Genomic DNA, 211,834 nt, shown 5'->3' on the forward strand with positions numbered 1-211,834 from the left:
CCTGTGGCACCACACTGAGCCAGGCCAAGGGGGACGTGGCTGGGCCTCGTGGGGCCACCTGGAAGGAGCCCTCACTCAGGGCAGGAGGCAGGAGTCTGCGGTAAGGAGGGCAACGTCCTGTTTGGGAGAAGAGGTCCCACAAGGCCCCTGGAGAGGGGAAGGCTGGGCGGGTCATTGGATGTCTGCTCCCCTGAGACTCCCTCATCCGGTGCAGCAGCCGGACGGCAGATGCGGGGCACGGCGAGGCACCCTCTGGGAGAGGCCTGAGCAGGTGGAGAGACGCAGCAGCCCGCTTCCTCCCACTCCTACACCTCCCCACCTCCCGAGGAAGCAGGCCACGGAGACAACGGGGGTCGTGGGGGTCTGTGCCCAGGGCCTTCTCCAGCCCCACTGACTCAGCCCAACTCAGCTTTCCCACACCCCGGGGAGCTGCAACTCAAGACGTCGTCATTGAGCTCCACGTGCAGGGGCTGCCGCGGGGACTGCATCCCTGCCACCCAGTCCCTGGCAGGCTTCAACACCAAGCACTCGACCTCCAGCCCCTGCCCCACAAAAGCTCACAATCTGCCAACAAACAGTAACGGGTGCTTGCGTGCTGGAGCAAACCTGCCGCAGACACAGGGTCTGGAGCGTCCTCCACACCACCCACTCAGCCCCGCAGTTCCCAGGGTGCCCAGGTCTGGAGCGTCCTCCACACCACCCACTCAGCCCCGCAGTTCCCAGGGTGCCCAGGTCTGGAGCGTCCTCCACACCACCCACTCAGCCCCGCAGTTCCCAGGGTGCCCTGGCCTCCCCCGATGGGACCAAACTCAGGCCTCACACTGAGGACCAGAGACACGGCCCACGGACCTAGAACACCAACAACGCTCCCCACTGATCTGCTGCCGTCCCCACGTAAGCACTTTGTAGCCACTCTCGCTCCCCTGATCCCCACCTAACAGTTGCCGTCCCATTTTACAAGTGAGAAAACCAAGTGAGAAAATCCTGAAGTGGTAGATGCAGGATTTAAACCCAAGTCTGATCATCTCTAAATCCCAGAGGACATCTGAGGACAGTCTGGGCTCTTTACGAAGGGCAATTCAGGGAGACCCCCCAGAGAAGTCTCCCTGAGCTCCCAGGTCCCAGCGCAGGCCCCAGCTGCTTGCTCACCCTCTACCCATGCTAAGCCGTGGGGGACGTGAGGATGGCTCCCCCCAAATCCCGTTCAAAGAGAGGCACTGAACAGACTTTGGCTTCCCAGGCCCTGCCATGAGAGAGAACACATGTTTCCTGTGTTCCTTCTCTCCTTCAGCTCTCCCCACATGCTGGAGATATTATTATTATTTATTATTTGCTGAGTGCTAACAGCACACTGAGCATCAGGTCTGGGAGCCCAGGCCCTGCCAACACGGCTTACAGTCAGACAGCCTGCATGACACGGTTCCTCCGCCACCAAGATACACACCCAGCTGCCGGGACTGGCTGCTGGGGACCCAGCCTCCGAGACCCTCCTCTCCTGTCCTCAGCCGCAGCAGTCCATGCCCCTGGGCCTCTCACACATCCCAGGAGGACGACATCTTTAGTCTGGGCAGCCGGATATTCCAGGGGCTGGGCCTCCATCCCCATGAGGTCGGGGGAGGATTTGCTCAGGGCTGGGCTGGGGCAGACCCAGGAGAAAGCCCTGACGGCAGGGCCTCCTCGGCTTAGCCCGTACTCGCACCTGCTGGTAGCTGGAGCAGATTCTAAAAACCCAAGATGGCCAATGGCACCAGCCCCTTCTCTCCTGAGCACCCAGCTCGCTCTCCCCTTCTTCCTCAGAAGAGAGGACTAGAGGCCAGAGTGAGCTCCCGGGGACAGGGAGAACCCCAGGGCCCTGTCCTAGAAGCAGGGCCAGGACTAAGGGGAGGTGAGTGAGGCCCAAACTTTTAGGGGCACAAAATGTAAGCGGGCCCCAAAAAACTCAGCAATCAAGCTTAACAATGTTTCCATGCAATATTTTTCATTTAGCTGTTTTTCTGGGGTTTTATCTTGTTCCTTCATCTGGTACATAGTCCTCTGCCTTTTCATTTTGCCTGTCTTTCTGTGAACGTGGTCTTCGTTCCACAGGCTGCAGGACTGTAGTTCTTCTTGCTTCTGCTGTCTGCCCTCTGGTGGATGAGGCTATCTAAGAGGCTTGTGCAAGCTTCCTGATGGGAGGGACTGGTGGTGGGTAGAGCTGGGTGTTGCTCTGGTGGGCAGAGCTCAGTAACACTTTAATCCGCTTGTCTGCTAATGGGTGGGGCTGGGTTCCCTCCCTGTTGGTTGTTTGGCCTAAGGCAACCCAGCACTGGAGCCTACCTGGGTCTTTGGTCAGGCTAATGGCGGATTCCAGGAGGGCTCACGCCAAGGAGTACTTCCCAGAACTTCTGCTGCCAGTGTCCTTGTCCCCATGGTGAGCCTCAGCTGCCCCCCTGCCTCTGCAGGAGACCCTCCAACACTAGCAGGAAGGTCTGGTTCAGTTTCCCCTGGGATCACTGCTCCCTCCCCTGGGTCCCGATGTACACGCTACTTGGTGTGTGCCCTCCAAGAGTGGAGTCTCTGTTTCCCCCAGTCCTGTCGAAGTCCTGCAATCAAATCCCACTAGCCATCAAAGCCTGATTCTCTAGGAATTCCTCCTCCCACTGCTGGACCCCCAGGTTAGGAAGCCTGACGTGGGGCTCAGAACCTTCACTCCATTGGGTGGACTTCTGTGATATAAGTGTTCTCCAGTCTGTGAGTCACCCACCCAGGAGTTACGGGATTTGATTTTACTGTGATTGCGCCCCTCCTACCATCTCATTGTGGTTCCTCCTTTGTCTTTGGATGTGGGGTATCTTTTTTGGTGAGTTCCAGTGTCTTCCTGTTGATGATTGTTTAGCCGTTAGCTGTGATTCCAGTGCTCTCGTAAGAGGGAGTGAGCGCACGTCCTTCTACTCCACCATCTTGAATCAATCTCCTCCACGCAATATTTTTAAAACTCAAAATCAAGGTCAAGTAAAAATAAATTAAGGCCAAAATCCATGATGAATATAATACCAATATTCTAAGTAAATACAAGATCAGTACTGCTGATTTTTCCTTTGCCTTAGGTTCCAATATGGCTCGACACGGCATTGCTAAGAAGGCCACTTGGACCGGGGTTGTCGGGGGTGGGGGGTGGGAGGTGGCTCCCCCAGCCCATCCTCTGCACTGGAGGAATCTCCGTCACCCCTTAGCAATGTCTCCCCGAGTGAGGACTCACAGAGAAGGTCACCACCCATCCCTGAGGGTCTTCCTGGAGAAAGAAGTATTCAGAGGTCAGTGGAGCCTATCGGTATCCAGGGGTGGGATAAGGAGATGTACCTTGGAGCACCTATGCTTCTCCCCCACTCACATATGGGTGCCCAGCCTCATGCATCTGGAAGGACCACTCGTGAACCAGCCATTGGCCCTGACCTGGGCAGCTGGGGGGACCCACCCACATTTCCCCATCGTCATTCCGGACACCCTGGCCTCATTCCAGGCCTTTCTTTCCCCTCAGCTGAATCATTCTCTTACTCATTTCTTTCACAAGGGTCATGTTCACAGTCTCAGGGCCAGACCCCAGGCTGGCCTCAGAGATGGAACAGTCCTGCTCCATCTTCGGAAGCTCACAGTCAGAGGCAAGGAGGTCAAGGCAAGCTCAGGTCTTGAGGCCACAGCAAGGGGGGAAGGGAGCCACCTAATCCAGCCAGAAGCAGCGGGGAGGGCAGGCAGGGGGGCAGGGAGGCCTTCCAGGGGCTTAACCGGGGACAAGCAGGTTTTCACCAGTTTGGGGTGAGGGTAGGATGGAAAGGAGAGGGGCTTCCAGGACCAAGAGGGAGCCCGGCACGTTTAGGGAACTGCAGGTACCAGGGTCCAGACATGGGGGAGGCAGGTGAGGCATAGTAAGGTGGCCACCTGAGAAGAGGCTTCTCCACACCAGTTTCTGGTTAGCAGAGTTTCCATGGCTGCAAGTCTTGTGGGGACCTCCCCCTTGGAAGCCAAAGAGAAACCCACACTCTTTTGTTTCTGGCTATGGAGATCCCTGGGACTCTGTGGTGGGCACAGTGATGAACACCCACCCCCGACCCCACCACCTGCCCCAAAGATGCCCATATCCTAATCCCCAGAACCTTCTATTATGTAAATTACATGGCAAAGGGGGGCTTCTGCAAATGTGATTAAGTTCAATGGTCTTGAAATGGGGAAATTATCCTGGATTGCCTAGTGAGACCCAATCTAATGACACCAGTCCTTAAAAGTGGGGAGCATCTCCCAGCTGTGGTGAGAGAGAACAGTGATGATGAAAGGACTGTCAGAGAAATGCAGCGTTGCTGGCTTTGAAGGTGGAGGAAGGGGCCACCAGCCAAGAAATGCAAGCAGCCTCTGGAAGCTGGAAAAGGCAGGAACACAGACTATCCCCTAGAGCCTCCAGATGGAGCACAGCCCTGCCAACACCTTGATCTTAACACAGTGAGACCTTGTCAGCCTCTGATTTACAGAACTGTAAGATGATAAATTTGTGTTGCTTTAAGCCCCTGAATCTGTCGTAATGTATTACAGCAACAATAGAAAACTAATACTGCCCCAGAGCCCTCAGCCGCCCTGCCCTTCCACCTCCTCATGTTTGTCGACAAAAGGGCCTCCCCGTGAGAAGCCACTGAAAGAGCTCAGCTCTGTGGCTGCTGCAGCCTGCTCTCTGAGTAAGCACCTAAGCCTATGCTTAGAGCAGTCCAAGCCCACAGGTAGCCCCGGCCTCCCACCCCTTCCCCAGGGGCCCCGACAGGCCCATGCTCCACAGCAGAACCTTCTCCCATCAGCCAGCTCAGTTTCCTCATATCTGGCATCCTTCCACAGGGGTCTGGACCACCCAGCCTCTCATCACGGGCACAGTTCATCTCAGATCACCCTGCCACGTGTATCTTCCTGAAACAGCAATTTCAACACCTCACTGCCCTGCTACAAGACTTTCTCTAGCTCCCCAAGGCCTAGAGCAGTGACATACAAACTGTGTTTCCCAGAACCCTGAGGCCCCTGGGGAGGGCGCTGGGGACGGCCTGAAGAGCAGGTGAATGGGGATGAGAAAGGTCCCCGGCTGTTCTACAGTCGTGTACAAGCAAGAGTCACTTCAACAAAGGGGTCTTCATATAGAGAAGAGGTGTAAATATGGTGGCATGCAGGAAAATGTCACAAACCAGTGACAAAACTCAGCACAGAGTCCCCTCCCCTCATGCCTCACCTCCCCCAGCAGCATCAGTACCTTTGCATCTATCGGTGTGATTGTGGGAATCACATCTGTCCCCCTCTATAGGCTGTGAGCTCCATGACAGCGGGGATCATGTCGGTTTTGTTCCCACCTCGGAACCCCAGAATCAAACATGGTGACGGGCACTTTTGAATGGATAATTGAATGACTGAATACTTCCTACCTACCTACCTACACACACAAACACACACACACACACACACACACACACACACACAGAGTAGCCCCAGATCACCTCCTTAGCCTCTCAGCACACTGCCCATAGCACACCTCTGAGATCCACACTTTCTAGGGCCCCTTGACACCCACACTGGAAGTGCTTGGGGAGGAGTGGAGTGAAGAGGCTCTCACTCATCTCCTCTGCTCAGATCCTGCCCAGCTCAGGGCTGGACCTGTCCGAGGTGCTAGCAACACCTACCAGGCATCGGCCACCAAAGCCAATGAATGGGGTGGGGTGCAGGTCAGGGACACCCCAGTGTCTGTGTGTCTGTAAGCCCGCCCTCAGCTTCCTCTCTGTTCTCTGCTGCCTGCCTATCTGACTGCTGTCAAAGCATTCTCTTTCAGCCCACAGGTTCAGCTCAGGGTAGGGGATCCAAATACAGTAGCACAAGCGTGGGGCCACGGGCATTTACAGCAGAAAGGTCTCCCCTAGGTCCCCACACACCCCCAGCACCATCCTGGGCAAAGGATCCCCCATGAGCTCAGAGCTGCTTGCACCCTCTAAGCCACTGTGAGGGGCAATGAGGAAAGCACTGGGCAGAGGTGGGGGGCTCGTGTGGGTTTGTTCTAAGTGTCTGAGGCTCCTACCCTCATCTTTCCATGCTCCCATTCAACAGACATCTATCAAACACCTACTATGCACCAGGCATTCTCTGTCCAGCCCCTGGCACAGTGCCCATGCACAGTAGGCACTCAATTCTCCTGCCTGCTGCAGCAGTTGCTCCCCAGAAAACTTCCCTGGGCCAGGAAGCTGCATCTGGGCATCCTGACAACCAGCTCAGCTCAAGCCTTCACATGCATGTGTGTCTTTATGCGCCAGCAAGAGGCTCCAAGGTCCTGGGAGATACCATCAGAGAGACACTCGGATCTGTGTAGTGTGTAGTGATTCACAGCCGGAGACATCCCTCCCCAGGCTACCGCTAAGTTATCAGCTCGACCATCTTCAATTACGAGGCTTGTCACTCATCTCCAGCCATCAGAAGGAAGTGAGTGAGGAGATTAATGTCTTTTTAAAAACTGCTTTCATCCCTTAAAAGGATTCCTCCACAGATGCCATTTACAATTCTAAGAGGAAAAGCTTCCCACCCCCTCAGTCATCTTTGATCATATTGCCTCTCCCAAGAGGCCTTCTCAGGGCTGTGAGGCCACGCAGGAAGCAAGCATGTAGGGCTTGAGAGCCTGTCTGCATAGGTTCAAATCCTAGCTTGTCTGCTTACTGGCTGTATGACCCTGAACGAGTGATTTACCTTTCCCGTGCCTCAGTTTCCTCACCTGTAAGAGGAAGGGGTAACCACACCTATCTCTTAGATTGTGGGAGGATTCAATGGGCTAATACATGGTAAGCACTCAGTACAGTGCCTGGTACATGGTACGTGCTTGGTAAGTATAAGCTGACACTATTTGCTTTCATTATTCCATATCCTTACAACTCCAGGGAATAGATCCTCCCACTTGCTTTGCTGGCATTCACTAATGGCTTTTCTCTGTATGACAATACTCAACAGCTATTTACAGAGAATTAAGCCTTGTGCCAGGAATACAAAGGAAAGCTACCAAGGCCCAGTGGGAAAAGCAGATACAACACTCTAAGAATATGAAACACAAGACATCATCATCAGTGGAGAAAGAGTGATCTGGGAAATCATGCTGGTGCAGGTATATCAGACGATAAGACATTTGGGCTTTGAGGGCTGAATAGGAGTTTATCAGTTGAATCTTACCCTGTCCAAAGCAGGTGTTCCATAAATAGCTAGCACTTAAATGAGGCAGAGTAGGTGAAGGGCATTCCAGCCCAAGGGAACTGAGGATTTACAGTGTGTTCAAGGATAGAGAAGTGACAGGACATAGTTTAGCCAGAGCAGGAAGTTTACAAGCAGACAAGTAAGTTGAGGCCAAGTTGGGGAAAGGTCTTGAATGCCATACTCAGGGGTCTTGGCTTTATTCCAGGCTCTACAGGGCCATGTCAGAGGAGAAGTGACAGATCAGAGGTAGGTTTAGAAAAATGGCTTGATTTGCAAAGCAGGTGACACAAGACTGAAGACAGCAGACCAGGGAGAAGGTCATGGCAGCCCTGTCTTCACTCATCAACTGAGCCCTGCTCTCCACTTGCCCTTGAACTTTCTTCCTGGTAGAGATGTTCTCAAGTTCACACCCCTAGAGATCCCACACTCCCAACTATTCTGGTCAAGGACATGGTGCCCACAGATGCCTGCTATCAGAAGGGGCCCTCAGCCAAGACCTTCTGGGGGAATGTTCACGTCTCCATGCAAGTCCCCAGCTGACAGATGGAACTGGCTGAGAGACAATGTTTCCATACATTGGAAAAACCTATGGCAGGCTGGCTTCTGGAATTCCAGGGAACTGACTTTTCAGCACTTAGGGCCTGTGGCTCTTACTTCTCCCTCCCCCATCCTAGGTGCCCCCTTCCTTTCCGCTCAGCCCAGCTTATCCTGGCTAGTACATTTCTTCCTAAATGCAGGTTGTGATGTTATGCGTCACGGACACTTGAGAACCCTCCATGGATCAAGCTGTGCTCCTACCTCACCAGCCTGGCAGAGATGCTGCCAACACTGCCAACACCATCCTGACCATCTGCCCGGAGGCTGGGGCCACACTTAGGCAGCTGCCCCAGCAGGCACTAAAATTAGGTGACCCGTCAGACCCAGGACATGGTGATCACGGGCAGGCTACCAAAGCTGCCCAGAGGGTCACTCCTCCCAGCCCAGGACCCGAGGCAGAACAAGAGCGGCCCAGTGTCCTTTCACGCCCGGGGAAACTGAGGCCTGGAGAAGAGCAGGAATCACTGAAGGGCTGAGAACTTGGAGTTTTGTTTATTCCTTTAGGAATTGTCCTTGAGGGTGAACAGTAATACATCCCCCTAGTAGAAATTTAAAATATATTCCATGAAGAGATGAGAATTTGAAAACCACAATCCCATCCCCTGAGCTAAGTTCCGCTTATTCTATCTCCCTCCTTCTTTGCAGACTGTTTTACACAACAGAAAACACGCTTTACAACTTATAAAACGTTCCCTTCCTCTACCTGGAATCATTTTGACAAGTCATTAAAAATTCTTTATATGCATCAATTTGAATCAACGTACAGTATTCCATTTTATTAACATGCCAAAGAAATCCCCTATTGTTGAAGTTATTTCCCCTTTCGTGCTGTTATAAAAAAAACTGCAGTAAACACCTAGGCACATGAATGTTTGTCCACATCTATGCTGATCTCCTCAGGATGGACTGCCAGCAGTGGAATGAATGGGTCACAAGAGAAGCATATGTTCAGGCTCTTGATACAGACCGCCTCCTCCTTTCCAAAAAGCCTCCCCACACATTCCTCTGTCAGCTCTGGCCACGGCTCCTTCCTTCCACAGTTTGCTCATTCCTGGGATCATTTCTCTTCAAGGAAGTTTGTGTCTGTAACGCTTGCTCGTCTCACACTGCAGACAAAAGCATCTGTTCAGTGCAACACTGAGCGGCAGTTCCCTTTTCCTAAACTAACCACAGCATCCAGGAGACGCAGGAAGTAATCAGGGACTTAGAGTAGCTCCTCCTGTGTATGTGGGCCTTAAATTAGGGGTCAAAGTGAAACCCGTTGATCTGGTCCTTCCAAAGAGCCCCAGAGACCTCTCCTACCCCAGCTCACCCAGCTGCACACACCCAGGAAACAATTCTCTTCAGTGATGCTGTCTATCCCCAACAAGGTTAACTGATAACCCAAATTATGACACCAGACCTAAGACGGCAACCCATAAAGCAACTTGGCCAAGAATCAAAGTGCCTTTGCATTTCCTAGCAGGGAAACTAAACTCCAGGCTCAGTGTAAATAGGCTGTCTCTGGTCTGACGTCAGCCTCACTGCTGGCAAGTTATAGATGGCACTGCCGTATCACCCGTCATAAATACAGTCCCTTGGCTAAACAAAACCGACAGTTTTGTGTCAATAACCTTTGAACCACTCAAACCCAGTGTCAATTGTATTTGTCTTCCAGCTGAGGTTTACTCTAGACTGTTTGCTAAATCAGGGCTCACCTGCGGAGATCATTCAAATATATTACAGGCACCAGGCAGACACAAGGGCCCCCACCTCTGCTCCCGGCCTCCCCCAGGCCTCACAAGGGTTTCCACCGTGGCAGCCTGCGTGCTGCCCATTCCCCTCAACACTCAGCAAGTCTTACCAGGAAAGAACAAGAAACAAGGGGAAAGAAGAGACACTGAGGCCAGGATTACAACCCTGGCACTGCTGCCAGCCCTCTGGGCCACCCCAGCAAAGTCACCCAAGCATGGGAAGCCTCTGTCTTCTCCTGAACGAAGGAAGTACCTAGTCTCCTGAAACATCGAGTCCTTATTTCCAGAGGACTGCTCATGTATCACATCAGGCCACATGAAGGAATCAGCTCTGGACAGTGATAACCCAGGAAGAGCAGAAATGCAGAATCAGCTCCCAGTGCCGTACAAGAGACGGATGAGCAGGGAGCAAAACCCTCCAAGTGCTGCTGTGTCGAGGAGCAACCAACGTGGAGACACCCTGACCTGACTGGGGCCGGGGTGGGCTCCAAACAGATATGACATACCACACAGCTACCTTTTCACAGAAGGGGATACAGCACAGGGCTTCGCTGGTGGCGCAGTGGTTGGGAATCTGCCTGCCAGTGCAGGGGGCACGGGTTCGAGCCCTGGTCCAGGAAGATCCCACATGCCGTGGAGCAACTAAGCCTGTGTGCCACAACTACTGAGCCTGCGCTCTAGAGGCCGCGAGCCACAACTACTGAGCCCATGTGCCACAGCTACTGAAGCCCGTGCGCCTAGAGCCCGTGCTCCGCAACAAGAGAGGCCACCACGATGAGAAGCCCGGGCAGCGCAACGAAGAGTGGCCCTCATTCGTCGTAATTAGAGAAAGCCCACGTGCAGCAACGAAGACCCAATGCAGCCAAAAATAAATAAACAAATTAATTAATTAATAAAATTGCATTTTTTAAAAATCCTTTAAAAAAAAAAAAGGATACAGCACAGAGACAGCCCAGCTCTGGCCAAGACGGGTGCAGTTACCCTGGCCACCTGAGGCTGGGCTAATTTGTGCAATCAGCCTGCTGCATGCCAAGCCCTGCGCTGCCGCCAGACGAGAACTCAGACGAGATTCGTGCTCCCACCGCCAAGGCTCGTCTCACACCCCCTCAGACCACCCCCACCTACCTAACTACCCACCCACCTACCTACCTACCTTCAACAGCTGGGGGCCTCTCAGCCATGACCCAGGGTCTTCAGTGCCTTTCACCATCTGGGGGGCTTCACCCAAGCCCACTCGCAAGCCCCCCAGCTGGCAGGAACCCAAGCACCCCCAGTGAGGAAGGGGAAAAGGCTTAGGAGACTACCTCTGCTTCGTCTCAGGGCTATGAAGCTGGGGGCTTGACAGGAGGTTAGGATGGGAGGACTGGGGTGTTAAGGGCTGTGTTTTAATGACCATGAACCTCTCTGGGAAATGAATGAGAAGAAACTCAACAAGGAAACCCCTGTGCGAAATGGAAGGGGCAAAGAGAGAACACAGCTGTGTTGTGGTTAACAGAGCTCCAGGCAAGCTAGTCACCCAGTACCGATCTGTAAAATGGGAATTATCCTCTCTGCCCAAAGAGTCACTGCCACGATCAGACAAAGTGGGGACCATCGAAGCCTTTCGCGTCTTGAAACACGTCCACAAGCAGAAGGGATGATGGCTGCTGTGGTTAGAAGGCTGTGCTTCCCCTACATCGACCAGGAGGCAGAGACCCACATCCCGCCCCTGGCTCCACCTCTAACTGCTCTGAGACCCCAGGGAAGTGCCACCCCTCCCTGGGCCTCACTGGAATCGGGAGGGACTTATACAAGGCAGTCTCGAAAGTCCCTTCAGCTCTGATGCCATAGGATGGATTCCGTGATGGGGGTTGACTACCGAGGCCAGCCCACGGCAAGGTGCCCCTTCCCAGAGGTCAGCTCGACCCCTCCCCCATCAATTTGATGGGAGTCGCAGAGGAGGTGTTGGCAGAACCAGGGTCAAAGACATCACCATCACTTACCTTTGGGAGCCTAACCCCTATCCGGGGATGCGGGGATCCCTCAGTCTTCCACTTCTCATCTCTGCCGGCCCCTGGGAGAAGGGAGTGCCGGGACCATCCCTTTACCACCTGGAGGAATAGAAAGGGCAAAGCGGCAGCGTCTGTGCTGAGCGGGGAAGGCAGGAGACATTTATAAATGACCCTCTTAGCTGTTTACGAGACACCTTCTGAGAGAAAGCAGAGGAGGAAAAATAAACTTGAAGTAGGGAAACCTGGCTGGTGTCTGAGATGAGCTTTGATAAGCCAGCTGCGCCAGCATTTCTTCTGCTTTTATGGCTACCTTTACGGCCCTGTGTTTGGGACCCTTTATCAGGGGCCGGAAGGAGAGAGCAGGCAAGACAAAAAGCCTTCCCTGGCAACTCCACGAGCAGATCCCACCTCCTCTGGAGATCAAGATAACCCCAGTGTGCCTCCCAGTCCAGGCAGCTGTGCCCCAGACGCCCAGATCTGGGGTGGACAAGGAATTCCTGAGCACGGCAGTAAATTTGAAGAGCCAGGCCCTTGGGCAGCCCTGACTGCTGCAGCCACACGACAACAGTGCTGGGACTGGGCTTCTCCTGAAACCACTAGGTAGCCCCATCAGGACACTCTGGATCCCTTATCCCAAAACCCACTGACATCAGGAGGGGTGTCTTGGGGTTCCTCCCCCAGCATAACCTGGTGCTTCCTGCTGGGCCTGGGGCTAGGACAGCTTCCCAGACTCACACCCAGGTTGAGGCTGGGGATCTACCATTCTCACCCCCCTGAACTTTCCAGCATTATGTAATTGTTAAAAATATGGGGTAGAGAAAGACTGTTCCGTCAAGCAACCAGTTCTGAATCCCAGCTCATCCCCTTGCTACCTGGGGCAGTGACTCCCTCTGGGCCTTGGTTTTCTCATCCGTTAAATGGCCGGTGCAATCAGTCCCTAACCTTGCAGGACGGGACACATAGAAGGAGCGCAGCAGATAGGAACAGTCTTCAAATTGGGTGTCTGGACGTCCCAGCAGCAAAAGTAGTCAAGATGCCAGTGTTCACGGCTCATTTTCCTAGACTGGCCATGCTCTGGAAGCCTGAAACCTTCATGTCAGCCTCACCTGAACGATGGTGGCCCAAGCCCCAGCCCCATATGTATGGCAAACCTTACTGGGCTCCTAACATGAGCCACTGTGCTTGGGGCTAGGGGACAGTGTTACAGAAATGGAGAAAGATATAGTCGTGACACCCAGGGAGTCCACACTCTGTGGCCAAAAACAAGCCTACAGATTCAGGATATGTGAAGTGCAAAACTCGGAGATGGTGCCAAGGGAGCAGGACAGTAGATACAGGCATGGTCGGGGAGCGGGGCTGGAGGAGCTACTCAGAAGATGGGTCTCTGGGCTGGGCCTGAGGAAGTGAGTAGGAGTTTGCCAAGAGAAAGAGAAGGAGAAGGAAACCGTTCCCTAGTCAATCAATGGCTGGTAATTCATAGCAGGTGAGCCCCATGGAGGGGAGGCAAGGACAGCCGGGCCCAAGCAGCAGAGGGTGAGAGGAAACGTGGACCAGCCTCCGCTTAGAAGAGCCTTGAATGGCGGCTGGGCAGCCCCAGCCTAGTGCTAAAGTTGCCAAAGGTGCGGCCCAGGGCAGGTAAAGGGTGTGGGCCAGGTAACAACATCAGTTTAGACTGCTTTGGGGGAACTGCTCTTGGATCACAGCAGAGGACGACAGGGAGAATAGGGTCTTGGAGGAGACTGAACAAGAAAGCAGGTGATGAGGGTACAGCAGGGTGAATGCCCAAGAATCTGGCTCACTCAGAGCTGCCCCCGTGGAACCAGAGAGCCTGCCCTCCAGTAGATCCATGTGGCCAGGCCATTGTGCCCACCGCAGACCTGCTTCTCAAAGGCATCCAAGAGATCAGAACCAGGTGCCTGAAGGCAGCCCTGGCATCTCCAGAGCCCCGCTGGTGCCACAGCCACCCCAGGCCTGGAGGCAGTCACGCACTGCTGGGCAACCCAGGCACCTCACAGCACAGACACCCCATATGTGCCTCTCCTCTTCTCAGACGACACCCAGGCCCTTGCTTCCGAGGTACTTTGGAGGCAAAACTACATGCTTTTTCCTCCCTGCTCCCAGCTCAGCCCAGCTGCACCAGGCTCCCCTAAGACCGTGCTTGCAGCCACCGGAAGCCTGTGGGTCCATCAGCCACAGCCCTGGATGGGCTCCAGCATGGTTTAGAGTGCACTCCTAGTTTCCTGGCCCAGCAACTCTTATCTCCCCTTCCAACGCCCTGGACCCTCGCCCTCCATCCTTTCCAAGGGTCCCCCAACAGCTGTGTGCTCTGCAGGGACATACCCTCCACCCACCCCCAAGTAGAACCCCAACCTGGCTTCTTTTTTTAAAACATTATATTTTGGAATAATACAGATTCACTGGAAGTTGCCCAGATAGTACAGACAGGCCTGTGAGCCCCTCCCCGTTTCCCCCATGGTTGCATCTTACATTACTATAGTACAACACCAACACTAGGAAACTAACACTGCTATAAAGCATGTGTATTTCTCATTTTCTCACATGTGTAGATTCATGAAATCACCACCAAAATCAAGATACTGAACCGTTCCATCAGCCCAATCTTTGAGATGGCCTTTTTTTTTTTATTTAAAATACAAACGATAAAACTTTTATAAAAAACCAAATCAGGGTGGGGAATGGAGACTGAAGGCAAGAGATCTAGCATCAGACGCACTAGTCAAACAGTCCACACCGGAGCAAAAAGTCAGGTGGGGTAAAAGGAACCTTGTTTCCCTCTTCCCACTCTCCTGCCGCATGGCCCTGCCCCAGGGCCGCCAGAGAGTGGAGGGAGAAACAGAAGCGTGAAAGGGCAGCGAGGGACCCAGACACATGAACCCAGAGCCCCAATCCAGAAAGGCCAGGGCCCTGCATTTCTCCATGCCCCCAACAGGGTGAGCCAACAGCCTTCAGTGAACCAAGGCAGCTCCCCTACCCGCTGCAGCCCAGCTACCACCCAAGTCCCTTCTTCCCCTCCTTGAAGGCTGAAGGGGGCTTCTCCATTGCCTCACCATTGCCACAGAGGGACCCCTGGCCAGGTAAGGGCCCCACAGGTTGCTGAATGAAGGAGCATATACGACTCTGGTGAGTCCCTTCCCCTCTTAGGCCCTGAGGCCCCCGGCCCCAACCCCAAAGTAAGGTAGAAGCACAGCCAGGGAAGTTTGGATGATAACTCTGGGTGGGCCTGTGAAAGAGCCCAGGAAGGGGGTTAGCATCTAGATTTCATCCACCAGGCCTCATGGCCACCTCTCCCCTTCCTGAGGGCCCCTGGTGTGGGATCCTTGGAGAATGTTGGGTACAGGGGCTACAAACTCAATGGGCGTGGAGAGGCAGAGGGAGGCACTGGGAGCTCAGGCCAGCCCTCTGGTGTGGGGCCCAGGGATCGAGGGTCCAGGGATCCAGGGCCCAGGGATCCAGAGCCCAGGGATCCAGAGCCCAGGGATTCAGGGTCCAGGGATCCAGAGCCCAGGGATTCAGGGTCCAGGGATCCAGAGCCCAGGGATCCAGGGTCCAGGGATACAGAGCCCAGGGATCCAGAGCCCAGGGATCCAGAGCCCAGGGATTCAGGGTCCAGGGATCCAGGGTCCAGGGATCCAGAGCCCAGCGACCGAGGGCCCAGGGATCCAGAGCCCAGGGATCCAGGACCCAAGGATTCAGGGTCCAGGGATCCAGTGCCCAGGGATCCAGAGCCCAGGGATCCAGAGCCCAGGGATTCAGGGTCCAGGGATCCAGAGCCCAGGGATACAGGGTCCAGGGATCCAGGGTCCAGGGATCCAGAGCCCAGGGATCGAGGGTCCAGGGTCCAGGGATCCAGAGCCCAGCAATCGAGGGCCCAGGGATCCAGGGCCCAGGGATCCAGAGCCCAGGGATTCAGGGTCCAGGGATCCAGAGCCCAGGGATCCAGAGCCCAGGGATCCAGGGCCCAGGGATCCAGGGTCCAGGGATCCAGAGCCCAGGGATCCAGAGCCCAGGGATTCAGGGTCCAGGGATCCAGTGCCCAGGGATCCAGAGCCCAGGGATCCAGAGCCCAGGGATTCAGGGTCCAGGGATCCAGAGCCCAGGGATATAGGGTCCAGGGATCCAGAGCCCAGGGATCGAGGGCCCAGGGATCCAGAGCCCAGGGATCCAGGACCCAGGGATCCAGTGGCCGGGGATCCATGGCCCAGGGATCCAGAGCCTGGGGATCCAGAGCCCAGGGATCCAGGGCCCGGGGATCCAGAGCCCAGGTATCCAGAGCTCAGGGATCCAAGGCCCAGGGATCCAGAGCCCAGGGATCCAGGGTCCAGGGATCCAGGGCCCAGGGATCCAGACCCCAGGGATCCAGGGCCCAGGGCTCCCGAGCTGCCTCCACTCAGAAAGGAGCTCAGTACTGTGAAGTCAGCCAGATCACTGGAGTGAAGGCAGGGGTTTGGCCTCTCCCCCACCCCAATTCCAGCACCTCCTTCCCCAGCCCAGAGAAGAAAGCCAGGGCCCTCTGTAGTCCATCTCCCACCCCTCACTCAGACCTGACTCAACTGTCTCTTGCCCCCTGCCCACCATCCTAGAGCAGAGCCCTGCTCTGGCCTCTTCCCAGCTCAGTCACCCTCAGGGGCGCCCCCTTCCCCTGGGGGATCCCTTGTGCTGGCATTCAGAGCCCAGCTCCCATCACAGCCCCATAAGCACTCAGGCTCGGCCACCCTCAACTAAACCAAACTTACAGCTTCCCAAACGCTCCCCACATCCCCTGCCTGCATGTGTTCACCTATCCTGTCCACTTGCCCATACAGCTTCCCCATCTGCTCTGGAGGAAATCTTGCCCATGTCTCAAGAGCCAGTACAAAAATTAGCTGCTCTAGAGAGCCTTCTCTGATCCGCAGGCCCGCTCTACTTCACCTGTCGGCCACAGTGACCCAGGGGTGCGGGGCTGGCCAAGTATAAGGATCCCATAGTAAGCTGAGGAACCTGAGGCCCAAGTAGGGGAAGTGCCTTGCCTGGCCGCCCTGTACCTCTTTGCTTCTGCCCTCCGCCTTTGAAGACTGTGGGCAGAGAGAGGGAGGTCACCTTGCACGCTCCTGGAGGCGGGGAGAGGGCTGGACCCCCTCCAGCCTGGGTATATCCAAGTACCACAAGCTCCCAGAGTCTAGTGCCAGACCAGCTCTGCCTCCTTGGAAGCCTTACCACTGTTGACTATAGCCAAACTTCCTGGTTCCTAGAGGAAGGGGGACCTTGAGATGTGCCAGTCACACTGACCTCCCAGCCTACCCAGGCCCTCTCAGATGACCCAGCACCTAGGGGTTCCCAGGGAGACGCAGCTCAGGGGGCAAGAAGGCTGCCACCAATGGTCCAGGCCCTGGCCAACCGGTCCAAAGCGCGCGAGAATGGTGGTCTCCGTCGGCGGAGAACACAGCTGGGACAAGGTCCCGTGGAGCCTTCAGGCTGCACTGCTCCTCCTTCCTATTTATGGCCCTCTGGAGGCTGCTTTCCCCTTTGTTCTGCCAAACAAGCTCACTCCTGACTTCCAAGTCAGCCAGGGACTTGGCAAACATTTGTCAGGACTCGTCCCTCACTTTGTGTTTGCCTCCGCGGCGGGGATCTGGGCTCTGTGCGCAGACAAGCGTCATCCCTGGGGCTCGGCGTGGGTCCCCACGTTCTGCAGCCCCAAGGCCCCAGCTGCAAGCGTACCGGGATGGAGTCTCTCCGTCCACCGAAAGTCCAGCCTCGTGCCACCCTGCCTGAAATGCCACCCCATCCTCAGTCTCACGCGTGTCCCCCAGGGCAGGAACCGCGTGTGGGCCCTGTCAGTCAGACAGTCACACCCAGTGGCAGTGAGTTTGAAGTGTCTGGGAGAGGGCAGGAGGGGGAGCCTGTGAGGACTCAAGGTTTGCATTGAGGAGGCTGAGTGTGAGCCAGAGCCCGACACAAGGAGAGGGAAGGAGAGGCGGCAGCAGCTGCCACTGGCTTACCACCTCCGCGTGTCCTGAACTCAAGACGGTGCCACCCAGCCAGCCAAGGTCAGTGTGCCCTGATCAAAGCCGCCAGCTGGGCAGGCAGCCTCGAAAAAGGCAGGTACTCTGCAGAGAGGCCAGCCTCAGATTTCATAGTCAGTGCCAGGGAGCAGACAGATGGAGGCCTGTGCCAGATGGAGGGCCCAGAGGACAGAGATGTTCTGAGCAGACTCAGTCTCTAGGCCTCAGTTTCCCTATACGCACAGTGGGAACCCCGAGGGAGAGAGCTCATCAGCCTGGAGCCACACAGGAAGCTACTTCAGACCCCACGGCGCAGGGCAGGACAGAGGGGGAGGCTCGGGGGACAGAGAGTCCAGGGCCCAGGCCCACATCCTTCACCTCTCTAGGCCTGCACTTGTTTGATTCCTGGGGATGGAAACAGTGCCTGCTTTACAGATTTGCTCTGAGAACAAAAGGAGCTCATGCACAGAGAGATGTTGGCAAAGCCCCGGCACACACCTGGGCCTTAACCCACAGGAGCTGGTGTTATTGTTACTATCACTCGCCATCTTGGGCAAGTCGCTGAGCCTCTTCCAAGTTCTCCTCTCCCTCATCTATAAAGCGGGCTGACAGCTGGTTGTGATGAGGAAACGCCCTGATACAAAGAGCCCCACACAGGCCTAGCATCCAGCTGGTGTTAAAAAAGCAGCATGCCCTCTACGTGGATCCAGTAGGTATTTAATTGGTGCTTGCTGACTTGAATCACAAACAGCTAACAGGAAAGTTTAAAGGAGCAAGGAACAGCTGACCCATGGAGGTTCTTCCATCAGGATGGAAGGCTACACCTCAGTACCCCCAGGGTCCAGGACCCTCGGAGACGGGCTGGAAAGCCTCGTGGAGAGGCTCCTTACTCTGCAGCTTGCAAACTGTGGCCCAGGGAGCCCTGGGGCTCCTCGGGGTGCCTGTAGGGCCAGAAAGGAATGTGGGGGGAGGGCAGATGAGCTCACTTCTACACCTACCCTCAATCAGAGCAGCACTGTATTCATCTATTTAGGAGTCCTGGTAAAGTTTCATCTGAAAAATGCACCCTTCTGCTAGACGTAATTCAACTTCTTGTTTTTCACATGAAGAAAGTAAAGCCCAGAGAGTCCCAAGGGGCCAGGAACCCAGCACTTTGGAGTCGTGGAGGCCCTTTTGGTAGCTCTTTATGCCGCTCCTCATGGCAAGTGGGGCAAGAGGGATACAGGGGCCTGTGCCCCTTCCTCAGGTGGATAAGAACATCCAGGCTGAGCCTGCCCTTCACTAGCTTTGTCACGTCCCTGCCCCTATCCCAGCTCCAGGGCAAACTCCTGCTACACCCACACCTCAGGGGGGAGTTCACTTTCTCCAGGAAGCCTGCCCTGACCCCTAGGTTAGGTTTGCTGCCCCTGTTCTGTCTCCCACAGCCCCTAACCTGCCCCACTTCTAAAGATGCATTCATCTTTAGATCCAATCCCTCATGAAGGATTGCACCAAGACTGTCTATGACCCCTGAGTCCCCAGCACCCCGAACAGTGCCAGCACATGGAGTGGGTATTATTGAAATTGCCCGATGAATTGCCTGTTGACAAATGGAATGGCGTACAGCCTCCACTGTCCTAATCTGTAAAATGGGTGAATACCGCCTCCCACAAGGAGCATAATGACTGGCAAGTCAAGGTCTCAAACAGCAGAAGCCTTTCTCCTGCTGCCCTGGCCGGTTCTGAGGGCAGGCAGCCAGGCATTATCACCAGGTTCCTCTGCCATGGCAGAGGTTCACCTCAATGAGCAGAGGCCTGGGCTGGCCATGCGGGGTCCCGTACCAAGACCTCAGGGCACCTCACCCATCAGAGGTGCCTGCCAGGATAGCACGCACCTTCTCGGCACTAGTATTTACATAGGCTTTGCAGAGGGGGGAAACACAAAATGCTTCAAAGCACTCCACAGGGGAGAAGGGACCACAAAGCCCTGGGATCCAGCAGGGGCTCCTGGAGGCAGCCCTGAGCTGACTCCAGGACCTACCAAGGGCTGCTCCTGATGAGCTCACGAGCCTGTGGCTGAGGCCAGGCCCTGCACATGTGGCCATCCCTACACACCACAGCCCTGCTAGGCATCTCCCATTGAGCGGCTGAGAAAGTGAGGCTCACAATGATAACGGGGCAGAACTGGGATTCCCACCCACTCTGCCTCCAGACGAGCCTTGAGTGCCGAGGAGAACCTGGGCCAAAAGTGAACACACAGGATATCTCAAGTCCCCAGGTTCTAACCCGCTCAGCCCTGGAAGTGGGGCTGGAGTGCTGGGGGCCATAGCTTAGAGAGAATTAGAGGTGCAGGTCCCCAAACAACCATCACGACTCTGCACCAAAACACACTCCCATCTCCCCACGGGGCAGTCAGCCTGAGGAGCCCAGGGGAAATGGCAGTCGCTTTGCAGCCACCAGCTCTATGCATCCAAGGTTCCCACCTGAGTGGGGCAGCCCTACAACACTGAGGGAGCATCAATATTTCATGGGCAGCTCCCTCCTGGCCTCCAATCGTGTTTTCAATCGCCATGAAACGATTCAGAATTTCCAACTCAGGGCTAATAGGCTGCCCTCAGCCAGTCAGCCAGAGGAGGCAGGGGTAATTATTTTAAAAGCTTCCGACAGGGCTGCTCACTGCGCTGGTTCCCCAGATGGTCTGTTTGCGGCAGTGGCTGTGCCCCTTCGGGCCCTGAACGCCCTGTCTCCCCAGCAGCAGCAGACACCTGGAAGGTTCCTAAAGCACAAGCCACAGAGCCTGTGAGGATGAGAGACACAGACCAGGCATACAGAAGGGTAAACTGAGGCCCTCTAAAGGGTAGCTCCAGAAAGCAGGGGCCTCAACTTCTCACCTTCATATTTCCCAAGCCAAGCTGTAGCCTCCTGTGCTCCAGGCAGATGGATAGACTGATGGACCAAGATGAAGTGGCCGAGTGAATGCTATTGCAGTATTCTGCTCCTATATCACCTCCTCAGATCCATCCTCCACTACCCAGAGGGAGTGATCTTACTAATATAAATCTGACCAGATCTCTCATTGTTTTAAACTCTTCACCTGCTCCTGTTTGCCTTCAGGAGAACATCCCATCCTCCTAACAAGGATTGTGAAGCCTTGTGGTATCTGCTTCCCACTTAATCCTCCAACTTCCTCTTCCCCCATTCTATGCCTTACCACCTGTCCCAGTGCTATTCCACAGTAGGAGGGGAGAGGGGGAGAACTGTTCCAGGCAAACTCAAAGCCTGTATGTCATTCAGGGCCCTTCAACACCAGGCAGATTTCCTCTCCAGCACTGTGCTCCAAATATGGTTATGGGTGGCTGTGTCTGCCTCGTTGGCTCAACCCAAATGAGCAGGAGATATCAGTCTTTGTGTGTGTGCAATCACAGGCACAGAATACGTGCTCTCTAAACTTTTGCTGACTTAACAGGAAGGTTCCAGACCAGGGCTCTTTCCATTATTCCATATAAATGCTGATAGGTCTTCAGTGAAAAAAATACTTGAGATGCCCAAATGGTTCCTATTTTTGCTTTGGCTGCCAGGAAGCTCAAAGTGCAATATAATAATGCTCAAAGTAATTAATCTCTTACCTGATCCTAGGGGTTCCTCTCTACCTTTAGAGACTCTAATTCCCTCCTCACAGATGAAAAAGGGAGTACAAATAGATGCCCTTCCTTGATCTAATGATCCATCCCTATATGTGAGTCAGTAGACTCTGAGCCTGCCCTCAGACTTTCTGGTAGCCCTCTACCTCTTCCCATAGATGAATGCAGGAACAATCTTGATGGACTTCAGACTCTCAACAAAGCCAGTGCCTCCCCACCACACTGGAGTGAACTTCTTACCAACACCATCAGCAGCCCTCTGAGAACCTTCACAGGGCAGGGACTTCTTTGGGAACTAACCCATCCCCTCCACTTGCACCTCAGAGGACTTGTTGCAGGACAGCAGCCAGTATTTTGGAGGGAGTATGATGAGTAGTCCCTAACACGGTGGTGCGCCCTGTCCCATCCTTCTGGGGTGGAGCCTGTGACCCTAGCCTGGCCAGCCACAGCCTGAGCCACTCTTCCCTACAAATTGATTGGTTCAGCAGTGGGCTTGCAAGCTGCACCCAGCCAATCAGCATAGCCAAATTCCTTTGCCCCGCCCCTAGGGAGGGTCCTGTGGTTGGCAAGAGAGGCTCAGCCCTGCTCTCGAGGAGCTTACAGGTGGTAGGGGCAATGGGTTTTAATCAATCATTACATAAATACTGATTTCAATACTATTGAAATAAGAGCTATGAAGGGAAAGGACATTCTCCCTGCTTTTACTAGATATTGAAATAAGAAATACTGCTTGAAGAATCGTTATGCCTTTCTGCATAACTGTGGCGGAAGACATTTGCCCATTATGTTTAGTGTGAATTCATGTGACAAATTCAGCTCAGGGTTTTGTACTACGGAGAAAAACTTTGGACTAGAAGAAGCATGTCAGTTTGGAAGGAAAGACAAAGCAAATGCATCAGACAATTCTGTTGACCTTTTTTGGTTAGGTACCCGGAAGCTTAAAGCTAAACTGATACTAAGGTACAAGGATTGTGTCACTTCTGTTCCTGGTGGATCCAACTCTAACCTTCCTCTCTCTGAGGCCTGATTCCTCTGCCTTTAAAGTAGAAATATGTATGCCCCAAGATGTCAAAATCTAAAGGGAAAATGTGAAAAATTCTTTTTGGAAGAAGTGAAAATATGATCACAAAAAACATTTTTAACCTACTCCAGTTCACCAAGAACTTCTGGGCTTTCAGGCCCTGATCCCACTCCACCCCACCTGACCCAGCTTCCCTGATCCAAAACTTCCAAGCAGCTAAGCAGGGGATGAGAAGCAGGTCTGCTAAATCAGAGAATGAACTTCCTCTTGCCTGATTCAACCAACGTGACCACCCTGGGGAAAGAAGGAAACAAAAATGAGAGCAAACGCTTTTAAAGAGCAAAGCTACCCGGCAGGTATCACCACTTTGAGCCTGCTGTCCACCCTTACACCAGGCCACACCCCTCAACTCCACCATCTCCTAGATTTATCGATGAAGTGAAAACTCTTATTATTCTCCCATTTCACAGGTAGGGAAGCTGAAGCCGGGAGATGTTACGTGACTTGCCCAAGGCCACACAGTTAGTAAAAGACAGACAAGACTCCAACTCTGACCATCGGGTCTCAGAGGCAGCTTTTTGACACCACAGGCTCCACCTGGGAACAAGGACTTACAGAGAATCACATTCATGGGCCCAATCACCACTGAGAACAAAACGCAGAAAATCGCTGCTGTGCAGGAGGAGAAAGGTTTGATTTCCCAGTGCAAGCACCAGAGTGAATGCCACCGCAGCTAGAAAAATGTCTGGCCCTCCATATGTAGTAAGGGCCCAGTGGTTACATTTATGCCCAAAGATGCCCAGGCGCCCAGGGTGTGGAAGGAGGCTGCCTGAGACAAGGTCGGTAGCATCTCAGGTTAGCAGCCCACGGGCCCAGACTGGCCAACAAACCAGTTTCACACATAAAACAAACTCGTGGCAGCGGGAGAAGCAGAAGCTAGAATTCCTGAAGGGCAGGGTCCAAGCCTCGAGACTGCGTTCCAGGTCTGAAATCGGGGGTGTCAGGGACTCAGCCTTCACCCTTACGATCCTGTGTGCACCGAGCCCCACACACCCACCAAAGAGGTGCTCCCGCTGTTGAGGGTCGAGGGGATGCTGTGGATTCCCGCAACAGCAGGACAGGGTGCAGGGGCCGCCTTGAGGGCCCGAGTGCCGCGGCCTCTGCGAGCCTTGGTCCAGCAGGCTTCCGGCTTTGGGTGTTAGGAGGGCGTCCGGGGTCTCCGCGTTGCCGGCCGGGTAGCCTTGGAAGCGAGGACCAGAGGGTGCCAGGGCGGGCGCAGGGGGCCGTGGCCTCTCCCGCAGCAGCTGTCAGAGAGAACCAGGCAGGGAGGCGCAGCCGGTGACGGCACCTCATGAAACATTGATGCCCGGCCGCCGCACTGCCATCTCCCGGCGGCACCTTGAGCCAAAGCGGCAGCCCTGAGTCCCTTGGCCGTCGGGGGCAGGCTCAGGTGCTCCTGCCCCCCGGGGTAGTCCCAGACCGACTGCCCGCCCGACGCTGTACCCCATCCCGTGGCCCCAGCAGCAGCAGGCTCAGACTGGGCACTTGGGGGAAGCGGGAGCCTGTTTGTCCAATTGGTTTCCGGCACAAGGCTTCACGCGGGATATCTGGCCATGGGTGAAGAACCCAGTCGTCTGCGGTTGGAACCCAGTTCCCCTCAGTCCGGTCCATCTCCCAGGAGCCACCAGCCAGGGATAGCCACCAACCAGGTCACATAGGTTGAGTCCTCCCTTGTGGAAAGGCCAAGCAGGACGACTGCTGGAGGGTGTGCAGGCAAGGGGCTGGACAAGGGGCCTCAGAAGTCTGTCCTTGTGGGGTTGGTCTCTCCTTTCCTCAACAGCCCAACCCCTGAGGAGGAAGGGGTGGGGGGAGAATCATCCAAGCAGAGCAGATCGGGAGGTTGTCCCTCCCTAGTAACCCCCCCCCCCAATACACAGAGAAACTCTAGAGTCTGTCCTCAACTTCCCTTGGTTGCCAAGCTCTGCGCAGCGGACTCCCCCTGTCAATATGCAAGAGCAGCTCCCTCCCGCAGGCTGAGCAGAAAGGAGGAAAGGTCGACTCTCACAACCCCGGCTCAACCGTCACCTAGCGGGACGTGGGGAAACTCCGACCAGACCCCGACTAAACCGAGATCGGGCTCAGCCCCTCACGTGTCAGGTGGGAAACTGAGCCCGGGGAGAGAAAGCCGGCGGGGGCCAGGCCGGGACTCGCAGAGACTTCGTCTGCATGCGGCCAGGCCCCGCCTCCGCGCGCGCAGTCCCGGGGCGCGCTCAACGGCCTAGGGCCCGGGCCACGAGCCGCGCAGACCCCTGCCTGCGCCCCGAGGGAGGTCGGGACTGCGCGCCGTCCCCTCCGCGCTGGTCCCTGCGAAAGCCTCGCTTCCCCTCCCCCCTTCCCGCCTCCCCAGCTAGTGTCCCCGCCTTCCCCGCGGGCGACGGGCGGCGGCGGGGCAGCGGGAGGAGCGGGCCGAGCAGCGGCAGCCGCGTCCTTGCACGCTGGGATGTAGCGAACCAGAAGGGGCCGAAGCTGCGCGCAGAGCCGGAGACGCAGCTGGATCCGGGGCCCTAGCCAGAGTCCAAACCTAAGCCAGAGCCCGTGGCGAGGGAGCCCAGAGCCGAGGAGCCGCACGCGCCGCGCAGTCCGGGTCAGGTAAGAGTCTTTGGGCTAGGGGCGCTGGGTCCCCGCAGTGTTGGGGCGCAAGGAGGTGGTGGCCGAGTTGCGCGCTGTTTGCTCCGGGAGTAGGTGGGGTCCAGCCGGTGGCGCGGGACTGAGCACATCGCGAAGGCCAGGCGCCATCAAAGCAGCTCCAAGAGTTCATTCCTGCGCCCAGCGCACAATCACAACTGCCATCGTCAGGCGCTACCTCACCTAACCGGTGGACCCACGCCATGCTTTAGCCCTGAGCACCCTAAGAGGGCAAGAGTTTCGGGGGTGCGGGCCCCAGCCCTAAGAAGGGCACAGCCCTGGACGCCCTTCGCAGCCCCTCGTGGTGGCGCGGACCGCTGGGGACCTCTGGGAGAAAGGGCAAGCGAGAGGGCCGCCCGCCGCTCCCCGCAGCACCCAGGAATGGGGGCCCCAGAACGAGCGGAAGCGCTGGCCCCTCTGCACGCGTGGGGACTTCGGCCTAAGCTTCACGTCAAGAGGGTATTTTTCCTAAACGAAACCGCTTCATTCGTTCGTTCGTTCGTTTGTTCGGGCAGCTGTGCCGCAGGAAAGCAACAGACGTCGGCCGGAGCCCCGGCTGTCTTCGCCGCGCACCCCGACGTCCCGCCGCAGTGCTTGGAGGCGCCCCCAGCCCAAAGCGGCCTGCCGGAGCCGCCACCGGTCAGGCTTTTCCTTACCCTGAGAGAAACCCCAAATGCTCTTCGCAAAATCCAATAAAGACATTCCCGCAGCTTCTCCAGGGTTTGGTTGTTGACTCTGGGTTCCGGAGCACACAGCCGCTTCTCTAGAACCGGGTCTCGGAATTCTGAAATTGACCAGCCTCCTAAATCTCAGCCGATTCCACCATGGTTAAGCAAGGGCCCAGTGGCCGGGATCGCAGAAATGGGAACCCCAGGCCAGAATCCAGGTTCCAAGGTTTTCCGATTTAGGAACTCCCTTAATCAAAATATTTGAATCCACTTTTCTGAGAAACCAAGGCTCAGGCATTCTCTTGGCAGCCCAGTGGCCTCTGACAGCCACCAGGGCCAGAGGGAGGCAACCTCAGGTTGCTGTCCACTTGGCAGAGGCTACAGGTCTAGGGTAATGACAAAAGCTACAGGCAGCAGGGGCAGCACAGGAGGCAGACTTGCTGGCCTCCTGCCTTTTCCTCAGACTGCTTTCGAACTCCTCACCTCTGCTCAGAAAAGGAAAAGAAGTGGACTGGAGCATACAGACCCGGCTGCCTGGACGCTAGGATGTAGAGGAAGCTTTTGCTGACCTTCAGGCCAGGTTCAGGGTGCCCTTCTATCAGGAAAGCAGCTGCTGGAAAGAGGAGGCTGTGTACAGCAGAAGCTGACCCTCTGCTTCCCAGTTGTGGGACCAGCCGTTGCCACTTTCCTAGCCTTCTCTTCCCCTGGCTCAGCCATTCTCAGGAACTATACAGCGACCAGTGGGCTCCGGTGAGCCATAAGCCTGGAGAGCGATGGGCCCTACCAGCTGCTTACGGAGAGTTCTGAGTTTCATGCTCCCATCAGCACCCCACTGAGCCATACTGCCTGAATACATCTCAGCTCTTCCCACCAGGACAGGCTGGGGAATCCCGACTGAAAGGAAGTCACAGGCTGGGGACCTAAAAGCCTAAAGGATCCAGTGAGATCATTCCCAGCCCCTACCTGAGCACCCCTTACCCCATCGCTCAGAGATTGCTTGCAGTCAAAGAAACAAGAGTTTTTACTGGGGAGGGGGTGTTAGATCTGGCAGAGGAGGTAGGTGGTCCGGGCTGCACTCCCAAAACTGGGTTTTCTAGTTTGAACTTCTCCACGGCCTAAGAGGCTTAGGGCTGGAATGTCCCAGAGAGTCATGGATGGCCCCTGGGGCAAGCCCTGGCACATTCCTTTCCTTCTCCTAAAATCCCTTGATTCTGGTGCAAAGATTAGGACAAGGTACCTCTGTGAGCGGGTGGAAGGATGCCCTCCGTGAGGACCCTCCAACCACCCTTCCCAAATAAAATTACTAAGCCATTCTTGGGCACATAGTCTGTTTTCTGTAAGCCCAGTCTCAGGAAGAGCCCCTATGGTGATTATTTCAACCCGACAACAGCCCGGGCTTCTCTGCTGAGCCCAGCCAGGACTCTAAGCCCCCAATTTCCTGAAAGTCACAGAATCATTGCTAGCTCTGTGTGTCCTGGAGGGATGGGGCACATGGTTCCAGCTCCAGGAAGCCCCCTTCCCTTCTCTCTTCATGTCACATCATCAGGTGAGGTGGAGGCTGAAGCAGCAGTCAAGGATCGCTGCGTCCCACGTCATAGATGGGAACTGGCACACACTGCAGGTCAAGCCTTGTCTAAGGTCAGACAGCAAAGCCAGGGGAACACTGAACCCCTGCTCTTACTCCTGAAAGACAGCTGCCTCCTGTCTCGTGTGCATGTGTGTGTGTGTGTGTGTGTGTGTGTGTGTGTGTGTGTGAGAAATGAGTGTGCAAGAAGCCCCTACTCCGCCTGGGATAGCAGCCAGCAGAGCGAGTGGCTGAGGAAGAAAAGAAAGCGCCCAGGTCCCGTCTCCAGCCAACACCCAGAATCAGGCCAGGGCCTCCTCTAGATCAATCACTTCCTCACCCCTGCTCATTCAGCCCTGTCCAGGTCTAGCAGAAAAGACTCCCCTGGGCAGCCCCCACTAGTCTCAGTCCCTCTCTAGGGCTCAGGGCCCCTGGGATATGGAGCTTCACCGGCAATAGTCTGAGCACCTTTCCATCCACACAGCAGGCATTAAGATTTCCAAACATAGGGATTATGGTGACTGCCTGGAGCACTGCCAGAGGCTTGGATCCAGAGGGGCACACAGCAGGTGCTCAATCACTGCATTAAACGCATCCACAGTGAGATACAAGCCCCTCAGACTGAATAGCTAGAGCTGCAGAGTCACAAAACAGTCCCCATCCATGCAACGCCTGACTCTTTAGCCCCTTTGGGGAGTGGGGGCCTGTGACCCTCAGCCTCTGGATGCCCGTAGGCAGACCATTCATTCCATGCCCCCATCCAGAGGGGCACTGTGTTTCCCACCTTGGCCCGACACTTGGTGGGCTTAGAACACACCCCTGTCAGCCAGATTTTGCAGCAAATAGCATCAGTGTTCTGGGACCCAGAGGCCTGGCTGTGTGTACACATATGTGACTACTCCACAGTCCCGTGTGGGCGCAGTATGTGTGTGTCTGTGTGTGCACAGCACACCTGTATGGGTATGCAGTACGTATAAGTACATGCGTGCTTTTGTGACCTGTCTGTATCCAGGCAGCGTGGGTGGCACACTGTCCAGTCGGGGTAAGGTGGCTAAACGGAAGATGGAGTGTGAAGGGGCACTCCCTGGCATGCTACAGCACCTGAATACCTCCTTGAAAGGAGGTATCTGCTGCTTCAGGAGATTCAGCTAAAAAATGTGGTAAAAGATGGGGCTGAGGGCAAATGCTAGGAAATCATACCCCCCGTGTACCCCTCCCACCATCCCCGTACACACCAAGTCTGTTTTCACCCTGGGGGTCTCAACTTGGAGAAACGTCCCTTTGGGAGGAAAAGGCTGGAGTTACTGAGGCCCTCCCCCAACCCAAACTCCTGGGATGCATCCTCCCTCTGGCCCCAGCCTCAGACCTTAGCCCCTGTGGCCTCAGGCACCCAGTGAGAGTGGGCCAGCCCTAAGGAACTGTGCCTTTTCCCCAGGGCCCAGAGCTGGGGGCCTTGGGCTGAGGCCAAGGGAGCAAGAGGCAGGCCTGGTTCCACCCTGCCCACGCCCCTGCCCTCATAATCCTTACCAAGGAGCTCAGCGGGGGTGCCTTCCTCTGATAGGGAGCCAGGTGAGGGCAGGGACTGAAGAGGGTCCCAGACCCTGACAGCCTGCACAGTCAGTCCCAAGCAGAGACCCCAGGAGGACATGAGGAGGCCCCAGGGTGAGGTACTGGGCCTGGAGATTACCACAGTGCTTCCCCCCGAGGCCGCTGTCCTGCCCAGTGCCACTTCTGTCTGGTGGAGCAGACAGATGAGGGGCAGAGGGCAGCCTGGGGTCCAGCTGTGGCTAGAGGAACAGGTCAGGGTCACACCCTACCACCCAAGCTGTCACCTATTAGCTCAGGACTCTGATGTCTCAAGACCAGTTAAGCAAAATCCTTCAACAAACTTTACTCAAGTAGGAGGATTCAACGAGGGGACTCATTCTTAGGGGTGGGAAGGGGAATGTCTTTGCCTGTGCTCATAGAGTGCCCACTGGTGCTACGGCTTAGCTACCACTGTGTGGGAGAGAAGTTCAAAGACGGTCCTAGGCTTCCTGGGCTGCTGGCCTAGGCTTGAAAACTGCAGTCACCTGGCCTGCCAGGCCTGTGCCTGAAGCTCTGGGAAGCCAAAGTGAGGCCCCAGGCCCTGCGAACGTGCCCTGAAGGGGGCAGAGCCCCATCGTGTGGCAACCGAGGCCGAGGCCGGGGCCTGGCGGATTTGGTCAGATCATTGAAGGTGCAAAACAAGGGGAGACAGCCCTACTGAAGAGGCTCTGGGGCCTGGCAGGGCTCTTGGGGTCTCCTGCTGTACTCGCCAGCGGCCTGGAGCCAACAGAAACGCTTCATCTGATTAGAAGCCATCAGTTCTATCCCAATCCCGGAAAACTGACTGCGGTGCAGAGGGGGAGGCCTGAGAAGAAGCCTTGGGGGAGAGGGTCCAAGCTAATTAGGAGGCAGCATCCGGGGGCCCATTAGAGCGCAGGCTGCTGTCACTCAGCCTGGCTCAGGTCCCGGGAGACGAGGCCGGGTAAGGAGGGGCCGCGGCCCCTCGACGAGGACGCCGCTGGGAGCTGCCAGAACGAGCCCCGGGCTCTGCCCCCACCCTGGCGCTGGCTCGCAGGAGCCCGGTCGGTGCGATCCTCCTTGGTGAACATTCACTCATCCTGGGCTGTTCTTGCCGGGGGCTCGGGACTTCGAGGCGGCCCAGACAGGAGTTGATTCTGAGCGAAACAAGTCATTTGGGGCTTGAGGTGGGCACGAGCCGCGCGGGACTTGCAGGCCAGATGCGTTTCTTTTGTGCGGCCGCGGGAGAACTCAGTGTGTCACCGGGGAAGGAGGGTGAGGCGCGGCGAGGCCGCGGGAGGGGGGAGGCGGCGGGAAGGTGGCTGCGGAGGGGAGGGCGCGGGCGAGGCAGTGAGGGAGGGAAGGAGGGAGGGCGGCAGCGAGGGCGCGGCTGCGCGGGCGGCTCGCGGCCGGATTCCGCCTGCGCTCCCTCGCTCGCTCGTTCGCTCCCTCCTTCCCTCCCAGCCCCCTCCCACCCAGGCCCACCCCACCCACCACCCCTGGCGCAGGGACTGCTGGAACCTGGCGTGCGCGCTGTCGCTTTAAGACAGACTCTGCCGGCGCCGTCCGGAGCCTTAGAAACCGGCCCCGGATCAGGAGCCGGAACCGGGGCCGGGCGGGCGGCTGAGGCCCGAGCGGCGGGAGGGCAGCGCGGAGCGCGAAGCCGGGCTCCCGGTCGCGGGAAACCGCTGCCGCTGCCGCCCGCCTGGCCCCGCAGCCCCGGGCGGTCCATGGGGCGGGCGCGGCGTCGTTTCGGGCGCGGGCAGCCCTGGGGGGCGGCCGCTTAGGCGCTGCGCTCTTGTCCTCACAGGTCGCAGCCAGGGCTGCCGGGCGCGCCCAGCTCCGGCCCCTGGAGCGCCCGCCGCGGTCCCCGCCTCCATGGACGCCTTCAAGGGGGGCATGAGCCTGGAGCGGCTGCCGGAGGGGCTCCGGCCGCCGCCGCCGCCGCCGCACGACATGGGGCCCGCCTTCCACCTAGCCCGCGCCGCCGACCCCCGCGAGCCGCTCGAGAACTCCGCCAGCGAGTCGTCCGACACGGAGCTGCCAGGTAAGCTCGGCTCCCCGCGAGGCGCGCACGGAGCCTACCCGGGTGCAGGGAGCCGGCAGCAGGGCCTGGCGCCCGCTCCGCACAGTCACGCTCGCTCTACGCCCCAGGAGGCCTCAGGACCTTTCCTTTTCCCATTCTCCACCTGACGGTGAACACGGACAAGTAGGCGCTTTATGAAGCGGAAATTTAGTGCTTTTCGAAGGCACTTCCACGCGGTGCCCACGCGCCAAGTGACCTGCAAATGCACGAACCTACAACCGAAGGGTCGGAATGACAGCCCCTCTTGATCGGGAGCAAATAGAACGGGGAGAACAGTTAGGCTTGCGCAAATGGTTGTCGAAGGGCCGCTTGGACCGAAGGAGAGGAGCAGATCAGAAAGGAATGGGCGGCGGGCGAGAGAAAGTGCCCAGAGAGAGAGAGTACAGACACCCCGAAAGACTGTGGGCGACTGACTGAGAGGGAGAGACCTAAGAGAAGGTGGCGGGAAAAGTCGGAAAAGCAAACTGGGGGGGAAGAAAAACAGCCTTAAGTAAAGGGAAAAGAGAGGACAGCGAGGGCGAGTGGGCCAAGAGGGGCGACCCGGCTCCAGTCAGAACCTCCTAAAAGAGGGATCCGTGCCCCACGTGCTCCGCCAGAGCCCGGAGCCGCCAGGCCGCGGGTCCAGGGCACCGACTCTGCTCGGCCAAGTCTCCTTCCGCGCTGCCTTTCTGCGCGAGCTCAAGCTTTTTTCCCCACGCCAGCTACTGGGCCGGCGAGTGGGCGGCGCGGGCAGTGATGAGGCCAATACCCGGCCCTGCCCGGGCTCCAGGGTCTCCGAACGGCTCCCGCGCTCGAGGTCCTAGTTCAGCGCCGCCGCCGAGCTTCCCACTCCCCCGGCCGTGGGCGCCTCTTCTGCGTTCATTTCTTAATCCACCGCTGAGTGTTTCTCTACGAGTTTTTAATCTCTATTTATTTCCGTTTTGCATCCCTAAGTGACTTTCTCTGAGAGGTTCTGTTTGCTTGGTTAAAAAAACAATCAACGCTGGACGGTACTTCTGTTTTCAAAAGTTTTAACCGTGGCCTTTGGTTGGTTTTTATTTTTAAAACCCAGAGAAATACATAGTCATAGATTGCTTTAAAAAGCCAAGTCTATGAGAATAAAATTTTTAAATTAACTGTATTTTTCGTTATAGAAAGAATTGCTATACTAGATATATTTCTCTGGAATTTAAAATATCTACATGCAACATTATTCTTCGGGAGATTTTTAAAAAGTCAATCCAAAATGGCGCTTTTCTCCGGGATTTTCTCAAAATCCGTTTACAGTGATGTTATTTGGGGTATTTAAGTTATCTAACTATAGTGTTGTATTTCCCTGGGATTTAAAAATTATTTCTAGAAGGGCATTATCGGGAAGGGGTTAAAAAAATCTATCTACAACAGAACATTGATTTTTTTTAAATCCCAGATAAATAAATGCCTGCGTCTGCCTGGAGTTTATACACTTAACAGCACTGCATTTAGTTAGGGGTGTGTTTGCACGGAGGTTTCTGGCTTCTTAATCTGCATTTGCTGTGTTTCTACCTGCCTATTTTTAAGAATTTGTGACCCTTTCTATGTTTTTAGGCATAGAGCTGTGAGCTTTTCCGGGCTTCTGGGTTTTGTTTTTAAATTCTTTTTCTTTATGTTTCAATGTTTCTATAACTGCATGTTGTTTGTGTAGCTTCAAAGAGAGAGAGGCTAGAGCCCCCAGGTCACCTAGACAGAGTCTGTGAGTCTGGGCTGCCTGGCTGCTGCCAGAGGGATTTTCTGTGCCTTGGGACTTGAGGCCTGGAGCTAAGGCCGAGAACCCGGCTGTGTTGTGCCTGCCCGGTGGGGCTCCCACACGGCCCTGGGGAGAAGAAATTGGAGGGGCTGCAGGCCACTGCCTGGCTCTTGCTCCACCCACCCCCCAGCTTCAGGCTAGAAAGATTTGATCCTAGTTCAGAAAAGCAGAGATCCCCTCTGATTTAGAACCCCAAGAGCCCTAAAAAATGTACATTTTCGGGTGACATCAACAGCAGAGCCCCAGCATGAGCCGAGCTGTGAGAGCAGGCCCTGCGCAGCTAGGAACCTAGGCCCACGTCTCCGACTCCTGGGCTCTTCTCCCAGACAAGCCTGATCAGAGGTGACTACTGCCTACCGTACCCGGCACAGGCGGGCTCTTTCCAATGGGCACAATTCCAGGGGCCCTGGCGGGAGGGCGGGCCCCACCAGGGCTGACCACGAGCGCTTCGGTGGAGCCGGGATGGGGTGCAAAAGGACATAAGCCTGAGGTGACTGGCGCCCTGTCCTGCCTGCTTCAGAGAAGGAGCGCAGCGGGGAACCCAAGGGGCCCGAGGACAGCAGTGCGGGCGGCGCAGGCTGCGGCGGTGTGGAGGACCCCGCCAAGAAGAAGAAGCAGCGGCGGCAACGCACGCACTTCACAAGCCAGCAATTGCAAGAGCTGGAGGCCACGTTCCAGAGGAACCGCTACCCGGACATGAGCATGCGGGAGGAGATCGCCGTGTGGACCAACCTCACCGAGCCACGCGTGAGGGTGAGCGTGGGGTGCGCGCCTAAGGGGACCCGCGCAGAAGGCTGCCAGCCGGCCCAGCGCAGCCCTTGAAAGCTTAGAGCCGCGCTCAGACTATCACTCTTTCGCACACTCAGACCGGCTCCCTCCCTCCACCGGAGGCGATTCCACCTTAGGCCCCGGTCTACCCAGCTGCTGCAGAGCCGTTTGGTGCTAGCCCCCCTCGGCTGCTGCCACCTCGGATCCCTCTGACCCACATCCTACCTGACCCTCTGGCTCTACCGCAGCCCCCACCCAAAGACCTGTGTCCGCAAGGGACATTCCCCTGCCCTGCAGAGCCCAGAACCTGCTCGGCTGTTACCCCCTAGACTGAGCAGAGGATTCCCCGCTGCTGGGGACCTCCGAGCCGCTGGCACCTTCCCGCGAAAACGAAAGGGAAAGGCAGATCCTGCCTGGCAGCCTGAGAGAGGCCTGATAAGAGTGTAGGCTTGGGGGGTCTCAAAACTTCCTAGGGCAGTGGTCCCACCCTTACGATGCTTCTCCAAAATCTCAGGATATTCTCCACCCAACTCTTTCTCAGCCGTTTGGCCAGTCTTAGCTGAACCCTTTCCCTAATGCCCTTTCCCGTAGGGCTGGGTTCAGGTGAGGAGGGGGCAGCTCTGGTAGATGAGTGAGCCTCAGGCCGAATCCCTTTGGAGATGTAAGGTCTCCAACTCAAGACAGGACTGCACCCTCCCTCTTCTCACCCCTTGGTTCCCAGTGAAAACATGGCTGTCCTGCCAGAGCAGCAAGAGAATCACTTCTTCTCAGGGTCCTGCAAATATTTAATCAGATATTGGGAGCACGTTCCAAGCTAAACCAAAGTCCCACCTGGGCCACAGACTCCCTGCTATAACCCCTGCTCTCACCCCTCCCCAGTCAGGCTGGCCAGCCCAGTGGGATAGAGAGTGAAGACAGCATTCGGTAATCCTGAACTCACTAAGCCTGCCTCCGGTTTACGGTGGTACGGGTGGGGTGGGGTGGGGGTGGAATCAGGCAACGTTAGTGCTGGGGATGGAGAAGGCTGAGATGTAGGGGTCCGGCAAGAGAGGTCGGGATACAGCCCGGGCCTGGTCGAGGGCTGCGGAGGGCAAAGGACTGGGACTAGATGAGGATCGGCAAGCACTGGGAGTTGGGAAAGAAGAGGTTCTAACGGAATTTTGTGAGGAAAAGTGGAGGGGGAGAGTAGAGAGAAACTTGTAAGAAGTGAAAGGAAATTAAGTATTTGCAGAAAAACATATTTGGCCTATATTTAGGTAGCAGGAAAGAAATTAAGTATTTAAGGGAGAAGCAAAAGGATCAAGTATTTGAGAAGACTAAAGAATCAACCATTTAAGAGAAACAGTGAAGGTCAGATATTTGGAAAGAAGAAAACAAACTAAATATTTGCAGAAGAATCAAAAGGATCAAAAATGGGGGATAACGAAGAAAAATGGACTGTTTGAGGGAGAAGAAAGTGGTTCAGATAGTGGGGTGGACGGAACGAAAATAAGCATTTGAGGCAGAAATGATAATATCAAATATTACCAATAAAGATGGAAACAGACTATCTGAGGAATGAAAAATAGACTGAAGAATGAGAGGAGTCGCAAGGTCGTATATTTCAGGAAAGAAAACTACCTTTTATATTCGAGGAAGAAGAAAATGGATGGAGTATTTAGGAGGTAGATGGGGAACCGTTTGCGGGAGAAGGCAGAAGATGACCTGGTTGAGAGAGGAAGAAAGAAAACAAATATTTGTTAAAAAAAGAAAAGAAAAAAGAGGATCCGTATTAGGAGAAGAAACCGGATTTAATTGGGGGAAGAGGATAAAGATCAGAAAAAGGAAAAGACTAATATTTTCTGGAGACAGGAAAGGAACCATTATGGAGAGAAGGCAGGGGTGGAAATATCGAAGAAAGAAACGGTATTCGGAGAGAAGGAAGCGGGCGGAGGCCTCGGGTGGGGCGGGGGAGGTGGAGGCGTCTTCCCGCCCTCGGCAGCCCTGACCTTTCTCCTGTCCCCCTCCCCTAGGTCTGGTTCAAGAACCGGCGAGCCAAGTGGCGGAAGCGCGAGCGTAACCAGCAGCTGGACCTGTGCAAGGGCGGCTACGTGCCGCAGTTCAGCGGCTTGGTGCAGCCCTACGAGGACGTGTACGCCGCTGGCTACTCCTACAACAACTGGGCCGCTAAGAGCCTGGCACCAGCGCCGCTCTCCACCAAGAGCTTCACCTTCTTCAACTCCATGAGCCCGCTGTCGTCGCAGTCCATGTTCTCGGCCCCCAGCTCCATCTCCTCCATGACCATGCCGTCGAGCATGGGCCCGGGCGCTGTGCCCGGCATGCCCAACTCGGGCCTCAACAACATCAACAACCTCACCGGCTCCTCGCTTAACTCGGCCATGTCACCGGGCGGCTGCCCGTACGGCACACCCGCCTCGCCCTACAGCGTCTACCGGGACACGTGCAACTCGAGCCTAGCCAGCCTGCGGCTCAAGTCCAAGCAGCACTCGTCGTTCGGCTATGGCGGCCTGCAGGGCCCGGCCTCGGGCCTCAATGCGTGCCAGTACAACAGCTGACCGCCCAGCCGGGCCACGCGGGCCGGCGGCCGGCACAGCGCCGGGGCCGGGACTGGGTCGGGTGCGGGCGCGGAGGACCTGGCGCCTGCGCGGCCCCCTGCTCCCCACCTCCCCACCTCCGGCTTGGTTTTGTGTTTGCTTTCCTGGACCCCACTCTGCCCTCCAAAACGAGACAAAGCAAAAAGACGTCGGAGAAAAGTGACGCGAAAAAACGGATGAGTTGCAATTTTCCTCGGGATGGCGCGGGTGGTGTGTGCTCGCTCGCTCGCTCGCTCGGGGCCCGGTGGGCCACTCTGCGGAGGGGACGCGGCGCGGGAGGCGAGCGCCGAGGCCGGCGGCCGGGAGGAGACGCCCCGTAGCCCGCGTTCCCGCCTGCGAACTGGAGCGCGGACCAACGGCAAGCCTGGGCCCCGGCCAGGTGCGAACCAAGACGCCCCCTCCGAGCTAGGCCCGGCCAAGCATACCTTAGCTCGATCCGGATCCAAGTTGGAGGGGCGCTGGGCCAGGGATGACGGTACCCAGTCCAGGGTCGGGATCTCGCCGTGGACCCGTACTAATGGCCCCGGCGCGCCTCGAAGAGCCCTTGCCTGCCCCGCAGGATTACTTTAAGGCCAACGAGCCGCAGCTGGCGGTGCGGACGAGGCGGGAGCATGCGGAGTGCTCGTCTCAGAGCATCCCAGCCCCCAAGCTTCGCCGCAAGCCCAGGCCCTCCCCTCAGCTCCCGGCTAGAAGGTGGCCCGCCTGTCCGGCGAGGAGCCGCCTCCTCACCGCCCGCCGTGCAAGAGTCGAGCCGGGAGAGCTCGGGGAGCGGCCAGGGCCCCACGCCGTGCCCACTTTGCACACCCGCTCTCCGGCCCGCGCCCCAGTTTACAGCGTCCTTGTGTATGTCGGACTGACTGTATAGAATTATAAATCTGTCTATATCGACTTGTCCATGTACATCCATTAAAACCATAGTACGAGCGTGCTAATAACCACTGCAGAGCCCTGACTGCTTCATTCGGTCTTGGAGGGAAGGCGGGTAGAAAGGGAACTGCACCCCCGTGGGCCCTGCGAGTAGGAGAAAAGAGCCGAAGCCGACCCTGCCAGAAGACCCTACGCCCACTTCCCCACCACCATTCCAGACCAGTTCAACCCGGCTCCCTTGAGGGCGCGGCCCAGCGCTCCGAGCTCCCTTTCCTCGCGCGCGGGCGCGCGATACTCATCGGCGGTGCGGCTCAGCCTCCCGGCGCCGCGCGCGGGCCGCTCTAGCCTGGACCACCCGCCCTTCCCGACCGCCGGATTCTGCAGGCTCTTCCCAGACTGGGTCTGCAGTGACGCTCCAGGCTTTTAGAGTGCTTCGCGGCCTTTGTCTGCTGGGAGCTTGGCGGTGGGAGCCGCTGAGAGCCTCTTTAGACCTGGGGTTGCCTGTTCTCCAATAGGCCCGGTGCCCCCACCTTGAGCCCTGCTCTGGTTGTTCCAGGAGGACCGAGGGTGCTGGATCCGCCAGAGTCGAGCCAGGGCCTCCACATCGAAATCCCACCCAGGGGCATATGGCTGTTCCGGTGAAAGTGTCCATCCATCACACAGAACTCACTTCTCACTTACCTTACATCCCAAGTTATCGGTCGCTCCCGCCGCCACCTCCCCCTACCTTTGGAAACTACTGAACAAGACCAGCCTGTAAACTGCCTGTAAAATTCTGCTTCCCTTAAGTAAGTCACTTCTAACGGCAAAACGAAATGTCTGCAGCTGTAGCAGGGGAGGAAGGAGGGGTTGGTATTCTGCTTTAGAATCACCTTGTGATTGTCACTGCCCTGGAGCTGGACCCAGGCAAGCGCTAGATGGGAGTGGGGCACAGCCATGGGCTTAGTCATGAGCTAATAGCTGGAGAGCCCTGTGCACACATTCCTAAACCAGGTCAACACTGCCTCTGAGGTCAGGAGTGCTGTCCCTATTATACAGATGATGGAACCAAGGCTCCATCACACTATGCACTGGGCCAAGGTCACACGGATTCCAAAGCCAGGCATCTTTCCACCGGTCTTCTCACCTTCAGATGAGGAGTGAGGAGGGGTCCTTGCTGGAGGATGGCTCAGCCTGATGCTGTAGGACTTGGAGTGAAGGGTTCTGAGAAGGACCGGGCCAGATACACAGGCTGGAGGAGGGAGGAGGGGGGAGGGAAGGTTGGGGCAGGGGGCTGGAGCCCGACCACCCCTCCCCCAACGGCTGGAGTCCAGAGCTCCGACCCCTCACTCTCTGGAAACATAAACACAATCACATCTGGACTCAGAGTGCCTCCCCCAGCCTCACACATCTGCCAAGGCCAGGGGGCCCTGGTCTCAGCTGAGAGCAGGAGGCAGGGGAGACCTAGAAGGAGGTGGGACTGGAGAGAAGAGGGAGGCAGAGAGGCCTCTCTGAAAGTCAGGCCCCGTCTCAGGTGAGAGGAGGGCCGAAGAAGAGCTCTGGTAGAGACTTAGTGTGGAGGTGGGGCCACAGGCCGAACAGCTGCAGCCAGGAGGAAAGGCAGAAGCAGTCCAGAATGACCCCATCATCCATCAAGGCCCACGGCCACCAAGGCAAGTGCAGGACCCAGCCTTGGGCCCCCCCATCTATTCTGTGCCTGCAGATAGTACCCAGCCCTCCCCAGCTACACCAGCTGCAGGGTCATCTCTGGAGGGGAGATGAGGAACACACGGGGGTCTGAAAGGCAAGTCCTCTGAGAAAAGGCAGAAAGTCCTAGTCCTGCTCTGCCTGAAGAAGACTGGGGAGGCTTCATTTACTGTGCTTCTTTCTGCCTTTGGTGCTGGGGATGGAGAAGTGGGAAACGGACACAGTCCCTGCTCTCATGGACGAGTAAACAAACACGTATAATTACAAACTGGGCTGAGTGCTTTTGGAGAAAACATGGTGCTGTGAGTAAGAAAAAATGAAAGTCCTGCTTCAAACAGGATAGTCAGGCAAGGCTGTTCGGGAGGAGGTGGCGCCACCTCCGTCTTCAGTGGCAAGCGGTATCATATACTGAGCCCATTCAGGGTCTAGGGCCCTCTGCTAAGTGCACGCTTCTCATAGATGAGCCCCTTTTACCTGCACCGCAGCCCTATGAGATGATCCTCCTTATCCCCTTTCCCTGATGAGGCCCCTGAGGCTTAAAGAAGCCACACAGCAGGAAGTGATGGAATGGATTCAAACCCAGTCACTCTCTACCTTCCACACTGGGCTGCCCCATGCCAAGCATCGTGGGCAACATGGCAGGGGAGGGTGTCTGACCTTGAAGAGATCATAATTTCTGCTGGCCACACAGGACTGGCCCGCAGGAAATAGAAAAGCAGATTTGTTCTTACTTGGTACTGACAAAGTGACCCCCAAAGGGCCGCTGCAGATTTAGAGGGGCCATGAATTAGGGACAAGAGGGCAAGAGGCTGGTGCCCAGCACTGGTTTGCAGGCACTGTGGGCACCAAAGGAGGATGGGGTGAGCCACTGTGTGCAACCCCTGTAGTGCCTGGTCATTGAGGGAGAGGAGCCAAGTCACCTCCCCTAGCTTTATGGCCCTCCCTCTGGGCCACCAGAGTCACTTGGAGGGGGAGGGGGAAACCACAGCTGGAAAAGCTGCCTCGCAGAGGGGCATGGCCTGGGGAGTCCAAGCCCTAGAGGTGGCTCTGGGTGGCCCTTCAGCTCCATATGCCTCAGCCTGCTGCTGCCCCAGGAAATAGCAGTGGGACCTCAGTCACCAAGAGGGCCAGTCTGGGAAATGAGAGTGAGGGTGGTTTTCTGCCCAGGGACCTCCCCATCTCCTGGGCCAGTTACTTGGCTCTGGCATCCACAGGAACTTTTGCTGTGGTCTTTGAGAGCGAGAGTTTGAGTTCTGGCGCTCCCCCTGAGTTGCCCTGGACAAGAGGCTTCACTAAGGTCTCTGGGCCTGTTCTTCAGTAAAAGGGAATGACGACAATCACTTCACACAGCTGTCTAAAGGATTAAATGAGATAACGCACATAAAGTGCTGGCATATAGTAAGTGCTCAATAAATTGTTATTGATGTTGGAATTGTTACTGTTAATGTTATTATTATTAAAGTGAGATGTCCTGCCTCTCCTCCTGAGGGCCCTGTCCCCCACTTTCCACATTAATAGGGCATCTCTTAAGATTCTCAACAGGTCATTTCTGAAAATGTTATTTGGGGCCCACCTTGGATTTCCCTCCAGCTTTGCTGGGTGCCATGAATGTGAGTCATGATTGACAGTCCTGCTGATTTCCCCACCTGCCTTACCTTCCCCACTCCATCCCAGCCCTGGAACCATCCTAGACTTGGGCCCCCTGTAACTCCCCTGATGGGAATCACATTGGTGTTGGGCTAGGGAGTGGGGGTGGCGGGGGAGATAATTGTAATTCGTGTCCAGAGGCTGGACTCAGCTGTGCTCTGGGAGAGAGGAAAAAGGCCCCAGGCCCCGGGATTTGCCTTTGCCAAGCTCATTTGGCTAGGTGGGAGAGGAGCGGAGGACACAGGTGACAGCTGGGACTGAGGAAGCCCTCGGTGTGGGCAGCAGAATGAGGTGGGCAGGCGGGGACACAGAGAAGCTTCCTGGTGAAGGCAGGGCCCTGGAATATCAACCATGAAATCCAAACTCAGTGTTACTTCAGTGTTACGAGCTTCTCGTTTCCTAGATGAGCGCTTCCAATCTGCCTCCCAGGCTTTCTCTCAGCCCTTGCCAATCTGCCTCCTTGCCCCTCTCCCCACGGGAACCCCAGTCTTCACACTCCTGTGTTGCCTTCGCAGGGCCCTGGGCCTTGCCTCCCAGCTGGCTGTGTAACCCAGAGCCGGCGCCCACTGATCGAGAGGCTGCAGGGCACCCAGGAGACACAGTGCCAGCGCTCAGCCAGGTTGGGGAGCCTGTGATCCCGTGCATCAGGACGCTGCCGAGGAGCAGGTCAGGGTGCAGGAAGCTGCATTTGGAGCAGGGTGGAGGCAGAGGGCAGGACGGATGAAAGCGTCTCTGGGTGATCGGGTCACGGGGCCGCACGCCTCACTATGCGCCTTCCCCTGCTGTGCGCTGTACGTGTTTTCTAGATGAGGAAGCTAAGGCTGGGGGTGTCATGTGACCTGTCCAAAGGCACGCAGCTTTAGAGCCTTGGATCCCAGCCTGTCTGACTGCAGGCAGAGCCTGTGGCTTAACTTCTGTGGGCACGGCCTCCCGCAGGCAGGGTCACTGCAGCTCCCGAGAGCCAGGATGTCGCGGCAAACAGGTGTGGACAGCAATGTGTGGGGAGTGTCTGCACACAGTCGGTGCTCAGTAACGATCTGCTGAATAAATGTGAAGGGCTGCCTCCCTTTATACCTCACTCCACAAGACACACCCTGGCCTTCCTCCCTCTCGCTGCTCCTGTCTCTCTTCTCTTGCTTCTTTCCCTCCTCCTCTCCCTCCCTCCCTCCCCCCTCTCAGCACTGGCAGCTCCTGGCGCTGCTTTTAAAAGTGTATCTGAACAACAAAAATTCAAAAATGGGCAAAAAGGACCTTGAACAGACATTTCCCCCAAAGAAGACGAATGGCCAATAAACACACGGAGAGGTGCTCAACATCACTAGTCGCTAGGGAAATGCAAGTCAAAACCACAATGCGATACCACCACACATCCATTATGACGGCTCTTACCAAAAAAGCAGAAAATAACAAGTGTTGGTAAGGATGTGGAGAAATTAGAACCCTTGTGCATTGCTGGTAGGAATGTAAAATGGTGCCGCTGTGGAAAACAGTATGGTGATTCCCTAAAAAAAAATAAACAGAATTATTATATTATCCAGAAATTCCACTTCTGGGTACATACCGAAAAGAAACAAAAGCAGGGACTCAAACACGTATTTGTACACCCATGTTCATAGCAGCATCATTGACAATAGCCTAAAGGTAGGAGCAACCCATGCCCATCAACAGATGAATAAACAAAATGTGGTATGTACATTCAGCCTTGAAACAGAAGGCAATTCTGACAGACCCTACTCCATGCATGAACCTTGAAGACGTTATGCTACATGAAATTGGCCAGACACAAAAGAACAAACGTTGTATGATTGCACTTATATGAGGTACCTGGAATAGGCAAACTCATACAGAGAGAAAGTAGGATGGTGGTTGCCAGGGGCAGGGAGGAGAGGGGAATGGGGAGTTAGTGTTTAATGGGTACAGAGCTTCAATTTTACAAGATGAAGTGGTGATTGGATGGTGGTGATGGTTGCATGTGCTTAATGTCACTGAACTGTGCACTTTAAAAAAGGTTAAAATGGTAAATTTCATGTTATGTGCATTTTATCACACTTAAAAAAAATGTATATCTGTGTCTATGCCTCTACCTTATCCAGCGAGGCATTCAGAGACTGGTGCCCAGGACTCCTGGGGGCTGAACCCACTACCAGAGCTGGGGTGGTGCTTGCTGGAAAACACTTCCTTGCCGCCCTCTTCAACTGGTACCCTTTGAGGCCCCAGTTACAGGTGAACCCCCTTGTGGCCCTCACCCCATCCTCCATCCCTCTGTGCAGCACAGCAGTGGGACCCCATTAAGGACACGTCCCCTACTGAGTGTCTACTATATGGCCAAGAGAAAGTAAATGGGGCCGATGACTTCTCTATAAGTTCAGCATAAAATTAAATAATAGGTTTGCCATTGCCTTTTTTTAAAAACTGAGTTTCTTTGTCAAAACACTAAACAAGTCAAGCTACAGAACATTATATAAGCACGGTACCATTTTTATTTTTACACATGTACAGAGCAATTTCTGGATGTGTTAACAAAGTGTTAACATCAGCTACCTCTGGGTGGTGGGAAATAAGGGATTTTTTTTTTTTCATTTTTCCTTTCCAAGTTTTTTGCACTAAGCATGTATTACTTTTGTCATGATGGAAAGAAACATCAAATATTATTTTAAAAATGCAAAGAACTGTGATCTGCAGGACAGGGAGTGGCCTTCTGCCTACAGGTCCCTGTCCTCACCCCAGAGGGGTCATTCATCACCTCCCTGGGATGATGTGTCAACCCCCAGGATTCAGCCTCGTGCTGGGGGCAGGCCAGTGTGACAGGTGGTGTCAAGTAAACCTTTACAGATTTTTATAGAAGTGAAATTTTTGTTTTCAAATACTTTCTTCTTTAAACAGATGCCAAATTAGTAGGTGCCAAGAGGAGTGTTCAGAGAGAAAAAGAATTTGTAATGCTCTTGTATATTGCAAAGCAGAGAGAACTCAGTTTAAAAACTGCTCTCGTAAGCAGTAAAGGTGCCCATCCCTGTCCCCTTTGTCCCCTCGCTGCATCCCCCAGCCCCGCCCTCCTAATCCTCCAGCTCAGCAACCTATTTACACTCTTACCTTGCTTTCGCACACACACGTGCACCCACACGCGTGCACACACACACTGTGTGTGCCTGCCAGCCAGCGTGATCATGGAATCTTTATTAAAGAGGTCCAAATTACCAAGGTTTTACTGCACTACTAAAAATAGTCATGCTTACTTAGCCTGTTTAATAAGCACACCATTTCTGATTTTTCTGCCTGAGTAAACTGAAACATCATTCCAGAAATACGTTTTTACTGAAAAAAGAAAGCTTGATTTTTCCTTCCCTGTTCATACAGTCTTCTCCCTCTTTCCCTTTCTGCCTCCTCTCTCCATCCCCTGTGTCCCCCTCAGCTCCCACCCTTCTCTTTTTGAAATTTCAAAACATAGAGGGGAAAGTAACAGTAATTTGGACTTGGCTTTTACGCAAAATGGACCAATTTTTTTTAAGTGTTGGTAATTTGTCCCGAAAATGGATATAGGGAGTTGGGCTGGAAAAGCTTTGAAGAATGGGGTTTTATGAGTGGAAAATGAGGCCTGAGTGTGCGGGAATGTGAGCTGCACCTCCCTCTGTGCCTGGGACAGTGCGGCACGTGTGATAATCGGGGCTGAGAGCACCATTACCGCCATTATCACATTGTATTATTAGTATTCATCAGAATCAGACAAAGCACATTAACCCATTTAATTGAACAAAGGGCTTAACGCCCCAGTGACTTCACAGAAAGTGCTTGGCAAACCCTCCAAGACACTGCAGCCACAAAGCAGCCGGCCACTTTGCCGTTTGCCAGGCGGTGGCGGGGCCAGCAAGGGTTTCCCCAAACCGTTCCCGCTGTGGCCTCACTGGGAACTTTCCCGGACACACTGGAATGGATGCTGATCCCCACCCTTACTCCAGCCTTTTCATGCACACACCTCTCTTCCTCTGAGTAGACATGATCTAATAAAGGCTATATTTGGACAAAACACACACACACACACACACACACACTCACACAAGACAGTATGGCCAAGGACCCTCCCTCCATCTCCCAAAGTAGCACTCCTGCTGAGTCTCGGAAGCTGGTCCTGAGTACAGGCACACACAGTTCATGGCTTCTCCTGAGCTTGGTGCCCACGCCTCCAAAGCTTCTTGCTTCTTCCTCAGTCTCCACTGAGGCCACCCCCGGGCAGCCCCCCAGGCTCACAGAGGCTGGCCCAGACCATCAAGGCAAGGATACCCACTGAGCCTAGGCTGGGGGAGGTGCCCGGGAGAGGCTAGGGCTCCTCTGGATTCTAGCCCCTGGGCTGGGCTCCTCCCCGGGGCCTCGCTGTCTCTTCCCGGAGCCCGAGTTTCCTCTTCTGTCAGTGGGCACTGGGTCTGCCTGCTTGCCTCTTGGGGGTTGCTGTCAGGGTTTGAAGAGACCATGGACGCAAACAGTATGTAAGGCTTTCAGGTGTGCTGTTGCTTCAGAGGCACAAAATTGTCCTTTATCATCTCACTGACCTCCTGCTACTGGAGAATCTCTGAGTGGGAAAGCTCTTCCTTGGTCAACATGCCCAGCCTCCTCCCCTCCAGATTCCCCCACAATGCCCCTGCCAGCTGGCCCACAGGGAAATATCTCGCTTTATGTCACTGGGGACAGTGGCACTCCCAAGGCCTCAGCAGGGATGCTGCACTGCCCCAGATCCTCCACTGGGTCAGGAGCTACCACTTGAGTGAGATGGCATCACCCTCCCACCCTGAAATCCATTTCCACTGGGTCTGGGGCAGCAAGGCACAAGAAGGCCCCACAACAGGCCCAGCCCTGCCAACCTCTGGGGGGATGAGAACCAGAGACAAGTAGGTCACAGAGGTTAAGAGTGTGGGCTCTAGAGTTAGACAGAGCCTGGGTTCTACTCAGAGCCGTACCACTTACTGCCACATAACCTCTCTAAGCCTCAGTTTCCTCATCTGTACAATGGGGATAAATGTGAAAAACTATGTGCAATGTTTGGCACTGTGCCTGTGACATGATAGGCTCAAAATAACTCCTGGGCCTTTGCTGCCTGCTCTCTCCCTCCCCCATCAGGACTCTAATGCTGGCAGATGTCAGTCTATCCATCACTGGCATCCAGGTATTACAGCATAACCTCTCAGTCCACAGCCCTCGTCCTGGTTCTAGAAGAATTATGGTCTGATTTAAGGTCAGTTATGAAAGTTCAAGGGTGAGAGTACGAAAAAGGAGATATCAAGGCTAACCGGAGCAATCTGGGAAGGCTTCCTGTTAGAGGGGGCCTAATGCTGAGTCTTGAAGGACAGGCAGATGGGAATGGGTATGCAGGAGTGGAGGTGAGAATGAGCTGGGCAAAGGGGAGCCCTGGAAGCTATGGGGAGAGGAAGGGCGAGACAGAATAGAGAAGTCTTAAATGCCAGGTGAAGGGGAGCAGGTCATTCTCAGAGAGGAAGCAAGAATCAAATCTGGCCAGGTCTCTGCCCTGCTTCCAAATTGCCAAGCTGCGGTACTCAGGATCATACTCAATGTACTTCCCCAATCTCCCCACCACCTCGCCCATACTGCAGGCTGTGGCCACACCAGCTTTGCAGCTCCCACCCTCTTTCTTTTGTGCCTGTGGTTCCTTCTGCCTGGAATGCCCTTCCACCTACCACAGGCACAGCTGTGCATGCACACCCACGCACACTGCTTAACTTTTTTTTTTTTTTTTTTTTTTTGACCACACCGTGTAGCATGCAGGATCTTAGTTCCCGACCAGGGATCGAATGCAGGCCCCGGTAGTGAAAGCGCAGAGTTCTAACCACTGACCCGCCAGGGAATTCCCAGCATTTTTTTTTCAAGATGAAAATTGTATTGTTTCTCCTGATTGTAAAATACATATTGATTCTTAAAATTCAAAAAGTTCAGAAAAGTGTGAGGACAAAGTCAAGACCACCAAACCACTACTAATATGATTATCCTTCCAGACATCGCTCAGCACACACACGTGCATGTACACATATGCTACATACGCTCACTCAGTGTTACATAAAGGACGTCAGATCACATGCTGCTTTAGAAGCCACTTTTTCAATCATATATCAAGAACATCTATTCTTATCAACAAATCACTATTTTAGGGGCCACATGTATGGACTCATACTAATTCAACCAGTCGGCTCACCAATGGGCATTAAGTAATTCCTTGATTTCTTTTGCTGTGTTTCTATCACAACAGGCCACAGTAAACATCCTTATCCCTGCATCTCTGTGCATTTGTCATTTGGCTCTTCAGGATAATTTCATAAGCAGAACTGTTGGGCCATAGGAACACATGCATAAAATCTAAACCACGTTGCCTTCTGAAAAAGCCACACCTATCTGCACTGCCAAAGTGAACAGGGGTGCCACCTCCATACCCTGGCCAATACTAGGTTTCGTCTATCATCCTTGCCACCTGAAAGAGTATCTCACTGCCACTGTGTGGGTGGTTTTATTTATTTCTCACTTTCTTTTTTTTTTAATACAAATGGTGTCACGTATGTGCAGTTCTGCACCTGGCTTTTTCCACCTGACACTTCTTTCACACCTTTTCCACTTGCTTATTCAAGAATCAGGTAAAAAGTCACCAACTCAGGTCAAGAACCTCCCAAAGTACCCCCTCTGATGCCCACAGCTTCTCCCCTTGCTGATGAGGTATCAGTGGGTACAGCAGCAGGCAGGGGGCCAGAAAGGTTGGAATACATCATCCCCACCTAGGAAGCCAGCCTCCTGGGCAGCAATGACGAGGCCGGCTTATCCTGCCTGCTGAGCTCACGCCTGCTCAGCACATCCCATCGGCCGGCCAAGCCTGCCTGTGGGCCTGCTTGACTGAAACCCAGGGAAGGGTGACTTCTAAGCCAAACCCCTCTTCTGCCCAAGCTGTAATTTCCTGATTAGGTGCCGCACACTGATTGCTTCCTGCTGCCCTTTCCATCTCTGGAGCTCCCAGGGCTCCCGAGCCAGGAGCCAGCCGCTGGACCAGCAGACTTCAGAGCTTCCACCAGGCAGCAAGAAGGTGCCAGGAAACTGGCTAAATGAGACCCGCTTGAGAGACCACCTTCCCTCCTCCCAGAGGCAGGCCCTGCTCAGGAGGGAATTAGGGCTTGATTCTTAAGGTTCAAAAAATAGCTTCGATAAGAAAAAACAAGGTTGCTGTGAGACAGTAGAGCAGAGGGCGACATGTGTGGTCTGCGTTCAGATACTAACTCTGCCCTCCAGTGATGATCTTGCCAAGTAACAGTCTCTGAGCGCTGCTTGCCCACCTATAAGATGAGGATAACAATTCCCTAGAGGACGTTGCACCATATTATAGCAGCGCAGTTAGAGTCAGACACGCTTGGTTCTCCCCCCTTAGTTATACAGCCTTGGGTAGGTTAATTGCCTCTTCGAACCTCAGTTTTGCCACCTGTTTAATGGGGATAATGAAAGTACCTAAGTGTTGTTATGAGATTCAAATCATGTATGTCAAAGTGTCTTAAACAGAACTACTGATAAAACAGAAGGTGGTATTTTCCACAGCCAAAGAGAACAGGCCACACCTTTGGAGCCTCGGCCTGACCTCTGCTTGGACTCCTCCTTCGCTGGCCCAGCAGCATGTTTTGAAGAGTCTTTTCATCTCATGCCCCAATCCCAGGCATCAAGGCCCCAGTAGGGAAGAAGGGAGTCGAGGGGCAGCTGTGCTCTCAGGACACTGAGCTCTGGGCAGTGGGGTGCCTCTGCTGTGAAAGGTCATTGCCCCATCACCAGTTTACAAAAGTTGGGGTCAACCTCCAGTTTCCTCAGAGTTTTAGAGCAGACTCTTCATCCCCCTATGGCCTCTTCCACACTTCCTTTTGAGACCTCAGTTTCATTTTGCAAAATGCCAGTCAAATTTGGTGCCACCACCCTCAGGGGTACTTCACCTAGAGGCCTCAGATCACAGCCGGGAGCTCAGTCAGTGGTTCGTAAAGCCCTCTAAACATATCCCAGTTTTAGCCAAAGAGGTCCTTATTACACACTGCCACCTTTACATCACCCAAACGTGATGCAGACCCCAAGTGGTTGAATCTCTTCATAGGGCTCCATTTTTAAAAGACACAGTTCAGGGCTTCCCTGGTGGCGCAGTGGTTAAGAATCCGTCTGCCAACGCAGGGGATACGGGTTCGAGCCCTGGTCTGGGAAGATCCCACATGCCGCGGAGCAACTAAGCCCGTGCGCCACAACTACTGAGCCCGTGTGCCACGACAACTGAAGCCCACGTGCCTAGAGCCTGTGCTCCGCAACAAGAGGAGCCACTGCAATGAAAAGCCCGTGCACCACAATGAAGATTAGCCTCCGCTCGCCGCAACTAGAGAGAGCCCTTGCGCAGCAACAAAGACCCAACGCAGCCACAAATAAATAAATTAATTTTTAAAAATAAAAACAAATAAATAAATAAAAGACACAGTTCAGCAACCAAAAATCATCCCTAAATAATTTCCATCATTATTTGCCTCTCTCAAGGAACATCAGTGGGGATCCAGCTGTCACCCTACAAGGATACTTGCTGTCTCCATTTGTCCCCTTTCCATTCTCACCCTCCAGCTGGGTCAGAGCCTCTGTCCAAAGTCTCTGACTCCCAGCCTTGGCTTTTACTTCCTTCCTCCTCCATGTCCCGGCTCCTATCGTGTAGGTCCGATGAGCCTTGCCCATTACCCTGCTTCTCCACAGTGAAGGAGAAGCCTGGAGCCAACCGAGAAAGCACAGATGCTCCCCTTTCCTTCCAGCTCTCCAGCCCTGCCTCCCCCAACCCCCTAGGGCTGCATCACACCAAGCCTTAAGTGAAATCAGAGCTAGAACTCGGGGAAGGTGCGGCACGTGGCTGACCAAGCAGACGAAATTCTTGGTGCAGAGTGTGGGGAAGAGCAGGGTGCTCGTGTGTTGGTAACTCTCACCACATCACACTGAGCTCCTTTCTCCTAATTTCCCAACCCCTGTGACTAGAATCAGCAACAATTACCTCTCCTTTCTGAGTAGCCTAGTTAGGAATTCAGAGCCGTCTTCTCCCGACCTGGGGAAGGGCGGTTCACTTTACAAGGTGTCCTGTCTCACCCACATTTGGGGAAAACATCAAGATGTGCAGTTTCCAGCATCTCAGTATTGGATTTTTAGGGGCTGTTGGACTGAAGAAGGAGCACTTATAGTCTCAGTCCTGCCTGGATTTCCATATTATAGAGACTGCTTCCTGCTGGTGGAATCAACAAGCAGTTTAAAAAAAACCCCAAAATCCAGCCACCTTCCAAACACCTCTAGCCTTGGATTCCATATCCTTCTTACAAGAGCTGGGGGAGGGCCTGGGTGTGACCAGAAGACTCAGACCCAGGTCCCGGGTATCCCACTGCAGCCCCAAACTACCCAGCTGGCAGGATGGAGATGGGCGAGCCATTTGGGGACAGCTCTGCTGGATCCCGACGCTGGGGGAAGGAGGAGGAGGGTCCTGCTTTCCACAGCCAGGCCTGGGCAAGCAGAGCCACTTCTGCCCCAAGCAAATCAATTGAAAGCCTTGGCCAAGCCCGTTTGAGTTGGTGAGAGCCCAAGTGGGAATTCCAATCTGCCAGTGTTTGCTCTGCAGGCAAAGAGAGCCAAACAGAAATGCTGCTCTGGGACTTTACACCAAATATCCAGTGACTTGTTCTGCCAGCAGTGCTGAGCCAGTCCTCTGCACATCACCCTCTCCCAGCTCCCTGCTCTGGGAAAGCCTTCTGCTTGTGCCCTTAAAGGAAGCTTGCCCTCCCACACCACAGCCCCACAGCCCGTGCCTGGGTTTCCCTGCTGGGACCGGGCCCTGCTGGTGCAACCGGCCACCCCGTACCAGCTCCACCTGGACACGCATTTCCCCCCCACCCACCCCCAGGTTCCTGATCTCTGCTTCCTGCTCTCAGCTCCATGCTTTCACCACTCCCACCTGCCTGCCCCAGCCACCTCGTCATTGGCCCAGTCCCTCTCAGCCCCTGATCAGGAAAGCCCACGGCAGCTGGTCTCACAGCAGAGGCATATCTGACAGCCAGGAAGCACGAACCATAGTTGACTGTGTCTCTTTTTTTTTTACACTGTCACATGTATTTTTTTTGATCTTTATAGCTGAACAGTTTTATCAGTTTTATCAGCCCATTTCTCAGAGGAAATAGCTGAGGTTTCAAAAGACCAGACACCTTGCCCGAGGTCACCTGATTAAGGAATCCAAGTTTCCTGACTCTAAAACCATGGTACTCACTAACTTGCCTCCCTGCAGAAGTTTTTAAATCTTTTGTTCACTCCCAGAGGCCTAGGGCAACTCCCACGATTCCTAGTGACAGCAGGCAGAGATGTTTCCGCATTCCCCCATGCAACACTGGCACATCCAGTGTGGGCAGTTGGCAACGTCTGCTTTATCCCAGCCCTGAATCGGAGCCACTGCCTGAGGCCTGTATCCTGGGCTGACTGGGCTGCACCCACCAGAGCCCCCCCGGAAGCCCCCAGCCAAGAGTCACCCCCTTCACAGTTAGGTACTGGGTGCACACCCCGCTTACTTCAGGGCCACCTCCCAGGGCACTGGCACGAAGTTCTCTCCACCCGAGGAAGGAGCGAGGCCAGACGCCCTGCCCTCACAGGGCTCCCCCACTGCACGGCGATGGGTCTCACGCTCCAGAGCGATCCTTCTTGGCACCGTTTCACACAGTTCTCAGTTTGGTCCTGAGTGCGATCATTTGCAAATGGAAATGATCTGAGTATCTTAGAAGACACATGCTTTCTGCATTCAAACAATTATTGTCACTTCCTCAGGGAAATTTTCTCTCATCCGTTCTGGCCGGATGACTGTCTCCCCTAGATAACCGTGGGCACCAAGAGGGCCAGGACGAGACTGTAGCTTTCTCGTCACAGAACCCCCAGCACCCTGCACAGCTCAGTAAATAGTAGTCGGGTGAATGAAACCACGAGTAAAGGCTTCCACCAGCCCTTGTCCTCTGGCTTCAGGGGTGCCGTCATCCAGGCCTGGAGCCCACGGGCCCCCCGTGGGACCCTTGTCCAGCCATTCTCAATTCTACATGTTTTCTACTGACCTGACTCCCCAGGGTGGGCCTGGGCACCCAGCTACAGATGCTGGCTTCCCACCCACAGCTCAACCCAGAACTCATTTCTCCTCTAAGAATAGGGCACCGCCAAGGTGACAGGCCTCAAGAACACTCCCCAGAAATGGGAGCAGAGGGGGCACTGCCGGGCCTCTGGTCTGGCCAGTCGGGAGCAAGGGGTGCCAGCCACCCTGCCCCACCTGGGCCTTCAGATGGCTCCATGATGGCTGGACTGGGGTGGTGCCAGGACCTTGCCAACTGTGGCAGTCATTTGGCCAGGGATGACACAGAAAATGCCACGTTTCGAGTAAAGAGTTCTAACTAACTTAAGGGGAGGGAGCAGCCCAAAGCGCCCGATGCTGCCACTCCTCTGGCCCCTGCATGAGGTGCCCCCCTGAGCTGCACACCACACAACAGTATCCTTCCAGTCACGGCTGCACCCCTGGGGCACCACCATCACTGTGAGCCAGGGAGAAGCAGAGTAGAACCCCAAAGAGGGGCCTCCAGGGCTCTGGGTGCACAGAGAGAGCTGTAGCTCTGCCAGGTGTGGGCACACACACAAAGATGAGGGCAGCAGAGCTTCCAGGATCAGTAGGGCCACACCAGCTCAAAGGAGCCACGCACTCTTATGGGGCGGCTGGAAGCCCTTCTCGGTCCGGGGTCCTCAGGTGGCTTTCCCAGGAACCCGGTGGGTCCTTGATGCTGGGGTCAAAGGAGGAGAGAGCCAGTGTGGACCCTAGGTGTGTCTTCTGGTCAGGGTGGGCCTTGAACCTCCCTCTCCCCACTCCCTACCCCCAAGGTCTGGCTGTGTCATGTGAGGGAGGAATCAGACTTCATGGGCATCTACTCAGGCCCAATTCCCAAAGGTGGAGAAATGCCATGATCACAGCAACCGAGAAGAGGCCAACTCAGAAAATCTGTGTTTAGTTGGCGGGACAGGGTGTCACAGCCTGCGAGGCCCTCGGTGCCTGGGTGCCCACAACCACTACTTCTCCTCGACCTTCTCCAAGGACTGGGACTGCTTCTTCTGGGGCAAGTCTTCAAGCATCAGGCTCAGCACATGCACCATCTCGTAGTACAGCTCCTGAAGCCTGGAAGTGGAGGAGGAGAGGAGGCCTGAGCTCACGAGTGGGCTCCATGCCGCCCTGGCCCTGCCCACGGCACTCTCGCACCCGCATGTTCACCACTCCTGGTAGGTGTGGGTCACGGAAGAGCAAGGCTTCAGAGCCACATGGGGCTGGGCTGGGAGCCCGGCTGTGCCACTCTACCTGTGGCCCCAGGAGTAAAGTCATTTCACCGCATGTGTCAGGTGGGAGGCAACAGACTCCTGGGCTCGGAGCGAGGTGAGCCCGTGGAGGTGCCCAGACGCTGCCTGGTCCACGCCTGGGCCAACACTGGTCATTCCTAGATCCCCTCCTTTTAGTTCCTCCTGTCTGCGAAGCCCTCAAGGCAGCTTTTGTTGAGAAACCAGGCTAATCGTGCACCTCCCCTTCCTGCAAGTAACGGCCAGAAGGACCCCAGCTAACTCAAACTGAGCACAGCCCTGGGCCAGGCCAAGCTCAGAGCTTCACACACATTGCTTCCATAGTCAGCCCATCCTGTGCCGGGTAGGAAAGGGACAAAGACTTTGCCAGAGTCACACAGCACCAAGCCAGGGGCTTCAGCTTCTGACTTGCCAGCCAGCAGCATTCTCTCGGCCCTCTGAAAAGTGCTTGGTGAGGAGGGTCTTGGAGAGTCAGAGGAGCCAGTATTTAAAAACAGGTCAGGGTGGGCTGGGGAGGCCAGTGGGTGGAGTCTCCCCCAGCCACAGGCCCGTCCGCACAGCAGCCCAGCCCCTGCACACCGCCAGGAAGGGCCTCACCCTACCCGCCCTGCACATCAGCCATTGCCCCCCTGGGCCTGGGGCCGGGTCAGCGGGGCTGGGACTGACTTGTAGATGGTAGCATCCTGGTTGTCCAGAGTGGACAAGTAGACATCAATGAAGGGTAGGCTAGTGCCAAAATCATTCAAGACCATGGGGTCAGTGTGCCGCAGGGTCTTCTTAAACTTCTCCACCAGCTCAGTGAAACTTTTGTGGTCAACATTCTTCTAGAGAGGGAAGCATAAAGAGAGCAAGGATGAGGAGGTAGTGACCAGGCTGCACAGAGACCTGGGGACCCTCCACGTGGGGCCCAGGCAGAGGCCTGACCCTGGCCCCATGATGAATCCTGAGTCCAATCACAATTCACCCCAACCCCTTCTGGGCCTGGACCCCCCTGACTGAGGTCACCTGGTGAGCCACCATCCCTGACGTGAGGACAGGTGACACGGGAAGGAATCGGTGAGAGCCTGAGCGTGGCTCAGCATTTCACCCTGTTCTGGACAAACCTTGGGCACACCGAGACAGGCGGGCATCTCCACCTCAGAGAGGAGGCTGAGGAGGAAGGCACCAGCCACTTGGCTGAGAAAGGGGCAGCATGCTGGTCACGACCCGGCCGAGCACCCCGGCAGCTCAGAGCACTTCGGCCGAAAAGAGAGGACTCTCCTCCAGCCCCTCACAGTTGTATCATGCTTGAGAGAAAATCTCCAGCCCTCTGTGCTCACTCTTGTTCCAGTTTAGAAAAACTGAGGTTAGTAACACCTGTCAGGGCCTCTGTGGCCTCGCCCACTCAGCGGACGGGGACGAAGCCTGCTTGGCACCTAGCGAGTCCTCAGGAACAAGAGTGCTCCGGGCAAAGGGCCCAGCAATGGAGTTTTGCCCATGAAGGAGGGAAATATGATAACCACAACACTCAACACTTGAAGAGGTCCAGAGAAACATAAAAATACAGAGAATAACGTCTGACTCTGCAAAGTACAGGGGGGTGAGTAGCTGACTTACCAAATGCCACAAATGCCTAAGGCCACCCGCCCTCCACGCAGGCCCCAAGGCCAATCTTCCTGACCATTCCTTCAGCCCTGACTGTCCCTCTGCTTGTCCGCCGGCCCGTGGAGACCACCTACCTGCGTCTGCATCAGCTTGCTGACCTCCTCCTGCTGCCACTTCAAAATCACATGCTTTTCTTCCATGAGTGTCATGTGTCTCTCTAGCATCAGCTCCCGCTCAAACTTTTTGACAGAGTCCTAGAGGGCGGGAGGATGGAGGTAAGATATGGGCTCTCAGTGCGCACCACTCCCGTCTTCCTTCTTCCCCAGTCTCCCACTGCTTCTCAGGCCCCTCAGCAGGAGGATCCCCTCACAGGCCAGCCCCCAGCTCAAGCTGCCAACTGTAGCTGCAGTGACTTCCTAAGCGCCTAGCCTGCACGCCAGCATCATGAGGGAGGGAAAATGCAGGGCTCAGGGCAAAGAGTCAGGCTGCGGGAGAGCCTGGTCACCCCCCCTCCACTTCAGGAGGGAGATAGTTCAGTGTCCTCCCTTGAGACTTGGCCCATCCACCTGCCACACTTACTACTCCCCCATCCTTACAAGCACCACCTCACCTCGGTGTGAATGATCATCACACCCACGAACATGCTAAGGAAGACGAAGGAGGCAAGCAAGATGAAGATGATGGTGAATGAACGGCTCAGAGTAAAATTCCGGGCATCCAGCTGCTGCTGCAGGTCTGTCCAGCCATCGACCTGCTCAGGCAAGGCAGGGTATGCTGAGCGCCTAGGCCCAGAGCGGCAGGCCTCCTCTCACCCACCGTGGGGAGCCCCAGCCCCACCGAGGAGCAGGCCGGCTTCCTTCCACATCAGCCCTGCGACAGCCCCTCATCCTCTGACTCCAGGGCATACATGCTGGCCTGGAGCTGCATGGCACCACTGGGTGGGGGCACTGCTGATCAAGGTGCCCTAAGGGCCCTCCTCCAAAAGGCCTTCCATCCCTCCCCAAAAGACAATGCCTCTCTGCCAGGCCCTCCTTTGGAGAGACCCCAATCTTTCCAGAGTCCAACAGAATCTAGACTTTGAGACTTGGGCTTTGCAGGCTTCTTCTGAGTGGCTTTGTGACAGCCTGTTCCCAAAAAGGCTCTGTGACATGGGTTTTCCTTCTAAATTAAACTTAATCTGAATGAATTGTCTTTTGAAAACTTTTTGAAAGTTTTACACCCCTGTGGGACAAATAAGAATGCTCTAGGGAGTCACAAGATTAGAGATAATCTTGTGGCCAGGGCACTGGCCTATCCTTAGTCCCAGGAGGCCAGCCCCCAGCTTCCCCAGACCAGCTAAGTGTCTGAACATGGGAAAGGCCCCCAAGTGAGGCCCAGCATGTCCACACGCCCACACCAGCTGCCAGTCCCTTCTCAAGTCCCCTGCCCCTACCACTGCTCCCAAACACGGTACCGTGGCCAAGCTGAAGAGGGTAAAGAAGGCCAGAGCCAGGTTCCCCCAGTTATTCAGGTCAGCACTCTCTGGAACTCCAAATAGGCAGAAGCCCAGGACAGCGAAGACGTACATCAGGACGAAGAGCAGGACGAGCACGGAGGCCACGGTGCAGGCTGTCTGCCCCATGGCGCTGATGAGTGTCTGCAAGGCACAGGCACTGGGGCTAGGCCAGGCTGCAAGGCTGGGTTGGACTCAGAGGACAGGGGTCCAGCCCGTCCCGACACCAGCTGCCCCAGAATCCAGTGCCTTGCCTGGCACATGGCAGATGCTCCATAAATGGTTGGATGAATGAATGAGTGAATGAATGGGAACTGTGCCCAGACTGAGGGCTGGACCAACCTAAGAGTGGTTCATCGATGCCTGGCCTCCACGCTCAGTTGCCCATGGGTGGATCGCCCGTGGTGTCCCAGGTCTCGTGCAGTCTCCCCATCAGCACCACTAAGCACTCCACTGGAACCCCAGCCTGCCTCTGTGGTCATCCTAAGGTGCCCTCAGCTGGGCGCCAGCCCTGAATGCTCTTCCAGGCCGAGGAAGAGTATGGGAACTACCCTGGGAGTGGGAATGAAGAAGGCTGAGGGGAATAGGACTTCTCAATTCTTCTGGGCCCCATTTCACAGGCAGGTCTCCACCTTGTGACCTTAGTCTTCCCCCATGAGATGGGTGTTTGTCTTATTTCCCATGCCTCATCGTTCCTTCTCCATGCCCTGGAGTCTTGCATATACATGTTCAGCTACCTTGATACTGTCACAGATACCATGTCAAGGTAGGAAGATGTTCCCATTTCAAGATGCAGGGTCTGAGGCTCAAAGAAGCAAAATGCCTTTGTCACAGTCACACTCTGCTAGAACGGCAGAGCGGGAACACATTCTCCAGCCCCTTGCCTTGTGCCACCACAGTCAACCACAAAAGCACCTCTTTCTAAGCCAAGATACTATTTATTGACTTAGCAGTAGGAAAGGAGGTACTGGTGGAGCTGGGACACAGGACAGTGAAGTTTTGACAGTCTGGGGTAAAGTGCAAAACAGAGAGACAACCCAGGAGCACTGGGGCTGCCCTGTATGTGGACCACTTTGGCAGCTGCCTGCAAGGGTGAATGCACACCTGACGCCCCCCTCCCCTCCTTGGGGGAAGAAAAATCAGTGTTAAGGGATTAATTCCAAAAGAACTGAGCTGTAAAAAAATTGCCTCCAATCCTGCAAGAGAGACAGAACTTCTTTCCCAAGACTGCTAAGACTGAAGAGGTAAGAACTCATGAAAAAGGCTGCAATGGGACACAGTCTGCAGGTGACATCTTCAGGGTGCGGAGGGGCAGGGCCATGTGGAAGAACCTGAGGTACCTTGGAAGGATGAGGGAGAGGCCCCGGTTGGGTCTCCCACTTCCAGGTTAGTGCACAGGCCCAGTGCCACCCAAGGTCAAAGCCAAGCAGCCTCGAGAACAGCCGTGCAGAAAAAGTCACGCTCCCCGGAAGCCTGTGTGGGACTGACTCCTGACCGCTGATCTTGGCCACGTTCTTCAAGCACTATCCAGACAGGCCCCATTATTCTGCAGTCTAGAAGGTTCAGAAATCTAGTCCCGGGAATGAGCCTCCAAGGTGGGAGAGCTGAGTCCAGGATGTTGGACCACCAGAGAACTCCCAGCCCCATGGAATATTAATCGGTGAGAGCTCTCCCAGAGGTCTCTACCCCAACACTATGATCCGACTCCACCCAAGGGCCAGCAAGCTCCAGTGCTGGACGCCTCATGCCAAACAACTGGCAAGACAGGAACACAACCCCACCCACTAGCAGTCAGGCTGCCTAAAGTCATACTAAGCTCACAGACACCCCAAAACACACCACCAGATGCAGCACTGCCCATCGGAGGGGCAAGATACCGCCCCACCCACCAGAACACAAGCACCAGTCGCCCCTACCAGGAAGCCTACACAAGCCACTGGACCAACCTCACCCACTGGGGGCAGACAACAGAAGTAAGAGGAACTACGATCCTGCAGCCTGCATAAAGGAGACCCCAAAGACAGTAAGTTAAACAAAATGAGAAGACAGAGAAATATGCGTCAGATGAGGAGCAAGGTAAAAACCCATCAGACCTAACAAATGAAGAGGAGACAGGCAGTCTACCTGAAAAAGAATTCAGAGTAATGATAGTAAAGATGATCCAAAGTCTTGGAAATAGAATGGAGAAAACACAAGAAACGTTTAACAAGGAGCTAGAACTAAAGAGCAAACAAACAGTGATGAACAACACAGCAATTGAAATTAAAAATACTCTAGAAGGAATCAATAGCAGAATAACTGAGACAGAAGAACGGATGAGTGAGCTGGAAGATAAAATGGTGGAAATAACTGCCACAAGGCAGAATAAAGAAAAAAGAGTGAAAAGAATTGAGCAGTCTCAGAGACCTCGGGGACAACATTAAATGCACCAACATTCGAAGTATAGGGGTCCAAGAAGAAGAAGAGAGAAAGAAAGGGTCTAAGAAAATACTTGAAGAGATTACAGTCGAAAACTTCCACAACATGGGAAAGGAAATAGTCAATCAAATCCAGGAAGCGCAGAGAGTCCCTTACAGGATAAACCCAAGGAGAAACACGCCAAGACACATATTAATCAAACTGTCAAAAATTAAATACAAAGAAAAAATATTAAAAGGAGCAAGGGAAAAGCAACAAATAACATACAAGGGAATCCACATGAGGTTAACCAGCTGGTCTTTTAGCAGAAACTCTGCAAGCCAGAAGGGAGTGGCAGGACATATTTAAAATGATGAAAGGGAAGAACCTACAACCAAGATTACTCTACCCAGCAAGGATCTCATTCAGATTTGAAGGAGAAATTAAAACATTTACAGACAAGCAAAAGTTAAGAAAACTAAGCACCACCAAACCAGCTCTACAACAAATGCTAAAGGAACTTCTCTAGGCATGAAACACAAGAGAAGGAAAAGACATACAATAACAAACCCAAAACAATTAAGAAAATGATAATAGGAACATACATAGCAATAACTACCTTAAATGTAAATGGATTAAATGCCCCCACCAAAAGACGTACACTGGCTGAATGGATATAAAAACAAGACCCGTTTATACGCTGTCTACAAAAGACCCACTTCAGACCAAGGGACACATACAGACTGAAAGTGAGGGGATGGAAAAAGATATTCCATGCAAATGGAAATCAAAAGAAAGCTGGAGTAGCAATACTCATATCAGACAAAAGAGACTTTAAAATAAACATTATTACAAGAGACAAGGAAGGATGCTACATAATGATCAAGGGATCAATCCAAGAAGAAGATATAACAATTGTGAATCTTTATGCACCCAACATAGGAGCACCTCAATACATAAGGTAAATGCTAAGAGCCATAAAAGTGGAAATCAATAGTAACACAATAATAGCAGGGGACTTTAACATCTCACTTATACCAATAGACAGATCATCTAAACAGAAAATAAATAAGGAAACACAAGCTTTAAATGATACATTAGATCAGATGGACTTAACTGATATTTATAGGACATTCCATCCAGAAACTATTTAGAATACACTTTCTTCTCAAGTGCACATGGAACGTTCTCCAGGATAGATCACATCTTGGGTCACAAATCAAGCCTTGGTAAATTTAAGAAAACTGAAATTGTATCAAGCATCTTTTCCGACCACAACGCTATGAGACTAGATATCAATTACAGGGAAAAAAACTGTAAAAAATACAAACACATAGAGGTTAAACAGCATGCTACTAAATAACCAAGAGATCACTGAAGAAATCAAACAGGAAATCATAAACTACCTAGAAACAAATGACAATGAAAACACAATGACGCAAAACTTACGGGATGCAGCAAAAGCAGTTCTAAGAGGGAAGTTGACAGCAATACAATCCTACCTCAAGAAACAAGAGGGACTTCCCTGGTGAAACAGTGGTTAAGAATCCACCTGCCAATGCAGGGGACACGAGTTTGATCCCTGGTCCGGGAAGATCCCACATGCCACGGAGCAACTAAGCCCCAGTGCCACGCAAGCCACAACTACTAAGCCCTTGGGCCACAACTACTGAAGCCCGTGTGCCTAGATACAGCCCATGCTCCACAACAAGAGAAGCCACTGCCATGAGAAGCCCGTGCACTGCAATGAAGAGTAGCCCCTGCTCGCTGCAACTACATAAAGCCCACGTGCAGCAATGAAGACCCAAAACAGCCAAATAAAAAAAGGAAAGAAAAAGAGACAAGAAAAATCTCAAATAAACAACATAACCTTACACCTAAAGCAGTTAGAGAAAGAACAAAAAAAAAAAACCCCAAAGCTAGCAGAAAGAAAGAAATCATAAATCAGATCAGAAATAAATCAAAAAGAAATGAAGGAAACAATAGCAAAGATTAATAAAACTAAAAGCTGGTTCTTTGGAAGATAAATAAAATGGATAAACCATTAGCCAGACTCATCAGGAAAAAAAGAGAGAACACTCAAATCAAAATAATTAGAAATGAAAAAGGAGAAGTAACAACTGACACTGCAGAAATACAAAGGATTGTGAGAGACTACTATAAGCAACTATATGCCAGTAAAATGGACAACCGGGAAGAAATGGACAAATTCTTAGAAAAGTACAACCTTCCAAGACTGAATCAGGAAGAAATACAAAATATGAACAGACCAATCAGGAGCACTGAAATTGAAACTGTGATTAAAAATCCTCCAACAGGGCTTCCCTGGTGGCGCAGTGGTTGAGAGTCCGCCTGCCGATGCAGGGGACGCAGGTTCGTGCCCCGGTCCGGGAAGATCCCACATGCCGCGGAGCAGCTGGGCCCATGAGCCATGGCCGCTGAGCCTGTGAGTCCGGAGCCGGTGCTCCACAACAGGAGAGGCCACAACAGTGAGAGGCCCACGTACCACAAAAAAAAAAAAAAAAATCCTCCAACAAACAAAAGCCCAGGGCCAGATGGCTTCACAGGTGAATTCTATCAAGCATTTAGAGAAGAGCTAACACGTATCCTTCTAAAACTCTTCCAAAATACTCCCAAACTCATTCTATGAGACCACCATCACCCTGATACCCAAACCAGACAGAGACACTACAAAAAAAAGAAAATTAAAGACCAATATCACTGATGAATATAGATGCAAAAATCCTCAACAGAACACTAGCAAACAGAATCCAACAATACATTAAAAGGATCATACACCATGATCAAGTGGGATTTATCCCAGAGATGTAAGGATTCTTCAATATATGCAAGTCAATCAATGTGATAAACCATATTAACAAACTGAAGAATAAAAACCATATGATCATCTCAATAGATGCAGAAAAAAGCTTTTGACAAAATTCAACACTGATTTATGACAAAAACTCTCCAGAAAGTGGGCATAGAGGGAACCTATCTCAACATAATAAAGGTCACATACGACAAACCCACAGCAAACATCATTCTCAATGGTGAGAAACTGAAAGCATTTCCTATAAGATCAAGAACAAGACAAGGATGTCCACTCTCACCACTATTATTCAACATAGTTTTGGAAGTAATGGCCAAGGCAATAGGAGAAGAAAAAGAAATAAAAGGAATACAAATCAGAAAAGAAGGAGTAAAACTGTCACTGTTTGCAGATGACATGATACTATACATAGAGAATCCTAACAATGACATCAGAAAACCACTAGAGCTAATCAATGAATTTGGTGAAGTTGCAGGAAACAAAATTAATGCACAGAAATCTCCTGCATTCCTGTACACTGACAACGAAAGATCAGAAAGAGAAATTAAGGAAACAACCCATTCACCATTGCAACAAAAAGAATAAAATACCTAGGAAAAAACCTACCTAAGGAGGTAAAAGACCTGTACTCAGAAACCTATAAGACACTGATGAAAGAAATCAAAAATGACACAAACAGATGGAGAGATATACCATGTTCTTAGATTGGAAGAATCAATATTGTGAAAATGACTATAATGCCCAAAGCAATCTACAGATTAATGCAATCCCTATCAAATTATCCACAGCGTTTTTTACAGAACTAGAAAAAAAATCTTAAAATAGGTATGGAGGGCTTCCCTGGTGGCGCAGTGGTTGAGAGTCCACCTGCCGATGCCGGGGACACGGGTTTGTGCCCTGGTCTGGGAAGATCCCACATGCCACGGAGTGGCTGGGCCCGTGAGCCATGGCCGCTGAGCCTGCGCAGTCCGGAGCCTGTGCTCCACAATGGAAGAGGCCACAACAGAGAGAGGCCTGCGTACTGCAAAAAAAAAAAAAATTTGTAGGGAGACATGAAACATCCCGAATGGCCAAAGCAATCTTGAGGGAAAAAAAACGGAGCTGGAAGAATCAGACTCCCTGATTTCAGACTACACTACAAAGCTACAGTAATCAAGACAACAAGGCACAAAAATAGGAATATAGATCAATGGAACAGGATAGAAGGCCCAGAGATAAACTCACATACCTATGGTCAACTAATCTATGACAAGGAGGAAAGGATATACAATGGAGAAAAGACAGTCTCTTCAATAAGTGGTGCTGGGAAAACTGGACAGCTACATGTAAAAGAATGAAATTAGAACACTCCCTAACACCATGCACAAAATAAACTCAAAATGGATTAAAGACCTAAATGTAAGACTGGACATTATAAAACTCTTAGAGGAAAACATAGGAAGAACACTCTTTGACATAAATCACAACAAGATCTTTTTTTGACCCACCTCTAGAGTAATGGAAATAAAAACGAAAGTAAACAAATGGGACCTAATGAAACTTCAAAGCTTTTGCACAGCAAAGGAAACTATAAACAGGATGAAAAGACAACTCTCAGAATGGGAGAAAATATTTGCAAATGAATTAACAGACAAAAGATTAATCTCCAAAATATATAAACAGCTCATGCAGCTCAATATTAAAAAAACAAACAACCCAATCAAAAAGTGGGCAGAAGACCTAAATAGACATCTCTCCAAAGAAGACATACACATGGCCAAGAGGCACATGAAAAGCTGCTCAACATCACTAATTATTAGAGAAATGCAAATCAAAACTACAATAAGGTATCACCTCACACGGGTCAGAACAGGCATCATTAGAAAATCTATGAACAACAAATGCTGGAGAGGGTGTGGAGAAAAGGGAACCCTCTTGCATTGTTGGTGAGAACGTAAATTGCTACAGCCACTATGGAGAACAGTATGGAGGTGCCTTAAAAAACTAAAAATAGAACTACCATATGACCCAGCAATCCCACTACTGGGCATATACCCTGAGAAAACCATAATTCAAAAAGTCACATGCACCCCAATGTTCATTACAGCACTATTTACAATAGCCAGGTCATGGAAGCAACCTAAATGCCTATCGACAGATGAATGGATAAAGAAGATGTGGCACATATATACAATGGAATATTACTCAGCCATAAAAAGGAACGAAACTGGGTCATTTGTACAGATGTGGATGGACCTAGAGACTGTCATACAGAGTGAAACAAGTCAAAAAGAGAAAAACAAATATTAACGCATATATGTGGAATCTAGAAAAATAGTATAGATGAACCGGTTCGCAAGGCAGATGGAGACACAGATGTAGAGAACAAGTGTATGGACACTAAGGGGGGAAAGTGAGGGGGCGGTTGTGGTGGGATGAATTGGGAGGTTGGGATTGACATATATAAACGAATATGTAAAAAATAGATAACTAATAAGAACCTGCTGTATAAAAAATAAATAAATAAAGTAAAATTTTTTAAAAAACTAAAAATAGAACTACCATATAACCCAGCAATCCCACTGCTGGGCATATACCCTGAGAAAACCATAATTCTAAAAGAGTCATGTACCACAATGTTCATTGCAGCTCTATTTACAATAACCAGGACATGGAAGCAACCTAAGTGTCCATCGACAGATGAATGGATAAAGAAGATGTGGCACATATATACAATGGAATATTACTCAGCCATAAAAAGAAATGAAATTGAGTTATTTGTACTGAGGTGGATGGACCTAGAGTCTGTCATACAGAGTGAAGTAAGTCAGAAAGAGAAAAACAAGTACCATATGCTAACACATATATATGGAATCTAAAAAAAAAAAAAAGTTCTGATGAACCTAGTGGCAGGGCAGGAATAAAGATGCAGATGTAGAGAATGGACTTGAGGACACAGTGGGGGAAAGGGAGGCTGGGATGTAGTGAGAGAGTAGCATGGACATATATACACTACCAAATGTATAGTAGATAGCTAGTGGGAAGCAGCTGCATAGAACAGGGAGATCAGCTCGGTGCTTTTTGACCACCTAAAGGGGTGGGGTAGGGAGGGTGGGAGGGAGGCACAAGAGGGAGGGGATATGGGGATATATGTATTCATATAGTTGATTCGCTTTGTTGTACAGCAGAAACTAACACAACATTGTAAAGCAGTTATACTCTAATAAAGATGTATAAAAAAAAAAAGAAATCTAGTCCCATGGATGTTTACCCAGATCCCCATAGGCTGGTAGCTCCTTCCCTGAGGAAGTCCTGCACTTTCTAGACCTACAGCCTGGCCCCCAGTAGGTGCCTGATTCTGAATTCCCAAATTCTTTGGGGAAGCAACTCCTAGCCCCCAGTTCAGCTGTCCTGGGCTCTGAATCAAGCTAGGGCTGCCCTCCTGGCCTTGGGGCATTATGGGCATGGAGAGGACCTCTTGTCAGGGCAGGTACTCGGGCCCTGCCGCTCTGATGGGTGGCACGTGATGCACCCCAAAGAGGAGCAGGCAGGGAGGGAGGCGAGGCTGATGCTCTCACTTGCAGCCCAGTGTCTGAAGGTGGTTCTTCAGGCTGAAATGCAGATGAACAAGGACAGTGTGGCCCTTGGTTGCCCAGCTAACAGAGCTTCTCTGTGTGCAAAACAGCAAGGAACTATTTCTTCATGGTGCAGGTTTATTGCCATGAGGTGGAAAGCAGAATGTCATCTTAATTCATCAGGGAACAGGAGTCAAGAATGTGCCAGAGGGCTTCCCTGGTGGCGCAGTGGTTGAGAGTCCGCCTGCCGATGCAGGGGACACGGGTTCGTGCCCCGGTCCGGGAAGATCCCACATGCCGCGGAGCGGCTGGGCCCGTGAGCCATGGCCGCTGAGCCTGCGCATCCGGAGGCTGTGCTCCGCAACGGGAGAGGCCACAACAGTGAGAGGCCCGCGTACAGCAAAAAAAAAAAAAAAAAGAATGTGCCAGAGTGCCAGCTCTGGGCACTGAGCTGCAGCTCTGTTAGAGCTTCATCTAGACCTGAATGAATATAAATCAGCACAGAGGTGCAAGGCTCCACCGCTGGCACCTCCAGCTCCCCTGGCCAGCTGGCCAGGCTGGTGTACAGAGGGCATGTAATCCAGAGTCACTCTGGGGGTCCAGGGACATCCCCAAACCCATAGAAGAGCTACAACGGGGGGGGGGGGTCTGATGGTTCCCCAGGGAACAACTTTTGGATACAAGGCTCTGCTTAATGACAGAAAGACCTTGGGGTCAAACATGGACTGTATGCGTATGAACATGCTGTGTTTGCGTGCCCTTGGGTGTCTGCGTGACCACATGGACCAAAGGCCACGCAGAGGCCTTCGGTCACCAAGCAAGCCAGGCTGAGCTCTGGGATAGGCCTTGGCCAGTGGGGAGGGCTGTGTGCCCTTCACTGGATCCCTGGGCTATCCCTGCCGGGCACCAAGACCCTGGCACCTCCAGGCCTTCCCCGCTGACCAGGCTGCCACAACACAATGCACGCAGCAGGTGGCTCGTGTCCTCAGCCTCACAAGGGACAATCTGGGTCACTGCCCCTCCCCCCATTCCCCAAGACGGAAGCCCCTCCTGCCACCAGTCCTTTCTGCTTCCTCCTCCCTGCACAGCCCTGGACTTCCTTTCCCTCAGCCCACCACCATCACCACCTTCCTCTCATGACTCCTGCATGTCTCTGGCACCTTCATTCCACAGTGATCTCTCTCCTGGCCTTCCCTGTAAACCCTCTCTTGCCTGAGGACATCGCTCCCCAGCAGCCCTCTAGAGGGAGGCTGCTCATCCCCCACTCACCTGATTCAGGAGGCCATCCCCTACTTTATCCTCGGAGTCCCAGCCTCCATGGGCAAAGCCCCTGCCTCTGGGCAGGGCCAACCTTCCACCTTCCCACACCCTGTTGCATCTTGGAATGGCTCCACCCCACCCTGCTGTCATCCTGGGGGCCTTCAGCATCTCTGTGGACATCCACCAATCCCCAAGAGGACAAAGCCTCTTCGTCCCTTGACTTCCTCATCTCCAGCGACCCTTGAATCACTTTAGGCCCCTGCTCCCTTGGTGCCCCATACCCAAAAAAATGGGCACAGCCTCCACTGTCTGATTACTCCCTCACTCCGAGGTGCCCGCCACCTGGCACTCACCTCCCAAAGAGCTCCAGTCTTCTTTCCTGTCCACCCACCTTACTCTCATCCCTCCCTGACATAGCCTCCATAGGCCAGCACCTCAGACACTCCCTTCCCCACTTCTAGGACACATTATAGGGTCTGCCTCTAGCCCACGAACAAGGGGAGTCACTCTCAAGTGTAAAAGGAGCGGTGCCATGACTCGAGGTGCACTTTAGAGATTCCTCCAGCTGCTGAGGCATTTCTGCTCCAGGGCTCTCAATAGTGTGGGAAGCCACTGCAGGAACCCATGGAAAGGTGAATGGTGATGGAGAAAAAATGATGGCTGTTGGAGTGAAAAGATGTGAACAAGCCAAGAACTATCTAGGAGGCCAGGCTGTAGGACTTTGAGAGAGAGAGCTCAAAGCCGACACTCAAACTTATGACTTGGCAGTTGACTTGACAGGAGGCACCCATCCCCAACAGACAAAATACAGGAGGAGGAGCCAGGTCTTGGGATTGGAGGGTGGGGGTGGGAGGAGAGTGAAGACTTCCGGTTTAGACACGTTGAGTTTGAGGAGTATGTGAGCTATCCAGGAAGCAGTTAGGTCTGAAGTTCAAAGAAAGTGGCGTGGGCAGGTGAAGACCCCTGACAAGTGCAAAAGGTCACCCAAAGAGAATATAGAGTGAGGAGAGAAGAGAGCTCAGGACACAGTCCTGAGAAAACCACACTCATGGGCAAGGCAAAGAAAACATGCACCTGAGAAGTTATGCCTAAGAGGCTGGAGGGAAACCAGGAGAAAGCAGTGACAGGAGGCTGCTGGCAACCTCAGAGGGGCTAGTTACAGGGGAGAGGAGGGAGGAAGCCCGGACACAAATGACAGGTAAGGAAGAGGGACTGGGAGAACAGACACCTCTTCCAGGAGCCTTGCCGTGAAGAGAAGCAGGAGGATGGGACCATGCTCCCATCCTGGGAGGGGACACACATGGGTATGTGACCACGTGAGAGCAAGACCTGAATGCATGGGGTCTGCAGGAGGGGGAGCTCTTTAACATGCGCCTATTCTCCACTCAGGCTTGGGGCTCCCTTGGGCTCCCTGAGTGTCGGACCTAAGCCCTAGACAGACAGACACCAGGCTGGCCTAGGGGCAACCTCTCAGCAGAACAGGCCGACACACCCTAACTTGTCGAATACGTCCAAACCAGCCCCTTCCTGGAGAAGCACGGGTACTGACCAGAGCCAAGGAAAACATACCATGTCCAGGATGAACACCTGAGGGCACGTTTGGGGAACCTCTGAAGTTTGTTCTGGAACCTCTGAGCTAAGTAAAGACTGGCCACCCTCTGCCCTTTCGGCTGGAGCAGCACTTCCAGAGCTGCCTGAACAAGTCATGAGACCATTCCCATCAAGAGAAGCAGCAGATTTTTCAATCGTTCGGGAAAAGCAGTGAGTGGCTGAAGCCACAAAAAGCTGGAGACTCCTGGGCATGTAGTCCAAAGGGTCTGGACCATAAGAAAATCAGTCACTTTGCAACATGGGAGAGAGGAAACGATCAGATGGTCTTGAGTCAGACACACCTTTCGAAGCTCAGCTCCAGCATCTAACTGCTGAGTGACCTTGGGTCTCAATTTCTTCATCTGTAAAATGGAGCTAATACCTTTCCTACAATCGTTTTAAGATTAAATGAGATAACACAGATAAACATCAACCTGTCACACAAGAGGACTCAGTCACTGCATGAGAGTAGTTGAATTATCACTTCATCAGGGGCTGATGGGCAGACGGGCCCTATCACCTGCACTCCCAGAACCACGGCATCCCATGTCACTCACCCGGATGCCGCGGCTATAGGGGATAAGCTTGAGAATGCGCAGGGACTGTACGCCATCGGCGATGTTGAGGTAAGGGTAGTGCTTGCCCTTGATCTTGCGGAGACTGTAGGGGATGAAGATGATGATGATAATGATCACATCTAGCAGGTTGTAGCCATCCTTCCAGTAGTTGATGGGGTCCACGTAGAGCTTCATGCAGAACTCGGAGCTATAGATGGACACAAAGATGAGCTCTGAGACCTACAGGGGTGGTAAGGGTAGGAGGGTCAGACCAAGCTGCAGACCTTACCCCTGCCTGGGCCACCCAATCAGGTGTGTGTGTTGGCGGGGCGAGGGTGGGAGCGGGTGCTCCTAAGTCAGCCACAAGACAGAGAAACCCAGGCAGAGTCCCTGGCACACAGTGGACACAATGTGCCTGATTCCCTTCTCTTTCTGTGTCTTGCCTACCCTGTGGCCCCGAGCTTAGGGCTGGGTTTGACACAGATGGCTTGGGAATGACTGACTGACCGATGGACAGAATGACTATTGAGGCCCGGTGGGAGGTGCGTGTCAGGCAACCCGGATTTCCAAAGAGAAGATCCCAAGAGCCTTCTGGCCAACCTGAATACCCAGACTTTTGGGAAAGGAGATGAACTACTCACATATCTACTTTATTTACTCTATTATCACACATACTTAAAATCAGTTAATTAATCTGCTTCTGAAGAACATTCTGCTTTTTTTTCCACTTTTATACTTTATGAAACAATCTTATTCAAATTCTTCTCATGCATCTACAACTCCAGTGGCTTTGATTTTACCAAAAGGTACTTTCTGAGTCATCTAAGTTTTTCCTTATCATCAGTGAACTCATTCATTGAGGAAGCTTTGATTAAGCATCTACCACATGCCAAGCAAGCACTGTTTCAGGCACAGGGAAATGAAACAATGAGACAGTCTCACTTTTTTTTTTTTTAGAAGTTAATTTTTTTTTATTGGGAAACCAAGGTAACAAACCTAAACTTATTGAAAATGAAATCAGTAACTAAGACTCTGCAGGCCCCATCCCCAACCAGCACCAAGGCCGCTGTTTGGCCTAACCCCAGTTTCTCTCATCCCCAAAAGAACAACCATGTGAAGAACCTGGGGTCAACCTCAGGGCACACACTGCAACTCCCTCTACCCCACCCTCAAATGACACACACACCCTGGATCAGCAGGCTGGGTCTAGGCCCAAGGAGGGAATAGTGAGGTTTCCTGGGTGGCAGGGAATCCCGCCCCAACCTGGTCAAAATCCCGAGTTAGGAAAGGAAGACAGAAGGGAGACTGGCTTGCCCACCCACTCCCCTCCCCTCAGTCCCCCCAGACAACAGGCTCACATTCCTGATCAGTAACACTGTGATTCTGAGGTGTCAGTAGGGCTCCCAGTGGCTTCACCGGATTACTGCAAAGGGCCCAGGGGAGGGGGCAGGCATTTACCCTGCCACCTGTTCAGTATTAGCCAGCCAAGCTGCTGCCCTCAGCTTGTGCTGTGGCTCCTCTCCCCTGTAGATACCCACGGCTGGGAACCAGGCCTCCTGCCAGAGAGAAATGAGTCCAGGAGGCCCTTGCTTCCCCAGCCAGGGAGGAAGGATGGCCTGGGAAGCCTGGGACAGCTACACCAGCTTCTTGGCTTCCAAGAAGCTCTTGGGGTGTCGCATCTGCCCGACGCCAATGGCTACGAGAATGAGGGTCTGCAGGATAGATCACCACAGCACGCCCAGGAAGCTGACGGTCTAGTAGGGGAGACAGAAATGAATGTTTAGACAAATACATACATAACATCAGACAGGAAGGAACGTGAAACAGCCAAAGGGGAGAGAGGGGCTGGCCAGGGTGGGGAGGGGCAGGCATGGCAGCTACTTTAGAAAAGGTGCTGAGTGGAGGCCTTGCTAAAGCCAGGGATGGAGCCATAATAAAAACTGGGAGACTACTCCCCAATGGCGAGTACAAGGGCCTTAAGGGGAGAAAGGAACAGCAAAGCCCGCGTGGCAAAACAGAAAGGGGTGAGCAGAGCAGGAGATGCAGTTGGAGGGGCGGGCCATGTAGGGAGGGCCTTGTAGGCCTGGTGAGGGCTGTGAACTTTAACCTCAGCCTTGGAGGAGTTTGAGCAAGGGAGTGATGTGAACTGATTTACATTTTAAAGAGATCTCCGTGGTAAAGAGACCGTGGGGGAACTGGCAGGAGTAGCAACTGGGAGGCAAGTTAGGGAGGAGGTGCTAGATAGTAGAAGAACCATCATCCAGGCAAGAGACGAGGTTAGATTGTATTGGAGTGCGGGACAGTGTGGAGCTGAAGAGAAGAGGACAGATTCCGGAAGTATTTTGTGGGCAGTGATGACAGGACTTGCTGATGGACTCAGGGATGCACAGGGTAGAGAGAAGGCAAGGAAGACTCTAGTGCTTCACACAGAGCAACTGGGTAAACGCCGATACCTTTAACTGAGATGAGTTTGGGGTGGGGTGAAGGGGGGCTAGAGAGAGTTTCTATTTCCATTTCTAGAGGGAAATAGAAAAGGTTTTGAGATACACCACCTTTTAAATATGTCAGATGCTGTCACTGGAAATTGTAACTCAAGCCACGACTATCCATTTGGAAAACATTAGGGCAGCTGGTGGTGTTATTTGTCCTGTATACTTATATTTGTGGTCACCACGTGGCAACCATTTATATACACTTTTATGTTTGTTAACTACAATGAAACATTTAATATACACAAAAAGGTATAAAGAATAATATAATGAACAACCATATACCACCACCCAGCTTAAGAAATAAAATATCACCATTACAGGCAGAGCCTCACATTGATCAGATCCCCTTCTCTTCCCACAAAAGTAATCCTATTTTAAACCTGGAGTATGTCTTGCTCGTGTGTTTTATACTTTTACCACATATGTATCCCTAAAAGTACATAGTATGGTTTTGCATTTTTTATACACTACATAAATTGCATATACATTACAGTATTCTTTGGGTGATTTTTTTTCATTTAAAATTATAAGATTCATCATGTTGATATATGTAAACCTAGTTTAGCGTTTCACCACTATTTAGCAATTCCACTTATGAAAACAGTTACCCATTTTTTACTACGGCAAAGAGTATAAAAGTACAAAAAGTTTGAGTCAGGTTGCAGGGCCATTTAAAAAGTGGACTTAAGGTCCTTTGCCCCTGGGCCCTCTCCCCAGCCAGATAGTGGGCAAGATGGCTGGGTGTGCAGCATCCTCGAGCCCATGAGCAGTTCCTCCGTGCCCCTAGGGACCCCAGCCCCTGCCACAGCAGATTCTGAACACCCCTTGGGCTCCCAGCTGCTGGGCCGCCAGCACCAACTTCTGGAGCACCCGAAAGGGAATTCTCCTGTTTGCTAAGATTCTATTGTGCCTGGTGATTCTGACCTGCCTTGACTGCTGACTGAGATGATCTTTGCTGCTATATTCTTTATCATCTATGTGTGCTACCTGCACACCGAGATATAGGCTATCAGCTGGCCTTGGAGTGATTTCTTCCAAACCCACATAGTGGTCATCCTCTACCTGATCACCTCAACCGTTGTCCTTGTTGAGAGAAGAAACCACTCCAAAATCATCACAGGAGTACTGGGTCTAATCGCTGGGTACCTACATGGCCATGATGCCCACGTTACCTTCCCCTTGCGGCAGCAGACACAGCTGCCCCACTAACCCTGCAGATGGCCAGCTGTAGTTGAACTCCCTTCATTTCTCTCTGAAACCTGCAAATAACACCTCCATCGAAATAACTCCCTGCCCTTACAACACTCCCAAACAACTCATAGCCCCATGTTTTTCTGTACACATGTGTAGTTTTTCTCTGTTACACACATAGGAGTGGAATTACCTGACTGTAGAATATGAGCATCTTCAGCTTCACTGGATTTTGCCAAATTGTTTTCTGAAGCTATTGTACTAACTTACTTTAATACCAACGATGCTCCTTATTTTTTATTTCTATTGGAGTATAGTTGTTTCACAATGTTAGGTTAGTTTCTGCTGTACAGCAAAGTGAATGTTATATGTATACATATATCCCCTCTTTTTTAGACTTCCTTCCCATTTAGGTCACCACAGAGCATTGAGTAGAGTTCCCTGTGCTATACAGTAGATTCTCATTAGTTACCTATTTTATACATAGTAGTATATATATATATGTCTATCTCAATCTCCCAATTCATTCCACCACCACCCTCCCCGCCTTGGTATCCATAAGTTTGTTCTCTACATCTGTGTCTCTATTTCTGCTTTGCAAATAAGTTCATTTGTACCATTTTTCTAGATTCCACATGTAAGCGATATTATACGATATTTGTTTTTCTCTTTCTGACTTACTTCTGAACAATGCTTTATTTTTTTTTAACATCCTTACCAATACTTCCTACTGTTGGACTTCTTAATTTTTGTCAATCTGATGAATATGAAATGGTATCTTATTTTTCAGTTTGTCATTTCTCTAATTATTAATGAAGTTGGGCATCTTTTTATATGTTTAAATTGTAAATTGCCTTTTCCTAATCTGTTGCCAAATTTTCTGCTAGATTGTTTTGTCTTTTTCTTATTGATTTGGAAGACAATATATCACATACTTTGAATCCTAAGCCTTTACCTGTTATATGTGTTTCAAATAGCATCTCCTACAGTGATTTATCCTTTCACCTCTTTAAGGATCTTTTGATGAATAGAAATTTAAAGTTTTAATGGAATCAAATTAACCAAACTTTTTCTCCATGGCTTATTTATTTCATACCTTAAGATACCTTTCCCTTCTGAGATCATACAAATCTATATTTTCTTCTAAAAATTTAAAGTTTCACTTTTCAAGTTAGGTCTTTAGCTGTGTATGCTGGAAGGTAGAGATCCAATTGTGTTTTTTCTTTCCACATGTACTGTTTAATGAAGAATTTATCTTCCACCACTCATTTGCAATGCCATCTGACAGGGGCCAGGTTTTCATACAAGCCAGGTCTGTTTCTGAGCACTCTATCCTGTTCCATTGGTCTATCTGTCTATCCGCACATCATCACCCTACTTTAATTACTGCAGCATTATAGGAAGTCTTATTACCTGGTAAGTCAAGACTTCTCCCCTTTTCACTTTCAAAACCATCTTGGTTTTTTATATTTCATTCTTTTATCTAAATTTTAGCATCAGCTTTTGGCGACCCATAAAAAAATCCTGCCAGATTTCTTATTGGAATTTCATTGATACAATAGCTTAATTAGGCAAGATTGCATCTTGAAGAAACTAAGTCTTTCTATGCATGATCTGATATACCCTTCCATTTCTTTGTCTTCTTTAATGACCTTTATAGAATTTTTTCCTCCTTAAAAGTCACCCAAGATTTTATTAGCTTTGCCTCTAAGTACTTTTTGTATTTTATTAGAAGTGCTATCATTTTTGTTGCTGACATATTAAATATATTTTATTTATTAATCACATATCCACCAAGTTTGCTGGACTTTAATATTTATTAACTTTATTAATTGTATTAACTTTATTAATTAATAATTCTTCCAGATTCTTTTGGGATTTCTATACAGGAATCATAACACCTGTGAATAATGACAGTCTTTTAAAACTTTCTTTCTTATCCTTAATGTTTTTTATTCCTTTTCCTTGTATTATACATTGGCTAAGATGCTAATACAAATCTTGTCAATAATAACTGGCCTACACCTTTAAAGGGAATACTGTTACAGTTTCACCACTGAGTGTGAATTTTGACGTAGGTTTTTCATAGGTACTCTTAATCACTTAAAACAAATCCTTTCTACTCCTAGTTTGCTAAATTTTTATCATGAAAGATATTCATGATAAACTTTTTTCTACATCTCTTAAAGTGATTTTATTGGGGTTTTTTACTCATTTAATATTTTAAGCTGGTTAATAAAATTTCTAGATTTTTCTAATATTCACATTCCTGGAAAACCCCAACTTGGCAATGCTATATTACCTTCTTCATATATTTTTTAAAATTCAGTTTCCTAATATTCTGTTCGGGATTTTTATGTCCAAGCTCATGATACTGGGTGTAATTTTCCTTTTTCATATGGTCATTGTCTAGTTTTGTTTTGGCATGACGGATATACAGTTGTCCCTTGGTATTCCCAGGGGATTGGTTCCAGGACCTCACCCCCCATGGATACCAAAATCCCAGGATGCTCAAGTCCCTTATATAAAAAGGCATAGTATTTGTATATAACCTATGCACATCCTCCCCACGTACTTTAAATCATCTCTAGATTACTTGTAGTACTATACTTGACCTTAGCCAAAAGGTCGAGAAGCGATCTAGATTATATATAGTAATCTAATACAACATAAATGCTATCTAAAAATAGTGGTAAATACAATGTAAAGTCTATGTAAATAGTTGCCAGGCAAGCAGCAAATTCAAATTTTGCTTTTTGAAATTTTCTGTAATTTTTTTCTTAGAATACTTTTGATCCCTGGTTGGTTGAATCCATGGATTTGGAAACCATGATACACAGGGCCAACGGTACTGGCTTAACGAAATGAACTGTCTGTGGGCAGGGCAGATATGCTCATTTATCTAATCACTAAAAGCATTTTATATGTTTGGAATTTTATCTTCCACGTAAAACGATCTGGTTCAAGTTACTTGTTTTTTGTTTTAGGAGATGGAAAATTTTCACTACTAATCCAATGCTTTATAAACACTAAAGGACACATATGAACACATATTTTTTCAAGTATTTCCTTTTTTATTGAGAGTTTTGTAATTTTTTTCTAGAAAATTATCTTATTTCAGCTAGGTTTTCAAATTTATTGCCATAAAATTATTAGATTTCTGACATCTATTGTAAATAGTGGTAAATGCAATTTCTCTTTTTAATCCCTAACATGATTCAGGGCTTCACTAACAACTTATCATGATTGTCTCATCAAGAAAGTTATTTTATAATTATTTTCTAAGATCTAACTTTTGGCTTTGTTGATCCCTTTGTGTTGAATCTTTGTTTTCCATTTCATTAATTTTTGCTCTTACCTATTTCCTTTTTTCTACTTTCCTTTTTTGTTTTTTTCCTTTACTTTTCCTTCCTTTTTCTCCCTTTGGATTTTATTCTGTTGCTCTTTTCCAACAGGTCAGCTCAATAATTTTTAAAATTGAGATATAATTCATGTACCATAAAATTCATCATTTTAAAGTGTAGAATTCAGTAGGGAGGGGGTTCATTTTGAGTATTTATTATCTTTAGGTTTTGATTGTGGTAAAATATACATACCATGAAATTGATCATTTTAAAGCATTTTTAGGTATACAATTAATTCAGTAGTATTAAGTATTCACATTATTACACAATCATCCCCACTATCCACTCCAAGAACTATTTCACTATCCTAAACAAAAACTCTGTATCTAATAAACAATAATTCCCATTCTCCTCTCTAGCCATCTCATAGTAAATTCTATTCTACTTTCTGTATGAATTTGCCTATTCTAGGTACTTTATATAAGTGCAACCATACAATTTTTGCCCTTTGTGTGTCTGGTTTATATATCACTCAGCATGATGCTTTCAAGGTTCACCCCCATTGTAGCATGTATCACAATTTCATTCCTTTTTAGGGCTGAATAATATTCCATTTTATGAATATACCAAATCCTCTTTATCCATTCACTGGTTGATGGATACGTGGGTTGCTCCCACCTTTTGGCTATTGAGAATAATGCTGCTATGAACATTGCTGTGTGACTATCTATATGAGTCCCTGTTTTTGATTTTTGGGGGTATACACCTGGAAGTAGAATTGCTGGATCATATGGTAATTGTATGATTAACTTTTTGAGGAAATACCAAAATATTTTCTATAGTGGCTGTATGATTTCACATTCCAATCAGCAATGCACAAGGGTTCTAATTTCTCCACATCCTCATCAACACCTGTTATTTTCCTTTTTTTTTGCGGTACGCGGGCCTCTCACTGTTGTGGCCTCTCCCGTTGCGGAGCACAGGCTCTGGACGCGCAGGCTCAACGGCCATGGCTCACGGGCCCAGCTGCTCCGCGGCATGTGGGATCTTCCCAGACTGGGGCACGAACCCACGTCCCCTGCATCAGCAGGCGGACTCTCAACCACTGCGCCACCTGGGAAGCCCTATTTTCTATTTTATGGGGAGAGGGGTTTTGTTTGTTTTTATACTAGCTGTCCTAATGGGTGTGAAGTTGTATCTCATTGTGGTTTTGATTTGCATTTTGCATTCTGATGACTAGTGATGTTGAACATCTCTTCATGCGCTTACTGGTCATTTGTATATCTGCTTTGGAGAAATGTCTATTCAAGTCCTTTGCCTGTTTTTGAATTGGGTTTTTGTTGTTGTTGTTGAGTTGTGGAAATTCTTTATATGTTCTAGATATTAATCCCTTACCAGATATATAATTTGCAAATATTTTCTCCTATTCTGTGGGTCATATGTTCACTCTCTTGATTGTATCCTTAGATTCACAAATGTTTTTAATTTTGATAAAGTCCGATTTATCTATTTTTTCTTTTGTTTCCTGTGCTTTTAATGTCATATCTAAGAATCCATTGCCAAATCCAAGGTCATAAAGATTTACCTCTATATTTTCTTCTAAGAGTTTCTTCTAGCTTATATATTTTGGATTTTGATCCATTTTCAGTTAATTTTTGTGTGGGTGTGGCTGCGTTGGGTCTTCATTGCTGCACGTGGGCTTTCTCTAGTTGCGGCAAATGGGGACTACTCTTCATTGCAGTCTGAGGGCTTCTCATTGCAGTGGCTTCTCTTGTTGTGAAGCACGGGCTCCAGGTGTGCAGGCTTCAGTAGATGTGGCACGTGGGCTCAGTAGTTGTGGCTTGCGGGCTCTAGAGAGCAGGCTCTGTAGTTGTGGTGCACGGGCTTACTTGCTCCACGGCATGTGGGATCTTCCTGGACCAGGGATTGAACCTGTGTCCCCTGCACTGGCAGGCAGATTCTTAACCACTGCATCACCAGGGAAGTCCCAAGTTAATTTTTATATATGGTGTGAGGCAGGGGTCTAACTTTACTCTTTTGCATGTGGATATCAAGTTGTCCTACCACCATTTGATGAAAAGATTATTTTTATCCCCCTGAAAAGTCTTGGCACCCTTGTCAAAAGTCAATTGGCCATAGATATTTGGATTTATTTCTAGAATCTCAATTCTATTCCATAGGTCAATGTCTGTCCTTATGTGAGAACCACACTCTTTTCATTATTGTATCTTTGTAGTAAGTTTTGAAGTCAGAAAGTGCAAGTCCTCCAACTTTGTTCTTCATTTTCAATGTTGTCTTGGCTATTCACATTCATATGAATTTAAGGATGTGCTTTTCAATTTCTTTTTTGTAAAGGCTGTTGAAATTTTGATAGGGATTGAATTGAATTTGTAGATCACTTTGGATAGTCCTCTTAACAAGTTTTGTAATCCATGAATATAGGATGTCTTTCCATTTATTTAGGTCTTATTTAATTTCTTTCAGCAAAGTTGTATAATTTTCAGTATACACATCTCTCATCTCCTTGGCTAAATTTATTCCTAGGTATTTTATTATTTTGAATGTTATTATAAATGGAATTTTCTTAATTTCCTTTTCAGATTGTTCATATTAGTGTATAGAAATACAACTAATTTTTGTTGTTAATCTTGTATCCTGCAACTGTGCTGGATAATAGCTCATTTAATAGCTCTAATAGTTGAGTTTGTATATGTGTGTATTCTTTAGGATTTTCTAAGATCAAGTCATAAGATCAAGTCATCTACAAACAAAGATAATTTCGGTTCTTCCTTTCCAATTTGGATAAATTTTAGCTCTTTTTCTTGCCTAAATGCTCTGGCTAGAACTTCCAATACAATGTTGAATAATGGTGAAAGCAGGCATCTGTCTTATTCCTTATCTTAGGGGAAAGATTTTCAGTCTTTCACCACTGGGTATGATGTTAGTTGTGGATTTCTTCATAATTACCCATTATCAAGTCAAGAAATTTTCCCTCTATTTCTAGTTCAAATTGTTTGTTTGTTTGGTTTTTGAATCATGAAAGGGTGTTGGATTTTGCCAAATGCTTTTTCAGCATCTACTGAGATAATTATATCAATTGTTTCCTTCATTCTATTGATGTATTACATTCGTTGATTTTTTCTATGTTGAACCACCCTTGCATTCCTGGGATAAATCCCACTTGGTCATGGTGTATAATCTTTTTAAGCATGCTGCTGGGTTCAGACGTAAGTATCTCAAGTATTATTGCACCTATATTCATAAGGGATGTTGGTCTCTAGTTTTCTTGTGATGTCTTTGGGTTTGGTCTCAGGGTAATGTTGGCCTCACGGAATGAATTCAGAAATATTCCCTCCTTTTCTATTTTTGGAAGAGTTTGAGAAGGATTGGCATTCGATCTTTTTTAAATGCAGGGTAAAATTAACTAGTGAAGACATCTGCTCCTGTGCATTGTTTTGTTGGGAGGTTTTTTTGATTAGTGATTCTCTCTCTTTATTTATAGATCTGTTTCAGTATGTCTGTTTTCTATTTCTTCTTGAGTCAGTTTGGTAGTTGGTATGTTTCCAGGATTTTGTCCATTTCACCTAGGTTATCTAATTTGTTGGTGTACAAAGTGTTCAAAGTATTCTGCTATAAAACTTTTCTTTTCTATAAGGTCATTTGTAATGTCCCAACTTTCATTTCTGTTATTAGTAATTTAAGTCTTCTTTTTCCTAGGCAATCTAGCTAAAGGCTTATGAATTTTGTTGATCTTTTCAAAGAACTGAATTTTTATTTTATTGACTTTTCTCTATTATTTCTCTATTTTGTTTCTCACTCTAATCTTTTTCATTTCCTTTCTTCTGCTAGTTTTGGGTATAGTTTGTTCCTCTTTTTCTAGTTCCTTAAGGTGTAAAATTAGGTTATTAATTTGAGATCTTTCTTCTTTTCTAATGCAGGCACTTACAAGTATAAATATCACTCTGAGCACTGCTTCTGTTGCAACCTATAAGTTTCATTATGTTGTATTTTCATGTTCATTTGTCTTAAAGTATTTTCTAAATTCCTTTGTGATTTCTTCTTTGACCTATTGGTTATTTAAGAATGTGTTGTTTAATTTCCATATATTTGGAAATTTTCCAGTTTTCCTGCTGTTGCTGATTTTTAGTTTTACTCCATAGTTGCCAGAAAAAATACTCTGTATGATTTCAATAGTTTTTAATTTACTGAGACTTGTTTTGTTGCCTAACATATGGTCTATCCTGTAGAATGCTCCATAGGTACTTGAGAAAAACTATTATATCTTATTGATGAACTGACCCTATTGTCAATACATAATGTCCTCCTTTGTCTCTTGTAACATTTTACTTTAATGTCTATTTTGTCTGATATGAGTATACCCAACCCAGCTCTCTTTTGGTTTCTATTTGCATGGAATACCTTCTTGCATTTTTCACTTTCAACCTATTTGTATCTGGATCTCAAGTGAATCTCTTGTAGACAGCATATATTTGGATTTTTTTAAGAATCAATTCTGTCTTAATTGGACAGTTTAATTCATTTACATTTAAAGTAATTACTGTTAAGGAAGAAACTACTTCTGCCATTTTGCTGTTTGTTTAATATATGTCACATCTTTTTTGTTCCTCAGTTCCTCCATTACTGCTTTCTTTGGTGTTTTGGGGGTTTTTTTGTAGTATACCATTTTGATTATTTCTCATTTCTTTTTCTGCATTTTTAAAGTTATTTTCTTGGTGGTTATCCTTGAGATTACAATCAACCTCTTAAATGTACAACAATCCATTTTTAACTAATACAACCTTAGCTTCAATAGTATATTAACAATTCTGTTCCTACACAGCTCCATCCCCCTCTTCATGTTTCTGTTGTCACAAAATACATCTGAATACACTGAGTGCCCATTAACTATAGAATTATTATTTTATGCATTCATATTTTAAACCACACAGACAAAGAAAGGAGCTACAAACCCAAAATACAATACTGGCTTTTATATTCACCTATGTAGTTACATTTATCAGTGTTCTTTATTTTGTCATAGGGCTTAAGTTACTATCTAGTTTCATTTCCACCTAAAGGACTATCTTTAGCATTTCTTGTAGCACAGGTCTACCAGAAGCAAACTCCCTCAGCTTTTGTTTATCTGGAAATATCTTAATTTCGTCGTCATTTTTTGAAGCATAGTTTTGCTAGATATAGAATTCTTGGTTGACTATTTTTCTTTCAGTACTTTAAATATGTCATTTCACTGCCACTGTCCTCATAGTTTCTGAGGAGAAATCAGCTGTTAATCTTATGGAGGATTCCTTGTATGTAACAAGTTGCTTCTCTCTTGCTGCTTTCAGGATTCTGTCTTTGACTTTTGATAGCTTGATTATAATGTGTCTCAGTGTGGATCTCTTTGTTTCTCCTTCTTGGAATTCACTGAGCTTCTTGGATGTATATATTCTTTATCAAATTTGCAAGGTTTTTGGGCCATTATTTCATCAAATATTCATTCTTCCTCTTTCTCTCTCCTCTCCTTCTGGAATGCGTGTGTATGTTGATATGCTTGATGGTGCCCCTCAAGTTTCTTAGACTCTGTTCATTTTCATCATTCCTTTTTCTTTCTGCTCCTCAGGCTGAATAAGTCCAAGTGATTTGTCTTCAAGTTCACTGATTATTTCTTCTGGCTGCTCAAATCTGCTCTTGAACCCTCTAGTGAATTTTTTAATTATTATATTTTCAGCTCCAGAATTTGTTTCATTCCTTTTTATAATTTCTATTTACTGACATATTCTATTTCCTGAAACACTGTTCTCCTGGTTACCTTTAGGTCTTTGCCTGTGGTTTCCTTTAGGTCTCTGAGCATATTTTACATAGTTGACTTTAAGTCTCTGTCTAGTAATTCCCATGTCTGTGGTTCCTCAGGGACAGTTTCTGTTCATTTCTCCTGTGTAAAAGCCATCCTTTCTTGTTGCTTTGCATGCTTCATAATTTTTTTTGAAAACTGGACATTTTAAATTGTACAATGTGGTAACTCTGGAAATCAAATTCTTCCCTCTCCTCAGGGTTTGTTTTTGTTGCTTTTTGTGGGTAGTAGCTGTTTGTTTAGTGACTTGTCTAAACAATTTTTGTAAAGACTGTTTTCTTTGTAATGCATGGTCTCTGAAGTCTCTTCCTCTGTAGTTTCTGGTCAGCTAGTAAACAGAGATTTTCTTAAATGCCTCAGGAAAAAGAGGGAAGGAGAAAGAAAGTAAGGAAGGAAAGAAGGAAAGAAGAGAAAAGGAGAGAGGAAGGGAGGGAGAAGAAAAACTCTCTTAGTCTTTGCAGATGGGCTCTGTGTTGAGGAACTCCTTCAATGCTGAGCCAGGCCACTTACAACTGTACATTGGCATTCACTTTGGGCTTGTGTTGAGCCTAAAGATCAGTCACAGTGAAAGTGTGGGATGTTCTCAGTTATTTCCTAAGCATGTGTCTTGTCCTGTGAATGTATGGCACACATGGGAGTTTTTCAATGTCCTCTTTTTCCAAAGAATCTCTCTCCCTGGATTTTCCTCTCAGGCTTTCAGCATATCTATTGTTTGTCTCAAGTGTTATTTTTTTGCTCCAGGTGGCAGTGGGTCATTCATTTGCCTTTCAGTGGTTTTGAGAAATGCCCTCTGCATAGCCACCTTTCTGTCCTGAGAAAGTTCCAGATTATCCAAAACAAAGAGAATAGCTTTGGATCAGTCCTTCAGGCAGCCCCCTCAGATAGGTCAAAACAGACAAACAATTCTTTAAGAAAAAAATCTTCTCTGTTGTTTCTGGACCCAGGGACTAGTGTCCCACGTGGGGAACACAGGCTGCCACCTTCAGAACCATCACCATGCTGAGGAGGGGTGTGGGCCAAAGACAAATAAAAATGCTACCAAGTTTTCCTATCTTTTTTAAGTTGCCCCTTTCCTGATTCAGTGTTCACTCAGTTACTATAAGCCTTTGGCTATTTTCCAGAGTTCTGACAGTTTTGCCCTCTTTTTAGGTGTTTCTGTGGACAGGTGGCCTCTTGGAGCTACCTACTCTGCATTTTCACTGACATTACTCCTCTCCAGTTTTTTCTCCTCTCCATTTCTGAAGGACAGTTTTTTCCAGGTATTGAATTCTTGTCTGACAGTCTTTCTTTCAGCACTTTGAATATGACATCCCTTGCCTTCTGGCCCCTGTGGCTTCGGGTGAGAAATCAGCTATTCATTTTATTGAGGATCCTTTTTATGTAATGAATCACTTCTCTATTGATGGTCTCAAATTCTCCCTTGGTCTTTGTCTTTCAACAAATTGTTTATAGTGTGTCTAGGTGGATCTCTGGGTTTATCCTACTAGGAGTTTGTTGATCTTATTGCATGTGCAGATCAATGTTCTTCATAAAACTCGGGGAGTTTTTGGCCATTATTTCTTCACATATTCTTTCTACCCTTTCTCTCCTCTCCTTCTGTGACACCTATTGCATGCATGTTTGTATGTTTGATGGTGTTTTATGGGTCATTTTTATTTATTCATTTTACTTTCTGTTCCTCACACTGGAAATCTCAGTTGACCTATCTTTCTGTTCTTTAATTCTTTCTTCCACTAGCCCAAACCTGCTGTTGAAGTCCTCTCATGAATTCTTTTTTTTTTTTTTTTTTTTTTTTTTGCAGTCCACAGGCCTTTCACTTGCTGTGGACTCTCCCATTGCGGAGCACAGGCTCCGGATGCCCAGGCTCAGCGGCCATGGCTCATGGGCCCAGCCGCTCTGCGGCATGTGGAATCTTCCTGGACCGGTTACGAACCCGTATCCCCTGCATCGGCAGGCAGATTCTCAACCACTGCGCCACCAGGGAAGCCCTGTTTGGCTCTTTTTAATCATTTCTCTTTACTCATATTCTCTATTTGGTGAGACACTGCTCTCCTACTTTCCTTTAGTTCTTTAGATTTGGGGTTTTTTTTTGAAATCCTAAGTCCAACAGATGGGCTTCCTTAAAACATTTGTAAAATAGTGTTATTAATACACACCTTCCAGGGTGGCTGTTGAGATCATTGAAAATAACATGTATGAAAGTCCCTGGCTAACTATAAAACTGAGAAGTTATTAAGACTCTTAGGGATCCCGATGAAGGTACCAGGAAAGTACTGAGAAGGCCCTGATCTGTCACCTCTAACTAATCTTAAGATTCTTTGCAAGCAGCGAATGAAGGCTAAGGCAGACTTGTAAACTGCTGACGCATTAAATACATGCCTTGGCAAAGACTGGGAGACTTATTTGTTCCAGGCATTTAAGGAATACTCTGTTCAATCATTAGCAGACCATTAAGCTAACTGAGCAGAGACTTTGGTGGCCACACATGACAAAGAATATACACTTTATCGAATTAGTTCAGGAAAGTCACTTTAAAAAAAAAAAAAAAAAGGAATGGCAACAAAAATAAAACCCTAGGGAGGGGGGAGTATCTGGTTTCCAGAGTTTCCAATCTTATATGATTTAAAGTGTCCAATTTTCAACCCCCAAAAACAGAAATCATGAGACATGCAGAGAAACAAGAATGTATGGTCTTTACACAAGAAAAAAAGCTATCAATAGAAACTTTTCTTGACTTGCAGAAATTTCCCAGTCTGGATCATGTTGACTGCACACTCATGTTCCTCTGTCCTCTGTTGCCTGAAAATAGGCAGCTGGATGAAAAGCCTTGATCAGATTCAGGTTTGATCTTTTTGGCAAGATTATAGGTTCTGGGACTTCCCTGGTGGCACAGTGGTTAAGAATCCGCCTGCCAATACAGGGGACATGGGTTTGAGCCCTGGTCTGGAAAGATGCCACATGCTGCAGAGTAACTAAGCCCATGCGCCACAACTACTGAGCCTGTGCTCTAGAGCCCGCAGGCCACACTACTGAGCCCACGTGCTGCAACAATTGAAGCCTGCATGCCTAGAGCCTGTGCTCCACAACAAGAGAAGCCATAGCAATGAGAAGCCCTTGCACCGCAACGAAGAGTAGCCCCTGCTCGCCGCAACTAGAGAAAGCCTGTGTGCACCAATGAAGACCCAACAAAGCCAAAAATAAAATAAATTAAAAAAAAAAAAGTTATAGGTTCTGTTCTTTCATAGGAGGCATATAATGTCTGGTTGTCTCTTTTATGAGGGAAGCAGTCACTAATGGTCAAAATGCCTAAGTCCTATAACTCATTGGGGGTTGAAAAATTGTAATATTCTGTCATTTCATTTTCATTTATTAACTAGGATATTTCTATAAAGACATGCTTCCCCTTACCTACTATGTGGTTACTCAGTAATACAGTTCATATAAGAAAGGTCAGTAATACTTGATTTTTTCCCTTAATTCAACAATTTTTGAGATAAAGTATTAGGTCCTTGTCACCATCCAAAAGTGGCCTGTTAGCTTTTTTAGTATAATTATAAGCTTACAGATTATTTGATGAATTTCAAAATCCACTGTAATTATTATCCTTATTGAGCTCAAAGTTTCCCATCTTTGGCCAGTAGGAGCCTCTTCAAGCTGTTCCCTGAGCCCTTTTCACATGACCCCAGTAATCTTTGATAGCTTCCTTGCTATGTGTACAACAAGATATTCCTAGCTCATCTGGTATATTTTCTACCCTAGACCTACAATCAGCCATTTCTCTAAGAATTCCTAGTTTCTTTTAGTGAGAAATGGTATTTCAACATCATATTATGGGACTTCTGTGGTGGTGTGGTGGTTAAGAATCCGCCTGCCAATGCAGGGGACACGGGTTCGATCCCTAGTCCAGAATGATCCCACATGCCACGGAGCAACTAAGCCCGTGTGCCACTACCGAGCCCACGCTCCGCAACTACTGAAGCCCACGCACCTAGAGCCCGTGCTCTGCAGTAAGAGAAACCACTGCAATGAGAAGCCCGCGTACCTCAAATAAGAGTAGCCCCCGCTCGACACAACTACAGAAAGTCCGCATGCAGCAACAAAAACCCAACGCAGCCAAAAATTAATTAATTAATTTAAAAAACAATCACATTATGGGCACTAAGGATGCATAATTGTTAAGTTGGTCATTGTTCTAGATTTTTCAATGGATAAAGGTAAAATACTTCAGTAGTTTATATTGATATTTCCAGTTTAAATGCAGAACTACAGGGCTTTCACTTAACTTTGTCTATATTACATCCATATCTCCTTTCTTCCATGAGTAACCTGGTTCTCAAGAACACAGAGGATAACAGAATTAAACTGTCCCATCTGCTTTATCCTTGTATTACACACACAGCAGTCTCAGAATAATACTACTAATAGCATCACCACAAAGCTGATTTCCGAAAATGGTTAAAAATTGTTTTTGCATTGACTCTCCCCATTCTTACCCATTTTTAATCAATACTATATCTTCACTGTCAGTGGATATACTCATTAGGTGCTACATTATCTCCTTGTTCACCCATAATTATTATTAGTTCTATAAATAATCATATTTTTTAATGTCCATTGCCAGTCCTAATGTTGATACTTCTTTAGTCATTTTGGTTGGCTGAAACTTATTCTTTACTAGATTCATAAGGAAGGGCTCACGGGAACAATATTAGCGAAGCTTTTTAACGTTGATGACAGTTTGTCTATGTCCTTTACACTTGAAAGTCAGTTTTGCTGGATCTAGAACTCTTGGTTCACATTTTCTCTCCTGAAGTATCTTAAATGTTTTACTCCATTTTCTTTTAGCATAAAGTATTACTATAGCAAAGTCTGATAATAATTAATTTTCTTTTCCTTATAAGCCACGTTGCCTAGATGCTTGTAATTTCCCCCACACCTCTTTCCTTTAAAGTCCAATAATTTTAGTAGAACATGTTCTGGTGTTTGTTGTATAAGTCCATATTCTCAATATGCAACTTTCAAAATATAGTTTCAATTCTTTTATTTCAGGTAACTTTTCTTAGATTTTAGATTTTTTTTTTTTGGCTATGTTGGTCTTAGTTGCGGCACGTGGGCTTTCTCTCTAGTGTGGTATGCAGGCTCCAGGGCACATGGGTTCTGTAGTTTGCGTCATGCAGGCTCTCCCGTTGAGGTGCACGAGCTCAGTAGTTGTGGTGCGCAGGCTTAGTTGTGCTGTGGCATGTGGGATCTCAGTTCCCTGACCAGGGATCAAACCCACGTCCCCTGCATTGGAAGGTGGATTCTTTACCACTGGACCACCAGGGAAGTCCCTAGATTTTAGTGTTTATTCTGTTCCTTTACTTTGTTTCTGTTTCTGTTTCAAATTCAGGGACTCCTATTATCCTTAAGTTGGATCATTTTTCCCCAGTCTTCAATTTTCATCATTTTCTCTTGAATCCTTATCTCTTCATTTCTTACTGATGTTTAAGAATTTCCCCCACTTAATCTTATATTTCTCTTAATTTCTCTTAAGCTATTACCTGCTATATCTAATTGTTCTTAGTCTAATTCAGTCTTCATTTTTGAAATGAGTTTCTTTTATTTCTAATTATTTCCTGACTTTTGTCACCTCATTCTTTTCTTCCCTATCTAACATCATTTTCTTAAACATTTACCTTCTTCTGAAATAATACGGTACAGTTTTTATCTGGTTTGTGAACATGTCTTTGTGGCAGGCTTTCATTATCTACAATGATATTATTTTCCACTTTACTCTCTTTTTTCTTATAATAATTTTGTATGGGATTTTACCTCAATCTTTTCCTATTGCACTTTTTTATGTGAAATTAGTTTTCTTGGACTTTGAGAAAATGTGATTCTAACTTCAAATATTCCCTCTTGATTTAAAATATGGTTGCTTGATTTTTAAGGTTTCCTGGTGCTGTTCCCCTCTTCCAATTTTATCAGAACCTCTCTTCCTTCATCTTTGGGTCTCTAACCTGTTCAATTTTCGTTCCACTCCCAATACTTCTCCTAAATATGGAGCACTGTCCTTGAAAGGAGCTGTGGAGAGTCAGTTTTAAAAGTTTACAGGGTCTGGGCTTCCCTGGTGGCGCAGTGGTTGAGAGTCCGCCTGCTGATGCAGGGGACGCGGGTTCGTGCCCCGGTCCGGGAGGATCCCGCGTGCCGCGGAGCGGCTGGGCCCGTGAGCCGTGGCCGCTGAGCCTGCGCGTCCGGAGCCTGTGCTCCGCAACGGGAGAGGCCACAACGGTGAGAGGCCCGTATACAGCAAAAAAAAAAAAAAAAGAAAAGTTTACAGGGTCTGGACTGTTCTAGCCCCTTCATAAATTTCGGGAACCTCTTGTGCTATCCCAGTATTTGATTAGGTAACAGCCTTCCTAATATCAACTGCTGTTCTCACATCAGCCCATCATACTTTCCAATGAATACTTACTGACTTCCCTCTGCTTCCTCTCCTACAGATGCTAATACTATGCAGTGTGGCTCTTGGTAAGGATCTCTTGTTAACTAGTTTTGATATAAATCCTGTCCATGGGTTTTTGGTTTTGCTATCTAGTTGCTCTGTTTTTTTAAGAGGGGATTCAGGGAGATTAAAAAACCATGTCACTGCTACTACTGCTGCCACCATCTTCCCAGATATTAGAGTATATTTTAATAGTCCTTAGAATCTTTCTACAGAAAAACTTTTTGAACAAAATGCCTTAAAAATCTTATAACATTTTCAGAAATAAAACAGGTAAAACAGAAGAAAATGGACCCATTTTGTCTGCTTACCTCAAAAAGTCTGAACAAGTTGTATCTTGTTTCATAATCAGTCCACAAGATCATAAAAAAGGCATTCGTTGAGACGGTGCTAATCATAATTATCTTAAAGAGACGACTCATTATAACTCTCTTCACAAATGCCTGACACTGAGTATCTTTCCTCCTGTCAAAAATTTGAATAAGAGGTATGATTATCTTATAGCTCTGTTGTAAGGTAATGCACAATGCACACTTTTTTTTAGGGACTAGGGTCTGCTTTCCCCCTTCTGTGACTATAAATCTACATATACTTTAAAATTGCAATGCAATGCTGACTTAATGACCACTGAAATATGTATGACGATTACTGGGTGGGTCTGTCCCCACTCAGTTGCTCAGTTCCTCCTCTCTAGACCTGTGAAAAAGAATGGTTACCACTCCGCCTCAAGCAAGACAAAGCACCATCTTCATTTACTCGTTCAACAAATTTTTATTAAGTAACTACTGTTCAACTCACTCATTTATTCATTCAACAAGTTTTTATTGAATGACTACTACATGCCAGGCAATACAGTAGGCACTTGGGATACAGGTAAGCAAAACTAAATATTGTCAGTCTAGTAAGGAAAACTGCTAATCAAATAATCAGCCATACAAGTGCTTACAAATCAATTATAAAAAACTGACCACCCTAAGAAAAAATGGGCAAACACACAGTCAACTCATTAAAGAAATACAATGGCATGAAGTTCCCTCCAAAATGTTCAGTAGCACTACTAATCGGGGAGGTACAAATTAAGTAAAACCAGTAATTTTGCTTATAAAATTAGCAAAGGCTTAAATGTGATAACATTTAGTGCTGGCAAGAGTGTAGTGCAACGGAGCAGTCTCATAAACTGCCAGGGGAATGTAAACTGACCAACTTTTCTGAAAAGCCTTAGTTCTGTTTGTATCCTCAGACCCAAGGAATCTACCCCAAGAGAATACAATCTGAAATGCAAACAGTGACTTTAGCCAAACATGTTTATCCCAGCAATATTTGCTGTGAGAATTTGGAAACAATTTAAAAGTCTAACCAAAAAAAGACAGGTTAAGTAAATCATGGCATATCCATTTCATGGAATATTATACAGACACTACAACATGTCTATGCATTTTTCATGATTTAGAAAAATGTTTAACCAAAAAAAGACAGATTAAGTAAATCATGGTATATCCATTTCATGGAATATTATACAGACACTACAACATGTCTATGCATTTTTCATGATTTAGAAAAATGTTTATGAGCCACTGGATAGCAAAATAGAAACAAAGCAAGATAAAAATTCTCTACTCAAAATTATCTTAATTGTGCAAAATAGGTAGAAAAAAATTCGGCATGAAGTATGCCAAAATGTTGATATTGTCTGCCTACGGATAGTGAGGTTATAGGTAATTCTTTTTCCTGTTTATTTATGTTTATCTGTGCTTTCCAATTTTTCTCAGAGAGTATGCATTACTTTTTCCCCATTATATGTAACAAGTGAACCCAGTCTCACACAGTAAAAAAATATAGATTTATATACTTTTATAACCTATTAAAAACAAGATATATAATTTTCATTATCTGATTTGAAATCAGGTCTATTACCCAAAAAAAGGCTTCAAATTATCTAACATAGTAGGGAATAAAAAAGGACAAAATGGAGTCAAACTAGTCATTCAGTCTACAGGTCAAATAAGAGTGTGACTGAATGTTTGATTAACAGCCAATTGTGATATGAAAGCCAAGGACACAACTGTTTGGCTTCACCAGCCTCACCAGTTGGAGAAATCAGATTACCCAGGACGAGCCCCTCAGTCTGGGAAGTGGATGAGTGCCTGTGGGAAGAGGCTACGAGACCCAACACTGCCATTTGCACACTTCTAAACAAGAAAGAGAAATAAAGAGTATTTACTGAAATTTCCATAACGTCCCATAGAACAGCAGCGACACATCCTCAAACAGTGAGCTAGAAATGACTCTTGTGTGGTTCTGGTGATAAAAGTGTTGAGACATTTTCCAAATTTTCAATTTTTATTCCTTGCTTTTACCATCAAACAGAAAACCTCTGCTTAGGAATCTCCTCAGCATCTAGATTCCAAGAGGCCTCAGAGGAGTGTCCACAGAGGGCATCGTTGCTTTATGAAGTCACTCTTGGACATTCCGGTATGTTACTAGCCGGCAGGCCTCTGGAGAGGAGAGCTCCCCATTGGTCTACCCACAGATCCTCTCTTCCCAAGGAGACCGAGCACCTCTGTTCAGCAAAAGAGTCACAAGCACCCTGCAATTGTGATGCTCCGGGCTAAAGCTGAGAGACAGGCCAGACAAAAGCCCCTCCTTCAGGAAGTGCCCCCAACTGACAGAGGCCCTTAATAATGTGTTAGAATAGGTTAAGGGTCATAGAAGAGGGGAAAGCAAAAGTCTCTGGGCTTCTAAGAGCAAGAGCACACAGCCAGGGCACAGCACTGGAGACACCTGGAAGGACAAGGAAAGATTTTGATGGCTTTGGGGCTAGAACCCAAGAAACAGGAGGAGCAGAAGTTATCCATGCCTGGGGATTCCCTGGTGGCGCAGTGGTTGAGAGTCCGCCTGCCGATGCAGGGGACACGGGTTCGTGCCCCGGTCCAGGAGGATCCCACATGCCGCGGAGCGGCTGGGCCCGTGAGCCGTGGCCGCTGAGCCTGCACGTCTAGAGCCTGTGCTCCGCAACGGGAGAGGCCACAACAGTGAGAGGCCCGCGTACCACAAAAAAAAAACAAAAAAAGAAGTTATCCATGCCCAGCACTGGCTAATTGGGGACACAGAATGTGCACATACGAACCACCTAAAGAGAGTGTAAGGGACGAGCCTTGGGGTAGAGATGTTTTAGGTACAAGAGCAATAGGGATTTTTGCTCTGTTCAATTCTTGGGATTAATACATTCTCTCGTTCTCCTTCTCCTAGCCCCTTTGGCTTCCAAGGCAAATCAAGACAGAGGCTTCTGGGTAGCCCTGTGTTGAATTAAATGTTTAGTTGGCCAAATTGGTCAAATTCCTGGAACCTTAATTCCTTGGGCCATAATAAAAGGAGGTGAGCACGTCACCACCTCCACTGCCCCAGGCATTCTGAAACAAGTGAACACGACCATCTCACAAAGAAAATTACTCTTGTAGGCAAGCGGTATACTGAACTGGGAAAAAACATCTTACCAATCTCTCCACTTAAAATCATCAACAGCAAAGCTTTAAGAAACACTTTGATTAATGTCCCCAGGCTTCAAACCTCGGCCTCACTGTCTTAGTCTATATTCTTTCCCTCAGGGATCAAGCTCCTCCTACTGCCTCCTTTGGTCATATGCCCCTTGACGCCTTCTGGGCTCCTGCCCACACCCTGACAGTGGCCTCCTGGAGCAGCTGCTCAGAGAGAGCCTGAATCAGTTCTCCATCTCTGTTTCCACCCGCCCCAATTCAACAATGTGCCTAATGCCGCCGGGCCATATAGGAGGCCCTCGGTAAATCTGTGCTATGTGAATGTACCTCAGGGATCCTTACACTCACTCAAGTAGCTGAGCCTAGTGGGATTCTATTTCCAGGAATCCTAAGGATACACTACTATGCTTCCGCTCCTTAAGCTCCAAAGCACACTTTTGGGGAGAAATGAAGAGATTAAGAATGTAAAAAATTCTTTCAAGATCCTTGGAGGGGTGAGGAAAGATGGCTAGCTGGAAGCAGTCAAGAAGAGACCAGCTGTTCTTGGTGTACAGTATCAGCACAGCCAACCACAGCTGAATGTGTTTTCTTTTTATTTGTTTGTTTATTCTTGGCTGCGTTGGGTCTTTGTTGATGCAGGCGGGCTTTCTCTAGTTGTGGCGAGCAGGGGCTACTCTTCGTTGCAATGTGCAGGCTTCTCATTGCGGTGGCTTCTCTTGTTGCGGAGCACGGGCTCTAGGTGTGCGGGCTTCAGTAGTTGTGGCACGGGGCTCAGTAGTTGTGGCTCACAGGCTCTAGAGCACAGGCTCAGTAGTTGTGGTGCACGGGCTTAGCTGCTCTGCAGCATGTGGGATCCTCCCAGACCAGGGCTCGAACCCGTGTGCCCTGCATTGGCAGGCAGATTCTTAACCACTGCGCCACCAGGGAAGCCCCTGGATGTGTTTTCTGAAGTCACTGATGAAGAAATCTATTCTGGGACTGGAACTCCAGCTGATGAGTGGACTCAGAAGTAACCAGCTTATCCAGGCCTACTGAAATCACCCGTATCTTCTTGTGGATAGGTGGGCGGGACAAGCACCCTGGATGAGAAGCTAAAGGGCCAGCTCTTCTGCCCTTTTAGCAGCAACTTACACTCTCCCTGACTTGAGCAGCACCACCTTAGCCGCTGCACCCAGTCAGTAGGCACGGCAGCTTGGTGACTCTAGTCTTCTGACCAAGAGTCATTCCTAGTTACATGTAACTAGAACTGAAACACAAAGTTCACATATTATATCCAAACCCTATTACACCTCTTGCTGTTTTGCAGAAATTTTACAAAACTGAAAGTTATAGAGTTCAACTAGTATATTTTTAAACTCTGGATTAGAACATATACAGACTGCTCCACATTAATACTAGTAGTCCAATAGCTCAGCACACTGCCGAAGGTCAGGTGTGTGTCCATATGCAACATACATGCTGCTGCTTTTTGTCTCAAGCAAAAACATAAAGAATCATGCTTATTCTAGTTATCTAAAGATTTCCTAAATTCTATCGTCAGAGAGTAACCACAATTTTCAGAACTTTCACTAACTTCATTTTAGAAAAGGACACTGTCAAACGTGCTGCCCTGATTTATTATCTATAGAGGTCATGCAAAGGGTCATAGGTCATAGCTATTTAAACCCCCTCTACTCCAGTGATCATTTAAAAGGAAAATAGAGGGAAACCAAAGCTTGCCACATCAGAGAAACCACTGTCATCACAAAGATTTGGAACAGAAGGAAAGTTGGGGCCTCCAACTTTGGCAGTGTCTCTTTTAAGTTGAAATGTCAGTTACTTAGAGCAAGTCTGGGGATTCATTCTGTTGGAATTTACCACAAGGAGTATTACCAGACTTCTGATATGGGATCTTTGATTCTCTAAAGTTCATGAGTTCCAGCAGATGCGACACCCCTTAACATGGACCTTATGTCAAATTCTCACATAGATGCTAGTTAGTAGCTACATTCTCAGGTCCTGACAACTGCAATTATTAGCTGTACCCTGCTCTCTCCACGGTGCCATACACAGTACAGGTTAATAGTTTCTAAGCCTCTCAGACTTACATTCAAAATAGAGGGAAAGGTTTCCATTCAAGGTACAATGAAACAATTTAAGTGACACCACAAGGGAGCAAACAAACAAATCCAGAAGGTGGAATATTCTACAGGACTCGGTTTTTACAGTAAGTCACTGATATGGAGAGAAAGAGGGAATGAGGGCAGGAGGCTTGCTCGCTCTAGACTGAAAGCTTAAAGAGACACAGCAACCAGATGCGATGGGTGGACTTCATGTGTATCACTGATTAGAATAAAATTACTGTCCACAGACATTCTTGACCTTCAGAACATTCACAGTTTATTTTGTTTGGTGTGATAATGGCATTTTGGTTTCTACAAGAAAATGACCATATTTTCTAGAGATGTTTACGGGAGGATGTAGGGGCAAAATGACATGCTATCTGGGATTTGCTTTTAAATACTTTAGCAAAGAAAAAGGAAATGGGAGATAATATGATGTAACTGGCAAGATCTTGGTAACTGTTAAATCTGGGTGATCAGTACATAAGGGTTGAATGCCCTATTTTACTCTATTTTAAAATATGTCTACACTTTTTCATGTTTAAAAATTCATGTAGAAAACTTTGAAGCACTGAGTTAGAAATCTTTGGTAATAAAATGTATAAAAACTCCCAAATCTATAATATGGGGAAAAGTTTATAAAAACACATGGCTTTGCTTTTTCCTCTTTTTAAAAAAATATTTAATTAATTAATTTACTTATTTACTTTTGGCTGCGTCGGGTCTTCATTGCTGCGCGTGGGCTTTCTCTAGTTGCAGTGAGCAGCAGCGACTCTTCATTGCAGTGCACGGGCTTCTCATTGCGATGGCTTTCCCGTTGCAGAGCACAGGCTCTCGTCGCGTGGGCTTCAGTAGTTGCAGCGCGTGGGCTCAGTAGTTGCAGCACGCGGGCTCTAGAGCACAGGCTCAGTAATTGTGGTGCACGGGCTTAGTTGCTCCGCGGCATGTAGGATCTTCCCGGACCAGGGCATGAACCCGCGTCCCCTGCATCGGCAGGCGGACTCTCAACCACTGCACCACCAGGGAAGCCCGGCAGGTAGATTCTTAACCACTGTGCCACCAGGGAAGTCCCTGCCTTTCCCTGTTAAAAATTTCAAAGAAGTACAAGTTCTAGTGTCCAGGCTCTGGATCTCCCAGTAGCCACAGAGTCTGGGGTGACTCTTCTCTCTCTTTCTCCCACCCACCCTGTATACTCCACACCCGCAGGGCAAAATGACTATACCTGCCAGGCCAACAGAACCAGCCAAAAACTGGCTTCAGAGAGCTCAGCCTCCTTATCATATTCCCATATGACTTCTCAGACTAGAGGCCAGGGTTGGTGGGGAGTTGGGGGGATGAGAAGCTTTGCTTATTGTAACACAGAGTGATTTTTCTGGCCTCTGATGTAAGGCAGGGTATAAAGATGATCCTTGTTAAATCCTACTACTATAAGGCATGTTCCTTGGATAGATACATACACATTCTTTTAATCTACCTTTTAATCTCATTAATAACTACATTCCTGAGTTCCCTCAAAGAACAGTTACTGCAATTTTTAAATAATAGCTTACTTTATATTCCATTTTACTCATGTCAGTGACACATGGAGTAAACAGAGCTCATTACTGGATAATACCCAAGTAGCTTCTAGCTCAGTAGCTACATACCCTCAGTTCAGGGGTCACAACATGCAAATGATGGGAAAAAATGACCCTTGGTTCCTCCTCCCCTCAGTATGTCAAATAATGACCTGGCAAGTTGGTCACTGTGACAGTGAATCCTTTTATTGCCTCACCTTGCTGGAAGCCTTGCACAAGACACTTGTCTTCTTCTTTCTCCCTGTCTGAAAAGGAAGGATAAAACACTAGACAGCTCACCCAATTTTTGAGATCTCTGTAAATTAAGTAACTACTTAAGTAGTAACAACAGCTAAAACCCAAATCAACTTTAGCATCATAAGAATCGTTACATACAGTTAAACCCTTTACCTATAGAGTTCATCATTCTTTTTCTACCTTACAATTGCTCTCCAACACAATGCATTTGTAAAGTCACCATAATCACTTGAATTTCTGGGTTATAAAAATGTGTGAATGCTCCCCCATACCCATTTCTGGTCTTTAAAAATGTTATTTCTCTTTTTTAATATTATTAATAGAATTACCTGGGTTGATTTACCTTATATATGTGATTAGATATAATGAAAAATACCTCAGGCTCAAGTTTAAATCATTTTTATTTAAGCACTGATTTTACAAAATGTGATCGTTCAAAAGGTGAACTAAATTTATGGCTTAATTTGTTCATGTGTTGATAAACTGCCTTCAAAATACATTGGAGCTAGATGTGTATATAAGATTTTACATGCATTTTGGAAGAAATCACACAGAAGCAGCTGCTTTTTCAATAAACTTGGCCAGTTTCACATCTCTTTTGGTCAGTCCTCCACAGTCATGTGATGTGAGAGTTATCTGAACCTAAGAAAGAGAGAAGCAGCTTTGAAAACCCTGAGTTGCAATTCATGATGCTCTCCTTTGGTAGTTCAGAAATCAATCTATTACTCAATATTTATCTTTGAGAATTGAGGAAATTAAATGATTTAGAAAATACTACATTATGAATAAGCAATGCATTTCTAAAACCCAGTAAACTCCAGGCTGGGCCCAGCAGCCTCCTAGGGATAAAAAGGTTCTCTCATAAGAAGGGCAAATGAGCTACCAGAATCTCAAATCTTGACTCTTCGGGGAAAAAAAAAAAAAAAAGAGAGAGAGAGAGACTGAGGTACCACTTTAACTCCCATTACTTTAATTACACCAACTATTTTCAGGCCACTGAGAAAAACTAAGCTATCAAATGTAATATCTTAGCAACCATGTTAAAAAAAAGCCCATTTCCAAATTAGGGAAGTGGGGGTGGGGTGGAGGAACAGACTGTTGCCTCTTGACAAATCAATTAAAAAGCAAAAACAAAATTATGGGCAAAGAGAGGCAACTAGGAAATAAAAGTTTATGCTGGTACCTGTATGCTCTGAATTATTGCAATTAAATCACAAAAATGTGAAATCTTCTTTTTTCAAAGAGGACTTTCAAAGAGATAATAGAAATCTCACAGAAATCTAAATGATAAGAAATTCCACATGGCATGATCACCAAGGCAAGGACACTTTTTGGGCAAGTGTTATTCTTCTCACTGTGCCCCCTTAAAACTCCTTGATGAAGTCTTTTCGGTCTGCTCTTTCTCTTAGGAAGGTCAGTTCCCACTGAGAATAGAGAATTTAATAAATAGTTCTTGAGCAAATTTATTAAATAAGGCCGTATCTTTCTTATTTGCTACCATCTCTTTCAATAATTTACCTTAAGAGGGTTTAAAAATTTATCTACATGACAGATATTCAAGTTTCATTCAGGAGTCTAATTTGGCCCAACTTTTCCATACTAGTGTCTGTAGAAGATAAGCATGAAAATAAAGAACTCAGTCACTGTTGTCTTGAGTAGATCTGAACATTTTTTTACTAATTTGCAGTAATACACAGGGATTCTGAGAGAAAGAATAAGAGAATATTTTCCTAAGCACAGACACTTAGCTGCACAGGATGACAAGCAAGAAAGGAAGGAAGAAGTTTCTTAAACTCCATAATTATGGTGATTCCAAAATCAGGCAATTCAGTTACCTTGTTGTACACATTGAACCACTCCGGGTGATGATTCATCTTCTCTGCTTGTAGGGCGACTCGGGACATAAAGCCAAATGCCTGCATAAGATGAAGTCGAAAGTGATGACTGACAGTGCCCCCTGCCCTGGATCTGAGAGAGATACCAGAGCAACCCGACCAGAAAAAACATGGCTAGAATCCTTAGGGAAGCCTGGAGAATCAAATATGAAAGCGAATGCTCTCCACAGAGCTGGGGAAGCAGTGTAGCAGGACTGTGACCTGCTGCTGGATGGTGAAAAACAATCAGGCTCAAATAAACAAACCGGGAAATTGGTCTCACCCAGTGACCTGTCTGGGCTGTTTAATTTTCCTCAGGACGAGACTCTCCAAAAGAAGGAATAATTTCCCTTTAATTCAGTGTCCTGGATCTCACTACCTGGCCCCAAATCTTAGAAGTCACTTTTCTTGCAGCACTGCTCCTTTTGTTTTTAGTGACTGGGTTGCTAACTAAGGCATCGACCACAAAGACTATGGGAAAATGTCTTGTGAGTGTGTCTTAAGCCAAAGCTCCGGTAGAAATGAACAACCATCCCATCCGCCAGGCAGGACAGAAGGGGATGAGAGACTGTTTTCATTGACATCCAGAGTGGAACAGAAAAGATGGGCTTGCCCACTCAGGGTCTTCTTGCTACTGCCCAGCACCGCCATTTCGAGGAGAAAACACTCCGCCTTGGGGCAGAGGGCTGCAGAGCCAGCCACAGGCATAAGTGGGGGCCTGTAGGGCACTGTCTTCATACCACAGGGAAAGTGCAAACCTAATTGTGTTAAGCAGAAAGCAAACTTGTCCTGAGAGGAAAAAAACCACTTTTTTGCTTGCTTTCAAATTTTTATGAGGGTAATTGCAAACAGTAGAAGAGTTTGTCTCTTCCGTGTCCGTAAGGCAGAAATACTTGGTAAGACTCTAAGGAAGTGGTACATTAATTACAAAGTTACAGTGGAATTCACAGGCATTACCCATTACAGCCACATAAATAAATATTTAACTTCTTTACCCCTATCCAGAAAAAACAATCTGATGTTAGTTGCGCTATGTTTTTTGGATCACCAAATGACATAAGAGTGCATTTCCAAGTTAACAGAAATATGGAAGATGCCATTTTCAAACAATTCTGTCATTCATAATGGTTCCTATCTCAGAATCGATTTTATTCAGGATAAAGATCTCCATTTTGACACTTAATGCCTGAAGAAGAGTCTTCCCTATTAGGAAAAGGAAGGAAGTTCAAGAAAAATCCATTTAACTATGTATGGAATTATCAGTAGGAAAACAATATTCACTCTCCCACCCCTTCTCATTTCACAATTTGATTTTCTATGTTAGGGGAAGGAACAAGTCAAATGAGAAAGTTTGTTTTAATTATTCAAACACAGAGTTAACCTGTATTAAATTATTATGAGAATTTTTACCCTGTTTGCCTATAATGCCTTATTCTCATTTAGCTTTAGAAGATTTACAATTTCATCACCACCCCGAGAGACATTAAAGACATGGATTTCTTTCTTTTTAAAAAAAAAAATATTTATTTATTTGGCTGCACAGGGTCTTTAGTTGCAGCATGCGGGATCTTTAGTTGCAGCACGCAGGATCTTTTAGTTGTGGCATGCAGTATCTTTAGTTGCAGCACGCGAGATCTTTTAGTTGCAGCATGTGGAATCTTTAGTTGCGGCATGTGGAATCTTTACTTGTGGCATGCGGGCTCTTAGTTGCAGCATGCAGGTTTTAGTTCCCTGACCACAGATTGAACCCAGGCTCCCTGCATTGGGAGTGTGGAGTTTATTTTTGTTTGGTTTTTGGTTTTTTGCCATACGCAGGCCTCTCACTGTTGTGGCCTCTCCCATTGCGGAGCACAGGCTCCGGACGTGCAGGCTCAGCGGCCATGGCTCACGGGTCCAGCCGCTCTGCGGCATATGGGATCCTCCCAGACCGGGGCACGAACCCGTGTCCCCTGCATCGGCAGGTGGACTCTCAACCACTGCGCCACCAGGGAAGCCCCCGGGACTGTGGAGTTTTAACCACTGGACCACCAGGGAAGTCCCAAGGACATGGATTTCTGAGCCAGGGATTCAAATCCCAATTCTACTACTCAACTGTCATGTGATCTAACTCTGAGCCTCAATTTTCTTATCAGTAAAATGATGATAATAATAAAAGAGTCATGTAATTATTTTTATTAAAAAAAAGAGAGAGAGGGTGGGAGGGAGGGAGACGCAAGAGGGAAGAGATATGGGAACATATGTATATGTATAACTGATTCACTTTGTTATAAAGCAGAAACTAACACACCATTGTAAAGCAATTATACCCCAATACAGATGTTAAAAAAAAAAAAAGAGAGAGAGAGAGATGGGGATATAAGAACACTTAGCACAGCACCTGGCACAGAAGGCACATATTGCTACCACTACTGCTTCTGGCCAAACGACATACCGTAAACCTCACAAAACATAATGGTAAACGAAAAGCCCTCCCACAGACTTGAGAATCTAAGATTCCAGTTGCTTTCTCTCAGAAGAATGGCTCTCTCCTTTTCCCATGTGCGATAAACAGAGACTGACACATGTATACTAGACAAAGATAATATACGGTGGAATAACACTTTGATGCAGACTGACTGGGGAAAACAGCTGAATAACAAGAAATCAGGTGGGCACAGTCACTGTCTAAGTTCTTAAGCCCTGTAGCCACAATTTCTTTGAACCAAGCTATCCTAAAAGGTCCAAAGTGATGCTTAGAATCCTTTAACATTGCCCAAGAGCCAAATGGATCTACTGAATGGATGATCTGAACATGATCAGAAGTGCTCCTCAAATCTCTGACCACCAGAATGCTATCAGCGTAGTAGTAAAATCTATTCCATCACAAATATGACTTAAAAGAGAACATCCATATCCTAAGAGGTACATTGATCAAAGAGAAAGCATCTACCCTATCTACATACAATGTTAAAAAAGAAAAAGTACATCCAAATACCGTCCAAATTTGTATTTTCCTCAGTTTTGCATATTTCCCTTCAACTGTCACCTAATATTTACATTTAATAAAATATCAAAAAGCCTGATAAACAATTTACACAGGATCCTAATTCTTCCTTAGGGAAAGAATACTCTATCTGTTATGGGAGCAAAAAGATAATTCCAAATCCTTCTTCCATATAACAGAACAAATTAATACTCCAAACATTTAATTTTTTAAATAAATTTATTTAGTTAATTTATTTTATTATTATTATTTTTTGGCTGTGTTGTTTCTTCGTTGCTGCGCGCAGGCTTTCTCTAGTTGCGGCGAGAGGGGGCTACCCTTTGTTGCTGTGCGCGGGCTTCTCATTGAGGTGGCTTCTCTTGTTGCGGAGCACGGGCTTTAGGTGCGCAGGCTTCAGTAGTTGTGGCACGCACGCTCAGTAGCTGGCTAGGTGCACGTGCTTCAGTAGTTGTGGCATACAGGCTCGGTAATTGTGTTGTGCATGCTCTAGAGCACAGGCTCAGTAGTTGTGGAACACGGGCTTAGGTGCTCCGCGGCATGTGGGATCTTCCCAGACCAGGGCTCGAACCTGTGTCCCCTGCATTGGCAGGCAGATTCTTAACCACTGCACCACCCAGGAAGCCCCAAACATTTATTTCTAAATCCACAAATTAACAACATCCATAACAATACACATTCAAATTAAAGTAAAAGAACTTCTGCAAGGAAGTTAGATGAGTAGGTAGGAGAGGGAAAAAGCAAAACCTCAAAGGGGAATTTTGATTATATGGAATACAATAAAGAAGGAATATGACTAAACAGCAAACTTGGCAGACAGTGAAAAACATCTGTCCCTTCTTTCAAAGATTTATTTTTATAGCCCTAGCTACTTGTTACCAGGATGCCAGTTGGAATCTAAAAGCCTTGAGCTAGCTAAAAGTACAGGCTTTCTAAACCATTCCATCAAAGAAATCTGCTAACAGCCCAAGGCAAAATAGATACCAGCAACCCAGTAAGAAGCTTAGAGAACAGGACTGAGAAAATGGACAAATGAAGTAGAAATCAACACGAGTTTAAAATAATTAGAAAATAACAAATACAGAAAACGAAATACATCTAACATATAGATAACTGTTGCCAATAAGAGAACAACTTTAAAAAAAAAACAGAAGAAAGAAAAAAACTGGACATGTAATTCAAGAAAAATTTCCAGAAACAAAAGATTTAAGTCTATAGATTGTAAGAATTCAGCCATGTCTACACATTCTAGTGAAGTCAGTTAACTATGAAGATAAAAAAATTCTTTTGGCATCTAGTCAAATAAAATCAACTCACCTATAATGTTGAAAAGGATCTGGCTGACTTCAAACTTCCACATATCAACATTCAACATATAAGTTAGAGGAGCAATGCCTATAAAGACTTTAGGAAATGAAAATGTTAAGAATTTTATACCCATAGGCTTCCCTGGTGGTTCAGCGGTTAAGAATACCACTCTGGTCGAGCTCTGGTCCAGGAAGATCCCACATGCAGTGGAGCAACTAGGCCCATGCGCCAAAACTACTGAGCCTGCACTCTAGAGCCCGTGAGCCACAACTACTGAGCCCGCGTGCCACAACTACTGAAGCCCATGTGCCTACAGCCAGTGCTCTGCAACAAGAGAAGCCACCGCAGTGAGAAGCCTGCGCACCACAACGAAGAGTAGCCCCCGCTTGCCGCAACTAGAGAAAGCCCACGCATAGCACCGAAGATCCAACGCAGCCAAAAATAAATAAATAATTTAAAAAATAAAAAAGAGTTTTATACCCAGCTAAACTGTTGTTCAAAATTAATGCAAGAGACATGTTTTTTAAATGCAGTAACTCAGGGAATAATTTCCATTCACACTTTTTGAGGAAATTTTTATTAAAGGATGAAATATAAGTAACTAAGAGATGAATGTGGAAACTATACCAAAGGTTTTGACAGTGAGCAATAAATTCCTTCAGCTCTAGAAATACATTTTAAACAACTGTGGGGATTATAGTTACAGAATAAAATGTAAATGTTATAAACTATTAAAAGGGTTGAAGACAATAAAAATAGGGAAGGTAGATGAAAGTTAAAAAAAAATCTTTAAAAGCTGAAAGATCAAGTGTTAAAGATATATTTAAAAGTATAAAACATAAGCACTGGAACTAAAAAACAATATGAACTAAAATTTTAGTTCCTAAAAGTAAAGTAGGAAAAAGTAGAAGTGTAATTTTGATATTGCTTAGTGGGGAGACCACTATCTAAAGAAATGCTAGCTAAATGCTATCTAAAGAAATGGAGGATTACATTTGCTATGTAAAACTATAGATTTAATAGTATCCACAAGAAGAACGAAATTTAGAAGAAAACAAGAACAAAACAACTTAATTCACAATTAAGTAAAGGAAAACACAATTAAAATGCAACAAAAAAATCCTACAATCCATATAATGATTTAAGATAAGGGAGAAAAGAGTATATTGGTTCTGTCAGGTTTTATAAGACCAAACACCTTTCCAATCAATAAATGTAAAGAGCCTAAATCCAACCAGCTAAAATTAAGAAGAGAGAACGTTACAATGGGTCACAAAGCAAAACTCAACCACTAGAAATAAAAGGACATAGTCAAACGTAACTTCTTTTAAGAAATCATAAGGGTAATTTAAATTATAAAGTATATCCACAATGAGGATGAAGATTGAGTAACTGTGAATATCTATATTGCAATAACGTAGCATCAAAATCAGTGAGACAGAAATGACAGGGCTCATGGGCCAAAGAGAAATATTTGTAGTTGGAGACTTTAATTCACATCTCTTAAGCCATGGCAGATTAAGTGAATAAAAGTAAGGATATGGACTACTTAAAAACATAATTTAGGGCTTCCCTGGTGGCGCAGTGGTTGAGAGTCCACCTGCCGATGCAGGGGACGCGGGTTCGTGCCTCAGTCTGGGAGGATCCCACATGCCGCGGAGCGGCTGGGCCCGTGGGCCATGGCCGCTGAGCCTGCGCGTCCGGAGCCTGTGCTCCGCAACGGGAGGGGCCACAACAGTGAGAGGCCCGCGTACCGCAAAAAAAAAAAAAAAAAAACATAATTTAAAAGGTAGATGTAATTGATGTATTTTAAACTCTAAAACTTGAGAATATAGCTTTTAAAATATATTTAGAACATGCACAGAAACCTAATATATACTACCCCACAAAGAAAATCTCAATAATCAAAAAGTAGAAAGAGTACTAATAACATTCTCCAATAAAATTAAAAACAAAATCAGGACACTAATGTAGCAAAAAGTAGTACCTGAAACAATTTTAAATCCTTCTTTTAAAACTCTTGGGTCAATGTTCATTGCAGCACTATTTACAACAGCCAGGACATGGAAACAACCTAAATATCCATCAACAGAAGAATGGATAAAGAAGATGTGGCACATATATACAATGGAATATTACTCAGCCATAAAAAGAAGCAAAACTGAGTTATCTGTAGTGAGGTGGATGGACCTATAGAGTCTGTCATACAGAGTGAAGTAAGTCAGAAAGAGAAAAACACATACCATGTGCTAACGCATACATATGGAATCTTAAAAAAAAATGGTACTGATGAACCTAGTTGCAGGGCAGGAATAAAGAGGCAGACATAGAGAATGGACTTGAGGACATGGGGTGGGAGGGTGAAGCTGGGGCGAAGTGAGAGTAGCATCGACATATATACACTACCGAATGTAAAATAGTTGGCTGGTGGGAAGCAGCAGCAAAGCACAGGGAGATCGGCTCTGTGCTTTGTGATGACCTAGAGGGGTGGGATATGGAGGATGGGAGGGAGGCTCAAGAGGGAGGGGATATGCGGCATGTGTATGCATATGGCTGATTCACTTTGTTGTGCAACAGAAACTAACATGGTACTGTGAAGCAATTATACTCCAATAAAGATTTTTCACAGAACTAGAACAAAAAATTTCACAATTTGTATGGAAACACAAAAGACCCAGAAGAGCCAAAGCAATCTTGAGAACGAAAAACAGAGCTGGAGGAATCAGGCTCCCTGACTTCAGACTATACTACAAAGCTACAGTAATCAAGACAGTATGGTACTGGCACAAAAACAGAAAGATAGATCAATGGAACAGGATAGAAAGCCCAGAGATAAACCCACGCACATATGGTCACCTTATCTTTGATAAAGGAGGCAGGAATGTACAGTGGAGAAAGGACAGCCTCTTCAATAAGTGGTGCTGGAAAAACTGGACAGGTACATGTAAAAGTATGACATTAGATCACTCCCTAACACCACACACAAAAATAAGCTCAAAATGGATTAAAGACCTAAATGTAAGGCCAGAAACTATCAAACTCTTAGAGGAAAACATAGGCAGAACACTCTATGACATAAATCACAGCAAGATCCTTTTTGACCCACCTCCTAGAGAAATGCAAATAAAAACAAAAATAAACAAATGGGACCTAATGAAACTTCAAAGCTTTTGCACAGCAAAGGAAACCATAAACAAGACCAAAAGACAACCCTCAGAATGGGAGAAAATATTTGCAAATGAAGCAACTGACAAAGGATTAATCTCCAAAATTTATAAGTAGCTCATGCAGCTCAATAGCAAAAAAACAAACAACCCAATCCAAAAATGGGCAGAAGGCCTAGATAGACATTTCTCCAAAGAAGATATACAGACTGCCAACAAACACATGAAAGAATGCTCAACATCATTAACCATTAGTGAAATGCAAATCAAAACTACAATGAGATATCATCTCACACCGGTCAGAATGGCCATCATCAAAAAATCTAGAAACAATAAATGCTGGAGAGGGTGTGAAGAAAAGGGAACACTCTTGCACTGCTGGTGGGAATGTGAATTGGTACAGCCACTATGGAGAACAGTATGGAGGTTCCTTAAAAAACCAAAAATAGAACTACCATATGACCCAGCAATCCCACTACTGGGCATATACCCTGAGAAAACCATAATTCAAAAAGAGTCATGTACCAAAATGTTCATTGCAGCTCTATTTACAATAGCCAGGAGATGGAAACAACCTAGGTGTCCATCATCGGATGAATGGATAAAGAAGATGTGGCACATATATACAACGGAATATTACTCAGCCATAAAAAGAAACGAAATTGAGCTATTTGTAATGAGGTGGATGGACCTAGAGTCTGTCATACAGAGTGAAGTAAGTCAGAAAGAGAAAGACAAATACTGTATGCTAACACATATATATGGAATTTAAGGGAAAAAAATGTCATGAAGAACCTAGGAGTAAGACAGGAATAAAGACACAGACCTACTAGAGAATGGACTTGAGGATATGGGGAGGGGGAAGGGTAAGCTGTGACAAAGTGAGAGAGTGGCATGGACATATATACACTACCAAACGTAAAATATATAGCTAGTGGGAAGCAGCCGCATAGCACAGGGAGATCAGCTCGGTGCTTTGTGACCACCTAGAGGCGTGGGATAGGGAGGGTGCGAGGGAGGGAGACACAAGAGGGAAGAGATATGGGAACATATGTATATGTATGACTGATTCACTTTGTTATAAAGCAGAAACTAACACACCATTGTAAAGCAATTATACTCCAATAAAGATGTTAAAAAAAATTTTTTTTTTAATTAAAGTAGCTGAAAAAAATCAGAAAAACAAAACAAAACAAAACAAAGAAACAAAAGTAGAAAAACTCGGATCAAAAATGAAATCAATACTAAAGAGAAAATAATTATTATTTATATTAATTAATAGAAATTAATAATGTAAGCATTACATATGGATACATCTAAAGCAATAATCAGAATAAACATCTTTAAATACTTAAATTATCTTAAATTAATGAACTTTAAAGAATTAAAATAAATTAATTAAATATCCAATCAAGAAAGTAGATAAATAACAAGAAAATAAATTTAGGGAGGAGAGCAGGAATGAATATAAATAAAGGGAAAAGCAAATGTAAATTAATTAGGAAAGAGATAAAAATGGTATAACTACTGAATCCAGAAGCTGTATCTGGAAGAATTATAGAATAGAAAATTGGTTGCTTCCTATAAAAACAAACAGAAAGGGGTCACTGGTGGCGCAGTGGTTGAGAGTCCGCCTGCCGATGCAGGGGACACGGGTTTGCGCCCTGGTCCGGGAAGATCCCACATGCCGCGGAGCAGCAAGGCCCGTGAGCCATGGCCGCCAAGCCTGCACGTCCGGAGCCTGTGCTCCGCAACGGGAGAGGTCACAACAGTGAGGGGCCTGCGTACCGCAAAAAAAAAAAAAAAAAAGCAACACGTTTCTTAACGGGGAAAGACTGGAAGAATTCCCATTGAAGTCAAGAATAAAAGAAGCCAAAAACATGTCAATAGGCTTCTTATAAACACAATGAATTAGAAAATACACTGGAAGAAAAGTTCCCATCTAAAATGGCACCAAAAATTATCTAGGAGTAACCTTAATAAGAAATGCATAAATTCTACATACAAAGAACTTTAAACCACTACTAAAAAACAGATGGTGGAGTGGTGGTTAAGATTCCGCCTGCCATTGTAGGCGACATGGGTTTGAGCCCTGGTCCGGGAAGATCCCACATGCCACGGAGCAACTAAGCCTGTGCACCACAACTACTGAGCCTGCGCTCAAGAGCCCGTGAGCCACAACTACTGAGCCCACGTGCCACAACTACTAAAGCCCGTGCGCCTGGAGCCCATGCTCCACAACAAGAAAAGCCACCACAATGAGAAGCCCGCGCACGGCAACGAAGGGTAGCCCTTGCTCACCACAACTAGAGAAAGCCCGCGTGTAGCAACGAAGACCTAATGCAGCCAAAAATTAAAATAAATAAATTTTTAAAAAATAGATAAATCTTACTAAATTTTTTTCTGTATGACAATAAAAGTCAACAAATTAAAAGACAACAAACTGTATTTGCAGTACACATTTCCTTAGCATATCAAGAGATCTTATATAAATTAATAAGAAAAAGACCAAACACCCAATTTTTTTTAAGGGGGCAAAGGACATAATAGATAACAGAGAAAAGAAATCAAATGGTTCTTAAACGTAAAAACTGCTCCATCTCATACATAAGAGGCGTACAAATTAAAACTAAGTTATATGTCAATTTTATCTCAATAAATCGGGGTGGGGGGAACTAAGTTAAACCTATCAGTTTGGCAAAGATCAAAAAGTTTGATAATATTCTGTTAGTGAAGATACAGGAGAAAAGGCACTCTCATATTTTTGGTGAAAATAAGTTGATATAATAATCACTATGGAAGAGAATACAACAACATTTATCAAAATTAAAAATGCCTATGCCCTTAGGAAAAAATATGATTACGTCTTTCGGCCAAGCAATTCCACTTCTAGGAATTTGTCCTGCAGACATACTCACACGTAAATTACAAGAATGGTCACTGCAGCACAGCCTGTAACAGCGACAGGCTTGAAAGAGCCAAATGTCCATCAACAGAGAGCTGATTAAAATGTATTATGGTACATTTATTCACTGGAATACTATGTAGCCATTAAGAAGAAAGAAAATTCTTTATCCTCTGACTAGAAATACCTCCAACATATATTACTAAATGGGAAAAAATGCATAACAATAGTCTATAAATTATATAAAAAGAAAAGAAAAGAAAGTATGTGCATTAATATCTCTGGAATGATATATAAGGATCTGGGAATAGTGAATGATGGGGGGTGGAGAGGGAGAACTGGGTGGTTGAGAATCAGGAACAGGAAGAGGCTTACTATACTCCTTGGTACCTTTTGACTTTTGAACCAATATATATATGATCTACTTTAAAAGTTAGCTAGCTTGGGAAAAAATGAAGAAGCCATGCAAATGAAGGTCTCACTGTAAAGGGAGCTGGGATCCTGTGATGTACGTAACCTGGTTCATATTAAAATATTTTGGCTCACGTTAACTTCTTAACATATGCCTACCTGTTTAGGTGGGTTTTTAGTGCCAATTTATAGCATAGTTTGTCTATGAGCCATGTTCTGTTGAGCCACGGCTATTTCAAACAAACATATGTCCAACAAATAGCATATAATGGCTGATAATGGTTTCAGTCTTTCCTCTATTGCAAATTACAAACGTTTTATGAACAAGTCCATGAATGCATGATGAAGTATGACTTTTTAAGTCACTCTGCCATTTTATGGAATGTAAGCATTACAATCACAGTAAATTGGGCCAATGAAGTTTGTCATTTGGAAATCTCCAAACCATCAGCAATTAAAAGATTTTCCCATGAACCCCAAATCAAGTATTCTTTGGGAACTTTAATTTTCTTAAAGTTCCTTTTGTTTCAGTTTATTCCATGAAAATATGAAAGACTATCAGATGCACAAAACCGAAACAAAAATCCTGTATTGATCTGTGAAATGTTTAACAGCACCCTGAATTTAAAACGCAGCTTCAGTCCAAATAACATGATTTATTAAAGTTCTAAGACTTAACTTCTAGCACATATTTACAATATGAATCTGTCATTACTCAGGGCAATTCTCTTTGATATGTTCTTTAAATCAGCTGCCTTTTATATTTTGATTATAGACTATTTTAATTATGCACTAAAAAAGAACATATCTCCCACTAAGAAAATGAGCACCAGCAACTCCAAAGTAATTTCCCCAGTACAATCTCCATTAAGCCTCTAAATACTTCCTTTACTAATTCAATGAATTAGAACTCTATTGTTTATGAATCACCTTTATGTTTGTAGGCCTATAACCCTTCTTTTATAAAATACAATTGCTATGGAAGGAAACGATATTTATGTCTGATTAGAAATGAAAACACTATTACATAAATCAGTTTGGGCATTTCTTCACGTCTTGAAACATGATCGGCAATTTAGTCTAATTGGTGATCAAGGAAACTATCTTGTGATCAATTAAAGTAATTACCAAATTCCGGCAACACAACCTACCTTAATTTCAGCTAGAGTCTGCACTTCTTCAACTTTAATTAAAAATAATGAAAATTATTAAGCAAAATGCACAGCAAGATCATTGCCAAGCACGCACATGTCACAGGACAGGACCTTCCCTTGGTGTTGGTGACTGATCCATCACATAAACATTGCTTGGTGCACCAAGGAAAGGCATTCTTTGCCCCCAGAATATGATTACATGCCTCACGATGACTTTCTCTGAAAAACACTCAACTGTTCTAGCCACTGCAAAGGGAACATCAGATCTTAATCTGCAGGCAACAGACGCATATTCTCAACTTGCAACACGAGAAATGTGAGGAGCAGATCCAACCAAAGATGTATTTGATCATGCTTTTTTTTCTCCAAACTGTCACTGGTATTTTGACACAGTGGTCAATTGCAGAGACTTTAGGGTCAGAGACCTAGGTTCAAGTCCTGGCTCTGCTATTCACTAGCTATGTGACCTCAAAGAAATTACTTAACATTTGAAGTGAGTCTCAGTTTCCTCATATGTTTAAAGGGGATAATTCATGTAACAAATTTTACAGTATGACAGGCATTCTATTAGGCACTCAGTTAATGTTACTGTTTATTATCATCATCAACACTTTAACATTATAGTGTCTATGGCCTGGAAAGGAAGAATTCCTTTCCTAAACCTAGTACAAAAACAATAGGAAGGCCAAAGAAATCCACCTATGCAAGGCTGAGAAAACCAGAAACATATTTAGAATGGTTTCTCGATGTATCCTCAGAAGAAGATTTCCAGTGGAACTTGCAATCTGTCAGTGAGCTTCTTAACCAAACAGGTGACTCACATCTCCCTGAGAAGCCAAACTAAAGGCCTTGCCTGCAGACCATCCCCTAGGCAGTCCGGTGTGCGTGTGTGTGTCTGGGCAGACAACCCCGGCCAATCCAGGGGCCCTAGGCTACCTGCCTTCCACGTGTTCTACTGCAGAGCCCAACATTTCCAACAACTCAGGCCAAGAACACCCAACTCTGAAGCTAAAACTGGCTTCCCCAGGCACTTGAGACAATGTCCACAACCTACTGAAAGAGCAGCCCATTCTGCTGTGCCTTAGGCTGAATTAGTGCCCCCACAGTTGTGGCAATAAGTACACCACCTGTGAGATAGCACACTCACTTCTAAACATTACTTTCAAAAGCTGTACGCACAGAACCGTAATATTTTAGAGCCGTTAAAAGAAGTTCCTAAGTCACCATTTTTTTTGCAATAATCATAATATCCTAATTAGGCCATTTCGAAAAATAAGGCAGCTCTTTTAGCTAGTTACATGGTACTACCTTCAATGTATACTGTTAAATGAAAAAGCAAGGTGCAAAACAGTTTTCTTTGCAGAATCAGGATTTACAATTACATTAGTAAACTCCTCCTGAATTCCTAGGGAGACTACTGTTTGATAAAGGTCTACTACTATGAATCCACTCTTCTCAAGGCAGCAGAGTTAAGCAACATAAACACCTGTACACACAATTTTACCTAAGAGTCCTTCATTTTTGTTCCATTTTCAGTGAAAGTTCTCTAACTAGCTAAGTTTCACACAGCTTTCTGTGCCAAAAAGACGTTCTGACCAGGATGACCACAAGCTGAGAACACCTTTACCACTCATTTCCGAATTCCTCTGCACATATATTTAAATTACATTTCCCCATATTATCATCAGCTACTACTGGGCAGACCAACAGCTAAATCTGATTAGCTCTTTCTAGAATTTCTCACAATCCTTTAGTTTTGCTTCTTGGAATCAGCACATTTCACCAGCTTTCTATCCATCCTTTCCCCCTAAAGCAGACCAAAACAACGGTTTCAAAATCACCCAAGAGGAATCCACCAGAGAAGCCATTAACGCCGATTTCCCTAATGTCAAAATAACTTCTGATGCCTCACTGTTCACTGCTGCTATTCATTACTGCCAATCGGTTGCCTCAGAAAAGTCCTGTTGGAGGTTTTCTTTCCTAACCTGCTGATAATCCATATCTGTTAGATTTCAGGAGTCTTACGGGGGAGAGGTATGGCAAAGACGACCAAGGTTTTTTGTTTGTTCTGTTTTAGCCACCCTGTAAGAATTACAATTTACACTCCTTCATATTGTGATCATTATGAGGTTTATGAAAATTCAAATTTATATAGAAAAATATCCCTAGGCTTCAACTTCATGCATCCAAACCACTACGATATATGGAGTATACGGCCAAATACCTTTTTAAAAATGGAATTTAAAAAATGGAATAATATGCAAAATGGCAGTCTACTCCCTATCTTTTCTTCTTTATAATCAACTGGTTCCTTTTAAGAGATGCAACTAGTACGTACACTGTATAATTCCAGTTTATATCTGACGGGAAACTGCCTTGCCTTATTATATATATAAGGTTGTATATGCACCTAATTTTAAAAAGAGAAAGAGAGAAAAGACAAAATGGTTTCTTTCCGCCCAAACTGGGATGTGTTATATTAAACTGAAAGTCAAGATCCGGTAACAATAACCAAAAGGGTGGAGGAAGAAAACAAGGGCTCAGGGCAAAAAGAACACCCACTCCCCTACCATCTGGGTGTGGGGACACTGAAAAAGCATTTTAAAGAAACAAAGCAGGGGGCTTCCCTGGTGGCGCAGTGGTTGAGAATCTGCCTGCCAATGCAGGGGACACGGGTTCGAGCCCTGGTCTGGGAAGATCCCACATGCCGCAGAGCAACTGGACCTGTGAGCCACAATTACTGAGCCTGCGCGTCTGGAGCCTGTGCTCCGCAGCAAGAGAGGCCGCGACAGTGAGAGGCCCGCGCACCGCGATGAAGAGTGGCCCCCGCTTGCCACAACTAGAGAAAGCCCTCACACAGAAACGAAGACCCAACACAGCCATAAATAAATAAATAAAAATATTTTAAAAAAAAAAGAAACAAAGCAGTATCTGATCTGGCTTAATGGTACAGTAAATACATTTTCTACAAGCGGTACACATTTTGTAAAACAGTCTCATTCCACTTCACAAAATAATCCGATGGTATAAAAAGGTCTGCACATTGGTGAATTCATACTTATCCTTTCTTTTACTTATTTTTAAACAAGAATCAAGTCTCCTTGTAAGAGTTTTTAGGTACAGTTTTAGCAACATTTGCCAATATTTTCTGTAGGAAAAATACATCACCCAAATATTCAAGCCCCATCAGACATCCTGATCATTCCACAGAGGACATCCAGTGATAGACGGCTGCAATGCATCACTGGAAGAAAACAGCCTGCCAGACCCGCTTCTCAGAAAACGATGCCAATCCAGAAGAAGCCCGGTGTGGAAACACACCATCCCATAAGTCGTCTGTATTTATTTGTTTCAAAGTGCACACACAGGCTATGAACTTGGAAAGGTCCCTGAACCTGTCAGTCTTCAGACACTGAGCTGAAGCAAACCACAAATATATTCTGAATTTATCCTCAATCTGTTATGATGAGGCTTAAGGAGAGCTCTCTTCCTACCCTTACTGATTGAAACTAGGTACTTTTTTGGTCTTGTGTTCTAAACAGTATTACTAAAGAATTAGAAGAAAAATATCAGGGCTTGAGGCACAAAGAGAGTAAAAAAAGCTCAGCACTTACCCTATTTTTGGTATCAAAAGATCACAAGGTCTGGTGGGGGGTGTCATCGTATCCCGAAAAGTTCTAATCCCAGCTCTGCCTCATTCTATGGTCTTAAGCAAATCCTAAATCTGTCTCACTTCTCCCAGCCTTTGTAAATCGGAGGCTCTACTACTTCTTAAGTTCACTGGAAGTGTACGGAGGTCTCATAAGAACACGCAGAGTGCTTTGCACAAAAAATGTGCTACTGTGGAACACTGAAAAGGTTCCAACTTGCTTGAATCCTACACAAAGTAATTTTACTCCATTTTTTTAATCTAGAAAATTTGCTCTGTGTAGCCAAATAAATTTAGATGCATCCTGAATACAAACGAAAAACTCTCTGTGTTGAAAATTCACAAATAACTCTAATAACTCAGAAGACAGTAATGAATAGAGGAAACATTTAAAAGAATAAATGGTTACTTAAATCAATTCTTTTTGTAATATTCTTACATAAATTACCTTAACTTCAGCTGTTGATCAAGTAGGGTTTTGGGGTTTGGGTTTTTTGCTTTTTTTTAAAATAACTCACAAAATCCTGAAAGAAAAAAAAAAAACGGTTTGTTTTCCTGGGCGTATGTAAATGGGAAAGTTTTTCTCCTCCTTAGAGCAGGCTCCCATATGGTTCCACCACAGAGCAGTTGCCTTCTCTGTGCAGGTGAGGGCTGACGGGCAGGCAGCACACAGCAAAGCTCCATCTCCGCACCAAGACCTGCACAGCTCACTTACAATCCCATCAGAGGAAAAGAACACAACTAGCTCTAAAACCCTAGGACAAAGAAAGCATACAGATCCTGATGGAGTGAGAGTGCTTTGCCATTTGATGCAACTGCTAAAGAGAAATTCTTCCCTTTTGTTTTTATAAGTTTATTATTTCATACCTATGCAAATCATACTTTATATATTAGGCAATAATATTTGAGAAATACTCAAGTCAAATTAAAGGCTTCAATAGCCTTGCCAAAAGCACTGTGATTTTCCTATAAAAAAAATTATTCCAATTTGTTGATCTTACATAGGATGAAACATACTGTAACAATCTTCATAATTTATGTCCTGTTGGGACACAATGATTTAAAGTAACATAATACAGAGCCGCATCATGGCTAATCTAAACCACCTGACCAGATAAACACCAGCTTCCCTTCTCTCTTCAGCAAGGGCATTTCTGTTTATTGTCATATCATTTCCTCATTCTAGGAACATGCAGAATAAATGCAGCCAACCTGCATTTCAGTGGGAGGCTGAGCTGGCCTTTCCCATGTCAGGAGGTTTGTGCGCACACAGGTACCAGTACAATGTCAAGGGCTTACAAGACAGAAAACAATCCAAGAATTCCACCCTCAAAATCATTTACAGTGAAGCAAATATGGATTCATCCAGTACAATCCGGACCAGGTGTGGTGTTATAAACCACAATCTTTGGGCTTTTATTGTTTTGTAATGTCACTGAAGAGGTAATTCTTTAAAACAAATTATGGGGCTTACTATGAGCCAAATTTTTATAAAGGCTTCAATCATGCCTCTTGCCATGCTCACAGGCACTCATGATCTGATTAACCAAACTGAAATGCCCAAATTAACCAACGTATTTTGGGGGTGAGGAAACTTGGTAGACGAGAAAGACAAAGAACCCATAGGGCACTAACCATGGCCATTTCTGGTGCACGACTGCACAGGCAGATTTCAACTTGTGGGCTTTCTCCAGGGCCCAAATCCCTTCGCCCTCCTCCCATGTGCAAACCTTACTGGGCAGAGGGAAGTTTTCAGGGGGACTTAAGGGAAGGTTTAAAGTTTCAGTCGTGAAAGAAAAAGTGCAGGAACACATGTGCATTCAGCAGATAACAATTCACTGAAAATATTTTAAATCAAAACAAAATGCCTGTCTGACCAAATTTTTATAAACTTGGTTGGGGAAGAGGAAAACAAACAATTGTATAAGGGTGGTTTCAAATACTGCTTTCTGCTATTACTGAGAATTTTCAAAGCTTTTCATGCTCCATTGGAAACAGCTCTGCTTCACAAGCTGTTCTGGTTGGTCCAGCCAAAGAAACGGTCTGATACACTTTATTACAAGTTTATCGATTTGCTTACCCAGGCAAATATATTTAATTATCTTTGCCCGTGAAGACCAGTGTAAAATAGGATTCCTCCACTGAAAGCGATGAGATTACTTAAACACAAGTGGATGAGACAGAACTAGCAGATACTAGGCAACTGCATCCCAACCCCAGCTCCACTGAAGTCCACACTACAACATCCTAACTCAAGTCCACCAGTCCCTGAATGCACAGAAGCTAAGCCAACTTGACTAGCACCATTTTTCAGTCTCACCCGTATCTGCAGAGGAAAGGAGACAGCAAGTAGTTACATTTCTATCACAATCTGGAGCTGTTTTGATTTGGGAAATTAAAGGGAAAATACCATTTTGGAATATCCTTTTTCAGGCAATAAAATAACTTAGGGGGCTTCCCTGGTGGTGCAGTGGTTGAGAGTCCGCCTGCCGATGCAGGGGACAAGGGTTCGTGCCCCGGTCCGGGAAGATCCCACATGCCGTGGAGCGGCTGGGCCCGTGAGCCATGGCTGCTGAGCCTGTGTGTCTGGAGCCTGTGCTCCGCAACAGGAGAGGCCGCAACAGTGAGAGGCCCGCGTACTGCAAAAAAAAAAAAAAAAAAAAAAAAAAAAAAACTTAGGTCTGAACACTATTGCACATTTATAAAAATTTAAGGTAATAAATTACAAATCTGCAGTATCATGGGTGACATTCCAAGTAAGTGCTATCAACAGTGAATTGTGGTAAAAAGTAGATCTTTTCTGCCCTAAAGTACTCACTACCTGGACTGAGGCCCCACTTGCACTCCATCTTTGCACCTTATGAAACCCTCGCAGATTTCCAGAACCACTTCAAAATCAGCTCACGCTGCTCTGAAGTCACAAGGGCTTAGGTCACCATGGGTTTCACTGGCTTCATGCATGGACAGGGGTTCTCTAAGGACAAAGAGCCTTGTCACTGGGCTACTATGTGACTGTCCCCAAGCCCTGACCTTTGCACAATCCTGAACCTTGTTTATTAATCTGTATACCAGAAGGTTATCCCAGCAACTCCATTTTTAGATCTATACCTTAAGGACACTCTCACACCTGTCCACAAGGAAATATAAGGACGCATGTTACAAAACTTACTGTAGTAATGAACATCAGAAAGAACAAATATCCATCAATAGGGAAATAGATCAACTGTGGGTAACATTTAATTTTTAAATTGATTTGCAGAGGAAAAGAACATTTAAAAAACACATCGAAAAAAATAAATTAACAAATTTTAAAAACTAAAAAAATTTAAAAAAAAACAAAAGACATGTACTGTAACAGAAGCATACAATGAGATGTAAAGACTATCAGTCCAGGGCTGCCCTGGTGGCGCAGTGGTTGAGAGTCCGCCTGCCGGAGCAGGGGACATGGGTTCATGCCCCGGTCCAGGAAGATCCCACATGCCGCGGAGCGGCTAGGCCCGTGGGCCATGGCCGCTGAGCCTGCGCGTCCGGAGCCTGTGTGCCGCAACGGGAGAGGCCACAACGGTGAGAGGCCCGCGTACCGCAAAAAAAAAAAACAAAACAAAAAAACGACTATCAGTCCAAGAATCCAAAACCTGGGTCCTTGAGCAAGCTACATGTCTTGGCTAGGTTGAGATTCCCATCTGGTCATAGGGAGATGATGTGTACCAACTGCATAGCACAGTGCCCTCACACACACAGTAAAGTTCAATGAAAAAGAATATTAGCTAATAAGAATAGTAGCAGCATACAATGGAATAACTACACAGCCATAAAAAATAATGAAATAATGCCATGTGCAGCAACAACATGGATGGACCTAGAGATTATCATACTAAGTGAAGTAAGTCAGAAAGAGAAAAACAAATACCATATGCTATCACTTATATGTGGAATCTAAAATATGACACAAATAATAATAAAATAAAATATGTCACAAAGGAACTTATCTACGAAACAGAAACGGAGTCACAGACATAAAGAACAGACTTGTGCTCGCCAACGAGGAAGGTGGGTGGGGGAAGGATGGAATGGTGTTTGTAGTGAGCAGATGTAAACTATTATATAGAGAATGGACACACAACAAGGTCCTACTGTATAGCACAGGGAACTATATTCAATATCCTGTGATAAACCATAATGGAAAAAATATGAAAAAGAGTACACATATATGTATAACTGAATCACTTTGCTGTACAGCCAAAATTAACACAACAATGTAAACAACTATACTTCAATAAATTTTTAAATGATAACAATAATAATAGCACCACCTAATAGACACAAGGAACAATTTACCTCTGATTACTTCCTGATTATTTCAGCATTAACCATAAATTGTTTTATCATTTACTTGGATACACCTGAGTAGACTCCTTTCTGATTAAGTAGCACCCTCTGAACATAATTAATTCTTGCTGACTATGTATGGATCATAGTCTATCTCAGGGGCTGAAATATCACTGATTCTCACTGTTCCATTCTGGATAAAGAAGGAAAGGGGAAAACCCAAAAGGCATTTAAAAAAACAACCACTCCAGGCCAGGCATTCACACAAACCCGCCATCAGGCTGACCATTCCTGTTTTGCATAGGAGAGAACTGAGGCTCCAAGAGGAGTCAACCACCTAACAAATAGTGAGGCTGGGATTCGAATTCAAGCATGCCCAACTCCAAAGCCTCCGTGTGGGTTCAGGACAAATCTCTCATGTCAGATTATACTTTTTCCATTTCTTCCTTTTACCTAAAAGCTAATTATAGCAAAACTAAGTTTCCTGTAATTTTTCTTCTAAAAACTTAATTACAAGAGAAAAATAAAGCATTATAGAAGGTTTAGAGAAAGAAGTAAAAAACTATTATATATTTTGTTTTTATTTTTTCCCTGTGCCCTTTTCCCCACAACTGTCATGATAATATTCTTTTACTGTGGATCCTTAACCGTCTTATTACATTAAAACATCCTACCCATTTTCCATGCGGCTCCATGGTCTTCTTTACTTATTTTTCGAAGCTGCATAGAATGGATAACTTTCTCTTATAGAAACTATTTCACGTAAATAGTTCAATCATATAGAAGAGAGACATGTATACAAATATGTCTTTTTAAGCCAAGCCTTCTGAACACAGATTCTTTTTTTTAACTGAAGTAGTTTATTTATGTTTCACGTGTACAGCAAAGTGATTCAGTTGTGTGTATATATATATATATATATATATATATATTCTTTTTCAGATTCTTTTCCATTATAGGTTATTACAAGATATTGAAAAGATTCTTTGAATTCTCTACCAATGCACATTGTGGAATTTCAGAGGTAAAACTGAGAAACAACTGTATAACTGGGGGTTTATGGAACAAATGAGAAGCCTTTTTTTTAAATCCTTTTTTTCGAAATCCAGTGAGAACATTAGACTGCATAATAAAGTCTTCTTTAACTGAGCGCTTATTAAAGCAACCGATTAGTTCAGGTATTAACTGTCTGCTGTGCCAAAACCATGACAACTGAAACTGTTAGAACAAATACTCCACCCACCAAACTGGGAATGGCAGGGTCATCAAATCCTCCAGTGTGCAGGCAGTGTGCCCTGTGGAAAGATCCCCAGAGTAGCCTTCTCTGGGACCTGAGTTCTTATCCTCAAATATCTCTCCCAGCCACATGTGACTGTAAGCACACCACCCAACTTTCTTTTTTTCCTGTTTTTGGCTGCGCCACGTGGCTTATAAGATCCTAGCTCCCCAACCAGGGATTGAACCCAGGCCCTCGGCAGTGAGAGTGCGGAGCACTACCTGCTGGACTATCTGCTGGTGGGAAATTCCCACCACCTGACTTTCACACTGAGCTCCCCAATTTGCCCAGGGGAGGACTACTCACTGAGGGGCAGAGAGAAGGCCCAGGAGTCAGGATACAAAAGAGCTCTGTTTTCATCTTTAATGCTTAGAGAACAGAGTACTGCTCTGAAATGATCTGCATCTTAAGTTTTCAAAATTAAGATATTGGCAGAGTTTCATAATGAAGTCAAAGTCTCCATTACCCTCTTGGTTTGCCTAATCTCCCTCAAGCACCCAGTGAAAACTTGAGGCCATGCCTACCCTGGTTTCTGAGATGTATTCTTCATGGAAACCTTGAGAGTTACGGCCAGCTGCAAATCCCAGGTTATAATAAAACAAAAAATATGCTGATCTGTAAATATGGGGAGTGGGCATGAGGTCAGAAATAAATTGGGGGGTGGTTCTGAAAGAAATGCACAATCCAGAGAGCCATGTTTCACGAGACCAACAGGGTCGGAACTGGCAGGGACTGTAGCCCAAATCCCCAAGGCTCAGAAAAGCATGCCTTACGATTTTTAGTTTGAATTTGTTTTCTTTACAAAAAAAGGTGTGCTGCTTTAACTTTAAATCTCTCTGGACTCATGCAGTATGATATGGAAAAGTGCCCAAAAAGTCCTGTGATACAGAAAGACCCAGAAGGGAAAGTGAGAACTCCCACCTTGGATAGTTACTCCTCCCTCTCAGCCCTGGCCTCAGAGGGTATTCCAGTGATGGCAGGGCTCCTCCCACTGTGTGACCTGATGACCAGCATAAGGAGATAAGTGCTGTGTTCTCTGGTGATTAAGAAAAAACAAAAAAGATTCTTCTTATTGCACGGACTGGGGTTTTCCTAAGCTGGCAACCATATTGTTTAGGAAGTGAGAGTTTGTTTCTTCATGGTAGTTAGGAAAGAACCTAGAGTTCTCTGTCTGGCATAAATGACCTATTTGGGACCTCAGAAGTGTTTTTAAAAGCTCCAGTAGAACTTTAAGGTAGTTAAGTGTCCAATTTATCTTTCAGTTTCACATGTTGTGAGAACAGACCCCAAGTCACAAATGTCTGCCTTTCACAGAGAGCACTTGTGAACCACCTTATGTGTTTTTCTCATGTGTTTGTTTCCTTCTTTAGATGCATCAGAGGTTTTAGGCCTAGAGATTGTGTCTTCACATGATAGACACTGCACAGGATTTAAGTGGGGTCTCTGCGTTTTGGCATAGACTGGGGCACTCTGCATCACCCTTTCTCCTGACTGCCTCAGATTTTGGAAAAACCCCCGTCAAAAATGATGAAGGTTCCTATGACCCAGAAGATACCCCTTACATATTACACACAGGTATTAACAGGTTAGGGATACAAGGTTCTAAAAATTCCAGAATCTCAAAAAACAAACAGAAACAAAATCCAAAACCTGAATATAAGAAAATCATGACTACATTAATATAAGCATGTAATAAAGTTAGAAATTCTATCTGGCCACCTTCTTATTGTGTACCACTTTCTAAGAAGGCAGGGCCATACTGAATAATGACAACTAAAAGACACATATATGCCTTTTTAGAAGGTTCAAGGTTGGTGTTTTCTCTCAAAATTCAATACTATTCAGTATTTTCTTCCAATATATTTCCTTTAAACATCAAATATGGTCAGGTATATTCCAAATAAGATTTTTTTTAAGACTAAAAGCATACTTATAATAATGGATTTAAGAAAAATCTGCTCACAAATCCGACAATAGAGAAAATGAAGGTTAAATTATTATAGCCAGCATTTATATCATTCCATTTAAATAAAGTTTTTTGATTTTAGAAGTAGAGGTAGGCTCTATTTTATTTTAAAATTTTCAAAAATTAACGCTAAATAAAGAGATTTTTTTCTTCTTTTTGGTGCAACACCTTTCTTTTGCCACTTATAATTTTATGAGTTAGTAATAAATGACTTTGGTTACATCAAAACAAATGGGAAATGGTTTGGGTTTTGATGCAATTTTTTAAAAGCTCGTAATAAGCTCCTTTACAGCACTCTAAATATATATTTTTTAAAGTAATTAAAATTTCCAAACATAATGTTTGAATTTCAGACAGAATTCAAGCATTCCTAACTTGACAACCTCCTAACTCTATTCCTTCCCCGCCTCCGAGCCACACTACCTCAGCTCAGCACCACTTCCCAGCCTCCACTCTCACAGAGAAGTAAGTCAAAGGTTAATTTCCATTCTAAATCAAACTCTAATCCAAACTCTAATCCTGTGCTCCCAAAGTACCCCACCCAACACACAAAACTACCATGCAGTCTTCTCCAAAGTGGGAAGTTCGTAAAAGGGTGACAACACTCGACAAATAGTGAAAATCAGCTATAAAACTCAAAAATTCCACTGATACCCACACCATACTATAGACATAAAATGGTTAGTCAGCGAAAAAACTACAGTATATCTCTACTGCCATTTCTTAGTGAGAAAATGACTTTTAAAAGCTAGTCAAAGAACCATGAGAGGTAAGGCTAACAGAGCCACTGCTGGTTTCACTTCTGGCACCCAGAGTCTATGGCAGCAGTGATGGATCCCCAAACATGCGTGACGATCAACACTGAAAGGTAGCAACATCATAGGCATGAAGACTCCAGGAACTGCAGACCAGAATCAAAACCTCGAACTCCACACTCACAGGGCTAAAATGTTTCCTCATGTAAGGAAGAGAACTACCACTAACAATTTTTGGCAATAATATTTGAATCTTGGCTCAACTGGATAATTTTGTTCTGCACCAAAACCAATTCCATTCAAATTCCCAAAGCCTATGAGCAGATTCGTACTAATTTCAAGACATAGTTTCCTTCCAAACCCAATGAAATGAAAGGCAGAAACCAGCAAATGAAAGAAAAAAAAAAATTAAATAACATATATAAGATGGCTTGCCATTTTATGAAAAACAAATGAAGAATTACACTCACATCACACTGATAAACTGAGAGGCTGCCAGTGGTTTTCAGGGCAGATGTAACATTTTAACAAATGTGATTGTTTGTGAACGAAATAATTCTGATCAAAAACTTAATTGCAGCCAAAGTGAGCCCTGGGCTGTGTCACCATAATCCATTTTGACAGGAAGCAGTGAGTGGAGATTCCTACTGTGAACGAAGCACATGTGAAAGGTCAGCTTTGGCCTGGAACTTCAAAACCGTTAACGTGTAAAACAGTGTGCATTAGAGCCCGGAACGGCTAACCACTGGATTAGCGGATGTCCGCTGTGTGGGTCTGATGTGCTTTTGGCAGGTAATGGTTAATTTGTAAATAGGCAATGTATTGTAACTTTCTTCCTTGCCTCTTCCCAACATTTACCAGCAGAACCCATTCTTAATTAGAGTTCCAGAATATTACAATGTTAGATTTATAACACGGCCTCATTATAAGAAAGTCCTTGTTTTTGAAATGAAACTTATTTTTAATAATTTAGTGCAGGAAAAGTTACATGTATTTTTAAAATGTTTGTTGATATAATGAATGAAAAACTTTTTCATGTAAAATGAATACATTTGTTCACCAATAGCAACTGTATTATAAAAGCCAAAATTTGCCAAATGAGAATTTCATTACAAGAAATGTATAATTTACTCACATATTATAATATGAAAAACTAATTACACAATACTATTTTGCATGGCTTAAAACAAAATTCTAAATAAAAATGCAGTTAATACCAGCTTTCATTTTTCAATGAAACTTATGAAAGAACCAAGCTAAATATTGCCTTATAAGCCAATGCATGCAAAAGTGCTTTATACAAATTTAGTGCTATAAAGTCGGTTCATTTGGCTTTAAATAAGTCATTTCTCCCATATCTAAACCACTTGAGGTAATATGGCATTAATGAGTGATAAAAGCTGGCACTGTGCACTTCTATGATTATTTCAGGATTTAACTCATTTCTGAGTTGAGGGGAAATAATATTTCTCTCTGAAAATAAGCAGATCTTCTACAATAAGTTTTACTTCTATTCTCAAAATCAGCCTTCTAAGGTTGTATCTCTGGCTGCTGGGCAGATGTAGCTCCTGGGCCCTTCGCAGGCTAAATACAGAAATCTTGAAGGTGGCTACATGGCAAGGGTAGCCTCATTGCCAGCAATCTCATGATTCCTATCCCCTTCAGAATGTCCACTGACACCTTTAGGAACAAAATCACACATGTGCTACTAACTGCAATGCAAGGCTGAGGAGAAAAAAGAATCAAGGTCGGCAAAACAAGTTACCAATTTCTTATGTTTCTGCTTTCCATACAGGATCTGAAAACAAAACCTTCAGCATATTTGGAAGATTCAGAATCTCCCTAACAGTCTGCTTCTGAAAGTATGGAATGTACACATTTACCAACCACCTTCCTGGTCTCTAGGACACAGCCCCTGACCTTCAAGGAGCTTACAGCGCGGTAAGAGAGGGCAATTAATCAGCCATGAAGACCTGGCAAGAAGTAAAGGAGGTAGAGAGGAAGCAAGCAAGAGAGGCTGTGTGCGCAAGTGGTGCTGGGCATATCCATCTTATATTTTCACCCCTCTTCTCCACAGATGCAATAGCAATCCAGATTCACCAGTAGAGCACCTAATTTCCCATAGGAGCTAAATTTATCCTAGGTACGTGAGTAAAGAAGAGATGTGTGATTCACCCAAAAAATATTTTAGAAGGTTCCAAATTGGTCAGTAAGGTATTTTCTTATACTGCTAAGTGACTGATTACACCTGGTAACACTAAGTGTATATAATTTTAGCTTCACTCCTAATCGTTTTTTCCATCACCACAACCTTTTCAGCATAATAATTCTTGGTCACCATCCCACTTCCTTCGTGAGGCTCAGGCTCAAAGAAGCTTACGAACTTCCCTCCAGAAAGATTACCGACAGAGTGGGAAGTGCCCCATACTGAGTTCCAACTTAAAATGGGCATGCCCACTCAGGGTTAGGGACCCTGTGCAGAGGTGCATGTGCCCCACGCTCAGTGCCAACACTTAGGATTCTCTCACTCAGGAGCAAGATTATTGCTAAGGCAATTACAACTACTGATCACGAAAGAGATGCTGCTATTTCTTAATTGGTTTATATTTGTTTACATGTCTTAAAAACAGATGTCCAGAAGGTTGAACTTATACTTTAATTCAGTTCTGGACTGTGAGCTAAGTTTTCACAAATACAAAGAAATATGTTGTTACCGGTTTCTTTTTAAGGACCCATGTTCAAATGGGAGGACACCTAAGAAATTCATCATTGAATTCTTATTTGTAGGAGCAGATTCTCTGTAAGCTGTAAATTATTTTGATTTACAGTGAATCGTTATTGTATTCATAAATGCTTAAGAGTTGGTGAACAACATGATATAATGACACCCCAAAATAATCTTATAACTGCAGGTGTGCAAATCATAACATGTGGGAGATGACTCAAAGGATAATGGGGAATAAAACAGTTTAGGAAGGGTCACATAAAGAAGGGAAAGGAGCGAGGGCACATACGGCAACTTTCCAAGATGTCTTTAAAACCAAACTACTCGTTTAGAGGCAGACGCAGTCGAGCAGTCAGCCATGGGCAGCAGAGTCAACAGTTACATTTAAACAAGCAAAGGCAAAATGCTCCATAATTTACAACAACCCAATCACACTGCTCATTCTTTTGAGGTTAAATGCTACTGACATAAGCTACACCTGAGTCCAATCAGTGCAGAGACGTTGAGAAGATTCACACGAAAGGACTAAATTTGTCACAAATGGGTTGGTTTCCGATCTTAATGTAGCCAAGTTGCTTTACTCTGACCTCTATTGAACAAATCAACTTAATGGGCACTAGGAGTGCTATAAAACTTAACAATGGAGTGATTTTTAACTTTTAAAATATAGCTATGAAGCAAAATGTTGGATAGCTTCTACAATACTGGAAATCAAATTAAATCTAGATGTTTTTTAACAGTCTTGACAGATATAATCCTAGTTACCATGTAAATTTATGGTAAGCTGCTGTGATATTAGCCACAGGTGCTACTTTTAATATATGAGCCACATCTGGCTGGGAATAGAATTTCTCAGAGGACTGAAAATGACCTCACTATCAGACAATGGAAGGGAAAAATCAAGACCACTGTGGCATATAAAAAGCTGAAGATGTGGTCCACAACTAAATATTTCACATAAAATTCATTTTAACTCTGCAGTTGTAGGTTAAAAGATATTATGCTGTCAATATTTAAGAGGCGTAGATATACTTCAACCAAACAGCCAAAAGATTAAGAATGTAAGTCAGTTATGAATACCCTGGCTACGTATATAATACTAGTTTTTCATCCTTTGATCAATGTCGGGAAAAATGATGCACTAAGACTTGAAAAGAAAATTCTTTCATGGTTCCCAAGCACAAAACATGATTAGATACCACCAAGCATACCAAACCAAGATGTAACAATTACTGATCTCTAAGCAGCAACTCTCCAGCACCAGGCCAACATCACTGGTTGTGTTTTTAAAGTTCTTTGGAGCCATTCATCACGCCCAAGAAAACATTCTCATAAGGTGAAATTTTTAAAAAATCATTACAAGTAATCACCATTCTAAGTCTGAGAACCAGCAATATCACCACAGACAAATACAAAGAGAAAACACAAGTTTCTCTTACTTACCCAATTCAAAAATAAAAAGAAGAATATGTATAAAATATACAATTGTTTCCTTTTAAGAAACCCTTTCTGGGCTTCCCTGGTGGCGCAGTGGTTGAGAGTCCGCCTGCCAATGCAGGGGACACGGGTTCGTGCCCCGGTCCGGGAAAATCCCACATGCCGCAGAGCGGCTGGGTCCGTAAGCCGTGGCCGTTGAGCCTGCGCGTCCAGAGCCTGTGCTCCACAAGGGGAGAGGCCACTGCAGTGAGAGGCCCGCGTACCACAAAAAAAAAAAAAAAGAAAGAAACCCTTTCTGAACCACTCAAAACCCATCATTTGCTAGAGAACTGGCAAGTGTGGAAATGTGATAGAGGATTTACAAAGATTGAATTTCCTATGAAATAACTCTTCCCAAATTAAACAAGCCTTCGTTATCTGAAAAAAAATCTCTAAAAGAGAAATATTTCTATGAAAATATTCCCTACACCATTGCCCTACGCTGTAAGAACGGTAGCTACAAAGCCCTATAACATAACATTTTCCTTCTGACCTTCTCAAGTAACTTGAAGGGCTTGATTTTTTAGCTTTAACAGATCAATTCAATCTAGATGATGATTTCTATTTACTTTAACAAGTAACTGGATCTATGCCTGATCTCAACGGGCACCAAGATCCTGAGTGTCTTTAGCAAGAAGAACCTGGTATGATTCCCGGATACTTTTGTGATCAATGGACAGCATTTATATGGAGCATTTAGGAAAGGTAGGCTCACAAAGTCTCATCTGTGGTTAGTTATGATAGAAAGGCATTGGTTAAATTAAATGTGGCCTTTCTTTTCAGTGGAATCCTCTATATATCCCACCATTAAAAACCATGAAGTAAAATACTTTACTGACAGCGAAAAATGGTCACCATACATAAAGTGAGAAGATGCAACTGATCAAAAAAGCATCTACCATATGACTCCAAATATGTATACAAACATACGTACATACATACATACTCACAAAATACACATTCACACATACTGCTTTTTCAGTGGGCATAAGATATATTTTTCTTCTTTTTTTTTTTTTTTTTTTTTTTATGCGTTACGCGGGCCTCTCACTGTTGCGGCCTCTCCCGTTGCGGAGGACAGGCTCCGGACGCGCAGGCTCAGCGGCCATGGCTCACGGGCCCAGCCGCTCCGCGGCATGTGGGATCCTCCCAGACCGGGGCACGAACCCGTGTCCCCTGCATCGGCAGGCGGACTCCCAACCACTGCGCCACCAGGGAAGCCCCTATTTTTCTTCTTTGTACTCTTCTGTGTCTTCCTAATTATAAAACATACTATGCAGTCAGGGAAAAAAATGTATCTATTAACAAGCTAAACAGACCACACAAATGAAACAGGGTGCTATCATTCCCGTAAGAGAGAGAGGCCAGGCTGATCTCTGTGGGGTATGAGTAATCCATAAACGTTAAACCCTTCTATTTAAACCTTGCAGTTTTAAACAAATAGGAAGATGGAAAGAGACTCATTCTCAAGCTTACATAACAGAATCACAGTTTAAGACATTTAGAATTACAATGGCCCTCTCTTCTACACACCTGTATCCACAATTGTATGGTCAGTGGCTCAGAAAGCTGGGGTCTCTCAGTGCAGAAGTTTATCTTCTCTACACCGAGTTCTAATTTGCCAAGTTAAGTTTTTAGCTGCTCTTTGCAGACCTTCTATCTGGAAGAGACTTCCCCCTCCAGGTAGAAGTTGACCTCCAATCTGTAGCTGACTTAGGACAAATAACTGATCAATCAAGTATTATAAACTAATGCTTTCAGGGCAGGGGATGGGAACCATGTAGCAATTTACAGGTCAAATTCCTATCAGTAGCTGGCTATCCTTTTCTTCAAAATATGCAAAGAACACATTGCCTCTTTTAAGCCCTCCAAAATAAACACTGTTTCCTACACAGAACAAAGAAACAGACTCAATTTTGAACAGCAGAGTTGTTCATTCAAAGGTCTAGGACATTCCTAAATAGAACAGCATTCCATATCCTGAATTACCCCACAACCCTTCAAACTATAGAGTTGGGTCAGAGAAGAGCTGTGGCCTCAGAATAAGTGGGAAGCCTGGCCTTGGAAGGACGGCGCCTCACTGCTTCATCTGTACGTTTGAGCAGGTTCCTTCTTACCATTAGTAACCTAGGCTTCCTAATACCCAACCCTGCAAGGCTGCTGGAAAGCTCAATGAAACCACCTACATTATTTCCCAGGTCACCCAACAATGAGCTACTAATGCCTGGAAAACACTCAATAGTTCATAAAATACTTTGTGACTCTCCAAACTGTCAGAAAGAAAATTGACTTGGCTGCATTTCTGGTAAATAATGCAACATTAAAGAGTTACCTGTATAACATGTATGACCTTAAAAACCTGTATTACAGAGTGACCTTAAGGCAACATTTTTACAACAAAAACTTTTAAAATAATTCCTAAAAAAATGTATCAAATAAACTTTTAAAACTTTTCTATCTGGAACGCCACCAAGTTATGATTTTAAGAAGAGAAAGAAAAGAAAATCAGCCAAGAGGGCTGGACCAGTGGTCACAGAAAAGGAAAGGAATCTGACATTAAAAGGACTGTCATGAAACGAAAATGAGTGCCTAATGGATAACAGGTAGAAGGCCTGCAGCAGTGTGATGCTCTGTGGAGTCCTGGCAGAACCTGCCGTGGTCCCTCAGGACACCAAGATTTACAAAAGACTGGGTGTGGGTGGCTGAAGCCGAGAAGCCACAATATCGAGTAAGTGCCAACCTCAGCCTCTCCTTGTTGGAGGTGATTTACTAGAGATGCCACAAGTGGCCCATTTCTTTCTCCGACACTCCAAAACTGCCTGCAGAACAGAGGCACGATCAATGCTGTTCTTCTGGGAAGGGTACCACGGCCCTAAAGACCATCCCATCATACATACCAACTTAGCAGCCAAGTAAGTTGGTCACTGTTAGGAAACATCTGTGTTTAGGAGTAAGGAAATGAGAGAAAGGAAAAGTCCCTGGTGAGAAAGGGTTTTAGGTAGTAACCTGTAGGAGACAAAAGCACTATGTTCCCCTGGGGCTAAGGGCACTGACTAGGATCACCTATGTGAGCCCAATCAAGGGGCTTCGTGTATTCAAAATACCTAGGTAACACTGGGAGGGCACTGTGGGAGAGGTACACAAGCACAACCCAAGTCTTCACCCTCAAGGCACTTATATGTTAGATGCAGAGAGACAGAAGTAAGTGGTCACATTCCTCTGTTGCATGATTTAAGCTGCACTTACATCCTAATCCCACCACTGGTTCACTGTCAACTTCACCACAGGGCCTCAATAGCCTCGTCCGTCCTAGCACTAATGTTCACAGGTTTAATATCAAAACAAGGCTGAAAGAAAACCACTAACAAATAGGATAATGCAAGGGCTGAATTACAAACAGAAAGAACAGACAGGAGGCTAATGTCTGTGGCTACAAAGATCTATGTAAGGCACATGAGCTCCACTTCCTCTCCAGTCTGCCCTGCACCCCCATCCCACACAAACGATCCTTCCTACGGTCACTGACGACCTCCATGTTGCTTAATGCGTGATCATCTTTTGGCACTCATCTTACTTGGAGTGTCAGCAGAACTGATTCCTCTCTCCCTTTTAAAAAAAAATTATTTATTTAATTTATTTATTTTTGGCTGCATTGGATTTTCGTTGCTGCGCACAGGCTTTCTCTAGTTGCAGCGAGCGGGGGCTACCCTTTCGTTGCAGTGTGCGGGCTTCTCATGGCAGTGGCTTCTCTTGTTACAGAGCACGGGCTCTAGGCTCACAGTCTTCAGTAGTTGTGGCACGTGGGCTCAGTAGTTGTGGCTCATGGGCTCAGTAATTGTGGCTCATGGGCTCTAGAGCACAGGCTCAGTAGTTGTGGTGCATGGGCTTAGTTGCTCCCCGACATGTGGGATCTTCCCGGACCAAGGCTCGAACCCATGTCCCCTGCATTGGTAGGCGGACTCTTAAACCACTGCCCCCTCTCTCCCTTTTAAAACATCATCTTCTTCTGGATTCTGTGTACAACACTGGCCTGATTTTCTTCCTATTTCACTATAAAGTCTTTCTCAGTTTTCTGCCAACACCTCCTGTTCTATCCTACCCCTAAATGGACTGATTTCTGAGCCCTCTTCTCTTCTCACACTATAGTTTCTGCCTGGGTAACCTCATCTATTACATTGGCTTGGTTCCATACACATCTATGTCTCCCCAATTATCTACAACCCAGACACAAAACTACCTGCTTAGGGTTGACACTGGGATGTCTCGTAGCAACGCACACTTAACAATATCCACACCAGGATCCCTTGATCCTGCACACCAGGATCCAGGATCCTTGATCCCTGCACACCAATCCTGTTCCTTTCCCACACTTCCCCAGCTCAGTAAATGTCACTCCCAACCACCCAGTTCCTCAGGTCCTAAACCTGAAAGTCATACTTAACACTCCCTGCTCTTCTTCCTCACCACCCATCACCACTCCTCCCTTGTAGAGAAACTTGGGTTTTCTCTTGATATTTTTATTCCCTGTAAGTGTTATGTGTGGCATCATTGGTTCCTGCTCATGTAAACTACTAAAAGCAGCTCCAACCTCTATACCTCTCTGCTTCCCCTTTGTCACAGAATCTCCTGCTGTGTCCACCTAGTGATGATGTCTCACCTGGATGAATGCAACAGCCTCCTTACTATTCTCCTCATGTAATTTTTTGCCCCCTCCCACCTCCACTTCATCCTCTAAGTCCTCAGACAGCCTGCCCACTTCCCATAACACCATGTCCTCACCCCTCCTGTCCTCTTCCTGTCACCATTCTGGGCCGCCATATTGGTGCGTGTGAATGTCCTGGCTGATGCTCTCAAGAACATCAATGATGCCAAAGAGATGCAAACACCAGGTTCTTACTAGACTGTGCTCCAAAGTCATCATTCAGTTTCTAACAGTAATAACGAAGAATGGTTACATTGGCGAATTTGAAATCACTGATGACCACAGAGCTGGGAAAATTGTTGTGAACCTCGTGGGCAGGTTAAACAAGTGTGTAGTGATCAGTCCCAGATTTGATGTGCAACTCAAAGATCTAAAAAAATGGCAGATTGCCCATTTGGTTTCATTATACTGACAACCTCAGCTGGCATCATGGACAAAGAAGCAGCAAAACAAAACCCAGGAAAGAAAATCCTGGGATCCTTTTCCTAGGGATGTAGTACACACGTGCAAATGAAATGCCTCAATGGACAAAGGAAATAAAAGTAAAAGAAAATGCATCAGCTTATCAGCTCCTTGGAGAGGTCTTCCTGGCAGATCTCCTCCAACTGAATTCGGTTTTCCCATTTTCTCTCTCTCAACCGTCTCTTCTGCTGGAGAGGCGGTATCCACACTGGCAAATGGAAGGGATTGCCTGGGTCAAATCCCAACTCCACTGTGGGGCCCCGGGTAAGTCACTTAATCTAAACTCTGGTACCCTTATCTGTAAAGTGAGGTAAATATTCTCTGGAAGACAGGGTTTTGTGAGGATTAAATGAATAAATACGTGTAAAGTCCTTACAACATAGTGCCTGGCCCAAAGTTGGAGTGTTCATCAAGCATTAGCTATTAGGATGTTTCTTCATGGCACTTACCATAACTGGCAATTATACATGCGTTATTTTCTTTGTTTATGCTCTCCCTCCCCTACTATACTGTAAGTGTTAGCTCCAGTTCCAGTATGGCCACTAATGTTTTTTGCCCCCCTGTCCTTGGCTTCCCCACTTCTTCAGTGAAAGGGATGACTAGGTGACCTCTCGGGTACCTTACAGTTCTAATCTCTAACAGACTAAAGAGACCTCTTACAGAGAAGTAATGAGAGGTAAGGTTAGAGACTGTGGGCAGCTTTGAAAACCTCTGAGAAGATGATGTCTTGTAAGATGTAACAGAAAGGAACTGGGATTTTCTGAGCAGATACCAACTTGGTCACAATAAAACAGCATGCAGGCCAATGAAGGCAGAGAGGGCCTAGAGTTAAAAAGCCATGAGGAAGCTCCTACCGGAGCGCTAGGGGGAGGAGAGGCGCACCCAGACCAAGCACAGTCACTGACCAGTTCCTGGTGACTGATCACCAAGATAATTCTTCAGTTTCTTGTCTGGGTGCTTGAGAGAATGGTGGTCCTGAGACAAACAAACAAGTTTCTTTTAGGAAACTTTCTTGCAGGAAAGACAGAAAGACAATAAGAGTTTGCTTTCAGATACCTTAAACCTGAGGCAACACTAAACGAGGGAGAGAGCAGCACAAGGACCCTCCATGCCAATCTTCAGCCCAGCTCGCTGAACCAATCTTAGGGTCCTCACTTGTCCCACACATTATAAATAAGATGTGCCCTCTTTCTCCCTGTCCCTGACCTGTGCCACCTGCCAACCCCTCCCCCGTAGCTCCTTCCTTCAAAAAAACCTATCAGATCTAGCAAAACTCCCCCTCTCCAGGCAGACTTCCTGGATTACACCTTTCAGCTTCTTAGTATTTCAGATTTTAGTGCCCAGTTAGCATGACAATTTTAAAAATCAACTATCAGGACTCCGTGCTCCCAATGCAGGGGGCCCGGGTTTGATCCCTGGTCAGAGAACTAGATCCCGCATGCATGCCGCAACTAAGAAGTCCGCGTGCCACAAGTAAAGATCCCGCATGCCGCCACTAAGACCCGGCACCACCGAAATAAATAAATAAATAAATAAATATTTTAAAAAATCAACTATCAATATCTTATACAAGGCAGATGTTCCACCTCCCCAACAAAACTGGGAATTCTTCTGGGCAGGAACGGAATCAGTTGCTTCTTTTGCATCTTCCTCCTTCCACGCCTTGGGCCCAGAGCAGTGCCAGCCCCTCAGGGGTTGCCGGCTCAAGGACCTCGCTACGCTCTCTAATCCTGACAGAGCCAGGCCCTCTGGCTCTCAGTGGGGAGACCATGTGGCTCCCAGCCCAGCCCCAACTGGGTCTGCTCCAGACACCTGGTGCATGTCCATGGCCAGTGCTGCAGTGGCAAGGACAGGGCATTTGAAGTCAGTTTGATGAATGATATGGTAGAAGGCCACAATCTTGCCTTACTGGCTGAGAGCACAGGAGCAAACTGATTCATTAGTGGCGTTTGCTGTTTTGATAAGACTGATTTTAACGATACAATTAAATGATGTCTGATTGCTCAACAGTGATACCTGGGTTGCTCCCACACAAGCACAGCTCTGTCTGTCCTAGCTGGTGAACAGTCCCTTTCTCAGGGAAGTATTGTCAAACCCATCTAAGGCAGAAAAGTAATCCAACAAGCAGTCCCTGGAAAGCAAGATATCTCCCAGAAGAAATAAAAAAATAAACACAAAACACCTTTCTATATCACAGTAGGATCTAAAAATGTTGCTGTGGGAACCAGAGATGAGTCTGGCGCCCACTAACTGTGACATGACCCCGTGTGACCACAGCAAGTCCACGATCACAGTCTGGTTCAGTGTCCTTCTGTAAAATTCAGAGGACTCATTTTAGTGAATTAGTTAGAATGGCCCATTCCAGCCTGGATCAGAAGGGCAATATGATGGTAAATTATCTGCAAAACAGGGAAGAGGATGCATTGCTTTGTTTTGTTTAAAAGGATGTAGAGAAAAGAGCAACACACAGAGAGCTCAGAGCCAAGGTGAGCTCTGGTAGGCCACGTGCCTCCTGAGGTGAGAAAGCCACCGGTCACCACCTGGCCACAGAAGCATGAGTGCAGCGTTGTAGTTACTGCTTGGAAGAGCTGATAAAGAGTTGATAAAGCCTCTTCATCAGGCACCCAAGGTCCGTATTTCAAAACAGCTGAGTGCAAGTTTCTATGTCATGGCCCTAATGCACCAAAACTCTATTGACAAAACTCTTGCTGTGCAGATCTAAACACTATTGATAATGGCTGTACTCAAACAATGGAGTGGCATACCAAAGAAAAACAGAAACAGAACAGAAAACAAGACCAAAATACTTTTAAGTGATTACTTAAGGTCTCCTTTAAATTATTTTCCGTAATTATCGAGCCAGCAGTCCATTGTTATTAATTCATATTCAGCCTATTTAAGCGGTACCAGCAACACAGGCTGAAAACAAATGCCTCAGTAATTTCCTAACTTTTGAGTGTTATTTTCTTGTCAGTTAAATTTAAAGCAGCCCATTTGTGACCACATTATACCAAGTTAATCTCATCTAAAGTGCTTCACAAACCCTAACAGCTACGCTAAGGTTTTATACTAATGAAAGCAATTTACATAAATGAAATTTATGTCAATGCATTTCATGACAAATTTTTTATTTTATAATAATTATAGTACTTATATGATAACATCTGTTGATAGTCACAGTCTAAACCTGGCAAAGATTTAAACCCACATCATTTTCCATGCATCATGTACATTATCTGTGAAAAGCAGTAAAAAAAAAGTAATGAATGCATTAATCATACCAATATCATCTGCAAAGCATAAATCTGAAATACCTTTCACCTCAGCTCAAACTGCGTTTTATTTTTTACACACCTGATTTTACGCCATCTGTAAAAGGGCAAGACAAAGACTTTTGAGGAAATTATATTTCTTGGCTGTTTGACTTTTACAAAATGCTCAGGCGAAGTTGTGTAAACAGAAGGTTTACTATACTACTAAGAAAAAACGATGCAGTTAAAAGTCCATTTTTATTAAAGGATGGTGTAATCACCACAACATCTTCACACTGCAGTGTGGTGTCATATCTGCATTTTTTACACCTGTTTTACATTTCCCTTCGTCTATCTATCACATGTGTTTTTACAAATACACATCAGCTCTAAACCTCTTCTATGACATAAACAGCAGAAGCAAGACTCCAAATGATAACATTTTAGGCTCTAATTTCCCTACCCTGGTGGACACCAAACCAACGTCCCAGCCACCACCTGACAACATCAGCGTGTCCCGCCCGGGACTCCCCGGGACTCCAGGAATAACTTCAAAGTGAAAACCAACATGAAAACACCACGCAGATATTCTTACCAGCTTCCCAAATTTTAGGTAAAGCTTACTAAAAGGTAGCGTCTCTACTCTCTACTCCAATGACAACTGTGAACACTTTCTCAGGTTTCTAGTTGGCTAAAAAAGCCCATCACTGGGCACATGTTAAGAGCAAGCAACTGGTGTGATAATCAGACAAGTTTTCACTTTCCCTGGCTCCCAGACACACAGATAATAGCCTAAACTTTAAAAGCAAAATGACATTTTCTAACCTATATGATGCCGAAGCCTTAAGAACATCCTCACTGAGAGTGTTTCTTTACCCTCACCAGGCAGTGAATATCCACTTTCAAGAGTACTCAGATGTGACATTTATATTACTGAATTACTGACTCATAACTTAATGAACAATAAAAACTGAACTAATTCGTTCACAAGGAGAGTGCCTGAGACCTCCACCCATGTCCTGCCAGGATCGTTAAGATTTTCATTAACAGTTGTCTGTCTTCTGGTATCAACAAGCCTTTGACTTCACTAAGTGTTTCAGAATGTTAACCATAAGCCTATTATCAAATTCCTCAATAAAACATCTTTACAGAGTAAGTCACCAACAGTAACTTTCAACTGCTCTACAGCAGGAGCTCCAGGACAGGAATAGAAACCATTTTACAAACCCCAAACTCACATATGGTGGGTGTTACTGCTGCTAGACACACAGAACCCCACTCCTCCACCATCGCCACCACCGCCGAGGCCATTCAGAAGCCCCCTCCCTACTCCAGTGCCAGAAATCTTTTAACAGCAGCAGTTACATTAACCAAAATGTGATGAACAAGACAAACCACAAATAGAGCTTGGACCCTGCCCTGTGAGAGATACTCAACTTAGACAAGTTATTAGACTGAACCATGTAAAAGAGCCATTTTTGTAGGTCAAATCTGGCTGAATATCAGCCAGTTCGTAAGATTCCATCTAACAAAATCGAATACCCTGCAGGCAGGCCCACCTAATAAAGCACAGATGAGGTACAGGAGCTCCTCCTGGAACGCAGAGAATTACAGCTCTTTTTCACAAAGCTCAGTCCCTCTCTCATGAATCAAACCTGCTCTCCATTACCAAGTGGAAAATCCTTATCTCCTCCAGCCAGAACTCTTCATTCACCCAAAAGGTACCAAACTAGGTCAGCTGACGCACCCCCACTCTTAACCTATTCCTGATACTTAGTTTGTTTCTGCACTGAACAGGGGGGGTCCAGTATCCAAGAAGGAGAGACTGGGGACAGGCTTCCCAGGGGGCTGTGATGCCGCCTGGCCCACCTGGGCTCCTGCCCTGGAGGGCTCCACCTGCTGGCATCTGGAGTAGCTGTTGCCTGGGTTCAAATCCTCATCTTCTAAACCTGCTTCCAAAGCATAAAATTTCCTCTGATTTTTTTTTTTTTTTTAATTTTTGGCTGCGTTGGGTCTTCGTTGCCGCGCACGGGCTTTCTCTAGTTGCGGTGAGTGGGGGCTACTCTATTGCAGTGAGCGGACTTCTCATTGCGGTGGCTTCTCTTGTTGCGGAGCACGGGCTCTAGGCACGTGGGCTTCAGTAGTTGTGGCAGGCACGGGCTTCAGTAGTTGTGGCTCGCAGGCTCTAGGGCGCAGGCTCAGTAGTTGTGGCGCACAGGCTTAATTGCTCTGCAGCACGTGGGATCTTCCCGGACCAGGGCTCAAACCCGTGTCCCCTGCATTGGCAGGTGGATTCTTAACCACTGTGCCACCATGGAAACCCATTTCCTCTGATTTTATAAGCTTCCCACTTGTCCCTACATGACAATGCCTAACAAAATGTATCTTTATGGAAGGCTCACACCCACATTTCTAACTGACATTTTGTTCTTTCAACACTATCACCCTGCAGTTGCCAAACACCTAAGAATACGTTTACATGTCACTCAGACCTCTCCCTCCTTATGTCTACATGAACAGAAAAAAAAAGCAAAACTCCTTTACAAATGCCAACCCCACCCTAAGTCCAAGTACTCCAAGTGTCGAAACTTCCTGCCTCGGCCCTGGCACTGCCATGCTCAGAATACCCATGGAGTCTCACCATTACCTTTGCACCACCACCGAGGAAAGACAGTGGGCTAACAGCAACCAAAACCCACGGCCACTTCATCCACCTACGCCATTAGGATCCCTCAGGAATTTTCACATTTATATTCGCTAAGTATTTGCGCCGATGTGAGCTATCAAATGCATGTGGACTCTTTGGAACTAACCATATCTTGGAATAAAACCTCTAAGAGGAAAAAAGTCCAAATATATTTTACTAGCTACTTCTTATGGTAAAACATAGAATAAACCAAAGCTTTGAGAAGTAGCTTTTCCATCCAGGGTCAATGAAAAGGTTTCTAAAATGTATGGTTCAATTTCTATAGTAATAAAAGAAATGGATTCTAAAGCAAACTTATAATACCATTTCACACACACTACATAAGCAAACCACTTAAAAACTGTAGCACCCGGGACTTCCCTGGTGGTCCAGTGGTTGAGATTCCGCGCTTCCACTGCAGGGGGCACGGGTTCCATCCCTGGTCGGGAACTAACATCCCACACCCTGCGAGGCACAGCCAAAAAAAAAAAAAAAAGTAATACCCAACAAGTGTAATCTTACTCCTGAAGATTTATTGTAAGTAAAAAGACAAGACTATGTAAAGAACTGGAAAATGAGGGCTTCCCTGGTGGCACAGTGGTTGAGAGTCCGCCTGCCAATGCAGGGGACACGGGTTCATGCCCCGGTCCAGGAAGATCCCACATGCTGTGGAGAGGCTGGGCCCGTGAGCCATGGCCGCTGAGCCTGCACGTCCGGAGCCTATGCTCCACAACGGGAGAGGCCACAACAGTGAGAGGCCCCCGTATGGAACAAAAAAAAAAAAGAAGAACTGGAAAATGTTCATACCCTGTTGAGCAAAAAAACAGAACATTTTTCACCTATATATTCAGCAAAGACTAAAAAAAAATACATGCTAATACCCAGTGTGAAGTCTCTTAGGGGAAATGGGGGTCATCAGCTCTGACCACGGCTCCCTCCAGCGTGTAAAGCTGAGGCCAGGAGAGGTGCTGTCACATGCAGCACAGTGGGCCTCCCCTAACTCCTACTAAGGGCAGGACTGCAGTGCGGGAGACATGGTCTTAGCAAGGCATACACACGCATGTGGAAATGCCTGCTCACAATAAAAAGTTACAGGTCCACAGGCTAGAGTGGACATCCTCTCATACCCATCTGGCATACACGGGGGACTGTACCTAGAAGATAAATTTCTAGATTCGTACGATGGGTATTGGACAACGGGTACTTTAAAAGTTGACAGACATCACCCAATTGCTCTCCAAAAAGGTTATATTACTTGACACTCCGACCTCTTCACTTTCCATCTCCCACATCACAACTACACTTCCCTCCTCACCAGCTTAGACTCCAAAGTCCAATGTTTTGACCCTCCCTTGCACACATCCTTAGTTTCCTTGCCCCCGGTTCCTCCACTGCACTCACCTGGCAAAAGTTCAGCCCTTGTTAACAGCTCATACAACTCAATAAGAAAAAAAACAAACAACCCATTCAAAAACTGGGCTGAAGACCTAAATAGACCTTTCTCCAAAGAAGACATACGGATGGCCAACAGGCACATGAAAAGATGCTCAACATCACTAATTATCAGAGAAATGCAAATCAAAACTACAATGAGGTACCACCTCACACCAGTTAAGAATGGCCACCATGAAAAAGCCTACAAATAACAAATGCTGGAGAGGGTGTGGAGAAAATGAAACCTCCCTCCACTGTTAGTGGGAATGTAAATTGGTGCAGCCACTATGGAAAACAGTTTGGAGGTTCCTCAGAAAAACTAAAACTAGAGTTGCCATATGATCCAGCAATCCCACTCCTGAGTATATATCAGGACAAAACTATAATTCAAAAAGATACATGCATCCCCCAATGTTCACTGCAGCACTATTTACAATATATTGCCAAGACATGGAAACAGCCTAAATGTCCACTGACAGATGAATGGATAAAGAAGGTGTGGTACATATATACAATGGAAAATTACTCAGCCATAAGAAAGAATGAAATAATGCCATTTGCAACAACATGGATGGACCTAGAGATTATCATACAAAGCAAAGTAAGTCAGAAAGAGAAAGACAAATATCATATGCTATCACTTATATGTGGAATCTAAAATACAACATAAATGAACCTATCCACGAAACAGAAAAAGACTCACAGACATAGAGGACAGACTTGTGGTTGCCAAGGAAGAAGGGGGTGGGGGAGGGATAGACTGGGAGTTTGTGTTTAGTAGACGCAAACTATTACACAGAGAGTGGATAAACGACAAGGTCCTGCTGTACAGCACAGGGATATCCTGTGATAAACCATAATAGAAAAGAATATGAAAAAGAATGTGTGTGTGTGTGTGTGTGTGCGCGCACACATGCACGCGTGTATACAGCTGAACCACCACACAGCAGAAATTAACACAACATTGTAAATCAACTATACTTCAATAAAATAAATTAAAAAAAGAAAAGGTTCAGCCCTTGTTAAGCCCAACCCTGCACCTACTCCAAGCCTGTGCCCAAGCAGCTGAACATGGCTGGACAAAACACACAGGATCTTCACCTTAAATGTTTGCCCATAAATCTCCAGTGACACTGAGAACTGCCCAGCAACTGACCACATTTCACAGTTCCTTCACTGTCTTAGTCTCTAAGAGGACTATTTCATGCCTTTTCCTATTTTTCCAGATCTCCAACACTCCTCTCTCCCACCCCGACTCATCCTCAACTGATGACTTCACTAAAAAAAGAGAAGCAATCAGAAGAGAAAACTACCTCTTCTTCCCAAGGCGAACGTGGCAACCTACCTGCATCTGTACACATACACTCAGCCTTCTTTCCTATCACAATGGAGGTACCATGCCTGCACCTCCACCCGCCCTCTTTTGCCGATCCAGGACAATTATCCCCTCTGACGGCTCTCAAACTGTTATCCCAAGCCTGAACTCTGACCTCGTATCACCAACTGCTGATCCAATATTGCCACTTGGGTGACTAGTAAGTATCTCAAACCTGACATGTCCAAAATGGAATTCTTAATTCCCTACCCTGCTCTCCACTCCATTTTCCCCAGCCAAGTAAATGGTACCAGTGGCACCACCCTTTACCCTACAGCTTGAACCAAAACCTTGGGATCATCCTTGACCCTCTCCTTCCCCCACATCCAATCTAACAGCAAGTCTGGACTGTTCTATCTTTAAAATAAATGAGAAATCCTGCGTTTCTCTCCACATACCACTGCTTCCCCCATAGTCTCTCACCATCTCTTGCCTAGCCTATCACATGGCAACATACACATTCTGCCTGCTGCCACTCTTGCCCTTCTACCATCTGTTCACAGCAGAACAGCCAGGGTGATCTTTTTAGAACATAAACTGAATAATGGCACTTCTCTGCCTGAAATCCTCCAAGGGCTTTCCTTCCCAGAATAAAATCCAAACTCCCCGCACGGCAACAAGGCTCCCGTGCTCCGGCCCCTCCCTCTCTTCAGCCTCTTCTCCTTTCTGTCCACTCCAGAAACTGGCCCCCTGGCTCTTCCCCAATCACACCAAGATCACTCCTGCTCCAGGAATTTGGTACTTGCTGTCTCTCCACCGGAAATGCTCCTTCTTCGGTCTTCGCATGCTCAGCTCCCTCACATTACTCAGGCCTCAGGTGTCCCCTCCCCAGAGAGGCCTTTCCAGCCCCCTCTATCTTAAATAGCGTGCTCACCCCTCCGTCACTCCCCATCCCAATATCCTACTTTATTCTCCCTCATGACTTCATCACTACGTGAAACTATATTATTTGTTCATTTGTTTATTGTCTATCTTCTCTGCTAGAAAGGGAGCTACATGAGCTTAGAATAGTGCCTGGCACAGAGAAGGGGCTTAATAAATATCTGGTAATGAATATTGCTTTTACAATAAAAATTAAACTACTTTAAAAAAATTTAACTGCTTGTACAATTGCCACATTGTGAATAAACTATACATATGGAGAAAGACTAGAAGAGAATAGGTAAAAAGATGGAAGTAGTTGCAATGGGAAAATTTTTATTTTTATTTCCCATCGTATTTTAATGTTTTATATCATTGCTTTATAATTTTAAAAAATACCTTTTCTGTATTGAAAAATAAATGAAAGATAAGTGAGGATCCATCAATGCCAGAGGGTCATCACTCTAAACATTAGTTGCAAAAAAGGGAAAAGCAGCCCTGACACCTGGGAGCTGGCCTGGACTGCCACCTAGGCCTCCAAGTTGCTAGGAGCCAAACCCAAACCTAGGCCTTGGTGCTGAACAGCAACAGCAACATCAGACAAGGCCACTCTGTGACCATGAAGGATTAGGACAAAAATATAACCACTCTTGTAATGATTGTTATAATCATGACAATAATGTAATGTGGAGTATCACAGATATCACTCTGCAATGATATCTCAACACAAACAAAACGTGAACATTGTCCAAATCACAAAACACCAAGCACCCGCCTCTCTTGGCTAATGAGTGACTGCTGCTTCTTTACCAGTTTCAGCTTTGACCCCACTTTAGTCCATTCTCCCTCTAGGTAAGATTTATTAAAATAGTGAATCATAGAAGAGCCCATTTGCAGACAGCATCCAACCCAGAGCAAAGCTCTGATCCTTAAAGACTCCAAAATCACAAACACCAGCCCAAATCCAGTAGTAAGTCTTTCCAACACCGTCTTCCTGAGATGCCCCACGGTTCCCTATGGCGTGCACTCTTCCTCACCGCAACAAGCAATAAGCCTAACTTGTTCAGCTATTGGTATGTTCCTGGTGGTCTTTGGCTGGTGGGCACTGACACTTGTCATGACATCAGTTGCCACTACAGGCCATTACATGCAGAAGTCATAGGAGCCTGGCTAGAAAACCAACCGCAGGATATAATACCAGTGCCGGTTCTCTGAATACATTCCCTGACATCAGCTGATTTTCTTGTCGTCTGCCTCTTTCTCCTAAAAGGTGAGTGAAGGGGGTGGGGGGGGGGGGGAAGCCAAGAAAATTAAATGTCCTGGTGAATAACGTTACAATTAATGAAGGACACCCTGCGCAGCTTCCCTTCCCCCCACCATTTCCGAAAGCACACTGAGCACAAGGTTAGAGTGGGGCTGGATGACTGACTCATGGGCAGAGTCTGAGGCAACACTACTCAAGTACTTTAAGCCACATGTTCAAGCCCAATAAATTAGCCCAGGCTTAAAGAAGTCAGGCTGTACACGTGTAAGAATTTTAGTAAGCTTGGAAAATGCTACCTAGAGCTTATGCACAAGCTTACTGTACCAACGGGATTCCCTGCCACCAGCCACAGAGTGCTAAGCCCCTGACAAGAGCCACTGAGCACGTGGGGCAGCAGGGACAAGGAGTCGGCTTGGTCCAGGTTTCCTCAGGAGTTGGAGACACAGCAGAAGGCTGGTAGCCAGATGGATGGAGACCAGAATAGGGCATGCGGCACAGTGGAGCCAAAGGCATTTACTAGGAAAACATGTCAAGGTTTCTTTGGTGGAAATCTGGTCCTCAGACACCCTTCCAGAAACAAGCAAACACTGTAATCAATGTCTGCATTTATCAAATGCTTGTTTGCACCCAGAACTGTGTTATGTACAATAGACAGTTATTTAAGCCAACAGGATCTCTGCCTTCTAGATGCTGACACCTAATATAAATAAAAACAATAAATCTGTCCAGAGGATTATCAAACTAACTGAACAAACATGGAATAGTCTAAAGCACTGACCTTATATAAATGCAATGGAGTAAGAACTGATGGGAGATGACTCTCTAAACAGGTTGGGGCCCTAATGGAACAGTTCCCCTGTTAAGGCTGAATCTCCAAGGCAGGGACCAGCTTTTAAGAAAGCTTCAGGACTTCCCTGGTGGCGCAGTGGTTAAGAATCCGCCTGCCAATGCAGGGGACATAGGTTCAAGCCCTGGTCTGGAGAGATCCCACAGGCCGCTAAGTAACTAAGCCCGTGCGCCACAACTACTGAGCCTGCGCTCTAGAGCCTGTGAGCCACAACTACTGAAGCCCATGCGCCTAGAGCCCATGCTCCACAACAAGAGAAGCCATGCAATGAGAAGCCCGCGCATCACAACGAAGAGTAGCCCCCCGCTCACCACAACTAGAGAAAACCCGTGTGCAGCAACGAAGACCCAACACAGCCATAAGTAAGCAAATAAATAAATAAATAAATTTATTAAAAAGAAAAAAGAAAGAAAGAAAAGCTTCAAGGGCTAGCTATTGGGCTTGCAGAAAATGAGCCAATCTGAGAAGAGGGTGCAGCTTGGGAGATGATTTAGAGACAGAAATGCAACTATAAGGAGAAAGAAAACTTGACAACCATCCAAAAAAAGTAGGGGAAATCAGTCAAGCAGGTGTATGTTTCTCAACCGCTTTTACTCATGTCCCCTTCTGATCAGTATAAAAAGCTCACACTCTCTGTTAATGTTATTCAAGATTTGAAAGGAAATTAAATCTCCTAACCAACACCAAATCAGAGCAATAGTGGTTTCAGAATCTGATTTTCCAAATCACACAAATCACCCTCTTCCCCTAGGGCTGAGACTCACCCAGTTGGGTGGTAGCAGCTGTCAACAAGGAAGGAGTAACTATCACTGAATTCTTAAGGAAGAAAGGATTTGGATCTTGGACCCACAGGGCACCAGACAACCAGTAGTATTAGAAAGAGTTACAGCCTAAGGTGACAAAAATAGACCATGGCACAAGCAGGAATATGTAATAATTACCTGATTAAAATTTTTGAAAGAGAACTCTTTGTAGATGGCATCTCTCTCACTTAATTCCGACCATCCTGCTGCTTTAAGGTCAAGTATAACTTGGTTCCTCTCCTCTGCTGTCAACCAGTGAGCATCTGCTGACTATGAAAAGAACACATTTAATACCTGAAGTGTAGAGGTTTGGTTAAATTCAAATAAATTCACTGCTCTTTACCTTATGTAGAGAGGTAGAAAAAAGTCTTAAGGGCAACAACTTCTAACCATCTTTGATTACTTTATTCTCAAAATATAAAATTCTCAAAAAACAGACAAAAACAAGGCTAGCTCTGTACAGAATCAGCTGTCTCCATTGTATGTGGGTTTATCACCCCTTACATATGCCTCAAACTTTACAATTCAGCTTCTCTGGTTTATTACAGACACAGCTGAGATCAACCATTTCTCCATCTTACCAAAGACCATCACCAAAGGCCAGCACTCCAGGACTTGGGAAACTGCGGCAAACACACCCACCCAAGGAAACCCTGCAAGTCCATCGGCAAAACCAGGATTGGAACCCAGGGCTCTAAACTCCTGGTCTACTGCTCTTTGGATGGTCCCACAGCACCTTAGTAGCCTTCAGTCCTTACTCACATGAGTCTCAACTATCTGGGTTCACCATCCCTTTCAATTGTAATGAAAACCAGTCCTCAAAGAGGAAAAATCAAATGCACATTTACAGGGGATTTTGTATAATAACTTCTGGGTGTCCACAGACCCTCTGGACTACAGGTAAAAAGCCCCTGCTTTAGCGGAACGAGTTTTCTCAGAAACACTGGTAAGACAAACTCCCTCAACTGTCTGGCCAGAGCGCTGCCCAGTCTGAAGCACTTGTGCACAACTGTCCACCTTGTGCCTACTCATCCTGGTGATGACATTCCCAAATCCGGAATTCTATTGGTTAACAGGCCCACACTTTCCATGCTATTTGTTTTTTAACTGAAAGAACTCTAAGCAGCATGTCAGACAGAAGATAAGGACACTCTAGGAGAAGTCAGAAGAGCTATGCTCTCGCTCTGGCATAAGTGCCCACCAGTACCTCCTGTCTTCCCTATATGCAGGGTTACTATCGTCTCAGATGAGGGAGGGACTGGCACCCAGAAAGACTGAACTAATGTGAGGGCTCCTTATCAAAGGGCAACCGGGGGCTGAGCTGTATCCTCTGCCATGAAACTTCAACTCATTCCCACTTCAGAAATCCTACAACCCTTTATCATTGACATCAATGTAATTAAGAAGGCAAAGTAAGTAACCTTAAAGACAACTTATTCTACGAGGAGGACAAAAGGACGCTGATGAGTCAGTTTTCTGGTTTCTCTTCCTTGCTAGGCCAGCTACCCTTCCCTACAGCTAACAAAAGAGAAAGTGAGAATAACTCTTAACTAAATAAAAACATTTAAAGGCTTGTTCTCAAAAACCATTTACTCGGGTTCGTGCCCCGGTCCGGGAAGATCCCACATGCCTCGAAGCGGCTGAGCCCGTGAGCCATGGCCGCTGAGCCTGCGCGTCCGGAGCCTGTGCTCTGCAACGGGAGAGGCCACAACAGTGAGAGGCCCGCGTACCGCAAAAAAAAAAAAAAAAAAACCATTTACTATTAAAAACCAATGTATCGATTAGCTTTACAATGACAGCTCTGAAAAATTTCACGTAAAGACCTGCTACAGGAAACAAGCTAAAATTTTTATTCAATAAATATTTTAACTCAACTCAAACTATTTTGGAATCACTGAGTAGCTGCAAAGAAAACTATTAACCATGTTGTGGGCAATGCAGCAGTCACCCGGAGTCTGTGGAGCACACTCTGAGCTGTTTTCCTCCGCCCTCTCCACCATCCACATCCCCAGTGAGGTCAATGTGTGCTCACCACAGATGTCTGCCTAGGAAGAGGGACCGTGTTCAGGACTGTGAAATGGAGTCACTTCACCTACATTACACAAATGGTCCCCTTGGGGACATACCCTCTGCAGAACCCTTTGTGGTGGACTTTTTTTTTCCTGTGGGAGGTGTGGGGAGCGACAGGGGAAAGCATAGGATTTGGAGGGCAACCTTGATTCGAAGCCTAGCTTTGTTACTTTCAGCTGTGGGTGCTGAATAAATCACTTAGCCTCTCACTGAGTAGCAGCGTTCTACAGTGGGGATGTTACAATATCCACCTGCCCAGATTTTTTTAAAGGTTCAAAGAGATCTTAAGTGGGAAGGCACCCAGCAAAGAGTCTGGCATGTGGCAGCCACTCCAATCGCGGCTGTTTATTCATCCCTCCCCAAACCCCACAATTTTACTTGATCACCAGCACCCTAGACACAGGTATGCCTTGGGACACGCCTAGGTGACAGTAAGCACTCATCTTGCGTTCTCACCTTAGCGGCCACAAAACAGAGTGCTCATCTTCTCCGTCATCGAGATATTTTACATTTCTTCTATTAAAGAATTTCAAACTGCCAAATGGGCTCTGGCAAGCAGTCTAAGAAAATGAAATGGTGAGTTTAATGCAGTATTTTGCCACTAGGTGGTGCTGCAAGTTAAAACTTTCCCTCAAGTTAACTTACCCCCCAATATGTTAACTTCTAAAGCGGGGAAACGGACGGGACGCCCCTCGGAAGAGGAAAGAATCAATGTGCAACCAAAAAAATAATTTATTGGTAATTCCTCAAAAAAATTAACACCAAGGCAAATGAGTTAATTCAACATTCAGTGCCCCGTTCGGAGCCGAGACGGAGACGGTGCCTGCTCTCACCGAGCGCACAATCTAGAGGACCCAACGCCACCTTAATCACATAAAGAGTCCCTAACCGTAAAATATTTTCACAACTACTTTTCGTATTCACTTTTTTTTTTTTTTAACGAAAGTCGTCCTGGTTTGTTTTCCGGTTGGCAATTTCGTAGGCTACGACGTAATTCTAGGCCAAGGGAAAACTGTCAGATGCTGCGGCCACCCTTGTCTCAGACCAGCGCGTCGGGCAGGTGCCAGGTGCCCAAACGTGCCTACCCAAAGTCCCAGCCCGAAGGCCCGGCCCACTTCGGGGCCTGCGCCGGTCCCTCCGCCCCTCGGCCGTCACGGCGGGGCCTCGCCCTCCTCCCGCACCGCGAGCCCTCGGCACTCACCATGGCCGCGAGGCTCTGGCTCCTGCCCCGCAGCGCCGCGAACCAACGCCGCGTCGCCCCTCGAGCCCCCAGCGCCGCAGCCATAATCTCTGGCCGAGGGCTGTCCGGCGCGCTGCCTGACCGCCCCTGCCCGAAGTCAGGGGCCGAGCCGGCAGCTCCCAGCCACGGCCCAGGACTTGCCGCACAACCCGGCCCCGCGCCGCGCAGGCCCAGACGCGGACCTGCCCCGGAAGGCCCCCAGATGCTACAATGGCCGGCGACGCTGCTGGCATCTAGGCGGATGCGCGGCAGGCCCCCGGCAGGCCTCGGCAGGCCCCCGGCAGGCCTCCGCAGGCCCAGATGCTGTCAACCCCGGCTCTGCGGCCCGGTGCCGGGTTTCCCGCCTGTGCGAGAGCGGTAGGCATGCTGGCGAGGCGATGAGGATGGACCTCCGCTTCGCTCTTCGATGTCCGGGCCTCGGGTTGTCGCCGACCGTCTGACCACACTGGGCTCCCTTCTGGGCGGTGGGGCGAACAGTCCGCGCAGGCGGGAGGACGTCGCGGGCAGGGGCAGGAACAGATGAGCTGCAGAGGGGCGGGGGGTGATTGGGGACCACTCCCCTCTGCTCGCGGTTGAGTTAACCATAGTGATCCGCATAAGGGCCTTATAAGGCAGGGAGCCGCCGGTTGGAAAGTGAGCTCTGCTCTTATTACTTAGCTGCCAATGCCCTGGGCAAACTGGCTCATCTGTCTTTGCCTAGATAATATAATTTGGAAAATCTAGCGCATAGTGCTCTCTAGAAGGTAGCACACGCACGGTACACAAGCACCTCGGAGATACATGTGGACAGTATTCTTTCTTTTTTATATTTGTATTAGTATTTTATTCTCTTATCATCATTCCTCCTTTTTTTGCCTTTTTTTCTTTTTGAGGTGTAATTCACATACCATAAAATTCACCCTTTAAAGTGTACAATTCAGTGGTTTTTAGTATATGCACTTGTATCTTTTTTTACTAAATAGTTTAAGCAAATTAATAATATAAGCAGTTTTGCAGAGGACATAGCAATACACTCGAATATTTTTTTAAAAAACGAGTCCATTTTAAGTTCAACTTAGCAGTTGCTAGCATTTGGCTTTATTTCTCATGTGGACTTGGAAAATATAAAGCCTTTTTACCCAAAATAGTCTAAAATTCAGACTCATGGCCCAGCCCATCTTCTTCCCTTTTGCCCACTTGATGAAAACTCAGCAGAGCAATCTTGCTGTAGACCTTCATCAGATGTCACTGATCTCAAGGCGTTTATCTAAGACATTCTAGTTTCCTCTGCCTGATGCCTTAGGTGGACAGAGGCAGGGGTTGGAATTTAAAATTGTATTTCCAATATTTACTTTGGGTTTTTAGGATCACGAAAAATGCTATAGAAACTTGCTCATTAAAGTGAGAAATGAACTGGTAGTTGTGAGGTAACAAGTTGGAGACGCCTCATCATTTTCAGTAGTTTGCTTTCATCATTTTCCTTCCCTAACACCACTGTAAGAGACTGTGGCATGTCAGCTCTAGTCATGAAAGCAGCAGCAGGATGCTAGTGCTAGTTAGGGCCCAGGGGAAGTGATGTCCACCAGTAGGGGCTGTGAATGCCCGGCCCTCACATGTAGGTCTCTTAGCAGGATTTAAGTCCCTCAGCAAAGATTTACTGGGCACATCGTCTGTAATGAACACTTGAGAAAAGCAGTCTCCTGCTCACAGTCTTTCACATAAGAATAAGCCTTGGACCTGGGACACTTCCGTACCAAAAAAGAGCCCACACACACTGTGCCAGGCTTATCAGCCTGTGAAGGTACCCTTCCCTGTTTCAGACTGAATGTGTGCTCCTTTGTTCTGCTTAAGCATGGATGTCAATGACCTTGGGGCACACAATGCTATGGCACTAGAGGGGTGCTCTTTAGCCATAGGCTGGGGGTGAGGGACACCATGAGCCACTCTGCACACTGCTGTGACTGACCTTGCTGTCTCTAAGTGAAAAAAAACACTTCCGTCCAGTGCGTGACCATGTTGTTTTCCTTGGCAACTCTGATACCAAGAAGTCATGGACAGAAGTGTTTGGACTTACATCCCTGGTGGCTGGCATTGTGATGATCCTTGCTATCCTCCATGTAGTTGCAGTCCCCTTCTGGCATTGGTTCCTGGTACATGGTGTTCTCGACAGACATGTTTGGCTTGGGGTGGTTTAGCTGGTCTTGGACCACTTCCTTCCCCCCATCTGCTTCCCTGTCCCTCAACACCAGTGCTTCCGGCTGACCCTCCACACTTGCACCTCCCCTCCAGGGAGCAGCCCTGCTCCACATTTCCCTCCAGGGGAAGCTCTGTAGCTTATCTGAGCTAAGTGTCAGAAGCAAAGCCATGGATCTGTTGGTCGTCCTGGGAGCCTTTCCTCACCCTCCAGACTAGAATAGGACCCCGTTACATATCAAACAATATGAAAATTCCTGTATCCTTGATAGGATAACGCCCACTCTTGGAATCTGCCCCCAAGGAAATAAGACTATATACACAACCATAAATCCAGCAAAAGAGCACAGGTTAGATAAGTAATGCTGAATCTATTCAAAGGCCTATTATGTAGCCACGGTTAGGAAAACTATTACCAACAGTGAAATATTTATCATTTGTTAAGCAAAAGAAGAAAAACGCTATATCATGACTACAAGTATGGGAAACACACATAAGAGAAAGACCGGAGTGATAGGCATACGATGGTTGCCTGAGCCATGGCAGAGAGGCAGGACTGGGTACCAAGCCACATAGAGGCTCTGCAGTCAGAATGCTTAGGTTTGAAGCTGGGTTCCACCACTGGAAGCTGTATAACCAAGAGCAGGTTATTTAGGGCCTCATTTACTCATTTTAGAGTGGTGTCAATCTCAGAGGGCTATTGTACAGATAAATGAAACGGTGTATGTCAGGCACCTCAAACAGCTGGCACACGCAGTAATATTCAAATGTTGGTTATTATTATAAGAGATGGAATAACTAGAGGTTTCTCTTCTTATACGTACAGAACAACATACACGTGAAGGTTCAAATCCCAGCTTCATCAATGTACTGTGTATGTAACCTAGGTAACTTATTTAACCTCAATATGCCCGTTTGCTCATTTGTAAAATGGAAGTAATAATGGTACTGTTCTGAGCTATGGTCCCCTCCTGCCAGTGACTACCCCAGCCAGAGCTGTCCACAGCATGACACATAACATTGTAAGCTTTCAACCGATGTTACACTCAGAAGAAGACTCATCTAAGGTTCTATTTTCATAGAATTTAGGACGCCTTATGAACTATTCTATCTAAAGCTCTGGAAATGATCAGTATAAAAGTAGTTTATCATTATGTAGTCAGCTGTCATATCTGAATTTAAGGGATCTTTTAGAAACAGCTTTTCAAAAAGTTTACGTAAATTACATGTTATCTCTTTTCTACACGTATCCTAAACTAGACTAGAATCAACTTGTGGGCAACAACAGTACTTTATATTTCTTTTGACTCTCACTAAACCTAGCACAATTCCAAGAACATTTTAAGGTTTAATTAGTGCATGCTGATTAATATCTGCCTTACCCAGAAACAACTTCTTAAACCACTTCAGATGCTTTCAGTGAAATCAGAGATCTTGAACACCAAGGTATTTGACTTTATTTTCCCATTGGTTGCTACTTGAAAGGGCACACTTATCGATCCTAATCATTCTTCCCATAAAAGAACACTTTCCTGCTTACTGACTCTGGGAGAGAAATGGCAAATGAACAGAAAACCAACTTTCTCAGACATATACAAGAAATCAAGAGTTTTCTAAAACTATAGCCTGAAAGTCCTATTTCTGCCTCTATATAGTAAGCATACTGTCATTCTACTCACTATTCCACCAAAATACATCTTCACATGTCAAACTGGATTACTCCCTTAAGTACTGGGTAATGTTCAAGTAGTAAAAACAAGAATTTTTACTGAATGTTATGGAATATATTTGCATTTGCTTATTACAATACTAGTTAGAAACACCAGTTTATAATTTTTTACACATTCAACAGTTCAACAAACACATGATTCTTTCAATCTGACTGAAGTTGTAAGTCAGCGCTTCGCTGGAGAAAATGTATGAAATTGCAGTGTTAATTTCTGAAATGAAGGATTGAAATTCTTCTTTCCAACTCTCCTTTGAGGCTAGCACTACTCCGCATGTTCCTGCTCTTGTCCTGGAATTAGCCATCGAATACTCTCAGTTCGAACGGTAGCATACATAATAAAACTAATTAAAAAGAATAAGGAAAATACAAGCAACCAGTCTACATTTTTTATCAAAGTGCTGGGAAGAGGACCTATTTGGTCAGCTTGAGTTACCACCACATTTTTCTTGGCTTCTATACCTGAAAGAGAAATCAGTCGTTTCAAATGAGATAGAAAACATACCCGCTACAGAATTTTCTTAAGTATTCTGCATGGTATGCAAAATGATATGCAGCCTTAAAATAAACACCACAGCTAGTATATCTGGGATGGGTTTCACTTGCCTGTCAGTGTAATCTGTAACTTGCCCTTCTCCCCACCACATCAAAGGAGCAGGAATCCATTCAGCTGTTCAAAGCTAAAACACTAGAATTTCAATGAACTCACCAGAAAGGTCTTAGTCAGTGCATTGTGTGAGTTGTCTTTTGTTCTCTTTCAAGACCAATGTTCAACAACTAGTAAAGCTATTCTCAGGAGTCTACAGAATGTTTTCACAGGGTAAGTAATGCTAAATTCAAAATGCTTTTAAATAATTTACTGAAAGAATTGTTAGGGGACTTCCCTGGCAGTCCAGTGGTTAAGACTCCACACTTGCACTGCAGGGTGCGGGTTCATTCCCTGGTCAGGGAACTAAGATCCTACATGCCATGTGGCACGGCCAAAAAAAAAAAAAAAAGAGTTAAGCTGAGCTCATTTAAAAAAAGAAAAAAGAAGAATTGTTAGAACAACTAACCACCACTGGGATCAGTGATTACCAAAGATGCTATGACTGCTAGATTTCATTTGGTTCTAAGTTTTCTGAGAGCACTGAGCAAAATGGCTCCCCCTGTCCATATCAATCTAAACGACAACCAGGGGTCCAGGACAAAACTTGGAATAACTACCTGGTAAGAAGCCTTTCACTCCTATGAGGTAAATCAGTTCTTTGTTTTTCTGTGTTAGATATAAGTCATTACATGCAGCTAAGAATATATGGAAGGTATGTTATAATTTTTATTTACTTCCAGTGAATATATTTCAGGAAGAAGAGGGGTGCTCATAACTGAGGCATTAAAGCTTTTGAGGAATGAATTTTCCAACAAAGGAAGTTTCATCAATGTATAGTGCTCAAATTTTTACAGGATAAAAATAAGGCCCTATGTTTTGGCAAATATTAAGGAATTAAAATAGCATCTACAAATGAATTAATAAATAGAACTCTATACAGCAACAAACATGAATAAAACACAGCCATACACAACAATGCAGATACATCCCATAAACATAATGGTCAGTGAAATCAGCCAGACGTGGAAGGATCCATACTATACGTCTCCATTAATATAAAAGTCGAAAACAAGGAACACTGGGGCTTCCCTGGTGGCGCAGTGGTTGAGAGTCCACCTGCCGATGCAGGAGACACGGGTTCGTGCCCCGGTCCGGGAAGATCCCATGTGCCGCGGAGCGGTTGGGCCCGTGAGCCATGGCCGCTGAGCCTGCGCATCTGGAGCCTGTGCTCCGCAACGGGAGAGGCCACAACAGTGAGAGGCCCGCGTATCGCAAAAAAAAAAAACAAAAAAACAAGGAACAGTACACTATGGTGTTAGGAGTGAAGATGGTGGTTATCCTTGGGGAGGACAGGAGTGAGTGCTGAAAGGGGACTGGTGATGTTCTCTTTCTGCGTACTGGTTACTCAGGGTGTTCACTCTGTGAAAATTCAGTGCCACGTACCCTAGTGATTGGTGCATATTTTTGTGTAAATATTACATTTAAATGAAAAATGTATGTAAAACATTATCTAGAGGTATATAGTACGTGAATTTTTTTTTTTTTTTTTTTTTTTCTTTTTTCTTTGCGGTACGTGGGCCTCTCACTGTTGTGGCCTCTCCCGTCGCGGAGCACAGGCTCCGGACACGCAGGCTCAGCGGCCATGGCTTATGGGCCCAGCCGCTCCGCGGCATGTGGGATCTTCCCGGACTGGGGCACGAACCCGTGTCCCCTGCATCGGCAGGCGGACTCTCAACCACTGTGCCACCAGGGAAGCCCCATATAGTACGTGAATTTTATCTCAATAAAGCTGTTATATTTTTTAAAGGTATCTATAATCATATTAGTATTACCTATTCATGTTAAGCTTGCCACTGATCAGGAGACATTTAACAGGATCTTAACATTTCATTAGAAAAGAAGTTTTATATCCTAAAGCCAATCTTGAATCCTTCACTTAAGGACAATACTGTAGCAGATCCGAACCCACAGAAGGCACATTCCTCCAGCAATAAAATGTCTTCTTCTACAGTGTTCTACATACCTGTCTGGTTAAAAATGAAGATTTTCAGCGTTTCCAATGTTCGGTCTGTATGATTAAATCTAGCCATTGGTTTAGCCCCTTGAAATAACAAGATGTTAGGAACAGCCACAGTGCCAAACCTCGTAGAAAGGCTACAAGAGAGAGAAGTCAGTCAGAAAACCTGAATTAACAGTGGGCTTCCTCACGCAATTACCATATCAGAATGGATGGAAATAAATGAGGAAGGCTCAGTTTCCTGTGACCTATGGAGGCTCCTGATACTGAAACAACAGGCTTGTAGTTGCTCCTGACAGCCTTCCTCGTGGGTCATGGTTGGGGGCATTCGTGTTCTGTTCTCTGAGTTGCTTTCTGTTACAACATGGAGCTGCCCATGACACAATTATTCCACTAGTTCTGTTTTTAACAGCCAAAACAGATCAGACCAGAAAATTCTAATTTATGAACGAAGCACACTATGTCAATTTACCTAACAGAAGAAATTTCAGACTCTGCAGAATACCCATCTCCAACCCTCATAAAAGATTCAACTTAAGCATTTAGGTTAGTGAGTCGGTGCAAAGGAATCTACAACCTAACAAACACACCAGGAAGTTCACAATTAAGGCAGGACAATTCAGAAGTAATAGGACCTGAGCAGTACTGTTTCACTTTTACAGAATACAGAGTAGTGGTATAAGCTCCAGAGTCAAAATGCTCAGGGTTCAAGCCTCAGTTCTGCCACTGAACCAGCTGTGTGACCTTTGGGCAGATTATTTAACCTTTCTAAGCCTCAGTTACCCCCAGAAGTAAAATGGTAATATTGTATGATCAGGATTTTTTCTTCTGTAAACATGCTGTAACATAAATATTAACATATGAGGCAAACACGTGTCCCACGCCAAACAGTAAGAGCGAGTATCCTCTATTCTCCATAATTGAGGCACTATACCAGGCACTGAGATGGATGCATGGTGATGAAGAAGGAACAGAGGAGATGATAAAAGCCTGCAGGGATTGGGGGGCAGCATGGGGGTTAGTATCAGACCCATAACCAAACAGCACTAAGCAGGTGCTTGGAGCCAGCCCTGCTGGCTTGGGGGCAGTGGAGAGCCCAGTCAAAGCTGGACAATGACCTTGAATGTCCTTCCAATCAGTCTGTAACCTTGAGCCTGGCCACTGAGATCTCTCCCTGAAGGCTTTGTGGGAATTTGTTGGGCAATTTCTTTATTCATAAACAATTTCAGGTAAACACTGGCAGTCCCATTACCCACCCCAAAAATCAGTGCCTCATTTTCACCACCAACTTGACTATCTTCCAGAGTTTCCAAATTTATTCACACACAACCTCCTTGTGACCTGCTAACAAGCAGCATCTGACTTAGAGGAGGAGGGGAGTACACAGTTTATAACCCCAGGCACAGTCACAGGGGAAGTATACAACATCTGCACAAAGTTCTTTGTAACTTACCTTACTGAACATTCAGAAAAGACAAAACCCCACTGAACAATATGAAGGAACATAAATTTAGCAAGGGTAAATGTATTTCAAAGGTCTAAAATAATTCGTCAAATTTATCGAATGTCAACTAAGAACACGCATGCAAGAATACATGTGAGCACGAAGAAAGAAAAGGAAGGAGGGAAAGAAGGAAAGAAAAAAATAAAAAGGAAAGAAAGAAATCCTTAGTAGACATAAAACGGGTGCCGAGACTTAGGCTGCCAGGGTGGGAACCTAAGCTACAGATGAAAGTCACAAAGGAAGGCCCTACTTCGGATGCTAATTTTGCTAATTCAGTCTGGCCCGGACCCTAAAACGTCCTCTGCCCCCACCCCTGCCATCAGGCAGAGCCATCACTGAATTCCACCACGCAGAGAACAGTCTTTCCTTCTCAAGCGGCCTCCAGAAAGTCTCCCTCGGGAATGTGACAGTCCTCACTAGTCACACTTGTTTCTCCCTCCCTCAGTTCCATTTCAAAGCTCAAGCTCAAACCTACCTCCTCTGCTCCTAACTTAGCTGATTACGACCTCCAAGTAACTGCAACCATCATCCAACAAGATGAGGCAGAAACCCCACCAAGGGAAGATACTAAGGGAAGATACCTGCTGTGCTGAGATGCATCCAGTGCCAAAAAGTGAAGAGCTGGAAACGCCCGGGGCAGAGAGTTAAAATGAGGGGCCAAACTGGCAGAAAATCGGCACCAAGGGGTGTAAAACAGGACTAGAGTGCAGTCACTACCGTTTGGGTTGAGAAAATCCATAAGGTCCTGTGGCAAAAGAAACAAAGTGTTAAAGTCAGCAGTACAGGATGTGCACTTTTTCTGGAAGGATACACAAAAAACAGGAACCACTGCTGCGTCAAGGGAGAGGGGGTAGGGGCAGGGACGGGAGGGAGACAGTAGTGCAGCTCCCGAAGAACCTTCTGGATTGGAACCATAGGGATCCATGGGTCAGCAGAAAAGTACTAGCAAATGACATGTTATAAACTTTCCTCCAAGGTTTCTTTTTTCTTTTAATTGAAGTATATAGTTGATTTACAATGTTGTGTTAATTTCTTTTCCATTACGGTTTATCAGAGGATATTAAATACAGTTTCCTGTGCTATACAGCAGGACCTTGTTGTTTATCTACTCTCTATGTGATAGTTTGTGTCTACTAATCACAAACTCCCAGTCTATCCCTTCCCCACCCCCTTCTTCCTTGGCAACCACAAGTCTGTCCTCTATGTCTGTGAGTCTGTTTCTGTTTCCTGGATAGGTTCATTTGTGTCGTATTTGAGATTCAACACATAAGTGATATCGTATGCTATTTGTCTTCTCTTTCTGACTTACTTCACTTAGTATAATAATCTCTAGGTCCATCTACATTGCTGCAAATGGCATTATTTCATTCCTTTTTATGGCTGAGTAGTATTCCATTGTATATATGTACCACATCTTCTTTATCCATTCCCCTGTCAGTGGACATTTAGGCTGTTTCCATGTCTTGGCTATTGTAAATAGTGGTGCTATGAACATAGGGGTGCATGTATGTTCTTTATTTTTTTTTTTGGCTGCACTGTGCGGCATGCAGGATCTTAGTTCCCCGACCATGAAGTGAACCTGTGCCCCCTGCAGTGGAAGCGTGGAGTCTTAACCATTGGACTGCCAGGGAAGTCCCAGCATGGTTTTTTGTTTGTTTGTTTGTTTTTTACATCTTTATTGGAGTATAATTGCTTTACAATGGTGTGTTAGTTTCTGCTTTATAACAAAGTGAATCAGTTATACATATACATATGTTCCCATGTCTCTTCCCTCTTGCGTCTCCCTCCCTCCCACCCTCCCTATCCCACCCATCCAGGCGGTCACAGAGCACCAAGCTGATCTCCCTGCTTCCCACTAGCTATCTACCTTACGTTTGGTAGTGTATATATGTTCATGCCTCTCTCTCACTTTGTCACAGCTTACCCTTCCCCCTCCCCATATCCTCAAGTCCATTCTCTAGTAGGTCTGTGTCTTTATTTCTGTCTTAGCCCTAGGTTCTTCATGACATTTTTTTTTCTTAAATTCCATATATATGTGTTAGCATACAGTATTTGTCTCTCTCTTTCTGACTTACTTCACTCTGTATGACAGACTCTAGGTCCATCCACCTCATTACAAATAGCTCAATTTCGTTTCTTTTTATCGCTGAGTAATATTCCCTTGTATATATGTGCCACATCTTCTTTATCCATTCATCCAATGATGGACACTTAGGTTGCTTCCATCTCCGGGCTATTGTAAATAGAGCTGCAATGAACACTTTGGTACATGACTCTTTTTGAATTATGGTCTTCTCAGGGTATATGCCCAGTAGTGGGATTGCTGGATCATATGGTAGTTCTATTTTTAGGTTTTTGAGGAACGTCCATACTGTCTCCATAGTGGCTGCACCAATTTACATTCCCACCAAGAATGTAGGAGGGGTCCTCCTCTAAGCTTTCTTAATATTACTATAGAGCAATTTTAATATTTTTCATAATTCATCAATTCATATACTAAGTACTCACAGGGTACAGGCCACGGTCCCAACTTTGGAACTCTGCATCTCATACAATCTAACAACATTATTAAAGCACTGTGGTCTCAGGCCCAAACTATCATCTGAGCAGCTCCAAGTCTGTACGAAGCAGTCAGATCCATGTATTTGACCAAAGGTCAGTTCAGTGTGAGGGTGCACCATCCCTGCCACCACCAAAACTCAGACTGCTCAAACTGCTTGCTCCTGGTCGTGTGTGTGACACCCATTAAAAGGCCACAGAGCTGAGGCACAGCATTCACCAGGCACTGAGGGGAGGGTGCAAGGCCAGTGCTGACACCTGCCTCGGAGGGGCGCTCAACATACCATATGTACCCTCATTTGAAATAAGCAATCACACCTCTCAGAGCTAGGATTCTTCTCTTACATAAGCAGCCCGAATTCATTCTGCTCTCTGGCTTTAACGATCTTACAGAAAATGTCAGTCAGTGTCCCAGTATTCTCTTTAGAATCACCATTTAGCCAACTAGCTGGAAAAGCATGCCTGGGCTGGACAAATTGGTCAGCTCTCAGTCCAGAGTAAACACTAGATTCACACTCTTTGGAGGAAAAAAAACTTTTCATCAATATAACATACTTCACGGAGGTATAGAACCAAGATGGTGGAGTACAAGGATGTGCTCTCACTCCCTCTTGTGAGAACACCAGAATCACAACTAACTGCTGGACAGTAATCGACAGGAAGACACTGGAATTCACCAGAAAGATACCCCACATCCAAAGACAAAGGAGAAGCCACAATGAGACAGTAGGAGGGGCACAATCACAGGAAAATCAAATCCCATAACTGCTGGGTGGGTGACTCACAAACTGGAGAACACTTATACCACAGAAGTCCACTCACCGGAGTGAAGGTTCTGAGCCCCACGTCAGGCTTCCCAACCTGGGGGTCCAGCAGTGGGAGGAGGAATTCCTAGAGAATCAGGCTTTGATGGCTAGTGGGATTTGGTTGCAGGACTTCGACAGGACTGGGGGAAACAGAGACTCCACTCTTGGAGGGCACACACAAAGCAGTGTGCACATCGGGACCCAGGGGAAGGCGCAGTGACCCCAGGGGAGACTGAACCAGACCTACCTGCTAGTGCTGGAGGGTTTCGGGCAGAGGTGGTGGGTGGCTGTGGCTCACCATGGGGACAAGGACACTGGCAGCAGAAGTTCTGGAAAGTACTCCTTGGCGTGAGCCTTCCCAGAATCCACCATTAGCCCCACCAAAGAGCAGGGTAGGCTCCAGTGTTGGGTCACCTCAGACCAAACAACCAACAGGGAGGGAACCAAGCCCAAGCATAAGCAGACAAGCAGATTAAAGTTATACTGAGCTCTGCCCACCAGAGCAACACCCAGCTCTACCCACCAACAGGCCCTCCCATCAGGAAAGTTGCTCAAGCCTCTTAGATAGCCTCATCCACCAGAGGGCAGACAGCAGAAGCAAGAAGAACTGCAATCCTGCAGCCTGTGGAACAAAAACCACATTCACAGAAAGACAGACAATATGAAAAGGCAAAGGGATATGTACCAGATGAAGGAACAAGATAAAACCCCAGAAAAACAACTAAGTGAAGTGGAGATAGGCAACCTTCCAGAAAAAGAATTCAGAATAATGATAGTGAAGGAGATCCAGGACCTTGAAAAAAGAATGGAAGCAAAGATAGAGAAGATGCAAGAAATGTTTAACAAAGACCTAGAAGAATTAAAGAACAAACAAACAGAGATGAACAATACAATAACTGAAATGAAAACTACACTAGAAGGAATCAATAGCAGAATAACTGAGACAGAAGAGCGGATAAGTGACCTGGAAGACAGAATGGTGGAATTCACTGCTGTGGAACAGAATAAAGAAAAAAGAATGAAAAGAAATGAAGACAGCCTAAGAGACCTCTGGGACAACATTAAATGCAACAACATTCGCATTATAGGGGTCCTAGAAGGAGAAGAGAGAGAGAAAGGACCCAAGAAAATATTTGAAGAGATTTAGTCAAAAACTTCCCTAACATGGGAAAGGAAATAGCCACCGAAGTCCAGGAAGCACAGAGACTCCCATACAGGATTAACCCAAGGAGAAACATGCCGAGACACATAGTAATCAAATTGGCAAAAATTAAAGACAAAGAAAAATTATTGAAAGCAGCAAGGGAAAAATGACAAATAACACACAGGGGAACTCCCATAAGGTTAACAACTGATTTCTCAGCAGAAACTCTACAAGCCAGAAGGGAGTGGCATGATATACTTAAAGTGATGAAAGGGAAGAACCTACAGCCAAGATTACCCTACCCAGCAAGGATCTCATTCAGATTCGATGGAGAAATCAAAAGCTTTACAGAAAAGCAAAAGCTAAGAGAATTCAGCACTACCAAACCAGCACTACAGCAAATGCTAAAGGAACTTCTCTAAGTGGGAAACACAAGAGAAGAAAAGGACCTACAAAAACAAACCCAAGGGCTTCCCTGGTGGCACAGTGGTTGAGAGTCCGCCTGCCGATGCAGGGGACACGGGTTCGTGCCCCAGTCCGGGAAAATCCCACATGCCGCAGAGCAGCTGGGCCCGTGAGCCATGGCCGTTGAGCCTGCGCGTCCGGAGCCTGTGCTCTGCAATGGGAGAGACCACAACAGTGAGAGGCCCGCGTACAGAAAAAAAAAAAAAAAGGAACTAGAGAAAGAAGAACAAACAAAACCCAAAGTTAGCAAAAGGAAAGAAATCATAAAGATCAGAGCAAAAATAAATGAAATAGAAACAAACAAAACAATAGCAAAATCAATAAAACTAAAAGCTGGTTCTTTGAGAAGATAAACAAAATTGATAAACCATTAGCCAGACTCATCAAGAAAAAGAGGGAGAGGACTCAAATCAATAAAATTAGAAATGAAAAAGGAGAAGTTACAAAAGACACCACAGAAATACAAAGCATCCTAAGAGACTGCTACAAGCAACTCTATGCCAATAAAATGGACAACCTGGAAGAAATGGACAAATTCTTAGAAAGGTATAACCCTCCAAGACTGAACCAGGAAGAAATAGAAAATATGAACAGACCAATCACAAGCAATGAAATTGAAACTGATTAAAAATCTTCCAACAAACAAAAGTCCAGGACTTCACAGGTGAATTTTATCAAACATTTAGAGAACAGCTAACACCCATCCTTCTCAAACTCTTCCAAAAAACTGCAAAGGAAGGAACACTCCCAAACTCATTCTATGAGGCCACCATCACCCTGACACCAAAACCAGACAAAGATACTACAAAAAAAGAAAATTACAGACCAATATCACTGATGAACATAGATGCAAAAATCCTCAACAAAATACTAGCAAACAGAATCCAACAACACATTAAAAGGATCATACAGCATGATCAAGTGGGATTTATCCCAGGGATGCAAGGATTCTTCAATATACACAAATCAATCAATGTGATACACCATTTTAACAAACTGAAAGTGAAAAACCATATGATCATCTCAATAGATGCAGAAGAAGCTTTCGACAAAATTCAACACCCATTCATGATAAAAACTCTCCAGAAAATGGGTATAGAAGGAACCTACCTCAACATCATAAAGGCCATATACGACAAACCCACAGCAAACATCATTCTCAGTGGTGAAAAACTGAAAGCATTTCCTCTAAGATTAGTAAAAGAGAAGTATGTCCTATCTCACCACTATTATTCAACATAGTTTTGGAAGTCCTAGCCACGGCAATCAGAGAAGAAAAAGAAGTAAAAGGAATACAAATTGGAAAAGAAGAAGTAAAACTGTCACTGTTTGCAGATGAAATGATATATACAGGGAGAATCCTAAAGATGCCACCAGAAAACTACTAGGGCTAATCAGTGAATTTGGTAAAGTTGCAGGATACAAAATTAATGCACAGAAGTCTCTTGCATTCCTATACACTAATGATGAAAAATCTTAAGGAGAAATTAAGGAAACATTCCCATTTACCACTGCAACAAAAAGAATAAAATACCTAGGAATAAACCTACCTAGGGAGACAAAAGACCTGTATGCAGAAAACTGTAAGACACTGATGAAAGAAATTAATGATATCAACAGATGGAGAGATATACCATGTTCTTGGATTGGAAGAATCAATATTGTGAAAATGACTATATTACCCAAAGCAATCTACAGATTCAATGCAATCCCTATCAAATTACCAATGGCATTTTTTATGGAACTAAAACAAAAAATCTTAAAATCTGTATGGAGACGCAAAAGACCCCGAATAGCCAAAGCAGCCTTGAGGGGAAAAAAACTGAGCTGGAGGAATCAGACTCCCTGACTTCAGACTATACTACAAAGCTACAGTAATCAAGAAAATATGGTACTGGCACAAAAAGAGAAACAAAGATCAATGGAACAAGATAGAAAGCACAGAGATAAACCCATACACCTATGGTCAACTAATCTATGACAAAGGAGGCAAGAATATACAATGGAGAAAGACGGTCTCTTCAATAAGTGGTGCTGGGAAAACTGGACAGTTACATGTAAAAGAATGAAATTAGAACACTCCCTAACACCATACACAAAAATAAACTCAAAATGAATTAGAGATCTAAATGTAAGACCGGACACTATAAAACTCTTAGAGGAAAACATAGGAAGAACACTCTTTGACATAAATCACAGCAAGGTCTTTTTTGATCCACCTCCTAGAGTAATGGAAATAAAAACAAAAATAAACAAATGGGACCTAATGAAACTTCAAAGCTTTTGCACAGCAAAGGAAACCATAAACAAGATGAAAAGACAACCCTCAGAATGGGGGAAAATATTTGCAAATGAATCAACGGACAAAGGATTAATCTCCAAAATATATAAAGAGCTCATGCGGCTCAGTATTAAAAAAACAAACAACCGAATCCAAAAATGGGCAGAAGGGGGCTTCCCTGGTGGTGCAGTGGTTGAGAGTCCGCCTGCCGATGCAGGGGATGCAGGTTCATGCCCCAGTCTGGGAAGATCCCACGTGCCGTGGAGCGGCTGGGCCCGTGAGCCATGGCCGCTAAGCCTGCGCGTCCGGAGCCTGTGCTCCGCAACGGGAGAGGCCACAGCAGTGAGAGGCCTGCGTACCACAAAAACAAACAAACAAACAAACAAACAAAAATGGGCAGAAGACCTAAATAGACATTTCTCCAAAGAAAACATACAGATGGCCAAGAAGCACATGAAAAGCTGCTCAACATCGCTAATTATTAGAGAAATGCAAATCAAAACTACAGTGAGGTATCACCTCACACCAGTCAGAATGGGCATCATCAGAAAATCTACAAACAACAAATGCTGGAGAGGGTGTGGAGAAAGGGGAACCGTCTTGCACTGTTGGTGGGAATGTAAATTGATACAGCCACTATGGAGAACAGTATGGAGGTTCCTTAAAAAACTAAAAATAGAATTACCATATGACCCAGCAATCATACTACTGGGCATATACCCTGAGAAAACCATAATTCAAAAAGACACATGCACCCCAATGTTCACGGCAGCACTATTTACAACAGCCAGGTCATGGAAGCAACCTAAATGCCCATCGACAGACGAATGGATAAAGAAGATGTGGTACATATATACAATGGAATATTACTCAGCCATAAAAAGGAATGAAATTGGGTCATTTGTTGAGATGTGGATTGGGATTGACATGTATACACTGATGTGTATAAAACTGATGACTAATAAGAAGCTGCTGTATAAAAAAAATTTTTTTAATAAAATAAACAAACAAAAAAAAACATACTTTGCAACCTAAGTGTCCATCAACAGATGAATGGATAAATAAGATGTGGCACATATATACAATGCAATATTACTCAGCCATAAAAAGAAACGAAATTGAGTTATTTGTAGTGAGGTGGATGGACCTAGAATCTGTCATACAGAGTGAAATAAGTCAGAAAGAGAAAAACAAATATCATATGCTAACTCATATATATGGAATCTAAAAAAAAAAATGGGTCTGAAGAATATAGGGGCAGGACAGGAATAAAGACACAGACGTAGAGAATGGACTTGAGGACACGGGAGGGGGAAGGGTAAGCTGGGACGAAGTGAGAACAGCACTGACATGTATACACTACCAAATGTAAAATAGATAGCTAGTGGGAAGCAGCCGCATAGCACAGGGAGATCAGCTCGGTGCTTTGTGACCACCTAGAGGGGTAGGATAGGGAGGGTGGGAGGGATACGCAAGAGGGAGGGGATATGGGGATATATGTATACGTATAGCTGATTCACTTTGTTATACAGCAGAGTATAACAAAGCAATTATACTATAATTGCTTTACAATGTAAGCATTGTAAAGCAATTATACTCCAGTAAAGATGTTAAAAAAAATATATATATATATATATGTATAAAACATACTTCTCAGGGACATAACTAGTCTAAACAATGCTAAATTACAATTTTAGTAATTCAGATATTTTATTTTTATGCCTCCATAACAAATACCTCATTTAGAAGAAGAAGAATGCTATGATTCTGATACCAAGCACCGATCTGTCCACTGGGATTTTTATCATGAGACTTGGTGGTGAGATTAACCCAAGGCTGACTAGGTTTAGGCCTCCTAAAAAGCATATTTGACACTAATTATACCTCCTCCTTTTCCTACAAACATCACAGAAAGCCAGATGAATTTTCACTGATGCAGCCATTAAATGCTATCCCACTTACAATATGATAAAGATTATGACTCCTCATTTGAAAGTTGATAGAGTATTAAATCGTAAAATGAAATGTGAGGAAAAGGAGAAAAGCACTAAATACTTTTGTCTCACCTGTGACATATTTAAAATTTTCAGAGTGAAATTTTCTAATCCCGTTGCATTTCTCTCCTCGCAGTTCACCTTCGGGGATTTCAGACTTTCGGTGGTGTTGGCATCCTCTGTCGGCGGGGGGTCAGATTCCACCACTTCAGGCTCTGCATAGTACTCCTCTTCTCTCTCCGGGAAGCTGGCTCCAGCGCTGTCCAGAGAGAAGAGGCTCTCCCGGGGGTTGCACCTCGAGTCCTCCTCCCCTCCGGCCCCGCAGGTGCCGCTGCTGGGCTCTGGGCTCAGTTTGTCCTCGGCTTCCCCAGGAATCACAGACAACATTACCATGTGTTCACCATCAGCGTCCAGCCCCAGCACTGCCTCGGCCTCTTCTGCAGCCAGGTCCTGGCCCACTGGGTCACGGGAAGGCACCTCCTCACTCGTGTACCCAGCCCCCACCTGGAATGGGTAAGCAGGCTGCTCCTCTGACCATAAGTGACCTCTTTTCTCTGCAACTAAAACATGCCACTATGTTCACAGTCACATCTAACTTCAAAATAAATGAATCCCAAAGAATCACAGTTCTCAAATATGAAATTTTCCCCTCCAGAGTAAAAAGTTACCTTCCCACTAAACTATCACAGAGCCACCCATCATTCTCCAGGTCATGAAGAAGATCACAAGGAGATACTAGATTAATGAACGCCAGGAAGTGGACAAACACATAGCTTCATGCAAAACCTGCTGCTTGCCATGCGGATTACAAGCAAAAACATTCCACTGCAGACATCCAATTAGGAAAATATAATACAAACACTTTAACAATTTAGTTTCTTTGATGAGACTATCCAAGAAAATAATGATGGCTTTATGGAAGATTCTACCATGGCAAAGCACCTTTGCACCCATTATAACAGCTCTGTGAGATGGGCAGCACAAGGGTTATCATGCCGACTTAACAGATGAGGTACAGAGAGGTTCAGTGTAATGCCCAATGGCACACAGCCAGTAAGCAGCAGAGCCACGTCTAAGAGCGAAGTCCACTGACTGCTACTCCAGAGCGGGCCTTACCCTCCCCACATGATACCTCGGAGGGCTGCTGGGCAACACTGCCCGAAGAATGCTACTAGAGCCAGCTCCTTCCCGGGGTGGCCTCTACAGCTGGCCTCTGCTCTCCTGCCTGCTGCCCTTGGGCTACTGCCCTCAGGAGTGCTAAAGGTGCACCAAGCAGAGCAGGGGCAGCAGCAGGGAGAAGAGGAGGAGGATTTTCCTCTCACTTTGGAGCCACTAGATGCGGCTTGGGCCAAAGGTTCAGGTAAGGGGAGAGTCCTGGGCAGTCTCATACATCCATCCAGCAAGCTCCACTCACCTCTGTACAATGACTCCTGCCCTCCACCTTTCATGACCTCAACGACAGCCGCCAGACTCCGGGCCAGGCACTGACCAGGGGAAACGAATGGGCCCAGCTGCACTCAGACAAGCCCACCATATGGCTGGGGAGCCACCAGCTGTATAATGAGCTCTGCATGCAAACAGCGTGTCTAGCAGAGTGTGAATGACCAACTGGCTTCAAAGCCGGGGAGGGATCTGGGAACTTCCTAAGGTATGCACATTTGTATAACGTCTCAAAGAATATCTCCACAGATGTTTGCAGATTCATTCAGCAATTCAAAAACACTCTCTGGGAATTTGCTTCAGGCTCAGTGGAATAATGGGAACCAGATTTATTCTCCCTCCTGAAACAACCCAAAAAACAGCCAAATATGTGAAACAACAGTTTCAGGAGACTAGCAATGAGACAACGAAGGACAGTGAACAGGAAGCAGATGAGAAGAGCCCTACAAATGCTCTAGCTTACTGCCTGAGAGAGTTCCTGCCCTGTCTCAGGGAGGGCCCAGCTGACTTCTCCAGTTGAGATGGAACTGAGGGTCCAGAAAGACCAAGAAGCTAGAGTTTGCAGGACAGAATACTGGAGATGGGAAAGCTGCAGAAAGAGGACTCTGGAGATCTGTGGAGGGGGCCCCGCCTTGAGTATACTGGTCAGCATATGCCTGTAAGTGAACTACCCCAAGCCAGGGAAAGAACCACTCAAAGGAATTAGAGGTAACAGTACCCAACAGCCACAGAAAGCTGGGAATAGTACCTGTCCCCACCCACTAGCCTGGGAAACCTCCTAAGTCACAGGGTACTGGGGAGAGTATGCGAAAGGGACTTGCCTCAGCAGTGGGGCCCAATTAACCCTAAAGTAAATACAGCTCTGCTTCCATCTAGCAATCCTTAAAAGTGAGAATCACACTGTGTTCAAGTAACTTAACTGTATCCCAGAACAAAGCTCAAGAATATTTACAGGAATACTAAAATATCTAGCACTCAACCAGGTAAAATTTACTTCTGGCATCCAATCAAAGATTACCAGGCATGCAAAGAAGCAGGGAAATTCTCCTCATTATCCATAACGAGAATAAGCAACCAAACCTGACCCAGAACTTGCACGGATTTCAGAATCATTAGATGAGGCTGTCAAAACAGCAATAACTGCATCACATATGTTTAAAAAGTTAAGTAGATATAGAGAACATAAGATATAAAAAGAGACCCAAATCAAAATGCAAATCAAAACCACAATGAGATATCACCTCACACATGTTAGAATGGCTATTATCAAAAAGACAAGAAATGACAAATGTTGGTATGCATGCAGACAAAGGGGAACCCTTGTGCACTATCAGTGAAAATGTAAATTGGTGCAGCCACTAAGGAAAACAGTATGGAAGTTCCTCAAAAAATAAAAAATAGAACTACCATATGATCCAGCAATTCCACTTCTGGGCATTTATCCAAAGAAAATGACAACACTCACTTGAAAAGGTACATGCACCCCCATGTTCACTGCAGCATTATTTACATAAGTCAAGACATAATAGGGAGAGTGGGAGGGAGGGAGAGTGGGAGGGAAGACATATGGGAACATATGTATATGTATAACTGATTCACTTTGTTATAAAGCAGAAATTAACACACCATTGTAAAGCAATTATACCCCAATAAAGATGTTTAAAAAAAAAAAAAGACATGGAAGCAATTGATGGATGCATAGATAAAGAAAATGTGAGAGATATATACATATATTTGTATATGTACATGTGTGTATATATATATGTATATATATGTATATGTGTATATATATGTATATATATATATAAAGTATTATTCAGCCATTTAAAAACAGGAAATCTTGCCATTTACGACAACATGGACAGACCTTGAGGGCATTATGCTAAGTGAAATAAATCAGAGAAAGACAAATACTGTATTATCTCACTTAAATGTGGAATCTAAAAACAAACAGGGCTTCCCTGGTGGCGCAGTGGTTGAGAGTCCACCTGTCAATGCAGGGGACACGGGTTCGTGCCCCGGTCTGGGAACATCCCACATGCCGCGGAGCGGCTAGGCCCGTGAGCCATGGCCGCTGAGCCTGCGCGTCCGGAGCCTGTGCTCCGCAACGGGAGAGGCCACAGCAGTGAGAGGCCCGCGTACCGCAAAAAACAACAACAACAACAACAACAACAAAAAACTCCACAAGCTCATACAGAAAACAGCTTGGTGGTTGACAGAGGTGGTGGGTAGGGGGTGGGCAAAATGGGTGAAGATGGTCAAAAAGTACAGACTTCCAGTTATAAAATAAGTAAGTCATGGGGATATAATGCACAGCATGGTAACTATAGTTAATTATACTATATTGTATATCTGAAAGTTGCTAAGAGGGTAGTAAACCTTAAAAGGTCTCATCCAAAGAAAAGAATTTTATAACTGTGTGTGATGATGGATTTTAACCAGACTTATTGTGGTGATCATTTTACAATATATATATATCAGATGATTATGTTGTACAACTGAAACTACTATAATGTTATATATCAATTATATCTCAATAATAATTTTTCAAAAGATCCAAATTATACTTCTAGCAATGAAAATTACAAGGTCAGAGATGAAAACTGCACTGGGTGGGATTCATAGTAGATTAGACATTACAGAAGAAAAGAGTAGTTAACTTAAGGCATAGCAATAGAACCCATACAAAATGAAACACACAATGAAAAAACGAATCCCCCCCCAAATTAAGAGTGACAGTGAGCTGTGGGACAATTTCAAGTGGTCTCATGTACAGATAATTGGAGTACCCAAAAGAGAGAAGTAAATGGGGGAAAACACAAAAAGTAATTGAAGAAACAATCACCGAAAACTTTACAAACCTGATGAAAACTATAAATCCATAGATCCAAGAAGCTCAACAAACTACACCAAGATACATCATAATCAAACTGATCAAAACCAGTGACAAAGAAAAAATCTTAAAATCAGACGGAGAAAAAAGACATGCTATGTATAGAGGAACAAAGATAAGGATGACAGCAGATTTCTCATTGGAAACAATGCAAGCAAGAAGAACAGCATCTTTAAGGGACTGAAAGGAAAAAAACTATAAACCTAGAATTCTATACCCAGCAAAAATGTCTTTCAAAATCAAAGGCAAAATAAATACGTTTTCAGACATACAAAAGCTGAAACAATTCATAACCAGCAGACCTACATGACAAGAATCTGAAATGAACTTCTTCAGGCAATAGAAAAATGATACCAGATGGAAATGTGGATCCACACAAAAGAATGAAGAGCACCAGAAATGGTAACTACATAAATAAATATATACAATTCTTTCTGAAAGTCTAGCTCTGAAGGGGAAAAGAAAGACCCGGTAGTTGTTATGGGCAGGCAGGGGGCTAAGAGAAACTTTCGTTTTGGTTTTCAGGACACAGGAGAAATTTAAGAATATATAAAGCTCATGGGAAAGTGAGTAAGCAGGGAGAGGTGACAATACAGGTTAGAGAGGGCAGAGTACAGGGCTTGAGAAGCAAGATAGGTCCTTGACAGAAGAGGGTCAAGCACTTCTTTGCCTATGACCTAGAAAAGGGGCTGGGTGCCTGGGCAAGGAGCTCTGTCAATGGGGTGCAGATGGCAGTCCTTCTGTAGCCTTTGGTTGATAAACATGTACTACTTGTATAATCATAAGTAAAAACAAACAAACATGTTTACTAGATCGTCCTCAAGACAGAGCAGAAAATGAAGCCAGAGAGGCTAAAAGTCTGGAGAAGAACAAAGGGTGCCAGATTTGGGAACCAACTCTACTCCCAAATGCACCAGTTCTGCAGAGATCTTCTCTCTCTGAACCTAATCAACATTCTAGGTCCTCTAAAGTAAATGGAGAATGCCAATATCCTAAAAGAATCTCAAGAGAAAAAAGTCAGCGCACAAAATAGAATCTGGTTCTTCTGATCACCTTTATGTAAAACTGGATAGATGTCCCTTACAGAAAATCAAAAGGAAGTCTGAGTGATGCAGAGAGCTAGAATTTTGAGTCAGGAGTGTTGTTTTTCCCTCCTGTGAAGATATTTAAGTAGAGAGGACAAATTAGGAACAAAACAAAAATTCTCACACCCTCAGGTACCATTTTTTTCATTTAAGCATTGGGAAGAAAGGAAACATTGAATTATTCCACTCTAAGAAATGACCTACCGTGTGAGAGCCACTGAACCCTCCCATGGTAATGCGCCTTTTAAAAAAGATTGCTTCTCAATGTCAATAATCTGATTATAGTTTGAGCCATGCATAAAGTGAAAATTACTGCACTATTGGCAGCAAGGAATATGTTTGGAGAACAGGGGCGAGGGCACCACTCCAACTCTGCCAAGGAGCTCCTTCATACCCTTCCAGTTGTTCTCAAAAGACTCTCTACCAGCCACAGGTTTTTTTTCATAATGGCTTCTGTGTCAGGGGAGCCAACTGGGGAGGACCAAAAACAGCTGGGGGTTAGAGGGGCAGCAACCCGTACTTTCCATAGGAAATTTTCAGTGTGTGCATCTAACAAATGGAGAAAATACCACTGAAATGCAGACATTCATAGGGCTACCATGCAGATTAAATGAGAAAAGACGTATATGGTCCCTGGCACATGGTAAGCACTCCATAAATGGCTACAGTGATGGCGATGATGATGATGATAATGGTTACGACTGATGCTTACAATCCAAAGAGATGGACGGAAACCACAACTAGGTCCTATTAATTCCTCTACTAAATACACTCTGGATCCATCCACTTCTCCCAACCCACTCACACCCCTCAGCCCAGGCCACAGTCATCTCTCACTTGGACAACTGCTGCAACCACCAAAATGGTCTTCCTGGTTGGCCCTCTACCCCCTCTCCAAACCCTCCTCACAGCATCCAAGTGAAACTGAAAGTCAAAGGCAAATGTGATCATGTCACTCCCCTGCTAAAACCCTTTCAATAGCTTCCCCCTACGCTGTGAATGAATCCATGACTACCAGGCCCCAGGTGATAAGGTCTCTGTCCATACTCCCAACAGGTGCCACTAGACATCTCTGGTCCCTGATCACTCACACCCTCCTCCCCCTACCTCAGAACTGTCCTGAGGGCTGTTTCTCTGCCAAGAGCCCTCCCTCCACTCCCTCTCTTCTTCTGGCTAATCTGACACATCCTTCAGATCTCACCCTAAACTTCACCTCTGTAAGGTGAGCTTCACCCTCCTAGACCCTCATACCAGAAGGGTCTCCCATTACAGCACTCCATAATGCCCTGGGGCTCTCCTTGAAGCATTTTCCACTCTTGTGGAAAATTTACTTAATTATTTGTGGTCATTTAATGCCTGCCTTCCCCATCAGACAGGAGGGTGGGCGTATTTCTCTACTTGCTCTCCACTGCACCCAGAGTGCCTAACAGAGTGTATGGCATATGACAGGTGCTCAGTCAGAATCTGCTAGTTGACTGTCTAGTGAAGACAGGTGTGGGGTGTTGAAGTCCAGGGTTGGCACCCGTTCCTTGACACCTGGACAGCACTGCCACCTCCAGTTGCTAATTTGCCAGTGGTATCCTCTGCAGAAAAAAAGCCTTGGATTTTCAGCCACCCCCAAAGGGAACCAGCTGGTGAAGATTCCTCAGTCCTCACCCCATTCATGGCCTGGCCATGATGACCAGTGACCCACCCCATGGCTGGTGTCACCCTCAGGTCTGTATGACGTGACCCTCCCTGCCAGGTAGGCTCACACTGACTGCCAAATCAGCCAGTGTTCTGCCAGGAAACAGCACGTGCAACTTGGACAATTCGAGGAGAACTTAATAAAGGTACCTCCAACATGTGAGCTGGGTGTAGAGAAACCAAAAGCAATGGTAAGGAATCCCAGGGTCAATAACAGCAGAGGGGGAGCCAGTTACCACTCATAGACCTTAAGAGTCCAGAGGCAGAAGCCTTGAAACAGAGAGTACAACCTTCTAGAAGCCCTAACTTTCAGTGGAGGGACACAGCCAAACTGCGATATCCCCAAAGGAGGGAGCTGAGAGAATCAATAACCTGACCTCACTGTCCTTTTATGCCAACACAACAGAAGCCAGAAGACAGAAGAGCCAGTTGTTTATTCCATACAGGACAGCTACTCAGGGCACAGAGCAGGGTGGAGAAGGCTGAAGAGTGATCTGAGAGACAAACAGAAGATATCCAGCACATGCTGTCCCCTCTCTGAGGCTGGTGGTTAAGTGTAGCGACAGAGAAGTGTAGTACAGAGCTTTGACTGTGAGGTCAGGCAGACAGAGGCTTGAATTGTAGCTTCTCAACTTCTGCTGTTGGACCTTGGTAAAAGACTTAGGGGATGCTGAGTCTCAGTTTACTCATCTATCAAATGGGGACAATAACAACATACATTTCATAAGCATTTAAAGACTAAATAAGATGATGCTCAAAAAGCACTAAGCACACTGCCTGGCAGATAATGAGTGTTTTCATTACTTTTCATTACTCAGCAAGTCGGCTGCCCTGCCTCCTTCCAGGACACGGCAGGGAAAGGAAAGATCTGGGTATTCCTGTTAAGTTTTGAATGACAAGAAAGGCCAAAGGGTCTGGTCTTTAATAGGGCTCTGCGCAGTAGGGCGAAGAAACAATGGGAATAAGGCCTCCACTCCTGGGCCCAGCCATGCCTCCAGGTGGCTGCCTTCCCCACGGAGGGACCCTGAGAGCATGCTCTGGCAAGCAGCAAGTTACCCTGGGATCTGCTGTGTTTTTCTCATCTGTCCTTCACAGGCACCTGAGCAAGAGTGACCTCCTTACGAAAGTGGTCCAGCAGGGTGCAAAGTAAAGCGTGGGCTTTGCAGTCAGAGATACAGGCTCTGCCAATTACCAGAATCGCAAACGTAGGCAGATTTCTTAGCCTCTCTGAGCTCAGCATCTTCATCTGTAAAACACGGATACTCACGGAATCTATCTCATAGGATCGGCGGGAGGGCTAAATAAGATAATGATAGCACTATGCACAGTTCCTGGCTCCTAATAAGGGCACCATAGAGGTTGGCTATTCGTTATGATGATTATCATTAATAATGAAGTGCTCAGCACATGGGGGTACGCCTCAGTAAGCGCTAATACACGGTTCCTCCCGACTGAGTCACCTGCTCAGGGGCCTGAACATGGCCCGGGCATCCCGCCCCGCCGGCCCCTACCCCGGACCGCGAGCGGGGACCACCGGGGGAAGGAGGTCGGGATAACCCGGGAAGACGCGCTGTAGGGGGCGCCAGGAAGAGGCGAGGCGCACAGCGCGGGCCTTCGCGCAGGTAAAAGAGCGTCGCCCGGGTAGACAGCCACCTCGCCGGTCATTACACGCACAGCCGCCCGCGCCGCCGCCCACGGCCCCAGCCCGCACTCACCCTCCTGGCCGCGGGCGGGAGGCCCCAGCACCCACAGCAGTACCTGCCACCAGCCAAGGAGCCGCATGGTGCGCGGCGGGCAGCGGCCGCACCACCCAGGCCGAAGGGCAACCGGCCCACAGCGACGCGAGTCGCGCTCCTTGCCGGAGGAAAGCTTGAGGAGAAGAGCTCGGGAGCGCGGGCGCGGCCCCGCGCCGCCATCTTGGCAGCTGGCAGCTGCCGCGGGCGCCATCTTGGAGCCGGGCGGTCTCCTCTGGTCTCTGGCTTGTGCCGTGGGACTCGGGGCTGTTAGGGAGCCAAGCGCCCGCCATCTCAGATCGTTTCGAAGTTTCCTGACCCTCAGGTCCTGGGCGGGGTTCCGGCAGAGGCCCGTTGACCTCTTTCTTCACCCGGCAATCGGGGCCAGGCGGCCGACAGCAAGCCCTGCGCCCGCCCAGCGCTTCGTTCCCGGGCCAGAAAGGCCCGGAAGCGTCCTCCTGGAGTGCCCCATCCAGGGTCAGATCCCTTTCCTCATCCATATTATCCTTCCCAGGTTGCCAGATAAAACACAGGATGCCCAGTTAAATTTGAATTTCACATAAACAACGAATAATTTTTACTATAAGAGACCGACCGAGGCTGGGCTGCGGTAGTTTTGCTATAGTAAATTTTCTAGTGGTTCCAGGAGGATCTGACACAGTGGACAACATGGGTGGAAGAGCCCACGTTCTTGATCACCACATTCATCTTTTGGCCAACAACCTCCCTCTCCCCCAACAGTGTAGTAGCAAATATTTTCTTCTTTAAATTATTCTCTCCCATACCCTCCATACTGGTTTTGAAGGTCATGATAAAGCCAATGGGACAGAGGATTAAGGGGATTTAGGCTTAATGAAAAGGAGGCTGATTTGACTCATCTGGACGCTCCAACGTGGATGCTCTGTGGTTACAATGCTTTCCTTTTTGTTATGTCCTTTTCCCTCTCTGTGTTTGTGTTTTGGTTGTTTGTTTGGACAGATGCACTTACAGATGTTAGACTTGTTGCCTTTCGATAAATACTATATATACACTCTGATGGAAACTCAATAAATACAGCCAACAGAATAGAATGCGAATTTGACTGTCTCGCCACCAGGTGGCACATGCACTTATTTGCAGTGAGAAAATTGCATTCAGGTTTGAAACTTTGATTTTACTTTCGTTTCTAGGGGGTTAGAAAGTTGACATCATCCTCTTCCTTTGGCTGAGATGAACTCTATGCACCAACACCATACAGCCCGGGGATTGTTCATACAAGAAGCTGATAATAATTGGAATTGTTCTTCACAGCTACACACCTGCGCTCCTGGTGTTTTGTCTCCCCTGATAGGTTTACATAAATTTTTTTAATCTATTGAGTCATGAGGACCTCTTTGTCTCTCTCCCTCCCTCTCTCTCAACAGACAAGTATTTACTTTCATTTAGATCACTGTGGCAAAGTGTATTTTCCAAAGCTTGCCACAAAAATATTCCCCATCCCACATGCTGCTGTGCAACGTGATTTTGCCACTGGCCCGTCAATAGGTAGAATCTAATTCCCCTCCCCTTGAATCTGGGTGGTCCTGCGATTCACATATAACCAAGAGAATGTGGCAGTGTATGAAATGATCCTGTATGACTTCTGAGGCGACACAGCTTTATCCTTTTTTGCTGGAAGGTTTGCACAGGCGTTCTGAGCCACGTTCTGTCCTGAGGCTGTATGCTCTGAGGAAGTTCAAACTAGCTTGCATAGGGAAGCCGTGACACTTCAAGAAGAGAGATGCCCACCATCACCAGCTGAGCCTGGCCCCATTCTGTTGCAGCTTCGGCAAACCATTGGACTACTACTGCCTGAGAGACCATAGCCAGAGATACACAGCTTGAGCTGTTTCCAAATTCCTGACCCACAGAAACAGAAATTTTTTAAATGTCATTTTAAAAATGGTTCTGAAGAACATAGGGGCAGGACAGGAATAAACATGCAGACGTAGAGAATGGACTTGAGGACAAAGGGAGGGGGGAGGGTAAGCTGGGACGAAGTGAGAGAGTGGCATGGACTTATATATACTACCAAATGTAAAATAGATAGCTAGTGGGAAGCAGCCGCATAGCACAGGCGCTTTGTGTCCACCTAAAGGGGTGGGAGGGAGACACAAGAGAGAAGGGGATATGGGGATATGTGTATATGTATGGCTGATTCACTTTCTTATAAAGCAGAAGCTAACGCACCATTGTAGAGCAATTATACTCCAATAAAGATGTTGAAAAAAAATTGTTATTTTAAGTCACTAAGTTTTTGGTGATTTTTTTAAATAGAATAGATAACTGGATTGTGTTATTTTGTAATGTAATACCTTTAATCTGAAGAGGATATTTAATTAATTTAATAAATCAATACTTTGGGCATGTATTCACATAGTTATTCTTCCAAGCTCCTTTCCTGTCTTTATCATTTTAATTTTGTATTTTGATGGACTTAAGATGACCCAATGTACTCATTATTATTTCATCAATACTGGATATGCTTTGCAGTTATAACAAAAGGAGATTAAACTAAGCTCCTTCAATAATTAAGTAGCCTCCCAAGATATTTAAGAGACTTGTGTCCTGAAGCACAAGGTAGATCAGGCAATGTATAGTAGTTAAGAAAACTCTAAAAAAAATCACAGGTCATACCCTAAGCTTCATTCCTAATCAAAACCATGCTTTACTTTGATGTACATGAGATGCTACCTGGTATAATCACAAGTATAAACCTCAACTGTAAAACAAGGAGACCTCTGCATTTCTTTATTTTTTTTAACGTTTTTTTTTAAATTTATTTATTTTTTTGGCTGCACTGGGTCTTCGTTGCTGTGCGCGGGCTTTCTCTAGTTGCGAAGAGCGGGGGCTACTCTTCGTTGCGGTGCACGGGCTTCTCATTGCGGTGGCTTCTCGTGTTGCGGAGCACGGGCTCTAGAGCGCAGGCTCAGTAGTTGTGGCGCAAGGGCTTAGTTGCTCCGCGGCACGTGGGATCTTCCTGGACCAGGGCTCGAACCCCTGTCCCCTGCACTGGCAGGCAGATTCTTAACCACTGCTCCACCAGGGAAGCCCGACCTCTACATTTCTGATGTGGGTATTAAGCCTTTGGCATTTATGATTTCACTCAGATGGCTTTCTCCCAGAGATACCATTCTTATTTGACTCATTAGGAAACTAAAGCCAGAGAAAATGGCTCAGTGTCACATAGGGAGTTTCTGACGGAGCCGAAGCTACAATATCAATCTGAATTCAAAACTTTTTACACTGATATACAACCAGTAACCCATTTCAAATGTTATCACACTGTTAACCAATACTTCATAATAGCTTGTGTAATAAATATTAGATTTAACTAAATTGATTGTGTTTAAAAGCTAATGAGAAGGATCCTACTGAGAGAGGTTTCAGACACAGGAGAGAGGATAATTTCTGAGGCAAAAGTACGGTAGGATCCAAAGAGGGATAAACTAGAGACAGTAAGAGGAATATTTCCTCCATTGTAATAGGAGGAAAGGATGAATGCAGATAAGCTATTTTCTCTGTCAAGAAGAAAGGTGGTCTGCTGAGAGAGAGCATGTGGTGATCTAAGTATCTAAGGAGAGTGGAGACTGGAAATCTGAAATAACCTGAATAAAGAATGGCATGAGAGCTGACTAAGGATACTACTGAGATAGTGTTGGGGATCCAGCTGTGGTTGCAAAGCAGGAATTTATAGTGGCAAATGGCACAGTTAAGCATTTTTCTCCAATAGCATTTAGCAGCTCTGGAGTAAAAGGGAACCACAATTAGCCCAGAGTTAGTGTTTTGCCAGGCTTGCATGATGGAAAGTCCGCGGCGGGCGGGTAGGAGGGAGTTAGTTGAAGATAATGATAGTCGCTAATGTCCTTATCGGTATAGTTGTGTCTTAACATCATTTTGAAAGGGAAATCTTATGAGTTGGTTATTCATTAGGTACATGAGTACTTAGTATAACCTAACAATCATGTACAATCAGTGTATTGGTTATCTAGTGTTGCATAACAAATTACCCCAAACTTTGTCTTAAAATAGTAATAATCATTTATTATCTCACACCATTTATGTGGGTAAGGAATTCAGAAATGGCTTAGCTGGGTGGTTCTAGCTCAGGATCTCTCATGCGATTGCAATCAAGATGTTGGCTTGGGCTGCAGTTATTTGTAGGCTTGACTGGGGCTGGAAGATCTGCTTCCAAGATGGCAAGTTGACACTGACTGTTAGTAGGATGGCTCAGTTCTTAACCATGTGGATCTCTCCATAGGAGAGTTTCTATGTTCTAATGATATGACAGATGGCTTCCCCCAGACCAAGTGATCCAAGGGAGCAACGCTAAATGCAGTCCATTATGTCCTAGACTCAAAAATCACACATCGGGACTTCGCTGGTGGTGCAGTGGTTAAGAATCTGCCTGCCAATGCAGGGAACATGGGTTCGATCCCTGGTCCAGGAAGATCCCATATGCCACAGAGCAAGTAATCCCGTGTGCCACAACTACTGAGCCTGCATGCCACAACTACTGAAGCCCATGTGCCTAGAGCCTGTGCTCCGCAACGAGAGAAACCACCACAATGAGAAGCCTGTGCGCCACAACTAGAGAAAGCCCACACACAGCAACAAAGACCCAACGCAGCCAAAAATAAATAAATAAAATAAATTTTAAAAAAAAATCACACATCATCATTTCTGCAATATCCTATTGGCTACACATTTTACCATGTAGGAGGGGACAACACAAGGACATAATACCGGGAGGTGAGGATCACTAGGAGCCATATGGGGCTGGCTTACCACAACTGAGTAATAAGATTTGAATACTTATAGTATTAATACTTGATGATGTTATAATAAGAAGAAAATAACATAAAAATTACTTATCCAAGCCATTACCTAATGGTCAATTACCTACTAACCTAATATGTTTTTCCTCCCCTATTCAATTCATTGAATCTAATTTTTTTGAGATGTACTTGAGTTTACAACAAATTTGAGAAGTTCTGTTTAGGAAATGCCAAATCCTCAAGCAATAAAGAAATCCATAAATTATGATTCAACTTACTGTGTTTGATAGTATAACCAACATAGCATTTGGAGATACTGATTCACTAATCCCACCTTCAAAATATTAAAACTGACATCAAAATGGTGACTATAAAAAAGGACAGGGAGTTCCCTGGTGGTCCAGGGGTTAGGACTCAGGGCTTTCACTACCATGGCCTGGGGTTCAATCCCTGGTCAGGAAACTAAGATTCCACAAGCCCCACGGCATGGCCAAAAAACCCCAAAAGGACAATAGGCTATATATCTTTTGTTTTAAAAACTAAAACATGCTTTCTAGCACATGCTAGAATACTCTTTGACATAAATTATAGCAATATTTTTGGGGTCTATTTCTTAAAGCAAAGGAAATAAAAGCAAAATAAACAAGTGGGGCTAATCAGACTTAAAAGCTTCTGCAGAGCAAAGGAAATCATCAACAACCTACTGAATGGGAGAAAATATTTGTGTATGATATGACTGATAAGGGATTAATATCCAAAATATATAAACAGCTAATAGAACTCAACATCAAGAAACAAACAACCCAACTAAAAAATGAGCAGAAGACATGAACAGACATTTCAGAGAAGACATACTGATGACCAACAGGCACATGAAAAGATGCTCAATGTCATTAGTCATCAGAGAATTGCAAATTAAAACTACAATGAGATATCACCGCACACCTGACAGGATGGCTGTCATCAAAGAGACCACAAATAACAAATGTTGGCAAGGATATGGAGAAAAGAACTCTCATACACTGTTGGTGGGAACGTAAACTGGAGCAACCACTGTGGAAAACAGTATGTTCCCCAGAAAACTAAAAACAGAACTACCATGTGACCCAGCACTTCCACTCCTGGGTATATATCTGAAAAAAACAAAAACACTAATTTGAAAAGATACATGCACCTCGATGTTTACAGCAGCATTATTTACAGTTGCCAAGATATGGAAGCAGCCTAAGTGTCCATCAGCAGACAAATGGATAAAGAAGATGTGGTGTGTATATATATATATATATATATATATATATATATATATATATATACACAATGGAATACTACTCAGCCATAAAAAAGATTTTTTGCCATTTGCAACAACATGGATGGACTTGGAGGGTATTATGGTAAGTGAAATATGTCATACAGAGAAAGACAAATATTGTATAATATCACTTATAAGTGGAATCTAAAAAATAAAACAAACTAGTGAATATAACAAAAAGGAAACAGATTCACAGATACAGAGAACAAACTAGTGGTTATCAGTGGGGAGAGGGAAGGAGGAGGGGCACGACAGGGGTAGGGCATTAAGAGGTACAAACTATTATGTATAAAATAAACAAGCTACAAGGATATATTATACAATATAGGGAAGATAGCCAGTATTTTATAACTATAAATGGAATATAACATTTAAAAATTGTGAATTACTGTGTTGTACACCTGTAACTTATATAATATTGTACGTCAACTATATCTCAATCTTTTAACAAGTAAACAAAAAAACAGTACATGCAATTCTTAAGAAGGCAAATAAAATCATTCAAGTCTTGGAAATATCCTTACAGTCAAGTCTTCCAAGCAAGAATAACTGTGCAGGGACTACCCTCGTGGTCCAGTGGCTAGGACTCCGAGCTCCCAATGCAGGGGGCCCAGGTTCAATCCCTGGTCAGGGAATTAGATCCCACATGCCACGACTAAGATCCAGCATGCCACAACTAAGATCCAGCATGCCACAACTAAAGATCCCGCACACCGCAACTAAAAAAGATCCCAGAGACTTCCCTGGTGGCACAGTGGTTAAGAATCCGCCTGCCAATGCAGCGGACACGGGTTCGAGCCCTGGTCCAGGAAGATCCCACATGCTGCAGTGCAACTAAGCCCATGCGCTACAACTACTGAGCCTGCACTCTAGAGCCCGCAAGCCACAACTACTGAGCCTGCGTGCCTCGAGCCTGTGCTCCGCAACAAGAGAAGCCACAGCAATAAGAAGCCCACGCACCACAACAAAGAGTAGCCCCCACTCGCTACAACTAGAGAAAGACTGCATGAAGCAATGAAGACCCAACGCACCCAAAAAGAAATAAATAAAATAAAATAAATTTATTTAAAAAAAAAAAAGATCCCAGGTGCCGCAACTAAAACAGATCCCTCATGCCGCAACTAAGACCTGGCACTGCCAAATAAATAAATATTAAAAAATATAATAATTGTGCAGAGAATTCCCTGGCGGTCCAGTGGTTGGGACTCTGCACTTTCACTGCTGAGGGCACGGGTTCGATCACTGGTTGGGAAACTAAGATCCCACAAGCCGCAAGTCGCAGCCAAAGGAAAAAAAAAAGAAGAACTGTGCATCAATTGATGTTCCTCTTCTTTCTCTTGTCCATTCCCCACTCCAGATAACCTTCAGATAATGTGAAGGTTAAAGGAATATCTTGTGATATTGCCTGATGTTCTGCTAATACAGATAACAAAATGCCCAAATCAATGGGCATGTTTTACAAATTTGAAAATTCAGCATCTGCTTTCATTTTATTAAGATACTTTCATGTTAAAAGACCTTTTAGAATGTATAACAAAAGTTAAAATTATCATACTAAAATATGTCAGGTGATGGGTTAATAAGTATTTTAGTTTGGTTATATGTCCCATATAATTCTTGCAATATCTCTGGCATAGACATTATATACATTTTTTAAATGAAGAAAATAAAAGCTTAAGTAATTTGCCTAAGGTCCCCACGTTAAATGGCAGAGCTTGAATTTGAACCTGAAACTAAACTCTGTCAGTATGCCAAATTGCCCAAATGCATTAGTAAGTCCCCTACATATGAAGGAGTTCCATTCCGAGAGCACGTCCGTAAGTCCAACAAATTAGCCTAGGTACTCAACTAACACAATCGGCTATGTAGTGCTGTACTGTAATAGGTTTATAATAATTTTCACACAAATAACACACAGAAAACAAACACAAAAAATACAGAAAACATTTTTAATCTCACAGTCCAGTCCCTTGACAAGTACAGTACTACAGTACAACAGCTGGCGTACGGGGGCTGGCATCGAGTGAACAGGCAAGAAGAGTTACTGACTAGAAGAGGGAGAGGAGGTGGGATGGTAGAGCGGAAGGATCGTCAGCAATGAGAGACAGGGCAAGCTGCAGTTCCCTCACGCCTGACGCTGATGGCACAGGTTCTAGTTCCTTGCTAGATTCAATTCATTCTACCCTCTTGAAAAACGGATCCAGTGATGTCTGGTTAGTACTGTACCAGCTACATCACCGCTGCTTTTACGCTTGCTTCTGGACATCCCAGGCTTGAAATAAAGATACTGTATTACTGTACTCTATACAGTACTGTACAGTATACAAAAACACAACCACTTGTAGAGGATGCACGCATGTGACAATGTACACCAGACATGTGAACTAACTTAAGTGATTCAACATGAGAAGACATGTTTGCATCGCTGAAAGTTCACAACTTGAAGGTTCGTATGTAGGGGACTTACTGTATTCTCATTTAATTCTCACTACAAACCTATCTCTGAGGCTTAGATTAAGCAACAACTTGAGAAAGGTCATAAACTACTGAGTGGCTGTGCAGGGACTCAAATCCAGGTCCATCTCTAAATCCAATGTGTTTTGCTATAAACACAGAAATTAAAAGTAACACATATTATAAATATCAAATTAGGAATATGAAACAAATAATTTACTGAAATAGGCAGTGAGTGCCCTAGAACAACACTTTACCAGTAGTCAATATATCTATTCCAAATCAGGGTTCAAACTTTTCACAAAAGCCAGATCAATAATATCTAACTTCATATAAGCTAACTGCAACAAAAGTATTACTTTGTCAAATGCCACGAAGAGAACAAATCTTTATTCAAATACCTCTGCTCTCATTGGGAAGCTTCTGTGTGGGATGCTATGGCAGGGGTGAAGGGGAGAGAGAAAAAGGTTTAGAGGATGCTTTAGAAGAGCAGGAAACTGGCCATTGGTAAGACATCCGTGTGCTGAGAAGGACTATAATTTGAAAACAAAAGTAATATGTTTAGCCATATTTCATTCACACTTCTAAAGTCTGCTCAAAGGGATACCCAAGAATCTGAAGTTTACTTGGAACAGATCTCAGGCCAGATGTTGTACTTCAAACTAGTGCCTTTTTGTTCTCTTTGCCTTCCTTCCTCATCCCACCTTTCTTTAAATATCCTTTGTTTATAAAAATCTTTTTAAAGATAATAGTGTCATTGTAAGGATCCTTTCAAACAGTTTAAATATTTTGTAAAATAGCAAAATTCTAGAAAATAAAATTCTTCTAAAACCCATACACCCTAAAATTCAAAGTAGAGCACATTGCTTCCCTGAATTGCCTTGTTAAGACAAAAGACCCTTTTTTGTGAGTCTGGGACATCTTCTCATACCAAAATGCAAGGAAGCAGACAAAGAATACTAGGGCTATGCCAAAATGATTGAGGAGCCAATCTGGCTCCTACAAGCCAAAGATGGAACAATTTGAGCATAAAAATGAATAATTTCAATAGAAGGAGATATATATGTTAGAATCCATGAGTTCATATTGAAAAATTTTTTTTTAAACCTTCAATGAACCAAAATTACGTCAGTGATTCTCAGTTTCTGTTTGAAAGTAGAGAAATAATGATTATTTGACTGGTTTCCCTATCATTTCATGAACTAGGTGTACTCACCTATACTATCAGCCAGGTTAGGTCCTGCTGTCTCTTGAGTGAGGCTCATTTAGGTCAAAGCAGCCAACCTACACTGAGAATGTGGGGCTCAGAAGTCTCCAGCACCCTGAGATAGTGACCAGTGAAGACAGCACGCTCACTCTCTGTTGCTGAAAATGGAATGAAGGAACTTTTAGGACTTAGTAACTCCTTTAAAGAGAAACACCTGTATCCATGCCTGGAACAGAGCTCACACATCAATACTGATCTGCAAATGAGTATGGTTTTTTGGTTTCTTTTTTGTTTTTTGTTTTTAATTGAAGTGTAGTTGATTTACAATATTATGTTAGTTTCAGGTATACAACATAGGGATTCAACATTTTATAGAATATACTCCATTTAGAGAAATGCAAATAAAAACAAACAAATGGGACCTAATGAAACTTCAAAGCTTTTGCACAGCAAAGGAAACCATAAACAAGACCAAAAGACAACCCTCAGAATGGGAGAAAATATTTGCAAATGAAGCAACTGACAAAGGATTAATCTCCAAAATTTACAAGCAGTTCATGCAGCTCAATAACAAAAAAACAAACAACCCAATGCAAAAATGGGCAGAAGACCTAAATAGAAATTTCTCCAAAGAAGATATACAGACTGCCAACAAACACATGAAAGAATGCTCAACATCATTAATCATTAGAGAAATGCAAATCAAAACTACAATGAGATATCATCTCACACCAGTCAGAATGGCCATCATCAAAAAATCTAGAAACAATAAATGCTGGAGAGGGTGTGGAGAAAAGGGAACACTCTTGCACTGCTGGTGGGAATGTAAATTGATACAGCCACTATGGAGAACAGTATGGAGGTTCCTTAAAAAACTACAAATAGAACTACCATACGACCCAGCAATCCCACTACTTGGCATATACCCTGAGAAAACCATAATTCAAAAAGAGTCATGTACCATAATGTTCATTGCAGCTCTATTTACAATAGCCAGGAGATGGAAGCAACCTAAGTGTCCATCATCGGATGAATGGATAAAGAAGATGTGGCACATATATACAATGGAATATTACTCAGCCATAAAAAGAAACGAAATTGAGTTATTTGTAGTGAGGTGGATGGACCTAGAGTGTGTCATACAGAGTGAAGTAAGTCAGAAAGAGAAAGACAAATACCATATGCTAACACATATATAGGGAATCTAAGGGGGAAAAAAAAGGTCATGGAGAACCTAGGGGTAAGACAGGAATAAAGACAGATCTAGAGAATGGACTTGAGGATATGGGGAGGGGGAAGGGTAAGCTGTGACAAAGTGAAAGAGTGGCATGGACATATATACACTACCAAACGTAAAACAGATAGCTAGTGGGAAGCAGCCACATAGCACAGGGAGATCAGCTCCGTGCTTTGTGACCACCTAGAGGGGTGGGATAGGGAGGGTGGGAGGGAGGGAGATGCAAGAGGGAAGATATATGGGAACATATGAATAACTGATTCACTTTGTTATAAAGCAGAAACTAACACACCATTGTAAAGCAATTATACTCCAATAAAGACGTTTAAATAATTAATTAATTAAGTTATTACAGGACTTCCCTGGCGGTCCAGTGGTTAGGACTCCATGCTTTCACTGCAGGGGGCACAGATTCGATCCCTGGTCAGGGAACTAAAATCCCTCATGCTGCACAGTGCAGCCAAAAAATTAAAATAAAATAAAATAAATTTAAAAATAAAGTTATTACAAATAAAGGCAGAACACTCTGACATAAATCACAGCAAGATCTTTTTTGATCCACCTCCTGGAGTAATGAAAATAAAAATAAACAAATGGGACCTAATTAAACATAAAAGCTTTTGCACAACAAAGGAAACCATAAACAAAACAAAAAGACAACCCACAGAATGGGAGACAATATTTGCAAATGAAGCAACCAACAAGGGATTAATTTCCAAAATACACAAACAGCTCATGCAGCTCAATATAAAAAACAAACAAACAACCCAATCCAAAAATTGGCAGAGGATCTAAATAGACATTTCTCCAAAGAAGTGAGACAGATGGCCAAAGAGCACATGGAAAGATGCTCAACATCACTAATTACTAGAGAAATGCAAATGAAAACTACAATGAGGTATCACCTCACACTGGTCAGAATGGCCATCATCAAAAAATCTACAAACAATAAATGCTGGAGAGGGTGTGGAGAAAAGGGAACCCTTCTACACTGTTGGTGGGAATGTAAACTGGTACAGCCACTATGGAGAACAGTATGGAGGTTCCTTAAAAAACCAAAAATAGAACTACCATATGACCCAGCAATCCCACTCCTGGGCATATACCTGGAGAAAACCATAATTCGAAAAAATACATGCACACCAATGTTCATTGCAGAACTATTTACAATAGCCAGGATATGGAAGCAACCTAAATGTCCATCAACTGAGGAATGGATAAAGAAGGTGTGGTATGTATATACAGTGGAATATTACTCAGTCATAAAGAGAACAAAATAATGCCATTTGCAGCAATGTGATGGACTTAACAGACTGTCATACTGACTGAAGTCAGTCACAGAAAGACAAATATCATATGATATCACTTATATGTGGAATCTAAAAGAAAAGGGTACAACTGAACTTATTTACAAAACAGAAGTAGAGTCACAGATGTAGAAAACAAACTTATGGTTACCAGGGGATAAGGGGAGGGATGGCAGGGAGGATAAATTGGGAGACTGGGATTGACACATACACACTACTATATATAAAACAGATAACTAATAAGAACCTGCTGTTTAGCACAGGGAACTCTATTCAATACTCTGTAATGGCCTATATGGGAAAAGAATCTAAAAAAAAAAAAAAAGTGTATATATATATATATATATATATATGTATAACTGATTCACTTTGCTGTATACCTGAAACTAACACAACATTGTAAATGAACTATACTCCAATAAAAATTTTTAAAAAATAGTTATTACAAAATAATGGCTATATTTCCATGTGCTATACAATATAACCTTGTTTATTTATTTTATACATAGTAGTTTGTATCTCTTAATCCCATACCCTTATTTGCCTCTCCCGCCTTCCCTCTCCCCACTGGTAAAAAAGAAATTTTAACCAGCTAATCACCTTTGGAAGATGCTAGAGAACTCATTATTCTGAAAACTGATAGGTAAAAGGAAAGAATTAGGTGTTTATGTGTCCTTCCCACACAAAGTTTATTTCAGGGTAACCAAATATTTGACAAGGGGAAGCTTATTTGTATAGAAGTATTTGAGCCAATTAAAGAAACAATAGAATTTTAAATTGCCATTTAGCAGCCCCTTATGAAATAATGAAGCTAGGCCATCACCAAAGACTACTACAATGGTTAATTTTACGTGTCAACTTGCCTGGGCTAAGGGATGCCCAGATAGCAGGTAAAACGTTATTTCTGGGTGTGGTTGCAAGGGTGTCTCTGGAAGAGATTAGCATTTGACTAGGTAAACTGAGAAAAGATCACCCTCACCATTGCAAGTGGGCATCATCCAGTCTGTTGAGGATTTGAATAGAAGAAAGTGGTAGAAATAGGGCAAATTTTCTTTTTTTTTTTTTTTTTAATTAATTAATTTTATTTTTGGCTGCATTGGGTCCCCGCTGCTGCGCGAGGGCTCTCTCCAGCTGCGGCGAGCAGGGACCACTCTTCGTTGCGGTGCACGGGCTTCTCATTGCGGTGGCCTCTCCTGTTGCGGAGCACAGGCTCTAGGTGCACAAGCTTCAGTAGCTGTGGTTCGTGGGTTCTAGAGCTCAGGCTCAGTAGTTGTGGTGCACGGGCCCAGCTGCTCCGCGGCATGTGGGATCCCCCCGGACCAGGGCTCGAACCCGCGTCTCCCGCATTGGCAGGCGGACTCCCAACCACTGCGCCACCAGGGAAGCCCCAAATTTTCTTTTTAACTCGAGCTGGGACATCCATTTTTTCTTGTCCTCAGACATTGGCGCTCCTGGTTTTCAGGTCTTTGGACTTGGAGCGAGACTTGCATCATTGGCCTCCTGATTCTTGAGCGTTTGGACTGGGACTAAAACCACTGGCTCCCTGGTTTTCAGGCCTTTAGAATCAGACTGAATTATACCACCAGCTTCCTGGTTCTCTAGCTTGCAGATGGCAGATCATGGAACTTCTTGGACTCCTTAATCTCATGAGCCAATTCCTGTAATATATCTTTATCTATCTATCTATCTATCTATCTATCTATAGTTATTAAAGCCATTAAGTGAAAAGCTGAAGAGGAATTTTTAAGTGGATGAATCAGGCTAAGAACACTTTAATATCACCATAAAAGACAATCAGTTATTATGGACAAACTAATATGATGAAATAGGAAGTGCAAAACACTACCTAAGATGGACAAAAAATCAACATGGAATCTCATAACACCTCTAGAGCTCACTACCAATTTACAGAAAATACAGGAGTTAGAGAACTTCAAACAACACCATGGGAGGGACTTCCTGGGTGGCACAGTGGTTAGGAATCCCCCTGCCAATGCAGGGGACACAGGTTTGATCCCTGGTTCAGGAAGATCCCACATGCCGTGGAGCTACTAAGCCCATGCACCGCAACTACTTAGCCTGAGCTCTAGAGCCCGTGAGCCACAACTACTGAGCCCACATGCTGCAACTACTGAAGCCCACATGCCTAGAGCCCATGCTCCGCAACAAGAGAAGCCACTGCATTGAGAAGCCCACGCACCGCAATATGAGTAGTCCCCACTCGCCGCAACTAGAAAAAGCCCGCGCACAGCAACGAAGACCCAATACAAAAAAAAAAAAAAAAAAAAGACCCAATACAGCCAAAAAATAAATTAAAATTTTAAAAATAAATAAATAACACCATGAAAATGCAATCAACAAAATTCAGAATTTGGGGGGAAATGACCTAGTTTCTTCAACAAATAAATTACAAGAGGGGAAAAAGAGAAATGGAATCCATAAGAGAGACTTAAGAGACATAGAGATTGAATGCAGCTGGGCACCTTGTTTGGCTGGTAGTTCTAACACTTATGTGACAAAAATTATTAAGAAAATATTAGCAAACAAAATCCAGCAATATATAAAAGGAATTATAAACCATGGGTCCCAGGAATACAAAAATGGTTTAACATCCAAAAAAATCTATTAATGTAATATACCATATTGAATAAAATAGAACTATTTGTAGAATAATGTAGAATAAACCACATGATCAATTGATGCAGAAAAAGCATTTACAAAATTCCACACCCAATCATGATTTAAAAAAAAAAAAATTTCAAAACACTAGGAACAAAGGGAACTTCCTCTTAAAGGATATCTACCATAAACATACAGCTAACATTACACTTAATGACGTAAGACTGAATGTTTTCCTGCTAACAGGAATAAGGCAATGATGTCCACTCTATTTCTATTCAACACCGTATTGAAGGTTCTAGCCAGTGCAGTAAGCAATGAAAAGAAATTAAAGGTGTAGAGTTTGGAAAGAAAGAACAACTGTCCTTATTCAGAGATGGCATGATTTTGTATGTAGAAAATCCTATGGAAACTCCCCAGAAAACTACCAGAAATACTATGTAAGTTTAGCAAGCTTACCAGATAGTACAAGATAGCTTACAAGATCAGTACACAAAATGGACTGTATTTCTGCAGACCAGCAACAAACAATACTTAAAGTGAAATAAAGAAAACAATTCCATTTATAATATCATCAAAAATAATTAAATATTGGGACTTCCCTGGTGGTCCAGAGGTTAAGACTCCGTGCTCCCAATGCAGGGGGTCCGGGATTTGATCCCTGGTCAGGGAACTAGATCCCGCATGCTGCAACTAAGAGCCCGCGTGCTGCAACTAAAAAAAAAGGATCCCGCATGCCGCCACTAAGGATCACGCATGCTGCAACTAAGACCCAGCACAGCCAAATAAATAAATAAATATTTTAAAAATAATAAAATATCTAGGAATAAATTTAACAAAATAAGTGGAAGTTTTATACACTGAAATCTATAAAACACTGCTGTGAGAAATCAAGGAATACCTAAGCCAATGGAGAGGTATACCATGTACTTAAGTTGGAATATTGTTATGATGGCACATCTTTCCAAATTAATCTATAGATACAATATAATCCCTAACAAAATAATGGAGATTTGTAGAAACTGACAAATGTATCCTAAAATCTATAAGGAAACATAAAGACCAAAATAGCTAAAACAATTTTAAGGAAGAAAAACAAAAGTACGAAGACTTACACTACCTGATTTCAAAACTTATTTTAAAACTATATAAATCAAAGAAGTGTAGTATTGGCATAAGTACTAGCATATAAATCAATGGGATAGACAAGAAAGGCCAGATATAAACTTATACATTCATGGTCAATTGATTCTCAATAAACATGCCAAAGTAATTCAGTGGGGGAAAGGATAGTCTTATGGTGCTGGAATAATTGGTTAGACATACAAAATACAATGAACTGTATACTTACAATGGGTGAAATTTTTGATATGTAAATTATACTTCAATAAACAGACAGCAATTAAATAATTTTTTCTTACAATTATCGGAAAATTAGGACAATTTTTTTGTTTTTGTCCACACCGTATAGCTTGCGAGATCTTAGCTCCCTCACCAGGAAGTGAACCGGGGTCCCCAGCAGTGGAAGCGCTGACCTCTAACCACTGGGCCGCTAGGGAATTCCCAAATTAGGACAATTTTAACACTGTCTGGATACTTGGTGATATCTAGGAATTATTATTTTTAAAAGTGTGATAATGGTATCATGCTTATGTGTTTTAGAAAGTCTTTAGTTTTAGATTTATGTATTGAAATATGTTAGGATGACATGATATGATTTGGAGAATTTGCTTCAAAATAATTGAGGGGGAAAGAGAGTGGGTAGGGATATAGATTAAAAAACAAAAGACAAAAAAAAAAAAAAACAAAACAAAAGACAGGTCTTGAATTTTTAATTACTAAAGCTTGGTGATGGCCACATGGAGGGTCATTATACTCTTATTTTTACTAAGTTTTGTGAAAGTTTGTAATTTCCAAAATTAAACAGAATTTTTACAAAGACTTCTTCTGTATGTGCTGTTTTTGTTACAGTCCTACAGTTACTCAAAAAAAATCATGATCAGTTTCAGTCATCAGCCATTCTGCACCTGGCACATTGAGGGTGCGTAACACTTTGCAGTTATTATTTGTTTCTTTATGTGACAGAGGGAGCACAACACCCATAGAAGTAGCTCCCAACATGATCTAAAAGCCAGCATCATCACGATTTATGAATGATCTCTTATCTGATACTTTTCTTAATTTACTTTTTATTGAAGTATAGTTGATGTACAATGTTGTGTTAGTTTCTAGTGTATAGCAAAGTGATTCAGTCATACATATACACTTTTTCATATTCTTTTCCAATATGGTTTGTTACAGGATTATCTGATACTTCTGAGCTCATAAGAGAATGAGCACAGTAACCAGTTTTTCTGTGGAAATTCATCTAAAAACAAGCCTAAAGCTTAGGACTAAGCAGATGGGCTGGAGTTTCACTGGCTCTGTGCTAAAATTAATTAGCTAGTTTGAGAGATAAAGCATGTTAAAATATCAATTCAGAACAAATAAAAATTGCATTACATGGTTTAAGTTCTACATATTAAGGCATCTGTTTTCTAGTATGCGTTCCTAGAGGTTAGGGACTTGTGTCTTGTTCAGTATGTGAGCTGCTACATTGTACAGGAGATGCTCAACAGTTACTAAGGTCAGTAACTGTTGCTGAATTTATTAGGTCAGTTGAAAGGTTGGGAAAATTACCAATTAAAATGGGTTCTTTTTACCTAAAATATAACAAATTCTTTATTTTCAGAAGTGGTTCCCACATCTGTTAGAATGGCTATCATCAAAAAGACAAGAAATAACAAGCATTGGAGAGGATGTGGAGAAAAGGGAACACTTGTGCACTGTCCGTGGGAAGGTAAACTGCTGCAGCCACTGTGGAAAACAGTATGGAAGTTCCTCAAAAAATTATAAATAGAACTACCACGTGATCTCATAATTCTACTCTGGCTATTTATCCAAAGAAAATGAAAACATTAACACGAAAAGATATATGCACTCCCATGTTCATTGCAGCATTATTTACAATGGCCAAGATATGGAAACAACCTAAGAGTCCACTGACAGAAGAATGGATAAAGAAAATATGACATATAGAAATAAAAATCTATATATCACGCTTATCTATACACCAAAATATTATTCAGTCATAAAACAGAATAAAATCTTGCCATCTGCGACAACATGGATGGACCCTTAGGGTATTAAGCTGAGTGAAATAAGTCAGACAGAGGAAGACAAATACTGTAAGATCTCACTTTTATGTGGAACCTAAGAAACAGAAATCAAAACCAAGCTTACAGAGAACAGACTGGTGTGCGACAGGTTGGTAGGGGGTGGGGTGTGGGCTAAAGGGGTGAGTGGAGTCAAAAGGTACCAACTTCCAGTTATAAAATAAATAAGTCCTGGGGATGTAATGTGCAGCATGGTGACCATAGTTAATAATATTATGTTGCATATTTGAAAGTTGCTAGATCTTAAAAGTTCTCATCACAAGAAAAAAAGAATTCTGCAAGTATGGATGGTGATGGATGTTAACTAACTAGACTTACTGTGATCATTTCACAGTATATACAAATAGCAAATCATTATGTTGTACACCTGAAACTAATGTTAAAAAAAAAAAAAGAGTAGCTCCTTTTGGCCCCACACCCTCCACCAGCGATAAAAACAATATTTACTTTCATTTACAAAGGGATAGATCTTGAGCTATACCAGGAGAAATGTAACCCCTCGATATAGGCAGGGGCATCTTAGTCTGTCGTATGTATTTGGCTTGGATATACTCTATCTAACCAACTCCCCCTACCATGTGTGCATGTGCATGCATGCACTCACATGCTCTCTAGCCTACTTAATACTACGCCACCACTCATTGACTCCTCTTTCCATTACTGACACCAAGCTTTATTAACTACCTATTTCAGATCATAGTCTGTCCACTTCTCTCTTCCCCACTGCCTGATCTTAATCTGAATATCTCACTCAAATGAGACTTTACCACTGTGCCTGCCTCTGATTTTCCTCCTCCAAGCCAACATAAACTACAACTGCGAGTGTCATTCCCTTATTTAAAACCTTCCAATGGCTTGCCATTGTCCTCAAAAGGAAACAGAAACTCTTTAAATTGATTTTTCAGGGCTCTTCTATGATCTGGTCCATTTCATCTCCACTTCTCAACCCTTGTTCACCACCACCACCACTTACCATACACAATAATTTGTTTAAAGAATTTCATATACACAATTCTTCCAGGTTTGCGTATATGTGTATGTTGTTTTTCCTGTCCCTAATACTCTCCCCCTCCTCCACACACCAATCCATACTCATCTTTCAGCTCCCAGCTTAAATGTCATCTTGAGCACTCTCATAGCCCCCCTCATTTACCCCAGAAACAGTATTCATCATATTGTATAATTTTCTGATTACTTGTCTAAATCTTCCATTAGACTACAAACCAGTAGTCTAGTGCACCCAGAAGAGCGTTTGGCTCAATGATGGTATGCAAATCTTCAGTAAATTAACAATTTTTTTTAAATGACACCTAATAATGACTTAAATTAGCTTCAAAACCCTCAATTTGGTTTCACATAATCTGTAGGATTTTGCTTCTTCATTCTACCCCAATTTCAGCCCACAACTCTTACTTACCTGTAGAGATGTGGTAGAGATTGCCACTAAAATCCATTCTCTTCTTGCATAACTAGACCTGGCTGCCCAAGTAGAGACTACACTTCCCAGTGCCTCTTGCAGCTATATGTATTCATGTGACCAACCTACTGTCAAAACAATGTGAGAAGTTATACAACTTATTTACTTAAAACGGCTTAGACTTCCAAAGCCCACCAATTCAGGGACTAAAATGAAAACAACTGAGTAATCTCAGAAGCCATATTTTGAAAACAGCAAAGTCAGTTAGAGCCCAGGTCCTTGAAAGACTGCATGGAGGACAGCACAGGACACTTAAGTGGTGAGAAATGTGCTAGCCTTATCAGAGCCATCACATTTTGGGGTCTCTTTGTTACAACTATAACTACTATAAGGCCTAATACACAGGATACAGAAAGGCAGATGAAATGGGAGACTTCAGATTTTCAGAAAAACTACATAGACCTAATAAAATAAAGATTAAAATTTCCAATATCAAAAACAGATTATGAACCAAGAGTCATAGAAACTAATAATTTTTGAAACTAGTTAAAAATATCTTCCTTAATGAGAAAGAATTGATATGTTGGGACTTCCCTGGTGGCGCAGTGGTTAAGAATCCACCTGCCAATGCAGGGGACATGGGTTCGAGCCCTGGTCCGGGAAGATCCCACATGCTGCAGAGCAACAAAGCCCGTGCGCCACAACTACTGAGCCTGCACTCTAGAGCCCGCAAGCCACAACTACTGAGCCCACGTGCCACAACTACTGAAGCTCATGTGCTTAGATCCCATGCTCTGCAACAAGAGAAGCCACCGCAATGAGAAGCCCGTGCACCGCCACAAAGAGTGGCCCCCACTCACTGCAACTAGAGAAAGCCCGGGCGCGACAACAAAGACCCAACGCAGCCAAAAATAAATAAATAAATGTGTGTGTGTGTGTGCGTGTACACACACACACACACACACACACACACATAAAGAATTGATATGTTATCTGAGGCAAATTAACAAAATCAGAAAGTAAAAATAATACGAAAGAGACAAGGAAAAAGAACTTACGTGTCTGTGGTGCCCATAGGTCATGTGCAGTTATAAGCCAGCAACTAGGGTAACTGCCATTCTACATGCAACTTCTTATCCCAAGAAAAGCTAGCCCAAGGATAATGGGACAAATGATAAACAACAGCTCACAAACCAACTTCAGAGGTCACAGACCAGCACCAGGCAGCTCAAAGACAAAATGGGCAGATTCTGTACTTAAAAACATGCCCCGCTCACATGGAAATAAATGCCTAACAGAATGAAGATTTTGAAAGATCTCTGAAGATTTAAAAACTTCAAAGATTTTATGGGGGACTTCCTTAGTGGTCCAGTGGTTAAGAATCCGCCTTCCAATGCAGGAGAAGCAGGTTTGATCCCTGGTCGGGGAACTAAGATCCCACATGCTGCGGAGCAACTAAGCCCGTGCACCGCAGCTACTGAGCCTGTGGCGCTACAACTAGAGAGAAGTCCACACGCTGCAGCGAAGAGCCCGCGCGCTGCACTGAAAGCTCCAGTATGCCGCAACGAAGATCCTGGGTGCCACAACTAAGACCCAATGCAGCGAAATAAATTTAAAAAAAAAAAACCTTTAAAGATTTTAAAAGAGTAATGAGAAAAATGACCGAGAAAACTTAAAAGAAAAGGCTCTGTCACCCTCCTTACAAAGAAGCTACTTCAAGATCCCTTAGGTTCTCAGAAAAGAATGGCCACTGGCAAGGAGACAAAACAAATTATTAGAATTCCATGGCCACATTTATCTATTTCAGGGCCAGCACAAAAATACCTACTAAAAGCAGAACCTCTTTTTAAAATTTTTCCAATGGTGAGTAGAAGCTTAAGAGCCCCAGTTTTGCATGGGTTCAGATGCTGACTCTTTTTTTTTTTTTTTTTTCAGATGTTGACTCTTACTTACCACTTACTGGGTGTCATGACTCTGGGTAAATTATGTAACCTCTCTGGGGTTCAAGTTTTCTTACCAGTAAAGGCATATTCCAACTCCTTTGACAGCATTCAATAAAATTGCAATGGTTTAACAAAATAAATCATGTATTTATTATTTATGGCAAGCACTGTACTAAGAAGCCATTATTACTGTACCTGTTTATACTTTCACTCCAATGGGGTTTTGTACTTCGTTTTTTAGATAACATCTATAGTTGACACTGATTTTGAAGCAGCTACAAGTTTCCTTTAAGTTAGGAACCTAACTTAAACCTGAGTTTAAGACTCAACTACTGAGCCTGCACTCTAGAGCCCGTGAGTCACAACTACTGAGCCTGCATGCCACAGCTACTGAAGCCTGTGCGCCTAGAGCCTGTGCTCCGCAACAAGAGAGGTCACCGCAATGAGGCCCGTGTGCCGCAATGAAGAGTAACCCCCGCTCACCGCAACTAGACAGAAAGCCCGTGTGCAGCAACGATGACCCAATGCAGCCAATAAATAAATAATAAAATTACTAAAAAAAAAAAAAAAAAAGCCATCACTAGACTTCCCTGGTGGTCCAGGGGTTAAGGTTCTGCACTTCCACTGCAGGGAGTGTGGGTTCAATCCCTGGTCAGTAAAGTTCCACATGCCATGTGGTGTGGCCAGAAAAAAAAACAAACCCCAAAACCATCACTTGCTCAGGTTTTGAAATTCAATTTTAAATTGTATTTGCTGTTTCCTACTCCAATTTATCCTTCTAGATAAGGGGGGGTCAGCAAACTTTTCTGTAAGGAAAGGAATAATCAGTAAATTTTAGGCTTTGCAGGACTTATGTCACAACTACTCAAGTCTGCCATTGTACTGCAAAAGCAGCCAGAGACAATATGTAAACAAATGGGAATGGCTAATCCAATGAAACTACAAAAACAGGCAGTGGGTCTTAGTTTGCCAGCCTCTGTTCCAGATGATATGCAGGATTCAGAGAAAATGGAAAAGGTAATTAGATATTCTAATAATTAGGAGAAAGTGTTTTTCTTTTTATATCTCCAATATTTGACAGTTACAAAATATGCACATGCTGCTATCCCTAAGGTTAACACTAAAAAAGTTAGCCACGTTTAATATCTAAACTTTTCAAACTAAAAGGATCAATCACATTTAAATTTTAGCCTTTAGGGCTTCCCTGGTGGCGCAGTGGTTAAGAAACCGCCTGCCAATGCAGGGGACACAGATTCAAGCTCTGGTCCAGGAAGATCCCACATGCTGTGGAGCAACTAAGCCCGTGAGCCACAACTACTGAGCCCACGTGCCACAACTACTGAAGCCTGTGTGCCTAAAGCCCATGCTCCAGAACAAGAGAAGCCACCACAATGAGAAGCCAGTGCACTGCAACGAAGAGTAGCCCCCACTCGCCGCAACTAGAGAAAGCCCGTGCGTAGCAACAAAGACCCAATGTAGCCAAAAATAAATAAATAAATTTATTAAAAAATAATAATAATTTAAGCCTTTAGTAGAACCATTAGCCTGAAGTATCTTAATAATTGGAAGAAAATGAGATTCATTTATAAGTTAGACGTTTAAATTACAAATATATAGATAATTACTATTTTGAGAAAAACAAGTAGAGAGAGGCAGATTTCAGAAAGCACAACCCAAGGAAAATACAAGACCACCAATCATGAAAGAGGTTTTACCATTTACAGTTACCCTACTTGGAAAATACTTTGCTAAGAAATAAAGTAGTAAACATAGTTGGTTTTAAAGTAATGACTTTATTAATAAATATACATCCATATGATGATGTAGATACAAATCATGAACACTACTCCATTCCCATACACATAATTGCACACGAGTAGCTCAAGTTCATGGACATAAAAACATACACAGTATCTATTCAGACTTTTTACAGCAGAGAACAGCGTGCTTATATCAGTTAACTGGTAATTATTTTCTCCATAATTACCTGTGGAAAAAGGAAACTGTGAAACTCAAAGAATCAAAGTGGTCTGATTACTATAAATCACACGCTTGATTTACTATAGCATTAAATTTTCCAAAAATTAAATACATTATTTGTGAGAGCACAGATTTATCTACGTGGGAGTAGGGGGGGAAAGCAAAGGAAAGATTTAGATACATCCTAGAGTTTAATAGCATATAGTTAAGCTATAATAAAATCAAAAACATAATAGCATCAAAATATCTTACGTTCAAGGGAAAAAATGTTTTGAACTGTTGTGAATTCTTATATTGATAATTTACTATAAAGGGATCATAAAATTTTACTGCATATATAGACAATGACTGGCAGAGTAGCAGTTATTGTCAATATCCCCTGAATTGTTCTTTTAAAGCATCTTAGAATATAAAAGAGAAACTTTTTTTTTTCTTCAGTTCATACACTGGTTTTTCTTACATTGGATGAATCACCTTTAACCTAATAAATGGATCCAGATAATTTTTTTTCCTCCTTAATTCAAAGAAACACTATTATTTCATGAAAATATACATGTAAATTCACATAAACATTAGTTTGGAATGAATATTACTTTTACTACTTTAACAGATGTTTCTTTTAAAAAGTAAATAAAAAATATAAAGAATTTTTTAGTCTAACTGAAATACTGATTTTTAAAACATCCCCAGATATTAAAAATTAATCACTTATTTTCTTCCAATACACTGTGCTAGCGTTTTTTTAAATATCCAGTGCAAAACTCCAAAGATAGTATCAAAATCATCCCACGCTAAAGATTAGTTATGCAAGGTTATAGCTGTCAAAAAATGGAAGTTTCATCTGTATTAGCTCCTAATTTGTTAATATAAGAATAAATAAGGCATGTTAAAATATTTTTTAAAGAAAAAAGTAAAGCAAACTTACTTGAAGAGATCATTTTCTGACCAAAGTTTTAATATAGAATAGTGAAACCTATTTTGTGAAGAACAGAATTACACAATATAAAATTACTAATTTACCTTTCAAGGAACAATCATACAGTGGGAGGAAAAGGCCAGTTTTCCCCAACTGATTATATTAAAGTATAGGCAATTGTTTAACATGCTATTTCAGTGTTTATCATGACAAGAGACAGTGTTACAAAAGATGCACAATGTAGTCTTTATAGAGAAGTAAAAATATTTTGTATTTTAAGACTTCATTCATGTTATCATTTAGATGTCTTTCTCTTCATCATGGCACCAACAAACTGTTCACAAGGAGAAAAGGAAGTGCAATCAGGAGATGCTCATCAGCATACAGATCTAATACTCCAGGTAACGACTCACATGAACACAGAAAATTCAGCTTTTTAAATGATGTTATCCATTCACAAAAGTAGCCATTCGCCCCCCCCCCCTTTTTTCCTGGGACATAGCTCCTGATGTTAATAAACACTGTTATGAACATACTTCCTTTAGTTGATCTCACCATTTCATTAACTTGTATATAAGATTCATCATACATTAACACACCTGCTTTATCTTCTGACACACAGCACAGCACCACCGAGTAGATGTGCTGGAGGATGGAGAAAGGGGGAGGGTAATGAATGTAGAAAAAGGCAGGGAGAAAGAGCATGTATAACAAAATCAGGAAAGCAAATAAACCGAAAGGGAAATGTCAAATGGGTGTACTATAAAACACAACCTGCAACCGAACCCTTGACAGTGATATACATAATTCCATGGAAGAACATTTAATTAAACAACTGTTTTCAGCAATTCAAAAGAGGATTTCTAAGCAGCCAACTGCTGAACATCATCTTGAGAAACAACTAAATGACAGATACATAATAAAAGTGGATGGATGAACATATGAATAAAGACGTAAGCATCTGTGTGTGTGTCAGAAGTTATACTGTTCTAAGTAAATTATTTAAAAAGTTTTATATTTTAAGCTTCTGCAAGAAGAAACTCTTGTAGCAATTTAGCTGCCAGAATGTTACAACTGATTATGTAGTCATCCAACATTGTTCTCTATGGTTTGTGCAAAGCTAAAATTGTTGAGGTCACTGTCTTAGATGCCAGTGCACACACAGTCCCCACATACAATGCAACACCTCTTACTGTAAAGAGCAGCATAAAGTCCAGCTCATTGTGTCAGGCATCACTGGAACACCTGAAGGCTTGCTGCTTTTTTCCTGATAAAAAAGGTATGAAACATGACATCCATTTGCAGTCAGTTTGCAGTAACTGAGAGCAAGCCCAAACAACACAGTATGTGCCCTTTTAAAATTTTAATTATTTTAAAAGTTTTGGGGTCCTGCATATCTACATTATAATCTCAAAAGGCATTTAAGCTCACAAATACATATACACTGTAACTTTAAAGTTCAGTGGAATTTTTTTTTCCAAATCCGAAGTTTATAATAGTTTATTTTATTTAGAACTCAGAATAAATAAAATGTATATTAACAAAGAATATTACTTTCAGAAAGAGGGAAGAGAGACATCCCCCTGTCCCTTCTATACGTATCTACCCAATACGTTTTTTTCTTTCCTATCTATTTTGCTTCTAAAGCAAACACTGTCAGAAAAAAAATTTATTTTGAATGAAGTGGTCTCACTGGAGCAAACATGAGATTTTTAATTAAACTAACCAACATATTTCTTACATGTTTCATGCATAGATGGATTCCTATATACTTCTTAATATTTGGGTTCTGACAGTCAGAAAACTACATTTTGTTTATACCAGTTTTACGGTCTACCATTCAATTTTTGTCCTTTGGTAGATACAGACCCGAAACCACAGTAACTGCTAATGCAATGGGACAATTTATCAGAGAAAACTAAAAAATATTCTTAATGAATGAACATTAATAAATGCTTTAAGCATAATGCTTTAAAACTAAGTATATGAAAGACAAAATGTAGTAACTATAGCAACATGCAGACCTTAAGAATGTTTCTTTTCCTACTATATTAAATATGCTATTCTCAGAATGCACTGTATTCAATATTTCACCAAAAATGTAATGTGCAGTTTTTATAAAAAAGTTTATTTTTTTTTGTAAATATGAATTGTTTGTAGTGTTTGGTATACATGCTCTTAGGCAATTAAAAAATACACAACCTAACATGGCTGAAAGGCAAACACTAAAGAATTTTTAAAGGAATAATAGTTAAATCAATTAATGCCATGTAGATCAATAAATAGGAAGCTGCTTAAACCTAGAACATTAAAAATAAGATTTTTAACATATGAAATCTAAGTAAATGCCAAAGCATACAAATATCTGTGTCTTGTCTCATGAACATGTTACAAAAAAACCTCACAGCCACTACCTCAAGTAATCCTGAATCATTAGTTTGCTCTGTTCCATCAGTTAATAATACCTTAGATATTATCTTTATTATATTGTAAGCTTACTTCACAAGCTAATAGGTATAACGGTTTCAGTTGTTTAGTACATGAAGCATCTATTTAGAATGACCCAAAAGTAGTAATGAAATGAGACACAACCATAACTCTAAAGGAAAAGCAAAAATGATTTAAATAGGTGTTACACTTGAACCTATGTACAAAGACAATGCCACTGCTATGCCCTGAGTGCATCTGTCAGCATATGACAGTTTCTGAGCAAAAGCAGGAAAAAAAAAATCAAATGGGAAAACAAATTTGGAAAGCCCAGGCCATAAAATCATGTATGTCAAAATAAAACCAAGAAGCTTTGGAATTATTCACAATCTTCCTTCTAAACCTGGCCCTCCTTTCCTGCCTCATTCACTCATTGGGCGGCTTGATTTCGCTGCTGGTTTCCTCTACGCCATGAACTGCTCTACCATGCATCATAGGGTAAGGAAAAGCAGCAGTCCCACAGCCATAACCAAGATCGGCAAGACGGGATAGAGCTTTAATGCTACCTGGAGGTCTCCCTGGGCTGACTTTGTATCCCGCAGCTTTAGTTGTACCCAAAGGTCTGCCTGGACTTGTCTTAAATCCAGCTGCTTTGGTGGTTCCCAGGGGTCTGCCCGTGCTGGTCCGGTATCCTGCTGATTTGGTGGTTCCTGAAGGCCGGCCACGCTTACCAGATCGGTTGAGATTTTTCTTTTTCTTTAGTTCATCTTTTATCTCTATGCTTCTGCCACTTGTAGTCTGCAAGTGTGTTTCATTTAATGGGTCTTGCCTCTGACAAGCCATTGGTTTGTGGCTGACTGTGTGGCTGTATTTGTTTTGCTGGGAGGAATATATGTCAAACTGATCAGCAGCTCTCATGGCATCTTCACTGAGGCAGGAAGGTTTGCCAGGCCCACAAAAAGCTGGATTACTGCTGGCAACGGGATGCATCATTTTCTACCAAAAATAAAAGACAAATATGCATAAATACACATATACAAATATATATCTGTATGACAGCATTTAGTGGGAAAACAGTCTGTCTTCCAACAACTATGCAGGCTCTCTAAAATTAGCTGACAGGCAGGACTCCAGACCACTTATAAACAAACACACATCAGCAGATTCAGATACTTTTTTTTCCCCTCAGTTTAATCACTGGCAGGCACAAATGCCATGCAAGATAACTCTAGTTCTGATTTTGTAGTTACAATGTTCTCTACTTAGGAATTAGCAAAGTGTGTACATGAAATCTGCTACATTTTGTAGGCTCTTTTCTTTTAGACTACTAAATCCTAAAAAGATAATAATAAAGACAAGAATTGTTATTAACATGATTCTTTTTTTCTTAAGTTTCCCTAGCATTCTTAGAATGTCTTCCTTTGGCCTTTCATTATATTTCCCACATGTATACTTCTGATCTGGCCAGTTTTCACAAGGTGGACACTTCCTTATCATTATCATCATTTATTATTTATACAGAATCCTGAGTGTATGTTACACTTTACAAAAGATAGAATGTACCAAGGAAAGAACACAGTCTGTTGGGCAAAGGTACTGACTCCCTCTAAACTATTCTATCCAAACAGGAGGCAATAACAACATAAAGGGTAAACAAAGGTTTCCATTAGGGCTTCCCTGGTGGCGCAGTGGTTGTGAGTCCAAAAAAAAAAAAAGAAAGTATTTTATTATGATTGTTACACATGTTTTTGTAGTATAAGTCTCTGTAGTTTCTATAAATGTTCACTTATTTCAGCTAATGGAAACTTTTTTTTTTTTTTTGCGGTACACGGGCCTCTCACTGTCGTGGCGTCTCCCGTTGCGGAGCACAGGCTCCGGATGCGCAGGGTCAGCGGCCATGGCTCACGGGCCCAGCCGCGCGGCGGCATGTGGGATCTTCCTGGACCGGGGCACGAACCCGCGTCCCCTGCATCGGCAGGCGGACTCTCAACCACTGCGCCACCAGGGAAGCCCAAAACTTTCTATTTTTAAAGTGTGGTTATCAAGACAAAAAGTTGAATGTGCCGCACTGCTTTCTCCCTTGACCATAAATAATGATGTGGATCTTCTTCCAAGAGCTCTGTGGCTTATTAACAAACAGTCCAAACTCTCTATCTGTGAATTGTTTCTCTATTTAGCCATATCGTTTAGACACACAGAAATGAGAGTCTATATAGACTACAGTATTATATTTCAATTACGTAAAAAACAAAAAAACCCACATGGGTTCCAATTCATATTTTGAAAGAGTCACAAATGTATACGAAGGTCCAGCCCCAAGTTGTTAGAAGTTCGCCTGCACCTTTCATAAATGTAAAATTGTACCAAAACCTCAGTTATGAAAATAGTTACTCCCAGAGGCTAAGAATAGATAATCAATGTGAGCCAAAACCACTGCAAATTTATTTCAGTTATAAAGGTAAAAGGAAATGGAAATGAAGTCAAAGAACTGAATTCAGTTACATTACTAAATATTTGCTGAGAATCAACAGATATAGAGCCACTGGCCAGCTAGCTTAAAGTCTTAACTATGAAGGAAAAACATTTACAACGAGAAGCTACTTGTTTATGGCAGAAGCCTTATAGACTTCAAAACATAAAACAAGAGTGAGCTAAACACAAACATTAAATGGAGTGATTCTTCACTTATTCCCCAAGGATAGAGAATGAGTTTATTATCACTTCATTTGCTCAAATTCTAATTTCAGATGAGAAATAAGAGATCTGATTCACTTTGTTATAAAGCAGAAACTAACACACCACTGTAAAGCAATTATACCCCAATAAAGATGTTTAAAAAAAAAAAAGAAATTAGAAGAGATCATCAAGATGTGTTCCAAATGTAATGATATTAGCTGAAAGTTTTTTCAGATTTTTCTATGTGCCAGGTAATAAGTTTGGCCCTTTGCACATTATCTGACTTAATCATCACTACAGTTCAACTCCATGGGGAACATATTGTTAGCTCTGTTTTACAGAAACTGAGGCAGGAACTTTAAGCAACTTGCCAGGGTCACACATTAGGAAATGGTAAAGCCAAATACAAATTCAGATACTCTGACTTCAGAACCAACTGGGGTTCTCAACAGCACCACTATCATTTGAGTCAGATAATTCTTTTGGGTGGGGGCAGGTGGAGGATGGGGTTGTCCTGTGCATTTTAAGATGCTTAGCAGCATCCCTGACGTCTACCCACTCCACCCTCTTGATGTCAGTAGCTACACCCTCCTCTTTACCCTCCCAATCTGTGACAAGCAAAATATTCTCCAGACATTGCCAAATATTCCTTGGGGGTTAAAATCTGCCACCTATCATGGGAATCACTCAGCTATACTAAAATGAAAACAGAAAACTCAATTTCAAATACTCCTGTTGGTCTTCCCTGGTGTCACAGTGGTTAAGAATCCACCTGCCAATGCAGGGGACACAGGTTCGAGCCCTGGCCTGGGAAGACTCCACATGCCGCGGAGCAACTAAGCCCAGGCGCCACAACTACTGAGCCTGCACTCTAGAGCCCGTGAGCCACAACTACTGAAGCCCGCCTGCCTAGAGACCGTGCTCCACAACAAGAGAAGCCACCTCAATGAGAAGTCTGTGCACCGCAACGAAGAGTAGCCCCCGCTCGCCGCAACTAGAGAAAGCCCACGCACAGCAACGAAGACCTAACTCAGCCAAAAATAAATAAATAATTTATAAAAAAAATAAAACACTCCTGTTGAAGTTTTTATTCACATCTTAAGCTCCTACCTCTCCAAATATCCATAAAATCTGTTGATAACTTCTCCAAATAATCATAAAACCGTTCTGTTGATAACCTCTCCAAATATCCACAGAACCTTTCTATTGATAACATCTACAACATCTAAATCAAATAGATTTGTTTTCCAAATTGAAAAAAAGCCAACGTTGGGATTTGTGAAGGGACCAACCACATTCCTCTCCCCTACAAGTTATAAACTAACTGAGAAATATACACAGGAATTAGATAGGAATCAAAATACTAGTTTATTGCCAATAAAACTAGAGCCCACATGCAAATACAAAGAGAAACACACTGAGACCTTTGAGCAGATTATAAGAGAAAAAGTGGTCACTTTTTCTTTCTTTATTTGGGCCGTGCCCTGAGGCTTGGACCACACAGTGAAAGTGCCGAGAGTCTTAACCACTGGACTGTCAGGGAATTCCCAAAGTGATCCCTTTTTCAATTTTCTTATTCAGAAATCACCCTGCTGGAAAGCTCTAGTATAAAGAGATAGAAAGGTACCAGTTCTCTTCCATAAGCAGCACTGCCAGTAAAGGGAGAAAATGTTTTTTCTTATAATCTGTTTCAATGGTTTATAGCTCATTCCTTTTAAGTTCCTATCACTAACTTACCAAAATCTTCCCTCTGGACCTTACTTCCTTTAACTTCATTTTCTCTTAATATATCAGAACATTCACCATCTATTATCACTCAGGATATACAGTCTCAGCTTACATTATGTTAGGCTTTCAGAAGCAAGATTCTGCCACATATCCTTTACTCAGACAACCAACACTGAAGAAAAACACACCATTTAAACAGTAGACCTGCAATAAAAAAAAAAAAAATCCACCCATCTTCAACTACTTTAATCTTCTCCAGGAATTTATGAATTTGGTTTGCATTATGTTAATTAACTTCTGACACTGCTCACGTTTATTGAGGGCCAACTCCATGCAAAACACTATTCTAAGCATCAGGACACAAAATAGACAGGAGTAAAGCTCTTTATCCCAGGGAAGATAGTAAGATACTGACTTAAAGAACATTTCTAAAGGGCAAGTCTTCTATATGTTCTATATTTTCCTTCCCTGCTACCACCAAGAAATCAGTACAGTATTCTGCTTACTCAATTACTGATTAAGAAGCTGGACAAGAAATTTACTATGACTTTTACTCATGTAAATAGTTAAATAAAGGGGCTTCCCTGGTGGCTCAGTGGTTAAGAATCTGCCTGCCAAGTCAGGGGACATGGGTTCGAGCCCTGGTCCAGGAAGATCCCACATTCCATGGAGCAGCTAAGCCCGTGCACCACAACTACTGAGCCCGTGCTCTAGAGCCGGCGTGCCACAAATACTGAAGCCCACGCACCTAGAGCCTGTGCTCCGCAATAAGAGAAGCCACCGCAATGAGAAGCCCGTGCACTGCAACGAAGAGTAGACCCCACTCGCCGCAACTAGAGAAAGCCCATACGCAGCAACAAAGACCCAACACAGCCAAAAATAAATAAGTAAATTTATTATTTTTTTTAAGTTAACTGAAACAAGAAACAGAGCTAAAACCAATCCCTTTCTACTTTCAGGTGTCAACTTTTTAAGATGGGAGTCAGCACCATTAGATCCTTGTGTGCATAACCATCATACATAAACAGGCGGGCGCATACAGAATTTGTATGTTTTGTTTGTTTGTTTGTGGTACGCGGGCCTCTCAACGCCGTGGCCTCTCCCGCTGCGGAGCACAGGCTCCGGACGCGCATGCCCAGCGGCCATGGCTCACGGGCCCAGCCGCTCCGCGGCATATGGGATCTTCCCGGACTGGGGCACGAACCCACGTCCCTTGCATCGGCAGGCGGGCGCTCAACCACTGCGCCACCAGGGAAGCCCCAGAATTTGTATGTTTGTATGCAGTATGTGCATATACAAGCATTAATCCTACATTTAATAACGCCTCCCTGGTTCCACCTCAGGGCTCGCCAGCTAACTGTTCTTTCTTGAAAGACTCTTCCCATGCTATAGTACAGAGTTCATTGAAAGCATACAGGCCACATTTCTTAATAGAGTCAGAATGAATACTACATTTCTCGAAAGTTTGGGCTGAACGAAATCCAAGAATACAAAACTAGCAAAGGTTAATAATCTTTTAAAATAGTTCACTAAATATAAGGGAATCAACTAAGAGCTTCGATATATTTTAACTATGACTAAATTAGAATTCTTAAAAGCATATGCTAAAACTTGCCATCCCTGAAGCTGTTTTACTGCGTATTTAACCCCTGAAGTCTTTCCGTGGGCTGTTCTTTACGAAATAATTCCTTTTCCTTCTCTTGAATGTGGCAGTCATCACTGTCAACATAAAGAACTATTTTTAGTAACTTCACAATGCATTCATTTTTAAACATGGAGAAAATCTTCCTTTCAAGAAAACCAAGTTCTGCTCTCTTCCGAGGAGCGAACACCACATAATTCTCAGAGGTTATTTCAGGTCATTTGACTTGTAACAACTAGCTAAAATCATATGCGATTTTATAATTCTAAATGAAAGTCCATTGGAGATCGACCTCAATCACTCAGAAAGTCTATTCAGCAAAGGCTAAAACAAATGCCAGTAGCGACGCATCCTGCTCCACCACGGAAAGTTCTGATACTAGGAGAGAACATAAATAACGGTCTTCTTTGTCTTCTTTCTACTCTTTAATTGTGCCTCCACGGCGCAGTTTCCCCAGTGCCGGAATCCTTATTTGACAAGAGGTGTTTAAAAATTTATTACCTGTTGTGCCCGAAAGCGATTATTAATGTATCAGCAATAAGAACTTTGCAGCAAATACACGCCCACACTAAAGAGAGGGTTGTGAACCCTCTTCAATAATCATAACTGATAGCCCGCTGTCGTGCATCGGAGTTCTGCAAGCTGGTCAAGTCCACAGGCCACTCCATCTAGACGTCCATCTCGAAGCCAGCAAACATTAATTTAAAGTGATGGCGGGGAGGAATGAGGATCCTGACCTCGCAAAGAAAAGAAAGGGTGACCCCTCCCCCCGCCGCAGGAGGAATTTCCCCTAAATAATGGCTTCAAGCCCGGAGAAGAGCAGGCTACGACCGGGGTCACTCCTCTCGCTCCGAGCTAGGCCAGAGCCCCTTCTCAGGCGCGGGTCGGAGACCTGTTCTCACCAGCTGGCTAGGCCCTCATTCTGGGCCCCTCCTTGCCTTCTCCACGAGCACCCGCCGCCCCGACTCTGCTCCCGGCCAGTCTGACAAACCCCCGCGCGCCCACCTACCTCAGCCGCCAGTAGCCCGGCCCCTCAGCGCGCCCAGGGGCTGCCCATCGGCTGGGAACCTCACGCTGGCGCCGCTCTCTTTCCAGCCCGGCGCCTCTACACTGCGCGTAGAGCCCAAGACAGAGGGAAAAGCAGGCAGGGCGGCGGCAGCGGCGAAGCGGACGCTGGTTCACAGCTCCGACCTCAACCACCGCTCACAGTGCACCACCGGACCGAGCAGGAAGAGGCCACCACAGCCCCGTGGAGCAAGCAGCGGCGTGCGCGAGCTCGCGAGTACCGCGCACGCGCACGCACACGCACACGCACACGCACGTCGCGAGACCCAACCCGCCGACGACCAGCACGCAAGCCTGGGGAGAGTAGCCCAGGGAGCCGGGCTGCGCTTGCGCGGCAAGGGGACGACAGGAGGTGGGGCTTAGGAAGGAGCTCCTTAGGCTCTGGTGCAGATTGCACGACCAAAGGGATAACTTCCTAACGTGGATTTTTCAACCCAATCCTGTGATGCTGGATCTACTACCGACCCCATTTTTCAGATTACAGGACTAATAAATGGTGGAGTCAGGATTTGAACCCAGCATTCTTGTTACAGAAACTGTGCTTTTAATCACCGTTGGCAAAAAGATTTATTAATCCCTTATTGTGCTAGGTGCTGCCCAAAGCACATTAAAAGGATTCAGCCTCTTTTAGTTACTTACGAATGGGTGGGGTGAAATCTCCACCTGCAAATAAAATGGGGAATATTCAGATAACATGAGGCGTTTGGGCCCTCAGTCCTAGCACCATGTAATAATGAAAAGCCTCATTTTGTGAAGCTAATATTAAAAGTTTAAGTTTTTATATCCATGACCTCCTCTGAATTACCATATTCTTCATTCCACCATCACAGGAAGGGATGGGACAAGAATTAGCTTGCTTACAAAATCTCCCCTTCTATGTAGCTGTTGCGAGATTTCTGGCATATGGGTCACCCCATACAAGCCACTTAGCACAAGGGATTAGTTTCCCTGGTTCTTCGGTCCGTTAATTCTAAAATGTCAGAAAGGAGAGGATCCAGAATTAGGAAGGCTGCCGAGAGGAAGACACTTTTTTTTTTTTTTTTAATAAATCATGGTTGTTGTTTTATTTTAAAACTTTTATTTTTTCCAGCCAGGCTCTGCTGCTTGCAAGATCCTAGTTCCCAGCCCCAGCAGTGAAAGCGGAGAGTCCTAACCACTGGACCACCAGGGGATTCCCAGGAAGACACTTCTTTGACAGCATGAAGAGGCCAGAGGCAGGTGCTTATCCCTTTTGCCCATGCAATGAAGACTGTTTGAGGAGATAATTCTTAACACTGAATTGCACCATGAGCACAACACCTGGCCCAGTGCTGCTGTCAGCTGGAAATAAAGAGCAACAACTTTTCTGGGTGAGTACACAAGCCAGGAGGCAAACCAAATACAGTATATACAACAGGCAAGTGCAATCATTTTTTGGCAAGCAGGGTTTTGTAAAATGATTCTAACAATCATTCTAATTACTCCTATAGAATACCAGAAAACAGGACTGATCATACTATTGCCCATATATAAAAGGAGAATACCAATATAGAAAACAGCTAAAACATGTACACAGATTTTAGGGGATATTAAGTAGCCTTCCAAAAAACTTTTTGAAAACAAGTTTTCTCTAAGGAAGTTTTCTTTTTTATTCTTGAAGGGAAATGTGAGAATGCACTGCTGTGCTGCCGTACCATGACTATTCCAGATCCATAACTTTAAACTTCCAACTGAAATGGCGTTTGTACATAAAACCACTTAAGCAGAAAACTTTTGTGAATTCCCTGGTGGTCCAGTGGTTAGGACTCCCCACTTTCACCGCCAAGGGCCCAGGGTTCAATCCCTGGTCAGGGAACTAAGATCCCCGCAAGCTGCAAGGCGCGGCCAAAAAAAAACTTTCACACTAATAAGGTCAAATGATTTGCAGGCCCAATGGGGAAGTAGCCAGAGTAATGGAGGAAGTCAGACATTCCCGGGTTTGAATGTCTGTCTGCCATTCACCTCCTATGGTACCTCGGACAAGTCACTGCTTTTTCCAGAAGTTTCCATATGTGTGAAATGAAGGGCTGTGAAATAAAATGAGCTAATAGGTAAAGAAAGATGTGGATTTAAATCCTCAGTCTACCACTTACTAGCTGTGTGACTATGGACAAGTAACTAGTTAATTCAACATATTTATTGAATTCAAAGTACAAGCTATGCAGGACAGACAAGGTCCCTAACATCAGGAAGTTTACATTCTGGTGTGGTAGGCAGAAACTCAAAATAATCAAAATACAGTGTTAAGTGCAATGATCTGGTGTTTTCGGATAATTATCTCAGGTTGGTCTTCATGAGGTGCTATAGTACACAAAACACAGGTAGATAAATGGGTATGCTTTTTCAAGAGCATATCCATTTATCATTATTTCATTTGCAAAAAGCACACTTTTAATTGTCACACTATTTGACTTACCTCCAAACATTTCTTCAATAGTGTATACCTGTGAAATACGATTTGGACCCAGTTCGACATTTTTCATTCCTTCTCCAAAAACCTCAGCCTGGCCCAGAGTAGGCCAGATAATATAGACAAACCACTAGTTAATAAGACTTTTGCATGATAAGCGGTGATTGTATACATGTGAATGGAAGGCCATAAAAGGAATATTCGACTAGAGTGGGAAACTGGCTGCCCCTAAAGACCTTTCAATTAAGGCAACAAGTGTCCTTAAATGCTATTCATTCGAACCGAAAGATATCCATAGGAAAAATGAATCTCACTTTCTAGATTTTATCAGTAGCCACTGACTGTCCTTGCTAGATATACAGCTTATAGCAATACTGAAAGACACAGCAATATTGAAAGACAGCCTAAGAAAATGCACTCCCATTCACCCATTGTAATAAGAGTACTAATATTTATTGAATGCTTACCATATGCCAGGCACTGTTTTTATATGCTTTAATGCTTTATATGTATTATTTCATCGTATCCTCACAAAAACAGATAGGTATTATCTCTATTTTATGTATGAAAAAAATGAGACATTTTAAAGCATTTAATCAACTTGCCTAAGGTTGTCCAAGTATCACCCAATATGTGAATTTATTTATAATTATGTATATGAACTGTTATTCTAAACTGTAATACTATACATGATATATCATGTAACAACATATTATAAAATCTACTCAAAAAATGTAAAGGATGAGATTTAATGTGGACTTTTTTTTTTTTTTGGCTGTGTCGGGTCTTAGTTGCGGCACGCAGGCTCTTCGTTGCAGCGCTCAGGCTTCTCTCGTTGTGGCGTGCGAGTTTTCTCTTCTCTAGTTGCAGCGCGCAGGCTCCAGAGCGCGTAAGCTCTGTAGTTTGCGGCCCGTGGGCTTGGTAGCTGTGGTGCGCGGGCTTAGCTGCCCCACAGCATGTGGGAACCTAAAAGATGAGATTTCAAAGAAGAAATACAAATAGAGGATCCAGTGTTTTCTCCCTTTTTCCAATGGCTTACTAAACATGTGCCCCACTTTGAAGACCACTGCTTTAGATAACAGGCAGTCAAAATCCAAGAACAAAACAAAGTGAAGATTATCAGTGGCTTTCAAACTTGAGTATGTATCACAGAATTAGTACCATCCCAAACACACTTATAATAGCAACTCTAGACTGTAAAAAGTTACAGGGGAACTTGGGCTCTCTTTAAAGACATCCACTCCCCTGCTCTTTCCATGGAGCTTTCCAAATCTGAGACTTGGGCCGTGGGCTGGCTTGGGGGCTGGGGAGGACTCTTTTTCAAAAGTCTACAGTAGAGTTCTAGGAATCTCAGCTCCCAGAAGCCTCCCTCAGGCAAAGGCATGGAAAGAAAATATTACCTTCGATATTACCTTGCACTGGCTGGACACAGGCACCTGAGAGCCTCCTAGGAATTCAGGAATAAAGGCCAAGGACACTTTAACACCCAAGGCTGCTAGAACTGCTGGGAGTTGACAGGCTGCAAAAAAATCCACCTACTACCAAGTGCCAAGTTCAAATGACATGCTTTTTCTGTGGTCAAAGAGCACATTTTTCATACTGAATCCTCACATTTTCTGTATTCTATAATAGGCAAAATTGTGAAAAGGGACTAATACTCAAAACATGAAGTATCACGTATTTCCATTTATTAAAGATAATTAGGATTTTCTTAAATTCTGAAACTCTATAGCTTTTACAGTAATCCTAATGATATCTGCGAGAGTAACTCTAAGTTCCAGTTTTCCAAAGGGGTTAAAACTTTTTTTTATTTCACATTTTTATCCCTCTAGAAGAACAAGGTTAACACAAATATAGAATTTTTAAAGGCTTGAGCTTCAAAATCACGAACTTCTATAAGCTTATGCCATATTTGGAAGAGAACAAGGTCAAGAAAAATAATCAAAAGTAAATTCCTCACTAGTCATGTGATTTGATGGTATGCACTTACATGCCAGTTTGGCCATAAAGCCCCAGAAAGGTGAGACCACTGATATTGTTGGGATATTGCAAAGAATTCATTTGCTTACACTTTTTCTTCATGTCTCTACTTGGACTCCTGCTCAAGTAAAATTATAAGTTGATACAGAAAAAAAGGACCTTCAAATATCTGCAATGGTAATACACCAGGGAATCTTTACCTAGTGATGGAAATGTAGCCACCTTCAGCTCCAGAGAGCTGGCCTAAAAACACAGCATAAGTTTCACTAAGCAACATGTAAGATGTTGCTATACTCCAAGTCAAATGCCTCACTCCAGTGAGAATTTATTAAGGTTTTCTGGTGGTTACAACACCTCAACTGAATAAAATGTTAGGATACCCCCTCTACCTATCCACACACATTCATCCGTTCTCTCTCTCTTTATATTTACATACACACTTTTTTAAAGGTTAACTTCAGCTTTTCATGCCAGAAGCAGAAGGCATAAGAAAATGTCAATAGATTCCAATTCTTACATAAAACTATATACCACAATGTGAAGAACTGGTAGCTCCAGACTCAGTTCTAAGAGGAAGAGTATTCTCATTGACCACATTGGGCTAGCCACTCAGAATTCACGCCTGTTACATGTACTTAGCATCCATCATCTAAAAAGGACCAGAATGGGGCATTTTACTAAACAAAATATAGTTTTTTACCCTGGACTTCACTTCAACTACCATTTTCCCCCCAGCCCCTATCTTTTTATTTAAAAAATTTTTTAAACATCTTTACTGGAGTATAATTGCTTTACAATGTTGTGTTAGTTTCTGCTGTATAACAAAGTGCATCAGCTATATGTATACATATACCCCCATATCCCCTCCCTCTTGTGCCTCCCTCCCACCCTCCCTATCCTACCCCTCTAGGTGGTCACAAAGCACCGAGCTGATCTCCCTGTGCTATGCAGCTGCTTCCCACTAGCTGTCTGTTTTACATTTGGTAGTATATATATGTCAATGCTACTCTCACTTCGTCCCAGCTTACCCTTCCCCCTCCCCATGTCCTCAAGTCCATTCTCTACATCTGCGTCTTTATTCCTGTCTTGCCCCTAGGTTCATCAGAACCATTTTTTTTAAGAGTCCATATATATGTGTTAGCATACGGTATGTTTTTCTCTTTCTGACTTACTTCCCTCTTTATGACAGAGTCGAGGTCCATCCTCCTCCCTACAAATAACTCAATTTTGTTTCTTTTTATGGTTGAGTAATATTCCATTGTATACATGTGCCACATCTTCTTTTTCTATTCATCCATCGATGGACACTTGGGTTGGTTCCATATCCTGGCTCTTGTAAATAGTGCTGCAATGAACAGTGTGGTACATGACTCTTTCTGAATTATGGTTTTCTCAGGGTATATGCCCAGTAGTGGAATTGCTGGGTCATATGGTAGTTCTATTTTTGGTTTCTTAAGGAACCTCCATACTGTTCTCCATAGTGGCTGTATTAATTTTCATTCCCACCAACAGTGCAAGAGAGTTCCCTTTTCTCCACACCCTCTCCAGCATTTATTGTTTGTAGATTTTTTAAAATTTCTTTATTTTTTGGCTGCGTTGGGTTTTTGTTGCTGGGCACAGGCTTCCTCTAGTTGTGGCAAGCAGGGGCTACTCTTCATTGCGGCTCGCGGGTTTCTCATTGCGGTGGCTTCTCTTGTTGCGGAGCACGGGCTCTAGGCATATGGGCTTCAGTAGTTGTGGCTTGCGGGCTCTAGACAGCAGGCTCAGTAGTTGTGGCGCACAGTCTTAGTTGCTCCACGGCATTTGGGATCTTCCTGGGCCAGGGCTCAAACCCATGTCCCCTGCATTGGCAGGCAGATTCTTAACCACTGCACCACCAGGGAAGTCCCTGTAGATTTTTTGATGATGGCCATTCTGACCGGTGTGAGGTGATACCTCATTGTGG

At 45.0% G+C, this 211,834-nt stretch overlaps 5 protein-coding genes and 2 pseudogenes across 7 annotated transcripts; 3 read left to right on the forward strand and 4 right to left on the reverse strand.

The window, feature by feature from the left end:
- The first annotated feature begins 30,527 nt into the window (after positions 1 to 30,527).
- PITX1 (paired like homeodomain 1) lies at positions 30,528 to 35,823 on the forward strand. The gene is made up of 3 exons (XM_032627972.1): positions 30,528 to 30,696; positions 33,021 to 33,253; positions 35,281 to 35,823. Exons 1-3 carry the CDS (start codon positions 30,528 to 30,530, stop codon positions 35,821 to 35,823), a joined length of 945 nt encoding a protein of 314 aa, XP_032483863.1.
- Positions 35,824 to 51,360: 15,537 nt separating this feature from the next.
- On the reverse strand, positions 51,361 to 89,394 carry CATSPER3 (cation channel sperm associated 3). Its single transcript, XM_032627253.1, has 8 exons — positions 89,294 to 89,394; positions 87,384 to 87,537; positions 67,711 to 67,950; positions 55,481 to 55,663; positions 54,638 to 54,778; positions 54,162 to 54,281; positions 53,110 to 53,267; positions 51,361 to 52,270 (listed from the first exon to the last, which is right to left on the reverse strand). The coding sequence occupies exons 1-8, from the start codon at positions 89,392 to 89,394 to the stop codon at positions 52,165 to 52,167; spliced, it is 1,203 nt and encodes a 400-aa protein (XP_032483144.1). The 3' UTR covers positions 51,361 to 52,164.
- LOC116750518 lies at positions 68,220 to 71,433 on the forward strand (annotated as a pseudogene).
- Positions 89,395 to 94,865: 5,471 nt separating the features above from the next.
- Positions 94,866 to 148,903, reverse strand: PCBD2 (pterin-4 alpha-carbinolamine dehydratase 2). 2 transcript variants are annotated; one of them, XM_032627211.1, is made up of 4 exons: positions 145,411 to 148,903; positions 142,278 to 142,409; positions 96,318 to 96,398; positions 94,866 to 95,124 (listed from the first exon to the last, which is right to left on the reverse strand). In XM_032627211.1, the coding sequence occupies exons 1-4, from the start codon at positions 145,492 to 145,494 to the stop codon at positions 95,029 to 95,031; spliced, it is 393 nt and encodes a 130-aa protein (XP_032483102.1). In that variant the 5' UTR covers positions 145,495 to 148,903; the 3' UTR covers positions 94,866 to 95,028. The 2 variants fall into 2 exon arrangements, with proteins under 2 accessions (XP_032483102.1, XP_032483103.1); XM_032627212.1 differs by lacking the exon at positions 142,278 to 142,409.
- Positions 129,238 to 129,645, forward strand: LOC116750519 (annotated as a pseudogene).
- Positions 148,904 to 149,055: 152 nt separating the features above from the next.
- Positions 149,056 to 171,859, reverse strand: TXNDC15 (thioredoxin domain containing 15). Its single transcript, XM_032627210.1, has 5 exons — positions 171,526 to 171,859; positions 162,779 to 163,266; positions 154,039 to 154,202; positions 151,960 to 152,090; positions 149,056 to 149,809 (listed from the first exon to the last, which is right to left on the reverse strand). The coding sequence occupies exons 1-5, from the start codon at positions 171,755 to 171,757 to the stop codon at positions 149,613 to 149,615; spliced, it is 1,212 nt and encodes a 403-aa protein (XP_032483101.1). The 5' UTR covers positions 171,758 to 171,859; the 3' UTR covers positions 149,056 to 149,612.
- Positions 171,860 to 194,820: 22,961 nt separating this feature from the next.
- On the reverse strand, positions 194,821 to 205,667 carry C3H5orf24 (chromosome 3 C5orf24 homolog). Of its 2 annotated transcripts, XM_032628303.1 has the most exons (3): positions 205,426 to 205,667; positions 198,937 to 199,366; positions 194,821 to 197,210 (listed from the first exon to the last, which is right to left on the reverse strand). In XM_032628303.1, exons 2-3 carry the CDS (start codon positions 199,361 to 199,363, stop codon positions 197,170 to 197,172), a joined length of 468 nt encoding a protein of 155 aa, XP_032484194.1. In that variant the 5' UTR covers positions 199,364 to 199,366; positions 205,426 to 205,667; the 3' UTR covers positions 194,821 to 197,169. The 2 variants fall into 2 exon arrangements, with proteins under 2 accessions (XP_032484194.1, XP_032484193.1); XM_032628302.1 differs by having other exon boundaries at positions 194,821 to 199,366; positions 205,426 to 205,659.
- Positions 205,668 to 211,834: the final 6,167 nt, after the last annotated feature.

This window comes from Phocoena sinus, chromosome 3 (assembly GCF_008692025.1).
Source record: "Phocoena sinus isolate mPhoSin1 chromosome 3, mPhoSin1.pri, whole genome shotgun sequence".
In the NCBI taxonomy this organism is placed as follows: Eukaryota; Metazoa; Chordata; class Mammalia; order Artiodactyla; family Phocoenidae; genus Phocoena; species Phocoena sinus.

What these genes read in the sequence shown, in the direction of transcription:
- PITX1 (XM_032627972.1), top strand. Translation starts at nt 30,528, where the DNA reads ATGGACGCCTTCAAGGGGGGCATGAGCCTGGAGCGGCTGCCGGAGGGG. An exon ending in GTCCGACACGGAGCTGCCAG is followed by an intron (nt 30,697 to 33,020) that starts GTAAGCTCGGCT and finishes TGCCTGCTTCAG; the next exon opens with AGAAGGAGCGCAGCGGGGAA. An exon ending in TCACCGAGCCACGCGTGAGG is followed by an intron (nt 33,254 to 35,280) that starts GTGAGCGTGGGG and finishes CCCCTCCCCTAG; the next exon opens with GTCTGGTTCAAGAACCGGCG.
- CATSPER3 (XM_032627253.1), bottom strand. Translation starts at nt 89,394, where the DNA reads ATGTCTCAACACTTTTATCACCAGAACCACACAAGAGTCATTTCTAGC. An exon ending in CCCTCTTCAGCTTGGCCACG is followed by an intron (nt 54,779 to 55,480) that starts GTACCGTGTTTG and finishes TTGCCTGAGCAG; the next exon opens with GTCGATGGCTGGACAGACCT. An exon ending in TGATGATCATTCACACCGAG is followed by an intron (nt 54,282 to 54,637) that starts GTGAGGTGGTGC and finishes CCCGCCCTCTAG; the next exon opens with GACTCTGTCAAAAAGTTTGA.
- PCBD2 (XM_032627211.1), bottom strand. Translation starts at nt 145,494, where the DNA reads ATGGCTGCGGCGCTGGGGGCTCGAGGGGCGACGCGGCGTTGGTTCGCG. An exon ending in CTTTCAAAAATTTTAATCAG is followed by an intron (nt 96,399 to 142,277) that starts GTAATTATTACA and finishes CATCTTATGCAG; the next exon opens with GCATTTGGCTTTATGTCCCG. An exon ending in GGTTCAATGTGTACAACAAG is followed by an intron (nt 95,125 to 96,317) that starts GTAACTGAATTG and finishes TCTCTTTCTTAG; the next exon opens with GTTCAGATAACTCTCACATC.
- TXNDC15 (XM_032627210.1), bottom strand. Translation starts at nt 171,757, where the DNA reads ATGGCGCCCGCGGCAGCTGCCAGCTGCCAAGATGGCGGCGCGGGGCCG. An exon ending in TCCCGCCCGCGGCCAGGAGG is followed by an intron (nt 163,267 to 171,525) that starts GTGAGTGCGGGC and finishes GGCATGTTTTAG; the next exon opens with TTGCAGAGAAAAGAGGTCAC. An exon ending in GATGCATCTCAGCACAGCAG is followed by an intron (nt 152,091 to 154,038) that starts GTATCTTCCCTT and finishes TCTCTCTTGTAG; the next exon opens with CCTTTCTACGAGGTTTGGCA.
- C3H5orf24 (XM_032628302.1), bottom strand. Translation starts at nt 199,363, where the DNA reads ATGATGCATCCCGTTGCCAGCAGTAATCCAGCTTTTTGTGGGCCTGGC.